This window comes from Dreissena polymorpha, chromosome 7 (genome assembly GCF_020536995.1).
Source record: "Dreissena polymorpha isolate Duluth1 chromosome 7, UMN_Dpol_1.0, whole genome shotgun sequence".
NCBI classification, from domain to species: Eukaryota; Metazoa; Mollusca; class Bivalvia; order Myida; family Dreissenidae; genus Dreissena; species Dreissena polymorpha.
Genome location: NC_068361.1, coordinates 3,848,162 through 4,136,519, shown reverse-complemented (window position 1 = coordinate 4,136,519; position 288,358 = coordinate 3,848,162). Strand labels below are relative to the sequence as shown.

The window sequence follows — 288,358 nt, the reverse complement described above, 5'->3', positions numbered from 1 at the left end:
TGCATATGCCTATATGCCTCATACGGATAGTTGCATATAATAAATACACTCTTAAATATACAATTCCTGTAGCCAACAGTATGCATTAAGACATTTTCAAAACTGGCCCGAATTCTACTAAAACAACATAAACACACGCAGCCATTTCTTAAACTGGTTGAGCGATTGTCAAGCAAATTTCCTCGATTAAATTGTGTGTGTTTATGTTATAGTCTTAGAAAGACTGTTTATTTGTTTTATGATATCCTTCATAACCGATAATCGTTTGATATTCTATTATTATATTATTCCTGTTTGAGTACATGTTATAATTATGTGTATTAATAAAATTATTGAAAACACACTGATTTATGCACAAACAGAAATGTGTTCGTGGTTATTTTATTGGTCCCACGATTTTTCGATGTTAGTGGTTGTCTACGGAGTGATTTTGACTGCAATGTATTTATGTATGAATCTGATGTGTTGCTTACAAAACGATATCATCAAAGTTGTGTTAATTCTCCAGCAAAGTATAACACACTAACACACAATTTTATGCTATATTAAAACATGTTCAAAGAACAATATTGACTTGTTCTTGATTTCTTATACATGGTTGCGTCTGCTTAACCCATTTATGCCTAGTGGACTCTCCCGTCCTTCTAATTTGGATCAATTTATTTCCAAAATTAAGAATGTCTAGTATATTTATTTCTATATTTAGAATATTTCTTACAGAAATTCCTTTGAGCAAACAGCGCAGACCCTGATGAGACGCTGCATCATGCGGCGTCTCATCTGGGTCTACGCTGTGTGCCAATGCCCTTTTTATAGACGCTAGGCATAAATGGGTTAAATGTTACTTATTTTGTTCAGTTTGTTGGCAAATCATTCAGGCGTTTATATGAATTGTTTTCATACTTTAATTTTTATTTTTAAGTACAAACGGTCAATGGTTATGCGTTTAAAACAATGACAAATATCATAGCTCACTTGAAAAAAAAACGATACAAAGCCTAAGACTGCTTAAGATCTATTTTACTCGTCCTTCTCTCTTACTATGTCTTACGGATGCGAGAAGTTTTTGTTTCAAATCACACTCATTGGTAAGAATTCATATTAAATATTGCAAAATGATTTTTTCATAAAATTAATATTAAACACTTGCCTTTTTACCAATTTTTCACAATATGGAAATATAACAATACATTAACTGACAAAAATTAATACAACAAAACATTAAAATTGCTTTTAAATTGGGGATAATGGCCGAGCATGGTTATCATATTGTATTGGAAATCAAATCAAAACCGTACGATAACATGGAACTAAATATGTTTCCAATTTTATGACTGGGCTATTACATTTCGAAGATAATGATTTGACATAGATAGGTCCCTGAATTATTCGAAACCATACCAGCAATTATAAAGTTAGATTATCCGGACGCGCAAACTCGAAACACGTCATCAAAAAAACCCTAACGCAACGCAAAGCTAAAATGCGCATTGAATCTTTGCAATAGATTATCCAATAAGTAGCAGTACCGATGTCGCTTCCAATAAGTATTATGATATTACCCGACAATCTCTTTTTTTTAATTGCTACTCATAGTTACTTCAAAGACGAAAATAATGTCGCCTATGTCGAACACTAAAATATTTTAATTTTATCACTACAACATGTGTACACCAGTCGTAAATACCCGTAGTATATGTTTTGTAAATATCAATGTCCAAACAAAAAATCTTATACAAACCACTGTGCATATACATTGCTTCCTGTTATTATCACCATGATGCCGTTCAAGAACTAGATATATGTAATAGTTGGTGCTCACAGAAACAAACACCCAAGCACGCAAGCACGCGTGCACGCACGCACGCCCCCTCCCCACACACGTTGTTATATTGGGTTTGTATTCCTAACGCGCCGAGGTAATTCATTGAAAAACACACCAACGTACTGAGGTACCAAAATCTACCGGTATGTGTACCTCGCTAACTGCTTGTATATTGTCTAGCGAGCCCGTTGCCGAATTTTGCCGATTACCTCGGTATAACGTTGTTATGCCGACGGGAGTGTGCGTGTGTGCTCCCACACTCCTTGTTATCGAGTTTAATGCTTCTTTGGATCCTGGTTCGATATCGAGCGCGCGCAGATAAACAGTCGAAACCAATGAAGCGGAAGCCGGTTGCTGACCGATTTACCGAGGTACGAACACACATTTTGTTTTCACCGTATTTTTTCTTTAATATTAAAGAAATGTATAATTGTGTTTTTATGTAATAATAACTAACAGATATTTATACGTCATTTAGTTGATTTACACCATTCTTTAATCGATATCATTAATTGCAATTCTTACAAGAAATAAACATGACGAAAACAACATGGTGGTGTTTGATTTTCATTACTGTAGAAAACATATAACAAATATGTACTCTATAATCAAACATTTAATATGCATACAATGCATTCAATGTGTTTATAGCATTCTATTTTAAAAAAAAATCACCTATAATACACTGTGTATATACTATAAAATATTAAGACACACATCAATATGTCAACAAACAGGACCTCGTAATTTATGACTGCTACCGAAAATTGACGAAATCTATGACTGAGCGAACAGTATGCTTACTGTTAACATCACAAACTCATATTTTAATGTTATGTCATTGGTAATAAAAGAATTTTGGTTATCAACAATAAAATATGTATTACATCGACTAATCCCGGTGTTAATCGATAAGAAACTTATGCCTTGATCAGAAACGATGTTTTCACTCTCTAAATCAGACATGGCCAAAGTACGTTGCACGTCGGACATTGCCAATGAAAATTTTAAGAGACCGACGGTGAAATCCATTATCATCTGACATACTGTCCGGTAATTTTTGTCTTTCCATTTCAAACGTATTTAACCTCTGTTCACAACAAACCAGTTACCAATTCCTGTGTATTTGTATTCGTTGCCATATGTAAACAAGTTTTTAATACCAACAGTGTGGGTTATGCAAAAATATTTATCAAAAACGACGTGATACGTAAAACAATCTAACATTTTCGGTGGTATTTGTTGTATGTACAAACCATGAGTTACTTTGACCAATTAAAATGTTTAATGAAGTCATTGCAGAATAAAAACAACATCTGCTCGGTCAGATTAAACGCATTCCCACACACCAAAGTCTGCAAATAAGAACATAACTTTCAATCTTCATGGTATGAAGAGGGCCCCAAGAATTCGTCACAAAATTGTGATTCCTCATTGTACTGGAGGTGTTATTTAGTATATAAATCGACGAAAAATGTTCAATTTTGTGTTTGTCATCATAAAAAAAAAATTAAGTGAAGTTAATATATCGGCACATTATAAAATAAAAATAAAATATCTTGGACTAATTGCACCGATGTCCTTGAACGTTTTATTCAAGAACATCTATATTACAAAAAATGTATGTCCTTTATGAGGACTGTATTCTTTGTTGACGGTGTTAAAGTTAAGATTTTAAGTCCTAGTATTTTGTTACTTTGAAAGAAGGGCGAGATTATAGATGGCACTATCGGGATTCCGTAGAAAAGAGAGATACAGCTCATGTTTAAACATTGCGACCTTACGTTAAGGTTGCCTGAGACTCAACACAAGTTTATCTGCCCCCCCCCCCCCCCCCCCCCCCCGTTGACAACTTAACTCGAAAACTGAAATGAACTATTAACAAAAACAACTGACTGATGACAATGCTTACAATTGCATTCTTCACTGCATTTTACTTTAGCTTGTACTGGCCTTGTTTGCAACATGTCGCTCAATATTTGGAAGTTTTTCTATCAGCATTAACTAAGTATAACTCGAGTCGTATCGGGTTTTGCCTGTACCATTATCTACGCATTATTTTTTTCCACTTAATATGTAGATCGACAAAGCTTCAATATATTCGAATGATATTTGTCTTGTTCTGATAAAACTGGGCATAATACATGTGCGTAAAGTGTCGTCCCAGATTAGCCTGTGCAGTCCGCACAGGCTTATCAGGGACGACACTTTCCGCTTAAACTTGATTTTCGGTAAGGAGGGACTTCCTTGAAACTAAAAATACCATTAAAGCGGAAAGTGTCGTCCCTGATTAGCCTGTGTGGACTGCACATGCTAATCTGGGACGACACTTTACGCACAAGCATTAAGCCCAGTTTTCTCAGAACAAGGCACATATATTCATATAGAATGACAGACTAGACGTCAAAATAGAGCTCATTTCCCGAAATGAAAATTTGCGACAATGTGTGCATATTATTTCTCGGAATGTCTCATTACAAACAATTTAAAGTACATTGTATGCGTACAGTTATATTTGCAAGCAGTTTTTCGAAAATATATTAATTGTTGGGCATGCGTTTAATGTAATTTTCTAGACGTAATGGAAATGCATGTGCGTAAAGTGTTGTCCCAGATTAGCCTGTACAGTATGAAGTATAAAAAAAGTTGACATGTTGCAAACATTTATAATCAGCTTATTGTCTGCCCAGAATTCGTATGGGGAAAGGTTCGTGCAGCTAGAGTTAACATCTAATCATATGCATACATGTGCTAGTCATAATTAAAATTTTGATTTTCGTCAATGTTTACGCTGTAGTTGTTTGTTCACTTTTAATATGTTTTTACTATTAGTCACAATCAATTCATTTATTGGTACAGGTGTTTTCACTTTATAGTTCATAATTTGCTCTTGATTGCTGTCAATATTCACCGTTATTTATGTAAACTGTTATTTGAATAAACATGAAAATGTTAACCATGAGTGGTCTCCCTTAGACCATTTGGTGCCTTAAAGGAAACCCAATTTCAACGTTTGCGGATCACAACTTGAGCTTACTTGATGGTGGCCAACGATTATTTAACATCATATTGAGCTATGCTTTCACAATAACTTAATAAATACCAATCTACAGTTAGCTTCATACCACGTGACTTGATAAAGGCATAAGGATGTAAATGGCATTGTATGATATGTCAAATTGCATTGTCCTTACCTCAAGTGTATGTGATATTTTTTTGCCGTTTCACCAATATCGCGTGAGAAGTTATTATTCTTTACATTGGGTTTAACTTTAAATGTAAGCTTTACAGAACACATTAACGTCTTCGAATACATACTGAATTTGGAACATGCATATATGACATATTTATTATATATAAAATGCATAACCTACTTGCGGACAAACTAACGTTCGGAATTTTTCTTTCGCTATTTTTAACAGATCTCAAAGAACACGAAGTGGAATATAAATTATAGAGAACCCGGTGGTACCAATCCAAAATATATAGGACAAAAACCCGACATTAAATGTAATATGCAGAGCAAGCTTAAAGAAATGCACGAACTCGACCGACAGTTTGTTAAAAGGTTACTGAAAATCAGCGTTTAGATACGTTTAGATGTACTGTATAACATAACAACCATCTGCAGTAACTCAAAAGCAGTATTATTCCGTATGTTCATACTGTTCACCCTTTGTTTAGACAAGTTATTTGATTGTGTTAACAGTTTAGTTGACTCTGTTTCAGTTTTAAAGAAATTGTACCTGGGACAGTCACACAAACAAAAGGATCTAATGAAACATGTTCTCCAGGTAACCTACCATACCGAGAATGCCCTTGCTGATGTTGAAGCACTTGGATTTCTACTTAAACCTGTTTAGTTTCAATAATAATTTTGTTCGATTCAGTAATGGAAAGGCAAAGAACATGAGTTCTTTAAATGCGTTAGAACATAAAGGAATACTAAAGCGGCCAAGAGCTGAAAACAATGCAGGCTTTGGACTGCATCTATAACGCCAAAATGTTTGTTTATCCCATTTACAAAAACAAACAATTATGGATATAGGGTCAAACCATGGTAATTGCCCGGCCGAGTCAAAGGGTAGGTGTATACAATAATATAACATCTTTACCAACTGGTAAACAATGTTTATTCGAAATATGATTTGATAAATAATGTACAATCGAACATTTATAACGTATTTTGTATCTGGAAAAGTGTCCATTAGGCTCCCTCTAACTTATACTGCTTTTAAATGTACTGTTCAGTCGACATTTTTCGGATATTTACTCACGATAATTCGAAATTTGGATAAGCATTTCTATTCAACCTAAAACCGACAGTGTACAGCAAATAAACGTTGAGCAAATAACAATACGACCATGCTATAAACATAGCATTTGCAGTAAATATCTCTTAACGAAGAAACCCGTACAAAGTGACCTAAAACAAACACTGTTCAAATGAATGAGAATTCTGAAAAAAGGCGAGAAAAAGACTAAACGGCGCGAGCTGATAAAGCATATGTAAATTTTAATAAAAACTTGATACACACGAAAAGAAGATGTCCTGCGTCCCTTTGACACCCGTTACTGATAATGTTCTCGAACAAATTAACAGACGGGACGCTGATCGGGGAGCTTCTGGACGACATCATCGCCGGAAGAGGCTTCGCGCCGTCGGTTACGCAAATAGAAGTCGCACATGTTAGTGGTAAATGGTACGTCAACGACAACCGGCGTCTCTTTGTCTTCAAGCAGCTCCAGAATCATGGACGCTTGAAGAAAAAATGTTGAGAAGATGTCCGCGTGCAAATTCACGACGAAGAACGGTGGGACCTCCATGGAGAATATGGGAGGAAGCCCCGGGGTTAAAACGCTTCCAGCAAGTACATGTGAACCGAAACGGAAACGCTGCATAATCTTTTGATTTCAAGCAAGTACATGTCAACGAAAAACGGAAACGCAGCATAATCTTTTAATGGTACATTTAATATAAAAAGTACTGTATACTGTTAGGGTTTTCTTCATAATTTTGTAAACTGGGGTATGTTTTTGAAACCAAATTATCCAATACGTCTCTGTATACAGCACCATTTTCCGAAATTGAATATTTAGGACATGAACTCAAACTCAAGTATTTGGTTAACGTCTTATATAAACCACGGGTGAAGGGCGCGTGGCCAAGTCACTTTTACACTATCAATTTGTCATAAAACAACATTTTTTTATCATATTGACCAAAAAAACAACAAAAAAAAACATTTTTTCTTGATATGTTATATATGAACAAGGTAGGTATCTCTTGACACAGGAAAATCACCTTCATCAACATTTTATGCGATTTATTGCCTTAATGGCGTTCGATTTTCGTAAACTATGTACCATTTTGTTGGGAAAGGTTGCCTCGTGACGAAAAATGACCACAAACGGCTACTTGCCGACATTAACTACAAGAAAATACTTCTCGAACTCAAAGAAATGCTAGGTCGGCGTCGATCTGACCGAAGGTTCAGTGCCGATTTTACAAGAGTAAAACTATCGAAATACCCCAGCTACCAAACATACTCGGCATTCGTACAATAAACAAATACGAGTTTATCAACTGACAACTTGGCCCCGCGCCCTTCACCTGTGATATAAACATGCACATGTTAATTTTATGCATACTGTTATCTTGCAACAGTTTTTCAAAAATAAATCAATTGTGAAAAAGCGAGTGTAAATTTCTGAAAATAATGTGACCTTATTGTAAGCGTCGTCGTCGTCAGCGGTGGTTCGTTGGTCCCAGCCGTTGTCGGATTATGGCGAAATTAGACGGCCGTTCGATTCCCTAACATTTTTAAATCCCGTCCAGCGACGGATACCCGTGGAAATTTACAACTTCCACAAAATTCTGGAGGGAGGATTTATTAAACACCGACCATCGTTTTCAGTGATTGTTCCACTACATGACGAAGAGGAAAATTAATGCGGACCTATTATTGCTATTTTGATTTTAATTTTCTTAGTAATAGTAGTCGTTATTATGTACTGTGTAGCGTTCGTTTGCAAAATGGCACTGAAGTATATAAACTAAAGATCACCAGACAGTACTTGCACACACATGTGAATTGTTTTTATGGAAATGTGTAAACTAACATTAAAGGTCCATTCCACCACGACCTCATGGGATAATTTCTTCGCTTCGCAACACTAAACCGTTGGTTTTAAGTGCAATAACCATCGCGGCCTTAAATTATGTCTTTAATGATGTGTGTAAACGTTGGACAAGCGAGTTTATAAATTATCAAAGTCCGGATTGCTCGTCGATAGCAATTCACAATAAATACATTAATTTGCAGACGAACACGTCGGGAGGTCTATCAAATCAAGTGTTATTTACGGAAAAAAACATTACTACCTGGTTTCCCACAAATCGCAATACATTTTAGCAAAGAATTCATTACATATCATCTTATCGGTGAAAATTCGGTCACTTTCTCAAAAGACAACACTGCAGAGAAAAGACGCGAATGCATGATGAGCCAAACATGTTGCGATTCAGTCTTGCAGAAGACAAAAACAAGAAGTGGCGTATACAACTTGTAAAGTGACGTCAGATGCCTAGGTGTGGGAACCGTAAGGCGACATTGCAGCGTCTATTGACGATCCAGCTCTGATAGATATGTATTTGGATGCTTCGCTACAACCTCTGTGAAATGTGCATAGTGACGGTATTTAACTCAGTCTGTTACATGTAAGTGATTCGTCGGTGCGCGCTTTGAGACGCTCTGTTCGGGTTTTCAAATATTTGAAGAGATTATTTTACGGACGTTTTATTGATTGTATGCATGTCCAATGCTACTACAGGTATATAGAGAATAACAGGTTACTGTCTGATAGTTTTGTAACTTGCGCTTTATATTTGTCAAATAATTTGTTCGCTGTTTGGGTTGCTTATTGTGTCTAACATATATTACATCTTGGTATCAAATTGTTTGTTTTATTAAATCCGAATCTATAATACTAAAAATGATGACTTTATAGTTGGTTCCGAGTAATGTTACACACCTCTTAACATCGGCTGATATAACAACTTGAACTGATATAAAACAAAAGTGCATCAGACATCGTAATATCAGGCAGATATCAATGTAGCGGTATGATATATATCAATATTCATAAAGTTTGTATTTTCTTATTCATTTTAAATATGTGCTCTTAATATCCTTAGTGAACTACAGTATTCCCTACTAGTATACGTGCAAAAGATAGCAACCTTTTTTAATCATAATGTCGAAAAATTAAGATCATTAGTTTAAACCTATTTATGTTAGCTCCATTGCATCGAAAGCCTAAGGCTTATTTGAAACGTTCTCGAGTCCGTTTCCTGGGACTAGAACCGGTACTTGGTGTCTTTAGGGGAAATCTTAAGAACGCTCAGACTATGGGGATCGAAACCATGACCATATTTTGAGTGATTCATTAAAAATAGATACCCAATCGTGGTTTTTAAAATGCTTTGTTTTCTGAAAAGAAGTGACATACTTAGTCAGGCTTAATAAAAATGTATGCATTGCCATTTTAATGTACATGTATCTACAAACGTCTGTGCATATGCAAGTATGCGATTTTTGCCAAACATTTACAGAATGGTTATCTGTAAGTGTCACAACACATATTGTCAAGGTTTCGAGAATGCGTATTTTTTAAGGAGTTATTGTCATTTGTTTAAAATTAATCAATAAAAGGGCATTGTGATTGCAGGTTGTGTTTTTTCGTAAAAGTTAAATCGCGAATTCTTAGTGAACCCTTTCGAAGATAATGCATATACTTTCTGTGACAGCTTGCTGTTGTTTATTGTGTTTCATGCGACTGAAATCGTCAGAGCAGATGCTCACACGTACAGCTACTGTGGTAAACCAAGAGCAATAATTATTTGCAAGTTTTTATTGAATCGTTGATGCTTTAATTGCATATGTTGCATACTTATTTATTTGTTTTTGTTGTGTTCGTTTTTTTTCAGCTCACTATTTACTTCACGTACTGGTGATTTAAATCATAATAATTGTGTGGTCGGTGTTTATAACACCTGTATCATTTGCCTAGTTTATAGTTGAAGGGTATTCACTCTTGATCGAATACACGTGGAGTATTAATTGCGAGTTGCCTCTTTTAGACTGTTATACATAAATCATTTTGTCTTTCGTAAATGTTTTATAATATGTGGTTCTAGTAGAGTTAATACACCTCTCGAGTATTATGATATTGAGTACGATTGTGATGAATTCATCTGGTACATTTATACACGTTCATTTTTATATAAAATTTGCATGACCGTGAAAAACGTCAGACGTAATATAATTCGACGTCTTACGATTCTCACAGTACCCCCGTGCGCTTTATCAGACCAGTGACCGTGATAAAAGTAAGACCGATGCACAATAATAATAAACGAACTATTGTTGCAATAGAAGCTTATTTCGTGTTATTAAAACCTTGCAGTTATTTTCGGATCATTGTTATTCCGAACGTTGAACATAAAAAACTGTTCACAACAAAAATAGCACAGCAATAATTCCATGCAAACCTTTGAATTTTAAACGATGTTCTTCTCAAATTGTAAAAAATCGATGATGTATGTGTATAGCGTTGTTAATGAATATGTCAATGCGTCATTAACGTGTTTATTGTTTAAATCACAATATCTTTAGCCAAATGCATACAATATTAATTTAAGAATATATAATTTGCAGATAAACAAATGTTAGAATCTAGATCTGATTAGAAAACAAATTCAGTTCCAAAAATGTATGGTCACAACCACATAAGCATTAGAATTATAACGCACATGCAAAATGTACATGGTTATCACTTTTAACATGTGTTCTGTCCTTCAAAACGTTTATATTGCAATCCTCAAGGACATGTTCTTAAACCAGTCTAAGTTAAATCAGAATAATATGGTTTTAAAATCCTCAAATCAATTGTATAAATTATCGTCTATGAGAAATTTATGTCACCAACACCATGGCCATAAGTGAGGTCGTTATCACACACAAGTACATATATTATGACTTGTAACTGCAAAAAATATATAATAATCGACTACCATCACTTTTAAAGTCATTTAAGTAGCATTGCAGTTTCTGCTACAAAATAGTATATTCTCTTCACCTGATCAACTTTACTGAAGTTAGTATTCTTTACAAAAATTGTTTTAATACATTAGCATGAATCATAATGTAATTATAGTAACAGGTGACATCTTTACTAGTCCGACTACATACATAACTGAGTTTCTTCTAGCCCGAAATAATTTCTAAATAGCACCGTGTTTTCGGGCTATAGGTTAGTGCGAACCTATTATAGGCATATTAAATTCTGACTGAAAAACAATGTTACACATTGAAGTATGACTTTTCAATAAGAGTGCATATCTAAAATGTATACGCCACCGTGGCCTAATGGATAAGGCACCGGCCTTCTAAGCCGGGGATTGCGGGTTCGATCCCCGCCGGTGGTAAGTTTTATTTTATTTCCAGCATTGCGATCTCTTCCGTGGGAATGGGAATATAATTATCATGAATAAGCTAAATGTCTACAGTCGAACATATTATATCTTTGTTTATATTCATCTCAAATCTCAGTGTACGATTGTTTTATTGAAATTGTTATATGTAACTATTTCAGACGAACTGGACTCCATTAATGATAGCAGTTTCGGCAGGTCGCATGCAGATAGTATCGAGCTTGATTTTACACGGAGCCTAAATGAATGCAGTGAATCAAACAGGACAGTGCGGTCTTCACTATGCAGCATCAAAGGACAGATATGAGGTACCATTTATTGTAACGGTTGTTGTAATTACTATTCAGGCAAGTGAACATATACATGCCAGTAACTGACAAGAAGGACTGTTATCAGTTATTAGACACACTACGTACTGGTAAACCAGCTTACACAGTAAGTGTGTCAGTAGGATATGTGACCACAGTGGTATGATTGTTAAATGAAGCCATACAAACAAACAGTACCAGTTATAAATACAAACAGATAATTGACTTCTTAAATGTGACTGATTAAAATAAACCAAATACTCAGGAACTAACAAAGTTACTGGTTTGTTCTCATACTAGACACTCTAAATATGTATAATATATGTTGTTTCAGATCTTTTTCTCAGGCTTGTCAGTGAGCATGGTAACCACCAGGTGGTTGAAGTGAAATAATCTAACACAAGTTTGAAGAACTTTAATCAATCAAATAGTGTTTATTGTAGATGTAAACATATCTTAAGGACGATGCTCAACATAAGACAACCCATGATAATCTACATTTTCATGTTTTGCTTTAATTTGTTACATTTGACCATTTAGAGCATTGCTATTTGTATGGCTCCTTTTTGTTCTCGTCACTATGAATATTTTCTTTCTTTAAAACAGCTAAAACGCTAGTTTTATTATAGGTGCTTTTTGTTCTCGTCACTTTGAATATATTTTTTCTTGAAGATACACTTTGAATATGTTTTTTCTTGAAGATACACTTTGAATATGTTTTTCTTTAAGCTAGCTGAAAAGCTATTACAAAACGGTGCAGACATTGATGTAGGTGACCAGTTCAACAGCACACCTCTTCATCGCAAGGCCATTTAAAATGGTCAAGCTCCTGCTTCAACATCAGCCTGATGTAAATGTCAAAGACTTTAGCGGACACACTCCCTTGTACATATCATGATTTGTAGAGGGGCTGTACACATTTGTAGGAAAATTATATACAATGACATCTTTTGATTAAAAAAAACGATTTCATTATGTTCAGGAAATTGTCTGAATTCTCATATGTATATTTGCTTTTTTGGATGAAATGATGTTTGTCTCAAGATTGAATATAATGACAAATTACCGACAACATTCTTGGAAGTCGACCCGCCTAGCAAGACCCGCCTAGTGGGTAAGAAAAGAGACCTTTTACTATATCTAGAAAACAGACTTTAACCTTTAACAGACTTTAGTCTTTAACCTATTTTCTTCTGGATACTGATGATATCAAAAACACATTGAACATATATAAGCCTCGTTTAGGGAAAACTGGTCTAAATTCATGTGCGTCAAGTGTCATCCCAAACCCTGTGCAGACTGGGACGACAAGGACGACACTTTCCATCTAGACTGGGTTTTCGTTTAGAAGAGACTTTCTTTAAACGAAAAATTCCGTAAACGCGGAATGTGTCGTCCCTGATTAGTCTGTGCCGACTGAACAGGCTAATCTGGGACAACACTTTTAGCACATGCATTTAGCCCAGTTTTCCCAGAACGAGGCTCATATGAGTTTTCAGGTTAGGTCACAGTGACACAAATGTCTTTTTTGTGAGGTATTTGTATTAAATATGATATGTGACCTGTTTTCCATATCGCAGACACCTGGCTTGTGAGAAAGAGAGGTCTGAAGTCAGTCGGCTACTGATTGCACATTGGACCTATGCGACAATATTAAACAAGTTATACAAGATCTTCATTGTAGACTTAACTGTATTCTTTTCACTCACCCGAGTTTATAACGATGAGCTTTTGATGTCAGCAGTTGATCTTGTAGATGGCCGTCATCATAAATAACCTTATAATCTCATCTGAAACTATTTGGTATAAAATAACAAAACTTTGTTTGAATGTTCCTTGTTTATCTACCAAAATACGTCTGTTGATTTTGAATTTCCTGATGAGGTCATCTACCACAACACTTTGAAAAAACAAGGCAAACATGCAGTCTGTTGTTTTTTTGTATTGATTCCACATTAAACTCTATTTAGTCACTCAGTGTCATATTTATATGTTTGTTTTAAAACTTCCGGAAACATGCCTTGACTAAAATAATGAATAAACACTCTTAAACAAAATGCAAAATCTGACTTTGTATTAATTTAGTGCTTTTTAAATTGTTGACCAAGATTGATATTCGTTGTGGTACATGATCTGAAGCATTTATAAATGAACATGCCTTCCGTTCTTAACCTTAGTGCACACTTTTTATTTGGTATAAGATCTGTATTAAAAACAACAAAAAACAACAATTTATTGGATAAAGGGGGAAGGGTAACTCCAAATGTGATTCCAATTGTCAAACATAATCCATTTGATAAAATAATAAAATTACCATCCGATACATGTCAAGTATTCTTGTGTGGAGCCAGCCATTGATAAAACATTTGTTATTACGCTCGTCCAACCAAGGTTCAGGTCTCGTGTACATTTTATCAAATCGATTGAACATATTTGCTGAAAATGGATGTTATTTATCGATTTAACAATTGATAGAGCCATGCATGCAAAAGGTTTCATTCGGTTGTTTTAAACTTAGTTTGGCTGAAATTGCGATGTGCAAGGTTGGCCTTCAACAAATCAGGATGTTGTATAGTAGTCTGTAGTCTTGTAACTATGTATAATAATATTGACAAGTACAAAATAAAAAAAATCATTATTAACCAGCAATTCATGTGAACTAATATGTACTTCGGTATTTTGTTGGTCTTTATTATGCACTGTTTCTAAACTGCCTATGAAGACTCAGTGTTTTGAAACTGATTTTTGTTAAATGAACCTTTATAAAGATCATTGTGCAAGTTGTTTTGATACTGGCAGAGAAGTTCCTCTTTTTTTAAGATGGTTATTCTCACCCCTGGCTATAAAAAAACAAGAGATGTGTTCGTCAGAAACACAATGCCCCCTATTGCGCCGCTTTGAAATGATTTTTTATACCTTTGACCTTGAAGGATGACCTTGACCTTGAACTTCCACCACTCAAAATGTGCAGCTTCATGATAACGCCGCTTTGAAATGATGTTTTTTTACCTTTGACCTTGAAGGATGACCTTGACCTTAAAGGATGACCTTGACCTTGAACTTCCACCACTCAAAATGTGCAGCTTTATGAGAACACCGCTTTTTTATTTTTTTATTTTTTTTGACCTTTGACCTTGAAGGATGACCTTGACCTTTACCTTTCACCACTCAAAATGTTTAGCTCCATGAGATACACATGCATGCCACATATCAAGTTTCTATCTTCAATATTGAAACAGTTATGGCAAATGTTAAAGTTTTCGGACGGACAGACGCCATAAATTTGACATTTGACCTTGAAGGATGACCTTGACCTTTCACCACTCAGAATGTGCAGCTCCATGAGATACACATGCAAGCCAAATATCAAGTTGCTATCTTCAATAGTGAAAAAGTTATGGCCAATGTTAAAGTTTTTTTCGGACGGACAGACTGACTGACATACTGACGGACAGTTCAACTGCTATATGCCACCCTACCGGGGGCATAAAAATCACATACATGTTTGTGGTGAAGTGCAATACTTTTATATTATTATCTCTTTGTCTAGTTTGTACTATGTACTTGTTTATTTAAGCTTCACTGGCAGCCTACCATTGAATCAACGAATATAAAAGACTCAATAATTTTCTTGGTTTTAAATCAGAATTAACAAGAAATATCTTTAAAAAAAGATATACGGCGTTGATAGTTCAATGAATGAGATCAAGGATAGCGAATGTCTTTTTTCTGTGCAGTTCTTAGCTGCATCACACGCAGTACGGGATGTTACGCGGAGTTTTCGCGGCTTATTTTACATTATTACATATTGCTGGTCATAAACCTATAGATACAAAACAGAAAACCAAAAGAAGAATGGAAGTGAAATTAAAACATACGAGTCAACCGGCCACACGAGAAGTATCCGTATTTATAGGCGCGTTCTTCGAACAAACCTGTTTTAGTGGTTTGTCGGGCATTGCTATTTGATTCGATTATTAACAGTATCGATAATCATCGCGCTCATGCTTAATACATTGGTCAATATGGTGGAATAATTATTGTTAAATTAATCAAAAATAATATTTATTATTGTATTGTTGAAAACACATTAAGAATCTACATATATCTGGTCTAAAGAAAATTCCAGGTCACCTAGTTCACGGATAGCGTATTTATTATATAACTATTATTTTACTGGCCGCGAACTCCGGTGATGACCTGTATATAAACTCTGACATTCATACACTGGCCGCGAATTGACCCGATACCTCGCGGGTTGAAATGCAATGTATTAAAGTGAGGCCTCGCTTCCACTGCTCTTTATACTTTTACATGTTAACATGTTGACAAGAATATGGAAGTAAGTACTAAATATGAGAACATAGCCTTTAAGTATAAACGCGTTGCGCTGGTAATTTTCTGAAAATAAAAGGTGCACGCACAAACTGTATTGATGTCGAGAATTGAGTGTTAAACTGTTCTATCTATTAAGCCTTTTCATTAGAAATAAAATTGTTTCATGCAGTAAAACAGTGTTACAAAGACGCGGATATGTTTCCAATGTTCTGGTGGTATACTCAAATCAGCCAATGGAATAAATGAAGTGTATTCATTCGTACCTAGCCGCGGGAAATTTTATTTGAATTTTATTGGACACTTACAAAGGTCAGGTAAGGTGAAAAGCTGGCTTAATACAGCTTACGCCGAAAAATAATGAACCCAAGCACAATATTACACTGGGGGCATGAGAACATTATAATAGCTTCTCCTATAATGTTATGATATCACCATACAAATGTTTGAAAATATTGCCTTGATCAGTTATCAATCATAACAAGTACAAAAGTACGTGTATGTATGTTTGAAATGTCACTGAACAATGTCATCACAAAATAATCTGTTTTATTGTTTCTATTGACATATTAGTCATAGAGCATTTAGTGTTCAGAGCGGTGCATTCTAAAAATTGTTTGATAATTTAATTATAAGATTAAGTTTACATTCGTGTATTTGTATCAATGATTTTTCCTGTTTCAATTGTTGGTTGCTAACAGACTGTTTCCAGGAGGAGAAAACGCCCATGGACCTCGCGCCTGTGAATTTGAGACGAACTCTTCAAAAGCACAGAGAGGAGATGCAGATCATTCCCGTAGACAGATAGATGGGGGAGGCGTCGTGGACACAGGTGGTAAGCGTGTGGCTATGATATTAATTAGTGAAAACATCATTTTGAATGATAAATAATCATATTATAACGAAAAATTAACTTTTCTGAAAAAAAATATTTCACTATCAAATATATATATAACAAGGTATGCAACTCAAAATCAGCCCAAAACGGGGTGCATCGCTTTGAACAGCCATATCTTCATCAATTTTGCAGCGATTTTCACGATCTCGGTCTTATTCAACGCAGAAATGAATTTCCTTTCTGGAAATGTATATGTCTTGCAATATTTTTACAAATGCTGGGTCAACTTTTAAGAAATAACACGATACATAACACGCATGACCCAGTTGACAGTGATCATGTATTCTTCATGAATGAAACTCCAGTTGTAAAGACACACCTCCGCATTGGACCAATGAAATCACTCGTATGTTTAAAATGTCAGTTAGTTGAAATGTATGTAAACAAAGGTTTCAAACGGCGCTGGACAGTTAGTCTTGATGCAGAATGTAACGACAAGAACGGTAATAATGTTTTTTCATACGTTTTATTGAATTATGGTATCGAACTACATGAACTTTATAGGGAAGTTGCCCTTTACTCCGTGAAGATTTCAGTCTTAAAGACAGCATGATCACTGTCAACTGGGTCATGCGTGTTGTGTATCGTGTTATTTCTCAAAAGTTGACCCAGCATTTGTAAAAATATTGCAAGACATATACATTTCCAGAAAGGAAATTCATTTCTGCGTTGAATAAGACCGAGATCGTGAAAATCGCTGCAAAATTGATGAAGATATGGCTGTTCAAAGCGATGCACCCCGTTTTGGGCTGATTTTGAGTTGCATACCTTGTTATATATATATTTGATAGTGAAATATTTTTTTCAGAAAAGTTAATTTTTCGTTATAATATGATTATTTATCATTCAAAATGATGTTTTCACTAATTAATAGCATAGCCACACGCTAACCACCTGTGGTCGTGGACAGTATCATCATTTACTACGAACAATCACAAAGAAAGTTGGCATTTTTTCAGCAATAGAAAAACACTACTTCACTGAACTGCGAGGAAATCTGTGTTATTATAAGGATAGTGAGAGCGAGTTGGTCAATAATAGCATAACAAAATGATTGGTTGAGTGCACGTAGATCTAAATGATTGGTTGAGTACATTAAGAAGAATAAAATGTATTTTGTTGATAAATAAAGGTATGTATTAACATCTTACTTCTGAGTACAAAAAAACGATAAGTAAGAAATAATACATTAATTACAAATAATTTGCTTGTAAATTGTGTAATTATGTTAGTAGCTGTTTTTCCATTGTAATTAGTTAAGCAAATATATTACCTTTATTTGTCCCGTTCTCGCATATCTGCACATTTCTTTTTAGTTCTCTGCGCATGTTTAACTTTAATGGTTAAAGTTGACATTTTTAAGCTCAATGTGCTTATGGCGAGCTTTTGTGATTGCCTTTTGTGCGTCGTTCGTTGTCAACATTTACCTTTTTAAAACTCTAGAGGCTACATTTATGGTCCTTCATAAAACTTGGTTAGAACATGTATCCCATTGATATCTTGGAGGAGTTCCAAAATGGGTCACGTTAGGTCAAACACTAGGTCACTAGATCAAATTAAAGAAAAAGCTATTTAAAACTTAAGAAGTCACATTTGTTGTTGAATCTTCATGAAACTTTGTCAGAACATTTGCACTTATAATATCTCAGTGTTGGAAAATGGGTCCGTTTCGTTGTAAAATCTGACCGCCAGGGGGCGAGGCAGTTTTCCTTATAAGGATATAGTAAAACCTTGTTAACACAAGTCTCATTTATTGTCCAATCTTCATGACACGTGGTTAGAACATTTGTTCTAATGATATCTTGAATGAGTTTGAAAATAGCTCCGGTCCTTTAAAAAACATGGCCGCCAGGGTGTGAGGCATTTTTCACTTAAATGGCTATAGTTAAACCTTTTTAAAACTCTATAAGTCACATTTTAAGTCATATCTTTATGAATATTGGTGAGAATATTTGTTCTAACCATATCTGGGCTGAGTTTGAACATAGTTCCGGTCTGTTGAAAACCATTGTCGCCAGGGTTGAGGCAGTTTTCGTTATATGGCTATAGTAAAACCTTGTTATCCCCCACCAAATACAGAGAGATATAGAATTGGCGTTGTCCGTCCGTCTTTCCGTCTGTCACACAATTTTGAAATTTGCGTGGGATATCAATTCAACAAATTTGCTAGTTAACATTATAGAAGTTACAATTACAGTCCAATCTTCACGAAACTTTGGTAAGATCATTTGTTCGAATGATATTTTGGCTGAATTTCGAAAATGTTTTCTGTTCCTTGAAAAACATGACCGCCATGGGGCAGTTTTCCTTATATGGTTATCCCGAAACCTTGGCAATGCTCTAATGGCAACATTTATTGGCCAATCTTCCTAAAACCTGGTCATAACATTTGTCCCAATAAAATCTCCCCTGAGGTTGAAATGGGTCATTTGAGCTTAAATGAGAGGTAACTATGTGAAATTGAAGAAAGCATCTTCAAGGCCGTTAATCACGCGCGCCACCTCTTTTTTGAGATGCATTTATGAATGAGCCAATGCAACTTCCGAGGTGGCGCTCAGGCCCGGATGTTTTGAAATTTAAAGGATAATTTTACAGGGTGATTAGATTTAATATGTTTTTCAACACATTTCGCAATATTAAAAAAATCAGCCAATGTAGTGCGATTCAGCGATTAGAAATTCATCTAAACATGTACAGAAACATACAATCACAACCCATTTGGAAACATGAGGACCTTTATAAGTTGTGGCATGGTAGGATTCGTAAAAGCAAATCGATGTATTTTGCCTGTGTGAAGAGCAAATTCCCTGCCAATTAAATCACTCATTACATAAAAAGATTGCTTTGAACCTGTACACGTTAATGCCTGTACAAACACATCGGCTTCTAGCCTTCTAATGGATATATTTGCATTTTTCAAAAAGAGATGGAGCCAATGCCAATGAGGTGGCGCTCAGATTAGAAGGTGGCGCCAATGCACATTTATTGCTTTTTAAAGTGAATATTGTATGTTAAGGTTTCTATTATGTTTACAGGACTTACATTTGTTTTTTGGTAAGTTGACTACTTCAGCACATTTGAGTCGCGTGCGTTTTTAAGTAGAAAAAGTAGTTTTCTAATAATGTATTGATGGATTTAAACGTTCTTCTTTGTAAGAAAGCAACATTTAACATGTATTATATATAAATGTTAACGATTAAAAGACCGAGCTATCTTTATTTTTTTGGAATTGATATCGGGAAAAACATCATAAATTAGCCCAATAAAGATTCGTTAACCTTGGCCTTTTAGTAAATTAAGCATTTGGATTAACGGCTACAAATCATAGTTTCAAGAATAAATGTTATCTTATACTTATTTCGTGAATTATCATACTGTATACAAATATTAATGTCGATAAATTATTTTGATAATGTTGAACATTAAGTTATAGGTTTGGTTGAGTATTACAAATTTATGGTATAAATTGTACAATATGTTTTATTCATGTTGGTGACTTCTTAATTGAGTTGATCACTTATATATTTAAACAACTACATCATATTTATTATAGATTGTGTTTATGTTCTGTAAAGATTTTGGCCTTCGCATGTACGTTGAAAATAAATTTAATATAACAAATAACATTATTTATCAAATCTACGTCATGTGATAATGCCATTGAGATACGACTTTTAATTGATAAATTCTGCATTGGCGCCACCTCCTATCATTAGCGCCACCTCCTTAGCATTAGCTCCATCTCTTTAGGAAAAATGCAAAATTTTCTACTACGTCGACAAGAAGCCAATATTTTTGTGCACGCGGCATCTAATGTATGTTGTACGCAATCGTTTGACGCCGTTAGCGATTTAATTGGATGGACATTTTCTCGGCACACAGGAAAAACTCATCGAAATGCTTTTTATAACTCCACCATTCCACAACTTATTAAGGTTCTCACATTTTTAAATGGGCTGAGAATGTACATGTCTGTACATTTTTGGATGAATCAATCTTCGCTGAATCGCACTACATTGCCCGATTTTAAAAATAGTGCGAATTATTTAAAAATAAAACATAAAAGCTAATCATCCTGTAAAATTGTCCATGAAATTTCATAACATCCGGGCCTGATCGCCACCTTGGAAGTTGCATTGGCTCATTTATTAATGCATCGCAAAAAAGAGTTGGCGCGCGTGATTAACGGCCGTGATCTTTATACTCCAGAAGTCACTTTCTTTGAATCGCACTACATTGCCCGATTTTAAAAATAGTGCGAATTATTAAAAAAAAAAAAACATAAAAGCTAATAATCCTGTAAAATTGTCCATGAAATTTCATAACATCCGGGCCTGATCGCCACCTCGGAAGTTGCATAGGCTCATTTATTAATGCATCGCAAAAAAAGAGGTGGCGCGCGTGATTAACGGCCGTGGTATATTCGGTAATAAATTTTACTGGGTATGTCTACCAGGTAACTACCAGTTAACTATAAATAACGCCAGTAGATTGATCATCATCGGCACGTGGTAAACACAGGAATGCAAATTTTGCATGCGTAGTGAATTGTATACATGTTATATATAAAATGATCAATCTACTTGCGTTATTTATAGTGTATATATCGTTATGTCATCTATTTTCGCGATGTACTTTCGATTTCACATCGCGAAATTTTATTACAGAATATACTGAAAATATGAATTGTTTCAAGTAATGTAATATACCAGTCGTGAAATTTTAATCAATATAAACTAGTAATTGTAAAAAAAAATACGGTATTTTAGAACTTTTCTTTTTTCGTCATTCGTGGTTGACAGTCCCTTTATATAATATGAGCTGCCCTATTGTATTCAGATCAGTTCCATTTAATTCAAGCAATTAGGTACTGAGGTGTCGCGCGGCAAATCTATTTTCAATAACTTTATGTAATATAATAAAACTTACCTAAAAATATGCGCATTTTCCTTTGAAGGAATGCTAATTATATTGTCTTATCTAATTGGAGTAGTACCGGTTCATACAAGTTATCAGACCGGAATTACTTGACAATATACCCGGAACGACTTGACACAATATACTTAATAGTTATTCAACACACTAAAAACCTCACTTAATTCGCTGTTATTCAGTTTATTTATCATAAAGATCTAGCGCGGAAACAAACATCACCTTAGAAAATGTTTAATCAGAAGACAACAACTCCCAGAATAAAATCATCTGACCAGTATGACCTGAAAACGTTTACATGTCTTTCCTAAATACAATTAAGGGTCTTTTGTTCATGAGATCTCACTAAAAAACTAATTACTTACTTAAAGGACGAATTTTTGTGTATAATACAAACCGGGTGGCTGCTGAATTAGTAAACATATGGACAGACAAAGCAGCGACTATATTCTTCATTTTCGAGTGTAAAGAATCAACATTTATGTACATACTGTAGTATTTTACATAAAGATTTTGAGCTTAACAGTGTAATAACAAATAACAATACAGTACAGACTTTTATTACACATAAACTAAGTTTCTAGTGTTAAATAAAATGATAATACAACATACATGAATATAGTTAAGCCTTTGTTTGCAGAAATATAATCTAGTTATTGCTGAACTTTATAAGATTCATTTTGTATTTAAACAAAAACTTGTTTTATTTCACATGTTAACAGTGTATCAGGCAATATATGGAACTGCTTTATTATGTTGTTGTAATAAATAAAATATAACACTAATTTTTAAAGAACAAAAAATAATACTATTTGAATCTCAAGTACATAATATTTTAGTAGTACACAAAATACCGAATTATATTTATTCTTAATGTTTATGCAACAACTATACCAGCATACAATAGTTACAAAACAAGGTTAAATACAGCCTTTTACTTTATGCCATTATGTATTCAGTCTTAGGTTATACATATAACACAATTGTACATTACTATGAGTATAAAACATACATGTTTATAACCTTAGAACCTTATGTGCATTTGCAAATAACATTGTTTATACTTTAACACTACAATTACATTCAGCATACAGTTACCGAAACAACTTATTATTCTTTTAAATAGTGTGTTTTTTTACATGCAATAAATTAAGATAAATTAGATTGCCTTGATCACCTCTAAATTGTATTATTTGTTAACATACCATTTTAAAAGCATGACAGAACAAGGGCTGTTTGTAAAACATGCATGCCCCCCATATGGGCTGTCAGTTGTAGTGGCAGCCATTGTGTGAATACGTTTTTTGTCACTGTGACCTTGACCTTTGACCTGAAAATTGATAGGGGTCATCTGCCAGTCATGATCAATGTACCTATGAAGTTTCATGATCCTAGGCGTAAGCATTCTTGAGTTATCATCCCGAAACCATTTTACTTTTTCAAGTCACTGTGACCTTGACCTTTGACCTAGTGACCTGAAAATCAATAGGAGTCATCTGCCAGTCATTATCAATGTACCTATGAAGTTTCATGATCCAAGGCGTAAGAATTCTCGAGTTATCATCCTGAAACTATTTTACTGTTTCGAGTCACTGTGACCTTGACCTTTGACCTAGTGACCTGAAAATCGATAGGGGTCATCTGCCAGTCATGATCAATGTTCCTATGAAGTTTCATGATCATATGCGTATGCATTTTTGAGTTATCATCCGGAAACCATTTTACTGTTATGAGTCACTGTGACCTTGACCTTTGACCTAGTGACCTGAAAATCAATAGGGGTCATCTGCCAGTCATTATCAATGTACCTATGAAGTTTCATGATCCTAGGCCTAAGCATTCTTGAGTTATCATTCAGAAACTATTTTACTATTTCGAGTCACTGTGACCTTGACCTTTGACCTGGTGACCTGAAAATCAATAGGGGTCATCTGCCAGTCATGATCAATGTACCTATGAAGTTTCATGATCCTAGGCCTAAGCGCTCTTGAGTTATCATCCAGAAACCATCTGGTGGACAGACCGACGGACGGACGGACAGACCGACCGACATGAGCAAAACAATATACCCCCTCTTCTTCAAAGGGGGGCATAAAAAGATATAAGTTGGTTTTACCCAAGTAAGTGACTTTCAAACTAACATGAAAAAACACTAAACACATATGGCATGAACTGTGTTTTAATCATGCATAATATATGATTACCACCTATACATACATAAAAACATTAATTATAGAATCATGAAAGAGCCACCTTCAAAATATTTTTTTTATTCTTTTAAAATCATATTGATGTCAGAGTGCTTTAAAAGGAAGATGCATTAAAATAGGCATATACATGAACTATTCAAATAGAAATATACAATTATAAAATATATCAATATGAACAGTGATTTGTGTCATTTATACATGTTTTGTTGCGGAACGGATATATATATATTTTGGTATAACACAGTTAGAATTTTTCAATGTCTGCTAATGTAACACTACGCGACTTGTCAATAAGCGATCAATGCCCCCAAATATAAGTACCTGTTTTGGGGGAAGAAAGCGTTATAGTCCTTACACTCTGCATTTAATCTAAAAGGCCTTTATAACTATACATGTATTAAACATCATTTGAAACCTATATACTAATTATGTTCTTCCATGAAAAACAAGAGCTGTCAGAAGACAGCACGCTCGACTTTTCGAATGCTTGAAAATATTAGGTAAGCTATCATGGGGAAATTGTTCATATTCAATAAGGTCAAGGTAATATAGTCATATTCTAAATGGAAGAGGACCATAATTGAAACATAATGATTGCTAATGTTTTAAAGAAGTGGGACATTATAGATGATTCTGAGTTCAGGTATATTTTCCACAATCTATTGAACATTTTTAAAGACATAAAACAAACTAATAAGATTATATTTCAAGTTTGATAGCAATAGCTTGGGTGGGATGGTTGGACGGTCTTTCAAAAATAAAATAATAAAAGTTTGTGGTTTTTTACCATGTTTTTTTTTTATTATCTATTTGTGTGTGTGGGGAGATGATATTTAAACAATAAGAAAAAACAAAAGCTGTGTTCGTGAAACACAATAAACCCTACTGCCCCGCTTTGAAGCCATGTATTTGACCTTTGACCTTGAAGAATGACCTTGACCTTTCACCACTAAAAATGTGCAGCTCCATGAGATACGCATGCATACCAAATATGGAGTTGCTATCTTCAATATTGCAAAATTTGACCTTTGACCTTGAAGGGTAACCTTGACCTTTCACCACTCAAAATGTTCAGCTCCATGAATACACATGCATGCCAAATATCAAGTTGTTATCTTCAATATTGCAAAATTTGACCTGTGTCCTTGAAGGATGACCTTGACTTTTGACCTTTCACCACACAAAATGTGCAGTTCCATGAGATACGCATGCATGTGAAATATCGAGTTGCCATCTACAATATTGCAAAATTTGACCTTTGACCTTGAAGGATGACATTGACTTTTCACCACTCAAAATGTGCAGCTACATGAGATACACATGCATGCCAAATATCAAGTTGCTATCTTCAATATTGACCAATGTTTAAGTTTTCGGACGGACGCACAGACTGACGGACAGTTCAACTGCTATATGAAGTTATGGCAATGTAACCAAAATTTACTTGAGAATCAAGGTCATTCAAATGTCAAGGTCAAATTCAACTTGCCAGGTACAGTTCCCTCATGATAATAAGAAAGTATTTGAAGTTTGAAAGGAATAGCCTTGATACTGTAGAAGTAAAGTGGATCTTAACACAAAATTAAACAAAATATTCAAAGTTACTAAGTAAAAAAAGGGCCATAATTCCGTCAAAATGCCAACCAGTTATGCAACTTGTCCTGTACAGTCCCCTTATGATATTTAGCGAGTGTTCCAAGTCTGAAAGCAATAGCTATGATTCTTTAGGAGTAAAATGGACCAAAACACAAAACTTAACCAAAATTTCAATTTTGTAAGTATAAAAGGGGCCATAATTCTGTCAAAATGCCAGTCAGAGTCACATAACTTTACCTGCACAGTCCTCTTATGATAGTTAGTAAGTGTTGGAAGTATGAAAGCAATAATTTGATACTTTAGGAACAAAATGAACCTAAACACAAAACGTAACCAACTTTTCAATTATCTAAGTATAAAAAGGGAACATAATTCCTACAAAATGCTTGATACAGTTGTCTGCTCTTGTTTATAGATTGTGGTCATTTTGGTAAAGAAGAATGCAAAATATAAAAGCAATATGACAAGGTACATAGAAAATATACGAGGTGGTACGGAAACTTTAACATAGATTTAAAGCGAAAAAAAGGGCCATATTTCTTACAAAATGCTTGATACAGTTGTCTGCTCTTGTTTATAGGTTAGGGTTATGTTAATAAAGAAGTATGCAAAATATAAAAGCAATATGTCAAGGGACATACAAAATATTTGAGGTGGTACGCAAACTTTAACATTCAAACGCTCACGGGAACGACAACGTGGGGGTGAGTAGGATAGCTCCACTATATATATTTCATATATAAAAGTTGAGCCAAAAAGGGCCATAATTTTTACAAAATGCTTGTTACAGTTGTCTGCTCTTGTTTATAGATTAGGCAAGAAGTATGCAAAATATAAACGCAATATGTCAAGGGACATAGGAAATATTTGAGGTGGTACGCAAACTTTTCAATGCTAACGGGAACGCTAACGCTGACGCCGGGGTGAGTAGGATAGCTCCACTATATATATTTCATATATAATAGTCGAGCTAAAAAGTAACACTCTTATCAAAATTACAGTCCAAGAGACAGGTTTTTCTCGCTATGATATCCTTTTAGTGGTGACATTAAGCTTAAAAGCTTCCTTGTCCTCAATTTCATAAACAATTTTTCATGAAAACAGCATAGGAGATATATAGCAAACTTGGAAATACAGGCTAAAAGATTAAATTCATGTCAGTTTGTGTGATATGAACCTTTAGTTGGCATGACTGGCAAGTGCCTTGTTCACAAGGTTTCAATAAGCAAACAATTTGACCATTTTCCAACTTAGTTTAATATGACAAGTTCCTGCCTAATAACAAGTCAGCAAATTTTGAAATTTTGAATTTGTTCAACATTTTTCAAAGTAAATTTCATGTGATAAGTTCTTTCCCACTAACAAGTCACTTTGCGTAAAAATGTATCTCGTTTTGTTTATAATCATCTATTATGCCTCAATATCTTGTATCAACTATAGATTTATAAGACGTTCCTCGATATTGAAATGTTTTATTGACAACACAAACAGGACATGCCCTTGTACACATTATTAAGTTTTAATTTAATTTTGTGAATATTTTAAGAAAAAGGCTCTTTATAAACAAGTAGGGTGGTGCCTTCTAACTTCTATAGTGTGCCTTGTAAGGCAACTCAAACACAAGGGAAACAAATTCATTAAAATTAAAACAAAACATGTGTCTGAAGTAAACTCAAAAGAAAAGGAAACTAAACAACAAGGTATCAACATACAATGATTAAGAGGCTCCTGTTTATAATGAGAGGAAATCTAAAGAACCTAATCACATAAGCATACAATTGTTAAACGTATGTTATATAAAATACAATTTAATGATGATACACAAATCATTCTTGTTTCAATCAGTCCTTTTTCAATAAAACTTTCTTCATAAAAGTTGCACATTTAAAAAAATATACAATGGTTTCCGATACACTTAAAGGTAACCAATGGCCATTTGTTAAAAAATAATAAACAAGAGATGTGTTTGTCAGAAACACAATTCCCCCTACTGCGCCGCTTTGATTTAATTTTTTGATTATATCCCTTTGAAAATTATTACTTCCCTAGTAAATAATGATCAGTACCTGCCAAATGATAAATAAAACTTATCTCCCTTTAAAGCTTGTTACTTCCCTTGGATTTGATTTTTTTTTACCTTTGACCTTGAAGGATGACCTTAACCTTTCACCACCCAAAATGTGCAGCTCCATGAGATACACATGCATGCGAAATATTAAGTTGCTATCTTCAATATTGCAAAAGTTATAGCCAATGTTAAAGTTTTCGGACGGACGGACAGACAGACAGTTCAAATGCTATATGCCACCCTAACGGGGGCATAAAAACATCTACATACATGTACTACGGTTTCTTATGTGTAATTAAAAATTATCATTATGTATGAAATCATTGGTTAAATAATAACATCATTACATAATAGTTGTGGTCGCAAAGTTTGCTTTAAAGGACTTCACATGTTAAAGCCTTACTTAACAAGAGTACATAAGAAATGGATAAAAAGGTTAAATACCTATCAGAAAATCAATTTAAAATATCACGGTGCCTATACCACGTGACTTTTTAAGATCTGTGTTGGGAGAATGAAGCGCGACCCTGTTAACATTTTTAAGGATGTCTTTTTAAATTCCTGAGAGTTTTCTATAGGTATCATTATCTTTTTAAACAAATAAGTATTTTTTCAGTAAAGTGCAACCCCGCTTTTGTAATATGAAGTCCCCACTGATCTGACATTTTTCTAACCGTTCAAACGCGTGGTTGCACTTTCCTGAAAAAATACTTATTTGTTTAAAAAAAATTATGATACCTATAGAAAACTCTAACGAATGAGCGGGCTCTCCACTTTATCCCATTAAAAATGGTGGAATATTTAAAAAGACATCCTTAAAAATGTTAAATAGTTCACGCTTTATTCTCCCAACACAGATCTTAACAAATTTAGGGACAAAATTGTCACAAAACCAGGTTTTCAATTTGAAAAAAAAAGCCTGATAAAGGGAGACAATTCAAAATGTGCATTGTTACTGATTGTTCCTAGTTACCCCCCTTTTGTCAAATTCAATCTATTTTCTCAAAGTGTGACCTTGACCTCGGAGATATCAACGTAATTCTTTCGCATGACACACCGTCCAATGATGGAGAACAAATGTGCCTAATGATTTTAAAATCTCACAATGAACGACATAGTTATGGCCCAGACAAGCTCATTTATGGCCATTTTTGACCTTTGAACTCAAAGTGTGACCTTGACATTGGAGATATCGACATAATTCTTTCGCATGACAGACCGTCCAATGATGGTGAACAAATGTGCCAAATGATTTTAAAATCTCACAATGAACGACATAGTTTTGGCCCGGACAAGCTCATTTATGGCCATTTTTGACCTTTGAACTCAAAGAATGACCTTGACCTTGGAGATATTGACGTAATTCTTTGCGTGACACACTGTCCAATGATGGTGAACAAATGTGCCAAATGATTTTAAAATCTCACAATGAATGACATAGTTATGGCCCAGACAAGCTCATTTATGGCCATTTTTGACCTTTGAACTCAAAGTGTGACCTTGACCTTGGAGATATGGGCATAATTCTTTCGCGCGACACACCGTCCAATGATGGTGAACAAATATGGTACATGATTTTAAAATCTCACATTCAACGACATACACGTAGTTATGGCCCAGACAAGCTCATTTATGGCCATTTTTGACCTTTCAACTCAGTGTGATCTTGACCTTGGAGATATCGACATAATTCTTTCGCGCGACACACCGTCGAATGATGGTGAACAAATGTACCAAATGATTTAAAAAAATCTCACAATGAACGACATATTTATGGCCCAGACAAGCTTGTTCCACCAGCCCGCCGACATTCGCCAATCTAATAACCAGTTTTTTCCTTCGGAAAACCTGGTTAACAAGACTATTGCCAATCAATATTAGTCCCCTACATACCATATTGCCATCTGTCCATGTTTCAAGTTTCATGAAAAAATCTGAAGAACTTTGTAAGTTATTGCAGGATCCACCATTTTCAGCAAAATTTCTAGTCTATTTGTTTCCATAGCAACCACAATTCTTGACGTAGGCACAAAATGAAATGACGTGCATAATCTCCATATTGCCATCTGCTTATGTTTCAAGTTTCATGAAAAAATATGAAGAACTTTTAAAGATTTCACAGGATCCAGAAAAGTGTGACAGACAGACTGACAGACAGAGCAGAGCGCAAACCATATAGTCTCCGGTAGGGGACTAATAAAGCACAATAGTATTTTTAGTCCACCGAAAAGCACTCCCGTGTCAGCACAGAATCACTGAAAAGCACTCAATTTCTCTATATATACATGGGGTAGTTTGCCAACATAATGAATATGATATACGTTCAGTACTGTTTTGTCATGCATAAGATAAGAAACTCCCTGGACATAAATTGCTCAAAAATTCCTTGAGGGATGCATTAGCTTACAATACAAACAAATATTAATTTCTCAGTTCATTTAGTGACATAAAACTCACATAATTTTTTATGAGGACTCCAGTTCCAGAAGTCGTAATTCAAAATATTTCCGTGAACCTTTTTGAAATCTGTTAAATGTACTATCAAGAGTGAGAAGTTCCAATTTAGCAATCGTCGAAAGGTTGCACATTCCAATCTCTTTAAGTTTGTTGTAAATATCTTTTTTTTCGTCCTCAGAATATTCCGTCAGAATTGTCCGTTGTTTACATTCTGTGATAAATTTCGCCTGAGTTAGTATTTGTAGCCTGTCTGTCAGAAACCCAGTTTCTGTAACATATTCGTTTTCAACCAATATGTCAAACACTTTGTTGTCATTAGGTTTCAATCCAGCAAAGTCATTGGCTTTGATAGGTCGAAATTCAAAGGACAGGCATGGCTTCATGTTGGAAGATCTGAAGGCAAGCACAAATACAACAGTGATTTCGTTTGAAAACATTTTTAAAAAGTCTTTTTTGCCTATACCTTCGAGCTTCTTTTTAAGCAACTGTCTGTATACATCCTTACTCTTAGTTTTCGTTGCATGTTCCCACCAAAGCGACAGATGTTCGTTATGACCTCGTTCGAGATCATGCCACATCAATTCGGCTGAATTTCGTATCTGTGCACATGATTCTCTTGTGGTGTGATTTAATTCATCTTTAGTGTGTATCAAGAATGTCTTCTTTGTTTTTTCTTCATGAATAACAATATCAAACAACTCTACGTTATTCGAAAGAATTCTGTCACCGGGAAAAACAACGTATCCCGGTTGTTCACAAAAAAGAAACAGCTCATTGAAATCTCCTTCCTTAAGTGGCATCATACATTTTAAGAAACATAAAATATCGTTTTCTTTCAGATCCAAATTTGGAAAATTACTTACAACTTCAGACAACAACTCTTCATGTAACACTGGATTCAGGACAGTAAATGTGTCATTTGTTCGATCACACACTTGCACAGGCTTTTTGAGCAATTGTTGCATTGTAGGTGTTGCAGAAACGCCAGATCTACACGCCCATAAAATTTTACGAGCTGATTCTTCTTTTCTTTGTGATTTCTTTTTCTTGACTCCATCCGGTTTTTCAGTTGTTGAAGTTTTGAGAGAAGGATCTAAAGATTTCTTCTTTTTTTCTTTTTTTTTTTCTTGTTCTTTTTTTTTCTTGTAATCTTTGCAAAGTTTGGCTATGCCAGGAATCACATAGCTTTTCTCAGTCAAACAGACCTCGTCGTTTATGACGATGTTTATTTTTTTACATAACATTTCCAACAGACGTTTCAACTCTTCATTGTTCATGTTTAGGATCTTGCAGTGTTTTTCTACATCAATATCAGATTTATATTGCCATGGAAACTTGAGAATTTTGGAAAGAATATCTTTTTCATCGTCCTGAAAGTGACAGTTTTCTACAAGAATGCTAAAATTTCTGTCGATATTAAAAAAGAATGAACTGTGAAATTTAAACCACTTGTTTGACAGTCTATAGTACATGGTGTCGCCGTCTACTACGCACCCATGTATGAAATTTTGAATGGGCTCAGCTTTGATTTTATCTGGTGTGGTGAAAGACAGTTTGATAGCATTATTTTCCAACAAATGCCCAAGTCTGGAATCACTACCAACAATAGGTTCCAAGCATAAACTCTCTGAAAAATGGCGTTTAAGTTTGGTAATGACGTCGTGCATTGTAGGAACAGAACGCCATTCCTTTAATGTCTTTAATCCATGTTTAAGAGTGAACGAAGACGAATTTTGAAAATCATGAAAGAAGCGATGACTTAGATACAAGTCATCAATGATTCCATTTTTGATAGTCTCTAAAAACTTTTTGCACATAAGTTTGCTCAGATCTGCCATTTTGGATGTGTCTTTTACTCTTTTAACGTATTCAAATGCTTGAACCAAAGGCCCTTCGGTTTTCGGAATGTTTTCTAATTCGCTAGAAATTGTTTTCAAAACAGCTGCTGATGTAGTTAACCCCATTCTCATTCTAATACACACATTATTAAGTCCAAAGCCTATTCCTATGCTAGATTGTTTGCCACTAACTTTAACTAATAGTTGCCATAATTGTGTATCTTTCCTAATATCACTGGTTATACCGGCAATATACTGTTCCAGTTGGATGTTATGAATGGATTGTTTGGCCTTGAAAAGTGTATTTGTTGAGAGATCAGCTCCAGCCAAGCTGTACCTCTCAATTTTTAGAACATTGTTCTCGTCTATATAATGTTTTGCACAGTTAGTTCTAAATTCAGGATCTGCAAGATGTAGAATAAATTGGTATGTTGATCCATCGCACAATAAGAAAATCTCTGGTTGTCTGTTTTTTAATCTGTAAAATGCCTGAACATTTCCTGATTTTCTGTCTCCTGGAATCTTAGATTGTTCTGATCCTGTAAGTTCTTTCGATATCTTAACAGAATTTGAATTGAATGTATTCTTTGTACTGTGACAAAACCATTCTACATTGAATTCTCCGAACTCATGACATGAATGATCTTTATATGAAAGATTATGGGATTTTGTTAACGTTTCTATAATTGCTTTCTTTAACGATTGCATGTCACGGACGCTTTCTAATCCTGTGAATCGACAATTCATAATTTTGTATATCGACACAAAATTTAAAATCTCTCCTATTATGTCACCAGGACCATTACCTTCAGCATTATCATCACTATTTTCAACGTCACCACTTCCATCATGGTCATGATTACCGTCATCTGCATCACTGCGTTCAAGTTCATCCCTTATTATACCATCTTCAACGTCATGATTACTATCATTCGCATCACTGCATTCACCTTCATCCCTTCTTATACCATCTTCAACATCATGATTACCATCACCCGCATCACTGCCTTCACGTTCATCACTTCTATTTCCATCATCAACGTCATGATTACCATCATCCGCACCACTGCATTCACGTTCTTCCCTTCTTTTACGACCTTCAACGTCATGATTACCATCACCCGCATCACTGCCTTCACGTTCATCACTTCTATTTCCATCATCAACGCCATGATTACCATCGTCCGCACCACTGCATTCACGTTCTTCCCTTCTGTTGACACCTTCAACGTCATGATTACTGTCATATGCATGACCACTATCACGTTCATCACTTCTGTTAATATACTCACTATCTTTAACGTCTTGTTTCGTTTCCGTACCCGAATTTTTTCCGGGTATGGATATACAATACCTCCGAATATCAGTTTTACATGCTTTTTTATTTGGCGTAGCCATATCCTTGTGTGTCTGTTGATATATTTTATCGTCTATTTAAGAAAGGCTTAGGAATAGGATATTCTGAAAAAATGAAAAACATGTTAATGTTATAATGCATTTGACGATTTCACCACGAGGGTAATAATGCACCAATGCGTTTTCCTGAGTTTTTTACCAATATTTTTTGAAATAGTAAGAAAAGAATGATATGGGAAAAACAAAGGTTTAATCATTGACGTGGTTGCTTTGGGTCATTTACCCTACCCCGCAAAGAACACCATTTAAACGTAAATTGATTATACACTATGATATGAATTTGTGAATGTGCATGCCTCCTTTTTCAACTTAAAATTTCTACAAAATGATTATTACAACTGTTTACATATTACGATATAAGGTTTCGTGTATAAGGGGACGGCTCAATAAATTGCTGTGTGTATAAATGTATGAACTTAAACAAGAGCACCGCATAACGGGTGCCACGCTCGGCTGCTGAAGCTTGTCAGAATTTTTTTTTTTTTTTTTTTTTTTTAGAGGTCACAGTGACCTTGACCTTTGACCTAGTGACCCAAAATGGGTGTGGTGTGTAGAACTCATCAAGGTGCATCTACATATTAAGTTTCAAAGTTGTAGGTGGAAGCACTTTTATTTTAGAGCCAATGTAAAGGTTTTAGCACGACGCCGGCGGACGGCAGACGGCGGATGACGAGCAGGCTATGACAATACCTCGTTTTTTTTTCGAAAACAGCCTCGCTAATAAAACGGTAGAAACATTCCCATTTACTTTCTTTTGCGCCGTTATTGTAAGATTTTCTTACAATAAGAGATGGGGCCTGAACTTAAATCTGTTTTTATTCAAAGAGCAAGGAAGTCCTTTGCAATGTGTCGCATAGTCCTGACTAGGGCTGTAACGAATCCAAAAAATGTGTTCAGATCCCAATCCGAATAAGGTTTTTACAGTTTTTCGGATTCGGATCCCTCAGATAAGAGAAAATGAGAATTTTCTGTCTAAATTAAAGAAATCAATGTTTAAGAAGTATAATTTGACTAAAAAACATTTATAACAATAAACATAACAAAGTTCTCGTTTAACATCTTTTTTTCTGATTTTTTTTTTTTTCTTAAGAACCCGTAACAGAAGTAATGAAATTTTCCTGTGTTAAAGCAATACTGCAAGGATGTAATTTGTTAAACGCAGCCAGGTTTACACTTTAAATTTAAGTTAGTTGCATGACAGTGACTTCAGGCTTAGACTATTAACAATGAAGTGGCTCATTTATCATTAAAAACTGTTGCACAATATAACAGTTATAATTGAAGAACTTATGTTTTAAAACTTTTAATTGATGTATAATTCTTAATGGAATACCTATGCTCATATACAGTATGGACAATTAATATGTTCAGCAGTGCTAACTCTGGCCTTCAGAAAATAATAGCCATATTTTTTTCCTTAAAAAAAATAATAGCCAAAGCATATGCGGACTTTTCCGCAAAACGGTACTGAAGGCAGAAAGAAAGAAAAACCAAAGAATCTCATTTTATCTATGTTTTATTAAATGTATATCTATTGGATTTAAGTTATAATATATATATATATATATATATATATATATATATATATATATATATATATATATATATATATATATATATATATATATATATAACTTAAAACAAGCATATCAGTGTGTCATTTTCTTACAAAATATTATCATGGCTTTACAATAAAGAATACAATTAATGTTGTGTGTGTAACTTAACAAACCAAATCTCAGCTACAGTTACATACACATAAGAATTACGGGCAGAGGCCCCAACCCACCCAGAGCCCTTACTAATTATACTATTTTTTTATAGTTTTTTCCAATTGCAATTATTCATGAATACACATATTATAAACCACACCTTCCGTATCACCGAGTGTGTATTCGTCATTCTATTTTTGCTATTATATCATAATTGACGTAAAAAATACAGTATCCGACAACGGTAATCCGAAAAATTGTACGCGTTTTGCACATGAAATATGCATAATATACAATATTAATATGCATAAATTAAAATATGCATACTACTTGATCTCTTAATACGACGTTTGCCATCAGCCGCAATATTGTAGGCAGAGGTCAATATCAATTGTAAATGATTTATTCCAAAAAATAACACTTTCGCAATGCTTATCATGTTTACATCAATTAACGTCACAGCGCGTGAGTTAAAATACACCAACCTCAGTGTAATTCCAAACACGTGTTTCGTTAAAATTAGCTGGCCATGGCATATGCCGGGTCCCTATGAATTGGAAAAACCAGGTTACCTGGTTAAAAATTGAAATAATTATTTTAAAGCAGACGACAAACAGCGGTAATTACGGGGATAATTAGTTGATGCGATTAAATAATTATTGCATCACGCAATGCTCAACGTAATCTAATTGCAGAAAAAACGGCGTGAAAAAACAAAACCAGCCGACAATATAAGCGGCGATTTCATGACGATTAAATATTAATTGGCGAAAAATTAACAAAGATCTAACAGTTACAGATAATTGGTAAAGCACGGGGAGATTAAAAACGTTTTTTCAGAACTATATCACTGCTGTCGGACACTGATTGAGAAAAACGCTCTAGGCCACAATGTCGCAAACGTTATTGATGCGTTTATGACAATACACAGGGTCAATGTGTACACAGGTAATCTCGTATCGATTTTTCCTGCTTGATGGCCCGATTTGCAGGCGTTTCGCATTCGCCGGACAACATTTAGAGGCAATTTGTTTATTGATGTAGGAGGATAAAATAATCGCCATTTTTTCTAGACAATTTAAAGAAATAATAGCCAGTTGGATAAAATAATCGCAATTGACGATAATGTCTGGCAGCAGCGTGAGCACTGTGTTCAGGGTTGTCATTAGGAGCCGGCCAGCAGCCCATTTGACCCCCTCAAATGTTATGTAGGCCAGCTCAAATTCGGAAAAAAATAAAACAAGATGTGTTTGTGAAACACAATGTCCCCCTATATGATGTTTGACATTGTAGGATGACCTTGACCTTGTGAAGGATGACATTGACCTTGACCTTTCACCACTCAAAATGTGCAGCTCCATGAGATACACATGCATGCCAAATATCAAGTTGCTATCTTCAATATTGCAAAAGTATTCATAAAATAAGCGATTTGGGCCACATATATTTGACCTCTGACCTTGAAGGATGACCTTGACCTTTCACCACTCAAAATGAGCAGCTCCATGAGATGCACATGCATGCCAAATATCAAGTTGCTATCTTCAATATTGCAAAAGTATTCATAAAATGAGCGATTTTGGCCACATATAATTGACCTCTGACCTTGAAAGATGACCTTGACCTTGACCTTTCACCACTCAAAATGTGCAGCTCCATGAGATACACATGCATGCCAAATATCAAGTTGCTATCTTCAATATTGCAAAAGTATTCATAAAATGAGCGATTTTGGCCACATATATTTGACCTCTGACCTTGAAGGATGACCTTGACCTTGACCTTTCACCACTCAAAATGTGCAGCTTCATGAGATACACATGCATGCCAAATATCAAGTTGCTATCTTCAATATTGCAAAAGTATTCATAAAATGAGCGATTTTGGCCACATATATTTGACCTCTGACCTTGAAGGATGACATTGACCTTGACCTTTCACCACTCAAAATGTGCAGCTCCATGAGATACACATGCATGCCAAATATCAAGTTGCTATCTTCAATATTGCAAAAGTATTCATAAAATAAGCGATTTGGGCCACATATATTTGACCTCTGACCTTGAAGGATGACCTTGACCTTTCACCACTCAAAATGAGCAGCTCCATGAGATGCACATGCATGCCAAATATCAAGTTGCTATCTTCAATATTGCAAAAGTATTCATAAAATGAGCGATTTTGGCCACATATAATTGACCTCTGACCTTGAAAGATGACCTTGACCTTGACCTTTCACCACTCAAAATGTGCAGCTCCATGAGATACACATGCATGCCAAATATCAAGTTGCTATCTTCAATATTGCAAAAGTATTCATAAAATGAGCGATTTTGGCCACATATATTTGACCTCTGACCTTGAAGGATGACCTTGACCTTGACCTTTCACCACTCAAAATGTGCAGCTTCATGAGATACACATGCATGCCAAATATCAAGTTGCTATCTTCAATATTGCAAAAGTATTCATAAAATGAGCGATTTTGGCCACATATATTTGACCTCTGACCTTGAAGGATGACATTGACCTTGACCTTTCACCACTCAAAATGTGCAGCTCCATGAGATACACATGCATGCCAAATATCAAGTTGCTATCTTCAATATTGCAAAAGTATTCATAAAATAAGCGATTTGGGCCACATATATTTGACCTCTGACCTTGAAGGATGACCTTGACCTTTCACCACTCAAAATGAGCAGCTCCATGAGATGCACATGCATGCCAAATATCAAGTTGCTATCTTCAATATTGCAAAAGTATTCATAAAATGAGCGATTTTGGCCACATATAATTGACCTCTGACCTTGAAAGATGACCTTGACCTTGACCTTTCACCACTCAAAATGTGCAGCTCCATGAGATACACATGCATGCCAAATATCAAGTTGCTATCTTCAATATTGCAAAAGTATTCATAAAATGAGCGATTTTGGCCACATATATTTGACCTCTGACCTTGAAGGATGACCTTGACCTTGACCTTTCACCACTCAAAATGTGCAGCTTCATGAGATACACATGCATGCCAAATATGAAGTTGCTATCTTCAATATAGCAAAAGTTATTGCAAAATGTTAAAGTTGGCGCAAACAGACAGACCAACAGACCAACAGACAGACCAACAGACAGACCAACAGACAGGGCAAAAACAATATGTCCCCCACTACTATAGTGGGGGACATAAAAAAAACAGCAAATTTTCACGACAATGACGAGATATTTAGTATTCGTTTATATACTAACTGTCTAAAACGGAAGTAAACAACCGTAACAGAATGAGATATATGTTAACGGCTTTCTCATTGGTCGTATCGATATAATTGTCCAATCGCGGAGCGGGTAACGGGAGTGTACGACTTTGATTCAAGGTCACAAACTGTGACAAAGTTAACATGTCCAAAAAAAGAAAAATAGACGACTTTTTCTTCTGTGTTTCGAGTAAGAACGATAGTTCGCTGTTGAAGTTCTTTTGTTCCAGTTTTGTTAATGTTTATCATTTACCCGCACCTCCGGATAAATGAACTTTCCTGTTACATTTTTTTTTTCGATTTCCGACAAATTTCATTGATGTTTGGTTCTGATGTTTGGTTTCTCCACTGAGTTTTGAACCTCCGAACGGCAAGTGGATTTATTTGCAACCACCTTTTACAGGAGGGTGAGTCTTTCAATAGGATAGATGAAACGCTCTAGCCCCAAACTCTCCTGATTTTTTCATGATTAAGGTCGGCCTTGGCCTAGGCACAATGCTAAATATATTGAATTGGCACTGCAATGTTTAGCTATGTCCTAATTTGTATTGGAAAAAACTGGCCCAAAGAAGCTATCTCAGCAAAATATTTAAATCCTAAAATTGCCTCAGCTGGGGCAACCTATGAACGATTGTTTGGGAAATCTGCATTGCCAAACTGCCAAATTTTTCTTAAAATTGCTTCCACTAGGAGAACCTATGCCCAAATATTTTATCGAGAAAGGGCCTCCGCAAGTGGTATTTTGCCAGAACATTTATCCTAAATTGCCTTGGCTAGGGTAACCTATGCCCAAATTTGTATTAAGAAAATGCCTGGGCAAGGGCCCTAAAGGGGTTTTTTGCCTATACATTTTATCCTTAATTGTCTTTGCTAGGGGAACCTATGCCCAAATTTTTATATAGAAAAAGTCCGGTAAGGGCCCTACAATGGTATTTTTCAAAAACATTTTATCCTAAATTGCCTTGGGCCCTTGGCAAAATCATGTAAATTATGAATTGGCACTGCAATGTTTAGCTATGTCCTAATTTGTATTGGAAAAAACTGGCCCAAAGAAGCTATCTCAGCAAAATATTTAAATCCTAAGATTGCCTCAGCTGGGGCAACCTATGAACGATTGTTTGGGAAATCTGCATTGCCAAACTGCCAAATTTTTCTTAAAATTGCTTCCACTAGGAGAACCTATGCCCAAATATTTTATCGAGAAAGGGCCTCCGCAAGTGGTATTTTGCCAGAACATTTATCCTAAATTGCCTTGGCTAGGGTAACCTATGCCCAAATTTGTATTAAGAAAATGCCTGGGCAAGGGCCCTAAAGGGGTTTTTTGCCTATACATTTTATCCTTAATTGTCTTGGCTAGGGGAACCTATGCCCAAATTTTTATATAGAAAAAGTCCGGTAAGGGCCCTACAATGGTATTTTTCAAAAACATTTTATCCTAAATTGCCTTGGGCAATTGGCAAAATCATGTAAATTATGTGCCCAAAATCGCTCAGAAGCCACGATTTGGCATCTGTATTTTAAACAAGAGGGCCTGAAAGGCCCAAGTCGCTCACCTGAGATAACAAGATATTATTGGGACAAATCTTCTGACCAAGTTTCATGAAGATCGGAAAATAAATGTGGCCTATAGAGTGTTAACAAGGTTTTACTATAGCCATATAAGGAAAAATGCCCCGCCCCCTGGCAGCCATGTTTTTCAACCAACCGGCATCATTTTTGAACTCATCCAAGATATTATCGGGATGAATCTTCTGAGCAAGTTTCATGAAGATCGGACAGTAAATGTGGCCTCTAGAGTGTTAACAAGATTTTACTATAGCCATATAAGGAAAACTGCCCCGCCCCTTGGAAGCCATTTTTTTCAAGCAAACATAATTATTTTCGAAATCATCAAAGATATCATTGAGACCAATCTTCTGACCAAATTTCATGAAGATTGGACAATAAATGTGGCCTCTAGAGTGTAAACAAGGTTTTACTATAGCCATTTAAGGAAAAATGCCCCGCCCCTGGTGGCCATGTTTTTAAAGCAACCAAAACCATTTTCAAACTCATCCAAGATATCATTGGGACAAATCTTCTGACCAAGTTTCATGATGATCAGAAAATAAATGTGACGTCTAGAGTGTTAACAAGGTTTTACTATAGCCATATAAGGAAAATAGCCCCGCCCCTGTGGTGGCCATGTTTTTCAACCAACCGGCATCATTTTTGAACTCGTCCAAGATATTATTGGGATGAATCTTCTGACCGAGTTTCATGAAGATCGGACTATAAATGTGGCCTCTAGAGTGTTAACAAGATTTTACTATAGCCTTATTATATAGCCATATAAGGAAAAATGCCCCGCCCCTTGGCGGCCATGTTATTCAAGCAACCAAAACCATTTTCAAACTCATCCAAGATATCATTGGGACAAATCTTCTGACCAAGTTTCATGATCGATGATCAGAAAATAAATGTCACGTCTAGAGTGTTAACAAGGTTTTACTATAGCCATATAAGGAAAATAGCCCCGCCCCTGTGGTGGCCATGTTTTTCAACCAACCGGCATCATTTTTGAACTCGTCCAAGATATTATTGGGATGTATCTTCTGACCGAGTTTCATGAAGATCGGACTATAAATGTGGCCTCTAGAGTGTTAACAAGATTTTACTATAGCCTTATTATATAGCCATATAAGGAAAAATGCCCCGCCCCTTGGCGGCCATGTTATTCAAGCAAACGTAACCATTTTCAAACTCATCCAAGATATCATTAAGACAAATCTTCTGACCGAATTTCATCAAGATTGGACAATAAATGTGGCCTCTAGAGTGTTAACAAGGTTTTACTATAGCCATATAAGGAAAAATGCCCCGCCCCCTGACGGCAATGTTTTTCAACCAACCGGCATCATTTTCCAACTCGTCCAAGATATGATTGGGATGAATCTTCTGACCAAGTTTCATGAAGATCAGACAATAAATGTGGCCTCTAGAGTGTTAACAAGATTTTACTATAGCCATATATGTATATAGCCATATAAGGAAAAATGCCCCGCCCCTTGGCAGCAATGTTTTTCAAGCAAACGTAACCATTTTCAAACTCATCCAAGATATCATTGGAACCAATCTTCTGACCAAATTTCATGAAGATTGGACAATAAATGTGGCCTCTAGAGAGTGAACAAGGCAAATGTTGATGTCGCACAACGGACAACGTACAAAAGGCGATCACAAAAGCTCACCTGAGCACGTTGTGAGCTAAAAGTACCGGGGGGGGGGAACCCTGGGCCCCCCCCTCCTAGCATGTTTCAATGTTTTTTATACATGGGTATCGGATCCGTTCGCCCTAGTAACACGTTCGCCCTGGCTCCGTTTGCCCTGGGTCCGTTCGCCCTATACTATCATTTGCATATTGGGGTATAAACAGTTGAATTTTCACACATTTAAGCAAGTTTGTACTTTAAGTTTTCATTAATTAATATAATAAGCAATAAGTGAAAATTACTGGCCTTTGTTACAAACACCCTTACAAGTTAAAGAGCGCCGTCTTTTATATTTAGGTAACACTTTTTTGTTTGATATTTTTGGAATAACCAAACTGTGAATTATCCCAGTATATAAAATGGAGCTCAACTATCTGGTTCTATTATACCAAAAATGGATAATGTGTGCATTTCGTGCAATTTGGAGGTATGACCTAGACAACATAGGGAAGCGGACAACGTAAACGAGCGAGGCATGGTATTGCGCATGAGGGGATGGTTAGAGGGTTAGGGTAAGGGTTAGGGGTCGGGTTAGGGTTAGCCTTAACCCATACCTTAACCCGACCCCTAACCCTAACCCTAACCTAACCATAACCCAGGGTTATCTCCCCTATACCATGCCTTGCTCGTTGTAATTGTCCTCTTCCTGACAACATGCGGTTACACTCGACATCAAATTTAACTTTTCAGTTATTATTATTTTATCATTATTAGTACTATTAGCATTTAAAATAAACTATTTGGAACTGGTGAGTATGTAAATTCTAAATTATAATGTACACAAAATAAAGTGCATCATTTATTATTTTATATATAAGCTGTATATTTATAAATCTTTTATAATAATATGTCACAAAATGTGTATTATAATCATTAAGATTATGAGATTTTGAGGGTAAGTTCTTGCCTTGTTTATCGTTCTTTCATTCAACAATATATAGGTCACCGTTTCTCGCTTTATCTAATTTCTTGTAATCTTGTCGATCCCTGCATTAGCAAATAAATTTAAAATTCATATACATGTAATCATCACTAAATCTCAATAAAAACATCAATATTCATTTAATATAACTGATCAACTTGCAATAATTCCCACGTGCATTGCGCTGTGTGAAGTAGCAACTGGCCTTTATTAATCATTGTCGATTAATTAAGAGATTAAAGAGATAACAGTCTGTGTTAATTGATTGTATTACGGACTATATTTTAATCAATTAAAGCCGTGATGTCAGCGAAATTTGTCAATGTCAGTGTCAGTTCATGAAATTTGATACAGTTATTAGCGTTGTTAATTAGTAAAATATTTTTTAATTGCAATTTTTTCCTGTTTTGTTATATAAAATGCCTTATTGAAATTATTGTGGAATGGAAATGTAATCAATTTTTAGTGTTTTTTTTTAATTTAAAAAATCAATATTGCTTACAGTGTGTTTCTTTTAGGAATCTCGAATAAGGCCTATCGTCAGGCCCAACGAGGAGATGATGAGTTGCATTTCCTATGCAGACAGTGTGAGGAAAGAAACTGGCAAGAAATCACTGACACCGATGCGGATGAAGGAGCTATCACCAGCACTGACAAATAATCGATGGACAACTCGACAACTACAGATGTATCATCTATCGCCGCTGATCTCGAACCATTGGATGGGACATTCAATATCACGCAACGCAACTTATACGTGACAATGGAACCGACAGAGACTTTCGTATATATTTAGACCTTTTTTCATTTTTTTTTTTCATTTCAATACCTGCATATTTGAAAATATCTTTACCACGAAGCAAGGTAATCACGCTTTCGCGGTTATGACACGTGTATTGTTGATTGTCATCACCCGCCCGCGGTAATGTACTTGTCAATTATGTTGTTAATTGATCGGTCTCTTTTATAACGATAATTACTACTTTTTTGTGTCATGTCAATATGTCTACTCCAAACCAACCAACAAATTTCAAATTTCCAAAACAGAATTTCGGGAATTTTTTTTTCCCGAAATCGTTATTTCAACCCAATATTCTTTTTAAGAGCACTAGCGGAGCCTAAATTACCGGACACAGTGATCGAAGATGTTCCTATAACTTTCACCATGCTATTGTTGTACTGTACACTGTATTTGTTTCATGTACATATTTGTATGATTTATATGCATGTATTGATTAATGTAAAGGTGTTACATAATGTGTTCATTGTATTATACTTTATTCTTTATTGATTTGTTTCATGTACATCTTTGTATTATTTATATGCATGTATATATATATACTGAACTCAATAAATAGTGAAGGTAACAATAAAATGTTTAAAAGTTAACAAATTTCATTATATTAATGCTTCCCTGCTTTGATAATAAAATTTAGGGCGAACAGACCCAGGGCGAACAGGATTTAAGGCGAATGGGAATAAGGGCGAACTGAAATAAGGGCAAATTGACACGGATTCTTATACATGTATATCTGTTATTATCAAAATCTTGATAATAGCAGAGTTGATGTAACCTGAGGACTTTATTTTTTCTTTACCATTCACATACCGTAAAAACTCACTCATAGGTTTACCCGCTCATACGTCGGGGGTATAAAATATGGTTCGAAAATGTGACATTTTGTGTATGTGCACTTCATAAGTCGGATAAAAATTACAGACAATAGGAAAATAGCGTCATTTAAATTGCGACCCCATCAAATTTATTTCCGAGTCTGTGGCGCAACTATATTGTTTAACATGTTAATTATATTAAACAAACCCAATATTATGGTAGCTTAAAATAGTATTACATTGCAATTTGATAATTAGTATAAATAATCTAATAAAACACTGCCATTATTTACGATATATGTGTTTAGGAATTTTGTAAACGGGGGCATCCGCCATAGTTAGGAACTGTATAGAAAGTTGTAAATCGGAAGTAATCGGTATATCTCAAAAAAGGATAAATGTTTTCATCGTTTCAATGCTTAGGGCAGAATAATTTTGGCAAATCGGAACTCAACTTGCGTTTAACATTTGCTCAATTAACCGTTAAACTCTACCTCTGTTCTTTGCAAAAGATTCGAAGGCAGAGCTATGCACATGCTATTATTTAATTGGACGATTGCCATTGAGGAACAAACACACGATTGGTTCGGCATGTGAATGCTAGACAAAGGAAGCCAATTCTGTCGGCGAGAAATGTGTCGCTTTATGGCTTAAGACAGGAAGCGGCTTTGCTTTAATAGTAAAACTGTCAATTCACACAGAGCGCAAATTTCGGAAGACTTTAACTGACTCTTTGTTTACAATTCCAGAAAAAAAACACTTGCTAACATTAAAATTTGGATTAAATTATCAAAAGAAAGCAAAAGCAAAGTTGAACAAGGGACAAAATTGTCACAAAACCAGGTTTTCATTGTGAAAAAAAAATCTGATAAAGGGAGAAAACTCAAACTGAACTTTTGAAATGAACAAACAAAATTAACCCCCTTTGTAAGTTTGTTTTTAAAAAAAATCTATTTTTAGTCGTGGCGACATTGACATTGGAGATATTGACGTGATTCTTTCGTGCGACACACCGTCCCATGATGGTGAACAAATGTGCAAAATGATTTTAAAATCTCACAATGAATGACATAGTTATGGCCAGGACAAGCTCATTTATGGCCATTTTTGACCTTTGAACTCAAAGTGTGACCTTGACCTTGGAGAAATCGACGTAATTATTTTGCGCGACACACCGTCCAATGATGGTGAACAAATGTGCCAAATGATTTTAAAATCTGACAATGAACGACATAGTTATGGCCCGGACAAGCTTGTTCGGCCCGCCCGCCAGCCAGCCCGCCCGCATTCGCCAATCTAATAACCAGTTTTTTCCTTCGGAAAACCTGGTTAAAAATATTATTAAATTAATTCGCGTTAGTTCAAATACATGTAAGACGTTTTGCATTGTAAATCAACGAGTTTTCATGACAACAACAACTTTTACAACCATTACTGCGACGACGCGGGGATCGATCTACCTCCATTTTTTTCATTAACTATCTCATAAGTCGAGACTATAATTTTAATCAGCTTTTGGAGGGAAAAAATCTCGACTTATGACTGCATTTTTACAGTAAATATCCTCTTCTTTACAATGAGCAAAATCATGTTAATTATGTGCCCAAAACCGCTCAGAAGCCACGATTTGGCCCAACCTAGCAACTTGCACATTCGGTGCTCGCACAAGTTGGCCCCCTAAAATAACTCAAAAGCCTGCTACAAAGAATCCTAATGACAACCCTGATGTTGTTATTTAAAGGGCATGGAAATAAGCAAATGTTAAATATTTTTAGTTTCTGATCTGTTAAAAAAGGCTTTCCTAACTTTTTAAACAAACAATACTATATAGTAATACTAATTTCATGTTCACCTTGCTATATTTTAAGATAATCTCTTGTTGGGTAGAGTCAAGTTACATGTACCATTACCGGATCAGAAGCGTAATTAAGTTGTTCTGGTGAAAAGCAATAAATGTTTTGAGACTTCTTTTACACCAGTTTGATTAAATATTACCTTTGCTTACTGATTCAGCACATAGTCTTATTTTTTAACGCAGGCAAAATGTATTTGTGATACCTTTTTTTCGCCACAATACATGCATTAACGGATCAGTTGTAGCAATAACGCATCACATGACTGAAACCACTCAGTGGGGCATCTTACACCTATTAGAACTGTCGAAACATGAAATGTGTTGTTTACAATGACCAGGTTACATTGCCAGTTATAAATTATATCTCTTTTTTTTGTTATTAATTGTTTTCTATATGTGATCTTGTATCCACACTTTACGCATGGTGTTCTTGTGTGAATTATCTGTTGAAAATCCTAAAAAGATCAAAAAGATATGGGCATCTTATAAACCATGTAAATTGTTTGAATCATATCCAATCATTAATACAGAACATAAATAAAATATTTAGATTGAGATCATTTATTGTAAGAATCAACAAGATTTGCATATATTTTATTATAATATATTATCAATACGAATATTATCACACTTGATCCGTTATTACCCTAAGTCTTCATTTCATTTAAGGAGTTGCAAACTCTTAAATAACAAAGACAGGCCATTTTTTAAACTTAACAAAAATGCCAAGTGTTGTATATCATTGAAAAGGTCTTTAAAAATGCTATGGTTAAATAGTTATTGCATTTTGAATTTGACATGGTTACGGACAACATGATGCCAAAGAAAAAGAATTATATAGGTCATTAAATTATTTTTTTATAAATTACTTAATTTACATAAAGTGCCAAGTATTGTATATCCTTGCAAAGGTCTTTGAAAATGCAAATCATTGCAGTTTAGATGAATTGTTTATCTTTAATGGTTACAAAGGTATGGTATTTTGAAGTTGACATATAATTGTAAAATATTTAAAGAACTTGATGCTGTACGTTCCCAAATAATTTCCCACAAGAACCATGTAACTGATCATCATTGCTGAACATTAAATATTAGATTTACCATTCAAAAAGGCCACAATCATTACATGCTGTACCTTATTGTTTTAGAATCTTCAGGTCACCCTTGCTGTAGTCCTCCAGCAACTTGAAGACATACACAGCCGTGTCACCGTCGTATATGATGTTATAATATTCAGGATAACCAGGAACCTGAAGCATAAAAATACAAAAATAAACTTCATAATGAGTATTTTAATCATCATTTTCTTTTTTAATTAATAGTAATATGAAATAGTTCACACAATACTGCTAGTAAGTTCACTTAAAACTGTTAGTAAGGTTAAAGATAACAAATCAAGGGTACAGGAATACTGATTAGTTGTTATTCGAAAGTTATCTAAGACTTGGTTTGTACATCACATGCTATACATTTGAAATTAATATGTAGCTTCTTAAGTGATGTTTAGCTGAAAACAAAACAAAACAAAAAAGAAACAATAAAACAAAACTGTAAAATATCATAACAGTAAAATATAAATAACAATCATGCTGCCAAAACCAACTTTCAACTGACCGTAATGCAATTGTGGTGATCAAACTGTTTAACGCATTATCACCTTTCAACTGAACAAAAAGCTAAGTGTGGTTATCCAACTGTTGAACAGCTTATCACCTGAGATATTACTTTGCCCCTAAAACCTCTTGGATTTTCTATCTTCTTCAAAACTGTGTTGAACTCTTTTTCGTGTAAGGATTGGCTGTTCAGAGTTGCTGCCTTCTGGTTGTTGAATGGTGAAAGCATGATTCACGAGCTTTTTCACATTCGCTTTGACTTCTTTGATAGTTAATTTGCGTTTACCAACAGACAGTAAATAACACGTTATATCCTCTGGGTTCTGCTTTAAGATATGTCGTCTGAAGTTTAGCTGGGCCTTCAGGGCATCAAGCTTTTCAGTTTTTTTTGTTATTTCGTTAAGGGCACTCGCAACCTACTCCTCAGATTGCCATAACCCAAAATGTATCATTTTCTTTGAGTATCCCTCCAGGCAACTCAAATTTGTTTTCTCTGGCATCACTTCACCTAACTGCATTTGAGACAGAATAAGACGCTCAACATTCATATTTAAAACAGTAGATCTTGCAGGTAATTTTTCACACTGCTTTCCAACTATTTTCAAAACACATTTTATGACATGTTCAACATTTTGAGCACTTACATTCAAAGACAAAAGAGTGTATATACATTGCCTTAATTCATAACTGTATTTTCCCTCAATGCTGTCATAAAAACTAACTGACTGTGACTCATTCAGCATATCTGCCAGCCAATCACGCTCTTCTTCCATGTTTGACACTCTTTCATTTTTTGCCTGCTGTTCTCGTTCTTTATTTGCCAAATCAGTTTCAAGCCTTGCATTATTACTTCTTACATCATCAATCTGTTCTGTCATTTGCCCTATTTCTTAGTTTAGCTTGTTTATTTTTGCAACATTACGAGAGTGCTGCAACCTGATTCTTTTCAAAGTTTTGTCTTTCATTTTGATTCTCTTTTCAAAATATTGTATAAGAGTTTTCTGAGTAGTAATGGTTTCTTTCATTTTCATTATTGTTTTTTCCAAGTTTTGCTTTTTTTCAGTTCAGTTACGGATCCTTTCAACTGTTCATTTTCTTCATTTAGACTTATTTTCCAGGGCCAAATCAATGCTTACATTTTTATATGAACAATCATCCCCACTTTTCAAGGTCGCCGTGGTGTAATGGATATGGTGTCCGCCTAGCAACCGGGAGGTCACGGGTTCGATGCCCACCGTGGGAGCGTTCTTTAGATCTCCCCCAAAGACACCAAGTACTGGTTCTAGGCCCAGGAAACAGACTCGAGAGCATTTATATAAGCCTTAGGCTTTCGATGCAATCGAGCTAAAATAAATAGGTTTAAACTATCCCCACTTTTGATGCATGGTAGACTGGAATTTTTGTTTTTTAATGAATAGCAGTCTTTGGAAGTAGAATTTCGGAGTTGAGAAATAGCTGGAGTGCTTCATGTCCTCCTCCTTTATTTTTGTTCTTGACAAGTTTACGATATGTTTCTTGAGCTTTTTTTAAACATTGTCTGTAGGATGATTCCGATGGTTTAACTGAATGATGATCTTGATCTAGAGACTTTAACCATATGACAATTGTTGCATTGGATACATTTTGTTTTAATTTATTCTTTAATTCGGCATGTGCCGCCATTTTCGCCTTGATCCTCGTCCTCAAAAAACTGGTGAGGAGGAGCACTATAGGGGAAAAGTGTTAGTATGTGTTAGTATTTGTGTTAGTAAGTGTTTGGTGTACTTTTTACTGATCCAATATTTCACTCTTTACAAATAAGTACACCCATATATGACTATTCATGCACACAACCTCAAATATTGGTACAACAAGAGGGCCAAGATGGCCCTAGTTCGCTCACCTGAGAGGAGTCGGTTCATTCTTTACCAAATGTCAAACTTTACCTTTGTCCAGACAAACATCCTGGTCAAGTTTCATCATTATTGAACCAAAACTCCGGCGCATGGAGTGTTTTTGTTTTTGTAAGATTTGACCTGGCCATTTCCTATATTTTGAGTAGACTGGGGGCCATGTTTTTCAACAGACCAGAACCACTTTTGAACTCAACCAACATATCATTAAGGCAAACATTTTGACCATTTCATGAAAATTGGGCCAAAAATGTGACTTCTAGCGTGTACACATGTTTTCACCATATACATAGAGAGAAAAATGCCCCGCCCACTGGCGGCCATGTTTTTTTACCGATCTGGACCATTTTCGAACTCGTCTGAGATATCAATAAAACCTATGTTTTGAGCAACTTTAATGATGATTGGGCAAATATTGTGACTTCTAGAGTGTTTACAAGGTTTCTCTATAGCCAAATAAGGAAAACTGCCCCACCCACTGGCAGCCATGTTTTTCAACGGACCGGAACCACTTTTGAACTCAACCAACATATCATTAAGGCAAACATTTTGACAAAGTAAAATGAAGATTGGGTATGAAATGTGACTTCTACAGTGTTTACAAGGATTTTCTTATTTTTTGACCTAGTGACCTAGTTTTTGACACAGCATGACCCAGTTTCGAACTCGATCGAGATATCATTGGGACAAATCTTCTGACCAAGTTTCATGAAGATCTGACAATAAATGTGACCTCTAGAGTGTTTACGAACAAATGTGGACGGACGGACGACGGACAAAGAGCTAAAAATACACCAAAAAGGACATTGATTTCTTGTGTGGGTTTACTGTAAGAAAATTTTTTATCTAATTTTCCCCCAAATAGTACATGTAGGCTTTTGCAAGTTACTTTGTTTGTTTTACATGATTAACATAACAGACCACCTGTGAATAGGGACATAGTATGTATGCCGAGAAATGCATTCAGCACATATCCATCAACAGATTTTGTTAGAGATTAAGACACCCTAGGCTACCCTGAGCATTTCATTATTTTATCTGGATTGCTTTTCTATCATCATGAAATTTACCTGATGCAGTGCTAATTCTTGTTTGATAGTTTTGTTCTTTGCCTCCATTGCTGTAATTATATCACGTTGCCGTCACAAATGGCATTAGTCGGAGTAGTTTCCCCCTGCAAAAGATAGTTTGGAACTTGGAAAAAATTCATAACAAGAGCACAGCATAACGGGTGCCAACGCTCGGCTGTGGGTGCAGTTTTTAATAAATGAAATTGAAAGCTTGTCAGATTATATTTTTTTTAGAGGTCACAGTTACCTTGACCTTTGACCTAGTGACCCAAAAATGGGTGTGGCGTGTAGAACTCATCAAGGTGCATCTACATATGAAGTTTCAAAGTTGTAGGTGGAAGCACTTTGATTTTAGAGCCAATGTCAAGAATTTAGCACGATGCAGGTGGACGACACCACTAGATGGCTATGACAATACCTCGGGTTTTCTCCGAAAACAGCCGAGCTAAAACCACACGAATATTAATCATGCATTCTGAGAATTCACCGATAGCACCAATAAAGTAACAGTTTTATTATATGACAGGCGACAAAAATTCCACTCGTCCGCTAGTATTGACGAGTGAAATCTTGAAAGGACGAGTGAATTTCCCTAAAGCTCTCGTCCTACAGGACGAGTGAAAAAAACTGATTTTAAAATATGTATTTTCTGACCAGTAAGACTCTTTTTCATTAAATAAAATCATTTCTTAAAGCATATCTATTCCGAAAGTAGAACGCGAATGAACCGGAAATCTTGGGAACGTCTCTTTTCCGGGAAACACTCTTTTCCATTTTCCTGATTCCATTGGCTGTTTCGTCCCCTGTTTCGATTGGCTGTTTCGGCTATGGAAAATAGTTGTATGGCCATACACGAGAAAGACCGGTTATGGAAGAGAAAGACCGGTTATAAAACATTTAGTTTTAGAAAGACGTCCGAGGACTAAAAGATAAAAAGTAAATAGTAATAACATAAATTTCATTCTTAAATACGAATGAAATTATATGTACTGGTACTAGTCTTCTATCTGCAATGGTCAAATATGGATGTGTATGGTGTACTTAATAAATAAATAAACTACACGTATGGTTTATAAGTTTAATGTACATCGATAATAAATATATAATCAGGCAACATGATAGTGCGCGTGCATGTGATGAGCGCTACTGCAAGTCGACTAAGGCCACAGTAAATTACTCTTAAAACTACACCATCGTTCATTACTGCAATTCGACTATGGCCACAGTTAATGACTCTTAAAATGACACCACCGTTCATTACTGGAAGTCGACTATGGCCACAGTACATGACTCTTAAAATGTCACCACTGTTCATTACTGCAATTCGACTATGGCCACAGTAAATGACTCTTAAAATAACACCATCGTTCATTACTAAACGTCGACTATGGCCACAGTAAATGACTCTTAAAATGTCACCACTGTTCATTACTGCAAGTCGACTATGGCCACAGTAAATGACTCTTAAAATGTCACCACTGGTCATTACTGCAAGTCGACTATGGCCACAGTAAATTACTCTTAAAATGTCACCACTGTTCATTACTGCAGTTCGACTATGGCCACAGTAAATGACTCTTAAAATAACACCATCGTTCATTACTAAAGGTCGACTATGGCCACAGTAAATGGCTCTTAAAATGACACCATCGTTCATAACTGCAAGTCGACTATGGCCACAGTAAATGACTCTTAAAATAACACCATCGTTCATTACTGCTAGTCGACTATGGCCACAGTAAATGACTCTTAAAATAACACCATCGTTCATTACTGCTAGTCGACTATGGCCACAGTAAAAGACTCTTAAAATGACACCATCGTTCATTACTAAAAGTCGACTATGGCCACAGTAAATGACTCATAAAATAACACCATCGTTCATTACTGCAATTCGACTATGGCCACAGTAAATGTCTCTTAAAATGACACCATTGTACATTACTGCAAGTCGACTATGGCCACAGTAAATGACTCTTAAAATGACACCATTGTACATTACTGCAAGTCGACTATGGCCACAGTAAATGACTCTTAAAATGTTACCACTGTTCATTACTGCAAGTCGACTATGGCCACAGTAAATGACTCTTAAAATGTCATCACTGTTCATTACTGCTTGTCGACTATGGCAACATTAAATGCTATCTAGGTCCCTGTGGCATACAAAACGTGATTTTCCATTGTCACATCGACGGTGGAAGACAGGTGAGCAATGGTTTCATAGGATTTCTACATGTTCTAGTGGTTACAATAATGTAAAAGAAAGTCATATATATTTTACTCTTCATTGGATCACATAAGTTCATAGGAATTTGGTCGAAGTTCTATCGCCATTTCATTCCGATCTTTTTTATATATATTTCAGTGACGTTTTGTGGTTGCTTATCCATTGCAAATTTATTACAAACGTAGACGCGGCACCAAAAAGTTCCATCGGATATGGATTTTGCGTTTTCACGTTAGAGGTATTAATTCATACATTACTCTCCGTTGCATGCCTATTGATTATCATATTCAAATATTAATGCACAATTTCATTAACGTATTGTCATACTCTTGAAACAGTGTACATGCTATAATCATTTGGTTCTTTTTTAACAGTTTTTTCCTCATGTAATTCAGGCATTGACTGTCGTGGAGAAAAACATCCAAGATACCTTTTCAGAAAACGGGTAAGTTGTAATTGTCATAAATAAGGTAGCTTTTCTGCAATTAAATTCAATGCACTGATATACTAAGCTTATTCAAAATGTGCGTTAATGCTTACAAAAACTGACTTTAACAGAAGAAAAGCTTTGTAAACGGCGTAGTATTCGAACTCGGTCTTGCCACCGAAACCTATGTGTGACGGTGTTGTGGAATTGGTCTTGATGCGTCTGTTACTTGCCCAAAGTCAATAGCTACTTCGAATTCTATGAGCTCCGAACGAAATAGATAAACTCTATATGAGAAATTCGTAAAGACCAAAGTATCGCAATGATCCGGTTGCATTACGAACAGGCACTTAGTACAGTACAATGCCTAGCAATGGCAACTGTATATTGCATAAGCGCTTGGCATTCAAAATACCAATTATATTGAAAGCTATCTGTGTTCCCTTATTTATATAACCACTTTATATTTAGGATAAGAGCCGAAATATTTTGAATCAATCAACGATAAAAGTCGAGGTTCGATTGTAAAGAAAAAATATGTGTTATTCGCTTATTCACAATTTCTCCTGACAAACGGTACCATACACAATGTAAAACTTTCCCTTTCTTTGATTTCATACAAATTTCACAAAACATGGGAAATTGATTGCTTACTTAAACTGTCAATAATGACGACATTTACAGGAACCACCCTTTGGTAAAGCTCGTAGCTAACGAAAAGCTGAAATCAGCTTACAAGAAGAACAAAAGGTATTTCGTATTATATATTTTTTTTATTGAGTATTGATTTTTTTCATGAACTATTCCAGTCAGCCATAACATAATCATTGGGCCGTTTACAATGGATTTAGAAAGTGAAAAATAAACATAATATTGCATATGACCGATTTTGTAAAGGTTAAAAATTAGTATGTGGAAAGATATACATCTAAGGTCGTGCTCGATCGAGACTGCCATCAACATTTGTTAAAAACTAAACTTAAACTTATAAAAATTAAAACCAATACCATTTCTATATTAAATTACAGACTAGTTTCATCGTATACAGAATCCGTCCTCGTCAAGGAAGCGTGTTCAGTGATCATGCAAGAGGTAAAGAGTATGGTCTTTGATTATTTTTTGTAACAAGTATTATCTTACAATAATATATACGTTTTCAAAACATGATTTTATTTATAAGATTGCGTAACATTTTGTTCATTTTGTGCACAACCACATTTTATTCACGAAAGTATAAACTTGCGCTGTGTTTGTGTAAATTTAATTCGTCAAATGTAAATATTTTAAATGTTAATGGGAAGAACAAATTCTTAAAATGTACAATATCTCCATATAACATGCCTGTTAGACTGTCAATAGACATAGAATCCCGTTTTATTTTTTACGCGGTTTTTTTAAAGGCGAGTCCGAACAATATAAATAGTAAAGGCAAAAATTTAAAGTTATATAATTAATTGAAAAAAGTATATCGGTTTCGAATGTCATACAATAATTATTTTCTTCTTTGGTGTCAAAGTAAACTACATATTCGTACAGAAAATATTTCACAGTACATGTATGTAAAATTTGTTAAATATTCTCATAATCGTTTGTTTCATCATAAAACTGCACGCGACTGGATGTAGTTATAAAGAGGCCACAGAGGCTCTGCAACGAACGGTGGCCAAAAGTATTTTCACAGCATATAGCCTGGCAACAACTCACCGTATGTATTGTCCATATCATTAATACTACAATGATCAGTTTTGTAAAAAAATATAGCAGTCATATTAGGTTTTTCTTTTCGTATAAATGTCATAGAAATTTCATTCGGATTTACGTTTTACAAAATGGTTTAAAGAGATATCTGTAACGTGTTTTAGCATAACCAAGCCATTAATACAATTACTAGTCACAGACAATTTATGATTAGTAAAAGTTTATCGTATCATCGAAATAAAACAATTACTTATAAGTGTCTTCGTAGCCTTTGACACTTTAAAAGTTTGACTTGTTATGTAACTTGATGTGTTTTTAGTTCATTTTCACAAATATTTTGGGTTTTTTAATGCAGGCTCGAGCATAAAAGAATATTGATCAAGCGCCCTAGCAGATAGACGTAAGTAAAACACGGAACATAAATTTTACAGATGAAATTGTAGGTGCTCATGAAATTTCATGTAAGAAATTTTTCTGGATAGTAGATGTATATTCATGTTAAAAAGCAAGTTTTCTTGTAGCGAATGTCACAACTTTCTTGGTACTCAAAAACTGTGTGAGAATCCTAGTCAATATGTCGTACCAGATTGGATTTTGTTGCAATCTATTTCAAAGGTAAAGCCTGGTGAACACAAAGACGCTAACATCCTGCAGAAAAGTTCAACATGGCTGACAACACCGTACGGCCGGAAGATGTGTTAGGACAAAAGTGGGATCGTTGCATTGCAGACACCGGTTTACTGTTAACTGTTGAGTTATCGATCCGGACAGAACTTAAGTGTGCACCACTGCAGTATGATGACATTTAAGTTTTATAGACTTTCATGCAATAGTTACTGTCACACAGCTCCGGACATTGAAAGTGGAAGGACGAAGAACCACACAGAAACAATATCGGCGAATGATGATGTATATTTGTTTAAAGTTTCGTGAAATAGGTACTGTGAAATAGCTCCGGACGTACAACCTTCCTGAATTTCAATCTATTAAGGGGCAATAAATTAATAACGCGTGCACCGCAGTATGATTGAACACATTCATATTAAGTTTAATGAAATTTAATAAATAATTATTGATAAACACCTCCGGACATCGCCAAAATAATATTCCCTCACTGTCTTAGAAGGGTAAAAAGCCATCATAATGGAGGTGTCATTTTGTCTACTTACAAGAGTTGGCGCATTCGGATTAAATGCGTATTCTACATGCAATAATAAATGCATGCAAAAATAAATATCTTTCTTGCAACAAGCGTAAATCTACTGCAAATCTTAGCAAAACATTTGCAAACGTTTGTGCGTGTGTATAGTGACGCAATCATACGTTTTTCCATAGGTAATTTGTTTCTTAATGACAATATGTTTATATTTGATTAATAAAATACCTGGGTATTATATGAATATGTCAGTTTCTGTTCCGAATCGCCCCCGTGCTTCTTTTTAGCAGCACCATGTACCTTTTGGGATCAAAGATCTTACCCTGTATTATACATACGTACGTGGTCCTTTATTCATGGCAGGTGATGAATTGCCAAAACAGAACGGCACAAAACGAAACAAAAAACAAAAAGAGTACAATAAAGCCGGTGTCACCGCTTTGGAACGGTCAATGTTAACTACTGGGCAGGTTAAACAGGTTAATGAGCGCTCAAACTCATACGTGAATCAGGAATATTCATTATACATACAAGTGTAAAATATAGTACTCTTACATTGTATTATATTTATGGCTATATGGTTGATAAGAGCGCCTATGTCTTTTGACTAAATCTCGTTCATATTTCAGTATTTATGGCTATATGGCGAATAAGAGCGACTATGTCTTTTGAATAAATGCTTATAATGGGATAAGAGCGCGTTTGTCTTTTCATTAAATCTCGTTCTAATTTCCGTATTTATTGCCTATATGGATGATAAAAGAGACTATTTGTTTTAACAAAATGTCGTTCATATTTCCGTATTAATGCTTATCAAGGGAAAAGAGCGCCTATGTATATTGACTAAATCTCGTTCATATTTCCGTATTAATGGCTATATGGCGGATAAGAGCGCCTATGTGGTTTGCCTAAAACTCGTTCACAATTTTGTATTAATGCTTATAATGGCATAAGAGCGCCTTTGTCTTTTTACAAAATCTCATTCACATTTTCGTATTAATGCTTAAACATAGATAATTGGGGTTATTTACTGTGGCCATAGTCGACTTTCAGTAATGAACGATGGTGTCATTTTAAGAGCCATTTACTGTGGCCATAGTCGACTTGCAGTAATGAACGATGGTGTAATTTTAAGATTCATTTACTGTGGCCATAGTCGACTTCCAGTAATGAACGATGGTGTCATTTTAAGAGTCATTTACTGTGGCCATAGTCAACTTTTAGTAATGAACGGTGGTGTCATTTTAAGATTCATTTACTGTGACCATAGTCGAATAGCAGTAATGAACGATGGATGTCATTTGAAGAGTCATTTACTGTGGCCATAGTCGACTTGCAGTAAGGAACGATGGTATTATTTTGAGAGTAATTTACTGTGGCCATAGTCGAATTTCAGTAATGCACGATGGTGTTATTTTAAGAGTCATTTACTGTGGCCATAGTCGACTGGAAGTAATGAACGATGGTGTCATTTTAAGAGTCATTTACTGTGGCCATAGTCGACTTTTAGTTATGAACGATGGTGTCATTTTAAGAGTCTTTTACTGTGGCCATAGTCGACGTGCAGTAATGAACGATGGTCTTATTTTAAGAGTCATTTACTGTGGTCATAGTCGACTTTTAGTATTGAACGATGGTGTCATTTTAAGAGTCATTTACTGTGGCCATAGTCGACTTTTAGTATGGAAAAAGGGTGTCATTTTAAGAGTCATTTACTATGGCCATAGTCGACAATTAGTATTGAACGATGGTGTCATCTTAAGAGTCATTTACTGTGGCCATAGTCGACCTTTAGTAATGAACGATGGTGTTATTTTAAAAGTCATTTACTGTGGTCATAGTCGACTTGCAGTAATGAACGATGTTGTCATTTTAAGAGGCATTTAATGTGGCCATAGTCGACATTTAGTAATGAACGATGGTGTTATTTTAAGAGTCATTTACTGTGGTCATAGTCGACTTATAGTATTAAACAATGGTGTCATTTTAAGAGTCATTTACTGCGGCCATAGTCGACTTTCAGTAATAAACGATGGCGTCATTTTAAGAGTCATTTACTGTGGCCATAGTCGACTTGTAATAATAAACGATGGATGTCATTTTAAGAGTCATTTACTGTGGCCATAGTCGACTTTTAGTAATGAACGATGGTTTCATTTTAAGAGTAATTTACTGCGGCCATAGTCGACTTGCAGTAATGAACGATGGTCTTATTTTAAGAGTCATATACTGTGGCCATAGTCGACTTGCAGTAATGAACGATGGTGTCATTTTAAGTGTCATTTACTGTGGCCATAGTCGACTTTCAGTAATGAACTATGGTGTCATTTTAAGAGTCATTTACTGTGGCCATAGTCGACATTAAGTAATGAAGGATGGTGTCATTTTAAGAGTCTTTTACTGTGGCCATAGTCGACTTTCAGTAATGAACGATGTCGTCATTTTAGGAGGCATTTACTGTGGCCATAGTCGACTTGTAATAATAAACGATGGGTGTCATTTTAAGAGTCATTTACTGTGGCCACAGTCGACTTTTAGTAATGAACGATGGTGTCATTTTAATAGTCATTTACTGTGGCCATAGTCGACCTTTAGTAATGAACGATGGTGTCATTTTAAGAGTCATTTACTGTGGCCATAGTCGACTTGCAGTAATGAATGATGGTCTTATTTTAAGAGTCATTTACTGTGGCCATAGTCGAATTGAAGTAATGGACGATGGTGTTATTTTAAGAGTCATTTACTGGGGCCATAGTCGACTTGCAGTAATGAACGATGGTCTTATTTTAAGAGTCATATACTGTGGCCATAGTCGACTTCCAGTAATGAACAATGGTTTCATTTTAAGTGTCATATACTGTGGCCATAGTCAACTTTCAGTAATGAACGATGGTGTCATTTTAAGAGTCATTTACTGTGGCCATAGTCGACTTGCAGTAATGAACGATGGTGTCATTTTAAGAGTCATTTACTGTGGCCATAGTCGACTTGCAGTAATGAGCAGTAGTGACATTTTAAGAGTCATTTACTGTGGCCACAGTCGACTGCCAGTAATGAACGGTGGTGTCATTTTAAGAGTCATTTACTGTGGCCATAGTCGAATTGAAGTAATGAACGATGGTGTCATTTTAAGAGTCATTTACTGTGGCCATAGTCGACTTGCAGTAATGAACGATGGTTTCATTTTAAGAGTCATTTACTGTGGCCATAGTCGACTTGCAGTAATGAGCAGTGGTGACATTTTAATAATCATTTACTGTGGCCATAGTCGACTGCCAGTAATGAACGGTGGTGTCATTTTATGAGTCATTCACTGTGGCCATAGTCGAATTGAAGTAATGAACGATGGTGTCATTTTAAGAGTCATTTACTTTGGCCATAGTCGACTTGCAGTAATGAACGATGGTCTTATTTTAAGAGTCATTTACTGTGACCATAGTCGACTTTCGGTAATGAACGATGGTGTTATTATAAGAGTCATTTACCGTGGCCATAGTCGATTTTTAGTAATGAACGATGGTGTCATTTTAAGAGTCATTTACTGTGGCCATAGTCAACCTTTAGAAATAAACGATGGTGTCATTTTAAGAGTCATTTACTGTGGCCATAGTCGACTTGCAGTAATGAACGATGGTGTCATTTTAAGAGTCATTTACTGTGGCCAGAGTCGACTTGTAGTAATGAACGATGGGTGTCATTTTAAGAGTCATTTACTGTGGCCATAGTCGATTTGTAGTAATTAACGATGGGTGTCATTTTAAGAGTCATTTACTGTGGCCATAGTCGACTTGCAGTAATGAACGATGGTGTCATTTTAAGAGTCATTTACTGTGGCCATAGTCGACTTTGAGTAATGAACGATGGTGTTATTTTAAGAGTCATTTACTGTGGCCATATTCGACTTGCAGTAATGAACGATGGTCTCATTTTAAGAGCCATTTACTGTGGCCATAGTCGACTTTCAGAAATGAAAGATGGTGCGATTTTCAGTGTTATTTACTGTGGCCATATTCGACTTTTAGTAAAGACTATAGACTATTTATAGTCAAGAACAATAATTCGATTTTAAAATAATCTTTAGTGGTAAAGGATGAGGTGTGCTAACGAATGCAATTTGAAATATTATTTTCTCACGCCGTGGCTAGACTTCTAGAAGGAAAGAACTAAAAAAATATACTTTTTGTTTTAAATGTATTAGTCCGTCGGTACCGTACATATTACGAACAAACGTATTCGCTTTTAAATGTAACTTAAATCTTTTGAACATCATGCACAAACTATTTAGCGTTGAACTGTTTTGCTGAATAAAAAAAAAATGTTGCGTAATATGGTGTTTCACTGCCTTTTTGCAGACAATGGAAAAGAGACATTTCAGACAATGGAAAAGAGACGTTCCCCTCTTTTCCATTGTCTGAAATGTCTCTTTTCCATTGTCTGCAAAAAGGCAGTGAAACACCAAATTACGCAACATTTTTTTTTATTCAGCAAAACAGTTCAACGCTAAATAGTTTGTGCATGATGTTCAAAAGATTTAAGTTACATTTAAAAGCGAATACGTTTGTTCGTAATATGTACGGTACCGACGGACTAATACATTTAAAACAAATAGTCTATTTTTTCAGTTCTTTCCTTCTAGAAGTCTAGCCACGGCGTGAGAAAATAATATTTCAAATTGCATTCGTTAGCACACCTCATCCTTAACCACTTAAGATTATTTTAAAATCGAATTATTGTTCTTGACTATAAATAGTCTATAGTCTTTTCTAAAAGTCGAATATGGCCACAGTAAATAACACTGAAAATCGCATCATCGTTCATTTCTGAAAGTCGACTATGGCCACAGTAAATGACTCTTAAAATGAGACCATCGTTCATTACTGCAAGTCGAATATGGCCACAGTAAATGACTCTTAAAATGACACCATCGTTCATTACTGCAAGCCAACTATGGCCACAGTAAATGACTCTTAAAATAACACCATCGTTCATTACTCAAAGTCGACTATGGTCACAGTAAATGACTCTTAAAATGACCCATCGTTCATTACTAAAAGTCGACTATGGCCACAGTAAATGACTCTTAAAAGGACACCCATCGTTAATTACTACAAGTCGACTATGGCCACAGTAAATGACTCTTAAAATGACACCCATCGTTCATTACTACAAGTCGACTATGGCCACAGTAAATGACTCTTAAAATGTCACCACTGTTCATTACTGTGGCCATAGTCGACTTGCAGTAATGAACGATGGTCTTATTTTAAGAGTCATATACTGTGGCCATAGTCGACTTCCAGTAATGAACAGTGGTGACATTTTAAGAGTCATTTACTGTGGCCATAGTCGAATTGAAGTAATGAACGATGGTGTCATTTGAAGAGTCATTTACTGTGGCCGTAGTCGACTTGCAGTAATGAACGATGGTCTAATTTTAAGAGTCATTTACTGTGGCCATAGTCGACTTTCAGTAATGAACAATGATGTTATTTCAAGAGTCATTTACTGTGGCCATAGTCGACTTGCAGTAATGAACAATGGTGTCATTTTAAGAGTCATTTATACTGTGGCCATAGTCAACTTACAGTAATGAACAATGGTGTAATTTTAAGATTCATTGACTGTGGCCATAGTCGACTTGTAGTATTGGACGTAGGTGTCATTTAAAGAGTCATTTACTGTGGCCATAGTCGACTTGCAGTACTGAAAAATGGTGTCTTTTTAGGAGTCATTTACTGTGACCATAGTCGACTTGCAGTAATGAACGATGGGGACATTTTAAGAGCCATTTGCTGTGGCCATAGTCGACTTTCAGTAATGAACGATGGTGTCATTTTAAGAGTGATTAACTGTGGCCATAGTCTACTTGCAGTAATGAACAATTGTGTAATTTTAAGAGTCATTTGCTGTGGTCATAGTCGACTTTCATTAATGAACAGTGGTGACATTTTAAGAGTCATTTACTGTAGCTATATTTGACTTGGAGTAACGAAAAATTGTTTCATTTTCAGAGTCATTCACTGTGGCCATAGTCGACTTTAAGAAATGAGCAATGTTGTCATTTTAATAGTTATTTACTTTGGCCATAGTCGACTTGCAGTAGCGTCATCACATGCACGCGCACTATCAAGTTGCCTGATTATATATTTATTATCGATGTACATTAAACTTAAAAACCATACGTGTAGTTTATTTATTTTTATTTTATGCTTTCCGGTGGTTTATAGAGAAATATCAGTGAATTAATACTGATACTTTCACTGTTTTAAAAGTTGAAAATTATCAGTGAAAATCATCGATAATTTTCACTGTTTACTGTGAAATGACGTCATTTTTTACGAAAGTACGTCATTATTTCAGCGAAATTCTTTAGTTAAACTCTTAAACAATGTAAATAAACTGTGAAAAAGAGCATAAAATAAAAAGAAAATTTGTTGGATTCGGTGGAATATCGATTTTAATTCACTCGTGATCATAGAAAATATATTTTTTCTATGATCTTTCGTGAATTAAAATCGATAATCCACCGAATCCAACAAATATCCGTTATATATACACGACAATAGCCTTATAATTGCTGTGATAGCCTACGAATCTTCGACATAATTTTACGTCGAATACACAGTGTATACTAACTTCTAAAAGAGTAAACGTAATGTTCAAATCAAAGTAAGTAAATTGTCGTCTGTAATCAGACAGTGCTCATTTTCTAAATATAAGTAAACACGTAAATGCACTGTGGATACTTGTAGAACAAAATAATTAACCCGTTCTTACCTGTAAATTTACATCAAACTTAAAAAATCCTTGTCTTCATACGTTCTGCTCAATAAAACGGGGCGTATTTGAGGACTTTGTACCTAAATCGCTAGTTGCAATAATACTCCCAGCTATCGACTCTCCGCGTCGCTCGTATGTACTAATTAAAGCTCAGAGCATTCAAGATAAACTACCTAAATCACCTGCTCGTTATCATTGTGTTTAGGTTAAAATATACTAAATCAACGTACACACCAACACCCCGGCCAACGTACACACCAACACCCCGGCCAACGTACACACCAACACGCCGGCCAACGTACGCACCAACACGCCGGCCAACTTACACAACAACACTCCGGCCAACGTACACACCAACACCCCGACCAACGTACACACCCGATCAGTGGAATAAGTATCAGGATATATGCAGAATTTGGTGTTTTTTTTAGTTATATTTTAGTAAATACAATTAATTTATTAACAAGTATGTTAGTTTTTGTTTTACAGCCATTTTAAACGCTTTAGGATAGACCGACAGACAAACAGACCGACAGACAGACAAGTTCACTCCTATATACCCCCCCCCCCCCTTAACTTCGTTTGTGGGGGTATAATAAGGTCGTTTTATTTGTCTATTTTTCACATTCAAAATGATTGAAGTGGATATACTAGTATGAAAAATTCGTTATATATTTGAAGACAGATAAATTTGCCATTGATATGGTTTTGTTGCTTAAAGGGATCTTTTCACGTTTTGGTAAATTGACAAAATTGAAAAAAGTTGTTTCAGATTCGCACATTTTCGATTTAGTTATGATATTAGTAAGGAAACTGTAATACTGAACATTAACAATGGTCTAATATAGCCATTATATGCATCTTTTGACGATTTAAAAACCTGAAAATTATAAAGCGTTGCAACGCGAAACGATTGAATAATTTGGAGAGTTCTGTTGTTGTCGTTTAATTTGGTGAAACTACGAAGATTGCTTATATAAAGTATAAAATACGTCAGTCATACATACTTGGCAGGATGGCCGAGCGGTGTAATTGGTTTTTACATCAGGACTCCGGGGGTCACTGGTTCGAGCCCTGATGAGGGCTACTTTTTTTCCTTTTTTTAATTTTATTCTTGATTTTTTACTGGAGCCTTTTCGATCCAATGTTTACATTTATCATTATAAAGCATTTAATGACAAACTTAATAACCTGCCAAAATCTGTTAAAAGCCCTTTTTGGTCAATTCTATGTTCAAAATAACATATCATAACATAACATAACATTTATTCGGCATAAAATAGCATATTGCAAATGTATAGCCTATACACAGTATGTGTTTGAGATAGCAAAGACATGGTACATGTATTTGAGAAGTACAACACAAAATGATGTATACAAATAGTGAGTAAAACAAAAAAGAAAAAAAAGATGTCAAAATCATTCAAAGAATAGAATCAATAAGTCATTTACATAATGAATATATAATTTCGGTGGTGAATTTCTTTTACAAAAAAAAGTTCTCATTGTTTAAATGATCGCTTATATTTTCAATGCTGGATACAATTAACAATTTCAAAATTGTTCAATTACACATACTTAGTTAAGTAACATTATTACGTAATGCTTATGCTTAATGTACAAGAAATAATGAGTAGATTTATTCAATCATTTAGCATTAAACATATGTTTGCTGTCTCTTTTATGTAAATTGAATATTCTAATTGATAATGATAACATAACAATTACCTTTAGATAGTTTGAGATAGCAAAGACATGGTACATGTATTTGAGAAGTACAACACAAAATGATGTATTCAAATATTGGGTAAAACAAAACAAAAAGAAAAAAAAAACATGTCAAAATCATTCAAAGAATAGAATCAATAAGTCATTTACATAATGAATATATAATTTCGGTGGTGAATTTCATTTACAAAAAAAAGTTTTCATTGTTTAAATGATCGATTATATTTTCAATGCTGGATACAATTAACAATTTCAAAATTGTTCAATTACACATACTTAGTTAAGTAACATTATTACGTAATGATTATGCTTAAATTACAAAAAATAATGAGTAGATTTATTTAATCATTTAGCATTAAACATATGTTTGCTGTCTCTTTTATGTAAATTGAATATTCTAATTGATAATGATGACATAACAATTACCTTTAGAATATTCTAATTGATAATGGTAACAATACAATTACATTTTCAAGTTTTAAAAATCATACAAAGAAGTGATCTTCTTCATTACAAATAGTCAACATAATATGAAATAATCGCACAAGTTGATTACTTTTACTCTATCCAATACAGTCATTCGATCACCTTAATATTTTTAACAGTAGGAAAAAGGAAATAATAATCATAGTTAATACGATTCACATATTATTGTATCTATTTTAATAGACATACAAAAATGGTAGCGTTAACAGCATATATTTTATACTACGTGTATTGTATAATACTAAATGTTCTTGGCGGCATGTTTCACAACTGCGTCATTCCGATATGAAACGTCAGTATCGGTATATTATAATAGACCCACAGTTTCCGCTACTGCGTCAAAGGTACCAAAACCATTTTATAAGAAACAGAATAGTATGTGAATAATTAAGTATAATTAATTAAGTATTTTTTTAATATTCAAGAATGCGTGTTCCACTGTGGATCATCTAGCGAAACACAAAGAATTAAAAAAAATGTTGATATTAACTGTGAAACACACATTAATTCGTACAAATAAATCAAATTAATTTATTATCATGAATATAATATTTAATATGTATTATCTTACCCCGCGTTAGAAAATATGAGGCCTTTTCTTGTGTATAACGTTAATAAAACAGATACCTTCCCCTCATTGACTTCTCCATAGAGCATTAGTTATAGACTAGTTAACTTTTAAAAGAAATATTCATACGAGTTATTCGAGTTCTATCCTTTTCGTATGCCATTTTTATTTAAAATTGAGTTAAATATATAATAATAATGTATATTTGACACTGACATATGTGGAAGACTAATGAATTGATCTTCTGTTTGAGAAAGCTTAGCTACATAGCGGTTTACATACAATAAAAATGGGCCTTGCTCTCTCTAAAAAGGTTAAATGCATGTGCGTAAAGTGCCGTCTCAGATTAGCCTGTGCAGTCCACACAGGCTAATAAGGGACGAAATTTTGCGCCTTTATGATATTATTCGTTTGAAGAAAGTCTCTTCTTAGCAAATATCAAGTTTCGGCGGAAAGTGTCGTGCCTGATTAGCCTGTGCGGATTGCACATGCAAATCTTGGACGACACTTTACGCACATGCAGTAAACCCCCTTTTCACATAGCGCGGCTCATATGTTTTATTGAACACATCGTACTAAAACAGACGCCATGACTACTAGACTGACTGTTCAGGTCTAGTGAAACATTACGTCGGGCCAGTGAACATTCAGTTATGTATGCAGTCGGTCTCATGTAAACTTCACATGTTACTAATTGTATAATTATACATGCCTCTGCATTATAAAAATAATTATGAACACTAATTAAATGTAAGGATGTTATATTATTATTATCCTTGATTCAGCAAAAGCAGGGCCTTAATCAAGCAAACATAGTTGTTAATTTTTACTATGATAAGGTTGTAAATATCAAGGTTTTAATACAACGATATTAATAAAATATTATTTAAAGCTATTGATTGCACGACGTTGTCGCGAATTGACTAGCGAATAATTCTAATTGGTGCTTCAAATTGATTATACGATCATTAATTGTTTAATTTTTGCATTGTTACGTTTTCCTTGACGTGAATTTAAAATGAGTCGCACACTGAAGGCATCTTTCAAACTTCCATTCTTAACGCAGTACTAATTGCCTGTTACTTTCAGATACATGTATTCGAGGTTACTGCTATGTTTTCATTAACGTCGTACACACTTGGTACACATCGAGCGTAAATTATAGTTTTCAATTATGACATGTAAATGTGTTTCATCATCCTGAGGTAAGTTAGGCAATTGAAATATAAAGGACCGACTTGTTCGTAAAATTGTTCACAAGTAGTCTACAGTATAACTACATTTCATTAAACACGGAGTACAAATACAATTACAACAGTGATTAAATCAAATAAGTCTCACTCTGTGAAAAGGGGGTTTAATGCATGTGTGTTAATTTTCGTCCATTATTAGCCTGTGCAGTCCGTACAGGCTAATAAGGGGCGACACATTCCGCATGTATATTTTTAATTAAAGAAAGTCTCTTCATGGCAAAAATCCAGTATAGCCATTAAGAGTCGTCCTTGATTAACCGTTGCCGACGTCTAATCATTCTATACATAGATGGTGACGTCACTACGTTATTGTCACCTCTATCCTTAGACGCATCACGCACCTCCATTTGGAGGCATTTATGACTACGACACAAAAAAGTCCGCGGATGAATGACGAATTTGTTTTAGAAGTAAACACGATTGTTTTGAATTAGAATTAAATTGATATTTTGTTCAGTATTATGGTCTTACGTTAGTATCAATTAATATTGTCAACAATTTTGCTCTTTATTCATTTTTTTTAAAACTGTACTTTCACTTTCGGTTTTTGAACAACATGGATCCGTTATTGACTAAAGTTTGTAATGAAATAGGGTTTTCAAAACCGCTTAAAGAGTGTCAGAAGGAGTGTCTGATGCATGTTTTGAATAGACACGATATCATGGCTATATTGCCGACTGGGTATGGGAAAAGTCTGATCTTTCAAGTGGCTCCATTTGCATTGAAAGAAAAGTTCAAGTTGACTTGTTCGTTTGTTTAATTTTGACACCCTTAAACAGTATCATGATGGACCAGATCAATGCATTGAGCAAACAGGGAATAAGTGCGTGTTGGCTAGACTATAACTGTCAAAGTGGTCAGACCGCAGCAAGTGTCGAAGACAGTTCTGACGAGGAAGATACTGCTAAGGGCGAAAGTGTTGTCAATGTACCTTTAGAAGATATAATTAAAGGAAAGTACTCATTGGTGTATTCCCATCCAGAAGCATTTCTGAGCACAACAAATGGAACAGCAATATTGAGTGCATTTGAGAGAGATAGAACTGTTTCATGCATTGCTGTTGATGAAGCCCACATGATCCTTGAATGGTAATTTTCCCAATTGTATGCTTATTTTAATGAGGTCACGGTGGTGTAGGGAACGGACTCAATAATGCCTATAATGCTCTTAAGGGCGCTTGGTAACATACATAGATAGATTATATTCCATAATCTATCTTTTTTCATAAAATGAGTTTTTATGATCATGCAGGTTTTGTGTTTGAACCTCGCAAATTTTCTTATACCCAATTTCCATCATATAATCATCATCATAATCCGCAGCAGCAGCATTACCATATACATCATCATCATCATCATCATTAGCAACTGCAAAATTGTGTTGTATGACCAGAATTTAATGCAAATACAAAAAACACAACCATTACAATGGATAAAACATTTAAATAATTCCAAGAAATTCAATCACTGTTAACTCATGCATACTTAAGTTACATACATTTTTATTCAATATTTTAAGACATTTATATTAAATCAAAAATGATATACATCATGTATGTTCAAGATGCTGTATTGGAATCTGAAATATTTGAATCTTTTACTTGAGAAAAACAACTCGGCATCTCTAAAATGGAATGCAATGACGGTCTTCATATTTAACCCTTTGCATGCTGGGAAATTTGTCGTCTGCTTAATTGTCGTCTGCTGAATTTCTAAAATTAGCATTTTCTTTGAATTTTTTCAAAGAATATTATCAGAATAGCAAACAATTTTGGATCCTGATGAGACGCCACGTTCTGTGGCGTCTCATCTGGATCCAAACTGTTTGCAAAGGCCTTCAAAATTTGGTTCCCGCACTGAAAGGGTTAAGCTAATTTTATTCACACAAAGAAGATATTATATTAATGCCATATCTCCCGGATTTACAGTATTTCATATTTGTAAAACTGTAAACATAGAAAGACTTCATGGAATGACAGACCTAAAGAACTGTATTTGCAAATAAAGATATCAGCATTTTCTTTGCTCTAGGCTGTCTGTAGAATACTTTATTATGTCCACAAATGTTGTTTTTATAATGCGCTATAATACACATGGACAACAAACTATAACAAAAATTGTAAAAAGATTATGCATGCATGTAGATAGTTGTAAAAGTGAACATTTATGAAATGTATGTACCTTGCAGAATGTTTGCCAAAAATGATAAAACAACAATATTATACTACAAGAAACATAAGCATTCATGAAATGAATCAATCATTAAAGTGGTGTCATAACATTTATCTTGATATGACATATAAATCATTTGAAGTGATTAAATTACGAGCATTTAAGTATCATGAAACACCCAAGCACAAGGACTTCACAGAATGTTAACATTAATAATAATGTTGCTATGGAGACTGTGATTTAGAGGAGATAAGCAGCATCATTTGACAAACATCATACATGTACTATTACTAGCCAATCATTTATTTGATAAAGTAATTCGTCTGAAAATCCCTTCCTCCTACAAAATATTGGAGGAAAAATCTTACATTACACCCTAATTCTATTAACAAGAGCACCGCATAAGGGTGCCACGCTCGGCTGCGAAAGCTTGCCGGATTATATTTTTTAAAGGTCACATGACCTTGACCTTTGATCTAGTGACCCAAAAATGGATGTGTCGTGTAGAATTAATCAAGGTGCATCTACATATACAATTTCAAAGTTGTAGGTGGAAGGACTTTGATTTTAGAGCCAATGTTAAAAACCTTTACAAGGACGGCGGACACGGCGAGCTGGCTATGACAATACATTGGGTTTTCTCCAAAAACAGCCATGCTAATAGTCACCATATTAATCAACATGATCAAGTTTGTTCATAGCTCTAATACTGTGTCTAATTACAAATTCCTGAAGCTTTTCCTTTTCCACTTCTCCAATGATGTTTGCTGATAGTTTATTAAAGGATTCCATCTGTCTACTCCTGTTTCCTTTGAAGGGTCTTAGTTCTCTAAGTTTGGTGCTTAGGACAAACAGGTCTTCATTCAATGATTTTGATTTCCTTTTCTTTCTTTTAGCCCCGCTGCTTTCAAAACCAGCCACAAGCTCACTGACAACTGGTGCAGCCTTTGAAACTCTCATCATTGCTTTGTCTGTTTTTCCAGCACCAAATCCTCTAATCACATGCTTAACTAGCTTTATGTTGTTTTCTTGTTGCATATCGGCTGGTTTATTTTTTCCCGGTTTGCCTTTACGATTAACAAGCAGGCCAAGTTTAACTCGCACGCTATCATATTCTGACAAAAGACATTCTGTTTTAGTGATGAAATCTACACACTCTATTGCATATTTGGATTTGTAGGAGGATAATCCAATGAAGAGTGGAATGAATCGCTTCATTAAGATACTTATCATGTTTATATCTCCTGCCTTTATCACTTCACAGAACACCATGAAGTCAATAGCAACCCGAACAATGCTAGTGCTGTACTTTTGGACATCATCTTCCATTTCTTCTTGAACATTTTCTTTCTGTGAAGGGACATTGATCTGGATGATGTCACCTGAAAAAGACATTACTATTGCTGTTTAAATGGAAATGACTTGAGTTTTGTTCTGATCTGTATCAAGGAAATGTAAATTTAGGAGACTGCAACAATCATTGGAAAGAAAAACAATATGTAAAAACATATAGAACAAGGCTATTGTCAAGCAATATGGTCCCCTACCGGCTCCACCATTGTCAGAAATTCAACCATTTTCATTTTAAAAAATGTGGTAAAAAATAGCAACCACAATTTATGACGTTGAAACGAAATGTAATAACGAGCATAATGTCCATATTGACATCTATCCATGTTGCAAGTTTCATGAAAAAATATTAAGAACATTTTAAGTTATCGCAGGATCCAGAAAACCACCATTTACAGCAGTATTTCTTGTCTATTTGTTGCCATAGAGTGCATGACGTGCATAATGCCCATATTGCTTTCTATCCATGTTTGAAGTTTAATGAAAAAATATGAAGAACTTTTAAAATTAACGCAGGATCCATAAAAGTGTGACGGACAGACTGACAGACAGACTGACAGAGCGCAAAACATAAGTCCCCTCCGGTGAAACCTGTAGGGGACAAAAAATCCACCCTGTTAAAAGAAATTAATTTCTATATATGTTTATTTTAGGGGAGGACAAGTTAAAAAAGGTCATCTAGTGTCCCAAAAGTAATTTGAAGGCTGTAAACGAAGTGCATTCATTTAAGTAAAGTTTTCTGTTAGAAGTCACAGTGGACTTTACTTTTGACCTAGTGACCCCCAAAAAGTGTGTAGCAAGTAGAATCCATCAATGTGCAACTACACATGAAGTTTCAAAGTTTGCGGTGGAAGCGGTTTCATTTCAGAGCCAATGTTAACTTTTTTGCGGGAAGCAAACGACAGAGGATATTTCTCCGAAAACAGCTAAGCTAAAAATAGAACAACAAAGTCTTAGTTATACAAATCCTTACCGTTCAGCTTGAGCTGGATGGTTTTTCCTGCATTCTCTGCAGAAATGGCGACATGATACAAAGTACCCTTGTGCTGTATCATGACATTCATGTCCGGTGCCGGTGGTGCTGAGGATGTACCCACTATCTTATCAACAACTGGGCTGACTTTTTTTTCAAACCATCATCTTTGTTAGATGCTGTCATTTCTTGAAGGTCAGTCGGTAACATTTCCTGTATGTCATCAGGTTTTTCTAACCGAAGTGATTCACATGTCAGTTCCATTAACAAAGCTCTGAAACACAGACCTATCATAATGTAGGTACCTATTAACATAATTGTTGGGTTTTACAGCCCAATGATCAGTATTTCAGATCATGGAGCGCCACAAATTTTATTTTGGCTAACCTCATAGGAATATAAATTGCATTCTGACATAATAGTTTATCACAGGCAAGTGAAGCAAAAATGTAAATATTAATTTTTAATTAACAAAATAAAACACTTCTAATAAATATGTTAATGATAAATGGCAATAACATGAAGACAGAGAAACTACCTCGTAACAGTAATTAGGAAATCCTTGTGGGCTTCATATCCATTAGCTTTTACATCACCATTTAAATTTGTTCTGTGGAGAACAGCTCTGTAGTTGGCTAGGGAGCCAGCCTCTCTGGCAGTTTCTGTTTTGTAGAATGTCTTGAAGATTTTCTGAAATATGTTAAATATTCATTATTGTTCATTTTAGGGGAAATGACTTCAGGAAAGATTTTGGCAGGATTGGCTCTGATCTTCTGGCAAGGTTTACAGACATTCCCATAATGGTCTTCACTGCTACAGCTTCCCCTGATGCCCAGACAAAAATCTGCAAAAGTCTTCAACTAAAGAGTCCAAAAATAGTTTGTATGAACCCTGATAGAACAAATATTAAGTACATAAAGATTGAACGACCTCCATCCTCAAACACTGATGACCATTTAGACAAGATCCTTGAACCTATGGTGAGCCAGCTGCTAGAAGAAAAAGATAAATATCCATTAACTATTATTTACACAGACACAAATGTAATCAGTTATGCATATGCCTTTTCTGAAAAAAAGATGGGGAAAGATCAGTACTTAGGAGAGAATATCCCAGAAAGTAGACTTTTTGCTCAATACCACATGAACTACACCGAAAAAATGAAGAAATTCATCGTGAGTGAATTAGGAAAAGAAAACTGCAAGATAAGACTTATTTTTGCTACAGTAGCATTAGGTATGGGACTCAATGCACCCCATATAAGAGTTGTCATACACTACAAACCACAAACCTCCATAGAAAGTTACTTCCAGGAAACTGGAAGGGCTGGAAGAGATGGCCTCCCAAGTAAAGCAATTCTGTACTATAACAATACTGACATTCGAACAACAGACCAGGAATTCAACAAAATATCATAGATTACTGTAAAAATGACTCAAGATGTTTACGAGAAGTTATGTTGAAAACCTTTGGTTGCCCAAAAAGTGAAAACATAAAGGACTGTTGTTGTGCATGTGATGAGATGAAGAAAGAATAAACAACTACCTCCAGTAAATCCTGCTGGACATGAAACAATTCCTCTATGACTGGTGTGAACTGTTCCAGACGATCATTTCGAGTGTGAGTACCAGCCCTGAGATGACGTGCTGAGTCAAATGTAACACGTGTTAGTTGGTCACCACCCAATGGAATGGTTGTGTTATTCTCAAATTCTTCCCCTGAAACCAGATTTAAAAGGTTTTATGTCCTGAATAGTCATTAACATTGATAAACTTTTCAGTTGAAAACATATTTTAAAGGATTTTCATTTTTAGAAGTTTTCAATTTTGGATGGTAATGAATGTAGATCTTAAATGCAATTCTGTTGTCATATTCCATGAAAGTACATGTATGCTGCCATTCATTCAATATTTGCATGTACATGTATAAAACACTCCTGTTAAAACATACAATTCAATTTAAAATTGCTTGTTTGGAGTGGTGTTGCAAGTATTTCAGCTTTAATTAATATGGAGGTTGATATTTCAAATGTGTTGTTGTACGCGTACTTTTAGCAATTTCATGGTATTTTTTTATAAGAGCACAGTAGATGGTGTTTTGAATAGTAACAAGACATCATTATCTACAAGCAATGAACTGATAAAATACAAAATATAGGGCTTTTCCGCGTTGTACACATCAATTAACAGACGCATATTAACCCTTTCAGTACGGGAACCGGTATTTGAAGGCCTTTGCAAACAGTTTGGATCCAGATGAGACGCCACAGAACATGGCGTCTCATCTGGATCCAAACTGTTTGCTATTCTGATAGTATTCTTTGAAAAAAAATGAAGAAAATGCTTATTTTACAAATTCAGCAGACAACATTTTAGCAGAGAACAAATTTCCCAGCATGCAAAGGGTTAACATACTCTTGAAAATCACACATACAAGTTGACATTACACTTTTGACATCTAAACCTCTTTAATGACAGGCACATGCATAGGGGATAAGCACTAACAATAACGCTAAGGAAATATGGGTGATTCAGGTAACACTTGACCTACCCTAATGTTTCCTGCGTACTTAAGCATTTTTTTATAGAATTTAAAAAAGAAAACCATGACATAACTAGGCATACTATAATATTTTAGAATGAAATAGAAATTCAAGTAAAAACCTATCAGATAGTTGAAAACAAGAGCACTGCTTAAAGGGTGACATGCTCGGCTGCGCAAGCTTGTCAGATTTTTTTTTTAAAGAGGTCACAGTGACCTTGACCTTTGACCTAGTGACCCAAAATGGGTGTGGCGTGTAGAACTCATCAAGGTGCATCTACATATGAATTTTCAAAGTTGTAGGTGGAAGCACTTTGATTTTAGAGCCTATGTTAAAGTTTAATTAAGAGGTCAAAGTGACTTTGACCTAGTGAGCCAAAAAATGGGTGTGGCGTGTAGAACTCATCAAGGTTCATCAAAATATGAAGTTTCAAAGTTGTAGGGGGAAGCACTTTGATTTTAAAGCTAATGTTAAGGTTTTAGCACGACGCCTATGGCGGACGGCAGACTGCGGAAGATGAGCTGGCTATGACAATACCTCGGGTTTTCTCCGAAAACAGCCGAGCTAAAAAATCACTTTAATGACTTCCAATAGTCCAATTGAGCAACATTTGACAACGAAGTGACTATGAAAACATGTCTCAATGTCAACACCAAAATAATTTCAAAAATAAAGAAATAAATAAGTCCCTTCTAACCCTAGGCTATTTTTTGGGAACATATTACCTGAACCACACATATATTTTTATTTTGCATAAAAGCTATCAATTGCTTGATAGTTAAGGTAATAATAAAAAAATATGTATGTTTGTAGTACTTAATGTGACCAACTATAAAAACGCAGTGACATAATATTAAGGTCGGATTATCATCAGCATACATATATTGAACTATGCTTATGATAGAAAATTCATGTAAGAAATCACTGTAAACAAAATCCTACCGACCAACTCAAGTCAAGTAACTGCAAATATACAATTTAAACGAAGTAAACATTTGAGCCACACCAAGCAGAAAATTCAAATTAGTACTTAAGTAATTTGAAAGATTTTCATGATTCAGTAATTTACAATTTATTTTTATTCACTGATATATATTCAGTCTGTCGTTTTTACAAAAATGTACACATTTCCATAGCTTTAGACATTATGTTACCTTTATTTTTTGAAATCATAAAACAGTCAACACACTACTATACACATTCAGAACAAAGTAAGACTGTTACTTTGATTTTAGGGGTGTGGTGGGAGGTTGGAGCTAAATCGAATTTTTTACCATGTAAATAAGACCAAAAGGGCCAGCTTCATGTTGACAAATGGTTTCTTCAATGAAGCCATTTTATGATGAGACCCATTTCTGCTTGGCTTGGCTCATTTTTTTCAATTGGTAAATAAGCAACAATAGTAAACAATAACTCCTGAAAGAAAAACTTTTTTGAAACTAAAAATTGCAACGCAATACCTCTTCCAGCAGATGTATAAAAAGACTTCAAAGTCTCCAACATTGTGTCCATTATTTGGACACAATTTGGCAAGGATTTAGGGTCTTTCATAATCACCTGAATAGTCCAGACAAAAATACATTTAATGATGTATTTTTTTACTGTTTTGTGAAAATGTCCAAGATTTCATTGCCACAATTAATCTACCGGTAGGTAGAAACAAGAGCTGTGTTTGAGAAAAACAATGCCCCCTACTGCACTTTGAAGCCGCACGGCAGCTATTTTGTAAAAAAAAGACCATTGACCTTGAAGGATGACCTTGACCGTTCACCACTCCAAATGTGCAGCTCCATGAGATACATGTGAATGCCAAATATCAAGTTGCTATCTTCAATATTGCAAAAGTTATGACCAACCTTCAAGTTTTGAGACAGACACACACAAACAATGACAGACATACAGGCCAAAAACAATATACCCCCGATCATTCGATCCGGGGGAATAAAAGTGTGGACTTTAATGAAATAATAATCATGTATTTCGATTGCGACCATTTTGGATCCAGATCAGCCTGCACTTGAAAGATCAGGATCCAAACAGTTGAACAATCAGTCAGTACTTTTAAGATGTTCAGGGAACAGTTTGGATCCTGATCAGACTCTGCTTGAAAAGGATCTTGATCCAAACTGGTCGCAATCATTTTAAGGCCGCTTTTCGTGTGACGAGTCTCAATTATTTATAATATTTCTTACTTTTATATAATTTAAGCTCCATACTCAAAATTAGCAATGATATAAACAAGATATCAATACTTACAAACATTGGATACACTTCTGTAGGTCTGTCGACTACTTTTCTGTACTGATGGTTCAGCACTGTAGGAACAACTGAAGAGAACGCTGAAAGTGCTGGTACATCTTCAACCAGAATCCTCTGCACCATCCAGGAGTAGCAATTTCTGTTAAATTAAAACAAAATAACGGTGCTTGTGCTCTATTTCTTCTTCTGCAAGCAAACACATATGTGACAGTATTTATAGAATTTAATAATTTAAATCAACATATTTCAAAATTAATTTTTATAACCAACAAAAATTGCTATTAATACAAGGTGATTTTTAAGTGATAACTAGCAATAGCTGTTTATTTACCAATTGGATATTTCTTTGTGAGCCAAAGTAAAAGTATTCATTATGATTTCAAGAGGAAAATAAACCTCCTAATTATATACATGAAATATATTTACTTAAGAATGTTACACAAACCTTAATGAGGTTTTTTCTTCCTTTGACAAGAAGAATGTTGTTGCGTCTGGGCCTTTAGCAGGAACTACCTTAGGTTGGGTACCGAGGCCTTCGAGGTCTCTAGGGTCAAATCTGTCTATGATAACCGACCAGTGAGTGTAATGGTAATCTCGATTACCACTTCCATACCTAATCTGTAAACAAATTATTTAATGAAATCATTTCACCTTTTTGGGGGTTCATTATCTTAAAGCAATTGGTTGTACCCAGTTTATTTACATGTACACAGGCAGTTTCTTACCATATTTTGTATTCTTACATTATACATGCTAGTTAATAAACATACACATTTTTATTTTTGCTCTCCAAAGTTCCTAGTTCATTTGTGGGACAAAAGAAACTTGACAACAATAAATGGATTGAAAAGGGCTGGTGCAGAAGCACCAACCGGCATTTATTAATTGTCTAATGCCAAAGCATTATTGAAACATTAAAAAAAGGAAACATAGTACCATAAAGTTGGACTAAATCAATGTCCTGACATATCATATTATGCAAGAACTAAATATTGTATGACATTCAATATCAACATGTATATTATGCAAGAACTAAACAATATATGACAAACATTGAACATTAAAAATAACAACGTGAAACAGGAAAATCACAATGAAATTGACTTAAAACTTATCGACCAAGGAGGAGGGGGAGGGATGGTTGTTAAAATTACAATTTAAAAACAAAACAATGGTCTGCGCAGTGCCAGTTCTGTTGAAGAATGATGTAACATCCGTTATAAGAGTAGGTTACACTGCAGTAACTAAAATTGTTAGCAAAGGTTGCACACCAGTAGTGTAAAACACGGGGTAGCACGCTTCAAATATAAATCAATTTATAACTCCTGTGTCTTAAATTTTTTTTTTTTCAGACAGTAAGTTGAATTTATGAAACTCTAAAATTTCTGTTGAAACCCAGTATAAAACAGATACCTTTGAAACATAATGAAGGTTTGAGCAGGTATGGACACTGGGCATAATGGACATTATAAACCTTTCTTTTTTCATAAGTGATAATAAAATATTCAAAATGAATTACTTGCTTTACAAACCTGATTGGCTTTAATTCTCCCATCAATATTATCCACTGTTATCTTCAGCGTCTTTCCTTGGTTCAAAGCAGTAGTGACTTCTCTTCCATTTATCTTGCCAAGGTCATCTAACATAACCAACTTGGTCTTTTCGGGGATGCTTAAGCCAAAAGTGTGCAGAAGTCCAAGCAGCTAAAAATGCAATAAATTGTGTAAATAATTGTGTAGATAAAATTAACATTAATTTCAGAGATTGCTTTAACCAAACAAATTTATTCTGAACATATGGCTCAAATGAATCATTTTTATACTTAAAAATAATACAAGAAAACAATAAGAATGAACCAAATTTTTGCTTTTTACTCTATAGAAATTGAGGTGTGCCATAGGAAAAGGGACCTTAGAGCAAGTGTTTGGATCCAGATCAGCCTACGCTTCATACAGACTGTTCGTCTAAAATATTTGTTTCACTGTCTAACCAATCAACTGTTTGGATCAAACTATGCTTTCAAGAGCAGGCTGATCTGAATCCAAACTTATCAATAGTTGCTCTATGATCTCTTTCCTGCGATGCTGCTAAAATTGAGGTTTTTAGCAGTGTTCAAATGCTTGTGTGGCAGCCCAAAAAGTTGCCCTGAACTTGGATCACAGAGTATACTCAATATCTTGAAAATAAGAGTTCCGCTTAAGCCGGTGCTAGGCGCACATAACCTGGTGTTGTTCTCCATTTATACCAATCATGAACATACCCAATCAGTCTGCTATTATTTGCTGACTGATTTATATTTTACAATCATATTGATAAAATAATAAATATAGCTTCTTTTTTGGTCACTTGCATTGAAAACAAAAACAATTAAAATACATGCATGTTTACACAAATTAAAAAGCCTTACCCCATTTCCTGCATTGTATCTTATGCAAGAGGCAGCCATGCATTTCTGGAATCCAATAAGCTGATTGTTTCTCGCGTACATAGCCATGGCATACATGCCAGCAATAATGCGGCTGTCTTCAGGCATGGCCAGATGGACAGGACAGGCCATAGTCATCAGGAAGTCTAAAGCTCCGGGACACCTCTGATGCATTTCAAACAAAATTTGGTGACAGAATGTCTGAGGCTTAATGTCCCCCACTTTTAACCTCAGCACACTGGGCTCTGTCTTTCTGCATAGCTGGTCCATTTCAAAAGATAATTTCATCAGAATGATTTGCCAGAGTCTTTCAAGTATCACAGGAATTTCCACAATAGCTGCAAGCATTTCTTCTGCACTTGTCTTTCCATTGATCATATTCTCAGTAGTTTCTTGTAGGATTTCTTTTGCCTCCTGAGTGATTGGCAATGGACTTAAAGAGTTTCTTCTTGTGTAAGAAATATACTGACACATTTTCCTCGGAATTAGGTTTATCCTTAAGTTCCTTCACTGAGTATGTATGCTCAGCATGGGAGGTGGTGGTTGGTGCTGCACTGTAAAAATGATCAGGTGGAATAGGCAAGTCTAATTTAAGTGTACTTGTTTTCCTATAACATTCTTTATCTGACTCTGGATGATTTGCACTAAAAAGTTGCTTTACACTTTTTCTTGGCTTTATTGGGGTAAGTCTGTTCTGTACGAATCTTTTGACAGTCGGCGAAATAGAGTGTAATATCATGCGCTTTTGCCTTTCATGCACTGATTTACAATCATTCAAATTTGTCTTCAGAACCGATTTCATTGAAGAAACTTTATCTAATGTTTTCAGGCACGATTCACACATAACAAATTTAGACGTGTTTACCTCCTCCAAATCACACCCCAAAACTTCAAAATGTGACTTGAACGTTATATTCCTCATAGCTACATTGTTTATATTCCTTAATCGTCCTTTTGTTTGGCTGTTGCACGCGAAACAATGCCTCACAACTTTAACCGGGGTAGATGCTGAAGCCATTGCAACGTGTTTAGTGAATATTTAGTTAATATTGAAATTATTACAATAATGGACTGGCTTAACAAGTGTCTCCTTTTGAAGCACAAAATGCATACAATACTATATTATAACTAAGCCGGTTAAATGGTGTCTGTTTTGGATAAAAATCAAATACCATAGTTCACTTCCGTGTTCATTATATTTACGGGTGCCATGCTGGAAATAGTCCGTTTCCCACAATGCTTAGCGCTTATTCACACAGGTCAGTAAGACCGGTGTGACACAATGGACGTCTAATAGCATAGAGTGGGGCAAACATTTTTCGGCGTAAGCTGCATAAGCCAGCTTTTCACCCTAACTTGACCTTTGTACGTGTCCAATAAAATTCAAATAAAATTTCCCGCGGCTAGGTACGAATGAATACACTTCATTTATTCCATTGGCTAATTTGAGTATACCACCAGAACATTGGAAACATATCCGCGTCTTTGTAACACTGTTTTACTGTATGAAACAATTTTATCTCTAATGAAAAGGCTTAATAGATAGAACAGTTTTACACTCAATTCTCGACATCACTACAGTTTGTGCGTACACCTTTTATTTTCAGAGTATTACCAGCGCAAAAGCGTTTAAAAGGCTATGTTCTCATATTTAGTACTTACTTCCATATTCCTGTCAACATATTAACATGTAAAAGTATAAAGAGCAGTGGAAGCGAGGCCTCACTTTAAAGAATTGCATTTCAACCCGCGAGGTTTTGGGTCAAGTCGCGGACATTCAGAGTTTATATACAGGTCATCACCGGAGTTCGCGGTCAGTAAAATAATCGTTATATAATAAAGACGCTATCCGTGAACTAGGTGACCTGGAATTTTCTTTAGACCAGAAATATGTTAAAAGAAGATATTCAGCAATATAATTATGGTATGTCAATAATAGATTCTTAATGTGTTTTCAACAATACAATGATAAATATTATTTTTAATAAATTTAACAATAATTATTCCACCATATTGCCTAATGTACTAAAGTGATATTATGAGCATGTAACAGTTTATAGGTGTCTATCGCAACCGTTGATTATTTTTGATGTTTCTACTTCATATACACTTATAGTAATTAATGCAGCATCAACATACTAAAACAATATACCAGAAAGAGAAAAATAATGCATTTGAATATTAACCGTACTTTCGTTTGACAACTGATCATGCGTTTACGAGTTGAACCTAAATTTAGTTTTAGTGCAGATTTGTTCATACGACACAAAGACACAATATTGTTTTACGGATCATTTCGGCTTACAGGACTGGGTGGGTCACGTAAGAATATCGAATATAAAATATATTTTTATAAACAACTGGTAGCAAGGTGAGTTGCAGATAATTGATCAGTAACCACATTTTAACTAACTATTTTGACCTGTTAATTCTTTTCAGCTCAATTCAACAGTGCAAAATGCCCATAATATCACTTTAAAGGGATCTTTTCACGCTTTGGTAAATTGACAAAATTGAAAAAAGTTGTTTCAGATTCGCACATTTTCGTTTTAGTTATGATATTTGTGAGGTAACAGTAATACTGAACATTTACCATGGTGTAATATAGCCATTATATGCATCTTTTGACGATTTTAAAACCTAAAAATTATAAAGCGTTGCAACGCGAAACGATTGAATAATTTGGAGAGTTCTGTTTTTGTCGTTAAATTTTGTGAAACTACGAAGATTGCTTATATAAGGTATAAAAATACGTCCAATATGTGTACTCGGCGGAATAGCTCAGTAGGCTAAAGCGTTTTTACTTCAGGACTCTGGCAGGACTCCAGTGGTCACTGGTTCGAAACCTGCTCCGGGCAATGTTCTTTTCCTTTTTTTAATTTTATTCTTGATTTTTTACTGGAGCTTTTACGATCCAATGTTTACATTTATAAATATAAAGCATTTAATGAATAAGTTAAAAAATGACAAAATCTGTGAAAAGGCCCCTTTAAGCATGAGCACGATGATTCTCGATACTGTTAATAATCGAATCAAATAGCAATGCCCGACAGACCACTAAAACAGGTTTGTTCTCGTGTGGCCGGTTGACTCATATGTTTAAATTTCACTTCCATTCTTCTTTTGGTTTTCTGTTTTGTATCTATAGGTTTATGACCAGCAATATGCTATAATGTAAAATAAGCCGCGAAAACTCCCCGTAACATCCCGTACTGCGTGTGATGCAGCTAAGAACTGCACAGAAAAAGACATTCGCTATCCTTGATCTCATTCATTAAACTATTTACGCCGTATATCTTTTTTAAAGATATTTCTTGTTTGTATTAACTCCCTTGAACAACATTTTTTTGGGGTATACTCTGCTCATAAACAATTGTTTTCAATAATATTGTTCAATTCAGGATACAAAATTTATAATGCATCAAGATTAAGTACATTTAAATGTTTTATTTGTATATAAAATATTATAATATAAAGTAATAGGAATTTCTATCAATTTAGTATTACTGATGCATTCGCTGAAAGAATGATTTTAACTGAACTTGACTTATGAAAAAGAAAAAAAAATGAACTTGACTATACCTGAAATGTTTTCCAAAAATCATATCTCGTTATTTCGGTAAAGATATTGAATCTGTATCGCACACATTTATAGAATGTTCCTTTTGCAGTCCCATCAATAAAACTGTTATATGTGTTAAATATAGCATAAGAATCAAAAATCACTTTTTCTGAAAAGATGTTTAGGTTTTTTTATTTTAAGCACATAGTGCTGGACATAATTACACAATTTTGTGATCTTATCTATTTCGGATTTGGCATTTGCAAAATCAAACAAAACATCATACAAAACTGTTTAAAGTTATCGATAGTCTTACTATGTTTTTGTCATTATTTAGATTTATAAAATTTGTTGATTTTAAAAGATTGAATTACTCTCAATCTGTTGAATCATGGGGATTGTATGATATTATCGCCCCTATTAATGGTGAACTTATTTTCGGGGCAGATAGTTTTGTTGAATTTTATGTGAAAAGATTTAAACTGTAAATTGTATTAGTTTTGAACATGATTGATGTCCTATTCAGCCAGGAAATGTTGAAAAAATCTGGGAACTGTAATAGCTAACGCCATCAGAGACTCCCTCTCTCCCACCCTCCCTCCCTCCTTCCCTCTCTCTCTCTCTCTCTCTCTCTCTCTCTCTCTCTCTCTCTCTCTCTCTTTCTTTCTCTCTCACTCTCTCTCTCTCTCTCTCTCTCTCTCTCTCTCTCACATCGTATCATCCCACTTTGTAATATCTTTTTACATTTATGATTTTGATGAAAAAATATTAGAACTAAGGTCTGGTGAATTGTGAATACCTACTCTAATACTTATTTAAAATTGAAAATAACTTTAAACAAGACTGTATCTCGGACTTTATCGGACATGGTACAATTTATTACATTTCGGATTTTTATTACAAAACGGGTTGTTACTGTCAACCCGAAATGTAATAATGCATCGCAACCCACTTTGTAATAAATTATTACATTCATGATTTGTAGTTGGTGTCTATAAGAACAAAGGTCGGGGCAACAGTCAATACCTACTCTAAAACTAACTCAAACATAATAATAACTTCTAAAAAAGTCGGTATCTCTGATTTAATGGACATGATACAATTTATTACATTTCGGGTTTTTATTACAAAACGGGTTGTTACTGTCGACCCGAAATGTAATAATGCATCGCAACCCACTTTGTAATAAATTATTACATTCATGATTTGTTGATAGAGTCTATAAGAACAAAGGTCGGGCCAACAGTCAATACCTACTCTTAAACTAATTTAAACATGAAAATAAATTCTAAAAAAAGTCTGTATCTCTGATTTAATGGACATCATAAAATTTATTATATTTCGGGTTTGTATTACAAAACGGGTTGTTAGTGTCGACACGAAATGTAATAATGCATCGCAACCCACTTTGTAATAAATTATAACATTCATGATTTGTGGATGGAGTCTATAAGATCAAAGGTCGTGGGAACAGTCAATACCTACTCTAAAACTAATTTAAACATGAAAAAGAACTTCTAAAAAAATCTTTATCTCTGATTTAATGGACATAATACAATTTATTGCATATCGGGTTTTTATTAAAAAAAACGGGTTGTTACTGTCGACCCGAAATGTAATAATGCATCGCAACCCACTTTGTAATAATTATTACAATTCGGGTTTTTATTACAAAACGGGTTGTAACAAATATTAAAACACTATTACAGTCAACTATTTTATTTGTGTAACCTTACCTGAATGGTTGATTGTTTTTTTCATAGCTTTATATGATAATTACTGTTAACCTCAAGAAAAAAACGCAGCGTCAATCGTAACGGGGTGATAACATCCATATTCCTTTTAGGGTGAATATTTGATTAGGTTCCATTTACTGTCCATATTCAACAATTATCTAAATGTTAGACATTAACAGAGATAAGTTTCATTATTACAATGTTAATAATATGTTAACAATATTAGATAAGAGTTCTTAGCCGATCACACTCTTAAAGCAGTGTTATGCTTTGTCGAAGCAATTAACCCCCATGTATTTTAGTAACGGTGTGTTGTCCGAATTCTTAAAGGGTAATTTTCTTGATTGTTTTATAAAAGAATGTCAAACGAAAATAAAATAACCCAACCATTTGGAGCTAAATATATTTAAACTTAACTGAATAACAGTTACAGTAAGTAGCTTTATATGCAGAATATTTATAAATGGTCAGTTATGGCTCTGTCCCTAATTGTTCAAGTCGACACCGTTACGAAGAAAATTTCATCTACCGCACGGGAATGATACGGGGATACAACTTTTTCCGAAAAACAAACATTATTTTAACCTTTTACGTCATAATGAAGCAATGAAAAGAGCGCGAAAAATGTGAAAATCATTAAAAAGTAAGTGAAATATTGAACGTACTTTTATTCAGTGTCAACACCGTTCTTCCATTTTCTTTGCTATTTACACTTCCTGTTCTTTTAGGATGTTCAAATATATTTTGTATTCTTAGATGCCACAAAATAATGTGTGCGTAATGTATTTTTGAGACAAGTAGCATGCTGTTTGTGGATGATCAAATGCCTGAATGTCATCACCGTTACGGTCCACACCGTTACGCTGAATGAGTAACGGTGAAGACAACATCGTAACGGTGTGCACAAATATATACACACATTATGGTGTGAATAAACTTCGTGTTCATGTCGCCGATTGTTTTTAAAACAACATCGCAAATTTTACATGGAATTTATCAGACAAAACTGGAGAATTATTACAACTGGAATCAGTTCTGTCAGAATTCCCGAATGTCATCACCGTTACGTTCCACACCGTTACGCTTAATGAGAAACGGTGTTGACAACATCGTAACGGTGTGGACAAATTTATACAAACAATATGATGCGAATAAAGTTCGTATTCATATCGCCGATTGTTTTTCAAACAACACCACACATTTTACATGGAACTTATCTGACATAATTTCTAGTAAAAAACACGATGCGAATAAAAAAGAATATGAAAGTATATGATAATCTGCCCACACCGTTACAAATGTGACAACACCGTTACGCCGCATGAAAAGGAGACTTTTATATACATACAGATTCAACAAAAACTGCAAACGTGTTTAACATCATAAAGTCTTCAAAAAGGTGTCAGATGAAAGAAGAATTTAGTATATAAACATGTACCAAACATTTTATAGAAATTCTTAAAGTTGTAAAACGTAATTAAAATGTGTATTTACACCGTTACGCACTTAATGTTCTTAAAGTCACTTAATAAAGTCACTAACGATTTGGAATTGATGTAATAGCCACTCATGATCACTTTATACAATGAAACAACGCCGAAAAATTCATTTAAATTAAGTTGAAATAAAATAATATTATCAAACAAATATTTATGTCCGTAACGGTGTTCTCTTCACAGCTTTTGACGTGCATCAAATAAGCCTTCATAATCGCGATCTGGGTCACATTAGGTCGTGCCCAGCTTAGGTTGACGTCCGTCTGACATGTACGTAACTGATAAACGGTCAGTCGACACTGCTTTACTAAATGTTTTTTGAACATTTTTTTATTAAGAATGGAACCTAATCAAATATTCACCCTTTACAATGCACGATTAGTTGTGTTTCAGAGATTGCGTGATTGATTGAGTTAATTTATCGGTTAGGGAGAAAGGGAAGTGGCGTGCAATTGAACGAACTCAGATAATAATGATATGGGATTGGTAAAATTGTTTTAGTTAAATTGTATTTAAATAAGCCAATCAATATCGAGTTTTTATGCCCGGTTTCTTATCTTTTCAAGAATATTTCCTTCCACCATTAAAATAGTCCATACAGAAAGCTAACAAAACACTCGCCATATGCCTCTTTTCAAATTTATGTTATCGTTTAAGACAAAACGTACATTCCGTTTCATCAACGAACTTGTAAAGGCACTGTGCAAAAATTGCGACTACATAAACATACGTATTTTGTTACAGAGAAAATAAGTAACGATGTCTGAAAATGCCGTATGTTTTGCTCAATCTGTCAGCAGTCGTTAACAGAGAATAGTCTCCATAAATAATTAAAACATTGATAACATGTTTTGAGATGGTATTATTATAACCTTACTAAGTAAAATATATTATTATTGATTGAAATGTATGTGATGGTTATGCGTTCGTATCATTTTTATGATAAAAAGCTCATTATAAAACGATTACGTCAACACAGATGCCTTGTCAAATTTAGGAATTTTGACAGCATGTTTTATTGCACTAGCTGATAAAGACTAAAAATCAATGTTGGGACAAGTGTCTATGCATCAGTCAAATGATTTATGTACGCACTTTGCTGTGCGAAATATAATATCTCATAGTGTTTTGAAACTATTTTTATTTCATGAAGAGAAGACGATTATATCCAGTACTCAACACTTAATCCAACTCAATTGGTCGTTGGTCGTTGTCGGGTCAGGAACTATTTAAAAGTACACTGGGTTCTATTAAGTATACACCAAGTACCCGTTGTATGTGGTGCTAAAAGTATCCGGGAGCATCGTTGGTTGCCTTTTAGCGTATTTGCCGTACCCGGAGTACATTGAAGTATACTGAAGAATAGCCGGGGTACAGTTCAGTAGTATCTGAGTCGACAACGAAAATCGAGCCTTAATAAGATAAGGCCGGTGAACATTTATGTAGATAATCTTTCAGTAAGGTAGATGAACATGTGGTTTAAATGTCTGTTCAGGTAAATAAATTATGAATTCTTACTGCTCGCGCTTAATAATAACGATCAATGACATGAAAACCAAAAAGACATAGACAGGTTTATTTCAACCACTGTTTGTATTATTCAACCCCGTTGAACGAAATAATGACGAAATGGGAATGAATGAGAAGGCAGTAAGGAGGAATAAGGAGGAATTGATGCGACATTTAATGGAAAGTAAAGAGGCAGTGAGGGTGAGTGAACAGAAAGGGGAAGAATCGAAGAGGAAGTGCAGAAGAAGTGGGGAAGAATTGGGTTAAAGGGAGGAGTAATTCTTGAAATTTAAGAGGCAGTGAGGGTGAGCGAGCGGGTACGGGCAGTCAAAAGACAGTGAGGATGAAGTTAGGAAGAATTGAGTAGTAATGGGGAGTAATGTTTAGAAATTTAAGAGAAGGCGATGAGGAGTCGATAAGGAGGCTATAAGGAATAATAAGGGGAAAGTGGCATGAAATAAGAAATTATGTATACATTAAAAACATGTATATAAAGCACACTATATACCGTATATTACGTTTTTTGATTTAATGCAAATAAACCACTTACATATTGATACCTATTTACACAATCCAGTTCCAAAAATAAAGAATCATGTTTGTCTGTGTATGTGTATTGTTGAGATTATGTTAGTTTTACTAAGGAAAGCTTTAAAAAAAATCGGATTTGAATACAAATGACGAAAAACTGAAAAACATTACTATTACCTTTATTGTATCGCAAAATGTCACTTAAATCCAATATATGAAACGAAATATCTTAAGGCGTAAATCCTGGTAATTCATACTAACTACAATATCAAGAACAAGCCTTAATAAAAATCAAATCACAATTTATACAAATATCAAGAAGGTAAATGTATGTTCAATACAAAATAAATTATTTTTGTTATATTGTTAATAAAAAGTACATGTACAGTCAAATTCACTTATCTAGTAGGAAGTTTAAATAAAAGAGTGTTTAATAAAGAACATGTCAGCTCTTATCTTAAGTATGGGTGTTATAAAAGGCCAAATATAAACTTTAAACAAACAAACACATGTCCGTATAAATAATGACACGCGTGATATTTAAAATGTTTGAATGATATGTTGAGATACGTATTGTTCTTAACAAAATCAATTTTAACGGAATAAAATTGGTTGGGCGATTTTACTTTATCAAGCATTAAACCAACAAAAATAGTGCATATTGCGTTTCGTACGGGCATCATACATACACCAAAAAGCGTTTGCATTTACTATTATGTAAACACAAATTTGGTTGAAAAATAACAACATGTATGACTTGCTAAAACAATTCAAATATGTTTATACAAGCTGTCTTGAATATATGCATATGCTGATAGAAGACATCATCCGATATTATTCCATAGATCAATTACTTTTCTCGTTTTTCAAATGCCACTGAACGTTTCGGTCGACTCACGTCAAACATCTATGTGTGACTGTTGTCGCCACGCCCATAATATCAACACTCACATCAGACTCGACATTCAGTATCAGCTGCCTGAGAGCATGTTTACCGTAAACGTTGTCTTATAGGTTACAATATACTAAATGATCGTTTCATGTAGGTTATACTCTCCAAAAAAATATCATAGTTGGCTCGAAGGCATGTTTTACACTTTAAACTAGTGTTCGGGTTTTATCTTTCGGAGATAATGGTAGGGCATAAGTATGTGTTCACGACCGAATCCCTGAAAAATGATAAACTTGGAGACAACGCTTTTACATTGAATTATATAGGGAAACTATTTAGTATATTATGACCTAAGCGCATACCAGGTCTAGTATAGTTAAATAGTTGTTAACTTCTTTTTCTACAAAGCTTGTAACAATATTCCAGTAATTTGCCCGTTTTTTTTATTTTAGGGTAATCGTTTTACTCCTGAACGCCCGTTATAAATCAAAGCTCCGAAGGCGAAAGCCAGATGGCTTATCAGGCGTTATACTAAAATGCATTTAAAAGCATTTCTACGTGACAGATCGGTCTGACATTTGGCATGCACAGAGAAAATAGGTTTAAAAGTATCGAGAAGTGGTTATTTTTCGCGTTGCTAACAGTAAAGGTTGTCTAATTGGTAACAATATACTAAATGATCGTTTCATGTAGGTCTGTACTCTCTAAAAAAATCATAGTTGACTCGAAGGCATGTTTAACACTTTAAACTAGTGTTCGGGTTTTATCTTTCGGAGATAATGGTAGGGCATAAATATGTGTTCACGGCCGAATCCCTGAAATATGATACACTTGGAGACTATAGTAAAACCTTGCACTGAAAAAGGTTATATTTCACTAAGAAACACCGAAAAAAAAGTTGTCAAAAAAGTCGATTTTGATTCGTGTCAAGTTCTTTCTTGGATTGAACATGACCTATTTTTTTTGTTGCATAAATCCATTTCGCTTAGAATGGCCGTTAAGAAAATGTATGGTAATGGGGGTTTCTATGTGCAAAATGTTGCATTTATTTTCGCTCAAAGTTGTCGCTTTTACATTGAATTATATAGGGAAACTATTGAGTATATTATGACCGTAATAACGGCACGCCATTTTTAGTAGGTTGGTGTTATATGCAGACGTTCACAATATTGAATTTGAAATACAGATTTATAGTGCAGAATGTATATAACGTCATGAACAATGCAAGGTGTTTATTTTGCGGCTCGGTCAGATTGGTGAAGGTCACAAAATACTAAAAGATTTAACTTTTCTCCATCGACTGAAGAAATAACATAAAAACATTCATTTTGAAGTTGTATGATTTTATTTACTCATTAAATATCAAATCATATTTATTTTCATCTGTACATATATATAAATGAGAAATGATATAACGAACGAATGTGAATAAATGCGGCTCATTATACATGTACAAGCCATGTGACATCGTTCAGCTGACATCACGCGATTTTTCAAATAGAAACCACGTGACAGATCATTTAACAAATGTCACACGTGACTGATTGAGTAAACATGCATCGTGCATCTAATGTTTATTTATAACCAATTCAGACAGAAGACCTAAGTAACACATTCACAGCAGCAATCATGTACTGACATTAGTAGTACCTTAAAAACATGTTTACTGAATTACATGGACGATTTGTTAAAATGTATGAGATAAGCTGTAGTGAAGCCATGATGGAATAACATCATTATTTCGTATATGTCTCCGCCTAACACCGATACTCCTTGTGCATTTTATATTTAGATACTGCATCAAAGATCACATTTCGCGATTTCTTTTCGTTAGATGCGCATATGTTAAGTAATGTACATATATTATTTTTAATATCGATGCTCATTACAACATATATTCCATGTCGATATTAATGTCAAGGATTTCAAAATGCAATTGTTTTTTATTTAAAATGTTGACCCCTTTACTGTTTCGTACCCCGTATGAATTATGCATATCCTAGCCTGAAAAAATCTTCAACTAAAGGACAGTTTAAATCTGATGAGGAATATTCCGTGCCTCTTGTAAAAATGCAATGTCCGTATTTTGGCAAAGTAGGCATTGTTTAACTCTAGCATGTTTTGAGCGGTCTTTTACGGCTATGGCATTGAGGGAAAATTGAGGATTGCAGTGTAAACGCTGGTGTAAATATCGGTAGGCTAATAAAATAATAAGCATGGTATTTCCAAAACAACAAAGTGATACATTCTAGCAGCTCTCTGAGAAAACGGGGCTTAATACATGTGAGTAAATTGTCTTTTCAAATCAGCTTGTGCAGTCCGAGCGGGCTAATCAGGGACGACACTTTTCGCTTATATTGTACTTTTCGTTTTAAGGTTGTATGTGCTTAGCAAAAATCCAGTATAGGCGGAAAGTGTCGTCTCTTATAAGCCTGTGCGTATTGCATGTCCCTTATTGTGTGCTGGGACGCCAATTTACGCACATTCATTAAGCCCCATTAGCCATTTGCACATGGCCGCTCAACGATGTCTCGTGCGGAACTGTAAAGCTCTGTAAATCGCTCACGAGAACTATGAACAACTCGCAAAGTTTCATAAAGCGTGAGTGGTTTCATCTGGGACTAGGCTCGTGACGGACAGTCGACTTCCGGAATGTCAGAATATCATATTACAGCGAAACCCCTCTAAACCTCTTTAAACCGGACACATTGTTCGGTCATATTTTTTTCTCTATAAAACCATGCGTAAAATATCTCCTCAAGACCGGAATACCCTCAATTCCGAATACCGGTCTTTCTTTGGATCAAAATTGGGTCATTAAATACGTTAAAGGGATCTTTTCACGCTTTGGTAAATTGACAAAATTGAAAAAAGTTGTTTCAGATTCGCAAATTTTCGTTTTAGTTATGATAATTGTGAGGAAACAGTAATACTGAACATTTACCATGGTCTACTATAGCCATTATATGCATCTTTTGACGATTTTAAAACCTAAAAATTATAAAGCGTTGCAACGCGAAACGATTGAATAATTTGGAGAGTTCTGTTTTTGTCGTTAAATTTTGGGAAACTACGAAGATTGCTTATATAAGGTATAAAATACGTCAAGTACGTGTACTCGGCGGAATAGCTCAGTAGACTAGAGCGTTTTTACTTCAGGACTCTGGCAGGACTCCAGGGGTCACTGGTTCGAAACCTGTTCCGGGCAATGTTCTTTTCCTTTTTTTAATTTTATTCTTGATTTTTTACTGGAGCTTTTACGATCCAATGTTTACGTTTATCGATATAAAGCATTTAATGAATAAGTTAAAAAATGCCAAAATCTGTGAAAAGGCCCCTTTAATGTACCTCTCTAAACGAGTCAGAACCGTTTATTACACCTGAGACCTAGAGTAAAAACTTGTGAATAGCGGATTAAAGACGCGTGAAATGAATAAAGTTGTTCGAAAATTTTGCCAACTGTAAAAATCGCAAATCAGTTTAAAGACACTTGTCCTGTGATGTACATATCGTTCAATAGAAGTGATAATACTGATTATGATTACTGATAACTAACAACAATAGGGTCCTTTTGTTATTTGGTTTTTGATTTTGGAAGCTGAGCTAAATTTTTAATAAACTTAATGCGAGTTAATTTTGAATTGTTTATTACAATTGCTAATTTAATGTTATATAAAATGGTGATTTGCTGAGTTCTTTAAGTTGTTGAATTTTGATAGTATTTTGTTGTTTTTTTTTATATTGGCTATTAACATAACTAAGACTAAAACGTCCGAAACTCATTCTAAGCGAAGGCGCGTGGAATCGTCTCTAGGAAAATCAAACTGATAAAAGGATAAGAGATATTGCCTAAACCCACACTCAAGATGCTGTCAGAATATGAGAAAGGAAAGTCGACGATCGGGAATATCATGCGAAAAAAGTATGTTTACATGTCTCGTTGGTTGTTCTTATGTAATACAATATGAATGAATGTTTAAATATAAATAAGCTATTAAAATTTGCTGAAAGTGTGTGTTTTTTCCACATTATGCTATGTAATTGACCTTCTAAAAGTAAAATAGTCGATTTCCCCTCTAAACCGGAATCCTCTCTAAACCGTAATTTCCGCTCGGTCCCGGAGGTGTCAGGTTTAGAGGGGTTCCACTGTATTCGGCGTTTCAAATCACTGGAATCTTGATCACGTGGTAAGAAATGTGCGTGTGAGGAGACGCACGTGCGTAAGTTGCGACAAGTTGACGAATCCGTTTTGTTCATTCAAAACTTCTATCTAATTGCTGTTAAATCGACGTATTATGTACCAACAATATCATGTTTGTAGCCTGTAATGAAACGTCATGTTTTGCACAGTGCTCGTGGTGCGGTACCGATGTATACAAAATGCAAATCACTCAATTGTGTAAGTACCACTAGTATTAACAATACGATGTGATGCATAACGGATAGATTTCATTGATCGATACCAAGCGATATTAACACGTGTGCGCTCGTACACTCATTAATTCTGGATGATCTAATGAGCCTCGTTTTGGGAAAATGGGGCTAAATGCATGTGCGTAAAGTGTCCGTACATGTTAATATGGAACGACACTTTTCACTTAAACTACATTTTCTCCAATAAGATACTTCATTTAAGCGACGCTAACATGCGTTAAGACTGGTTTTCGCCAAACGCGGCTATTAGGTTTCGTGTGATCGCAAAATACTCATGTTTGCGTATTTGCCTTTGCTTTTGGGGATTGCTCATTATGTAAATATTTGAATATGTACTTCATAGATAGCATGTATGAATATGTGTATATGTTTGACATATAAAGATATAAATGTACATATAAATATGCTTGAATATATCATATATAATACATATATTTGTGCGATGGATTCATATTGTATTCACGTTGAAAATAAAACAAACGTGAAATAGATTTATTTAAAATAAGCAGGAATGATTGATGAAAAACCTTGCCATTCTTTTATTCTAAATCTCATCTGTAAGGATTCAATATTCATATAGATATTTTCAAGTACAACCGTGTCTCGTGCAGTCCATATATTTACGAAAGGGAGACAAACGCGCTTTAAGATAACTACAAGCATACAGCAAGTTGTCTCCATTCTTTAAGCAGACCAGTGAATATCTAATGACCAAAAAACGTTTTTCTAACCGCATGCACACATACGTATTCAAAATTAAAGTCACAGCAAGTACCCTACAGAGAATTTAGTCTTAAAATGAATGGAGAGTGTAGAATTGAACATCAAAAATATTTAAAACACCATAACTTGAACAAGACAGTAGCTGGAAAAAAATTCTTGCTGTCTTTAAATTATTTTGAATGTAAACAGTATTATTGCATCAGATATATCAAAAACTATTTTGTATAAACTATTTGCACTTTGCTCAAATACATTGTTCTTGACTGTGACTGAAATAATAATGAAATAACATATGTTTGTAATTATAAATTGAAATAAATCATTTATTCATGCACAGCTGTACAAATTAATGTTTAACAGCTAAAGGAAATTACGCATTAAGCATTTCACATCAAACTCTACAAAATTAACATTTCAAATTAAACATTTCACATTCCACCGTTCACATTGAACTATTGTTTCGTTTACAATAACAAGTCAACATTAAACATTTCACACGAAACATTTACCATTCAATGTTTTACATTTAACTTTTCATATATACCTTTTCAAAGTCAACTGTTCACTTTAAACTCTTGTCTCATTCACAAGACCCGTTTTTTAGTTAAACGTTAACGTCGCCCCAAATTTGGGGGCCAGATAGCAGCTCTGCCTTTGCTCCAGATCGTCAAGGGAAACACCGGAAGGGATTCCTCGTCAAGGACGATAATCTGGTGAGAATTATCGTATTCAAGTAGCGGTTCTTTGGGGGCCGACCGGTATAAACAGTGTAGTTGTAGGATGGAAGGGAGCTTTTCAGGTTGCTTACCAGTACCAAATGGTGAAAATTGGGCCTTTTAGAATTCAACATTGTAAGAAATGTCTGTCTTCAAATTAACTTGATTCAATAGGGGACTACAAACACATCAAAATGCTATTTAAACGGAACCTGTACTTAAGGCAGGTTTATAGGTATATATCCAAAAAACAAAAACAAAAAATATATATATATATATATATATATATATATATATATATATATATAATTCACGGATAAAATACAAAATAAACTATTTGATACATCAACTGCAAAATTAAGCTTCAAAAACAAAATGGGTAAAATGAAATCTATACTGACTGTATTATTAAATTCTTAGCAAATTTGCGTAAATGGTTTTCAAGCGCACGCAATAACAACATATACAATTCAGCAGTCAGATTCATGAAATCGTATCTCGACAATAGCAAGTCAGGTTGACATATGAAGCAACCTCTTAACGAAATAAATGTGCGGACGTTTGATCATATAACACAAGCCTGCTTAACATATTTTCAACCCTCTTATTTTGAAATGAACATCTTCATGACGTACAAGCTAATGTAGAGCATAGTTCAAGGGTGCATCGTTTCGTAGTATCGATGAAACGTTCCCAAAAATACTTTTAATTAGAAAGTACAACAACACATCTTTACACTTAATGGATAAGTATTGACATGTTGTTTTCTTATATTGACAGACATATTAAACCTGCTTTCACTTTAACTTTTTGTTGATTTGGGTTACAATTCTTACATTAAGGCATGTCCAACAAAACACATATGGACATAGTTTAAGACCCTAGATAGCATTCAACATGTGGATACGATTTTACGAGAGCTCACTTGTTTGGAAAAATATTTTATCGTGAAATGTAATCAATGTTTTAAATCAGTACTTTATCATCGTTTCGTCGTTTTATATACATTATAGGAACAATACAACATTTTCACAATTTTATATGAACTGTTTGTTAACGAAATTTACTTTTCCAATATATTCTGCCAAACAATAAATCTCAATAACCAACAGACAATTACTCCTTACATCTACATTTGTGAGTTTCAAGTGCAAGTCAAATGGCGTTTGATATGTGTACTTGTTTTACATCAACATACCAGTCCGTACATTCTGTAGATCATTTACTCGACCCCCTTACATAATCATCTTCATGCTAACCTCCCTCACAATCTCCGTAATACGTCTGTCTAATGCCTGTATAATAACATCCGTCTCTACATCAAAGCCGAATGCGATTCTGTTCGGGCATATCAGCCCCAACATCTCCATCTCTCTTTTCCTCCCGCTGTACCATCGTAGTGACTCAGGGTGAGCTATGTTGGCTTGTCGTATCTTCGGTAGTCTCAATATCATCATCGGACCTTCGGTCATCATATCATTAATAGTCGCTATCCAAGAAAGCTTCTGCTCATGCTCCAGAGCACATGCTGCCATCAGATTTCGCTCCGGAATCATGTAATATGGCAGCTCCTTCGTATCTATAGCAACTCTTAGTGCATATAATCCTTCATCCAGCCAGTGGAACAGACTTATTTCATTAAACAATGATTGGGGGTTATTTTCTGCTATCCATAATACAATATTTTTCACTATAAACGATGTAACCTCTTTCTTACAAGGTTTTAGTACATCATTCTACACCATTTTTAATAAAACATACAGTTTCACTTGAGTGTCATGGAGATTGTTTACCAGTACGTTTTCTCAGGTGTTGAAAAACATTCTCCATTCAACATGTTCATAATCGCTGCCTTTGACCCCAACAGGAGGAACAAATGCTCCGAGTGATACAACCTCCTGAACAACGTCAGATGTTGGCCAGTTGCGATGTCTTGCCACCCATCTTGTAAGGATGTTGAGGCAGTAAAAGTGAAGTGCACCCACTATATCTCTATGATAAAAACCATTAATTGTTACTGGCGCAGACGGTCCCGCACGCTCATGTCCCACACTTGATTCGTGATGTAGTGAGTTCAACCACTGATTAACATATAAGTCACTGCTTAATAGTCCACTACCATATCCATCATCACACAAGGCATTGTACACCACTGTAGAAATATCTGTACCGTGTCTCTCAAGTAGCAATCTACAGTGTCCATGGTAACTAATACGACTACAGGATCTAAATATGCCTTTCTCGCCAGGAACAATACTTGAATCAACACCTTCTTCTAAACATATTGCATGATTTGTAACACACTTTACGTCTGTATCACTCTCCAGATAGCTGGTAAGACCCTCAGCCTTCCTACCTGTGGTGATCCACGTTACCATTCCATGCGACCGTGCAGTTATATGCCTTTTCCAAGCCTTGAATGCGTCTATCCGAGCCTGTCGGATGTGAAACCCATAGCCGAGACAATTCATCAAAGTACATGTCTCTGCAGACACTTGTTCAAATTGAAAATCAAATGTGTTTTAATAAATTATATACAAACTGATATGCATGTATAGAGAATAACAGTCTACTGTCACATTTTGTAATACAGTAAGTGAGCCTTAGAAACAAAATAACGGCAAGCCTTGCAAACTAGATTTTTCTTTTGTGCCGAGCCTGGTATATAGAACGATAGGAGAGTAACCTGTTATTCTCTTTACAAGATGTCCAACACAAGGATTTGATTATTTCAGGGACCTGCCCACCCTTTAGGTTAACCGACAAAATTGAAAAAAGGTTCAGATTTGCAATTATTTGCTGTAGTTATATACTATTCGAAGAAGCAATAATACTGAACATTTACCATACTCTAATAATATCCATTACATGCATCTTTTAACGATTTAAACACCTGAAAATTATAAATCAATGCTAACGCGAAACGATTGAATAATTTGGAGTGTTTTCTTGTCATTGTTTTTATTTTGTGACAAGGCGTGTATTGCTTATAAAAAGTATAAAATACATAATCCTCTATATACGCATGGATGGTAGATTGGTTTAAGCACTACACTTTTATCCAATTGTCGGTGTTTCGCGCTCATGTAAGTTTAACTTTTTTTAATGTGATTATTGTTTTATACTTTAACTCTTTATTTCGATATTTACATATATCAATTAGAAGCATGTAATGACAAATGTCAAAACATGACAAAATCTGTGAACAAATCCCATTTTAACATTATGTGATGAAAAAACTGAAATATACTCATATGTACAATATATAAAAACCAAAGCCTGTGTTTAAATATCAATAAAATTAATTACGGTTTTAATATAAAGAATACTAACTCGACGGACCATCTTACCAGATATTGACTGCTGGACACAGTGCCCTGTCTAGGGACCCATCCTTTTACATCACGTCTGGTGCCTCCATCAGCCATGAGTGCTGTAGATGTATTCACCAAATAGCGGATGAATTTACATCAATATCACATGTTTATAGTGATATGTTGGCGGTATATGCGTAACAATGTCTGCACAAATATACAGTTGTTTTACAGGAAATATATATATATATATATATATATATATATATATATATATATATATATATATATATATATATATATATATATATATATATATATATATATATATATATATATATATATATATATATATATGTATATATGTGTGTGTGTGTAAACAGATCTGCATTGACATGTCTGCACCACCTTATATGTGGAAATAAAATAAATACGAGAAGTACCGTAATTATACCGCAAATTTGATGTTGCGTTTAAGTAATATGTCATTGAAAAGTACGAATATGTGTGCATATGCTCGTATCCTACTACATTAAATCTGCATTAATGTATAATTACAACTAAAATAATACTATAGTATTCGTGCGGATATTGTGTGCTGAAATAAGTGACTATCTGATGCGATTAATACATTTATGATTAATGGGCTGCATACGTCTTGAATGCATTTGTTTATCATTTAATTTTAAAGGTCTTCAAATTATAAGTACAACTGAACGTCCTTATTAATTGAATAGCTTTATATAATAATAACTCCTGACCTCAGACAGAACCCATTATTAGCAATCGAAACAGTTGACAGTAATCATGCAAGATGTTCCAGGATATTGCATGCCACTGCCACTATACGCGTATAAGAGGGATAAAACATGCAAGTTTTTAAGATGGGTGTCATATAGTACACTTGAAATACACGGAATAACGTAAGTTGTTAAGATGGGTGTCATATAGTCCAATTGAAATACACGGAATAACGTAAGTTGTTAAGATGGGTGTCATATAGTCCAATTGAAATACACGGAATAACGTAAGTTGTTAAGATGGGTGTCATATAGTCCAATTGAAATACACGGAATGACGTAAGTTGTTAAGATGGGTGTCATATAGTCCAATTGAAATACACGGAATGACGTAAGTTGCTGAAGCAGCTTTAGTATCTCAGTGATGCAAGTAAGTGAAAACAGACCCACTGGCGGATTTCGTTCGGCTCAAACATTATACAAGAGTTGATAAAAAAATAACTCAACGGTGTATTAGATGAGTTTATACGACCTCAAGTCCATCACCTATAGTAAGAACAAACATGCACGGTGCTCTAGCTCTGTTTGTACGACCCCTATAGGAATCACACACCTGCAAAAAACAACACACACGTTGTTTTAGCGGCGGTTATACATTTATGCAATCTACGTTTCAGTAAGAACAAATGCGCTCTATTGTAGTTTATACGACTCTATGCAATTCACGCATCGGTAATAACAAACACTAGCGTTTATCTAGCGATGGTCATTCGACCCTTGTCGACCAACCACGCAGGGAGCATAAGCAGGCGTTTGGACCGTAGTAAGGCTTCCGCAGATGTGTCAGATAACTTCAAGTACATCTAGACACTAACCTGAAAAACATTTATTCTAACATATTTGACAAAAATAAAATTATATACGTTGTATTACAAAATAAACTAACAACACAACACTAACAGTAACAGAATATAACCGTGTATAGTTAAATTGGATCTGTTTCTAATCTTTCGAAAAATATAACCTTTCGCCACATAAAATTAGGCCTGATTTAATCCAAGCAACAACTAACAAGAAACTCGCTGTATGCCAATTTTTAAAATTTAATCAGCAGGCCCAATTTTACACATTCCATTAGTAAAAGGAAGTTTTTGTTAAATCATAAATTATTTTCTTTCCAAAACAAACAACAAAACAAATACTACTGTCGTTTCAAATGATAAAAAGTGCACATGCGATAATCTTCTTCGCCATTATTATCATGTGTTGTCTATCAAACATTTTTTTTTATTCATTTTAAAGCATATTTTGTATACATACATGTCTTTCATTTGCAATCAATGGTGTTAACAAATTATACAGAAATATGCCTTATAATGTTTTTTAGACCTTGGTTTGTAAAATTACAATCAGTGAGAACGGGATGTGTTCTAATATATATAATAATCAATGATGTTATAAGATTAAAAAAGAAAAAAAACTAAAATGAATATATGAAAAGATAAACTAACATAAAGATAGTAGTATATTTAAGTGGACAAGCATTATGAAAATTTAATTCGATTCCATTTTTGTTCAAAAATATGCAATGTATCATTACTGAGGGCTATTTCTTTCTCAATCTGGATTTTTAATTTCAGGCTATGTATAAAACAATTAAAATTTAATAATTGTTTCTTGTATTTCATGTTTAAGATAAAAAGTTTCATCAATATGATAATAAAATTCACAATATTATTACCATCAATGGATTTTAATGAGTTAATTCCAAACTAACATTTGAGAGGGATAGTTTAATGTTTAGTTGCTGTTGGCCAAGAAAGGATGTCAACTGATTCCAGATAGGTTGGATGTATTTGCACTCCCAAAATAGATGTTCTATAGTTTCGATATTTTCACCGCAGAAGTCTCATAAATTAGAGTTAGATAATTTGCATTTAAAAAGATATTTATTGGTCGCGATAATTCGATGTAGGTATTTGAACTGAAAGTTTCTTAGTGTGATGTCGATTGTTGTTTTGTATGACATAGTAAATATTTCTTTCCAGTTTAATTCATGCTCTTGGAATATACTTTGCCATTTTATTTGGAATTTGGGTAGTTCGTTAATCTTGTTGTTTATTTGTATTCTGTATAATAGTTTGTTCGGTTTTTGTTTTGTTGTGAGTTTTTCTAGAAAATGAGTTCTAATGTTTTGCGTGTTGTTTTGTTTTATAATAGATTTTATATGTGATGGAATACTTTTGATCAGCGTGTAATACATAAAGAAGTCTGTTGTTGGGATTTCATACAAGTAGCATATATTATGAAAGGAATAAAATTCGTTTATTCGGTTATCAAACAGTTGATCGACATACTTTATGCTCTTTCAAACAAGTTTTTATAAAAGAATGTGCTATCATTTGCGTTTATGTTTTTATTATTCCATAACATTATTTTGCTGTTACTTTTTTCTTCTAACATATCTGTGACTTTACTCCAAGCTGATAGTATATTAGATACAAATATATTCTTTTTTGTTATATCAAGTATTAGAGACTCACTAATATTACATTCAAAAATTAAAGAGCCACCATATTTGGCTAGTGTTTGTTAACAACGCCCATTTACTCTTGGTTGTGGTATCTAATATACGTTTGACTCAACTGGATTTGATTGAATTTATGAACGAATAAATGTCAATCAGTTGTAGACCTCCAAGCTCTACAGGTTGTATTAATTGTATTCGTTTTATTTTGTCGGGTTTGCCATCCCATAAAAAATCAAATATTGATGTTTTTATATCTTCAATGATTTTATTATCTGGGTTTGGAAGAACGGTAAGTACATATATTAATTTCGGTAGTGCGAAAGTTTTTAATACAGTTATTTTTCCAATTAAGGTTAGTTTTCTATGTTGCCATGATTTAAGACAGTTTTTGAATTTTTGTAGTTTGGGTAATATGTTTTTTAATATGGTTTCATTCTCATTGTTTGAGAATGTTATGCCTAACGTTGATGCCTCGTTTGCTGTCCAATTGAAGTTCATTTCCGTTTTAAGATGAATATTTGAATGCCTGTAATTACCTACTTTTAGCACAGTGCATTTACATGTGTTTAATTTTAGTCCTGATACGTTTCCAAACAGGGTCAGTGATTCTATTAAGTTGTTAAAGGAGCAAGGATTGTTAGTGCAAAAATAAGTTGCGTCATCGGCGAATAATGACTGTTTGATTTCTTCGCCTGGTTTAACGACTATACCGTTTATGTTTGGGTTAGATTGTATATAATGAGATAGGAATTCTATACATATAATAAATAACGACGATGAGAGTGGACATCCCTGTCTAACACCTCTTTCGATATTAAAACTGTCAGAGGAAACCCCATTATTTATAATTATACTACTTATGTCACTATAAAAAAGTTTCACCCATTTTATCATATTTCTCCAAAGTTCATTTTCTCTAAACATGTGAACATAAAGGAATGGTCAATGGAGTCAAATGCTGTTTCAAAGTCTGCAAAGAATATAAGACCTGATTTATTTGTGCTATTGAAGTAATTAATGCATTCTTGTATCAATCGTACATTTTCGCCGATATAGCGTCCTTTTATAAATCCGGATTGTGAACTTGAAATAATAGAAGGTAATATTTTTTTTAATTCTGTTTGCGATGCTTTTTGTTGCAATTTTATAGTCATTGTTTAATAAACTTATAGGGCGCCAATTTGATAAGGTTTCTAGGTTTTTTCCAGGTTTAGGGATAAGTGATATGATACCTTGTTTTTTCAGAACAGTTAGATTTCCATTATTGAAAGAGTAGTTTAGGGAGTTGATTAAATATGTTTTAATCTCATTCCAAAATATTTTGCAAAATTCAATTGTTATACCATCTGATCCCGGACTTTTATTATTCTGCATTTTTTAAGTGTCATCCCACATTCGTATTCAGTAAGGAGTCCTTCACATTAGTGTTTTTCATTATCATTAAGAGTTGATTGAGGAGTATTGAAATTTGTGTTGGTTGAGGTTTGCTTCTTTTTATAGAGGTTTTCATAAAATAATCGTTGTTCTTCTAGAATCTGTATCCTTATGGTTACTTCAATATCGTTTACGACAAGTTTGTGAATTGTTTTTTGTTCACTTTTACGTTTTTCAATGTTTGCAAAATATTTTGTTCATTGTGTTCTACGTGTTTAGCCCTCGCCCTTAGGATTATTCCATTTAGTTTTTCATGATAAATGTCTTCTAACACTTGTTTTTTTAACGGAGTTCACTTTCAATACTGGCTTTGTTGATGATATTAGTGTTATGTAGTTGTGTTTGTAATTTTTCTATATCATGTAGTGATTTTTCTTCAAGTTTGCGTGTTTCTTTTTGTTTGAATGATGTGTATCTTATTGTTGTATTGCGTATGTTACCTTTTATAATCTCCCATAAAGTATTTGGGTTTGCATCATTGTTGTTTTGTATGGTGTATGTTATATCCTGTTTTATTTGGGTTTGATATTGAGCATCTAATAATATGCTGTTATTTATTTTAAAATAGCCCGGCCCTCGTTCTGGTTGAATGTTGTTTAGTTTAAGAGCAACAAGGGAGTGGTCAGTCATGAAACCTGGTTTGATGCAACAATTGTCGATAATGATTCCGATTTATGAAAGTAGTCTAGCCTGCAATATATAGTTGGTTTGGAGTTGAAATGCCATGTAAAATTGCACTCGGATGGATTTAATGTACGCCAAATATCTAACAAGTTACAATTTTCAATTATGCCATTCAACAATGTCCTATTTTTCAGATGTGTATATAAATTGCCATTTTTCTTGTCTAATATTGGATTTATTACGGTATTAAAGTATCCGCCAATTATTATGTTTTTATCTGAATTGTCATTAATAAAGGTATGCAATGATTTGTAAAAGTTACTTTCATCTAAGTTAGGACCGTAAACATTAATTAATGTTATTTGTGTTTCGTGTATTGTAATGTCAAGGCTCGCTAGTCTTCCAGGTATTATGTCTTTGAAGTTGCTGACTTTTATATTTGAGTTATTTTTTATAAGAAATGTGATTTTTTGTTTGTTTGTGTGATGTCCACTCAGATAAATATCACCATCCCATTCGTGCATCAATGATTCAATAACAGTGTCCGTCAAATGATTTTCTTGTAGTAGGCATATATTATATTTCTTTTCTTTTAACCATTTGAACATTTTTATACGTTTTTCTTTGTTGTTTAGCCCTTTTACATTAAGTGTACATATTTTAATACTCATAAAGAATGTGGTTATAATAAATGATATGTAATCACATGCTTGTCCATTTAGATACTATCTCAGAAAGATGAATAAACATATTCATGCTATTAAATATGAATATGGGCTAACATGTTAAATCTATAGTGTACAAGACATCTTATGGTACTTAATCTGCACATAATTGGTGAGTTGCTGACGATAATATTAAACATGTTGTACATGCAAGTATTCTTAATATAATAATAAGTCTTTCCATACATACTTAAGATAAACATAGTGTTTTTTAAATAAAACATATAAGTATACATCAGTCATTACACAATTGTTGTCAAAGTATGCCTCTCCTTTAAGTATTTGCTTTAAATAATACGAAAATATGCGACAGTCGTTAAAGGATCAGTTTTTATTAACTTGACAAAGATGTTGATTCAGTTGATTCATATAAGAAAAATATTAATACACTGATTTCTGATGTGTCGCCTACCTATTATCGAAAGGCAAAAAATATATAGGTTAGGCATCAGAGGTGTATTACATTTTAAATCACATAATTTGCAGTAATGTGATATAAAGGAAATGCACGATTACAAAAATTATTCAATGTTTGACAAATTAAGTTAATAACTCGTTCAATATTAAGTATTGTTCAATCATCTATGTAATAAATAATGTAAGCAGTGTAAATAAATAATATTTCAACATATTTATAAGGAAAAACAAAACACACTATTAGTAATTTTACCACTTAAACCCTTAAACATTATTGATTGTTTATAAAGTTTAGCAATACAATTGTTTCGTGTCTAATATACATATTCATTAAAGTGTCATTAATACATATATTTATATGCATATTTCAAATATACATATTAGGTCTATTTATATCACTATATTTATCGACAATTACATTTCGAACATTCATAGTGCGTTCAAGACATATAACTAGTGATTCGACAAAAATATAAATGTGTACGTTATCACTTATTCTATTAGTTAGATTCTTGACCGATTTTGATTGTTGATATATTGTAACAATACAGTTATTTACATTTACAAATATTGATTATTGTTACACTATTACAATAATTATATTTCGATTCACACTCTAAATGTACATGTTTGTTTGTTATGCTTTGTAACTAGTCCTTAATTGACGTGTACACTTATAAAGCATGTGCTGGTTTAAGCTTATTATTATGTTTGTATTGATTTAAAAGTTAACTTTTAATATTTATTTTGAGTTGAATGCATAAATGAAATGGACACATTAATTACTTACTGCAATAATTAAATGCATACACAATGTTGTGCATTGTAAAAAAACATGCTATCTTCTAAGATACATATTAGTTTTAGTGTTACTTATACATTTATTCACATATACTGTTCCAATTAAAGCATGGATAGAAGTGATATACACATATATATATATATATATATATATATATATACGTGTGCATTCCATGTGTGTATATAAAGTTAAATATTGTCAATACAACTATAACTGCTTTTGTCTACATGACTTTCCTTTAATAAATATTGTGTAAAAAGGTATATAACTAGTAATAAAAAAATATGAGAATGTTTGCCTGTTATAACTTGTATGTACTACTCGACACTTTTACATTAATATATATTGTTCATGTATTATTACACTTCATTTGTTTACATATACACTTTTAGTTTACATATTGGTTCAAGTGCTATTTTTTATTCATTCACCTGTGCATTTCAAAGTATTTACTATCCGTGACCATAGTGTTCATGGTAATTGCTTTTAAATCTAGTGTGCAAACTTCTCGAGTTTCTCGTGGTTTATACTATATAACTGTCCTTGCTGTCTTATCATTTTTGTATACTGTTCATCAAAGTTTTGCATACGAGTTTTAGCGCGAAGTTGGCCAGGGTAGATCTGTCCAGTAGTGGAACTGCTCTGGTGACACTTTGTGTATATGTTCGTTTACGTCTCTATAGTAGATTATACCATCACGGGACCATGCGGATGTCACTAAGTCCGTCTGTTTTTTTCCCACGCATGCGAATACATGAGCAAACATTCTACTTAAACATAATCTCTAGTCAATTAACGCAGGTACACATTAACTTAAAAATGAATTTTTGTTGTTGTGGACTTGGTACTCGTGCAAAAAGGAAAACATACTTGGAAACAACACACCAAAATAACCGAACAATCGTGATTTTTGTGATACATTAACACAACATTTAACAGCTTCTTTTTATGTGGGATCCAAAGTCCAAAATCAGTTGCTGTAAAATATTTAGCACTATTTATTTCTAAGACTTTGTGTCAAAGTTCATGTCGCTTCGTATCCCATTACAGCTATTTGCAACAACAAACTGACACTTTGCTGCCCGCTCCAAAACCATATATTCACATGCCCAACTTACCGAGTACAAATGTGGACAGTTTCAATAATCATATTAAGTTAGTGAAGATTCGTATATCAGTGCACAGATTGTTTCCACGAAACGTACTGGCAAACGAGTCGTCTCTCACTAATGACATCTTATTGAAATGTCTCATGGCAATTAATTAAGTAAGTCGGTTTATTTGAACGCACTACAGGCATAACAGTCGTTACCTTCTAACGTGAGCTTATTGTTAGGTCACCAGGCAATTCATAACTAAGCAGCCGTAGCTTTTGATGTTTTGTCCATCAAATGCAAAATTAACCCATTTATGCCTAGTGGACTCTCCCATCCTTCTAGATTGGATCAATTAATTTACAAAATTAGGGATGTTTATTATATTTATTATGCTCCCCCCCCAAAAAAAAAATGGGGGAGCATATAGTCGCCGCTTCGTCCGTCCGTTCGTGTGTCCGTCCGTGCACAATTTTTGTCTGGGTTATTTCTCAGCAACTAATGACCGGAATTCAATGAAACTTTATTGGAAGCTTCACTACCAAGAGGAGATGTGCATAATATCAGCGGGTTCTGGTCGAATGATTTTTTCACAGAGTTATGGCCCTTTGAAATTTTCCATTAACTGTACATATAGTGCAATTCGGTTTACAGTCAACTCGTACCTATGTCAACTCGCACGGTAGTCAACTCGCACGTTGTTTGGTCAACTCGCACGGAAGTCAACTCGTACCTAAGTCAACTCGCACGATAGTAAAACTATTGATGTGTCAATGGAATCTAAATGAGTAATTTATGCATAAACACAAATGGGAAACACTTTCAGAGTTTTGTTTAACACTTGTTAGTACAATATTTTCACAAAATAACACTTTTTTCACACAATATTGTTTACACGATAATTACATTATCGGAACATTATAACAGACCTTAAAAGTACTATTAAAAATATTTATTTTAACTATTATTTTAATTTGTATTACAATATTAACACACATTATGTAAGGAATTGTGCAGCTTATTTTCTGGTAACAATATATAAAATCAATACAAGTTTACGCACTTGCGTTAAGACCCGGTTTCCCAAATCACTACTCATTTTGTAAGCACATTTTCCATTTGGAAGTTCAAATCATGCATGTAATTTATGAAGTTGTATAAATATTTAATACATTTACAAATAGGAAATAGCAAATGGAATCAATGAACAAATAATCCAAAAATATAAAAGAAAACTAACAGCAAGCAAATATTTCCATATCGCATGCAATTAACCTATATCGTTGGATATATATCTATATAAAAAAAAATGTGTTGATGCAAATATTTATGTTGTTTTGAACTAGAAATATGGTAGAAATAATATTTGTAATTTAATGAATAGGACATTGATACCGATAATCGAAGAGCGGATAATTCTATTAATTATTAAGAACGTAATAATTTGTCATACAAGAATTAATTAAGATCCCGTTACTTATGCTATAACAATTTATACGCATATAACTTATTGCGCACACAATCATAGGAAAAAAAAACAATTTTACAAGAATCAAATGTGTATTTAGTTCATACTTTAATAAAATTGCCCAACATTTTTAAAATTTGAACATGAGTTACGGTTCTACATTAATAATTAAATATTAAATTGTATAGCGTGAAAAATAATATATTTATTTTAGTATTCCATACTACAGCCTTATCTCTAGGCAACCCTTATCAGTAATAGCATTATCTACCCCTGATAACCAGTACCCTCATTATCTTTTAAAGACTGACGGATAAGTTGTTTATTGTAATCTTAAAGGTGAGAAATAGGATACTAGTATGGTGTTTTCAGGTATTGTTACTTTGTTGACTGACTGGGAAGCTTCACTACCAAGAGGAGATGTGCATATTATCAGCGGGTTCTGGTCGGATGATTTTTCACAGAGTTATGGCCTTTTGAAATTTTATATAAAAAACATTCTTGTCCCCCCCCCCTCCCAACTACTGTGCCCTCAAGACATTTCCTTTTATCTGAATATAATTATAGTGCAATATTGTGACCAAAAAACCTTTGGGGAGCATCACCCGTCTCCGACGGTTTCTTGTTTCTATATTTAGAATATTTCTTACAGAAATTCCTTTAAGCAAACAACGCAGACCCAGATGAGACGCCGCATCATGCGGCGTCTCATCTGGGTCTACGATGTTTGCCAAGGCCTTTTTTTCTAGACGCTAGGCATAAATGGGTTAATAAACACAACTACGTGTATAGATCGTAAATGCGCACGATAATAAAGAATTGAACAAACACGTTAATCAAACAAGAAATGGAAGAATACACACAAGTATGTATGTCATTTCAAACGATTTAACAAAATTTGCCACTGTTAAAGAGAGGAAATACACGTGGTAGTATGTATAATAAGAAAAACTATTGCCAGTGTAAACAAAAAAAAATGTCATGTAAGCCCTACCTAATTATTTAAAGTAGAGCTCAAAACATTATTCTGTTTTAACATGCAGTTTATACACACGTCTGTTACAATTTTGAAGTATTGTTTTGTATACTTCTAGAATGCATGCAAAACCTGGAAGAATGCTGTGCCATTATGTTGTCATATGACGACTTGCCATATGCGGCGTCGCATTGTTTCGACAAAATGCTGCACACCACCGTTTTAAAGCAGCCAGTGCATATTTAACCATTGAAAAATTCCAAAATACAGACTGTATTTTGCAAAGTCGCACCATACTGATTGCTAAAATAATAATTCATGTCCGATTTGAGGTGATGTGTAGGTTTTTTTAAATTAAATGTCTTTACCCTTAAAACTGTTTCTTATGGTAACTGGACTGCGATTCAGTAAATTTGACTAATACAATGCGCAAACTAGTACATTACTAGCCTCGACCGCTTTCTTGGGATGATGATTAAAATTAAAATAGCGTCTACATAGTGTACGGTTGAGAAAAGTCTAGACCTTAGACGGACGTTAGACCCCAGCTTTCTCTGTTGCATGGCTACATATTTATATCATTGCATTTTTAAGTTATTACAACACGAGGCATACACAAATAAATCAGAAATACAAAACAATATAAAGAAGTGTGAAACTCCAGCTGCTGGAGCAGTATTGCATTCTCATTATAGACAATTAGTTGGTCCTTTATTTAAGGCAAGTGACCAATTGCAAAAACAGAACGAAACAGCACAATACGAAGCAACATACACGCATAGAAGAATGAAGCTGGGGTCACCGCCTTGGAACGGTCAATGCAAAGCATTGGGGGTTTAAACCGGTTTTAGAGCGCTCAACCTCACTTGGCCCAGCAATATTCACGATACATATAAGTGTGAATAAAATGTAATCTCATAGCATTGCAACTCAAATTAAACAACAATAAAAGGATTTACAAGTTTTACTCGCCTTAACTAGTTACTAATAAATCTTTCGGCAACCTCCGCGCAGAGAAATGACTGGGACCAGCATAGCTGGATCAAATTGTATGTAAGCGCATGGAACGACAACTCGGCGTGTAGATTGATCTTGCGGATGAAAACGCGAACTGAATAAGGGGCATAACTAAAAAAAAGATGAACTTCAATACGCATTTCTTAGTTGCAAAAGCGGCATTAATCTTTGCAAATACAAAATATCATTGTGGGATTTGCTGTCCTTATATTGATAGTAAATATTGTATGTATAAGTTTCAACAACAAAAAACAGGCGGCCGCACGGTTGAATTAAAACATGGCTTGGAGAGGGGATAAATGTCGGTATAATCTAAAAAATAAACCGGACATGAATCAACCGTCAAAAGTGTCATTTGGATATCAATAAACACCAGAGCCAATTGTATAAATCTGGATAACTCTTATCCAGCGGATAACTTTTGGTTATCTTATCATAAAATTGAAGATAACCAAAAGTTATCCGTTGGATAAGAGTTATCCAGATTTATACAATTGGTTGCAGCAAATGTAAAATGTATGATGTAAAATTGCTAATATATATGGTAAAAGGCCTTTCACGTTCATGGTAAAGAACAATGCATATATACTGTTTCCAAAATTTATATACCGGTTACGTGCACATGGTATTTTATTCCTCATATCTTATACTTTTTCTGTTCTTCACAGACATGAGAACGATTTTACAAATCTGTTTACGTGAGAAATCTTAAATGTAATCCACGTGCTGTTAACGACTGCATTTGCTTTATTGTACATGTGCATTTCATGTCCCAGAGTTAACCTTTACATGGAATTATTTTTATTGTGCGACTTCATTATTTTAAGTTCACTCTTCAGCTTAATTGACAGCATTTCAGCGTTGATTTATATTCAATTTAAAGCTTCAGTATTCAAACAAGTATCACGAACAAATCATACGTTATTATTTTTTAATCAATATAATTTGGATTCCATATTCACTTCCTTGATATTTAAGAATGACTTGGGTGTCTCTCAACTTAGATACTTACACTTTTCATCGAATAAGATATTCTAGGCTCGTTAGAAGATATTACCAGTATGACGAAAAGAAAACAAACTTCGAGAGCCATTTTCCATTACAAACATTACATATGGGCCGTGCTCTGTGAAAAAGGGGTTTAATGCATGTGCGTAAAGTGTCGTCTCAGATTAGCCTGTACAGTCCGCACAGGCTTATCAGGGACAGCACTTTCCGCTTTTATGATATTCTATGTTTAAAGAAAGTCTTTTTAGAAAAAAACAAGTTTAGGCGGAAAGTGTCGTCGCTGATAAGCCAGTGCGGACTGCACATGCCAATCTGGAGCGACACTACGCAATGCATTAAGCACCCTTTTCACAGAGCGCTGCTCATATTTTTTTAATTGTTCAAGAAAGTTTATGAAGAGTTAAGCCTATCGTGATCGCTATTGGGCTGAACTATGCCAGATCACAGGTGGTAAGCGTGTGTCTATGATATTAAATAGTGAAAACATCATTTTGAATGATAAATAATCAAAGTATAACGAAAAATAAACTTTGCAGGAAAACAAATCACTATCAAATATATATATATATATATATATATATATATATATATATATATATATATATATACCAATATATAGTGCCAGTTACGCGGTCTCGGTAGTTTTCAGACTGTACTTACGAGGTCAATATAAAAAACGGGGTCTATATACAACCCCGCATTCTAGGCTCCTTTAATTACTATGAGGGGGGTGTAGGGGAGGTAATGCAATCAAATCTCACAATAAGGTCTTAAATCGAAAACCACAATCAGGTCTGAAATTGAAATTGTATATACCTCGCAAATAAGTTCGCTATATATTTCCTTGTATAAGACGTTAAATAAATGACGTATTTATATACAATAATAATAGTAGGTACCCCTATATACCTTAATTCGTGTTTATATCGGATAAAAAAGGGTATGGAGATACATGTATTTAAAGTGGGAACCCCATAACCTATTTCTAAATCAGAGACCCCGTAACTGGCCATATGTGTGAATATATATATATATATATATATATATATATATATATATATATATATATATATATTTTTTTTTATTTCAGGGGTTTACACACGGGCTGGACAAAATGTAAACAAACCATTAAAAACTTTATTTTTTTCCCAAATATCTCGATTTGTTGAAATACATTTGCAAAAATCTTTAGTGCAGAAAAGATATATTTATATATACGCAAACGTTTCAAGCGATGCATATATGTTGTGTCCCAATGTACACATACTTGATACACTCTTCGTCGTGTCGACTGGTTAACCTTTTTCTATACAAGAACTGTTTTAATTCGTTTACATGCATAATATGCGTCAACAAAGATCACTGAATTTGGAAAAAAACAACATCAGTCATACTTGCGGGTTCGGAAACAACTTCTCCGAAGGACTTTTTGTTTCGTGTTTTACATATAATGCACCGATTCTATTATCGATGGGCATGGTTATCTATTATACATGGACGGGGTATCTAGAGATCAATAGATAATGAGTACGTGATCAGTTACGGCGTTTAGATCGAACCATCGCGCAGCAAAGCGGTGATAATACTTCTTGAATATGAAATCTATTAATCATAAAACGAAGTACATGCTTTCACGGCCCGTTTTACTGGTTGAAATATCGGGGTGCAGGTTCAATGGGGTTTTCAGTGGTTTACACATGGACTGGACAGAATGTTAACACACCATTAAGAACTTTTTTTTGCAAATATCTCAAGTTGTTGAAATACATTTGCAAAAATATTTAGTGCATAAAAGACAGTTTTTCTTGCAGTTTTTGTCGATATCTTAAGATACGTCCGAAAGCGGTGATAAAATTTCAGGTTGCGTGAAGCATAACCGTGTGCATGAATGCTGCTGTATACATCGAATTTTTGGCCAATACCACAGGCTTATTAATCAAAGTAATTAAGATGCACTTCAAATTGCTGAAAGTAGCATAACAACTGTCTGTGTGCACTATTTGAGATACTTAAAAAAAGTTTCAAAAAGTTATTTGAAAAAAGAACAACAAAACTTACCGGTGTGTTGACATCAGTTCACGTTTAATTAGGAGCCCTACAAAGTCGATACCACGTGATCCTGCACCCTGAATATGGCGATGGCAATGTTAAAAAGGGACCTTATATCAGTTTAACCTTAAAGTCGTTTTATTCGTCTTGAAAGTCAAAAAGTTTTTTTTATTCTGCATTACATGTTCTAAAGTTTAACCATTTTTTTAACTATTTTATTCGCATTACGTACGGCTGTACGAAAATATGTTTCTTACCTTGTGTAAAATATATAACAGATTTTAAAACGAAACTTGCTTAAAACGGTTTTGGTTTTACATGTACATCCACTTTGAACCACCAACAGCCTCTGTCGACGAGTTCTTTTCAGTTTAGAAAACATGACAATAAAGCTGAAACACATTTACAAGAGACGTGTATTTTAAGCGTGGAGAATGCGGATTTACTTCGAAGACAGCGACAGTTATCACGGACAAACGACGATACAAAATAACCTTGCTAATCATCCCGATGGAAAGGTTATCAATAGATGTCGAAAACCATTCGTAAAATGAACCCGTTTCTGAACAATCGAAGGGTCCAATTAAATGTTCAGGGGTCTATATACTGAAGCACAGTTTTTTTTCTATGTGTTCATTACATGCTATGCATCATTTTCTTTATATACATGTAAGTGAAAAAACATGTAAAACACATTTTGAATCATATAATTATGGGGTTTTCTTGCAGACTTCCTTGTATCATTTGCATCAAAAGCATACATGGCAGATACATGTAATATGCAGGAATCAAGTGAAAAAAAAAACAGCAAAATGCACGCACCAAACAGCAGAATCATACTTTGACTTTAACCCTTGTTATGCGTTTCTTTTATATTTTCATAGGCAATGAGTCAATCGGATTCATTAATCATTTCGGCGGTGTCATTTATGAACATGGGCCGCGACATGTAAAAAAAGGCCTTATGCCATATGCGGCCAGCGTAGCCCCAGACCAGCATGTGCATATATTTTATGAGCTGTACTCTGTGAAAAGGGGTTAAATGCATGTGCGTAAAGTGTTGTCCCAGATTAGCCTGTGCAGTCCGCACAGGCTAATCAGGGACGACACTTTACGCCTTAACTGGATTTTTGCAAAGAGACTTTATGTTAACGAAAAATACCATAAAAGCGGAAAGTGTTTTGCCTGATTAGCCTGTGCGAACTGCACAGGATAATATGGGACGACAGTTTACGCACATGCATTAAACCCCCTTTTCACAGAGCACGGCCTATATGTTTCATGCTTGACCAGTACACGGACTGGAATTACCCATTAAGAGACCTGTTGGAGACGTTGTGTATACTGTATGGTCCATCTGGTACATCATTTTAGAACTGTACCAGTGTACCAGGTACTTTTACAGCATTTGTTCTATCAGCTTAATAGAGTCGGGATTTAGTTTTGTTATAACCTCTTTAACCAAAGTAATATTAAATGTTTCGTTTGAAAAGTAAAAAAGCAAATAATAATATTAAAATTGAATAATACGGATGTAAATTAAAGCATGCAATCGTAGAAAAGCAAATTAAAGGATATGGCTGCAATGTAATTTTGGAATGCCCCTAAATACAGAGTATTTTCGCCATATCCATATAAATGGAAATCAATGAGTATACAAATGAAATTATGTCCGTGTGCTTAATCAGACATACTTAATGACATAGTCATTGTGTACAAGTTCAAATGATTCGATTACACTACCACAAAGAAAATCGCAATTATTATATTTGTGAGCGATTGAAATAATTATGATTTGGAGGCGTACCCATAAAGAAAATATATTTTGATATCACGAATACTTTAGATAACCAACCTTTGAACACAGTGGCTTTAAATTGCAAATCTGCGGAAGAATCTTAGGTCAAAAATGTTATTTCTGTGTGAAAAATAGTATACAATTAACACATCATTGAATACATTTGTTAACAGCTTCATTTTTCATACCGACTAGATATGTGTATTACAAATAAACATCCGTTTATTCGAGATGCGTTGATCTTTAATTCTGTATTCAAACTAAAATAACAAACATTTTAAACCGATACGCAAACTTAGTAGAGCCGTTTAACCGTTTAACCGCAGAGCGCATGTTGTATACTATCAAGGCCAAAGTTGTTTACATTTGTGCAAGCAGACTCATGTATACACAAACAACCTAGCTATTTTGGGCCCGTAATTTATGCCCAACCAATCAGATTAGCTCGTTAGGAGTCGTAGCGTCGACCGCTGTTTCTTAAACGCCGCCCGATTGGCTGCCGCTTAAACGGACTTTAGAAGCCGCGTTTTCATTGGTTGATTTGAGGGGCCTGTTCTACTTTGTAGTATGCCGCCTTTCAATTAGCGTCATCGAGCGAGCGGTTTGGTGTTCAAAGCGGAGCTGAGAAATTAATTGCACGAAAGGTACTGTTGATTTTTATCAACCTCTTATACTAAGATGTCAAACTAAAAATTAGCTTTAATTATATGTGATTTTCAATACGACTTCCATATAACTTTAACCTATTTGCATTATTTGTATCAGCAACTTTTTATCGTTTTGAAGTACGTCCCGCTTAAGAGAAATCGGCGGCCATCTTTGATGAAGCGAGCTTCAAAACCTGGTCGACAGGAATTTTTTTCTCGGTTTATTTGGGAACACATGTTGTTATTCTTTATGAGATTTCTTCTATAGGATGTCCTTGATATTTTTACATCATATACGCCACGTTAAATAAACGCGAACATACGAAATAAAATTATTTTAGTGTGCAAATGTGGCAGATTTTTTTCCTGTTCGTGATGTAAAGAGAACAAAGAAATGTGCTGAATTATTGATTGTAGAATGTTTGTCTCCGTTTTCGTTTCGATTAAATAATAACCGAGCAATGTGTATGTAATAATGTATAAGGATTACGTATATATTTGGGTTTTTAGCGAGTAATTATCTCAAAATTAATATTTTAAAGTAAAATAATTTCACTTTGATCATGACATTCGCTCAATTAATTTATCTTTCTTTTGCGGACCAAGAGCCTTTTAACGCTCATAAAATGACACCAGATCAAGTTTTCTTTTGATTTCAAATCAGGAGAAAAACGTGGATATTGTTTTAAGCGAACAAAAACCAGCGGTTATCATTAATTTTTGAAAATTCAACTGTTTAATCCTTTGTGCAACGTGTTAGGATTGATTGTCTTCCCTTATTCATAAGATTTTCAATAACCTTGCATTGAATTTATTAAAAATCCATCGCATTGTTATCTAACTTAGGTTTAACAAAGTATTGAATGCGTATAACGTTGGTGCAACGTGACCTAGAACATAAGAATTGTACCAAATTCCCGCGTTTTTTTTGTAATTTGATTAAGTTAAAATTTGAAGTAAATGGAGTGCCAATGGGCTGTTTAACTACGATTTTGTGATGTTGTTATTGTAATCAAACAATAAGGCCACTTATTATAATACAGAAGATGTAAAACTGACTTTATGTTACGTAACACATCATTAAACAATAATCCATCGGATGAGTATACATTGTGCACATAATTAATGGTGCGTTAACAACATATTGTTTTATATTAAGCATCTTAATCTAATTAGAAAAGTTAAAACACAGATGAACGGCGTTGATTTCTGCAAAACAAACCAAAAAGTCAATTTTTTTTTCAGTACCCTGATACATACATAAGCCATGGCTAAGACAAAGACCCCCAAGGCCGAAGCTGCAGCCCCCGCACCTGCTGCACCCGCAGAGGAACCCGTTGCCACGCCCACAAAAGAAGAGAAACGTAAGTAGTGAGTGGCTTAGTGTATGAACAAAAAATACACAACTGATGTAAAATACAGGGAAATACTTATGTTTCATTTACAGAAAACAGCACAGGTGAGAAACTGTCTGAAAAAGGCAGTTGTTAGTAAATGAATAAATTTACAATTATGTACAATTCAATACAGTATAGGTTTTAGTAAAGGGTTATTTACAATGTTTCTACCTTATTTCAGCCGCTAAGAAGGGCAGAGGTCGTCCCAAGGGCGGCGCAAAGAAGGCAGGCAAAAAGTCGCCTAAGAAGGCAGTGAAAAGGGCAGGCAAGAAGTAAGGAAAGGGCCAGAGACGGGAATCTCATTTATACATAGACACTTGAAACAATAGCAGCTTACAGCCAGTCGTGGTTACCTCTCTCGTATGTGTGCGTGTGAACAGTGATTCGGTTGAATTGGACACATTATACACCCAAATAAGATGGCTTTGTAATATATCTTGCAAATTTTAATAATGTGCCATTTTGGAGACTACACAATAACATTCTCAATCATTTCTTACAGAAACATTTTGTACATTCACTTGTATTAATCAGTTTTTGCATGGTGTATACATATTAGCTTATACAAGGCACCTTTAAAGCAACATGTTCGCACATTTGAATGTTAGAATTAAGGCAATTGACAACCAGGGGAAATTCAGAGAATTTGGTTAAAAATAACATGAAAAGAAGAAAATGACTGTTTGTTAACTGTTATTCAGGGACATTTTATTTCAATTTAAATGCACATTTGGCCTCTGTTTTGTTCATGACTGATTTCCTCTTTTATGTATATTTTTACATGTATATGCACATCAATTTGTTTTAACTTTTTTTAATCAATATTAAATTTGCTCATCACATCATTTGGTGGAATAATTGTATGATAATCAGTTAATGAACAAACATGAAAACATGAAGTTTTATGCAAAAAGCAATAGAAAATGACGAAAAGTGATCAAAATGTAATAAAAATGCTTATTTTCTATACATTCTCATTGTAATGTATTTAACAGTTTGCAAACAAGACTATCTGTACAACATTTGCAATACATTTGTAATAAAGAAAGATGTTGTAGATGATCATCCACTGTCTTTGTCATTCATTACCAAACATTGTCTACCAGTTGAAATCGATTATCATGTATGCTTTTTGCTCATGGTCATATGCAATAGAGGTTTGCAATGCGGCATGTGTTTTTTTTATGCCCCCATTTCGAAGAAAAGGGGGTATATAGTTTTCGCACTGTCCGTCGGCCGGTCAGTCACACTTCGTGTCCGCTCTCTAATTCAAATAGTTTTCGTCCGATCTTTACCAAACATGGTCAGAAGTTAAATCCAGACAATATCTAGGTCAAGCTCGAATATGGGTCATGCCGGGTCAAAAACTAGGTCACAGGGTCACTTAGTGCATTTCAAGGATTTAGCATGGTGTCAGCTCTCTCATTGAAGTAGTTTTCATCTGATCTTAACTAAACTTGGTCAGAAGTTGTATCAAGACAATATCTAGGTAAAGTTCGAATATGGGTCATGCCGGGTCAAAAACTAGGTCACTGGGTCACTTAGTGCATTTCAAGGATTTAGCATGGTGTCCACTCTCTAATTGAAGTAGTTTTCATCTGATCTTTACTAAACTTGGTAAGAAGTTGTATTAAGACAATATCTCGATCAAGTTCGAATATGGGTCATGCCGGGTCAAAAACTAGGTCACAGGGTCACTTAGTGCATTTCAAGGATTAAGCATGTTGTCCGCCCTCTAGTTTATGTGGCTTTCTGATTTATTTTGATATTCTAAGACATTTTTTTGCCCCGAAGGAGGGCATATAGTGATCGGACTGTCTGTTTGTCTGTCTGTCCATCACACTTTGCGTTTAGATTTCGAAAAATGCTCATAACTTCTATGTTGCTTCAGATAGCAATTTGATATTTGGCATGCATGTGTATATAGACAAGGCCTTTCCATACGCACACAAATTTTGACCCCTGTGACCTTGAACTTAGGGTCCGCGTTTGGGTTCGAAATCTGCGTTTAGGATTTGAAAAAAGCTAATAACTTCTACCAAGCGTTTACACAGTTATACTTTAATGTAGTGACAAAGTTACAGTTGGGGGCATCTGTGTCCTGTGGACACATTTCTTGTTTAACAATGCCCTTTAATGTGCTTTGAACAGCACAGCAGCTATTTTAGAGAAAATTGTTTAATAAAAAACTCATGGCTTCGCCAAAAATCAATGGACCAGAATGAAACTCACATTGTAAGTGACTTAGTCATGTAGACTGACAAAAATACAAAAATCAACACAACAGCTGATTGTTTTGTGTAAAAAATTCTTCTGAAAACAGTTATTATATAGAAAATTTTAAGTCTAAGAGCCAAAAAGCAATGGACCAAAACGAAACCCCCACTTTATCTGTATGTCATGTAGGAAGACTCGCATACCAAAAATCAGCTCAATATTTGAGAAAATTGCGTAAAAAACTCCGGAAAATCAGAATGCCAGTCCGAATGCTTTATGCCACACTACCAGGGTATAAAAAGAACTCTTAATATTTTTTGGATGTTTATTAAACTTTTTAAAACTAAGTTCCAGAGGAATTCCAACATCGATGCCTACAAAAAATTATGCACTAGAAGGAAAATAAAAAAACCATTGATGATAAGACAAGTTAACTGCAAGGCATAAATGGTTTTAAAAATGTTTAACTACATGTATACAATTGAACAGTAATAACATGTCTAAACTAAACATACAAAATGGGCTACGATAGGGGAAGATCTAGGATCAGTAAAGGTACAGGATGCTGCAATGCAAAAGGGGAGGATGAAATGGCAGACCAGCATGGGAACATATTCTATTAAGCTTAGATTGCAAGAAACACCAAAGAGTTATTGAAAGCCTTCGGATTCAGTTCCATTAGTAGAATCAGAAAAGATCTTTGAAATGCTCTTTCACCATTTACCACATAGATACATATTTTTACAAATTTGTAGTCCCTTAGAAAGTTAATCCTTGACCTCTTAGATTCATATTTTGACCCATTTGTAGTCCCCTAGAAAGTTAAATAAAATTTAATTAAAGACCTTTTTTATTAGATTCATGTTTTAAAGGCTTCAATTCCTACCCTTTGATACTGATTAGTAGCAAAAACCATGAACAGCCTGCAAACTACTCGCAGGCTGTTCTGGTTTTATGCTGTTTGCACATAGCCATATTTACTTTGCTTCTGAAAGACAAAGTGTTAAAGGGACCTGTTCACAAATTTTGGCAGACATTGAAGTTTGTCATAAAATGCTTGATATTGATAAATGTAATTATTGGATCTAAACAGCTCCAGTAAAAAACAATAATAAAATTAAAGAAAAAAAACTTCAACTGGGCTCAAAACACTGACACTTGGAGTAAAAGTCTATTGCTTAGACCATTCGGACCTCCGTGCTTATACAATGAATGAGCAGGTGTATGATTTTTTCCTCCTCACAGCTGATTTCCTCCCTTTGAATGTCAAACTTATTTTACAAATAGTTGTTAACTCTTTCAGTGCGGGAACCGAATTTTGGAGGCCTTTGCAAACAGTTTGGATTCAGATGAGACGCCACATAATGTGGCGTCTCATCAGGATCCAAACTGTTTGCTATTATGATAGTATTCTTTGAAAAAAATCGAAAAAAATGCTATTTTTAGAAATTCAGCAGACGACATTTTAGCAGAAGACAAATTACCCAGCATGCAAAGGGTTAACTTTGCTGGACCTATATAAAGAGTTGAACTAAATCTTGAAAGGGAGGTAAGGCATTTTCCTACCCTAAGATGGTTTTTAAATTACACCCTCATAGTGTCACAAAAAATAACAACAATAACAGAACTCTCAAAATTGCACAATCGTTTAGAGTTGCAATGTTTTATAATTTTCAGGGTTTTAAAGTGTCAAAAGATGCATGTAACGGATATTTTAGAGCATGGTTAATGTTCAGTTTTACTGTTTCTTCACAAAAAGCATAACTAAAACGAAAAACAATCTGCGAATCTGAAACACATTTTTGTAATTTTTTTCAATTTACCAAAATGTGAAAAGGCCCCTTAAAGTCGTGATCGCACCCGAGACATCTAGATTTTTAGATAGAAATCAAAACCCTTATGCCGAAGCATCTTATTATTTATATTTTAGCAACTATTCAGTATTCCAAGGCAATATACAGACCTTATTGCTAAGGGTGCGAAAATGTGTTGCTTCAAGAAGTTATTGGTGTTAGACAAATGGACATAAAAATTGTCAATAAAGTGGTTCCCCTCGACATGCTATAGTGGTGACCATAAGATGTACTAATGAGTACTAGTAGTGATCGTCAAGGAAAAGGCTAGATTTAAACATGGGATAGGTAAAGGTCGATTATAATAACACAAATATAATTTAAGAAAAATAAAATAATTTTGTCACCATTAGGACTTTCATCAGTATCCTTTGGTTTAAATGGCTTAAGCCTTCACCACTAAGCTATCCTGCCTATTTTATATTAGAACTTGATACTTAAAATAATTGAGCCTCGTTTTGTAATAAAAACAACAGGAAACATTCAAAATTATTTAATTATTTTGCGATTGCAATGCTTTTTAATTTATCAACTTAAAATGATGAGAATTCATTAACGAAACTGTATTTTAAAATGTCTGTACAATTCTACAGCATTAACGTTATTTCACTCAACAATGTACACTGTTCTTTTACTTCTTAAATATGTGGCAAATAATTGCAAAACTGTCATTTTGACAATCTGTTAACATGTCCCATGAAATATTTATTGAATAATATTTTTTATTAACAAGACTTTATATACATATATACATGACAATAAATAAATATAATATAAAGTTCATTACAGAAAAGTGGAGAAATAACCCAAACCATTTGATTCTTTATTAAATTAATGATACGCCTAAATGTTTGGATTGTGCTGCATATCTCAATGTAACCCCTTTATTGTTAACCCTTACAGTGCTGGAACCGAATTTTGAAGGCCTTTGCAAACAGTTTAGATCGAGATGAGACGCCACAGAACGTGGCGTCTCATCTGGATCCAAACTGTTTGCTATTCTGATAGTATTCTTTGAAAAAAATTGAAGAAAAATGCTAATTTTAGAAATTCAGCAGACGACATTTTAGCAGATGACAAATTACCCAGCATGCCAAGGGTTAATAAAAGATGACTGATCTCACTAGAAAAAGTGTGAAAATAACCACATGTTGGCTATTCATGTAAAAGCATCTTTTTCATACATGATTAAATTGTTGTTGGACCTTGATAATTAATCATATAATTGAGTTTTGTTGTTGTATAAAAGCGATATGTGTTATCATATCTTTATAGACATTGAATAAATGAGGCAAAATGATGGGAGAGTACAGCTTTGATTTGTATTACACCAGTATTGGTCAGATTCCAGATTCATATAATGGCAATTTGACTGAACATGTCTTGCAGGGCAACAGATAAGATTTTGGGTCAATTAGTTTTCACCGCAAGCTTTTTGTAACAATTAGTTTTTTCCCTCAAAACTATTTATCAATAGTTTTTTTACAATTTGATAACAAGAGTTCCGCGGTCGGAGATGACCGCATTGAAGCCGGATTTTTGATTTAAATGACAGGAAAGTACCTTTCGTGTTTTTGTCAATGCAATACTTAAATTACTGAAATATTGTTCAAAGGTCAAAATGAAATGTAAGTACTTTTCAAGGCATGAGCAAACCTTGTGTTATGTTTTGAATGCATGCATATACATGAACAACAATAACATTTAAGGTCACAAATATGAACTTGAATTGACAATTAGGAAAGTTTGATCTCAATTTTTTTATTAGCAAATTAGTAAGATATTGTTTGAAGTTTCCATCAATTTCATTATCAAATGTAAGAAAATAAACTTAGATGAAATAATACTATTTATTGTTTTGCTTTCACATACCTACACAGAAATCCAGACAGCCTTATGATCACTCCAAAAGGTTTCTATCACACCAGTTCTAGTTTCTAGGTCCAAGCATACCAAAGTTATAACAATTTTAACATTTTAACATTGAAGGTCACAGTGACCTTGACCTTCAAATGAATGACATTGAAATGAGCAGTGGTGATCTTCTAGTACTGGCCAACCTTTATGTCAAGTTTGAAGACTCTAGGTACAAGCATACCAAAGTTATAACATGGAATAAGAACTTTAACATTTTTACCTACCAAAGTTATAAGAACTTTAACATTTTTACATTCAAGGTCACAGTGACCTTGACCTTAGAATGAATGACCTTGAAATGACCAGTGGTCATCTAAGTGTGCTTGCAAACCTTCATGTCAAGTTTGAAGACTCTATGTCCAAGCATACCAAAGTTATAACAATTTTAACATTTTAACATTTAAGGTCACAGTGACCTTGACCTTCAAATGAATGACATTGAAATGACCAGTGGTCATCTTCTAGTACTGGCCAATCTTTATTTCAAGTTTGAAGACTCTAGGTACAAGCATACCAAAGTTATAACATGAAATAAGAACTTTAACATTTTTACATTCAAGGTCACAGTGACCTTGACCTTCAAATGAATGACCTTGAAATGTCCAGTGGTTACTTACTAGTTCTGGCCAACCTTCATGTCAAGTTTCAAGACTCTAGGTCCAAGCATACCAAAGTTATAACAACTTTAACATTTTTACATTCAAGGTCACAGTGACCTTGACCTTCAAATGAATGACCTTGAAATGTCCAGTGGTTACTTACTAGTTCTGGCCAACCTTCATGTCAAGTTTCAAGACTCTAGGTCCAAGCATACCAAAGTTATAACAACTTTAACATTTTTATATTGAAGGTCACAGTGACCTTCACCTTCAAATGAATGACCTTGAAATGACCAGTGGTCATCTGTTAATCCTGGCCAACCTTCATGTCAAGTTTGAAGACTCTAGGTCCAAGCATACCAAAGTTATACCATGAAATAAGAACTTTAACATTTTTACATTCAAGGTCACAGTGACCTTGACCTTCAAATGAATGACCTTGAAATGACCAGTGGTTACTAACTAGTTATGGCAAACCTTCATGTCAAGTTTCAAGACTCTAGGTCCAAGCATACCAAAGTTATAAGAACTTTAACATTTTTTATATTGAAGGTCACAGTGACCTTGACCTTCAAATGAATGACCTTGAAATGACCAGTGGTCATCTGTTAATCCTGGCCAACCTTCATGTCAAGTTTGAAGACTCTAGGTCCAAGCATACCAAAGTTATACCATGAAATAAGAACTTTAACATTTTCGAGCAAGCCGCCACCCCGCCCGCCCGCCCCCCCCGCCCCGCCCGACAACATCAATCTATAAGCCGAGATTTTTTCGAAAAAAATCCGGCTAAAAATGTACATATATTTCTGGATCAGATTAGTGCTTCATTTTTGGTTATTGATAATTCTCAGCAATTCTTATTCCAATTAAGTCATTATAAATTCAAAGTGACAATGTTTGTTTGTAAATATTAGTACTACTTGTATATTGACAAATGGATGATGGAGTCATTTTGTTTTAACCAGTTTCAAAACTCCTGCCTTTGAGTCTCAGATCATACTCACATTGCCAAACCCTCTCCATCAATGACAAGCCAGTGGAAATCACGATGTTGTTAGTTTTTGAGACACGGAATCGCAGCAGTATTTTGAGCCGAATATTTCAGAATCTGTCACCACCTGCGCTATTAAATGTGATAGTATACTCTTCACAATGTCTTTTCCCGAAGGTTAGGTTCTCGTAACGAATTGTTAAATATTGGACGCGCAAGCTGTTTATGAAAGTTTCCTTACCCAACCACATTTAACAGAGAACCTTTTCCCGAACTTATTTCGGCGGAAGTAACTTTTTATATTGACAACGGCCCATAACAGTGTCTATATGAACTAACTGAAAATATTACGGCCGCACTAAATGTTACAATACACAGTCACTTAGCCATAGCAGATAATGAGCCTATTTTCATATAAAAAATTAGAGACTTTATTACAGCCTACCTGCATGAATAGCCAATTTAATCCCTATCCAATGTTTTACCTTCTCAACTCGATACATTGTCAACTCTTAACAAATGTTTTTACAAGGCATATCAGTAAACCATGGTCCGTGAATGAACGTTTATTCAATCCTGTTGAACAGTCAGTCAAATTTTTATCAATCAATCCCATGCATGTCAATGTTTCATCCACTGAGAAGGAGCATACTCTGCATTGGAGCCCATCCACTGATCGGTCACCCACTAAGTAACAGCCAATCAGCTCGATGACATTGTCAGTCCTCCAGATCCAAACCATACTGTTCATAGAGATCCCGTGTTGTAACACCCTGAAGGTTTGCTGAAAAAAGATTTAACAAGAGAGCTTTACCACTAGTGATGTATCCCCATTACCCCCATGTTGCAATATAACTACATATGAAAGTATGGCATGCATTTAGCAATTTTTATGATCATTTATAATTATTGCATAAACTCTATCTATAATGCCCTCTGGCGGGGTGCAGAAACTTGACAAAAGGAGGGCTTGAACGGTAGAAATCGTGTATTAACACGATTCACGTGTTGTTCAAGCTCTGTTATGTGTTTTTCATATCCATAAACTTATCCACGCGCAGTAACTTCCCTTAGAACTTTGTTAATAACTCAAGCCTTCGATGACTATCCAAGCATAAATGGGAAACTGAATAAGCACCAGTTTCCTCATGCATGCAGGGATAAAGGCAATGAATATTTCAATCTACTTTTCAAATTATACCATCTGCACTCTCTTGACAGCAGCCTTATTTTTTTGACAACATCAATGAAGTTAAGGTTATTTACTCAATACTTTCAAAAGACTATGATGTAAATGTAAGTGTTTATGTACCTTCAACGTTCCTGCTGTATGCTTGAAATACTTCAGTGACAATATGTTGGAAGTATTAATTTTTAGAAAATTTAGTTGGAATGAAATAACTTACCAGTAATAAAATAGACCTATACGAAAGAAACATCTATGAAAAAAATGACTAATTCTGACGGTTTATATTTATCCGTCATGACCAGTAGATTCCAAAATAATTCCCTCGTTTTTTACTTTTCCCGGCTGCATTTCAAATTTGCATTAACCCACTGTTTAAACACATTTTAAATTAAAAACTGCCTATCCTAAGGTAAAACCTCGTCATTTCTGATGATGACCTAGTGAGGCATATGTAAAACACAACCTTGAACTGTATGACGTCATATGAAATAATCAAATTATTTTGTCGATGTGGAATGAACAAGACATATTGTTTTGAATGTTATTTTAATTTATTTTGGTATGTGTAATTTGTTAATGCAATAATAGCGAAAATACATATTTTCTAGAACATGATCATCTGCGGGCGCTCTCAAAATCAAGCATATGATAATGCCCTCGAAAACGTGTATTATCCCTGTATTCTTGCACATAGCACAAGCTAGGAGCACTTGTATGGACATGCTTGTAGCTGTGAAAAGATCAACTGACATACTGGCACAGTATCAATGATGAATCCAGACAATCCAATCCCAGACATTTTTTTTAACAAAAATCATGGGGCTGGGGCTAAAAGATAAACACCAGTGATTTTTTTGTTCAATGGGGAAAAGTTACCTGTATGTACCTATTGGGAAAAATGTGCGTGAAAACCCGTGAAATTTGGAAAATTCCCATTGTGAAATCTTCAGTTTCAGTGCTCACTTTATTTGCTAACTTGCAGATGATGTATTTTTGAAACAAAATTGACAAAATGTTCCTTTCTTTTGGGAATTTTTCAGATGGAAAGATCATTATGGCCCATTATGATTTGAACAATATCATGGTGATTAAAAATGTGCCTCCTCGACTGTTAAAATGGTTTCACTACAGCCATATGAGGAATACTGCCTCGTCCATTGATGGCTTTGTATTTGAACAGACAGGAACCATTGTCAAACTTCGCTGAGATATAACAAGACAATTGCCAAGAAATATATGTCCCCTACCGGCTCCACCATTGTCAGATTATTTTATATATATATATATATATATATATATATATATATATATATATATATATATTTGTTGCCATAGCAACCTCTTTTTTTTACGGAGGAACAAAATGAAATGACGTGCATAATATCCATATTGCCATCTATCCATGTTTCAAGTTTCATGAAAAAATATGAAGAACTTTTTAAGTTATCGCAGGATCCAGAAAACCACCATTTTCAACAGTATTTCTAGTCTATTTGTTGCCATAGCAACCAAAAATTTTGACGTAAGAACAAAATGAAATGACGTGCATAATGTCCATATTGCCATCTATCCATGTTTTAAGTTTCATGAAAAAATATTACATACTTTTAAAGTTATTGCAGGATCAAGGAAAGTTTGACAGACTCACAGACAGACACACAGAGCGAAAACCATAAGTCTCCTCCGGTGAAACCGGTAGGGGACAATAAGCACATATGTTCTGCCCAAGTTTACAACTGCCTACACCACCGATGCCCATGTCTTCCAACCAAAATGAACCATTTTCAACTTTGCCCAATCATAAGAACAATTGTGCTTACCACCAACTTCCATGTAGATTTCGCAATAAAAGTACCGTAATTAATCTATGTTTACGTGACTCTTAATTTTCGGACACACAAGTTTTCATCCATAATTAATGTCTCTAAGTTTTCGGACAGTATATTTTACAGCGCTATTTTACCAAATTTCGGTCCTGTTTTCGATATCTGATGACACTTCAATCATGGGGTTTTACAACCAGATAAACATCATAAAACATGGCAGGTGCATGCCTGAGGGCAACAGACCATTACATTTGCGTTATTGGGTAAATAACCTTGTAAACCGGTATTAAACACTGGTTTCGCCCGAAAGCATAAGCGTAATGACAATTACCAGAAGTAGTACCAATTAACAGTTCAGTTATCTACCGCAATGGTACTACCCCTTCTCAGTAAAATAACTGTGACAAATACTAAACGCTTCAAAGTGTGATGCACCCTATTGCAAGTTTTACGAACAATGGAAGGTGTCCGACAACAACTATCGGAAATGAACAAACAAAGAATTCATAGTTTACTTTTTTTATTGCGTTAATTACAAGTTCATACTAGCGTGTATCGGTACATCACATGCATAACTTTCTGGCAAATAAATTAAGCATTTAAAATTATTTAAAATGCAGTGCAAACATATATAATTGTAATTTATACTATACAGCATGGTATTTTACAAGCGCGTGCTAATACTGGTAGTCTTTGATACAATTGACGTTTTCGGACACTTCAATTTTCGACTCTTAAGTTTTCGGACACCTGTATTTTGTGAATATTTTTTTGTATCTAAGTTTTCGGACACGTAAAAAAATTATTATTTTTAAGTGTCCGAAAACATAGAGTAATTACGGAAACTTCTAGAGTGTTAACAAGGTTTTACTATAGCCATATTGGGAAAACTGCCATGCCCCCCTGATGGCCATGTTTTTCAACAAATCTGCACCATTTTCAAACTCAGCTGTGATCTCATTAGAAAAGAGGTTCTTACCAAGTTTCATGAAGATTGGACAATAAATGTGACTTCTAACTTTAGTGTTGACAAGGTTTTGATATAGTCATATATCAAAACATACCCATTCCCCTGCACACCATGTTTTTCAACAGACAGGAACCATCTACGAACTGAGCTGAGATATCATAAAAACAAAATGTTCTGACAAAGTTTCATAAGATTAGACAATACATGTGACTTCTTGAGTGTTAACAAGGTTTTCTATAGTCATATACGGAAAACTGCCAAATTTTTTCAACAGCCTAGAACCATTTTCAAACTCTGCCCAGATATCATAAAAGCAAATGTTCTTCCAAGGTTCTAGAAGATTGTACTTAAAATGTGACTTTAAGAGTATCAACAAGGTTTAATTAAAATGTATAGCCATATAAAGATAGTATGTCCCCTGGTGACATTGGTTTTTTAACAAACTGGAAGTATTTTCGAACTCAGCTGAGATAAGACTAAGAGATCAAATTTCTGACCAAGTAATATGAAGATTGGACCATTAATGTGACTTCTAAAATGTTAACAAGCTTTTTTTTAGTTTGACTAAAAGTAATCTGGTTACTAAGTAACCTATCTAAGCCGAGTTCACAACTGCTTTACTTGAATCAAATATTAAAGTAAAGCAGTTTTGAACTGGGCTTAGATATTATTAGGACAAATCTTCTGACCAAGTTTCATGAAGATTGGACTATAAAAGTGGCCTCCAAAGTGTAAGCAAGTAAATGTTGACAATGCATGGTTCAAGACCAAATATGCACAAGGCACAACGAACACTGGACAAATTTTGAAGGCCTTTGCAAACAGTTTGGATCCAGATGAGACGCCACAGAGCGTGGCGTCTCATCAGGATCCAAACTGTTTGCTATTCTGATAATATATAAAAGCACTGCATGAGCAAGGTGAGCTAATAAAAAACAACTAACCCCTTGAGAGGAGTCAATTTTGACCCATTGGGCATGATTTTGAACACTAAATAAAGGAGTACAAATTGATGTTGCACACCAAAACCCTAACCCTTTGAATGCTGGGAAATTTGTCTTCTGCTAAAATGTCGTCTGCTGAATTTCTAAAATTAGCATTTTCTTCGATTTTTTTTCAAAGAATACTATCCAAATAGCAAACAGTTTGGATCCTGATGAGATGCCACGTTTTGTGGCGTCTCATCTGGATCCAAACTGGTTGCAAAGGCCTTCAAAATTCGGTTCCTGCACTGAAAGGGCTAAACCTTGGGGATGCAGAATGTGCAATAATTTTAAAAAGTTTCACATGAACCCTTTACCACTTAGATACGTATTTTGACACATTTGTGTTCCCTTAGAAAGTTAAATTAAATAAAAAACTTTCTTACTGGATTCAAGTTTTAAAGGCTTCATTCCAAACCCTTAGATACTGATGAGTTGCTCGCAGGCTGTTCTGGTTTTATGCTGGTTGCAAAAGCCATTTTCACTTCGCTTCTTATAGGGGAAAGGGTTAAGATATGCATTTGTTGCATGCAAAAAACTTCAAACTTCATTTTTGAAGTACAAAAAGGGCTATAATTATACTATATTGAAGTTAAAGCATTATTCAGCTTTATCAACCGTTAGTTGCAAGATGGTTCCAAAGTTGTAAGTAAATTACAAATTGCATGTTAACCTTAACCCGAGCCAAACGCTAAATAATACCCCTTAGCAGACATATTGGTGAGTAGTATAGCTCGAACTATTCAATAAATAGTCAAACTAACAATCAGCTAGTATCCTGTCAGAATTCATAAAACAGACATACCCTAGCATGATATGCAGATGAAGAGGTGAGTAGAATATTTTTTCTATTTTTTTTCTTTTGCCAAAATTTTAGCAACCATCTAGTTAGAATACAGACTACGGTATTTACTCTTAAGTTTTTAGTCATTTGTAAAACTTATTTTTTTGTCATGAAACAATTATTTATTACCAGTATACATGGACATGGTAGATAACCCAATTACGCAATTGTCATGGTCCATCGCCCTAAGGCATTCACCTCAATCGGGTCATACAAACGCATGATGGAAGTGACATCAGATCAGCGAAAACAGGGGGAAAATCTGGTAAAATAGCGCTGTAAAATGTACTGTCCGAAAATAAATTAATAAATTATTGTCGAAAACAAGTATGTCCTAAAAGGTTGAGCTAAAAAAATATTTATTTGGGCCAAAATAGGAGGTGTCCGAAAATTTAGAGAGTCTGAAAACTTAAGAGTAATTACGGTAGACACATGCCCCAGTAGCATACCCAGTCTTCCCAGGACAAGCTGCCCCAGTAGCATACCCAGTCTTCCCAGGACAAGCTGCCCCAGTAGCATACCCAGTCTTCCCAGGACAAGCTGCCCCAGTAGCATACCCAGTCTTCCCAGGACAAGCTGCCCCAGTAGCATACCCAGTCTTCCCAGGACAAGCTGCCCCACGTCCTTGATCTCGTTATACTCGTGCAACTTCTCAATGTGTGTCTGTAACTCGCCCTCCCTGTAACCCCTGGAAACAACATACACCAGTATGAGGTAATTAATAATGTTGAAGTATTCAAAGATCAAAATATTTAACTAAAGACTTATAAGTCATGCGTTATCCTGATATTTCCATTTAGAAGTAGACAAAGTTTCATCCATGTAGCCTTTGATTCTCAGTTGCGTATTTTTGCGCAGAACCCAAGATGTGGACTTACTGACAAAGTGAATAAATATTCATTAAAATGACAAATGTTTTGTTTTACAAATATGGTATTATGCACCATGATATGCCTGATATACAAATATAGCTTTTTAACTTTATGTTAAACTTTTTTGCAATATTTGTAGAATATATAAACTAACAAATTCATGCAATAAATAATATTTAGAAAATAAGTCTTGTCCGAACTGGTCCTTAATGTAAATATCAAATTTTTGTCAAACAGATAATTATGGACAAACAAGAGCACCGCATAACGAGTGCCACGCTCGGCTACGGGTGCAGTTTTGAATAAATATAGCTTTTTAACTTTATGTTATACTTTTTTGCAATATTTGTAGAATATATAAACTAACAAATTCATGCAATAAATAATATTTAGAAAATAAGTCTTGTCCGAACTGGTCCTTAATGTAAATATCAAATTTTTGTCAAACAGATAATTATGGACAAACAAGAGCACCGCATAACGAGTGCCACGCTCGGCTACGGGTGCAGTTTTGAATAAATAAAAGCTTGTCAGATTTTTTTTTTTAGAGGTCACAGTGACCTTGACCTTTGACCTAGTGTCCCCAAAATGGGTGTGGCGTGTAGAACTCATCAAGGTGCATCTACATATGAAGTTTCAAAGTTGTAGGTGGAAGCACTTTGATTTTAGAGCCATTTTAAGTTTTTGCACGACATGGACGGCGGACGTCAGACGGCGGACGACACAACGAGCTGGCTATGATCATACCTCGGGTTTTCTCCGAAACGCCGAGCTTAAAATCAGTATCATTATTATATTTAATACATTAAAACAAAATGTTTCCCCAACTACAATAAAGGAAAGTTTTATCTGGTTTAGTAATTAGTTTTCAATTCATCTGTTTTTATAGACAAGTTTGGAAAAAAAACACATCACAATATCATCAAATTCAATGCATTCAAATCTCAGCTAGGGCAAATCGCCTGATAGGCGATGAGAAAAATCAACCAGCCCATAAATACCAGCTGCTGGGGAAAAAAACTTTTTTGTTTTGATTTTTCAAGATTCAAACAGAAAAAATATTCAAACTGATCTTTTCATCAGTCACAATGAATTCAGTTGCGAATACAATCAGATACAAGACAGTGCCATTCTCAAGTTCAATGGATGCAACTGGGTTACATAACCCAGTGAAATATGAACAGGAAGTTTGTCACATTAAGTCTTACTTGTAGCAGGCAACCCTTGAATAATGTTATGCGCTGGTCTTTTCTCATTTTTTTGCATGTACTAATATAAAACTGACAATTCTTCTTACACTAATAGTTGATTATGAAATTCTTGTTTAGTTTAAATTGAAAAAAAAATGTCAAAATAGATTTTATATTGAATATTGTCTACATTAAACACTAATGAACAGGAAATTCATTTTTAAATTGTTTGGGTTTGTCCTAAATTTGCCAGCTTAGGAACCTCATGTTGAAAACTATAAAATTAAGATTAAACAACTACAGTTTGGTTGATTTAGTGCAAACACATGAGAATATCAATAATAGAATTGACATGTGTGTACACTTTACTTTGTTTAAAACTTAAACCCCTAATTGTTTTACATATATCAGGACTGTTGTCATCCTTTCATGGTAATGTTATTGTAAAATAATTATTTATCTTTCCGCTATAGACAATTGCCTCAGGCTATGAAATGTTGAAGATCGCATAGCTCCATTGTCTATGATCATGACAAAGTTTGTTTTGCAGACAATCAACATGTTACGCTGGCAATCTGTTATCAGCTATTTTGAAAATTCGATTTTTTTCCCAGTTGACAAGTCTAGTTCCTCATGGGGTATTCCACTTATAGTAATAATCAATTTATTCTTAATAAATTATGTGATCAACTCTTCTGGCATGTCACAGCTGACTGAGTACCGGTAATGATTATAGCTGACTGCATTTTTGCCCTGCGTCTCTCTTATCTGTGCTAGTATGTCAACAGCTATATACCAGAAAACTGGAGTTTCCTACCCCAGGTTTGAGTGGTCTAATAAAGAAATTATCATTATCTACATAGAATGTGCATGGCCATCTGACAATGCTTGGAGGCAAGAATGCACATATCTACATATAAAATGTCCTTTATTTAAAAATTAGATTAAATAATGTGTTTTGTGCATGTGAATAAAAAGTGTTATAGTGTTTTTTTTATGTATTTAGTGTATTCAATATGCATCGCAAAACAAATTTAGGGTTTTGTAATATACATGTATTGCAATATGTTTTTACTGTATGGTTGTACCCTTAGAAAATGTATTTTTCACTTACTGGTCTTGCATCTCTTTAATCTGTTTATTTAGTTCTCCAAGTCGTTTCTCCAGAGCTTGCCTCCTTTCTGGATCATCCTGCACAACTTTCCCCCTGCTTGAAGACTGCAACTAAAAAAGTGAAGGAACTGCCCGGTTGAGTTTAATGACAAATGCAGCTTTAACAGGGTATTTCTCAGGTTCAATTGTATTCAGTCTAAATAGTGCTTAGGGTTTTAACTATGCCAATGTTAGTACCATTCACATAAACAATGAAAAATGTGTCACAGACGCTAACAACAACAAAAAACAAGAGGGCCAAGATGGCCCTAGCTCGCTCATCTTTTTTTACATGGCCTCGTTCATTGCATAGTTGCAAATTCAATACTCTAGTGCATATTACCGTATTTCCTCGATTATAAGACGGATTGACTATAAGACGAGACCCCAACTTTAGGTCCAGATTGGCTGTATTTTGCGTAGACTCGCTTATAAGACGGGGCAATTTTTTAAAGACGAAAATCGGTAAAATTTCAATAGTCAAAATTTGTTGGTCGGCCATTTTGTAAGTAAGTACAATACACCAAGTAAGCTCGTTATCGGATTCGTTCCCTGATTCACGTCATCCTATTTTCAATACAGAGTGTATGATTATGTATATTAATATATTACATTCTTTTTTTTCAGGTACCGGTACTTGACGTACTATATGTTTATAATAACTGACAAACGACGTACAGCTCAGAGTGAACAAAGAAACTACAACAACAACAAGACAGAATTTGTTTTAGATTGATTATATTTGTAGTTTTCTTTTTATTTTTGCATGATATAAATAAACAAACAATTGTTCCATCATAACATGCCGGTACATATAATCAAACTAAAATCCCTCAAATTCCTCTTCGTCATCCTCGTTTCCAAACAGCTCCAGAAACTCCTCCTCGTTCACGCAGTCATCGTACACTCCAACAGCGTCCTCACATTCCCCCAACTCACTCCCGCAATCATCGGCCTTTCCATTCGCATACTCTGACCACAGTTCCTCATCTTGCGAGCCATCCAGGCTGTTTGAGATGCCACACTTCAGGAACGACTTCATCACCATTGCATCCCAGGATTGGTTCTCATCTGTTTACTTTTGCAGTGTGAGCATATGATTAATTCTTATTGAGTACTGTCCATTTGCATGGCGGCCATGTTTTAGACCAATCAGGACCATTTTCAAACTCATCTGAGATATAGATAAAACCAATGTTTTCACCAAGTTTCATGATGATTGGGCAAAAAATGTGACTTCTAGAGTGTTCACAAGCTTTTTTACTATATAAATATAAGGAAAATGCGCGCCCCTCCCCTGGCAGCCATGTTTCTAAACCGACTGGAATCATTTTCGAACTCAACTCTCGTATCAAGGAAAATTGGGCCAAAATTATAACCTCTAGAGTGTTGACATGTTTTTACTATATACATATAAAGAAAACTGCCTCCCCCACTGACGGCCATGTTTTTTCACCGATCTCGACCATTTTCAAACTCATGTGAGATATCAACAAAACCAATGTTTTGACCAAGTTTCATGATGGTTGGGCAAAAAATGTGACTTCTTGACTGTTCACAAGCCTTTTTTATTATAATATAAATATAAGGAAAACTGCCTGGTCTCCCTGGCAGCCCCATGTTTTTCAACAGACGGGAACCATTTTCAAACTTAACTCACCTATCTTGGAAACAAATGTTCTGATCAAATTTCATGAAGATTGGACCAAAAATGTGACTTCTAGAGTTTTCACACGTTTTCACTATATACATATAGAGAAAACTGCCCCGCCCCCTGGTGGCAATGTTTTTTCACCGATCTGAACTATTTTTTAACTAGTCCATAAAACCAACGTTTTGACCAAGTTTCATGATGATTGGGCAAAAATTGTGACTTCTAGAGTGTTCACAAGGTTTCTCTATATCCAAATAAGGAAAACTGCCCCGCCCACTTGTGGCCATGTTTTTCAACGGATCGGAACCACTTTTGAACTCAACCAACATATCATTAAGACAAACATTTTGACAAAGTAACATAAAGATTGGGCATGAAATGTGGCTTCTACAGTGTTTACAAGGTTTTTCTTTTTTTTTACCTAGTTTTTGACCCAGTTTTGAACTCGATCGAAATATCATTGGACAAATCTTCTGACCATGTTTTATGAAGATCACCTGGATTTTACCCAAAAGCATTTGAAACAGTGTCATCCTATTAAGGAAGCAGAATGTTTTTTGTGTCTACGTTTTATTCTATATCATTTCTGATGCCCATGTTTTTCAGCCAACCGGAACCATTACTTAACTTTTCCAAGATATTGTTAGGACAAACCTTCTGACCAAGTTTCACGAAGATCCAGTATCAATTTGAAGTGAATCGGTGTAGAAATAAAGAAGTAAATGTAAAATAACCTAAAAAAATGAGTGATAATTTCTGACGCGGCCCCACCCCAACCGCTATAACTTTTGACCCAGAGTTCAGATCAAAATTCCAAATAGTGCAGGGTCGCACATATGCTCATAGCTACCATGTGTGTAAGTTTCAAGGTTCTAGTGCTTTTAGTGTAGGAGGAGATAGTGGCCAGGACGGACGGACAGACAGACGGACGGACGGCGGAGATAACCACAATATCCCCACCTTTTTTTCAAAAAGCGTGGGGATAAAAAGGCTATGTGCAAACAGCATAAAACCAGAACAGCCTGCAGTATGTTAAAGTTTTATGCTGTTTGCTGCTCATCATTATCTGACGGTTGGAAATGAAGGCTTAAAAACTTGGATCTAGCAAGAAAGGTATTTAATTAAATGTAACTTTCTAAGGGACCACAAATGTGTCAAAATAATCTAAGTGGTAAATACCACATACATCTATCTTACATTGTCAATATGCATTTTAATGAACAACAACTGTACCCAAGTTAGTGCCTCTTTTTTTCCATTAATGAACTGGATGTAATGAGAGATTTTAATGCAGTCTTACATTTAATACATTTGTGTATTTCTTTTGTTTTATTTGCTAAATTTTTAACAAAAAGTGTATTAATGCACTTAGAGGTATTCTGCAATGAAATGACATCCCATATCGGTACTATTTGGCTGATTTTTTTATCCAGATCTATATAAATTCAATATTCAATCAAGGCTTTATACCGGTGATTTGAAAGGCACAGATGGCTTCCGAGACACGTTTGACTTGTGCATGATTACGTTCCAGTTGTCAAGTGAATATAGCTGCAACCTGAAATAGAGGTCATATTGTTGTTCAAATATTAATGCAATTTCATGTAAGTTTAGTTTATTTAATTTCAACACCAGGTAACACTATTTTAAGTTTTCACTGTTATGCATTATATTGTTGAAACTTATTTACTTTATTAGTTTCCATCTCCTTTCTGTGACACTGGACTTAGAATGTCCGAACATTTTATCCGAAATTAATACTACTGCATTATTACATTAACCTTATCCAAATTATCATTTGTATTACAATAACATTTCGACAAGTATAAGTTAAAATACAAAATAACAAACCTTTACATCATTGCCGCTTCGTCAACCGTATATTTGCAAGCTATTTACGATTAGCGTCGTGCTTTGTTGCGCTCATCGTTTTTTTCCGGTGTTCAATGAACGCGCCAAAATGTCAAACTGGGGCTTTTTGTTTGTACAGTGACGTCACTGCACGAGCTCTTAGTCTTAAAAGTTGGGTGGGGGTTTGTTTTCATGTTTGTTTTGTTTATTTATTACTTTTGGTAAGTAGGATTTAAGAATTAAACTTGTGTTTTTTTTCTAAACTGACTATAGTTGATTGTCGCCTCTGGTATTATAACTTAATTAGTTTTAATTATGATTAGGCCTAACAATTTATTACAAGTAAATTTAAAGTTTGCAGTGGTCAGAATTCAGAATTTTACTTCCAGTCAACCTTTGCTATCGCCTAGTCCATATAAACGTACTCCCATTGGGTTATAAATCTGAGAGTTGAATTATTGCAAATAGCTATCGCCTTGCGTACATTCGATATTTGTTGCATTTGTTGCACGGGTATGGAAATAGTTAAATAAGGACTGGTTGATTAAAACTGTGAGGTAGATCTTCTTGTCCACCTACACGGCTACAGGAACTTGTTTGGTTCTTTCGTATGTAAGAACCAAATTTATCTCCAGTAACTGTGTGTCTGCCAGAAAATATTAATGGTCAAAATTTGTACTGGTACTGGTTACTTTTTATGCCCCCCTTCGAACAAGAGGGGGTATATTGTTTTGCACATGTCGGTCTGTCCGTCGGTAACTCAAGAATGCTTACGCCTAGGATCATGAAACTTCATAGGTACATTGATCATGACTGGCAGATGACCCCTATTGATTTTCAGGTAACTAGGTCAAAGGTCAAGGTCACAGTGACTCGAAACAGTAAAATGGTTTCCGGATGATTACTCAAGAATTATGCTTACGCCTAGGATTATGAAACTTCATAGGAACATTGATCATGACATGTGGAGTTTAAGTGATCATGACTGGCAGATGACCCCTATTGATTTTCAGGTCACTAGGTCAAAAGTCAAGGTCACAGGTCACAGTGACTTGAAACAGTAAAATGGTTTCAGGCTGATAACTCAAGAATGCTTACGCCTAGGATCATGAAACTTCATAGGTACATTGATAATGACTGGCAGATGACCCCTATTGATTTTCAGGTAACTAGGTTAAAGGTCAAGGTCACAGTGACTCGAAACAGTAAAATGGTTTTCGGATGATTACTCAAGAATGCTTACGCCTAGGATTATGAAACTTCATAGGAACATTGATCATTACTGGCAGATGACCCCTATTGATTTTCAGGTCACTAGGTCAAAAGTCAAGGTCACAGTGACTCGAAACAGTAAAATGGTATCAGGCTGATAACTCAAGAATGCTTATGCCTAGGATCATGAAACTTCATAGGTACATTGATAATGACTGGCAGATGACCCCTATTGATTTTTAAGGTCATTAGGTCAAAGGTCAAGGTCACAGTGACTCGAAATAGTAAATGGTTTCCGGATGATTACTCAATAATGCTTATGCCTAGGATCATGAAACTTCAACATTGATCATGACTGGCAGATGACCCCTATTAATTTTCAGGTCACTAAGTCAAAGGTCAAGGTCACAGTGACTCAAAACAGTAAAATGGTTTCCTGATGATAACTTGAGAATGATTAGACATAGGATCATGAAACTTCATAGGTACATTGATCATCACTGGCAGATGACCCCTATAGATTTTCAGGTCACTAGGTCAAAGGTCAAGGTCACAGTGACAAAAACGTATTCACACAATGGCTGCCAATACAACTGACAGCCCTTGTTTGCAAACAATGTCAGACCGTTTTTTATTTCTAACATTATTATAACAAAACCTATGACTTTAAACAGAATTCTAACTCATTAACTTGGCGTTGCTATTTTTTGACGGGACTGTTCAGCTTAAAATTATGTTATTACGCTATAATTATGAATAATGATACATGTATAAATTATAGAAATCTTTTTTCATTAATTAAATTTTTATTTGTCATATTTTTATGCATAGATTTCGTGAAGGGATTGTAGAAAATGTATGCAGGCATACTGTACAATTTCAATGAACAAATTAAATAATGCTTTTTTCCATCCAAGTGCATGTTTAACATTATCTATTTTAATTACTTGTATTTTTTATAAATCCTCAATGCTATTATGGCCTTTGAACCTGTAGCTTATTGAAATCTAATTACAATTGTAATTTTAAGCGTAAGTTGATTTCCTTGGACATGGAATGCAAAGCATTACATGCTGCTTAAAGTGACAAGAGCAGAACAAAATTTGGCTCAATACAATTTAGAGCTCGTGTGAGCCATGTTATTCTTTGGGTGTAGGATAATCCGTGCTCAAAAAGCTGTTTTATGAGCTGTGCTCTGTGAAAAGGGGGCTTAATGCATGTGCCTAAAGTGTCATCCCAGATTAGCCTTTGCAGTCTGCACAGGATAATCAGGGACAACACTTTCTGTCTAAACTGGATTTCTGCTAAGAAGAAACTTTCTTTCAACAGAAAATATTATAAAAAGGGGAATGTGTCGTCCCTGATTAGCCTGTGCACAGGCTAATCTGGGAAGACACTTTACGCAACGCACATGCATTTAACCCCATTTTCACAGAATACGGCTACCGGTATATGTTTTTTTTCCAGTTCATTGTTGCTGTGAAGGATGCCAGGTAACTTAGGACTGCCGGACAAGACCACAATGGGTCGAACCCTTGCTGAAATGGTTGAAGAAACTAGAGGAAAACTTCATCTGAAAGGTATACTGTAATTACTTTAAGTTTTCTGACACTCTAAATTTGTATGCCCTCGGATCGAAAGATCAGGGGTATATTGTTTTTGGCCTGTCTGTCTGTCTGTCTGTCATTGTGTCAGTCAGTCATTGTATGTGTGTGTCACAAAACTTTAACCTTGGTTAAACTATTATAACTTTTGCAATATTGAAGATAGCAACTTCATATTTGGCATGCACGTGTATCTCATGGAGCTGCACATTTTGAGTGGTGAAAAATAAAGGTCAAGGTCATCCTTCAAGGTCAAAGGTCAAATATGATTGTATGTTTTGTTCTAAAACTTTAACCTTCGTTTGGTCATAACTTTTTGAATGTTCAAGATAGCAACTTGATATTTGACATGCATGTGTATCTCATGGAGCTGCACATTTTGAGTGGCTAAAGGTCAAGGTCATCATTCAAGGTCAAAGGTCAAATTTATGGCTTCAAAGCGGCGCAATAGGGGGCATTGTGATTCTGACAAACACATCTCCTGTTATTCTTAAATATTTTCTTATTTTTCCGACATACCGTATTTTGTCCATAATTAATGTCTCTACATTTCCCAACAGTATAATTTACAGTGCTATTCTCCAGACTTTGGCCCTGTTTTTGCTTATCTTGTGACCTTTCCAGCATGGATTTTTACAACCGGATAAAGGTCATAAAACCTGGCAGATGCATGCCTGAGGGCAATGCACCATTACATTTGCGAAATTGGGCAAATAACCATGTATTAGAAAACAATGGATTCACCCAACAGCATTTGAAACAGTTTCGTCCTATTAAGGAAGCAGAATGTTTTATGATTTTACTTTTTGGTTCTATATCATTTCAGGCAAGAGTTAGCAATCTATGAAATTGTATTTATTTCAAAGCAGAAACAGATGAGCAAATCGCAAAAAAATTATTGTAAATTGATTTATTGATTTTATTTCTATATAATTATAATTTTTGGACAACTTAAATTTTGTCTCATAATTTTCGGATACCTGTTATTTTTTAATATTTTTCGTATCATAAAATTTTTATTATTTTTTAGTGTCCCAAAACTTAAAGTTATTACGGTAATAATATTTAAAGATACAATATCAACTTACTGCAATGTACTATAACTTACAAGAACAGTAAAGTGCAACATTTAAGTACTCAAGAGAATGTAGCTCAGTCCTTTTTAAGATGCCCCTTTTACATCTGTTAAATTATCAGTACCCAGAGGGCTTATCCTTAAGTGTTCAAATTGAGCTTGAATGCTATATTTAAAACACTATAAGGCCTGTTTTTGGTGATATTCAACACAGCATTGCATGATGTCCACCTGTGAATGAGGTTCAAAGTTTCATTCAAAAGTCTTGCAATTTCAAGGATAGATTTGTTAGATCAATAAGTCTGTCGGTCTGTTGGTCTGTCTGTCTGTCGGTGGACCAGTTCTTTTCCGATCAATAACTCGTCAATTGATTGACTGATTGGCTTGAAACTTAAAATGTGGATTGGCCTTGGACAGTAGATAACCCCTATTGAAATTGGGGTCACTAGGTCAAAGGTCAAGGTCACTGTCACCTGTAAGTATAAAAATGATTTCCGATCAATAACTCATCAACCAATTGACTGATTGGCTCGATATTCACATGTGCATTGGCCTTGGACAGTGATTACCCCTATTGAAATTGGGGTCACTAGGTCAAAGTCACTGTCTCAATAATTGTGAAAATTGTTTTTGATCAATAACTCGTCAACGCATTGAACGATTGGCTTGATACTTCACATGTGCATTTTTCTTGGACAGTAGATAACCCCTATTGATATTGGGGTCATTAGGCCAAAGATCAAGGTCACTGTCACAGTAAGTGTCTAATGGTTTCCGATCAATAATTCGTCAACAAATTAACCGATTGGCTTGATACTTCACATGTGCATTGGCCTTGGAAGTAGATGACCCTGTTAGAAATTGGGGTCACTAGGTCAAAGGTCAAGGTCACTGTCTCAATAAGTGGGAAAATTGTTTGTGATCAATAACTCTTGAACCAATTGACCAATTGGCTTGATACTTCTCATGCCCATTGGCCTTGAACAGTAGATGACCCCTTTTGAAATTGGGGTCACTAGGTCAAAGGTCAAGGTTACTTCCATAATAAGTGTGAAAATCGTTTCTGATCAATAACTCATCAACAAATTGAAAGATTGGCTTGATACTTCACATGTGCATTGGCCTTGGACAGTAGATGACCCTATTAAAATTGGAGTCAGTAGTTCAAAGACCTGTTGTGTGGGCATATGTCTCCGACCGCAGAACTCTTGTTATACATACTAAAACTAACTTGCTGCACTTTGGTTGTTCTTCGAACAAGACATCACTTTCATTTGCTATTTAAAAAAATGTCTGTCTAGTATTCATGTTAATAATCCTCATGAATTTGGAGAAAAATATTGTTAATGTTAAGTCTAGTAAACACTCTTTGAAACATAGTAAGCAAAGTAGGGATTAGATTAAAGTTTTCTCTGCTACTTGGTTTACTCTATTATAATTTGCTAGATCAATGATGCATAACTAATTTTCTCTCACTGACTGTCATCTTTGTTAATTTATTCAAAGTGTTACTCTGTTATCTTTACAATCATACTACCTGCCATTAGAGGAAATAAGGTGTTATGCCGTAATGGCAAGGAAATTAATGTCAGAAATTTTCAGCCATTAGTTTTGGCTTTGACACAGTCAGAGGGCAACATCAGGGCAATAAAATTCACCATAAATCTGTTTTGTATTTTGACTGAGTTTTACTCCTTTTCACATTGAAACTGTTTAGTTTACGGAAGCCATGACATTTAAGGCAAATAAAATAATAACTGATATGTACAAAATATTTGTATATCTTGGTTTCAGAGAGAGATGCTAATGCTTTTTATGAGAGTTCAGAAATCAAGAAGCTGAAGTACAAAGAACTGATCTCAAAGCTCAGAAAGGAAAACAAACAGAAGCGCATTGAGTTGACCAAATGCATTTGTGTAAGACTATAATCAGATCAATGAAAACAGTGTTCTGTTTTTTTCGCTCATCATGGAACAAAATGAATAAAGATTTTCAATTTTCCTGTACAAATACACTCAGCCCTTAGGCGAGCTCTAGTTGTTTTGATTGACAGCTCATTGTAAATCATTTTCAAAATTTTCGGCGTATCTGATATTGCTCTGATGTTAAGAAAGAGTGAAGTCAGCTGCTGAAAAGCCACAATTTCGCCCAAGTTGCCCTCTTGCAAGACCTCTTGGTTAGTTATTGCAATCAGTCTATGTCAGACATCGACTGTCGTTCGATGCATGTTATACAATTACTATAAACTTGCAGTTGAATACTCTGTTTGTCTTGATAATATCTTGGTCAAGATAGAAACTGGGTCAAGTCTGGTAAAAAACTAGGTCACCAGGTCGAATCTTTGAAAATTGGTGTATGTTGAACTGATCAGGTCAGCCCCTTATGGCTATCATTTTCCTCTTGTCTTAATCTTAATCTTTGTATGTTTCATTTAACTCAAAGCACACAACAGTTTTTGAACAGGTTATGGTCATAAATCTTTGATGCTATTACTCAGGTCCCCTTGGAAATGCAAACATTTCAAAGCACAAGGTATAGAAATATACACAATCGTTATGTTATAACTCTCACTATGCAAAAACGCTCACTCTTTTATAAAGCTTTTTAAATTCAAATTGATGTGTATAAATTTTGTTGTTGTGTTTTTGGAGGGGGGTTGGGGGGGGGGGGGGCAGGCAGAGGGGTACATTGTTGTGTGGTATTATTATCTTACCTGCTTAATTTGTTTCCATAATAAAAAATAATCAAGACATTATTTATGATGAATTATAATGTTTTATATTTCCTAACTGTTCGTATATTCACAACACTTGTTGGCTTTGGTTTCCAGGGCGATGAGAATGTGATCCGGACAGCTTTTCACCATCGTAAGGAAGAGCTGCTGTCAATGCAACGCCACACTGCCCAGGTATGGTAGGTCAGATCATTGGGTTAAGACTGTTTGAATAAGGAATCTAAATTATTTGAAGTCAAGTTAATGGGTGAGGAAATCATTTGCTATTATTGAGCTGTTACATATAGTGATGTTTCAATGTAGAACTATGCACACTTTGTCACGTATACAGACATTGATGATTTTGTTATGACTTGTACATTAATGGCATCATTAAATTGTTGTTTCTTTCCACCCATTTAATGATTAAATACAAAATGATTTCAAATATGTTAAATCTATCTGCAGGTCATGCAACTACCAACATTATTGTAATCCTATTTCAGACTTACACTCATTTTTTTGCTAGAATTCTGACATAAGATGAGGCTAAAAGTAATTTGATGACTTCTTACAAGAAAAGTCTTAAATTCAGTCTTAAACTTAAGATTAAGAAAACAAAATTAAGGACATCTTCATAGAAGTCTGAAATGATCATCTTATTAAGCTTAAAAGGGGTTTGCATTAAGCTTTTCAATCTATGGATTGCATTGATAACAAAGATAATAAACTATAACTTGTGAAAAACAAAAAGCAGTCCTGAGACATCAAGAGCTGTTAGCCAACAAACACCAAACATTATTAATGCACAAGCATTAGAGGGGCTTTTCTAGTAATATCCACCTGTATCCACTTTGTGTTTTTAGCCCTGAAGTAACTCTTTTAACGAACGCCATATAGTGCTTGGCCCGTCCATTCTTCTTTCTGTCCATACATATGCGGTTAACCATAAATGACCAGGTCACCATGGTGTAATGGATATGGTGTCTGCCTGGCGACCAGGAGGACACGGGTTTGATCCCCACTGTGGGGGCATTCTTTACATCTCCCCCAAAGACACCAAGTACTCGTTCTAGGCCAAGGAATGAACACAAGAGCTTTTCAATAAGCCTGAGGCTTTCGATGCAATCCAGCTAAAATAAATAGGTTTAAACTAACCCTAAATGACACATTCTGTATAACATTAACTCTTCCAGTGCTGGAACCGAATTTTGAAGGCCTTTGCAAACAGTTTGGATCCAGATGAGACGCCACAGAACGTTCTGATAATATTCTTTGAAAAAAATCAAAGAAAATGCTAATTTTAGAAATTCAGCAGACGACATTTTTGCAGACCACAAATTTCCCAGCATGCAAAGGGTTAATAATGCTTCCAATAAAACTTTGATACTTGCATGGATGTAATCTATGAACACTCAACACCCAACATCAGCATCCCTCTTTTTGACCTTTCTTACATAGACTTATTAAGAAGGTTCAAATTCTTTGTTAGCCCAAATGTATGTGTTTGTCTAACCACTAATCCATACCACTTACTACAAAGCTTTCATACTTACATTCATGTTATCTATGAACACTCTTAACACACTCACATAATAAGACCTTATTTTGACATTGACATTGACCTTAATTTGGACTTAACCCTTTGCATGCTGGGAAATTTGTCGTCTGCTAAAATACATGTATCGTCTGCTGAATTTCTAAAATTAGCATTTTCTTTGATTTTTTTCAATGAATACTATCAGAATAGCAAACGGTTTAGATCCTGATGAGACGCCACGTTTTGTGGCGTCTCATCTGGATCCAAACTGTTCGCAAAGGCCTTCAAAATTCGGTTCCCGCACTTAAAGGGTTAAAGACTTATTCAAATGTTTCTATTGAAAGTGGCATCTTGTTTTGTATTTTTCATTTTGCATGACAAAGCATACAAGATTTGTTAAACAGATCGAACTACAATACCCTTGTTTATTGTTTAATGCATAAGATAACATTCTTTGAGATGTATGACTGAAAATTCCACTGATGAATCATGTGATGCACAGCACTGTAAACTTAAACTCAAAATGAATAAAACATATTTTTGAACACAAAATTGACATCACTGATTTCAAGTGACATGATATGATGTAGAAGATCTATGTGTTTTCCACAGAACACACCCACATTGAGTTGTAAAGAATTGCTTTGCCTTGGCATAACTATCTTACAATAAAAAAACAGATAAATATAGCTGTACAAATTCTATATGGTTCTTATTGTTCAAATATATAAAAAAATAACTGAAATAACTTGTATAACAATAAATTGGCTGGAACAGTTTTGTTGTTTATACATAGCTTAAATCAAACTCAAATTTTAGCTAGGCGTTTTCGGAGGTATTGTCATAGCCAGCTCGTCCTGTCGTCCGCCGTCTGACATCTGCCGTCTGACATCAGCTGTCCACCTCGTGCTAAAACCTTAACTTGGGCTCTAAAATCAAAGTGCTACCACCTACAACTTTGAAACTTATTATGTAGATGCACCTCGATGAGTTCTACATGCCACGCCCTTTTTGGGGTCACTAAGTCAAAGGTCAAGGTCACTGTGACTTCTAAAAAAAACAAAAAAACTGACAAGCTTTCATTTATTCAAAACTGCACCCGTAGCAGAGCGTGGCACCCGTCATGCGGTGCTCTTGTTATTGTAAAGCTACCCTCAACAATGTTGTTTTGTGAAACATTGCTTTGTTCATTTTGTTTGAAAAGTAATTTTCATTTAAAATACCTAATTATCTCTGCCTTCAAAGGTTAAGGTCACTTTCGAAATAAGTGTGAAAATTGATCAATATCTCGTCAACAGATTGACTGATTGGCTTGATACTTCATATGTGCATTGGCCTTGAAGAGTAGATGACCCCTAACTGTGCACTAGTGTTAATGTTTACAATAGTATTACATCTTAAACTAAGAACTTATATTAATTGTTACAATATTATTAATCCATTCATGGTTACATTCCAGAAATCCATCTTGGTGATGGATCAGAAGGTGTCAGAAGCAAGTAACAAGCTCAACGTTGTCCTGCATGACAAGACTAAGAGGCAGTTCAAACTGGCTGAGCTGCAGAATGAGCTAGCCCATATGAACTTCCTCAACACTACAGAATTCAATGAGGACAAAGAACAGGTCAGTCTTAACTCAACCGCCACAAAGGCAGTGTTAAGAAGCAGCCTAGTATCACAAAAATACTTAAGAAGTTTAGTAAATATTCTGACTCAACTTTGTTGTTTTTTTCTCAATATTTTACATGAGTTTGACCATCATGCTATATTTGGTGTTGATAAAAGCTTTTTGAGTTTTGAGTCCAATGCAGCCTTGAATTTGAAGAGTGAATATGTGCATAATCTTATATCTGAGTTTTTTAATCGTGAGCTGACAGACATTCTAAATACTCAGCTGAATGAAATCTTAAATCTCATCTTCTGAGTTGATTTAAATAACAAGAATGTGCTTTATACTTGATAACTCTTCTCAGTCAATTTTCTTGTATGTAGAAAAACTCCCATAATATTTAAGGTATTAAAATAAAACTTAATACAGCAATAAAAGGCATCAAAAGGAAGTGAAGAGTACAAAAACTACAACTCTCTTTTTTTGTATTGCCCTTTCTTTATTTTTAGTCCGTTTTGTTTGGAAGGTACTAAAATGAAACTTCATATAATGGTTGATAGCTTTAAGGGAAAATGCCGATTACAAGTTTAATAAATCTCTTTTATTTAAAGTTATATCCCATTGTCAATTTTTTATGTGCCAAGCATCACTTAATAAGGATTAATTGGACTAAAATCAAACATTTGCACATTCTGTCTCTCAACATTCTCAAATTGACCCTCACATTCCCTCATTTGCCCTCACATGTTCACATCGTCCCTAACATTCTTACATTGTCCCTCACATTCTCACATTGTCCCTCACATTCTCACATTGTCCCTCACATTCTTACATTGTCCTTCACATTCTGACATTGTCCCTCACATTCTTACATTGTCCTTCACATTCTTACATTGTCCTTCACATTATCACATTGACCCTAACATTATTTTATTGTCCTTCACATTCTCACATTGTCCTTCACATTTGCCCTCACATTCTCACATGTACTTACATTCTTTCACTGTCTGTCACATTCTCACATTGTCAATCACATTCTTACATAATCCCTCACATTCTCACATTGTCCCTCACATTCTTACATTGTCCTTTACATTCTCACACTTTCCCTCATATTCTAACATTGTCCCTCACATACTCACATTGTCCTTCACATTCTCACATTTGTCCACACATTGGCCCTCACATTGACTCATATTCTCACATTGACCCTCACATTCTCACATTGGCCCTCACATTCTCACATTGACTCTCACATTCTCTCACTGGCTGTCACATCATCCGGGGTATTTTTCGGCTATGTAAAAAAGGCTGTAAAACAGACCGGATCTCAAAGTAAACGGACCCGATCCCAAACCGAAATTATATAAAAAAAATCCCAATTTTCCACAAATAAACCCACTTTTTTTCTTTTAAGAAAGTAATCTCTTATGATATGATTATTATTAGACTCTATATCTCAACTTTATTTTTTAAAACATCCTAAAAAAAAGATAATTTAATTTAGTCCTTTTTATGCTCCTCAAAAATTTTAGGGGGGCATATATTCATTCCTTCCTTCCTTCCATCCTCCCTCCCTCCCTCCCTCCCTCCCTCCCTCCCTCCCTCCCTCCCTCCCTCCCTCCCCTCCCTCCCTCCCTCCCTCCCTCCCTCCCTCCCTCCCTCCCTCCTTCCTTCCTCCCTTCCTCCCTTCCTCCCTTCCTCCCTTCCTTCCTTCCTTCCTTCCTTCCTTCCTTCCTTCCTTCCTTCCTTCCTTCCTTCCTTCCTTCCTTCCTTCCTTCCTTCCTTCCTTCCTTCCTTCCTTCCTTCCTTCCTTCCTTCCTTCCTTCCTTCCTTCCTTCCTTCCTTCCTTCCTTCCTTCCTTCCTTCCTTCCTTCCTTCCTTCCTTCCTTTGGTCACACTTTTGTTACTGTCATAGCGTCTTCAATATTTTACCGATCTCTTACATATTTGGCACGTAGGTACCTTGAATGGACCTCTACCTTTTCATGTGGTTTGAGGTCACTGGGGTCAAGGTCAAGGTCACCGAGGCTAATAATAGATTTTGATGCCACAATTTTGTTACAGTTTCTCATAGCAACTTCAATATTTTTCTTATCTCTTACATATTTGGCATGTAGGTACCTTTCATGGACCTCTACTGTTTGATGAGGTTTGAGGTCACTGGGGTCAAGGTCAAGGTCACCGAGGCTAATAATAGTTTTTTCCGCCACAATTTTGTTACAGTTTCTCATAGTGCCTACAATATTTTACCGTTCTCTTACATATTTTGCATGTAGGTACCTTGCATGGACCTCTACCTTTTGATGAGGTTTGAGGTCACTGGGGTCAAGGTCACTGAGGCTGAAAATGGATTTTTCAGTCACAATTTTGTTACAGTTTCTCATAGCGCCTTCAATATTTTACAGATCTCTTACATATTTGGCATGTAGGTACCTTGCATGGACCTCTACCTTTTGATGAGGTTGGGGTCACTGGGGTCAAGGTCAAGGTCACAGAGGCTAATAATAGATTTTTTTAGGTGGTTATTAACACATAGATTGTCAAGGCGCATCATCCGGGAGCATCCATCAGTTCCACTGATATTCTTTTGTAAAAACAAAAAAAACAAATTTGACACTTTTATCGATTGATAAAATTCCGAATTTGACTAGACTCCTTTTCCCAAAATGGCTTGAAAGAAATCTGTTCTTACATTGTCCCTCACATTCTCACATTATCCCTCACATTCTCATATAATCCTTCACATTCTCACATCTTCCCTCACATTCTCACATTATCCCTCACATTCTAACACTGTCCCTAACATTGTCCCTTACATGCTCACATTGTCCCTCACATTCTCACATTGTCCCTAATATTCTCACACTGTCCCTCACATTCTCACATTGGCCCTCACATACTCGCATTATCCCTCACATTCTCACATTGGCCCTCACATTCTCACATTGACTCTCACATTCTCACACTGTCCCTCACATTCTCACATTGACCCTTACATACTCACATTATCCCTCACATTCTCACATTGTCCTTCACATTCTCACATTGTCCTTTACATTCTCACATTGCCCTTTACATTCTCACACTGGCCCTAACATACTCACATTATCCCTCACACTCTCACATTGGCCCTCACATTCTCACATTGTCCCTCACATTCTCACATTGTCCCTCACATTCTCACACTGGCTCTAACATACTCACATTATCCCTCACACTCTCACATTGGCCCTCACATCCGACGTTGACTCTCATATTCCCTCACTGACTCACATTTTCTTATCAGCCATCAAATTCTCAAAATTTCTTTAACATTCTAACATTAGCCCTCAAATTCTCACATTTTCCGGCACATTCTTGCATTGTCCTTTACGTTCTCACATTTTCCCTCACATTCTCACATTGGAGGTTAAATTTTCACATAAGCCATCACATTCTCACATTGACTCGCACATTCTCTCACTGGAGGTTACATTCTCACATAAGCCATCACATGCACACATTGCCAATAAAATACTGTATCCCTCACATTTTCACATTGTAAGTCACATTTTCACATTGTGCCCCAAATCCTCACGTTGTTCCTCACATTCTCACATTGTCCCTGATATTCTCACATTGTTCCTATTATACTGGCATTTGCCCGCACAATCTCACATTTTTCCTCACATTTCTCACATTTTTCTTACATTCTCACATTGTCCCTCACATTCTCACATTTGCCTTCAAATGATTTTGTCGTTCTGTATTACCGGTAAGTACCCGTAAAAGGTATCTTCCCAATTGATGGAAAACTACAAAATTCCTAATTTCCGTCTGAACAAATTCTCAAAAGGAAGGACAATTTTGTAAATTTTGTTCCAAAAGTGCATTATCTGCAAGCAAACAAATACAATGAGCACGCAAACTGAACATTTCAAGCCAAAATGCATGTAAATGAATATTTGAATTGGTTTTTGCAATTTATACAAAGCAATTTGAAAGACCCATAATTTCCAATCTTAAGATTTCCAATCCCAATTTCATGGTTTTTTGTGCTAATTTGTATGTCCCCCTTCAAAGAAGATGGGGAATATTGTTTTGCTGGATGTCTGTCGATCAGTAGACCTGTTTGTTTTCGATCAATAATTCGTCAATGAATTAACCAATTGGCCTGATACTTCACATGTGCATTGGCCATGGACAGTAGATGACCTTATTAAAATTGGGTTCACTAGGTCAAGGTCACTGTCACAATAAGTGTGAAAATCGTTTCCTCGTAAACCTATTGACCGATTGGCTTGATACTTCATATGAGCATTCGCCTTGGACAGTAGATGACCCCTATCAAAATTCGGGTCACTAGGTGAAAGGTCAAGGTCACAGTCACAATAAGTGTGAAAATTGTTTCCAATCAAAAACTTGTTAATGAATTGACGGATTGGCTTTATAATTCACATTTGCATTGGCCTTGGACAGTAGATGACCCTTTTGAAATTGGGGTTACTAGGTCAAAGGTCATGTGCACTGTCACAATAAGTGTGAAAATTGTTTCAGATCAATAACTCATCAACGAATTGACCAAATGGCTTGATACTTCCAATTTTCATTGGCCTTGGAAAGTAGTTGATCCCTATTGAAATTGGGATCTCTAGGTCAAAGATCAAGGTCACTGTCATAATAAGTGTGAAAATCGATTTTGATCAATAACTCGTCAACGATTGGTCGATTGGCCGATTAGCTTGATACTTCACATGTTCATTGGCCTTGGACAGTAGATGCCCTCTATTGAAATTGGGGTCACTAGTTCAAATTTCAAGGTCACCATGACATTAAGTGTTAAATTGGTTTCCGTTCAATATTTCAATATATCATGAAAGGATTGAGTGATGGTTGTCAAAGCCCTGTTTTGGGTGGGGGGGAGCTCTTGTTGCCAATTGTTACCATACTGGTACTTTTCCAAATTGGGCAAGAAAAGTGCTGCCATCACATTCTCACATTGCCCCTCACATCCACACATCGCCCCTCACATTTTCACCTTTGCCTCAAATATTTGTTGTTGGTCATGGGTCATGATAGTTCAAATTTTGAGTTTAAGAATACACATGTAATAATAAAGTTTGGCACTTGTTTGGCTTCAATATGAAGTATGTTAAAACGATTTTAATAGCCTTATATTAACATACTAACATTACATGGTGTTGTTGCATGTAATGCAGGCAATCAGAAGGATACAGAATGAAATGGACAAGGCAGAGATCAAGGTTGGGGCCGCTCACAACATCACCCGCCGCTATGAGCAGATCATGGATAATATACAGAAGGTAACAGATAGCCTGTAGTTGGAAAATAAATATGATAACATTCTTACTTGTCTATAAATTTTATCCAGGACTTAATCGAAGAGACTTTTTCACTGTCTGGCAAAGTGACAATATAAAAATTAATTAATTATTAGTGTGTTTCAAAAAATCATATGCAATTACATTTGCTAAAGCAAATCCCATAAACTACAACACAATCCTTGGTATCTATATTTCGAGTCAATGCTTTGCCTTGAAACAAAAGTTGTTTGGCCTCATAGATATGTTATTACCTGCTATAAAGGAGGTGCGTAACTACCCAGCCATCCTAGACTGTCTAGAGGAGCAGGTCCAACATTCCAGTGATGAGAAAGAGGAGCTCATGAAGATGACAGAGAAAGCAGTCTGTGCTGGGGAGGAGGCAAGGGTAAGTAGTCCATGCTATGGAGGTGGCTAGGGAAAGCAGTCCATGTTTTAGGAGGCTAGGGTAAGCAGTCCACTCTTGAAGAGGTTAGAGTAAGCAGTCCACTCTTGAGGAGGCTAGGGTTAGCAGTCCATGCTAGGGAAGAGGCTAGGGTAAGCAGTCTGTGCTATGGAGGAGGCTAGGGTAAGCAGTCTGTGCTATGGAGGAGGCTAGGGTAAGCAGTCTGTGCTATGGAGGAGGCTAGGATAAGCAGTCTGTGCTATGGAGGAGGCTAGGGTAAGCAGTCTGTGCTATGGAGGAGGCTAGGGTAAGCAGTCTGTGCTATGGAGGAGGCTAGGGTAAGCAGTCTGTGCAATGGAGGAGGCTAGGATAAGCAGTCTGTGCTATGGAGGAGGCTAGGGTAAGCAGTCTGTGCTATGGAGGAGGCTAGGGTAAGCAGTCTGTGCTATGGAGGAGGCTATGGTAAGCAGTCTGTGCTATGGAGGAGGCTAGGGTAAGCAGTCTGTGCTATGGAGGAGGCTAGGATAAGCAGTCTGTGCTATGGAGGTGGCTAGGGAAAGCAGTCCATGTTTCAGGAGGCTAGGGTAAGCAGTCCACTCTTGAAGAGGTTAGAGTAAGCAGTCCACTCTTGAGGAGGCTAGGGTTAGCAGTCCATGCTAGGGAAGAGGCTAGGGTAAGCAGTCTGTGCTATGGAGGAGGCTAGGATAAGCAGTCCATACTTAAGAGGATATGGGTAAGCAGTAAATGCTAGGGAAGAGGCTAGGGTAAGCAGTCTGTGCTATAGAGGAGGCTAGGGTAAGCATTCCATACTTAAGAGGATATGGGTAAGCAGTCAATGTCTGAGGAGACTAGGGTTAGCAGTCCACACTTGAGGAGGCCAGGGTAAGATGTCCACATCTGAAGAGGCCGGGGTAAGCAGTCCATTTTTGAGGATGCTAGGGTAAGCAGTTCTCGCTTTTGGAGGCTAGGGTAAGCAATCCATGCTTGAAAAAGCTAGGGTAAGCCACACTTGAGGAAATCAGGATTAACAGTCCACACTTGAGGAGGCTAGGTTAAGTAGTCCATGCTTTTGGAGGCTAGGGTAAGCAATCCATGCTTGAAAAAGCTAGGGTAAGCCACACTTGAGGAAATCAGGGTTAACAGTCCACACTTGAGGAGGCTAGGTTAAGCAGTCCATGCTTTTGGAGGCTAGGGTAAGCAGTCCACACTTAAAGAGGCCAGGGTAAGCAGCCCATTGAAGAGGAGGCTAGTGTAAGCAGTCCATGCAGGAGAGGAAACTAAAGTACAAAGAGGACAATGGCCTTGCTGCATTAGGAAGGCTTTAAAGAGACTTTTCACAGATAGGTTGTACTTATGTCAACACTGCAAAAACAATGTTTGAAACAAGTTTAATATATCTTTAAATTCACAATAACTTAAGTTATATTGATTCAATAGGTTTGTCAAAGTGTTTAAGCACAAGTCTGGAAATCGATCCAGGTTTAAAAAGGAGCATTGGAAAGTGGGAATAAATGCATGTACAAAAAGTGTCACCCCAGATTAGCCTGTGTATTGGCACAGGCTAATCAGGGCCAACTCTTTTTTCTTAAACTGTATTGTTGCTATGAATTCATTTGGTTCAAATGAAAAAAATACAATAAAAGCAAAAGTCTGGTATGACACTTTATTAACGCACATGCATTAAGCCCCGTTTACACAGAGCATGGCTCCAATGTTGCACACTATCTGCAGCGAGACCTGCATGCGATGGAGCGTGAGATGCACCAAGCCAAGCGGGCCCGAGATCAGCAGCTTAATGAGATGAAAAAGGAGGTCGAGAAACGCAAAGAAGTCCATGACCGCTCTGACAAACGGGTATGTGTTTTGTTGGTTTGTTTGCCTAATTGAGCAGTGCTCAGACAAAAAGGGGTTGTCAATGCATATGTGTAAAGTGTCATCCCAGATTAGCCTGTGCCCAGGGACAACACTTTCCGCTTGTATGATGTTTTTCATTAAAAGACAGTCTCTCAAAAATGCAGTTTAGGCAGGATGTGTCGTCTCTGATTAGCCTGTGCAGACTGCACAGGCTAATCTGGGACGACTTTTTTCGCACATGCATTAAACCTCTTTTTCACAGAGCGTGGCTGATTTGGAATTTAAGCTGTTTTAAATGGCATTTCACTCATACCACTGGGGGCCAGTTGAAATAATCACTTTTTATGCCCCCGGTAGGGTGGCATAAAGCAGTTGAACTGTCCGTCAGTGTGTCAGTATGTGTGTATGTCGGTCTGTCTCTCCGTCCGAAAACTTTAATGGCCATAACTTTTTCAATATTGAAGATAGCAACTTGATATTTGGCATGCATGTGCATCTCACGGAGCTGCACATTTTGAGTGGTGAAAGGTGAAGGTGAAGGTCATCCTTCAAGGTCAAATGTCTAATATATGGCGTCTGTCCGTCCGTCCAAAAACTTAAACATTGGCCATAACTTTTTCACTATTGAAGATAGCAACTTGATATTTGGCATGCATGTGTATCTCATGGAGCTAAACATTTTGAGTGGTGAAAGGTGAAGGTGAAGGTCATCCTTCAAGGTCAAATGTCAAATATATGGCCTCTGTCCGTCCGGAAACTTTAACATTGGCAATAACTTTTTCACTATTGAAGATAGCAACTTGATATTTGGCATGCATGTGTATCTCATGGAGCTGAACAATTTGAGTGGTGGAAGTTCAAGGTCAAGGTCATCCTTCAAGGTCAAAGGTAAAAAAAAAATCAAAGCGGCGTTCTCATGAAGCAGCACATTTTGAGTGGCGGAAGTTCAAGGTCAAGGCCATCCTTCAAGGTCAAAGGTCAAAAAAAAAAATCAAAGCGGCGTTCTCATGAAGCTGCACATTTTGAGTGGTGGAAGTTCAAGGTCAAGGACATCCTTCAAGGTCAAAGGTAAAAAAAAAAATCTTGAAAGCGGCGCAATAGGGGGCATTGTGTTTCTGATGAACACATCTCTTGTTTGCACATGTAGCTGGTTTGCAATAACTGATAATGCACCTACTTATGCCAGTAACTGACAACTGACAAACTTGAATCAGAGGTATTTTGAGAGAATGACCATAGAAATAACTTCATAACAAATCCCACACAAGTTATATTGTCAGCCCGGGAATCAGACCCAAACAAACTCGTATTTGTAGTCCAGCTCTGAGTCATCTTTCTCATGGCTGGCCTCATTAAGGGGCATGTGACAGCGAAAATTATTCTATGGGCAGTCTCTGCAAACGTCACAAATCCATTACTTAGTAGACCAGGTCACAAGATGTTTTAAATCTCTTTTAATTAATATGTAATATTGCTTGGCTGAACTTCATTTGAATGGCCAGTGAAATGCAAATGTTTTACCCAAAGGTTTTATCAACCATGATATTCTTTTAGTATAGTGGTAAATTGTACTGCACCTTGTACAGTTTGACTTGCTTTGCATGAGGTCTGGCAGACTTTTGTGGAGACTGATCAGTGGGACAGGGGTGTTTTCAACCCGTTCCCCATCAGAAGAAAAGTGAAAAGTGTGCAAGCATCATAAAACCAGAACAGCCTGCAAGTAACTTGCAGTCTGTATGCTAGTAACTCACAGTCTGTTCAGGTTTTGAGCTGTTTGCTGCTCATCAATATATTAAGGTTGGAAATGAAGCCTTTAAAACTTGATTCTAGAAAAGAAGATTTTAATTTTAATAAGATTTGAATAGGGCCAACAAACACATCAAAGTGCGTTTATAAGGAGTAAAAGATTAAGATAGTGAATGCAGAGATTTGTTTGCTCCTTTTAAAATTGTTTGGGTGCCAATTAAAGTTATATTGTTTATGAAACATTTTTCATTTATTGTTTTAGACAATTGTTATGTATTAATTGCTTGCACTATTTTGCGCCATGTTGTTAATAATTACCCCTTTGCACCCCTTTGGAAATAAGTCGCAAGACTTTCAAGGGCTTTCCTGGCAGTACATGTCCTTATATCAGACTAAAATAAACTATTAGTAAACAGTTGAATGTAAATGTACCTATAATTGTATGCCATATGAAGTCAATTTAATCTGTGATATTTTTGTGTTCAATGTATGTGATTCTCTTAAGCTGAATTTGGTTTAAACTTCTTTGTGAAAATTGTAAATTTTATTAAGGTATGTAAATGTATCTCAAATGTTTACCTCATTGAGTCAATTTTAATTCTGTGATGCTAAATATATGTGTTTGTTCTAATCTAATTTTGTTTTAAGCATCTGAGAAATTGTATTAAGGTATTGTAAATGTTACACACATGTACACACCTCATGATTTCAATTTGATCTGTGATATTTTTAGTGCTCAGTATATGTGTTTGTTTTAAATTTATCTTGTTCGTATGCAAAATGTGATAGATTGTTTATGTTATTCTTTGACATGTGTATGCCGAATAAATCTATCTATCTATCTAATTAATTTAATTTTAATTCCTAAGTACACAGCCGTGGTATTTAGGTAATTTTTAATAATGTTTTGTGTTTAAAAGAACAGGAAAAAATAAATTGGCAATCAACTGGAAATTACTTGAATCATTGTCCAGATTATATATGAATCTTTATTTCATATGAATCATGCCAATTGGACACAACTTTGTACAACAGTTTCTCATAGTTGCTATTCTCTGTTGTTTGCAGCAAAAGATAGCCGTGATAAGTGATACAAGTGGTAGGCATGTTCTTTTGCCATGTTTTGCTGTTCAATGTTGTGTTTCAAATTTATTGTTGCCATTTTAGGGGTTTGTTAGTAAAATCCATTGCAATTGATCACATCGCAGTTTCTGTTTAGGCTAGCTTAATTCCTATCCAGTTATATTTTAACAGTTTTAAATAATTATGATAAGAATTTTTTTTAATGTGCCTGCCCTGGGGTTCAAATTCGGAGATCTCAAGAAGTATAAGTATATGTGCCACTACTGCACCACGCAGGCGTTGTATTGATGATAGTGTAAACGTTGTCTCGGTTTTACGCGTTTAGGGTTTATTATTATTAGTTAGACATCAGACTTAGGCAGAGATTGTACATAAGTATTTCAATATACATTAACCCTTTCAGTGCGGGAACCGAAATTTGAAGGCCTTTGCAAACAGTTTGGATCCAGATGAGACGCCACAGAACGTGGCGTCTCATCAGGATCCAAACTGTTTGCTATTCGGATAGTATTCTTTGAAAAAAATCGAAGAAAATGCTAATTTTAGAAATTCAGCAGACGACATTTTAGCAGAAGACAAATTACCCAGCATGCAAAGGGTTAAAGACCTGATTTCATGTCTTTGCAGAGTTTCTTGTTGTATCCATTTCTGTCCGTGCATTCATTACTACGACAAATAAGTATATACTTCGCAGATGAATGTAACTCAAAACCATTAATTTGGGTAATTGTGAGACTAGTTGTCACTTCTGTTAGCTTTGTTCTTTAAAAACTGGACATAATGAATATTTATAAAGTGTCATCCCAAATTAGCCTGTGTAGTCTGCACCGGCTAATTAGGGACGACACTTTTTGCTTTTATGGAATTTTCTATTAAGATGAAGTTTCTTCTAAATGAAAATCCTATTTAGGCTGAAAGTGCCGGCCCTGATTAGCCTGTGCAGTTTTTCACAGGCTAATAAGGGAATACACTTGACGAAGATGCATTATGCCCAATTTTACCAGAACATGTCTGTTATGGTATTCCTGTGTATTGTTCCCTGTACAGATTCCCGGCAGGCCAAGCTTCTTGAACCGAAGGCTGAGCGACAGGAGATGATTCTCACACTAGAGGACGCCTTTGAACAGATCATGAAGGCAACCAATGTCTCGGATATCGAAGTTAGATTTTATACACTTTATACCCTTTGATTACAAATTACCTCGATCTCAAATTTTTATTGTAATATTCTTCATTCAAACTTTATCCTTAGACTACGAATTATCTGAATCTCAAATTTTATAGTATACCTGGTTGCTCAAATGTTTGAACAAATTTAAGGATTTGTTTCAAATAGGCTTTAAATTGTATTGTCTTGCAATTTAAATGACGACCAAGTTTGATAGAACATAGATATATTCCTCACAATAAAGTAGTGTACCATGGATTTACTGTTTTTGTAAGTCAGCATACTTTTTCTAACCTACAATAGTCAAATTTTGCTATCAAGTGGAAATGTGTGTGTAGGTTGTGTATATGTAGCCATTGCCTGTGATTGCGTAGTTATTTCAACTAAAATAAATTAAATGGTAACTCAATAAAAAAAAATTGTTTCTCGTAGTAATCTAAATATTCAAGTTTAATTTTGCATAGAACTAACTACATATCTGAACCCAGTTGTTCGACACCTGGGTAAATTTTAACCCTTGGATAAATGTCGGATAAATTTAACCAAGGTTCAATTTTTTGGTTAAGTGTTGTTGCATCATGTTGGTTAAATTTATCCAGCGCTTTGTCTGGATAAATTTAACCCTGGTCTAAAGGTTGGTTAAAATTTATCCATGTAAACAAACAAAATAGCCGAATTTTATTTGTATCCTAATCCATGTAATAATCGCCAACATTTTTTGAATGTTGTATTAAATGATGATAAAATGTGGAGTCGATAACGGTTCAAAATAAAATGTTGATAGAATTTGTAATTTAATTGGCGGAAATATGGAAACTTCGACGAGGCCTCCCATGTTTATATACCATGCTCGCTTTAACGTTTACAAATGACAGGTTCGAAATAATTTGTTTTCTTTACACTCATGATCGCATTAAACGTTAATTTTACACGTTTTCATTCGCAATTTATTTACAGAATCACAACAAATGCCAAATACAATACAGCAAATACATAGTTGTTTCATTGATCTATAAACATTCAATGGATTGAATATAACTGATTTAAAATTAACGTTTTTATAGTATTATTAAATCTTGTTCCCAAAACATGCTGTCCTATTTATATCTTGACGACATGTCGGCCATTTTGCTTTTACAATTGATTATGGGATAAGTGTAAAAGTTAACCAGTGGATAAATTTACCCAACATGGATAGTTATCCAGCCTGGGTAAATATTTCCAGCAACGCATTTATCCAGCCTAGTTAGTAACCCAGATGGATAACTTAAACCGGCTGTTAGCGCTAACCAAGGGGATAAAATAACCTAGTGTACGAACAACTGGGTCAGGAGTTATTTATTCACCACCAACTTGTATTTACATTTATATCTGCAGTTCTCTGTGAAAAAAAGTTTTAATGCATGTGCGTAGTGTCGTCCCAGATTAGCCTGTACAGTCCACACAGGCTCATCAGGGACGACACTTTCCGCCTAAACTTGATTTTTGGTAAGGAGGGACTTTCTTGAAACTAAAAATACCATAAAAGCTGAAAGTATCGTCCCTGATTGCACTGTGTGGACTGCAATGACTCATTGGGACAACTTAACACACACGCATTAAACCCCCTTTTCACAAGTACAGTGCATAAATAAAGCAGAAGAGCACATTGCGTTGGGACAGATCTTGTTCTTCAACTTTCTACTACATAACTATTGCAACTTGCCTAATGTTATGACAGACATCTTTTGATGTATTCATACTTTGACATGCTCAAGATAGTCGAGGCCCCATCTTCTATGTTGCCAATATTTGTACCGCACCAGTGCCTATAATATAGTATTAACTTTTCCAAGGTGTGTTTGGTCATGTAGTCTGGGGTGGTATTCACCAACCCATTATTTGACTTAAAAATAAAGAATAGACTGAAGGACCAAGAACAATACGTCCGGTGTTTGAATATATACATTCTACCACCAGTGATAATGTGAATGAAATGTATTCTAGATAAAGAATTATAAATTTCTTAGAGGCAGTTAATGCCAAGTCTGACTCAAAACTAAAGCAATTTTTGAATATCCCAATTAACAAAATATCTTAATTCTTAGCCTGAAGTCAAAAAATTGTTTGTTGAATACTGGCCCAGGATTCAGTTGCCTGTTTGCCTTTATGCGAATTCCTCAGGACATCGTGTTCCGTCTCGAGCACCAGGACCAGACGTATGTGCGTCTGCGCGCCATGGAGAAGGAGAAGATGTCCAAACGCATCATCGTCTCAGAGGAACTTGCAAAACAGCGAGCCATCTTTGAGGAAATGAAGTTCACCAGTGAGCGACAAATCCAGAGGTTAGAAAGAGCCTCGTTCTGTGAAAACAGGGCTTAATGCATGTGTTGGTTTAAAGTGTTGTCCAAGATTAGCCCTTGCAGTCAACACAGGCTAATCAGGAAAGACACTTTTATGGAATTTTTCTTTTAAAAGTAGACTCTCCTAAGCAAAAATCAAGTTTAGTCAGAATGTTTGGTCCCTAACAAGCCTGTGCAGATTGCACATGCTTATGTGAGACAACACTTTTCAAACATGCATTGATGGGTATGTCATGTGCAAAACTTGGATGCCACATTAAGAGGAAAGGTCACACTTAGGGGTCAAAGGACAATAATAGCAAAATTGTGAAATGCAATTCATTTCCCATTATGGACCATTTGTATTTTTATATAGCTATATATGGCTTGATTTTATAATTACATGGGCAAATGTTTACCTTGATTTTAGGTTGTGTCCAGTCTCTCTTTATGTGCATCCATTCTCTGTTAGTCCAGCTGTCCCAAAAAAATGTATTTGGTAATTTTTGGTTGAGTTATGCATTTTCAACTTGAGCATTTTCAGTGACATATTACTTGCATCAAGTGAATTGGGTCTTATGCCATATGTGGCCATCTCTGCCCTTGACCAGCCATCACATTTTCACAGTCTGGTCTGGGGCGGACATGTCTGCAATAAATTGAGTCGTGTTCTGAGTTACTGGGCATAATGCATGTGCGTAAAGTGTCGTTCCAGATTAGCCTGTGCAGTCTGACAGGCTAGTCAGGGATGACACTTTCCACTTTTATGGTATTTTAAGTTTCAAGGATGTCCCTCCTTACCCAAAATCAAGTTTAGGCAGAAAGTGTCGTCCCTGATTAGCCAGTGCAGACTACACAGGCTAATCTGGGATGACACAATGCACATGCATTAAGCCCAGTTTTCTCAGAACAAGGCTCAATTTATGCATTTGTTCAGGGTCTCAGACAGGGTAGCTGCTGACAAGAGTGCGCATGCTGGTCTGGATCTATGCTGGCGACATATGGCATGAGACACATTTTTGCATGATGTAGCTCATGTGTCATGTGATAGTGACAACTCTTTGTCATTCAGTCGTTTCACAGTGGGTGTATTTCTGTGAAATCTCTTCTAGATTCAGTAACAAGCCACATCAAGCCAAGGAACAATTTTTGTTGCAATTTTATAATGCTTTGTTCATCATATATATCAAACTTCCAGACTTTCAAAGTTTACGTACAACTGGTTTTGTAGGGGTCGCAAGGCATTGGAAGACATGGCTGAATACTTGAAGGAACAAGAGACCCGCAGAAATAATGCCATTGAAAACTACCATAGGAACAACAAGCTGTTGTTGAACCTTCTGTCTGGAACCACTACCCTGTTTGAGAAATTGAAGGACATTCGACTCAAGCCTGTAAGCATTCATTTGTAATACCTCAAAAACCAAATATGTACGAGTGGGCATATTAGAGTCACCCGGTCAGATTGTCTGTCAGTTGGTGTGACAATGTGTCTGGTGTGTTTGTTGGCATAAAATGTTGGTTGAGCAAACTGCTAACACATTTCTAAAAAGATTAAATGGTAATTTTTCCTCATCATAATAAAATGTGTAAAACACTTAGGTCATACTCAGTGATAACCTATTTTGCTTTAAAGCTATTTTCCCATACATAGCTTTAAACTATTTTCACATTTTGATCCCTATATTTTATGTTTTAGGTGAATTTCACTCTGAATTGCTTATTAGCTGAACCGAGCATTAAGTGCACATTGTGAGATATTGTGGTCTGTCCATGTCTGTTGTATGTCAATAAAAGTTTGCCCTACAGTATACATCAAGAGATCTCATTTTTCATCCAATCTAATTATCTTGATGAAACTTGGTCTTAATGTTAATGTTAAAAATATCTACACCGAGTTTGAATCTGGGTCATTGCATCTAAAAACAAGTTCACATGGTTAAATCCTGGAAAAACAATGTAAACACTCTTGAGGCCACAGCTATGACTCCATCTTGATTGTTGAGAATATTTTATCTGGACAATATCTTGGCACATTTACGTGTGGGTCACAGGCGTCCAAAAATTAGGTCATTATGTTAAATCATAGAAAAATCAGGTTTCCATTCAAGAGGCAACATTTATGACTCAATCATGGTGAAACTTGGTCATGATGTTTAACTTTACAATATTCAGGCATTATTTGAATCTATGTCACTTGTGGTCAAAAACTAGATCACTAGGTCAAGTCTTTGATAATTTGTTTACCTTGAACTCAGGTGATATCTTCAAGGCCATCATGGTCATCTTGTTAAAGTCTACCATTATTACATATTTGCAGGTTACTGGCGAAGATCAAACACTTATAAATTGCAGTTTGTTTGTGACAGAATTCACAAATATGCTGCTATTAAAATGCAGGGCTGACTCTGCAATTTGCCAAATAATTAAAGGCTAAAAATGAGCAAATTTGGCAAAAAATAAGTTTATTCCATCCTCACAAAATCCTATAAAGTATCCAAAATCATAAACATTCGGACATAATAAAGTTAATTTGAGTACAAACATTTATGATAGGCCTTGTTGGCCATTATATTCTTTTTTATATTCATTTCCCGCTCAGAAGTAAAGTGAAAATAGCTACATGCAACTGACATAAAACCAGAACAGCCTGTGAGTAACTTGTAGGCTGTTCAGGTTTTATGCTGTTTGCTGCTTATCTGTACATAAGGGTAGGAAATAAAGCTGGTTAAACTTGAATCTAGTAAGAAAGGTCTTAAATGTTATTAGATTTTCTAAGAGACTCCAAATTCATTAAAGTAATATACATGTAGTATCTGAGTAGTAAAGGGTCAATGGACATTTCAGCCACTGCACAACTTTGCGAAGGGCGACCCTGTGGAGGACCTGAAACAGTGCGGCCGCAAGCTGGAGGTGCTACTGGACATGCTGGGTATCAAGAAGAACCAGTCACAGCTGCACAAGGTGGACGGCGAGAAGGTGAGAATACTGTAGCCCAGACTCAAAAAATCACTAACTTTGTTTTATGTATAATATGCCTTAGTAGTTTTTTATGCCCCCAGCACCCAATTGTATAAACGCTGGTTAAAGTTACCGCTCGGTAACTTTTAAACCTTGGTAAGTTTGCGGTTATTCAGGTTTAGTAACCGTCAAGGTAATTCGATTGTATAAACAAGAAATACCGCAAAGTAACTAAACCTGGCATAGTGGAATTTAACCAACGGTAAATTTAACCAAAACATTCCCACAATGCATTTTCTTATGACGTAATTTTCGCGCGAAGTGTCACGCTTCGATTTCATTTACAAATGCTTTTACAATAAAATAAAGTGTACATTTTAACTTCGAGTTCATCAAATTTTTCAAAGTGTTTACGAACATATGTCACAGACCAGGGAAAAAAATATCATGATGTCGGGATTTGCCTCATTTAGCGGAATCCCTGGTGCTTCCAACTGCGAGAGAGTGCTTGCAAAGACGCCTAATTTTCTTGTTTTTTAAATGATGTAACATATTCATGGTCGCCGTAACATGCTAGCCTATTCTTCTAATTTTGCTTATAACCCGTATTCATATGACTGCGTTAAAAAATAATATCTTTCGCCAAATAACGATGTTTACACATTCAAAGCACAACGCTGAGTATATCATTAACTTAAAATTACATCCGAAAATCACTCTGTCTGTAGTCGATATTGCATATTAAAATTAAGAAAAGTGCGAGTCTTTTTGACGATTTATTATAAACGCGACTTATTTCACACGTGCATGCACTGTATATCGACGCATTTCAATTGTCAATTTATCACAATTTCCTTATTTCGTGCAATGTGCATTGTTTATAATCTGTGCATATACTTTTGACATTTTTAGAATGTACAACAAGCCATACAAATATCGCACAATTCATAAATAATCTGCAATATTTGCTTTCCGATTAAATTCATGTTAGGCATAGAGATGTGTAAAGTATAAGATGATAAAAATAGCACCACACTGGAATTCGGAATGTCCCATTTTTTACACGGGTATTAACGACTCATTTATCTGTTGTGTAATGGAATGTTTTTCATTCTTATTTAAGTGTACAATAAGGGCATTTACCATAGACAAATAAAACATCGTGTAAGTTTAAACATATGTTTGTATGCAGAAATCTGCAAATGTAACCGAGTTTACCAACGGCTATTATTTGTTAAACTGCTCCGGTTCATTTGAACAGCAGTAATGTAGAGTACGTGACGTAGCGTGTGACGAAAAAGAAAGTTTATCGAGTTCATAATTATTTCATCAAGATTGGACAATAAATGTGGCCTCTAGAGTGTTAACAAGGTTTTACTATATATAGCCATATAAGGAAAAAATGCCCCGCCCCTGGCGGCCATGTTTTTCAACCAACCGGCATCATTTTCAAACTCGTCCAAGATATTATTGGGATGAATCTTCTGACTAAGTTTCATGAAGATTGGAAATAAATGTGGCCTCTAGAGTGTTAACAAGATTTTACTATAGCCATATAAGGAAAAATGCCCCGCCCCTTGACAGCCATGTTTCTCAAGCAAAGGTTACCATTTTTTAACTCATATAAGATATCATTGGGACAAATCTTCTGAGCAAGTTTCATGAAGATTGGAAAATAAATGTGGCCTCTAGAGTGTTAACAAGGTTTTACTATAGCCATATAAGGAAAAATGCCCCGCCATCTGGCGGCCATGTTTTTCAACCAACCGTCATCATTTTCAAACTCATCCAAGATATTATAGGGATGAATCTTCTGACCAAGTTTTATGAAGATCAGACAATAAATGTGGCCTCTAGAGTGTTAACAAGATTTTCCTATAGCCATATGTAGCCATATAAGGAAAAATGCCCCGCCCCTTGACAGCCATGTTTTTCAAGCAAACGTAACCATTTTCAAACTCATCCAAGATATCATTGAAACCAATCTTCTGACCAAATTTCATGAAGATTGGACAATAAATTTAATGTATTTGAGTAAAGATGCAATTTATGTTGATGAGGTAATTAATTTGAATCTTACTTATAGTTCACAAAATGTAATTACGTACAGTACAACTTTTTACACTCGAGGATAACTCTAAAAAGTAAGATAACTCAAACAAATGTCATAATTTAGGCAAAACTTCAAATAAGAAATGATTCCCTTAAATCGAGATCTAGCATGTGGCGGTCCTTAATTCTTAATTCTGAGATTTACCCTCCATAACTATAGGTTACTCACACATCTTTGTAAGAACTTATGATAGGGGAATTGTGTTTGCCCTTGTAATAGCTGCGAGCTGATTTAGAGGCTGTGTTCACAACACGTGTCAAGTAGAAAAAAATTATGCGGGGAAAATTGATATACTCTTACTTTCATTAATTTTATTATCATTAATATTGGTCTTCACTTTTTTTCTAGACATTAAAACAAAAAAATTATAATTTTACTGACAATTTAGCAGGTGCATTCCACTTTATATACTTTTTTGTATTTACAAGTTTTAATTATATTAAAAAAGTATTATGTCAAGGCCTTATAATAACTTCGCTAATCAAACATTGAAATGAATTTTTCCAACTTCTCGATGTGAACATTTTGATAACTCCAGACCTTTTGATAAGTCCAGAATTTCTGTCATCTCAATGCGATCTTAAGTTTATAAGTTTGTGATCGTAAAATTAAAATTTGGTCTGTAGTTACTTATTCTCATCAAATCATATTCAGGATTGATAAAACTGACTGGATCTTGTTCTAGTTGTATTGTGTTTACAACTGAACCAAGTTAATTAAATGCTCTTTTTTTTCTCTTTACGTCTTTACCGTAAACAATATTTGTGATTTGTCAGCATGGAAAACCTAGTTGATAACTTTTTACACCCTTGTCAGTTGAGTCAATACCTGGAGTCGAAGCTGCCCCCAGACAATGTCAGGATCCGCATTGACACGGACGACCACAGCGATGCAGACGACTTCCACTTTGACCACGACCAGGAGAACGAGGGCTTTACGTCCCGTGAAGACATCAAGCGGCAGGGACAAGAAATACTGCACTCCAAGTTGAAACCTAAGAAGAAGAAACCTCGCAAGCGCAACAATTAAATTCTTTTTATTTTGAACTTTTTTTTAGGCTTTTATGATTTATTTTAGTTTTTGTCTTTTTTACTAGTTTGACGATGTAACATCAGTAATGCCAGACACGAAACAAGTATTGTTTATAAGAAAATTAATATTATAACTCTTCCATTTTTTATTATTTTTTGTTTTTGTTGCAATACGTCTCTATTTATCTTATCATTTGCTTGAATTACCATACATTTAAGGCGCTAAACAATTATATGACAATTATTTAATTAGCCCTGTGTACTAAAGAGTATTCTTACTAAACATGCTAAATAAAAATGTCTTCATTAAAATGGTGACAGTGTTGTTGTTGACGGGAGTATATTTTTAAGTGGTATCAAACTGTCCCTGATGCATTCGAGATGACATTATTCTATTTGATTATTATGATTGTTTACCACCAATCTGTTTCTAATTGAAAACGTTGCCTGAAATATTACGGTAATACAAAATACTTACTGTTAAAAATTAGTCCAGATATTAAGATTTTTTCCTAGAAAAGTGTAAGCTTCCAGGACGCCATGACAGGGTGGCATATAGCAGTCTGGCATTTCATTTCCAGAATTTTTTTCTGTTAACACTTTTAAGATATTGACCTGATTTTTGGTGTGTGAGCCTATCTGCATTACTTAAAGATCAATTTCAAGTTTCGCTTCAGTCCACTGATCCATTGATTTTTGGCAAAGTTACGACCTTTGACTTAGACATTTTCTTTAAAATAACACTTCCTGACTTTTTACTAAACACTTGCAGATATTGACCTCATTTTTGGTGTGTGAGTCTACCTAGATGACTTACTTTACAAATCAATCAAACAAATGAAAACGTTTTACTTTTATTGATATACATATTATATACATATATCATTCATGTTGTGCAAGATCGAATATAATTAACATGAAAATAAGTCAAATGTATTCAAATTAATTCAACAAAATGATATATATTATATTAGATGTTGACTCTACATAATTAACTATATGTTAAAACTGCCAAAGTTTTTCGATATCTTGTGACTAGAAATATATATGCACAACAACTCAACCCACATCCATAAAGCATATCAGACACGATATACAGAGTTAAAAAATGCACACAACGACCATATACAAACACTCTACAACTACACTTGATATAGCTGATTTATAAGGTGTCACAACAGTCTTACCACAGAAGTAGTGAGACCACAAGGAACTTAACTGTTCTGAGTAGAAAGTGTTCACATTTTTTCACATTAGACTTAAAAGAAAAACTGAGCCAACACTTGTCAGTCATGTTCATGAACAATCCATAATCATTTTCAAACTACATGTATTGGTAAATACCAAGCAAGTTTTATGGTAAGAGGGTAAACAAAAAGTGACATCTAAAGAGTGCAGTTTCACTATAGCCAAATAAGGACAAATGCCCTACCATGTGGCAGTCATGTTTTTCAATGGACAGGAACCATATCTAACTTGTTTCAGAAATCAATGAGCACAAATATCACAGCAAGTTTCGTGAAGATTGCCCGAACAAATGTGAATTCTAGAATGCTCAAGAGCCTTTTGTTTTATTTACCTAGTGATCTAGTTTTTAACCACAAAATTACTCAATTTCGGACTTAGTCAGAGATATAATTGGGACAAATGCTCTCACAAAGTTTCATGACAACAGGGCAATAAATGTTACCTGACCTCTAGAGTGTTTCAAAAAAGCTTTTTTAATAATTTGACCTAGTTACATATTATTTTGCCATGAAGAAACCAAGTTTAGAATTTTGTCAGTATGAACAATGTATTGACAAAGTTTTGTGGAGATTGAGCAATAAATGTGGCTTCATAATTGTTCACAAGCTTTTTCTTTAATTTGAGCCAGAGGCCCTAGCTATATTTTAACCTCATGTGACACAGTTTCAATATTGGCCGAAATATCTTTTGGACAAATGTTCTAACCAAGTTTCATAAAGATGTGAAATAATGGACAATATATGCAGCCTCTTCAAGTCTTCACCACAAAGCATTTGTTGACGATGCATACCATACACAAGGCAATCACAAAAGATCACCATGAGCATGTTGTACTCAGGCGAGCTATTAATAAAGCATTAACATTTAACTCCGTACAAATCTCGTAGATCGCAACAACAAAAACATTTAATATGTATAGGTTAATTTGACAATAAGCAGTTAAATATAAAAACCCATTGCACATCATTGTATCCACAAATCATGGTCCAGACTTTAATCACAAGTCAAGTAATAATAGCAGCTGATAAATATTATGCAACAAAATTAAAGCCAAGAAGAGATAAATCTGCAAACTGAGAACGAATTCATCAGAAAAAATATTTGGAAGATACATGATTCATCGACTTACAAAAACAAATGACTTGCACTAGAATAAAAATCTTCACTCATCAGCCATTACTATTATTGCATCCTAACCATACTTATCTAGTAAGGGTTCCTAAATTACTAAAGATAGCATGAACCAACAAGGGAGACAACTCTTGACGTCACATTTCAGGGAGTGAAAAAAAGTGGTTCTTTATTACTTTGCTTTACATGGGCTAAAATAACGTATAGGAGCTCTTTTCTGGTTGGATTAAACAGTTCAAAATTATAATTCATTAAAGCAAACAGAAAATGCTTTCTGAAACCCTAAATAGTATTCCTGCAATAATTTGTCATCAATAACTTATGTTTTAACAAATCATTTGTTCATGCTACTTAAGACGTCTTAATTAATTTAGATTTTGGAAGTATGTCAATTACAAATCATTGGAAAAAAGGAATGACAATTCATATTTAAACATTCACTGAACATGATATTACATAGTTTACATATCAAACATAATCGTACAATGACTTGTAGACAATGGGGCATGTGCACCATAAAATCGTTATTTTCATTGGCCCTGTTCACTGACAACTTGCAAATCCAAGTTTTATACATTATACATATAAAAGAACACTCATTTATAAGACAAACATAATAGATAATTACTTCCTTCATGGGTAATCATCAACTGAAATGGATTTAAATGTTTTTTACAGTAATTGTAGCACTATTCATTAGTTATTAGGTTTATGTTAGTATCAATAACCTAGCATTAGAGTAAGAATCAAAGTTGACAAGCTTGAATGGCACAATGTTGAGTGTAAGAGATTAGCTCTTAAAGGACTGGATTTTGAATACCAACGAGCAATTTATGTTTCAACTGTCTATCTTAACTTCAACACTATTTAAAAATAGATTTTTTATGCTGTATAAAATAAGATTATTTTTTAAACCTAAAACATGTGAACAAGTCCATTTAAAATGGAAATTAAAAGCAAGTATACTTTATTTAAGTACCTGTCAACGTAATACAGTAATATGGCAAAAACAGGCACCTTAAAAATACCCAGCAATGGATTTCAAAATTGTGTAGATCTCGATGAGAAGAACTGACAAGCCTCATGTTTACAACATTTCAAACATCGTCAGTTACAAATCACTACAGTAGCAACAATACAGCACAAAGCATATATCGCCCCCTTGGTGAAAAAAGATACCACAAGCCATTGAAATTAGAAGGCACATGGTACCTTTATGCACCGATGAGGCGATTTCATAAAACCCTCAGAAATGTCAAGCATAAAATGGTTAAATAGTAAGAGTAAAGGCCACAGGAATATTAGACTTATGCCATTACATAACTGCATATTGTATTCCACACATAAATATAAATAAAGAAATCGAAATGCAATATTCACACAAAAAACATACAGGTTAAATGGAATGATTAGATGCAAACACCCAAAACCATGTTTATATAATATATAATAACAAGGGACAAAATTGTCACAAAACCAGGTTTTCATTGTGAAAAAAAAATTTGATAAAGGGAGAAAACTCAAACTGAACTTTTTAAATGAACAAACAAAATTAACCCCCTTTGTAAGTTTGTTTAAAAAAAAAAAAAATCTATTTTTAGTCGTGGCGACCTTGACATTGGAGATATTGACGTGATTCTTTCGTGCGACACACTGTACCATGATGGTGAACAAATGTGCCAAATGATTTTAAAATCTCACAATGAATGACATAGTTATGGCCAGGACAAGCTCATTTATGGCCATTTTTGACCTTTGAACTCAAAGTGTGACCTTGACCTTGGAGATATCGACGTAATTATTTCGCGCGACACACCGTCCAATGATGGTGAACAAATGTGCCAAATGATTTTAAAATCTGACAATGAACGACATAGTTATGGCCCGGACAAGCTTGTTCCGCCAGCCCGCCAGCCAGCCAGCCCGCCCGCATTCGCCAATCTAATAACCAGTTTTTTCCTTCGGAAAACCTGGTTAAAAATTAACACAACACCAATCATTTTCATAGCAGAAACAGTCTAAAATTATACTTGTGCTAAAGATGGCATATAAGTTTTGTTGATGTGTTTTTCTTTAGATGTAGCAACATATTGAAATACAATTTGTTGTAAATACACGTTTCAGCTGGAAACACGTTCCATTTATCAAAACATTCGTCTGACAAATATTTTTTCTTGCAAAATTGTACATTTGACAAAAGTTTCATTACACTCTCACAGTAAATATTATACTTATATAAAAATAAAAAATCTAAGCTAAATCATCTACAACTAAACAAAATAAACCCTAAAACATGTACCATAAGTGTCCCACATTTATTACATAATACACAAACATATGAATACATCAATGGTCCAAGTATTCTGGAATTCAAATATTTAAATCTTTGAAGAAATCATTATTTGAAGTATCAGCTTTTGTCCACATATCTTACATTCATAGACACAATAAACATTAAAATCAACAAACTTGATGAAGTTAATTTCTAAATCTGTATGTTCTATGTGAAGTCCAAATGATCAATTTTGACAAGCAGCCATGAATATATGTACCGAAAAATACAAATGTATATAATGCTGTAAGTATTGTGATAAAAGAAAAGACATGAGACACAACCACTTATGAACAATTATAATGACAGACGATTAGTCATGAACAATATCTGTAAAACAGCTGCCTTCAAATAAACTTTTGTATCTCACTCCATTCAATACATTAATTTGGTCAGTGATAGAACAGTGATTTCTGTAAGTATTTTTGTGTTATAAAGCTGCAAGTTTACATAATTGTATTGACTTGTAGCTGGTAATGGTAAATTGTCATACAGTGTTAAAAGTTTGAAGAGAAAGTCTATTTAAGAATGATAATTCACATCTCCATTCATTTTAAAATTACTCAGAAGAAATCTTCATTGAGCACTATGTTTCTAATATCTTAACTCAGAAGAAATCTTCATTGAGCACTATGTTTCTAATATCTTTTCTACTACTATAACACAACAAAAATCACATCATTTTGCTCATGTAACACAATAACCATAACTTTCAATCTAAAAACTGAGTTCTATTAACTATTCTTTAAAACAACATACCTATTTCAATTACAAACAAACACTTCCTAAAAGCATCAACAAGTTTGTGCCATTCTCAGAAATTTAAAAATAGTTTCTATGCCTCTTAATCACAGTCAATAAATTAGCGATACTTTTTTAAACATGTCTACTATGTCAGCAATCTGACTAAATCAACTATGTCTGCAATCATAAAACCTATTTCAGACCGCTATCCATATTCCATTGTTGTTGTTTTCAAACAACAAAGACTCATCAAAGCATGGTTGCTACATAAATCAGCTGTACATATCAGTTCAACACACAATTGACATTCCATAGACAATCTACAAATCTGTAAGTATGTTAAACCATTAAAAGCATTATCATTTCAACACTCATTTTATCTGTTTCAAATGATACATTTTAAGGGTCATTTAAGTCTCCACATTATGATGTCCACCGACAAAAAACTGTCAATTTTAAAAGCCTTTTCAGGCTGTTAAAACAGCATACTTTTCCATGACAATCTGTTAGACCTAAGTTCTGTCCCAGCTCTCAGGCTTTTGGTTGGTTGTTGAAGTTGGTTTGGGTGTGGTTGTGCTTGCCGCGTGCGTATCGGGGGATTGAAGACTTGCTCACGTGGATCAGGTTGGTGTTCATCACTTCACAGTCGATCTGCATCATTCCCACCTCATCATCTCGCGGCATCATGGACTCTGAAAGGAAAAGTGAGGTGCGTTATGGGAAAACAGGGTTTAATGCATGTGCATAAAGTGTCATCCCAGATTAGCCTGTGCAGCTGTACAGGCTAATCAGGGACAATGCTTTCTGCTTTTATAGTATTTTTTTAAATGGTAGTCTGTTCTTTGCAAAGATCCTGTTAAGGCGGTAAGTTTTACCCATGATAAGCCTGTGCAGACTGCACAGGCTAATTTGGGACAACACTTGATTCACATGCATTAAAACTTGTTTGCACACAGCTAGGTTCAAATGAAATGCAGCTTTATAAGCTTTCTAAGGGAACTATCACATAGCCAACAGTTGTTGTTTTCACAATCTTAAATTCTAAATAAACACGTTGAACTACAAATACAAACATGTAATCTTTTTATCAGTTTCATAAATTGTATTATGATTAAATAAATAATTAAATGACATGTGTTTGTATGTTAAATGTAGATAAATAACATAATCCTCACATATAATTTCATTCTGGTTTATATAGTAGTTCACTTTTAAATAGGGATGGGAATAGCATCCATATTCACACTTAAATCATAGGAGAAATTTTGTGTTGGTTTCGGGTTTCTATGACTAAAGTGAAAATTACTGTGAATACAAAGTCAGTAAAGGCGACTTGAGAAGAAATCCCTACTGGAGGAAAAGCTTTCCACAGATTTTTACACCTCTGAATACATGTGCATTATACAGATTAACGTAGAAATAAACGCTTATGAACAAGTGCGAGAATTACTCTTTATTTAGTTTTTGTATCTTAACCAGACCTTGACCTTTCACCACTCAAAATGTGCAGACCCATGAGATACACATGCATGCCAAATATCAAGTTGCTATCTTCAATATTGCAAAATTTGACCTTTGACCTTGAAGGATGACCTTGACCTTTGACCTTTCCTTTCACCACTCAAAATGTGCAGCTCCACGAGATACACATGCACGCAAAATATCAACTTGCTATCTTCAATATTGCAAAAGTTATGGGATAATGGCCAATGTTAAAGTTTGACGCAAACCAACCAACAAACAGACAGGACAAAAAACAATATGTCCCCCAGTATTGACTGGGGGACATACAAAGTTTTTAATTTAATTTGACTTTCTATGGGACTGCAAATGAGTCACAGTGCTTATCTGAGTGGTAGAGGGTTATGGAATTAGACAGAGTAACTATATTTTCTACCATTGAGTGCGACAGCCGGCATGACCAGTGACATGCGTGGTCTGGATGTCTTGTTGTGGTAGACAGCAGGTACCAGGTAGTAATCCTGAAAAACAACATTAGCCTTCAATGGAAAACACCAGCACTCACTGCAGTGCACATGACATCACAGATAATGCTTTCTAAACCTCTGACTCAGACTGTTTCTGGATTTACATAATGACTCATTGAAATGGCGTTAAATAATTTACATAACCAGAAGGACACAATTACGCATGATTTCTATTAATATTATAATTATTTTTCAGTTTTTATACATTTACACATGAACCACTGATACACATAAAAAACTTTTAAAAGATAAGCTCTTCCTGAGATTTTTTAATAATCCCAAAACTTTTAACAAGAATTTAATGACTAAATCAATACTAGTATGACATTAATATGACAAGGTGGCTGTGCTTAGCAATAGCTAGTAAGAAGCATAATGTCACTTATGCGGCTGTGAGAACTGAACTCATGGGCTACTTTTTTCATATTATAAGATTTCAGTTTTAAGGAGAATCTTATACAAAAGTGTGGTTTACACCTGAGTAATTACTGTAATTTGTATGCTAAATTAATGATAACAATAATAGTTAATAACATCAAGAGAATCTTATACATAAGTGTGGTTCATACCTGAGTAATTACTGTAATTTGTATGCTAAATTAATGATAACATCTGATATGAACACCATGCAATACCTCGTCAAAGCTGAGTACGTAGAAGGTGTCATTTCTCCGATGTAGAGCCTTCAGAAAGTCCTTGCCCGTGTCAGAGCCCTCGTAGAGCTGAATCTGGTACCTGGCATCACCAGCACTGAAACAACATGGGAACCAGTGAGTAACATGGGCAAGCATAGTCACCAACACTGTAACAGGTGACAGCAGTCACAGGATGAATACAGTTTGTTCTAGGTCTATGAAAGCCACACACTGAGAAATCTGGCCTATCTGGGCTTAATTGCGTGTCCATCAAGAAATTGAAGATTCGTCCCAGATTAGCCTGTACAGTCCGCAATGGCTTGAACATCACTTACCTACATGGCATGCGCATGATTATCACTTTAACGATCAGAAAGTAAATTAGACTCATGAATTATCACACAAAAATGGCTCCAGTTGACCTTAACTATGTGTCTTACCCAGGGTTCATGTCCCTCTGCTCATGGCCTATATAGGCAAGGTCGTTTGTCTTAACGGCTTAAATCATTGCGCCCCACATCCATTAACATGTAGGAGTTAAATCCTATAACTAATATATTAATATATAAACCAACGAAAATACACCCTCTATACAGTTACACAAATTCTCATTGCTCACTACTTTAAGTTGAAAATAATTTTGGGACTTAAAAGTATTCATATAATAATTTTGGGACTTAAAAGTATTCATAGATAGAATGACCTTTAACCTAGTGACCCAAAAATAGGTGCGGCGTGTAGAACTCATCAAGGTGCAGCTACATATGAAGTTTCGATGTTGTAGGTGGAAGCACTTTGATTTAAGAGCCAATGTTAAGGTTTTTAGCACGACGTGGACAGCGGACGAGCTGGCTATGACAATACCTCAGGCTTTCTCTGAAAACAGCCGAGCTAAAAAACCAACCCAAAAACTTTTAGGCGTGTTTTGATTCTAAGGATTGTTGCTTTATTGGACATATTGAAGAGTGTACCTGTACTTGGAGTCCAGCCCTGGCCCCATCTCCCCCCGCATGGCTCGTCTCAGAGGAGATAGGTCTCAGCTGCTTCACTTCTTTCTCTGCCTCCTTCTTCCCTGTCTTCTTCTTCTTCTTCTCCTCATGTCGATACATCCAACCTGCCAACTGCTCTGCCAACCTGACCAAGAGGTTTCTTAATTCTTATTTGAGCCACATTTTAGGAAGACCGTTTTTTGCACATGCGTAAAGTGTTGTACCAGATAAAGGCTTATAAGGGATGACACTTTCTGCTTGCATGGAATTTGTCCTTTCAAGGAAATCTCTTCTAAATGAAAATCCAGTCTAGGTGAAGTGTTGTCCCTGATTATCCTGTGCAGACTGCAAAGGCTAATCTGGGATGACACTTTCTGCTTGCATGGAATTTGTCCTTTCAAGGAAATCTCTTCTAAATGAAAATCCAGTCTAGGTGAAGTGTTGTCCCTGATTATCCTGTGCAGACTGCAAAGGCTAATCTGGGATGACACTTTACGCACATCTAATTAACCGAGTTTTCCCAGAACAAGGCCCATATAGTTATATCAGTATTTTACATCTGCCCTACTTGTATCAGATGTAGCAACAAGTTATGTTGTAGGATGGGAATGAACAAGCAATTAAATATGCCATCTAGTGTATTACCACCTGAGCAGCATAGATGGACCCAAAAGGATTTAAAAAACGTTTTAAGTGGAAAATTTGGTGTATTATTATCAACAATGAGATATTTACTTTCTTAGTGGAAAAATCTTTACTTTTTTTTAAAAACTTTGTTCAGCACAAAGATTTCACCATGAAAAAACATTGACATCTCAAACATACCTAGCTTGAAATTTTATTGAGCCAAATTTATGGCATCATGTATAATTCATCTCAATTTTGCTATATATTTCTTAAAACAAATACATATAGCCGAACAGAGTTTTCAAAAGCCAATTAAATTCATTGGTAGTTAGTGAAGATAACAACAAAATCTCACCTCATTGACTCCGTCTTATTGTAATATGTAGGACACATTGGGGGCACGTCGGAAGCATTGAACGTCTTGTCACCAGCGTGCACCCCAGCACTACCATACTTCATAAAGAAATCGTGAATCCGGTTTGCTGTGTCAGTAACCGTGTCCGGATATCCGAGATCTGAGCCCGAGCTTTCCGGTGTGGCAGCCATTAGGTGGCGACCTCTGTGCACTTGAGATACTGTTAGAGAGTCTGTCCCAACATCTGGCCTGCTTGTTAACATTATAGAGCTGAAGTGTACAGACAATCATAGATGCCATGTTTATTTATTTATTTATTGCAACAATAATGTTCCATTTTAAGCTGTTATACTTATTTTTATCACAGATTGGCAATTAACAAATTTTATCACTGATAATTGTACAGCTATAATTTTTATCACTGATAATTGTGCAACATATACATTTTTTATTGTCAACAAACAACAAATTTTTGATCAAACACATTTAAAAAAGAATCACTGTGGTTAACATCTTTTTTGTTTAATTTCTATGCATTATCTGTAGAAAACAATGCTGAAGAATGTTAGGAATACAAAACGATGAAGCACTTTCTGATATTTCAATCTCTAAAAAAGGCCGAGAAGAAAATTTTCACATGTTGTGTTGTTAGACATAACTATGCAAGAAACCTATTTCCGGAAAAAAACACTGTCTTAAAATTTCATTTGTTATACCAATATCTGTTTTGTTAATATGATTATTCTTGTAGGTCTAAATGATCAATGATCCAACCCTAACCTCCAAGATCCCAGATTGAGCGTGAAGAACAGACAGCACACCAATACAATGGTCTTCTTCAAGTTGGGGCTAACAGACAGTGACTTCTTGAGATACTCATTCTGTAAAAGAAAGAAATTGTTAAAGATACAGACAAAACTAGAAATGCATCCCCACGTCGCAGCTTTTGACCCAGGGGTCAGATCAGAATTCCAAATAGTGCACTGTCGCTCATATGCTCATAGCTACCATGTCTTTTAGTTTCAAGGTTCTAGTGCTAATAGTGTAGGAGGAGATAGTGGCCAGGACGGACGGACAGATGGATGGCGGAGATAACCACATAATCCCCACGCTCCGAATTGGAAATGACGTGCATAATAACTATAACCATAGCAAAATATATTTCATGATGACAGAATTTTTTCAATTATGTTCAATAGGGTGCTCCCAAAAATATGAAAGTATCAAGATATTGAGCCAAAATTTTATACAGCTTTCCTCTTACTAGCATCATGTAATCGAGGGTTGTAGAACAATATCCTTATACTTTCATATTTTTGGGAGCAGGCTTTTGTACAAACTTGCTGCATCAACACCAAATGACGATAAGTACAACTTATCACACATAAGTTGTTGATTCCTACTGATATGTACTAGATACTCTGCACTTAAGTACAAGTACATGTAGAGATAAATATTATATAGGGTACCATTTTAGCCTTTAATATATGCTTTATGAGTTTAACCCTTTCCCACTTAGAAGCAAATAAAAAATGGCTATGTGCAAACAGCATAAAACCAGAACAGCCTGCGAGTAACTCGCAGTCTGTTCAGGTTTTATGCTGTTTGCTGCTCATCAGTATCTAAGGTTTGGAGATGAAGCCTTTAAAACTTGACTTAAGTAAGAAAGGTATTAAATTAAATTTAACTTTCCAAGGGACAACAAATGGGTGAAAATACTAATCTAAGTGGGAAAGGGTTAAGATATCCAGCTACAGTTGGGGACCACCACTCACCTCTGAATGCAGATATCCAGCTACAGTTGGGGACCAACACTCACCTCTGAATGCAGCTGTGACAGTCTACTTATCCAGCTACAGTTGGGGACTCCCACTCACCTCTGAATGCAGCTGTGACAGTGGACTCCCACTCACCTCTGAATGCAGTTGTGACAGTCTACTTATCCAGCTACAGTTGGGGACTCCCACTCACCTCTGAATGCAGCTGTGACAGTCTACTTATCCAGCTACAGTTGGGGACTCCCACTCACCTCTGAATGCAGCTGTGACAGTGGACTCCCACTCACCTCTGAATGCAGCTGTGACAGTCTCCTTATCCAGCTACAGTTGGGGACTTCCACTCACCTCTGAATGCAGTTGTGACAGTCTACTTCTCAGTGTAAGGTTTTCCATCTTCAGTTTCTCGTTCTCATCACAAGTCTCCTGGAGTCTTTCTTCCAAGGTGGACATGTACTGAAAACAAGACAAACCTACATTTTACGTTTGATGCCTTTTTTCTTATGAAAAACAAGAGCTGTGTTTGTTAAAGACAAAATAGTTAAGTCCAAGGCCTGTAACTTCGTTAGAAATCAATTGATCAGAACGAAACTCAATCTTGTTCTGTCAGTCATGTAAGTAGACTGACACAGGTCAGAATATGCAAGCAGTTAGGAAAAAGTTCAAAAAACTGTTATTCTAAAGAAAATGTGTGGGTCAAGGCCTGTGACTTCACCAAAAATGAATGGACCGAAACAAAACTTGAGCTTGATATCTAAGTCATGTTGATAGACTCACACACCATGCGAGGCATAAAAATAGTGGTGCTAGGAATTTGTTACTTTACAGGGATATTATAAAGATTTTTTTTAAAATAATCTTAAGCCAAATATTTTGTATAATCACTTAGTAGGACTATGATAACATCCCACTCCCTCATATAGGAAGCAAGATACCAAGATTTTCTTTAGGAAAAAATAACTCCACATGCCGAGATCAAATATTGTCTACATAAAATTGTAATATTGATAATATTTACTTAAATACAACTAGCAGAAAAAAACTGTGAATTTTGTTTAACCTTTTCCCTCTCAGAAGCAAAGTGAAAATGGCTATGTGCAAACAACATTCAACAAGAACAGCCTGCAAGTAACTCGCAGTCTGTACAGATTTTATGCTGTTTGCTGCTCATCAGTATCTAAGGGTTGGAATTGAAGCCTTTAAAACTTGAATATAGTAAGGAAGGTTTTTAATTAAATTTAACTTTCTGAGGGAATACAAATGCGTAAAATATGTATCTAAGTGGTAAAGGGTTAATTAAAGACACAAACTTCACCAGACTACATACCTCCTTCTTTCGTTTTCGTGACAAGCTGGCTGATTCCCTGTTTTTAATCATTCGTTGTTGTCTCTTCATAGCTTTTGACTGCAAAAAAATAACAATAAGCAAATATACTACATCAACATAAAGGAGAAATCAGGCCTGTTTAGTATAATTGCAAGTTCCTGAAAATGTTAAGAAGAAATAAAATGGAAGCTCCTTACAAGTGAAATTATTTAACAGCCTCAACAATCTTAACATTAACTGTTTTCATCCACTAGCCCACATAATAATCCAATTATAGTAACAAGGGCTGTTTGTAAAACATGCATGCCCCCCATATGGGCTCTCCGTTGTAGTGAGAGCCTTTGTGTGAATATGTTTTTTGTCACTGTGACCTTGACCTTTGACCTAGTGACCTGAAAATCAATAGGGGTCATCTGCCAGTCATGATCAATGTACCTATGAAGTTTCATGATCCTAGCCATAAGCATTCTTGAGTTATCATCCGGACACCATTTTACTATTTCGGGTCACTGTGACCTTGACCTTTGACCTAGTGACCTGAAAATCAATAGGGGTCATCTGCGAGTCATGATCAGTCTACCTATCAAGTTTCATGATCCTAGGAATAAGCGTTCTTCAGTTATCATCCGGAAACCATTTTACTATTTCGGGTCATCGTGACCTTGACCTTTGACCTAGTGACCTGAAAATCAATAGGGGTCATCTGCGAGTCCTGATCAATCTACCTATCAAGTTTCATGATCCTAGGCCTAAGCGTTCTTGAGTTATCATCCGGAAACCATTTTACTATTTCGGGTCACTGTGACCTTGACCTTTGACCTAGTAACCTCAAAATCAATAGGGGTCATCTGCGAGTCATGATCAATCTACATATCAAGTTTCATGATCCTAGGCCTAAGCATTCTTGAGTTATCATTCGGAAACCATTTTACTATTTCGGGTCACTGTGACCTTGACCTTTGACCTAGTGACCTGAAAATCAATAGGGGTCATTTGCGAGTCATGATCAATCTACCTATCAAGTTTCATGATCCTAGGGCTAAGCGTTCTTGAGTTATCATCCGGAAACCATTTTACTATTTCGGGTCACTGTGACCTTGACCTTTGACCTAGTGACCTCAAAATCAATAGGGGTCATCTGCGAGTCATGATCAATGTACCTATGAAGTTTCATGATCCTAGGCCTAAGCGTTCTTGAGTTATCGTCTGACAACCACCTGGTGGACGGACAGACCGACCGACAGACCGACATGAGCAAAGCAATATACCCCCTCTTCTTCGAAGGGGGGCATTATAAGGTAAAATCTGGACAAGACCGACTGGCATTTAGTTAAATCAATTTTTACTAGCCCAAATCACACTTCACGTTGTACTAACAATGTAAACAAGAAACCGTCGGAGACGGGTGATGCTCTCCAAAGATTTTTTTTGTCACAATATTGCATTTTATTTTCAAACAAGGGACAAAATTGTCACAAAACCAGGTTTTCATTGTGAATAAAAAATGTGATAAAGGGAGAAAACTCAAACTGAACTTTTGAAATGACCTAAAAAAATTAACCCCCTTTGTAAGTTTTTTTTTTTTTTAAATCTATTTTTAGTCGTGGCGACCTTGACATTGGAGATATTGACGTGATTCTTTCGTGGGACACAATGTCCCATGATGGTGAACAAATGTGCCAAATGATTTTAAAATCTCACAATGAATGACATAGTTATGGCCAGGACAAGCTCATTTATGGCCATTTTTGACCTTTGAACTCAAAGTGTGACCTTGACCTTGGAGATATCGACGTAATTATTTCGCGCGACACACCGTCCAATGATGGTGAACAAATGTGCCAAATGATTTTAAAATCTGACGATGAACGACATAGTTATGGCTCGGACAAGCTCATTTATGGCCATTTTTGACCTTTGAACTCAAAGTGTGACCTTGACCTTGGAGATATCGACGTAATTATTTCGCGCGACACACCGTTCAATGATGGTGAACAAATGTGCCAAATGATTTTAAAATCTGACAATCAACGACATAGTTATGGCCCGGACAAGCTTATTCCGCCAGCCAGCCAGCCAGCCCGCCAGCCAGCCAGCCAGCCCGCCCGCATTCGCCAATCTAATAACCAGTTTTTTCCTTCGGAAAACCTGGTTAAAAACCTGGTTAATAAAAGGAAACGTCTTGAGGGGCATAACTTTGGAAAAAATTAATACGATGGATGGTTTAGCAACTTAAAAATTTCAAAGGGCCATAAATCACTCAATAAATCATCTACCCAGAACCCACTAATAACATGCGCATCTCATCAAGGTAGTTAAGCTTCCCATAAAGCTTCATTGTATTCCAGTCAGTATTTGGGGAGAAATAGCCCGAGACAAGAATTGCACTATATGTACAGTTTATAGAAAATTTCAAAGGGCCATAACTCTGTGAAAAATCATCCGACCAGAACCGGCTGATAATATGCACATCTCCTGTTGGTAGTGAAGCTTCCCATAAAGTTTCATTGAATTCCCGTAACAAGTTGCTGAGAAAAAGCTCGGACAAGAATTGCACTATATGTACAGATAATGGAAAATTTCGAAGGGCCATAACTCTATGAAAAATCATCCAACCAGAACCACCTGATAATATGCACATCTCCTTTTGGTAGTGAAGCTTCCCATAAAGTTTAATTGAATTACAGGAATGTCATTAGTTGCTGAGAAATAGCCCGGACAAAAATTGTGCATGGATGGACGGACACACTGACAGACAGACGAAGCGGCGACTATTTGCTCCCCCCCAAAAATTTTGGGGGAGCATAAAAAAATGCGACTACAAACTTACATTGAAGTGGTGAGTGGATATGGTGTCCGCCTGGCTACCAGGAGGTCACAGGCTAAATCCCCATTGTGGGAGCCTTCATTAGATCTCCCCTAGTACTGGCTTTAACCAGGATATGGACTAGAGACCATTTCAATCAGCCGTAAGCTTTTGATGCAATCGAGCTGCTAAAAATAGGTTTAAAGTAACTAAACGTACGTCTTTATCCTCTAGCAGTGATATCGTACTTGTGCAGATTGGCACCACCTGCGGGACAGGAAGGCCAGGGGCAGTAACAACACGTGTGGCAGGAAGAGCAGTTGGCCCTGGGAGAATACTCTCCTGTTTGGGAGGCTGGAAACGCAGCACCCCCTGGTGTGTGAGACGATCAAATTCCTCTTGTGTTAGCACCAGCGACTTTGGAGAGCTGAGCTCTACTGAAAAGTGATTTTAGCATTATAAACAGAAACACAAACAAACCTTTTCTTGAAGGCCTTGTTTATTCCCCCCCCCTCTCATGTATAATATGCCTGGGTATTGGCATCCATTTTTAGCTAAGAGCGAGGCAATGACCAAGAGTAAACAGTGAAGTAAACCTTTGACAAGTGAGCCAAAAAAAGTTTTCAATAAAGATACATCATGGCAGTACACTGATACAATGAATGTAAGACCCCATGGTAATGCTAGACAATTCTTTAACTAGGCATTTATCTGACTATGTGATATAAATTTTAAACGTCACCTTAGCCATGTCTAAAGCATGTGTAATCATTACTAGTTTTGAAAATGTAAATTGTTGAAGTAATGATGATAATATTTCTGAAATTATATGAGGTATATATTTGTATCTTATTTTGAATCTTATAACTAAATTGGATACTTGCAATGTTCACCTGCAACAACTGGAAAAAGTTGTTCTGAATAAAATTGCCAGACTGTCAAAATCATTAAAATGTTTAATTAACGTACTCATTTATTTCTTTTTGTCCACAAAATAACAAATGAGCCTCATTTTGGGACAATGGACTTAATGAGTATGCTTTAAGTCAGTGTTAGCAACGACAGCCGGCGATTTCACCGGTAACATTCAATCTAAATGCCGGCTACTTTCCCCAAAATATCAATTGAAATGGTGCAAATACACCTGTTTTAATGCTAAGTCGCCGGCTACTTTGAAAATATAACAGGCTTCTGAAAGTTTTCTGGAGAACACTCTTAGAGTGTCTTCAAAAGATTACCCTGTGCAGTCTGCTCAGACTTTATCAAGGACAACACTTTCTGCTTGATGGAATTTTTCATTTATAGAAAGTATCTTCGAAACAAAATCCAGTTTAGGTGGAAAGTGTCATCTCTGATTACCCTGAGCAGCCTTAACGCAAAGGCATTTTGCCCAATTTGCCCTGAACGAAGCTCAAAGAAAGCATGCAATATCTGAAAACCTGGCCTACCTGATGTAGAGGTTCGAGCCCGTTTTGGACTCGAAGGATTGGACCTGGGTTCAATCTTGGGCTGTATCTTCACCTTCCCATTGAGGATTGTGTCGATCTGAGAAACCGATGTTGGCGATAGTGGTAGGCTGAAATATTGTTGAGAATTACTTTTGTTGCATTCGATAATTGAAGGCTGAAATACTCACGCTCGGCTGCGGGTGCAGTTTTGAATAAATGAAAGCTTGTCAGAATTTAAAAAAAATTTTTTTTTAGGTCAAAGTGACCTTGACCTTTGAGCTAGTGACTCAACAATGGGTGTGGCATGTAGAACTCATCAAGGTGCAGCTACATATGAAGTTTCAAAGTTGTAGGTTGAAGCACTTTGATTTTAGAGCCAATGTTCAAAACCTTAACAAAATGTTTAGGGTTTGCGGACCACACGACCACGGAAACGGACACGCTGGCTATGACAATACCTCGAGTTTTCTCCGAAAACAGCCGAGCTAACTAGAATTTGTTACATTTGTGAATAAGAATATTCCGCAATAAAAAGGAAGCATGATGTTATAGAATAACTAAGTTGTAAAATGTCCCAACTTGTAATTGTTTGCACATGCAGAGATTTGTATAATAAAGGAAAATTTCCTGTAAGTTTCAATATTGTACACTGAAAAGTGTAGCAGAACTCAGTGGAAACAAGTTTATATCTCAGGACAAATTGACAGACTACCATGTTGATTTGAGTCTACGTACCCTTTTACTGCCAATGGAGAAGGGGGGGGGGGGGTTTAAAAAAATTAAATAGACTAACATGTACATTGGAGAAGAAAGTAGTTTACAGGACCTGTGTTTGTGAAACACAATGAAGCTATTTGAGAGAAAATTGTTACGTTCAAGGCCCATAACTTTCCCAAAAATCAATGGATGGAACGAAACTCACACTTCATTTCTGTAAGTCAAGATGGTAGATTTTCTTATTAAAAAATCAGCTAAATATCTGAAAGCGTTGCGTAAAAAAAATCTGGAAAATATTTAATATAAAGAAAATTTCTTAGTAAAAGGCCCGTTACGTTTGCAAAAATCAATGGACTGGACCAAAACTCAAACTTCATCCTCAAGTCATGTTGATAGAGTCACATACCAAAATTCAGCTAATAATCTGATAAAGATGTGAAAATAAAATAAGGAAATTTGGAATGCCACACAGGCAGACAGTGTGACAGCTATATGCCACCCTACCCGGGAACATAGAAACTTAACATATTTATACATTTATACATACATACCTAATGTTAATGACATTTGGTGACTGTGAAGCTATAGGCACTGGTGAGATTTCTGATTTGACAATTGCTGTAGGCAGTATGGATGGATTTATGGCCCCTTTTGACAGTGTAAGGCTGTAAAAATTTTTATTGAATATATAACTTTAAATAGAAACACATTCACGTTAAACATCGGGCATTAAGTGGTTGATTATAATCTCGTAATATCCTATGTGCCAATCATGGACAAACAAGGTTTACCTTGGGATTTGGGGTGGCAAGAGAGGGGGATCAAATCACAGGTGGTTAGCGTTGTGGCTATGATATTAAATAGTGAAAACATCTTTTTGAATGATAAATAATAATATTATAACGAAAAATTAACTTTTCTAAAAAAAATAATTTCACTAATAAATATATATATAACAAGGTATGCAACTCAAAATCACCCCCAAAATGGGGTGCATCGCTTTGAACAGCCATATCTTCATCAATTGTGCAGCGATTTTCACGATCTCAGTCTTATTCAACGCATAAATAAATTTCCATTCAGGAAATGTATATGTCTTGCAATATTTTTACACATGCTGGGTCAACTTTTAAGAAATAACACGATACACAACTCGAATGACCCAGTTGACACTGATCAGGCAGTATTTAAGACTGAAATCTTCCCGGAGTAAAGGGCATTTTCCCTGCAAAGTTTACGAACCTCGATACCATAATTCAATAAAACGTATGAAAAAAAACATTATTACCGTGCTTGCCGTTACATTATGCATCAAAACTAACTGTCCAGCGCCGTTTGAAACCTTTGTTTACATACATTTCAACTAACTGACATTTTAAACACACGAGTGATTTCATTGGTCCAATGCCGAGGTGTGTCTTTACACCTGGAGATTTAATTCATAAATACTGCCTGATCAGTGTCAACTGGGTCATGCAAGTTGAGTATCGTGTTATTTCTTAAAAGTTGACCCAGCATGTGTAAAAATATTGCAAGACGTATATATTTCCAGAAAGGAAATTTATTTCTGCGTTGAATAAGATTGAGATCGTGAAAATCGCTGCACAATTGATGAAGATATGGCTGTTCAAAGCCATGCACCCTGTTTTGGGGTGATTTTGAGTTGCAAACCTTGTTATATATATATATTTGATAGTGAAATTATTTTTTTTAGAAAAGTTAATTTTTCCTTATAATATGATTATTTATCATTCAAAATGATGTTTTCACTAATTAATATCATAGCCACACGCTTACCACCTGTGGATCAAATTACAGTATTTTTATATTAATCTGTGTATTATTTGACTTTTTTTAATGATTTGACAAAAGATTCAAATTTTTAGAACATGTTATCCAAAGTACAGCATGAAAGTAATTAACGAACTCTGTAAATATAACAACAACAACAACAACAACAAACTGTTCCTTTCTGCTTAAACGAAAATGCAGTATGATGAATAGCAACAAACAAAACAAGAATAAAACTATATAATTTGATCTTAGCTTCCGAATGAAAAAGTCTTTCAGTCTCCTGAATAGAAATGATAACGTTAATTAAAACAAGAGCATAAATAAAGGTAAAGCAAATCTGAAATAACATTTACATCCGGGCATTAGCTTTCTCACAAATAAACGAGCTCCCTCAATACATATTTCTGATTTTCCTATTGATATAATTATGATGGTTGCAATATTTCATCCCTTCTTGTTTTATTTATTTGCACTTATTCTAAAAAACATGTTTTTATAGCCTTTTAGATTTTCATTCAGTCAACTGCTCCTTAACATTTACTTCAGCATAAATGTCCCTGTATCTTGCCAATAGATTTTCAACACCCAATGGCGCTCTGGTTTTTTTTTGTAAACAAATATATTTGTTATTCAATAAATGGCTGTAAACTTCTGAGTTAAAGTAATGTTTTTAAGAGTTTTTTGTTCACAACAAGTGGAACTTCAAAGCACTTATTCGACTGTACATGAGGATTTACAATTGGCCATACTGTGTGAAAAGGGGGTTTAATGCATGTGCATAAAGTGTCGTCCCAGATTAGCCTGTGCAGTCCACACAGGCTAATCAGGGATGACACTTTCCACCTAAACTTTATTTTTGCTAAGAAGGGACTATTTTTAAATGGAAAATACATGAAAAGCAGAAAGTGTCGTCCCTGAATAGCCTGTGCGGACTGAACAGGCTAATCTGGGACAACACTAAGCACATGCATTATATCCCCTTTTCACAGAGCAAGGTTCAAATGTATTTATGCACCAAATGAAAGTTAAGCCCCTCTCACCATTCCAATGATTTCCATCAAACACAAGATTTGAGTCATCATGTAATTTGTTCATACTGAACAGTATTGAAATACGCATGTATTGATAACTCATAATTATGCATATAAGCAACATAAAGAATGGAATGAATTTATTTTATAGTCTATAAATCAAGTCATAAGTGATATGCATACAAGAAATACAAAATGGGCCATTTTGTCCTGACATATAATAACTTACCAGTGGGTATGTAATGCTGATGACTGGCTCGAGAGTGCTGGGTCGGTATCAGTATCTGAGAAGTCAATGGTGTGGCTGACAGAGTTCGCAAGGGTCAAGGGGTCAGCAGGGGTCACAGTGACCGGATTCACAGTCAATGTCGTACTGGGGTCAAGCTCCCCAGAGAGGTCGGAGATTGTGTAAGTGTATGTAGTGAAGTCAGTGGGCTGAAACAGAAAACACTGGATTTTAATATATGAGCCACGCTCTGTGAAAAGGGGGTTTCATGCATATGTGTAAAGTGTCGGCCAGATTAGCCTATGCAGTCTGCACAGACTAATCAGGGAGGATACTTTCCACCTACTTCTTATTGAGTGGAAAAGGTACAGCTTCTTACTGAGTGAAAATGGTACGGCTTCTAAATGAGTGGAAATGGTATGGCTTCTTACTGAGTGAAAATGGTACGGCTTCTAAATGAGTGGAAATGGTATGGCTTCTTACTGAGTGGAAATGGTATGGCTTCTTATTGAGTGAAAATGGTATGACTTCTTACTGAGTGGAAATGGTATGGCTTCTTACTGAGTGACAATGGTAAGGCTTCTTACTGAGTGAAAATGGTATGGCTTCTTACTGAGTGGAAATGGTATGGCTTCTTATTAAAGTGAAATGGTATGGCTTCTTACTGAGTGGAAATGGTATGGCTTCTTACTGAGTGGAAATGGTATGGCTTCTTATTAAAGTGAAATGGTATGGCTTCTTACTGAGTGGAAATGGTATGGCTTCTTACTGAGTGGAAATGGTATGGCTTCTTACTGAGTGGAAATGGTAAGGCTTCTTACTGAGTGGAAATGGTATGGCTTCTTACTAAGTGGAAATGGTATGGCTTCTTACTGAGTTGAAATGATATGGCTTCTTACTGAGTTGAAATGATATGGCTTCTTACTGAGTGGAAAAGATATGGCTTCTTACTGAGTGGATATGATATGGCTTCTTACTGAGTGGAAATGATATGGCTTCTTACTGAGTGAAAATGGTAAGACTTCTTACTGAGTGGAAATGGTATGGCTTCTTACTGAGTTGAAATGGTATGGCTTCTTACTGAGTGGAAATGATATGGTTTCTTACTGAGTGGAAATGGTATGGCTTCTTACTGAGAGGAAATGGTAGGCGTCTTACTGAGTGGAAATGGTATGGCTTCTTACTAAGTGGAAATGGTATGGTTTCTTACTGTGTGGAAATAGTATGGCTTCTTACTGAGTGGAAATGGTATGGCTTCTTACTGAGTGGAAATGGTATGGCTTCTTACTAAGTGGAAATGATATGGCTTCTTACTGAGTGGAAATGGTATGACTTCTTACTGAGTGGAAATGGTATGGCTTTTAACTGAGTGGAAAAGGTCTCACTTTTTACTGAGTGGAAATGGTATGGCTTCATATGGAGTGTTTGAGAAGTGGTTTTCCGTTTGAGGTTTAAAAGATACATAAACTGCCATTTGCTATTAAAATATACATCAACTGCCATTGACCATTAAGATACATGATTGAACTGCCATGTGCCATTAAAAGATACATGAACTGCCATGTGCCATTAAAAGATACATGAACTGACATTTGCCATTAAAGTATATTCTGTTACTGAATTATTTTAAATCACTTCATTTTTATAATGTACATAGTTATTTAAAGGCATTAACCCTTGGCAAGTAAAATAGATATCAATCTTATACAGGAACCATTTAAATATATTTAACCTCCTATATCAATTTCAAGATAGCAAAGTGTGCTGTACTAAAAATGTCTGGCCATTTTTATGTGTTCACTACAAAGTCTCTTGGACCCATGAGAAATGTGTATCTGTGATGATAACACTTATCTATGTAAGCAGCTCATGCATTATGCAAGAGCTTTTAACTTTGGTTTGCAAAAGTCTCACAGTTATTATGTTTATCACATATTCAGAATTTGATCAACTGTGCAGTAAGACCAGATAGGCAGTGTCTTGCCGATGAATTCAGAACAGATGTGCTTTTGTTGTGTGTAACGATTTCATTTAAGCTTTTAAGAGTAAAATTCAAAGAAGGATGACCTTGACCTTTCACCACTCAAAATGTGCAGCTCCATGAGATACACAAGCCTGCCAAATATGAAGTTGTTATCTTCAATATTGCAAAAGTTATGGCAAATGTTAAAGTTTGACGCAAACCAACAAACCAACAGAAACCCATTCTAGATTGTGAAACAGTAACCATTAAAGTCTTCTCAACTAACCTGTATAAATGGTACAAGAGTGTCTTGAGAAGACCAGGTTTAATGCATGTGCGTAAATTATTGTCACAGATTAGCCTGAGCGGTCAATGTCCTTGCATAAAAGAGCCATTAAGGTAGGTGGATATGCTGTTTGTGTTGCTTCACAAGCTTTCCCACAAGCAACTTTCAACACAAGACACCATGAACTGGTTCAACCGGAAGGACTGGAAGGACTCTCAGTAATCCTTAGGTCTTGTAAGCAATGAAGATAATTTAGCGAGGTATACAGCGTATGTAAATGAATGGCTTTCTATTTGGCTTGATCCATTCTGTTTGCATGAAATCTTGTTTAAAAGTGTACTGTGTACCTCAGTGACTGAGGAGTTAGCCTTAACATCGATGCAGTATCTCTGGACGAGCTGAATGTCGACGGCGATGGGCTTGATGTAGTAAAAAGGAATTTTGAAGGCCTTTGCAAACAGTTTGGATCCAGATGAGACGCCACAGAACGTGGCGTCTCATCAGGATCCAAACTGTTTGCTATTCTGATAGTATTCTTGTAAGCAATGAAGATAATTTAGCTAAGTATACAGCGTATGTAAATGAATGGCTTTCTATTTGGCTTGATCCATTCTGTTTGCATGAAATCTTGTTTAAAAGTGTACTGTGTACCTCAGTGACTGAGGAGTTAGCCTTAACATCGATGCAGTATCTCTGGACGAGCTGAATGTCGACGGCGATGGGCTTGATGTAGTAAAAAGGAATTTTGAAGGCCTTTGCAAACAAATTGGATCCAGATGAGACGCCACAGAACGTGGCGTCTCATCAGGATCCAAACTGTTTGCTATTCTGATAGTATTCTTGTAAGCAATGAAGATAATTTAGCTAAGTATACAGCGTATGTAAATGAATGGCTTTCTATTTGGCTTGATCCATTCTGTTTGCATGAAATCTTGTTTAAAAGTGTTTTACCCTGTGTACCTCAGTGACTGAGGCGTTAGCCTTAACGTTGATGCAGTATCTCTGGACGAGCTGCATGTCGAAGGCGATGGGCTTGATGTAGTAAAAAGGAATTTTGAAGGCCTTTGCAAACAGTTTGGATCCAGATGAGACGCCACAGAACGTGGCGTCTCATCAGGATCCAAACTGTTTGCTATTCTGATGGTATTCTTGTAAGCAATGAAGATAATTTAGCGAAGTATACAGCGTATGTAAATGAATGGCTTTCCATTTGGCTTGATCCATTCTGTTTGCATGAAATCTTGTTTAAAAGTGTTTTACCCTGTGTACCTCAGTGACTGAGGCGTTAGCCTTAACGTCGATGCAGTATCTCTGGACTAGCTGCATGTCGAAGGCGATGGGCTCGATGTAGTAACGGCGATTGTCCCACTCACACTTGATCAGGCCGGCGGACGAGAGAAATTAATGGGCTTTCGTCAACTTTTGAATTTGAAAAAAAAGACGTTGGAAAATGGCGCCCTTGCCCTTGGAAAATCCTCATTTCCTGGGCTCAGATTTTTGAAATTTTCACATTTTTGTGTAACCGTACCAAGTATTCGTTGCAGAAGTATGCCCCGAAATGTTAATTTTACAAGTTGGTGTGCGTTATACATTGATACAAAGCTATTCTGACTGCTAACTTGCGAGAAATTCATTGTGTCTTTCCTCAATCGGCCATATTTGGCGCGCGCGCGCTTGTCGTTGTTGTTGTACTACTATGTTGAAAGGGCTGTTGTCGACATAGCGAATAGCGCGTATGTGGGGCATTTGATGGCACTGATTTTTGAGAAGAGCAAAGATATAAGCCACGTGATTTAGTACGTTGTTATTTCTGTATTTATTCTATGTATGTGATATGTTGCTTTGTTAATTTGCGTGCGTATGTGAGCAAAGTCATGTAATTGCGGATTGCGCCAGTAAAGTGAAACTGAAAGCATCCTCGTGAAAGCAAAAGGAAAGTAGACGTGAATGTGGAAAGTAGTTCGAAGCTGATTTCGTATTGTGTTTTGAGTGATTTGTTATTGAGCGGTGATGATTAGCGCAAGAGATAAATGAATGTATGTCGTGTGCACTGTAATGTAGCGTCGCTGCACTTGCGAAGAGACATAGGGTTGCTGTGTATGCGGACTATGTTGTGGGCATGCGCTACTGTGTGGTCAATTATGGTAATTTTCACATTTTGCGGGCCGGAAATAGTTATGGTAATTTTCACATTAATAGTCGCTGCATCACGATTGGCTGATTTATGGTAAAAACACACTAAGATATTTGCTCCACGTGGTGATTGTCGAAAGTAGTGCCTATTTGTAAAGAGTTCTCTTTCTCTTCTGGATGAAAAGCCATTTCGCGATCGCGCCCATTCCTTTAGTGGTTATCAACTGTTTCCTAAGTGTGTCTGCAACATGTATTCCATTGGCAGCGACGTTGACAGACGAGAGTTTGTGGTGCATTTATTGGAGTGAAGGGATTTTGTCGAAATCTCACTGCCGAATCCCCGAGTTCGCTCGCTTGCATATTTTCTTAGAAGCTGCGTGATATACGTTTTTGATTGCATCTTTCGGAATAAGATCGATTGATCGTTAAAACTGATACTAGCCTTGCACACTCTGATGAAACGAAAAGGCAGGACCATAAACGTCGGCCGTTCATCAGATGCAGTGGCATCTAAGTAATAACTGCGTATAATATACTCTTGACCAGTCAGGCAACCCCAAATCGTATACTGACCGAAGCCGCATACAGTTTGAGGCTGCCTGGCTGGTCACTTTTGGGTTTTCTCATTTACCCCTCTGGGTTATGTACTGAACATTTTGTCCTGGATATCAATCCGTGTATAATCAACGATTTTAATAGCAATCAATGTCGGTTGCTCTTTTAAAGTGATATTATGGGCATCTAACAGTGTATTGGTGTCTATCGCAACCGTTGTTTATTTTTGGTGTTTTCACTTCATACACATGTAGATTTGTTAATGCAGTATCAACATACTAAAACAACATCCCGGAAAAAGAAAAATAATGCATTTGAATATCATCCGTACTTTGTGAATCTCAATTAAGTTTTAGTGCAGATTCGTTCATACGACACAAAGATACTCTTTTGTTTTACGGTATACACGCTTCTCACCAAGGCGATCCGGCTTCAATTGCAGGCTCAGTTGTTGGCATGATGCGAGTGATTTAGTTTCTTAACTACATTGTAAACGTTTGTTCTATAATGCAGAACTGTTGGATAGAATTAAGAACATGATATTGAAGCGATAGATGCGGAATGTTATGTCCGTAACATTTAAAACATAAATAAATAATTTATTTATAAAACAAAAAATAACGTTGAAATAAAATAAACAGATGTTCAATTCTATATTCCTATGACCACGCTGATCACGAATTCGTTGGAATTTTTAAGATATCTACAGCCGTTCAAAAGTCATCAATTTTTGAAAAAAAAATAAAAAAAATACATATGTATCATATAATACAAAAAAAAAATTTTTTGTTGTTTTTTAATAAAACATAAACAGTTTATAGTGTTGTTTAAAAGTTTGAAAAAAAAAATAAAAAAAAAGAAAAAGAAAAAAAGTTATAATCAAAACATATTTTGCATTAAGCACCCTTTTCATAGACCGTCCCATTTACGCGCACAATTGAAATACGCTCGCTCGCTCTCTCGTTCGCTCCGTCGAAATCAAACAATAAGATAGTGAAATCTATAGGAATTTGACTCGCTGAATCCGAATCCGTTGTTAATTTTCCGATATCTTGATCCGAAAAAGAATTATTGAGTTTAAATGGTAAAATTCGATAAGAATGCAGCACACTTTTAACAGAAGCTCAAAATCCAGTATACCTTAAAATCCAGTGAAATAAAACAATCAGATAGTCCAATCGATGTGATTTTGTCTACCTGAACCCGATTCCGGGGCTACTTTTCCGATATATTGAACCGTTAAAGAATGATTGATGTTAAATGGTGCCGTTCGATAAGAATGCAGCAACCTTTTAAAGTAACATTACTACTCAAAATCAACGAAAATTTCGTACACTATTTCGTAAAATAAACTTAATCAATTAAAAATCAGTGTTCCTTGTGGCAATTGCCGAAATTTCAGCGCCAGGTATGCTAAAATAGATGTCTGTAGATACCAACATGCTCGTTTTTATTATTGTTTTGCATATTTAATTCCATTTTAATTTCCCGCAACGATATCTATTCATACGACACATGAACACTTACATGGTGTTCGTGTGTCGTATGAATAGATATATTCGCGGGAATAATGCCTTAATAGAAAAGAATACATTTTAAATAGATGCATACTAATCACTCATTTAGTCACTCAGTCAGTCACTCACTCAATCACTCACTCCCTCACTTACAGTCAGTCACTCACTCAGTCAGTCACTCAATCACACAGTCACTCACTCAGTCAAATCAGTAATTTAGTTTCTCGGATCAAGATTTTGGTATTAATTATCGGATACAGTTAGCCCTTAAATAATAGTGTAAGTTCGTTCGCACTTTTGTGTTTGAAAAGTCTTTTCGCTTAGCTCAAGGCAATATCGATAACAACAAGTGAGTGTCTGTAATATTAATACACTGATGTGTGTATTAATTTTCATATTTTCAGTATAACCATGTCGAGTGTCGAAATAACTATTAGACATTGTCAGTCGCTTTAAAATGTTGTCAGTCATTATTCGGCGCTGTCAGTCTTTTTAACACGTTGTCAACCAGTATTAGGCGTTGTCAGTCGCTATAACACGTTTTCAGTCAGTATTAGGCGCTGTCAGTCGCTATAGTACGTGGTCAGTCGTTATGAGGCGTTGTCATTTATTATGAGGCATGATCAGTCATTATGCGGCGTTTTCAGTCATAATAAGGCGTGATCAGTTGCTTGCTATGAGAGATAATCAGTCGTTTTTGGTCCGTATAGAGTATAAGATTCTATAATCCAGACTATCAAAGGCAAACCAGATCGATGGATTCAATCGTTCTAGATCCGGGCCTGTGTCAAGGACACGTGGTAATCCGCTTGCGGTCAGCCGATGAGACAAACACGCACCGTGGACTTTATAGCAATGTTCCTATTTTATTGTGAAAATTGAATCCATCGATCTGATTTGCCAATATAATTATGCCATACCATTTCCACTCAGATACTACACTTTGATCTTAGCCAAAAGGCCGAGAAGCGATACCGTCGTTATTCCTGGGAATACATCATCCAATATGAAGGTGGTTGCTGTGATAGAAAATGATATCCTTGACACAGGCCCGGATCTAGAACGATTGAATCCATCGATCTGGCTTGCCTTTGATAGTGCGGATTATAGAATCTTATACTCTCGGGACCTACGGTCCCTCGAAAATGGCCACCTGGTGACACAGAATGTTCGCTTCGCGAACTACCGTCTTCGGCCTCGGGACAACATCAGAAGCGTCATCGGTAGAAGCATATTTAAGCGTAAATCGCTCCTTGCCTGCGTATACAGCACAAACCAAATAAAAACCACACAATAAAACTATTTGTTAAATTAGTATTGTCAATAATGATCAAAGCCATTGGATTAACTTTAAAACCGTATAACATATTTATAAATATTATACTATTTACACTATGTATAGAATATAGTACATGTAATATAAATAATAGCCATAACTAGATATATTGTGCATAATAGCCATCGGTATTGATAGCTGTGTACGTGTATTACACATGAACACACTCCGGGTCCTTACATAACGCAGCCTTGGGCGCGGAAGGACCTAATACACTTCAAAATGCAAATACATGGTGTCATTAGCGGGTGCGCAGGCTAGGCTGGAGCTACGCTGGTGGCATATGGCATAAGATCCGGTTTTTGCACATCGCGGGTCATTTAGTTTCTAAGTGTCGCCCCATATTAGCATGTGTAGTCCGTTTATGGATTGAGCGTTTTGTGCACAGGTCAATCAGGGACGACACTTTCCGCTTATGGTATGTTTCGTTACAAAAACGTCTCTTTTCAGCGACAATTCTGTTCTGGCGGAAAGCGTCGTCCCTGACTCGGCTATGCGGACTGCACATGCTAACCTGGGACGACAATTTACGCACATTGATTATGCCCCGTTTTTTGCAGAGCTTAAAGCCCAAGGTAGCATCTGAGTCAGCCCGACCGGCAGCCGATTGAATACATTTTTCAACAATTCATTTTGTTGGGTTTTCTATGAGTTGGATCGTGTAAGACATTTCACATGGTTATATGTAGTTTTTTTTATATAATCATAATGCAAGCATAGTACTACACATAAAAACAAGGGCTGTTTGTAAAACATGCATGCCCCCCATATGGGCTCTCCGTTGTAGTGGCAGCCATTGTGTAATATGTTTTTGTCACTGTGACCTTGACCTTTGACCTAGTGACCTGAAAATCAATAGGGGGTCATCTGCGAGTCATGGTCAATGTACCTATGAAGTTTCATGATCCTAGCCATAAGTGTTCTTGAGTTATCATCTGGAAACCATTTTACTATTTCGGGTCACCGTGACCTAGACCTTTGACCTAGTGACCTGAAAATCAATAGGGGTCATCTGCGAGTCATGATCAATCTACCTATCAAGTTTCATGATCCTAGGCCTAAGCGTTCTTGAGTTATCATCCGGAAACCATTTTACAATTTCGGGTCACCGTGACCTTGACCTAGTGACCTCAAAATCAATAGGGGTCATCTGCGAGTCGTGATCATTGTACATATCAAGTTTCATGATCCTAGGCCCAAGCGTTCTTGAGTTATCATCCGGAAACCACCTGGTGGACGGACCGACCGACAGACAGACAAAGCAATATACCCCCTCTTCTTCGAAGGGGGGCATAATAAGATTATTGCATAATCTTTCCATTATGTATGCAATTGAAATGAACCACAAATCAATCAAACAAATGAAAACGTTTTACTTTTATTGATATACATATTATATACATATATCATTCATGTTGTGCAAGATCGAATATAATTAACATGAAAATAAGTCAAATGTATTCAAATTAATTCAACAAAATGATATACATTATATTAGATGTTGACTCTAAATAATTAACTATATATTAAAACTGCCAAAGTTTTTCGATATCTTGTGACTAGAAATATATATGCACAACAACTCAACCCACATCCATAAAGCATATCAGACACGATATACAGAGTTAAAAAATGCACACAACGACCATATACAAACACTCTACAACTACACTTGATATAGCTGATTTATAAGGTGTCACAACAGTCTTACCACAGAAGTAGTGAGACCACAAGGAACTTAACTGTTCTGAGTAGAAAGTGTTCACATTTTTTCACATTAGACTTAAAAGAAAAACTGAGCCAACACTTGTCAGTCATGTTCATGAACAATCCATAATCATTTTCAAACTACATGTATTGGTAAATACCAAGCAAGTTTTATGGTTAGAGGGTAAACAAAAAGTGACACCTAAAGAGTGCAGTTTCACTATAGCCAAATAAGGACAAATGCCCTACCATGTGGCAGTCATGTTTTTCAATGGACAGGAACCATATCTAACTTGTTTCAGAAATCAATGAGCACAAATATCACAGCAAGTTTCATGAAGATTGCCCGAACAAATGTGAATTCTAGAATGCTCAAGAGCCTTTTCTTTTATTTACCTAGTGATTTAAGTTTTAACCACAAAATTACTCAATTTCGGACTTAGTCAGAGATATAATTGGGACAAATGCTCTTACAAAGTTTCATGACAACAGGGCAATAAATGTTAACTGACCTCTAGAGTGTTCAAAAAAGGTTTTTTAATAATTTGACCTAGTTACATATTATTTTGCTATGAAGAAACCAAGTTTAGAATTTTGTCAGTATGAACAATGTATTGACAAAGTTTTGTGGAGATTGAGCAATAAATGTGGCTTCATAATTGTTCACAAGCTTTTTCTTTAATTTGAGCCAGAGGCCCTAGCTATATTTTAACCTCATGTGACACAGTTTCAATATTGGCCGAAATATCTTTTGGACAAATGTTCTAACCAAGTTTCATAAAGATGTGCAATAATGGACAATAAATGCAGCCTCTTCAAGTCTTCACCACAAAGCATTTGTTGACGATGCATACCAGACAAAAGGCAATCACAAAAGATCACCATGAGCATGTTGTACTCAGGGGAGGTATTAATAAAGCATTTACATTTAACTCGGTACAAATCTCGTAGATCGCAACAACAAAAACATTTAATATGTATAGGTTATTTTGACAATAAGCAGTTAAATATAAAAACCCATTGCACATCATTGTATCCACAAATCATGGTCCAGACTTTAATCACAAGTCAAGTAATAATAGCAGCTGATAAATATTATGCAACAAAATTAAAGCCAAGAAGAGATAAATCTGCAAACTGAGTATGAATTCATCAGAAAAAATATTTCCTTTATGGGTAATCATCAACTGAAATGGATTTAAATGTTTTTTACAGTAATTGTAGCACTATTCATTAGTTATTAGGTTTATGTTAGTATCAATAACCTAGCATTAGAGTAAGAATCAAAGTTTACAAGCTTGAATGGCACAATGTTGAGTGTGAGATTTGCACTTAAAGGAACTTTTGAATACCAACGAGCAATTTATGTTTCAACTGTCTATCTTAACTTCAACACTATTTAAAAATAGATTTTTTATGCTGTATAAAATAAGATTTTTTTTTAAACCTAAAAACATGTGAACAAGTCCATTAAAAATGGAAATTAAAAGCAAGTATACTTTATTTAAGTACCTGTCAACGTAATAATATGGCAAAAACAGGCACCTTAAAAATACCCAGCACTGGATTTCAAAATTGTGTAGATCTCGATGAGACGAACTGACAAGCCTCATGTTTACAACATTTCAAACATCGTCAGTTACAAATCATTATAGTAGCAACAATACAGCACAAAGCATATATCGCCCCCTTGGTGAAAAAAGATACCACAAGCCATTGAAATTAGAAGGCACATGGTACCTTTATGCACCGATGAGGCGATTTCATAAAACCCTCAGAAATGTCAAGCATAAAATGGTTAAATAGTAAGAGTAAAGGCCACAGGAATATTAGACTTATGCCATTACATAACTGCATATTGTATTCCACACATAAATATAAATAAAGAAATCGAAATGCAATATTCACACAAAAAACATACAGGTTAAATGGAATGATTAGATGCAAACACCCAAAACCATGTTTATATAATATATAATAAAAATTAACACAACAACAATCATTTTCATAGCAGAAACAGTCTAAAATTATACTTGTGCTAAAGATGGCATATAAGTTTTGTTGATGTGTTTTTCTTTAGATGTAGCAACATATTGAAATACAATTTGTTGTAAATACACGTTTCAGCTGGAAACATGTTCCATTTATCAAAACATTCGCCTGACAAATATTTTTCTTGCAAAATTGTACATTTGACAAAAGTTTCATTACACTCTCACAATAAATATTATACTTATATAAAAATAAAAAATCTAAGCTAAATCATCTACAACTAAACAAAATAAACCCTAAAACATGTACCATAAGTGTCCCACATTTATTACATAATACACAAACATATGAATACCTCAATGGTCCAAGTATTCTGGAATTCAAATATTTAAATCTTTGAAGAAATCATTATTTGAAGTATCAGCGTTTGTCCACATATCTTACATTCATAGACACAATAAACATTAAAATCACCAAACTTGATGAAGTTAATTTCTAAATCTGTATGTTCTATGTGAAGTCTTAATGATCAATTTTGACAAGCAGCCATGAATAAATGTACCGAAAAATACAAATGTATATAATGCTGTAAGTATTGTGATAAAAGAAAAGACATGAGACACAACCACTTATGAACAATTATAATGACAGACGATTAGTCATGAACAATATCTGTAAAACAGCTGCCTTCAAATAAACTTTTGTATCTCACTCCATTCAATACATTAACTTGGTCAGTGATAGAACAGTGATTTCTGTAAGTGTTTTTGTGTAATAAAGCTGCAAGTTTACATAATTTTATTGACCTGTAGCTGGTAATGGTAAATTGTCATACAGTGTTAAAAGTTTGAAGAGAAAGTCTATTTAAGAATGATAATTCACATCTCCATTCATTTTAAAATTACTAAGAAGAAATCTTCATTGAGCACTATGTTTCTAATATCTTTTCTACTACTATAACACAACAAAAATCACATCATTTTGCTCGTGCAACACAATAACCATTACTTTCAATCTAAAAACTGAGTTCTATTAACTATTCTTTAAAACAACATACCTATTTCAATTACAAACAATCACTTCCTAAAAGCATCAAAAGGTTTGTGCCATTCTCAGAAATTTAAAAATAGTTTCTATGCCTCTAAATCACAGTCAATAAATTAGCGATACTTTTTTAAACATGTCTACTATGTCAGCAATCTGACTAAATCAACTATGTCTACAATCATAAAACCTATTTCAGACCGCTATCCATATTCCATTGTTGTTGTTTTCAAACAACAGAGACTCATCAAAGCATGGTTGCTACATAAATCAGCTGCACATATCAGTTCAACACACAATTGACATTCCATAAAACAATCTACAAATCTGTTAGTATGTTAAACCATTAAAAGCATTATCATTTCAACACTCATTTTATCTGTTTAAAATCATACATTTTAAGTGTCTTTTAAGTCTCCACATTATGATGTCCACCACCAAAAAATCTGTCAATTTTAAAAGCCTTTTCAGGCTGTTAAAACAGCATACTTTTCCATGACAATCAGTTAGACCCAAGTTCTGTCCCAGCTCTCAGGCTTTTGGTTGGTTGTTGAAGTTGGTTTGGGTGTGGTTGTGCTTGCCGCGTGCGTATCGGGGGATTGAAGACTTGCTCACGTGGATCAGGTTGGTGTTCATCACTTCACAGTCGATCTGCATCATTCCCACCTCATCATCTCGCGGCATCATGGACTCTGAAAGGAAAAGTGAGGTGCGTTATGGGAAAACAGGGTTTAATGCATGTGCATAAAGTGTCATCCCAGATTAGCCTGTGCAGCTGTACAGGCTAATCAGGGACAATGCTTTCTGCTTTTATGGTATTTTTTAAAATGGAAGTCTGTTCTTTGCAAAGATCCTGTTAAGGCGGTAAGTTTTACCCATGATAAGCCTGTGCAGACTGCACAGGCTAATTTGGGACAACACTTGATGCACATGCATTAAAACTTGTTTGCACACAGCTAGGTTCAAATGAAATGCAGCTTTATAAGCTTTCTAAGGGCACTATCACATAGCCAACAGTTGTTTTTTTCACAATCTTAAATTCTAAATTAACACGTTGAACGACAAATACAAATATGTAATCTTTTTATCAGTTTCATAAATTGTATTATGATTGAATAAATAATTAAATGACACGTGTTTGTATGTTAAATGTAGATAAATAACATAATCCTCACATATTATTTCATTCTGGTTTATATCGTAGTTCACTTTTAAATAGTGATGGGAATAGCATCCATATTCACACTTAAATCATAGGAAAAATCTTGTGTTGGTTTCGGGTTTCTATGACTAAAGGGAAAATTACTGTGAATACAAAGTCAGTAAAGGCGACTTGAGAAGAAATCCCTACTGGAGGAAAAGCTTTCCACAGATTTTTACACCTCTGAATAAATGTGCATTATACAGATTAACGTAGAAATAAACGCTAATGAACAAGTGCGAGAATTACTCTTTATTTAGTTTTTGTATCTTAACCAGTGTTTGGGTACCAATTATTTGAAGGATGACCTTGACCTTTCACCACTCAAAATGTGCAGACCCATGAGATACACATGCATGCCAAATATCAAGTTGCTATCTTCAATATTGCAAAATTTGACCTTTGACCTTGAAGGATGACCTTGACCTTTGACCTTTCCTTTCACCACTCAAAATGTGCAGCTCCACGAGATACACATGCACGCAAAATAGCAACTTGCTATCTTCAATATTGCAAAAGTTATGGGATAATGGCCAATGTTAAAGTTTGAAGCAAACCAACCAACAAACAGACAGGACAAAAAACAATATGTCCCCCAGTATTGACTGGGGGACATTCAAAGTTTTTAATTTAATTTGACTTTCTATGGGACTGCAAATGAGTCACAGTGCTTATCTGAGTGGTAGAGGGTTATGGAATTAGGCACAGTAACTATATTTCCTACCATTGAGTGCGACAGCCGGCATGACCAGTGACATGCGTGGTCTGGATGTCTTGTTGTGGTAGACAGCAGGTACCAGGTAGTAATCCTGAAAAACAACATTAGCCTTCAATGGAAAACACCAGCACTCACTGCAGTGCACATGACATCACAGATAATGCTTTCTAAACCTCTGACTCAGACTGTTTCTGGATTTACATAATGACTCATTGAAATGGCGTTAAATAATTTACATAACCAGAAGGACACAATTACGCATGATTTCTATTAATTTTATAATTATTTTTCAGTTTTTATACATTTACACATGAACCACTGATACACATAAAAAACTTTTTAAAGATAAGCTCTTCCTGAGATTTTTTAATAATCCCAAAACTATTAACATGAATTTAATGACTAAATCAATACTAGTATGACATTAATATGACAAGGTGGCTGTGCTTAGCAATAGCTAGTAAGAAGCATAATGTCACTTATGCGGCTGTGAGAACTGAACTCATGGGCTACTTTTTTCATATTATAAGATTTCAGTTTTAAGGAGAATCTTATACAAAAGTGTGGTTTACACCTGAGTAATTACTGTAATTTGTATGCTAAATTAATGATAACAATAATAGTTAATAACATCAAGAGAATCTTATACATAAGTGTGGTTCATACCTGAGTAATTACTGTAATTTGTATGCTAAATTAATGATAACATCTGATATGAACACCATGCAATACCTCGTCAAAGCTGAGTACGTAGAAGGTGTCATTTCTCCGATGTAGAGCCTTCAGAAAGTCCTTGCCCGTGTCAGAGCCCTCGTAGAGCTGAATCTGGTACCTGGCATCACCAGCACTGAAACAACATGAGAACCAGTGAGTAACATGGGCAAGCATAGTCACCAACACTGTAACAGGTGACAGCAGTCACAGGATGAATACAGTTTGTTCTAGGTCTATGAAAGCCACACACTGAGAAATCTGGCCTATCTGGGCTTAATTGCGTGTCCATCAAGAAATTGAAGATTCGTCCCAGATTAGCCTGTACAGTCCGCAATGGCTTGAACATCACTTACCTACATGGCATGCGCATGATTATCACTTTAACGATCAGAAAGTAAATTAGACTCATGAATTATCACACAAAAATGGCTCCAGTTGACCTTAACTATGTGTCTTACCCAGGGTTCATGTCCCTCTGCTCATGGCCTATATAGGCAAGGTCGTTTGTCTTAACGGCTTAAATCATTGCGCCCAACATCCATTAACATGTAGGAGTTAAATCCTATAACTAATATATTAATATATAAACCAACGAAAATACACCCTCTATAAAGTTACACAAATTCTCATTGGTCACTACTTTAAGTTGAAAATAATTTTGGGACTTAAAAGTATTCATATAATAATTTTGGGACTTAAAAGTATTCATAGATAGAATGACCTTTAACCTAGTGACCCAAAAATAGGTGCGGCGTGTAGAACTCATCAAGGTGCAGCTACATATGAAGTTTCGATGTTGTAGGTGGAAGCACTTTGATTTTAGAGCCAATGTTAAGGTTTTAGCACGACGTGGACAGCGGACGAGCTGGCTATGACAATACCTCAGGCTTTCTCTGAAAACAGCCGAGCTAAAAAACCAACCCAAAAACTTTTAGGCGTGTTTTGATTTTAAGGATTGTTGCTTTATTGGACATATTGAAGAGTGTACCTGTACTTGGAGTCCAGCCCTGGCCCCATCTCCCCCCGCATGGCTCGTCTCAGAGAGGAGATAGGTCTCAGCTGCTTCACTTCTTTCTCTGCCTCCTTCTTCCCTGTCTTCTTCTTCTTCTTCTCCTCATGTCGATACATCCAACCCGCCAACTGCTCTGCCAACCTGACCAAGAGGTTTCTTAATTCTTATTTGAGCCACATTTTAGGCAGACCGTTTTTTGCACATGCGTAAAGTGTTGTACCAGATAAAGGCTTATCAGGGATGACACTTTCTGCTTGCATGGAATTTGTCCTTTCAAGGAAATCTCTTCTAAATGAAAATCCAGTCTAGGTGAAGTGTTGTCCCTGATTATCCTGTGCAGACTGCAAAGGCTAATCTGGGATGACACTTTCTGCTTGCATGGAATTTGTCCTTTCAAGGAAATCTCTTCTAAATGAAAATCCAGTCTAGGTGAAGTGTTGTCCCTGATTATCCTGTGCAGACTGCAAAGGCTAATCTGGGATGACACTTTCTGCTTGCATGGAATTTGTCCTTTCAAGGAAATCTCTTCTAAATGAAAATCCAGTCTAGGTGAAGTGTTGTCCCTGATTATCCTGTGCAGACTGCAAAGGCTAATCTGGGATGACACTTTACGCACATCTAATTAACCGAGTTTTCCCAGAACAAGGCCCATATAGTTATATCAGTATTTTACATCTGCCCTACTTGTATCAGATGTAGCAACAAGTTATGTTGTAGGATGGGAATGAACAAGCAATTAAATAATTGCCATCTAGTGTATTACCATCTGAGCAGCATAGATGGACCCAAAAGGATTTAAAAAAAACGTTTAAGTGGAAAATTTGGTGTATTATCATCAACCAATGAGATATTTACTTTTTTAGTGGAAAAATCTTCTTTTTTTAAAAAAACTTTGTTCAGCACAAAGATTTCACCATGAAAAAACATTGACATCTCAAACATCCCTAGCTTGAAATTTTCTTGAGCCAAATTTATGGCATCATGTATAATCCATCTCAATTTTGCTATATATTTCTTACAACAAATTCATATCCATCTCAATTTTGCTATATATTTCTTACAACAAATTCATATAGCCGAACAGAATTTTCAAAAGCCAAATAAATTCATTGGTAGTTAGTGAAGATAACAAGAAAATCTCACCTCATTGACTCCGTCTTATTGTAATATGTAGGACACATTGGGGGCACGTCAGAAGCATTGAACATCTTGTCACCAGCGTGCACCCCAGTACTCCCATACTTCATGAAGAAATCGTGAATCCGGTTTGCTGTGTCAGTAACCGTGTCCGGATATCCGAGATCAGAGCCCGAGCTTTCCGGTGTGGCGGCCATTAGGTGGCGACCTCTGTGCACTTGAGATACTGTTAGAGAGTCTGTCCCAACATCTGGCCTGCTTGTTAACATTATAGAGCTGAAGTGTAAATACAATCATAGATGCCATATTTATTTATTTATTTATTGCAACAATAATGTTCCATTTTAAGCTGTTATACTTATTTTTATCACAGATTGGCAATTAACACATTTTATCACTGATAATTGTACAGCTATTATTTGTATCACTGATAATTGTGCAACATATACATTTTTTATTGTCAACAAACAACAAATTTTTGATCAAACACATTTAAAAAAGAGTAACTGTGGTTAACATCTTTTTTGTTTAATTTCTATGCATTATCTGTAGAAAACAATGCTGAAGAATGTTAAGAATACAAAACGATGAAGCACTTTCTGATATTTCAATCTCTAAAAAAGGCCGAGAATAAAATTTTCACATGTTGTGATGTTAGACATAACTATGCAAGAAACCTATTTCCGGAAAAAAAAAACAGTCTTAAAGTTTCATTTGTTATACCAATATCTGTTTTGTTAACATGATTATTCTTGTAGGTCTAAATTATCAATGATCCAACCCTAACCTCCAAGATCCCAGATTGAGCGTGAAGAACAGACAGCACACCAATACAATAGTCTTCTTCAAGTTGGGGCTAACAGACAGTGACTTCTTGAGATACTCATTCTGTAAAAGAAAGAAATTTTTAAAGATACAGACAAAACTAGAAATGACGCGGCCGCAGCCAATGCGCATCCCCACGCGGCAGCTTTTGACCCAGGGGTCAGATCAGAATTCCAAATAGTGCACTGTCGCTCATATGCTCATAGCTACCATGTGTTTTAGTTTCAAGGTTCTAGTGCTAATAGTGTAGGAGGAGATAGTGGCCAGGACGGACAGACGGATGGCGGAGATAACCACATAATCCCCACGCTCCGAATTGGAAATGACATGCATAATAACTATAACTATAGCAAAATTTATTTCATGATGACAGAATTTTTGTCATTATGTACAATAGGGTGCTCCCAAAAATATGAAAGTATCAAGATATTGAGCCAAAATTTTATAGAGCTTTCCTCTTACTAGCATCATGTAATGGAGGATTGGAGAACAATATCCTTATACTTTCATATTTTTGGGAGCAGGCTATTGTACAAACTTGCTGCATCAACACCAAATGACGATAAGTACAACTTATCACACATAAGTTGTTGATTCCTACTGATATGTACTAGATACTCTGCACTAAAGTACAAGTACATGTAGAGATAAATATTATATAGGGTACCATTTTAGGCTATAATATATGCTTTATGAGTTTAACCCTTTCCCACTTAGAAGCAAATAAAAAATGGCTATGTGCAAACAGCATAAAACCAGAACAGCCTGCGAGTAACTCGCAGTCTGTTCAGGTTTTATGCTGTTTGCTGCTCATCAGTATCTAAGGTTTGGAGATGAAGCCTTTTAAATTTGACTTTAGTAAGAAAGGTATTAAATTAAATTTAACTTTCCAAGGGACAACAAATGGGTGAAAATACGAATCTCAGTGGTAAAGTGTTAAGATATCCAGCTACAGTTGGGTACTCCCACTCACCTCTGAATGCAGCTGTGACAGTCTACTTCTCAGTGTGAGATTTTCCATCTTCAGTTTCTCGTTCTCATCACAAGTCTCCTGGAGTCTTTCTTCCAAGGTGGACATGTACTGAAAACAAGACAAACCTACATTTTACGTTTGATGCCTTTTTTCTTATGAAAAACAAGAGCTGTGTTTGTTAAAGACAAAATAGTTAAGTCCAAGGCCTGTAACTTCGTTAGAAATCAATGGATCAGAACGAAACTCAATCTTGATGTCAGTCATGTAAGTAGACTGACACACAAACAGGCAGGTCAGAATATGCAAGCAGTTAGGAAAAAGTTCGAAAAACTGTTATTCTAAAGAAAATGTGTGGGTCAAAGGCCTGTAACTTCACCAAAAATGAATGGACCGAAACAAAACTTGAGCTTGATATCTAAGTCATGTTGATAGACTCACACACCATGCGAGGCATAAAAATAGTGGTGCTAGGAATTTGTTACTTTACAGGGATATTATAAAGATATTTTTTTAAATAATCTTAAGCCAAATATTTTGTATAAATCACTTAGTAGGACTATGATAACATCCCACTCCCTCATATAGGAAGCAAGATACTAAGATTTTCTTTAGGAAAAAATAACTCCACATGCCGAGATCAAATATTGTCTACATAGAATTGTATTATTGATAATATTTACTTAAATACAACTAGCAGAAAAAAACTGTTAATTTTTTTTAACCTTTTCCCTCTCAGAGGCAAAGTGAAAATGGCTATGTGCAATCAACATTCAACAAGAACAGCCTGCGAGTAACTCGCAGTCTGTTCAGATTTTATGCTGTTGGCTGCTCATCAGTATCTAAGGGTTGGAATTGAAGCCTTTAAAACTTGAATATTGTAAGGAAGGTCTTTAATTAAATTTAACTTTCTGAGGGAATACAAATGCGTAAAATATGTATCTAAGTGGTAAAGGGTTAATTAAAGACACAAACTTCACCAGACTGCATACCTCCTTCTTTCGTTTCCTTGACAAGCTGGCTGATTCCCTGTTTTTAATCATTCGTTGTTGTCTCTTCATAGCTTTTGACTGCAAAAAAATAACAATAAGCAAATATACTACATCAAGATAAAGGAGAAATCAGGCCTGTTTAGTATAAATGCAAGTTGATGAAAATGTTAAGAAGAAATAAAATGGAAGCTCCTTACAAGTGAAATTATTTAACAGGCTTAACAATCTTAACAATAACTGTTTTTATCCACTAGCCCACATAATAATCCAATTATAGTAATAAGGTAAAATCTGGACAAGACCGACTGGCATTGAGTAAAATCATTTTTTAGTAGCCCAAATCACACTTCACGTTGTACTTACAATGTAATCAAGAAACCGTTGGAGACGGGTGATGCTCCCCAAAGTTTTTTTTGTCACAATATTGCACTTTATATTCAGATAAAAGGAAACGTCTTGAGGGGCATAACTTTGAAAAAAATAATACAATGGATGGTTTAGTAACTTAAAAATTTCAAAGGGCCATAACTCACTAAATAAATCATCTACCCAGAAACCACTAATAACATGCTCATCTCATCAAGGTAGTTAAGCTTCCCATAAAGCTTCATTGAATTCCGGTCAGTATTTGAGGAGAAATAGCCCAGACAAGAATTGCACTATATGTACAGTTTATAGAAAATTTCAAAGGGCCATAACTCTGTGAAAAATCAACCGACCACAACCGGCTGATAATATGCACATCTCCTGTTGGTAGTGAAGCTTCCCATAAAGTTTCATTGAATTCCCGTAATAAGTTGCTGAGAAATAGCTCGGACAAGAATTGCACTATTTGTACAATGGAAAATTTCAAAGGGCCATAACTCTGTGAAAAATCATCCAACGAGAACCGGCTGATAATATGCACATCTCCTCTTGGTAGTGAAGCTTCCCATAAATTTTCATTGAATTCCGGTCATTAGTTGCTGAGAAATAGCCCGGATAAGAATTGCACTATATGTACATTAATGGAAAATTTCAAAGGGCCATAACTCTGTGAAAAATCATCCAACCAGAACCGACTGATAATATGCACATCTCCTCTTGGTAGTGAAGCTTCCCATAAAGTTTAATTGAATTACAGGAATGTCATTAGTTGCTGAGAAATAGCCCGGACAAAAATTGTGCATGAACGGACGGACACACGGACAGACAGACGAAGCGGCGACTATATGCTCCCCCCCAAAAAGTTTTGGGGGAGCATAAAAAAAATGCGACTACAAACTTACATTGATGTGGTGAGTGGATATGGTGTCCGCCTGGCTACCAGGAGGTCACAGGCTAAATCCCCATTGTGGGAGCCTTCATTAGATCTCCCTTAGTACTGGTTTTAACCAGGATATGGACTAGAGACCATTTCAATCAGCCGTAAGCTTTTGATGCAATCGAGCTGCTAAAAATAGGTTTAAAGTAACTAAACGTACGTCTTTATCCTCTAGCAGTGATATCGTACTTGTGCAGATTGGCACCACCTGCGGGACAGGAAGGCGAGGGGCAGTAACAACATGTGTGGCAGGAAGAGTAGTGGGCCCTGGGAGAATACTCTCCTGTTTGGGAGGCTGGAAACGCAGCACCCCCTGGTGTGTGAGACGATCGAATTCCTCTTGTGTTAGCACCAGCGACTTTGGAGAGCTGAGCTCTACTGAAAAGTGATTTTGGCATTATAAAGAGAAACACAAAAAAAACTTTTCTTGATGGTATTGTTAAATCCCTCCGATCGAGCCAAGAGAAAAAGTTACTAATAAAGATACATCATGGCAGTAGACCGATACAATGAATGGAAGACCCCATGGTAACGCTAGCCATGTCTAAAACATGTGTAATCATTACTAGTTTTGAAAATGTAAATTGTTGAAGTAATAATGATAATATTTCTGAAATTATATGAGGTATATATTTGTATCTTATTTTGAAGCTTATAACTAAATTGGAATGTTCATCTGCAACAACTGGAAAAAGTTGTTCAGATTAAAATTGTCAGACTGTCAAAATCATGAAAATGTTAAAATTACTCATTTATTTATTTTTGTCCAAAAAAACACACAAATAAACCTCATTCTGGGAAAACTGGGCTTAAGGAATATGTGTACAGTGTCTTCCAAGATTACCCTGTGCAGTCTGCTCAGACTTTCTTTATCAAGGACCACACTTTCTGCTTGATGGAATTTTTCATTTACAGAAAGTATCTTCCAAATAAACATCCAGTTAAGGTGAAAAGTGTCATCTCTGATTACCCTGTGCAGCCTTAACGCAGAGGCATTTTGCCCAGTTTTCTCAGAACGAAACTCAAATAAGCATGCAATATCTGAAAGCCTGGCCTACCTGATGGAGAGGTTCGAGCCCGTTTTGGACTCGAAGGATTGGACCTGGGCTCAATCTTGGGCTGTATCTTGACCTTCCCGTTAAGGATTGTGTCGATCTGAGAAACTGAGGTCGGTGATAGTGGTAGGCTGAAATATTATGGGAAATACTCATGTTGCACTCAAAGATAATTAAAGGCTGAAATACTTTATGAAAGGCTGAACTATTTGAGTCTCGTTCAAAGATAATTGGGAGGCTGAAATATTTGTTTTACATTAAAAGATAATTGGGAGGCTGAAAAACTCATGTCGCATTCCAAGATAATGGGAGACTTAAATATTTGTGTTGCATTCAAATATAATATGAGGCTGAAATATTTGTGTTGCATTGAAAGATAAAGGAAGGCTGAAATATTTGTGTTGCATTCAAATATAATAGGAGGCTGAAATATTTGTGTTGCATTTAAATATAATATGAGGCTGAAATATTTGTGATGTATTAAACAACTAAATGAATATGCATAGAGTTTCTTCTTGTTTGTATAAAAAGACAGGACAAAGTGTGGGATTGATGGACTTCAGATTGTCAGTGCCTATATAAGTTTCAGTTTTCAATAAACTTTGAGGATTGTGTTATGATTCTGAAAGCTTATTTATAACCCGACACAATAATCTGTGAACAAAAAAACACTAAGATGTGCTTACCAATGTCTGACTTAGAAATGATGCATCACAAATTTAAAATGCAAATGTATACACATATAACTAGAATTTGGTACAATTGTGAAAAAGAATAATTCCCATTATTACATGTCATAAGAAGAAGCATGATGTTAAAGAATAACTAAGTTTTAAAAGGTCATAACTTGTAATTTTTTGCACATGCACAGCTTGGTATAATGAATGAACAATTTCTGTAAGTTTGGATATCGTACACTGAAAAGTGTAGGGGAACACAGAGATAACAAGTTTGCATCTCAGGATACATCGACAGACGTCCATGGTGATTTGAGTCTACCCCCTTTACTTCCTATGGGGGGAGAGGGTATAAAGAAATTAAACAGAATAAAATGTACATAGGAGAAGAAAGTAGTTAACAAGACCTGTGTTTATGAAAATCAATGCCCCCTACTTCGCTTTATAGCCTTACTGCAGCTATTTTAGAGCAAATTGAGGAGTCCAAGACCCATAACTTCGCAAAAAATCAATGGATTAGAACAAAACTCACACTTAATCAGTTAGTCTAGAAGGTAGACTCACCTACCAAACAAGAGATGTGTTCGTCAGAAACACAATGCCCCCTATTGCGCCGCTTTGAGAGAAAATAATATTTTTTTAACCTTTGACCTTGACCTTTCACCACTCAAAATGTGCAGCTTCATGAGAATGCCGCTTTGAATTTTTTTGTTGACCTTTGACCTTGAAGGATGACCTTGACCTTGAACTTCCACCACTCACAATGTGCAGCCTCATGAGAACGCCGCTTTGAAAAAAACAATTATTTTTTTTGACCTTTGACCTTGAAGGATGACCTTGATCTTGAAGGATGACCTTGACCTTCAACTTCCACCACTCACAATGTGCAGCTTCATGAGAACGCCGCTTTGAAATTATTTTATTTTTTACCTTTGACCTTGAAGGATGACCTTGACCTTGAAGGATGACCTTGACCTTCAACTTCCACCACTCACAATGTGCAGGTTCATGAGAACGCCGCTTTGATTTTTTTTTGTTTTTGACATTTGACTTAAAAGGATGACCTTGACCGTGAAGGATGACCTTGACCTTGAACTTCCAGCACTCGCAATGTGCAGCTTCATGAGAAAGCCGCTTTGATTTTTTTTTTACCTTTGACCTTGAAGGATGACCTTGAACTTTCACCACTCAAAATGTGCAGCTTCACGAGATACACATGCATGCCAAACATCAAGTTGCTATCTTCAATATTGAAAAAGTTATGGCCAATGTTAAAGTTTTCGGACAGACAAACGCCATATATTTTACATTTGACCTTGAAGGATGACCCTGACCTTCACCTTTCACCACTCAAAATGTTCAGCTCCGTGAGATGCATATGCATGTCAAATATCAAGTTGCTTTCTTCAATAGTGAAAAAGTTATGGCCAATGTTAAAGTTTTTGGACGGACGGACAGACACCATATATTTGACATTTGACCTTGAAGGATGACCTTGACCTTCACCTTTCACCACTCAAAATGTGCAGCTCCGTGAGATGCACATGCATGCCAAATATGAAGTTTCTATCTTCAATTATGAAAAAGTTATGGCCAACGTTAAAGTTTTTTTAGGACGGACGGACAGACTGACACACATACTGACATACTGACTGACTGACTGACAGTTCAACTGCTATATGCCACCCTACCGGGGGCATAAAAATCAGCTTAATATTTGAAAGCGTTGGGAATAAACTTAGTTTTTATAGAGAACATCTCTTATTCCAAGGCCCATAACATCCCCAAAATCTGTGGACCGGAATAGCAATCACACTTCATCTGCAAGTCATGTTGCAATCAGCTAAATATCTGAAAGAGTTGCATAAAAAAAATCCAAAAAACAGAATGCCAGACAGGCAGACGATGTGACAGCTATATGCCACCCTACTAGGGGCATAGAAACTTAATATAACTATACATACATACCTAATGTTAATGACATTTGGTGACTGTGTAGCTATAGGCACTGGTGAGATTTCTGATTTGACAATTGCTGTAGGCAGTATGGATGGATTTATGGCCCCTTTTGACAGTGTAAGGCTGTAAAAAAATTATTGAATATATAACTTTAAATAGTAACACATTCACGTTAAACATTGGGCATTAGGTGGTTGATTATAACCTCGTAATATCCTATGTGCCAATCATGGACAAACAAGGTTTACCTTGGGATTTGGGGTGGCAAGAGAGGGGGATCAAATCACAGGTGGTAAGCGTGTGGCTATGATATTAAATAGTGAAAAACATCATTTTGAATGATAAATAATAATATTATAACGAAAAATTAACTTTTCTAAAAAAAATAATTTCACTAATAAATATATATATAACAAGGTATGCAACTCAAAATCACCCCCAAAATGGGGTGCATCGCTTTGAACAGCCATATCTTCATCAGTTGTGCAGCGATTTTCACGATCTCAGTCTTATTCAACGCATAAATAAATTTCCATTCAGGAAAGGTGTATGTCTTGCAATATTTTTACACATGCTGGGTCAACTTTTAAGAAATAACACGATACACAACTCGAATGACCCAGTTGACACTGATCAGGCAGTATTTAAGACTGAAATCTTCCCGGAGTAAAGGGCATTTTCCCTGCAAAGTTTACGAACCTCGATACCATAATTCAATAAAACGTATGAAAAAAAACATTATTACCGTGCTTGCCGTTACATTATGCATCAAAACTAACTGTCCAGCGCCGTTTGAAACCTTTGTTTACATACATTTCAACTAACTGACATTTTAAACACACGAGTGATTTCATTGGTCCAATGCCGTGGTGTGTCTTTACACCTGGAGATTTCATTCATAAATACTGCCTGATCAGTGTCAACTGGGTCATGCAAGTTGTGTATCGTGTTATTTCTTAAAAGTTGACCCAGCATGTGTAAAAATATTGCAAGACGTATATATTTCCAGAAAGGAAATTCATTTCTGCGTTGAATAAGATTGAGATCGTGAAAATCGCTGCACAATTGATGAAGATATGGCTGTTCAAAGCCATGCACCCCGTTTTGGGGTGATTTTGAGTTGCAAACCTTGTTATATATATATATTTGATAGTGAAATTATTTTTTTTAGAAAAGTTAATTTTTCCTTATAATATGATTATTTATCATTCAAAATGATGTTTTCACTAATTAATATCATAGCCACACGCTAACCACCTGTGGATCAAATTACAGTATTTTTATATTAATCTGTGTATTATTTGACTTTTTTTAATGATTTTACAAAAGATTCAAATTTTTAGAACATGTTATCCAAAGTACAGCATGAAAGTAATTAACGAACTCTGTAAATATAACAACAACAACAACAACAACAAACTGTTCCTTTCTGCTTAAACGAAAATGCAGTATGATGAATAGCAACAAACAAAACAAGAATAAAACTATATAATTTGATCTTAGCTTCCGAATGAAAAAGTCTTTCAGTCTCCTGAATAGAAATGATAACATTAATTAAAACAAGAGCATAAATAAAGGTAAAGCAAATCTGAAATAACATTTACATCCGGGCATTAGCTTTCTCACAAATAAACGAGCTCCCTCAATACATATTTCTGATTTTCCTATTGATATAATTATGATGGTTGCAATATTTCATCCCTTCTTGTTTTATTTATTTGCACTTATTCTAAAAAACATGTTTTTATAGCCTTTTAGATTTTCATTCAGTCAACTGCTCCTTAACATTTACTTCAGCATAAATGTCCCTGTATCTTGCCAATAGATTTTCAACACCCAATGGCGCTCTGTTTTTTTTTTTGTAAACAAATATATTTGTTATTCAATAAATGGCTGTAAACTTCTGAGTTAAAGTAATGTTTTTAAGAGTTTTTTGTTCACAACAAGTGGAACTTCAGAGCACTTATTCGACTGTACATGAAGATTTACAATTGGCCATACTGTGTGAAAAGGGGGTTTAATGCATGTGCATAAAGTGTCGTCCCAAATTAGCCTGTGCAGTCCACACAGGCTAATCAGGGATGACACTTTCCACCTAAACTTTATTTTTGCTAAGAAGGGACTATTTTTAAATGGAAAATACATGAAAAGCAGAAAGTGTCGTCCCTGAATAGCCTGTGCGGACTGAACAGGCTAATCTGGGACAACACTAAGCACATGCATTATACCCCCTTTTCACAGAGCAAGGTTCAAATGTATTTATGCACCAAATGAAAGGTAAACCCCTCTCACCATTTCAATAATTTCCATCAAACACAAGATTTGAGTCATCATGTAATTTGTTCATACTGAACAGTATTGAAATACGCATGTATTGATAACTCATAATTATGCATATAAGCAACATAAAGAATGGAATGAATTTATTTTATAGTCTATAAATCAAGTCATAAGTGATATGCATACAAGAAATACAAAATGGGCCATTTTGTCCTGACATATTATAACTTACCAGTGGGTATGTAATGCTGATGACTGGCTCGAGAGTGCTGGGTCGGTATCAGTATCTGAGAAGTCAATGGTGTGGCTGACAGAGTTCGCAAGGGTCAAGGGGTCAGCAGGGGTCACAGTGACCGGATTCACAGTCAAGGTCGTACTGGGGTCAAGCTCCCCAGAGAGGTCGGAGATTGTGTAAGTGTATGTAGTGAAGTCAGTGGGCTGAAACAGAAAACACTGGATTTTAATATATGAGCCACGCTCTGTGAAAAGGGGGTTTCATGCATATGTGTAAAGTGTCGCCCAGTTTAGCCTATGCAGTCTGCACAGACTAATCAGGGAGGATACTTTCCACCTACTTCTTATTGAGTGGAAAAGGTACAGCTTCTTACTGAGTGAAAATGGTACGGCTTCTAAATGAGTGGAAATGGTATGGCTTCTTACTGAGTGAAAATGGTACGGCTTCTAAATGAGTGGAAATGGTATGGCTTCTTACTGAGTGGAAATGGTATGGCTTCTTATTGAGTGAAAATGGTATGGCTTCTTACTGAGTGGAAATGGTATGGCTTCTTACTGAGTGACAATGGTAAGGCTTCTTACTGAGTGAAAATGGTATGGCTTCTTACTGAGTGAAAATGGTATATGGCTTCTTACCGAGTGGAAATGGTATGGCTTCTTACTGAGTGGAAATGGTATGGCTTCTTATTAAAGTGAAATGGTATGGCTTCTTACTGAGTGGAAATGGTATGGCTTCTTACTGAGTGGAAATGGTATGGCTTCTTACTGAGTGGAAATGGTAAGGCTTCTTACAGAGTGGAAATGGTATGGCTTCTTACTAAAGGGAAATGGTATGGCTTCTTACTGAGTTGAAATGATATGGCTTCTTACTGAGTTGAAATGATATGGCTTCTTACTGAGTGGAAAATAATATGGCTTCTTACTGAGTGGATATGATATGGCTTCTTACTGAGTGGAAATGATATGGCTTCTTACTGAGTGAAAATGGTAAGACTTCTTACTGAGTGGAAATGGTATGGCTTCTTACTGAGTTGAAATGGTATGGCTTCTTACTGAGTGGAAATGATATGGTTTCTTACTGAGTGGAAATGGTATGGCTTCTTACTGAGAGGAAATGGTAGGCGTCTTACTGAGTGGAAATGGTATGGCTTCTTACTAAGTGGAAATGGTATGGTTTCTTACTGTGTGGAAATAGTATGGCTTGTTACTGAGTGGAAATGGTATGGCTTCTTACTGAGTGGAAATGGTATGGCTTCTTACTAAGTGGAAATGATATGGCTTCTTACTGAGTGGAAATGGTATGACTTCTTACTGAGTGGAAATGGTATGGCTTTTAACTGAGTGGAAAAGGTCTCACTTTTTACTGAGTGGAAATGGTATGGCTTCATATGGAGTGTTTGAGAAGTGGTTTTCCGTTTGAGGTTTAAAAGATACATAAACTGCCATTTGCTATTAAAATATACATCAACTGCCATTGACCATTAAGATACATGATTGAACTGCCATGTGCCATTAAAAGATACATGAACTGCCATGTGCCATTAAAAGATACATGAACTGACATTTGCCATTAAAGTATATTCTGTTACTGAATTATTTTAAATCACTTCATTTTTATAATGTACATAGTTATTTAAAGGCATTAACCCTTGGCAAGTAATATAGATATCAATCTTATACAGGAACCATTTAAATATATTTAACCTTATATATCAATTTCAAGATAGCAAAGTGTGCTGTACTAAAAATGTCTGGCCATTTTTATGTGTTCACTACAAAGTCTCTTGGACCCATGAGAAATGTGTATCTGTGATGATAACACTTATCTATGTAAGCAGCTCATGCATTATGCAAGAGCTTTTAACTTTGGTTTGCAAAAGCCTCACAGTTATTATGTTTATCACATATTCAGAATTTGATCAACTGTGCAGTAAGACCGTATAGGCAGTGTCTTGCCGATGAATTCAGAACAGATGTGCTTTTGTTGTGTGTAACGATTTCATTTAAGCTTTTAAGAGTAAAATTCAAAGAAGGATGACCTTGACCTTTCACCACTCCAAATGTGCAGCTCCATGAGATACACAAGCCTGCCAAATATGAAGTTGTTATCTTCAATATTGCAAAAGTTATGGCAAATGTTAAAGTTTGACGCAAACCAACAAACCAACAGACAGGGCAAAAACAATTTGTCCCCCACTATCGTGGTGGGGGACATAAAAATACAAATAACCGTAAATCAACACGTATAAAATTGTATTGCACATAATAGCAAACAATGCATTAAATGGACAAAGCCAAATATACCACCAAAAAACCCAACTGCAAACAGGCTTTGATTGACAAAGCAGGGCTTTTCATCAGGAAATTGGGAAGAGGCCAGCGGCCTTTCAAATTGCGAATTTCATGCGCAATAACTGCTCATTTTGGGAAGACCGTGTTTTTAAAAGTTTTTGAAACAGGGTCTTTTCATTGTGAAGAAGTATTAAAAGACACATTGTGGTGCATTCTTAATCATATTAGAGCTCATTGCTTTCAATTTGGGAGATGCCAAATATGTCTTAGTAAAAAAAAAAAAAAAAAAAATTATTTAGGAAAATCCTCTATCAATTTTGGGAAAAAATGACCTTATTTTCTATTGGGAAGGGGCCGAAATTAAGGGGCCGAATTTCGGCCCCTGTTATATAAGGGTGAAAAGCCCTGCATAGTTTCATTCTTAATAAATGTAAATTTAGATGAATACTGCTGCAATTCAGGGCTTACAAGAGCGTCATTTCTATATAAAAACAGCTTTTTTTCCAACAGCAAACTGTATGCCTATCCCGAATTTCCCCAAAAGTGCAATTGAACAAATCTAACTAATGACAAGAGCACCGCATAACGGGTGCCACGCTCGGCTGCGAAAGCTTGTCAGAATTTTTTTTATTTTTTTAGGTCACAGTGACCTTGACCTTTGACCTAGTGACCCAACATGAGATGTGTTCGTCAGAAACACAATGCCTCCTACTGCGCCACTTTGAAATAAATTTTTTATTAACATTTGGCAGGTATAGAAATCATCTCCCTTTAAAGCTTATTACTTCCCTTGGATTTTTTTTTAGGGGGGGTCATATCCAGAGATCAAAGAGATCATAGCCAGGGTTCATCGTGTATCTATGGACATAAGTCCACAGGTATGTAATGAACACTACTATTAACAACTAAGTACATGAAAGAAATGATAATTATATCATTTAAACAAGAGGGCCAAGATGGCCCTAGTTCGCTCACCTGAGAGGAGTCGGTTCATTCAATCTTTACCAAACGTCAAACTTGACCTAGATATTGTCCAGACAAACATCCTGGTCAAGTTTCATCATTATTGAACCAAAACTCTGGTATATAGTGATTTTGTTTTTGTAAGATTTGACCTGGTGACCTATATTTTGAGTTGACCCCCCCTTACCAAACATCAAACTTTACTTACCAAAATAAATATTATGACCAAGATTCATAAAATCTGAAACAAAATTGTGACCTCTAGAGTGTTTACAAGGATTTTATATAATATACTGAAAATTTGGACAATCTAAGGGCAATAATTATGGCATTAATTATGTGATATATATAAAAACCAATCTTTTCACCAAGTTTCATGATCATTGGGCAAAAAATGTGTCTTCTAAAGTGTTCACAAGCTTTTTTTACTATATAAATATAAGAAAACTGCCCCCCCCCTTGGCAGCCATGTTATTCAAACGACCGGAACCATTTTCGAACTCAACTCTCATATCAAGGAAACAAATGTTCTGACCAAATTTCATGAAAATTGGGCCAAAAATGTGACTTCTAGAGTGTTCACATGTTTTCACTATATACATATTGAGAAAAATGCCCCGCCCACTGGTGGCCATGTTTTTACACCGATCTGGACCATTTTCGAACTCGTCCAAGATATCAATAAAACCAATGTTTTGACCAACTTTCATGATGATTGGGCAAAAATTGTGACTTCTAGAGTGTTAACAAGGTTTCTCTATAGCCAAATAAGGAAAACTGCCCGGCCCACTGGCGGCCATGTTTTTCAACGGACCGGAACCACTTTTGAACTCAACCAACATATCATTAAGACAAACATTTTGACAAAGTTACATGAAGATTGGGCATGAAATCTGACTTCTACAGTGTTTACAAGTTTTTTCTTTTTTTTTTGACCTAGTGACCTAGTTTTTGACCTGGCACGACCCAGTTTTGAACTCGACCGAGATTTCATTGGGACAAAGCTTCTGACCAAGTTTCATGAAGATCGGACAATAAATGTGGCCTCTAAAGTTTTTACAAACCAAATGTGGACGACGGACGGACAGACAGACGACGGACAAAGACCGGTCACAAAAGCTCACCTGAGCAATCAGGTGAGCTAAAAAAAACTTTGACAAATCAATCATTTGAGTTAAAAATAATCAAAATAATAAATCTGTATGTAACTGTGAAAAGAACTTAAATTCTTGGTAAGGAAAAATATAATATGAGATTTATAATTATATAAATTACTTCCCTTAAAAATAATTGTCTCTAACAAATCTCTATTTTTAGTAGCAAGTAATTAAAAGCCACTACCTTGACTGTAGATTCACCACTCAAAATGTGCAGCTCCATGAGATACACATGCATGCCAAATATATAAAGTGACTATGTTCAATATTGAATAATTATCTCTCTTTAAAGCTTATTACTTCCCTTAAATATGTATTTTTTACCGTAGACCTTGAAGGATGACCTTGACGTTGACCTTTTACCACAATGTGTTTGTCAGAAACACAATGCCGCCTACTGCGCCGCTTTGATTTATTTAACAAAAATATATACATGTGCAGGTCAGATAACTATGTCCATTTAAAGCTTATTACTTCCCTTGACTTTGTTTTTTCGACCCTAGACCTTGAAGGATGATGTTTACCTTGAAATTTTGCCACTCAAAATGTGCAGCTCCATGAGATACACATGCATGCCAAATATCAAGTTGCGATCTTCAATATTTAAAAAGTTATGGCCAATGTTAAGGTTTTAGCACGACACCTACGGCGGACGATGAGCTGGCTATGACAATAGCTCTGGTTTTCTCCGAAAACAGCCGAGCTAAAAATGAATGCATTCTATGTTGAAACATTGATCATAAAATTCAGGTGAATAAACCTTTTATGGGTTAATTGAACCAATAAACATCACTGAAGCATTTCCTTCTTTTTTCCACTACAAATACGATCAACACACATTTATCAACATTGTTAATCAGATGATATTGCCCTGAGCTTATACATCATTCAAATGTCATTACTTACCCAAAAACTGAAATAAACCACAATAGCCAGTGGTCACAAGAATTGATACTTGTGTTAGATAAAAGATTTTCCAAAATCATTTTGTTTACAAATATCCTACAACTATTAACACAAACAAACTGAAATATACCTTCAGGCTTTTTTGTCATGTTCATAAATTGGCCTTGGCCCCCTCATTTTGTGAAAGAAGAGACATGAATTGTTCACAATTGTCAAAAAATGAGACGCAAACTTCTTTATTTTGTGAAAATTTGAGTCACAAACTTATTAAAAATGACAAAAATTTGAGTTGCAAACTTCATAAATTTATGAAAAACAGCCATTTGCTAAGAAAGAAAAAGACCTGTATCTTAATAACTTGTTTGAGTAAAGAATGAAAACACATTCTTAAAATGGGTCCTTTATATATATTTTCTTGGATGTCTTACAAAATAGAAAACCTGCTAAATTATTTAATAAGACAATGACTCGCTACTATAAAATATTACTCATTTTTTTAAATACAATTAAATTAAACAAAAAAATTGGCATAAAGTTGAAAATGAACAAAGAGTGATAGGAACACTATAGAAATGTGTTGACAAAACTGAATTATTAATGAAGTAACACATTGTATGGGGGCTTTCACGCTCAATGAGCAATAGATTGTTATCAGATTTACCTGAACAGACTGGTGTATTTTGAAACATGCAACAGATGGGTCTTAAGACAATCTGTAATCAATAGGTGACGACTAGCTCCCTCTTTTATTGTAATCTTATTGTGTTTGTTGCAGTAAAAATTTACAAGTTTATCTCCTTTTGTCAAAAAGTCTCTGGCCATGATTACAAGACAGGGGTTTTCAGCCTTATATAACAGGGGCCTATTAAACGCCCCTTCCCAATTAAACATTTCTTTAAAATCATGCAGTTTTCCCAACAAATCCTAACTTGCACCAGCTTTTTTATTTCCCAAAGCAGTAATTTTAGCGAGAATTCTTCCCAAAATGAGCAATTTCTTCTCAAAATCTATAGGCTAGGGCCTCTTCCCAATGGCGCGAGGAAAACACCTGCAAGGCAACTATAATAGCCTTATACAATATCAGGTGAGTTATGTAACATATGACACATGATAATGACAAGAGACATTCGTAAAATGATTGCCCCAAGTTTGTCATAGTGTTCTCAAAGTCTTTGACCTCTTTATAATCTTGATGTAAGAGAGCAGTGTTACATGTGATATGTTGTCTTATGATGGTTTACATTTGTGCCAAACGATGTTAAAATCATTCTAAATATGGCAAAATATGGTTGAGACAAAAACTGGCAAGCTATTTTATTGTTAAATTTGAACTTGGCCTTTTGAGTGCGACCCTGTACTACGAGCCAGGTGTTTCACACAACACATCGTCTTATGATGGTTTACATTCGTGCTAAGTTATTTTGAAATCCATAAATATAATTAAGGGAAAGTAATGATCAATGATTTTTTTCCCTTCATTATATTTATAGATAGGAAGAGGTCACACTTTGAGGTCAAAGGTCAAATTGTGCCATAAATCACCATCTTAAGATTTAACTTTATCATTCATCATGCAATTTTGAAGTAACTTACCACCAATGTCCATTATAAGGAGGCAGAGTGTTGTGTTTATCCAGGGGTTTTTATCTTATTTTGGGGAAAAAGCCTGGCCTTTTTTGAGGGGAAAAATAATCGCGCGAAATGCTGGATTTTGTGGAAAAAATCACGCGAAACGCTGGCGCTGGATTTTGGGGAAAATAAGGAAAGTCTTAAATAATCAATTTAACATATTTTCATATTTTGCTGTTTTTAAAACAAATTCAAGGCAACAGATAATTTAATTATGCAATATGTTATATTTTCTACACTGGATCAGGTTAACATACGGTATGTATTTGAAGTTTAAAAATAAATAAAAAAAATTGGGGGGGGGGGGGGATGAAGTTTGGGGGAACATTAACCTGATAAGGGGAAAAAAATCCGAGGGGAAAAGGCCTTTTTTTTGGCGGGTCCCAAACAAGGAAAAAAAGCCCTGGTTTATCACCCGAGGTCAAAAGTCAAATTCAGCCATAAATGCTTTCTTTTAACATTAGTTGAGTTTTGAGACAAAAGTTTAATGTGGGGAATCTATACCTTATAACATGTCTTGTTATACATAGATAGAATGAAAACAGGAAGTGGAGGTACAACACTTTCCACCTAGACTGTTTTTTGTTTAATAGAGACTTCCTTCCAGTGAATTTTTTTCTTCGTTATAAAGTACCTGTAATAGGTCATTTCCCAATTGAGGGAAAAAGTACAAAATTCCCAATTTCGTCAGAAAAAAATCCAAAATTTGTTCCTAAAGTGCATTATCTGCAAATGAACATATCAAATGAGCTCTGAAACTTTTCGAGCCAAAATGAATGTAAAAGAATATTAAAATTGGCTTGTGCACGTTGTACCAAGCAATTTAAAACACCCATAATTCCTATTCTGAATATTTCAAGAATTTTCACAATTTCAGTTTTTTCAAGCTAATTTTTCCAAATTGGTACGGCACAGGTACTGTTCCCAATTGGACAAAATTCAATAAAAGTGGAAAGAAATGTCTCAGATCTGTCTGTACAAACTGCACTGACTTTGTACAGACTGCACTGACTTTGTACAGACTGCACTGACTTTTTACAGACTGCACTGACTTTGTACAGACTGCACTGACTTTGTACAGACTGCACTGACTTTGTACAGACTGCACTTACTTTGAACAGACTGCACTGACTTTGTACAGACTGCACTGACTTTGTACAGACTGCACTGACTTTGTACAGACTGCACTAACTTTGTACAGACTGCACTGACTTTGTACAGACTGCACTGACTTTGTACAGACTGCGCTGACTTTGTACAGACTGCAGGGGTGTCAAGTGGCCAAAATCTAAAATCCTGAAAATAGGCCTAGTGTTTTGGGGCCAGAGCAAAAGAGGGTTAATAATTCATGTAACTTTGTTTACTATTGTATGTATCTTTGTAAACAATATGTCAAAGTAAAGTAATTTGTGTTTAAGATGACATTTTGTGACAATAATCTTAAAATTCCAGAAAAAAATCCCTTGATTTATATCAAAATCAAAATTAGTCCTTAAGGACCAAAATCCTGATTTCAGGAATAATCCTGAACTTTGACGCCTCTGACTGACTGCACTGACTTTGTACAGACTGCACTGACTTTGTACAGACTGCACTGACTTTGTACAGACTGCACTTACTTTGTACAGACTGCACTGACTTTGTACAGACTGCACTGACTTTGTACAGACTGCACTGACTTTGTACAGACTGCACTGACTTTGTTCAGACTGCACTGACTTTGTACAGACTCCACTGACTTTGTACAGACTCCACTGACTTTGTACAGACTCCACTGACTTTGTAGAGACTCCACTGACTTTGTACAGACTCCACTGACTTTGTACAGACTCCACTGACTTTGTACAGACTGCACTGACTTTGTACAGACTGCACTGACTTTTAACAGAATGCACAGACTAACCTGTGTAAGAAAATGTGAGTATTAAATAAATGAGCCATGTTCTGGGAAAACAGGTCTAAATGCACATGCGTAAAGTGCTGTCCCAGATAAACAGGTCTAAATGCACATGTGTGAAGTGCTGTCCCAGATAAACAGGTCTAAATGCACATGCATAAAGTGCTGTTCCAGATAAACAGGTCTAAATGCACATGCGTAGTGCTTTCCCTGATAATCAGGTCTAAATGCACATGTGTAAAGTGCTGTCCCAGATAAACAGGTCTAAATGCACATGCATAAAGTGCTGTCCCAGATAAACAGGTCTAAATGCACATGGGCGTAAAGTGCTGTCCCAGATAAGCAGGTCTAAATGCACATGGGTAAAGTGCTGTCCCAGATAAACAGGTCTAAATGCACATGCATAAAGTGCTGTCCCAGATAAACAGGTCTAAATGCACATGGGCGTAAAGTGCTGTCCCAGATAAGCAGGTCTAAATGCACATGGGCAAAGTGCTGTCCCAGATAAACAGGTCTAAATGCACATGCATAAAGTGCTGTCCCAGATAAACAGGTCTAAATGCACATGCGTAAAGTGCTGTCCCAGATAAACAGGTCTAAATGCACATGCGTAAAGTGCTGTCCCAGATAAGCAGGTCTAAATGCACATGGGTAAAGTGCTGTCCCAGATAAACAGGTCTAAATGCACATGCGTAAAGTGCTGTCCCAGATAAACAGGTCTAAATGCACATGCGTAAAGTGCTGTCCCAGATAACAGGTCTAAATGCACATGGGCGTAAAGTGCTGTCCCAGATAAACATTTGCAGTCTCCACAGGCTTATCAGGCACACAACTTACAACCTAGACTGTTTTTTGTTTAAAAAGGACTTCCTTAGAAAAACAACAACATTAATGTGAAGTGTCATCCCTGATAAGCCTGTGCATACTGCATGGTCTAATCCTGGAAGACACTTTACGTACATGCATTAGGGCCTGTGTTTCCTGAGAGGTTCTCAAATGCATTGCTTGTCTATCCTACCGTGTGGCTGGCGCTGTCACAGCTGTCAGAGTGGCTGGAGAGAGACGGGGACAACGGCTCATGCTTGATGACTGAGTGGGAAGACGGGCTGCTCAGACCTGAAACACAAACAACCTGCGCTTAGTATCACGAACATACTTATCACAAATGTCATTTTGAATAAAAACAAGAGCATTGCAACGCTCAGCTGCAGATGCAGTTTTGAATAAATGAAAGCTGGTCAAATTTTATTTTTTTTAGGTCACAGTGACCTTGACGTTTGACCTAGTGACCCAAAAATGGGTGTGGCGTGTAGAACTCATCAAGGTGCATCTACATATGAAGTTTCAAAGTTGTGGGTGGAAGCATTCTGATTTTAGAGCCAATCTAAAGGTTTTAGCACAAAGCCAGCGGACGACACGACGACCTGGCTTTGACAATACCTCCGGTTTTCTCTGAAAACAGCCGAGCTAAAGATAGGGCATTGAACAAGATACTTATTTAAACTTTTCGGAAACACATAAATTTAGCAAAATATTGTTGCTTAGTGCTTTTAATTAAAATGACCCATGGCGGATTATTTGCTAAAGTAAACAAAGCTGCATTTGTCAAACACAATGCCCCCCAGTATGCTTTCAAGCTGCACTGCAGCTATTTTAGAGAAGGTCCATAACATGACAAACATCAATGGACTGGAACAAAGCTCACTTCATCTGTAAGTCATGTAGCTAGAGCCACATACCAAAACTCAGCTCAATATCTGAAAGCGTTTTGTAAAAAAAACTCTGAATGGTTATTCTAGAGAAAATTTCTAAGTTTAAGGCCCATAACTTCACCCAAATTCAAAGGACAAGTAGGTAGGCTCATATACCAAAATAAGCTCAATATCTGAAAGCATTGTGTAAAAACACCTCGGAAAAAAAGGAATGCCGGACGGACAGACGGACAGTCCAACTTATATATGCCACCCCTACCCAGCCGCATAAAAATGACAATTTCTGGATACATTTAAATCAATAAACTGGTATCAAACTGCCCAGTAGCTTATCTTATGATGTGCTTATACATACCACTTAGTACCATGGTCAGGTGAAAACACAGACTATCATTATATAATAAAATAAACTAACAAAACGTAAGCTGTTTGCTTTCTCTGTTTACTCGAAAAATAAACTGATAAATATAAAATCCAATGATCTCAGCTATCTACTGTTCTTTTGTTTTCAAGCTTTAATTCAACAAATTGTAATATACATGTAACAGTGTGTTAACAGACACTAATCCTCTAATTGCTACTTATCCAATCAAGAGTGTGAGAGAGATTCAGTGTGGGTGAATGGTGATCAATGAGTGTGCTATATAACTACTTATCCAATCAAGAGTGTGAGAGAGATTCAGTGTGGGTGAATGGTGATCAATGAGTGTGCTATATAACTACTTATCCAATCAAGAGTGTGAGAGAGATTCAGTGTGGGTGAATGGTGATCAATGAGTGTGCTATATAACTACTTATCCAATCAAGAGTGTGAGAGAGATTCAGTGTGGGTGAATGGTGATCAATGAGTGTGCTATATAACTACTTATCCAATCAAGAGTGTGAGAGAGATTCAGTGTGGGTGAATGGTGATCAATGAGTGTGCTATATAACTACTTATCCAATCAAGAGTGTGAGAGAGATTCAGTGTGGGTGAATGGTGATCAATGAGTGTGCTATATTAACTTATCCAATCAAGAGTGTGAGAGAGATTCAGTGTGGGTGAATGGTGATCAATGAGTGTGCTATATAACTACTTATCCAATCAAGAGTGTGAGAGAGATTCAGTGTGGGTGAATGGTGATCAATGAGTGTGCTATATAACTACTTATCCAATCAAGAGTGTGAGAGAGATTCAGTGTGGGTGAATGGTGATGAATGAGTGTGCTATATAACTACTTATCCAATCAAGAGTGTGAGAGAGATTCAGTGTGGGTGAATGGTGATGAATGAGTGTGCTATATAACTACTTATCCAATCAAGAGTGTGAGAGAGATTCAGTGTGGGTGAATGGTGATGAATGAGTGTGCTATATAACTACTTATCCAATCAAGAGTGTGAGAGAGATTCAGTGTGGGTGAATGGTGATGAATGAGTGTGCTATATAACTACTTATCCAATCAAGAGTGTGAGAGAGATTCAGTGTGGGTGAATGGTGATGAATGAGTGTGCTATATAACTACTTATCCAATCAAGAGTGTGAGAGAGATTCAGTGTGGGTGAGTGGTGATCAATGAGTGTGCTATATAACTACTTATCCAATCAAGAGTGTGAGAGAGATTCAGTGTGGGTGAATGGTGATCAATGAGTGTGCTATATAACTACTTATCCAATCAAGAGTGTGAGAGAGATTCAGTGTGGGTGAATGGTGATCAATGAGTGTGCTATATAACTACTTATCCAATCAAGAGTGTGAGAGAGATTCAGTGTGGGTGAATGGTGATCAATGAGTGTGCTATATAACTACTTATCCAATCAAGAGTGTGAGCAGTGATTTTTTTTGCTTTAATTTGTTACAGTCTGTGCCATATGAATTGGGAAAATTAGCATGTTCAGGGAAAAGGAGTCTGGTCAAATTGGGATTTTTTTTAATCAATAAAAGTGGCAAGTTTGGGAATGATTTATGGACAAAAATGACTAAATTCAAGTTATATATTTTGTAAGATGTTTAAAAAATAAAGTTGAGACCTAGATTTAAGAAATCATAATTAAGTTATATGAGACTTCTTTATAAAAAATAAAAAAAAAAATTTTTTTTTTTTGGAAGTTGGGCTTTTCTTGGGAAATTTTGGTCAGAGTTTTGGGAAAAACATGTATTTTTGCGATTGGGAAGCAGCCGAAAATCGGCTGTAAATTTGAGCAAAAAAAATCACTGGTGAGAGAGATTCAGTGTGGGTGAATGGTGATGAATGAGTGTGCTATATAACTACTTATCCAATCAAGAGTGTGAGAGAGATTCAGTGTGGGTGAATGGTGATCAATGAGTGTGCTATATTATTAATGGTGCATGCTTTTTATGTGAGCTGATTTCAGATACATCTTTATGGTTTTATTGATCTGAAACCTTGCAAGAGGTACAAGCATTTTTCATTTGCTTTAATCTTTAGTGTTTTTTTTACATATGGTCAATGGCGAGTATTTTTATTACTTTAAGTGTATTTACTTGTATAATGGTAATAATGGTAAGCATTCTATTATTTGAATTATATTGTATTTTTCAATATTAAATCTGAATTATAATTTGTCATAATACTTGAAATATTTTATGCAACTATATTTCAGCCCATCATCAATTATATAATTAAAATATAAGTTGGAACTATAACCCCTTGTGTCTTACTACACATACCCGCTACATACATATGGACATCCAAACATGAGTATTGAAATGTAAAACATGTATAAAAATTTTGGGTCACTCAATACATTAACCCTTTCAGTGCTGGAACCGAATTTTGAAGGCCTTTGCAAACAGTTTGGATCCAGATGAGACGCCACAGAACGTGGCGTCTCATCTGGATCCAAACTGTTTGCTATTCTGATAGTATTCTTTGAAAAAAAATCGAAGAAAATGCTAATTTTAGAAATTCAGCAGACGACATTTTAGCAGACGACAATTACCCAGCATGCAAAGGGTTAATATTGTTGTAATGCCGTGGACAGCAACAAGGTAACAACTGACCACAAATGCCGCTATCCGAGCTGTCACTCCATTCATTGAGCAGATCATCATGAGTTGTTGAGCCAATGTTGGAGAAGAAATCTGTGGTCCCCGAATCGGACAACTGGAAAGCAAAATATTCATACCTAAGGGCATTATATTCTCATTCAAAATGCATTACACCATTTTTTCTTGGCTGATTAATTTATAGCCATTATTGGGTTCCTTTCCCGTTGCAAAAAGTACCATTATATATCCCAGATCCAGTCTTGTAATTCTAAAGAGATGGATTGACTTACAAATGTTTGGCGATAGGGGTTTCTACCCAAATCAAGACCCTTGTGGACAAATTTGCCAATAAGGTCAGTGATTTTTATTCGCTTTATATTTAACAGCCTGTGCCTTTTGGATTGGGAAAAAACGCGATAGTCCATTTAATATGATTATAAATTACATTATACCAACTGTTTATAAATGCATGCTTTCTAAAATTTATATAATAATTAAAGTGCTAGGGAATAAAATTGCCGTGTAATAAACTCAATAAATCAATTATTGAGTTTATTGGAAAAGTTTGGCATATATTTTGGGAAATATTGGTCAGATATTTGCGCACAAATGCTCCTTTTTGCAATTGGGAAACAGCCTGTAAGAGGCTGTAATTTTGGGCAAAAAAATCACTGAAGCTATCAAGTTTTTGTTCTGGGTAGTTTTTCTTTCTTCTTACTTTTTTTCAGTTATTATTCAAATGCTATAAATAATTTTTTTATACTTTTTCCAAACATTAAATGGACACGAAAATTCTTTATTCACTTACTTGCATAGGCCATAAAACCAAAAGGTAAAATAACAAGTAGAATGACTATCCCTAACAAACATAATGATATGTTACATCCTGGAAAGGTAAAAACATATAGGCCAGTGACTATTTTTCTGATTCTTTTTAAAAACAAGAGGGCCTGAAAGGCTCAAAGTCGCTCACCTGAGATAACAAGATATTATTGGGACAAATCTTCTGACCAAGTTTCATGAAGATTGGACAATAAATGTGGCCTCTAGAGTGTTAACAAGGTTTTACTATAGCCATATAAGAACAAATGCCCCGCCCCTGGTGGCCATGTTTTTAAAGCAACCAAAACCATTTTCGAACTCATCCAAGATATCATTGGGACACATTTTCTGACCAACTTCAGTGATTTTTTTTGCTTTTTTTTGTTACAGCCTGTGGCATTTGGATTGGGAAAATTAGCGCGATAAACCATGAAATTGGGAAAAATAGCGCGATAAACCATGAAATTGGGAAACATTATAAATATGATTATAAGAACAGAATAAAAATTGTTATGTTCATGTTTGACAGCATTTTTACATTATACAGTGTTGCTTTCATGTGTTCTTACACTACGCGACCCGTGATTTTTGCCGCGATTCTCGCATCACCGCAATCGATGCAACGTGACAAATTGCGGTGATTCCGAGCGACAAGAAAATTTGGGTGATGTCTCGACGACCGTCGCGCGATGTATCTCGCTGTTACGCAATCAGCGCGAATCACCGCAAATCACCGCGAACCGCCGTGGTTCACCTTTTTAAGAGATTTACATTAAGGGTTACACTACATTACATGTACATGTAACATATATGTATACAATTACATTATACATTGCAATAATAAAGCTTTTGTTGTTGTTATATGCAATGGGCGTATTAGCTAAAATACTCCCGTTCCGACATGAATGTGATGAAGTAATGTCGGAAGCTTTAACGGCTCCAAATTAATATAACAGCGCAGAAGAATGATCATGCAATAATTATTTAACATAACATGTAAACATTATTTAACTAATTGCATTAGCAGAATGTTTATTAAAACTTACAATCAATTATATTCCAGGCCCGAATACACTACCACTGTTCAAATTCCATATTGTTGCAATATACATGTAGCGTAGCATTGTGTAAATTGAAAGTTGCATAGTGTTTCGTCATTGGTCGGTTATAAATACCTTGTTTCTCTACATGGTATTTGATTTCGACGAAACTAATAATTTGGTAATTTACGAGAAATATGATAAAAGTTTTCCATTTAAACTTTGATCTTACCGTGTGTGTTAATTGACGTTATTAATTATGTTAATACTTATTTTTGCATTTCATTAAGAATTATAACGTGTAGCCCTTTTGTTAACAGTGTTTAGCAAAATATTCGCGCCTTAAGACACGGGAAATTGTTTAAGTAACACTTTCATTTAAAGGTTAAATGTAATCGGTAGATTACATCTAATTATTTGGACTAAAATATGCTATACTTATTTATTTTCTGTTTCAGGCTCCAATGCGGATAACTCGTGTTACTCGCGTTACTTTCCGAGCGTTATACATACATTCACAATGCTTGATAAGCCGGAAATCGGAAATACATTACTGTTCTATTTTTAAGTACATGTTATTATGACATCGTGGTAAATAATTTGTTGTAATTACATCATTGCCTATATATTAAAGCCGTTAAACATTGTGTTTGTTTTGCTGAAAAAAAAAAACGAGTATATCAACGTAACACTTGGCGTTCGCAGAGTTCAATAAATTTATGATGATGTATAATGTACATGTATTTCTCTGGGTTTTCACGCCAAAAACAAAAAACCCTCAACATTTGATTATTTCGTGTGTACTGTCCAGCGGGTGATAGTGTTTGTTCAAGTGTCTAATTGGCACTCTTTGTACGTGTTCAAACTGTGAAAAGATGTGACAATCACAGAAACAACAGGATGGCGCTGCCATATATGTGCGATAATGGATCAAATGGCATTGACAAAAAATAACAGTTTGGATATATTTTACGGCGTTTACTCAGATGGTCTCTCACAACAAAAAAACTATACAAGTCAAGGTATTATGTTTTACTTCTATCAGTAACGATACAGATACAGCGTGTTTGATTTTAATTGATTTTAAAAGAAATATCAAATTGTTGGCGATATAACTGTTTTAAAAATACCAAAGAAACATTTAACCGAAACCAACAGAATTCAATGTTCTCTGCGCTACGCAGTTTGTATAAAAAAATCAATACTTGCACACTCGTATACCTTGACCTTGTACATTGCCGCATAATTTGCGCGCTCTTTTGTCGGGAAATATACATGATGACTATATTGAAAGCATTTGTAAACGTCGTGTTAACTTTAAAACATCGGAAGTGTGTTTCGGATTATAAATTTTTATTCTCATTTGGGAATTTAACGGATAATTTATACTTATGGTATATTTGTTTTGAATTGTATATTAATTTGTTACAACGCTTTACGTGTGAAAAAAATGTTTTGATAATATTATGCATTAATAGCACAATTTCCAGAAGGAAAACGTTTTTTACATGAAGGCGTATGACGCAATAAAACGTTTTTTTGTAAGATCGTATTGTATCAATATAAATTTAAATACGCTCGTCCAATGAAAGCTGTGTCCCATATTATGCGCTGAACTCTTTACACTTCTGAAAAATGTCGTAGTCATATGGTTGTTTTAATGAAATTCTCAAACATATTTACCAACATAAATGTTCAAGATTATTTTTTTGATGTTGGATTATCGGATAATTGTGAACATTAGAAGCGTTATGTACATGTATAAAGTTATCGATACGATTCGGTTTCTATGCATGAATTGGGGAGTCATCGTTGTCACTGCAATCACGACGAATTGCGGCGAATTGCAGCGAATCACCACAACATTGAGGGGATTTAGCGCGAAGATTATCTTGCTCTCGCGCGACGTTGGAGTGACGAGTCACGTGAAATCGCGGTGATTTTCCACCCAAAAAGCAAAATGCCCGCCTTGACTTGGCAAATTAGGCAAAAATCACGGGTCGCGTAGTGTACAACGTTTAGTTAATATCCTTCCACATGCATATTAAACTTGCAATAATCTATAGATTCTTCAATATACATGTACCATTATGATTTAATCATAATATCTTTAAGAGTATGAATTTAATTCAGGATGTTTTTTAAAGTAAAATATGATATGGTGAAAACATTAACAAATATTAACAAACACGTTTTTGTGTTCTTGCTGTGTTAATGTTGTATTTAATGGAGTTAAGATAATACATTTCATTTGTTTGCCTTTTAATATCTTGCACAATTGACATCCTCACTTCAATGCTAATTCACCAAACTATACAGCATGACAAAGATAATAAAGCAGAATATGCATATGAATCTGAATATACACAGATCCACTAACATATAAATCAAATCATGTTGTTCTCTTTCCATTTTCGAATGGTTCTCGTCTTAAATGCTTTAACTTTGTGAACTCCATTTCCCAACACAGATTTCCGTGACGCACATTCACTGTGAACATTTCTAATAAATATTTTTGTTGTTCATCTCAAACATAGTATTTTGCGTTAATTGACACACACATTAAATTATCTCCTAAACACCATGCGATATCCACTGTTAATTTTAGTGTTATTTATCATTTTCGCTGCTCATCGCAAACTTCTCGTCTGCTTGCCACCATCTTGGACGTGTGTAAAAACAGGCGTTAACAATCGAGAAACATCGACTATCGTCGGTATCCTCCACAATAATAAAGAGAGATAATGAGTCAGATGTGTGGATAGCAACGTAAAATCGTATTCAGCTACATTCGCGAACACTCGTAAGTCAGTTGTCATTCGGCAAAGACTCGACAAGCTCGATCGGTACTCGTTCTACGAAATTAACGCTAAATGATATTGTAATCTTATTGGCTTAATTGGGAAATTTTGGTCAGATTTTTGGGAAAAAACGTCATTTTTTGCAATTGGGAAGCAGCCAAATATCAGGGGTAATTTTGGGCAAAAAACCCCACTGAACTTTCATGAGGATCGGAAAATAAATATGACCTCTAGAGTGTTAACAAGGTTTTACTATAGCCATATAAGGAAAAATGCTCCGCCCCAGTGGTGGCCATGTTTTTCAAGCAAACGTGCATTCGAACTCATCCAAGATATCAATAAGACAAATCTTCTGACCATATTTTATGAAGATTTGGCAAAAAACCTGGCCTCTAGAGTGCTAACAAGGTTTTACAAAATCCATATATAGCCATATAAGGAAAAATGCCCCGCCCCGAGGTGGCCATGTTTTAAAAGAAACCAAAACCATTTTCTAAATCGTCCAAGATACACGTATCATTGGGACGAATCTTCTGACCAAGTTTCATGAAGATCAGAAAATAAATGTGGCCTCTAGAGTGTTAACAAGGTTTTACTATAGCCATATAAGGAAAAATGCCCCGCCCCCTGGCGGCCATGTTTTTCAACCAAAGGGCATCATTTTTGAACTCGTCCAAGATATTATTGGGATGAATCTTCTGACCAAGTTTCATAAAGATTGGACAATAAATGTGGCCTCTAGATTGTTAACAAGATTTTACTACAGCCAGCATATATAGCCATATAAGGAAAAATGACCCGCCCCTTGGCACTCATGTTTTTCGAGCAAAGGTTACCATTTTCAAACTCATCCAAGATATCAGTGGGACAAATCTTCTGACCAAGTTTCATGAAGATCGAAAAATAATTGTGGCCTCTGGAATGTTTACAAGGTTTTACTATAGCCATATAAGGAAAAATGCCCCGCCCCCTGGCGGCCATGTTTATCAACAAACCGGCATCATTTTCGAACTCGTCCAAGATATCATTGAGATGAATTGTTCTGACCAAGTTTCATGAAGATCGGACAATAAATGTGGCCTCTAGAGTGTTAACAAGATTTTACTATAGCCATATTTAGCCATGTAAGGAAAAATGCCCCATCCCTTGGCAGCCATGTTTTTCAAGCAAAGGTTACCATTTTCAAACTCATCCAAGATATCATTGGGACTAATCATCTGAGCAAGTTTCATGAAGATCGGAAAATAAATGTGGCCTATATAGAGTGTTAACAAGGTTTTACTATAGCCATATAAGGAAAAATGCCCCGCTCCCTGGCGGCCATGTTTTTCAACCAACCAGCATCATTTTCGAACCCGTCCAAGATATTATTGAGATAAATCGTCTGACTAAATTTCATGAAGATTTGGCAATAAATGTGGTCTCTAGAGTGTTAACAAGATTTTACTATAGCCATTTAAGGAAAAATGCCCCGCCCCTTTGCAGCCATGTTTTTCAAGTAAAGTAACCATTTTCGAACTCATCCAAGATATCATTGAGACCAATTTTCTTATCATATTTCATGAAGATTGGACAATAAATGTGGCCTCTAGAGAGTTGACAAGGCAAATGTTGACGGCGCACGACGGACAAAAGTCGATCACAAAAGCTCACCGTGCTCAGGTGAGCTAACAAGAGCTGTCAGAGGACAGCGCGCTCGACTATTCAAGTGCTGGACATTATAACATAAGCCATCATGGGGAAATTGTTCGTATTCAATCATTTATTAGATGATCTTTCAAAAATAAAAAAAGGAAAAAAAAAAATTTGGGGGGGGGGGGTTGAGAGAGGTATAATGTGGGGTTTGGTCATTTATTAGACGATCTTTCAAAAATAAAAAAAGGAGAAAAAAAATTTAGGGGTGAGAAGGGGGTATAATGTGGGGTGTGGTTATTTATCAGATGTTTTAAAAAAATATTATTTTTTTTTTGGGGGGGGGTAGGGGGGTGAGAGGGGGGGGGGTATAATGTGAGGTGGGGTAATTTATAAGATGATGCTTAAAAAAAAAAATTGGGGGGGGGGGGGGGTTGGGGGGGATGAAGGGATTCTGGGTAGGGGCGTGGGGTATTGTTTGGGTGGAATCCATTGTGGTATTCAGGTAAGTGTTGTTTTGTCAAAGTATTAATAAAATATGATCATAAATAAAGAAGTTATGGCAATTTAAGCAAAATGTTCAATTATCTAAGTGTAAAAGGGGCCATTATTATGTAAAAATGCTTGATACAGTGGTCTGCTCTTGTTTATAGGTTGGGGTCATGTTGGTAAACAAGTATGCAAAATATAAAAGCAATATGTCAAAGGATATAGGAAATATTTGGGGTAGTACGCAAACTTTAACATAGATTTATCAATAATATGCATATTCTAAGTATAAAAGGGGAAATAATTATGACAAAATGCTTGATAGAGTTGTCTTCTCTTGTTTATAGGTTGGGGTGATGTTGGTAAACAAGTATGCAAAATATAAAAGCAATATGTCAAGGGACAATGAAAATAAATGGGGTAGTACGAAAACTTTAACATTTGCTGCATATTCTAAGTGGAAAAGGGGCCATAATTATGACAAAATGCTTGATAGAGTTGTCTGCTCTTGTTTATAGGTTGGGTCATGTTGGTAAACAAGTATGCAAAATATGAAAGCAATATGTCAAGGGACAAGGAAAATATTTGGGGTAGTACTAAAAACTTTAACATTTGCACGCAGAAGCAGGCCGGGGTGAGTAGGATAGCTCCACTAAATATATTTCATATATAATAGTCGAGCTAATAATTGGGGTAGTACGAAAACTTTAACATTTGCATTTTAACGCAGAGGCAGACGCCGACGCTGGGGTGAGTAGGATAGCTCCACTATATATATTTCATATATAATAGTAGAGCTAAAAATAGAAGCAAACCATTACATGAAAAAATAGCAACCATTACAATATCGACGGATAACCCATCTCTGGCAAGGTAACTGTTAAATAAATCAATGAACAAGGGCTGTTTGTAAAACATGCATGCCCCCCATATGGGCTGTCCATTGTAGTGGCAGCCATTGTGTGAGTAAGATTTTTGTCACTGTGACCTTGACCTTTGACCTAGTGACCTGAAAATCAATAGGGGTCATCTGCGAGTCACAATCAATGTACCAATGAAGTGTCATGATCCTAGGCAGAAGCGTTTTTGAGTTATCATCCGAAAATCATTTTACTATTTCGGGTCACCGTGACCTTGACCTTTGACCTTGTGACCTCAAAATCAATAGGGGTCATCTGCGAGTCATGATCAATCTACCTATGAAGTTTCATGATCCTAGGCGTATGCGTTCTTGAGTTATCATCCGAAAACCATTTTACTATTTCGGGTCACCGTGACCTTTACCTTTGACCTAGTGACCTCAAAAACAATAGGGGTCATCTGCAAGTCATGATCAATCTACCCATGAAGTTTCATGATCCTAGGCGTATGCGTTCTTGAGTTATCATCCGGAAACCATTTTACTCTTTCGGGTCACCGTGACCTTGACCTTTGACCTAGTGACCTCAAAATTGATAGGGATCATCTCCGAGTCATGATCAATCTACCGATGAAGTTTCATGATCCTTGGCGTATGCGTTCTTGAGTTATCATCTGGAAACCATTTTACTATTTCAGGTCACCGTGACCTTGACCTTTGACCTAGTGACCTCAAAATTGATAGGGGTCATCTGCGAGTCATGATCAATCTACCCATGAAATTTCATGATCCTAGGTGTATGCGTTCTTGAGTTATCATCCGGAAACCATTTTACTATTTTGGGTCACCGTGACCTTGACCTTTGACCTAGTGACCTCAAAATCAATAGGGGTCATATGCGAGTCATGATCAATCTACCCATGAAGTTTCATGATCCTAAGCGTATGCATTCTTGAGTTATCATCTGGAAACCATTTTACTATTTTGGGTCACCGTGACCTTGACCTTTGACCTAAAAATCAATAGGGGTCATCTGCGAGTCATGATCAATGTACCTATGAAGTTTCATGATCCTAGCCCCAAGCGTTCTTGAGTTATCATCCGAAAACCACCTGGTGGACGGACCGACATACCGACCGACCAACCGACCGACAGACATGAGCAAAGCAATATACCCCCTCTTCTTCGAAGGGGGGCATAATAATTAAAGGGATCTTTTCGTGCTTTGGTAAATTGACAAAATTGAAAAAAGTTGTTTCAGATTCGCACATTTTCGTTTTAGTTATGATATTTGTGAGGAAACAGTAATACTGAACATTTACCATGGTCTAATAGAGCCATTATATGCATCTTTTGACGATTTTAAAACCTAAAAATTATAAAGCGTTGCAACGCGAAACGATTGAATAATTTGGAGAGTTCTGTTTTTGTCGTTAAATTTTGTGAAACTACGAAGATTGCTTATATAAGGTATAAAATACATTTAGCATGTGTACTCGGCGGAATAGCTCAGTAGGCTAAAGCGTTTTTACTTCAGGATTCTGACAGGACTCCAGGGATCACTGGTTCGAAACCTGGTCCAAGCAATGTTCTTTTCCTTTTTTTAATTTTATTCTTGATTTTTTACTGGAGCTTTTACGATCCAATGTTTACATTTATCGATATAAAGCATTTAACGAATAAGTTAAAAAAATGCCAAAATCTGTGAAAAGGCCCCTTTAATAAACTTCACATGCTGTAAGTTCACCATATTTTATGTACCTGAAAGTCTGATGGTCGTAGATCATTCATAAAGTCATTCTCTGAGCTCATATTTGTGTCCATGCTCATTAGATCTTCCAACCCCATACTGGCTTCTGGAAAACAGAATAAAACAATTCATTAACCCTTGTCCACTTAGATACACAATGATATTTTACACATTTGAAGTCCCTGAGAACATAAAATTTAATTAAAGATCTTTCTTAATGGATTCAAGTTGAAAAGGCTTCATTTCAAATCCTTAGACACTGATGAGCAGCAAACAGCAAAAATCATGAACAGACAGCCAATTACTCGCAGGCTGTTCTGGTTTTATGCTGTTGGAACATTTTCACTATGCTTCTGAATGGGAAAGGGTTAAAACCTTGTGGAACAATATATGTCAAACACTAATTTAAAGTTTAAACCGGGACTTCCACCTTTATGGCTTTAGAAAAGTAAGCGTCCCATTAATCAAGCATCAAAACATAAATACAGACATGACTTAAATAAGAAAAAAAACAGTATAATTGCATTTTAAAATCTTACTTAAAATGAAACTAGAGCTTGTCACAGACGGGACAAATACCCCACATGCCGCATTGACACATTATATTTTGCATGTCGTCTTCACAAAAAACAGCGAACACCATGCTCAATTTTTAAAACGCACTAAGTGACCCCTTGACCTAGTTTTTGACCCAGACAGGCCCATGTTCTAACTTGGCCTTAAGATCATCTCCATAAAACTTCTGACCACGTTTGGTGAAGATCGGAAGTAAACTACTTGAATTAGAGAGCGGACACCATGCTGAATGTTAAAAAATGTGACCCCGTGACCTAGTTTTAGGCCCGGAATGGCCCATGTTCAAACTTGTCCTAGAGATCATTTAGATAAAACTTGTGACCAAGTTTGGTGAGGATTGGATGAAAACTACTTGAATTAGAGAGCGGACAACATGGTGAGGTTTAAAACGCACTGAGATACCCCGTGACCTAGTTTTTTACCCGGCATGACCCATATTCAAACTTGACCTAGACAACATGTAGATGCAACTTCTTACCTAGTTTGGTGAAGATTGGATGAAAACTACTTGAATTAGAGAGCGGACAACATGGTGAGGTTTAATACTCACTAATTGCCCCCCTGACCTAGTTTTTGACCCGGCATGGCCCATGTTTGAACTTGACCTACACATCATCTAGTTACAACTTCTGACCATGTGTGGTGAAGATCAGATTTAAACTACTTGAAATAGAGAGCGGACACCATGCTCAATGTGTAAAACATACTAAGTGACCCTGTGACCTAGTTTTTGATCTGGCATGGCCCATGTTCCAACTTCGCCTTCAGATCATCTAGATAAAACTTCTGACCAAGTTTTGTGAAGATCGGATGAAAACTACTTGAATAAGAGAGAGGACATCATGCTGAATGTTAAACAAGAGCACCGCCTTGCGGGTGCAGACCGCTCATCTATTTTCTTTTTAAAGGTGAAGGGACTCTCATTTTCAATCACAAAGGAGGGAGGGGTGGAGTGAAGAGGGGTGTTAGTGTGGGGTTGTGGACAGTTATTACATTATCTTCCCAAAAAGCGATGGTTGGACGGTATTTCAAACATAACCGTTTAAAAAAAAAAAAATTGGGGGGGTGGGGTGGGGTATAGTGTGAGGGTGTGGTGGTAATTTGTGAGATGATCTTAAAAAAAAAAAAAAAAAAAAATTGGGGGGGGGGGGTGGGGTGGGGTGGGGGTATAGTGTGAGAGTGTGGTGGTCATTTGTGAGATGATCTTAAAAATAAAAAAAAAATAGGGGGGGGGGGAGGTGGGGGGAGGGGGGGGAGGGCACGGGGGACGGTTTGGGTGGAGTCTATTGTTGTATGTCAGGTAAGAGTAGTTTCGTCAAAGTATCAATCAAATCTAATCATAAATAAAGAAGTTATGGCAATTTTAGCAAAATTTAATAATTTGACCTTGAGAGTCAAGGTCATTCAAAGGTCAAGGTAAAATTCAACTTGCCAGGTACAGTAACCTCATGATAGCATGAAAGTATTTGAAGTTTGAAAGCAATAGCCTTGATACTTAAGAAGTAAAGTGGATCGAAACACAAAATTTAACCATATATTAAAAGTTACTAAGTCAAAAAAGGGCCATAATTCCGTAACAATGACAACCAGAGTTATGCAACTTGTCCTTTTACTGTACCCTTATGATAGTTTTTTAGGTGTTCCAAGTATGAAAGCAATATCTATGATACTTTAGGGGTAAAGTGGACCAAAACATAAATCTTAACCAAATTTTCAATTTTCTAAGTATAAAGGGCCCATAATTCCGTCCAAATGCCAGTCAGAGTTACATAACTTTGCTTGCACGGTCCCCTTATGATAGTTAATAAGTGTTGCAAGTATGAAAGCAATAGCTTTGATACTGTAGGAATAAAGTGGACCTAAACACAAAACTTAATCAAATTTTCAATTTTCTAAGTATAAAAAGGGCACATAATTCTGTCAAAATGCCAGTCAGAGTTACATTACTTTGCCTGCACAGTCCCCTTATGAAAGTTAGTAAGTGTTGCAAGTATGAAAGCAATAGCTTTGATGCTTAAGGAATAAAATGGACCTAAACACAAAACTTAACCAAAATTTTCAATTTTCTAAGTATAAAAAGGGCACATAATTCTGTCAAAATGCAAGCCAGAGTTATCTAACTTTGCCTGCCCAGTCCCCTCATGATAGTACCGTAAAACGCTGTGTATAACGCGCATTTATGTATAACGCGCATCTACTTTTTTAAGCTAAAATATAGGAAAAAAAAGTTTTTGAAGCAAAAAAATCGGGGCAAAAATTCCGTACCACAGGCTAACTGAAAATCGTTATATTTACATTGCCGATCTTCTGTGTTCTTTTATTGCTTCAATTATTAATTATTTTAAAGACGATAACGATATAACTAGTTTGTGTGTTTTTTTTAAATCATATTATGCGTAAAAATAAATGTTTGGATTTAAATGAATTATGCATGAAATGCACACTTTCCACGAGGATACCATCAAGGTTTTCATCATATGCCTCCTAAGTAACTGTCCACGATTTTATTGTGGAGGAGTACACATAACGGATGGATTAGTTATAACTAAGAAACTGACATTATCGATTGGTAATGTCACGTGGTTATTCATGCTTGACTTATTCACAACCGCGCGTTTATTTACATTGCTGATATCATGTGTCTTTTCGAGTGTCTATAATTGACAGGAGACTTTAACGACTCAAACTTCTCAACACCATTACGACATTATGGGCGATAAACAAACAATGGAAGTGTGAAGCCGTTTGCCGGTTCGCATGTTTTGATAATAGCCCAGCTACACAAAACTTGACAGGTGACGCAAATTGCTCGATAACCACATCCTCAATCTTGACAAGACATATGAAAACGTGTAAACAGACACAACATCAATTTTATTAACACATTTGAAAAGCAAGAAATTTAATCATAAATATATCGGGAAAGACCTTGCCGACATACTATTGTAAATCGACAAGTGTCCCCAAATAAATTGTGTAACCCTAGTACAGTAGGTTATAATATTGTGGGAAAACAATAACATTTAAAAAAAAATGGCTTCCTTGTTTTTCATTCTCTTCTTCAAATTTATTCGATTTCAATGCTCTGTACGTACCTGAAAAAGATAGAAAATATTTATGTTAACTTTATAATGTTTGTCCATCTTATTCAGATCGTAAATATAACACTATTATTAACATAGTTACAGTTTAAACACCGGGAAACAGAATGATACGAATTACCGCAACTGGGTAACTGACAGGGAAAAAATGTCTTGGCATGGCTGTAGTTGTGCATAACGCGCATCAAGTTTTTAAAATGAAATTTTGGGGTAAAAAAGTGCGCCTTATACACAACTTTTTACGGTAAGTAAGTGTAACAAGTTTGAATGCAATAGCATTGATTCTCACTGAGAAAAGTGGATCTAAACGCAAAGCTTAACCAAAATTTTCAATTTTCTAAGTATAAAAAGGGCACATAATTTTTGTCAAAATGCACGCCAGAGTTATCTAACTTTGCCTGCCCAGTCCCCTCATGATAGTAAGTAAGTGTACCAAGTTTGAATGCAATAGCATTAATACTTTCTGAGAAAAGTGGACCTAAACGCAAAACTTAACCGGACGCCAACGCCGACGCCAAGGTGATGACAATAGCTCATAATTTTTTTACAAAAAATAGATGAGCTAAAAATGCACCAAGTGACACCGTGACCTAGTTTTTGACCCGGCAAGGCCCATGTTCGAACTTGGCCTTAAGATCATCTAGATACAACTTCTGACCAAGTTTGGTGAAGATCGGATGAAAACTACTTGAATTAGAGAGTGGACAACATGCTGAATGTTTAAAACGCACTAAGTGACCCCGTGACCTAGTTTTTGACCCGGCAAGGCCCATGTTCGAACTTGGCCTAGACATCATGTATATACAACTTCTGACCAAGTTTGGTGAAGATCGGATGAAAACTACTTGAATTAGAGAGCGGACACTTAATATGGACCGACAGACCGACCGACAGACCGACAGACAAGTTCACTCCTATATACCCCCCTAAACTTCATTTGTGGGGGTATAATAATCCAAATTTATGCCTACTATTCCGTACTCTTCATTTAAATTGCACATAAAATTGAAGACCACTGCGCTAGTGTAAACACAACACTTTCATGTATTTGCTTTATTTTCAAGAGAATTCTTTTACTTTTTCATGATTTTCAGAAAATGTTGCATGGAGCAATATACACATGTTCAGTGGGTAAACCCTGTCATGATTTGATGCCAATTTAATCAAATCTTTTCATATAAACATATATGCGGAAATGTTTTTAACAAATTGCGAACGTTTTCTTTGTGTGCAATTCATGTACACTTTTTCTTGTCAATGTTGCTCAAAAGAAGATCGACCGATCAAACAGAAACTTGTTAAATTGTCATTATTAGTTATAAAAAAAAATTCTCTTTCAGGTTCTATAAATATGTTCAGTGAATCGAATTTTCGAAGGTTTTGTTGACCTAATGCTTATTGTAATCGAGTACTCTGTCTCTCTCTTTTTTAATGTGACGTCTCAACGCAAGGTTAATAACGCATGTAGTAATGTAATTTGTGGGCGTGTATGGAACAAATACTATTGGCTTTGCGTGGTCAAACACGCTGTAAATAAACAATTTTAACATGGATTTAACAGGAATGAAATAAATCTTTAAAGGTACATCGTTTATTGCAGCATTGTTTGAATTAATTCAGATTTTTTTTTTGCATGTTTCCTTAACCGCTTGATTCACGATAATTGGATTAACCGCTTGATTCACGGTAATTGGATGATATTTATTTCCATATAGCTACATGTAACACCAGTACTGACTACATACATAAAAACTTCTGAATTTTAACCACTGTTCTAATCAGGAAGTAAGGTTAACAAGGCTACTGTCAAGCAATATGGTCCCCTACCGGCTCCACCATTATCACAAATTCCACCATTTTCAGAATATTTTTTTTGGTTGCCATAGCAACCACAATTTTTTACATGAGAACACAATGAAATGATGTGCATAATGTCCATATTGCCATCTATACTTGTTGCAAGTTTCATGAAAAAATATTAAGAACTTTTAAAGTTATCGCAGGATTCAGAAAAGTGTTCAGGGTCCACCATTTTCAGCAGTATTTCTTGTCTATTTGTTGCCATAGCGACCAGAATTCTTGACGTAGGGACAAAATTAAATGATGTGCATAATGTCCATATTGCCATCTGTCCATGTTTCAAGTTTCATGAAAAAATATGAAGAACTTTCAAAGTTATCGCAGGATCCAGAAAAGTGTGACAGACTGACGGACCGACACACAGAGCGAAAACCATAAGTCCCCTCCAGTAACCGGTAGGGGACAAAAAGCAGTGTGCAAATTTCAGTTTTGAAATCACTAGCCCTTTTGGGCTACCAGATGGATTTTTTCACTAGCCCGGACCAAAGTTTACTAGCCCAAACTGTTTATCACAAGTTTTTAAAAGTTTATATTTTTGACAGTTCTTGGATAGTTTTTATTGCAGGTAGGGTGTAATTGATACAGATTGCAAATAACAGTTTATCCCAATTAACTGGAAAAGTTATTATAATATTTCAATGACACAATACGATTATACTATTTATGTATGAAGGTACTCGTCAATCAATACCTAATATGCAGTCAAGATGCAAAGGTTTATGTCCATTCTGTAAATTATTTTAGGTGCCAATTGTCCCAAATTTGAAATCCGAAAAATTAAGCCAAGAGTCTGAGGCCGTATGATAAAGCAAATAGAGGGCAGTGTCCCCTCCCCCTAGTTTATTGTTCTTCTTTTTTATAGTCTTTCTAGGTCCAATTCTGGTGAGTACAATGTGAAAAATTATCAACCAGACTATCCGCAACACCGCATGTGTATTCATCATTCTATCCCTTACTTTCATGTATCGTCCCTCCTCATAGTATCGTCCCCTTAACAAAAAACCTTTATGAAGTGCTGGAAGGTTAATGTTTTTCAATTTTTAGAAGTTGTAATGTATTTGATGGTTATCCATGACTATTACGACAATCATTCTCATTATTTCCGGTATTCATTGGAAAGTAGGTCATGTTTATTCCAGGGTGATGCTATGATTTTTAAATTACGTAACTACAGCATTCTAGATAAGCTGCGTATCAGCGTAATTTACGCATTAGAAATAGCAAGATACGCTCAATTCATCATTTCCGTGCGTACATTTAAGCAAGCCAATCTGGAGTTACCCAAATGATGTAAATTCTCTGCGTACAAAGTAAACAAAAAATATAAACAGCTGATTGTCTTTCGCCAAAATATGAGACTAGTTATTTTAAAAATTAGAGCTAATTTATTCGCTGGATTGTAGAAATAGTTAGCCAGTCGGTATGCATACTCTGAATCATCTAGACGCATGGTAAATTCAGTATTGATTTTTTAAACAGACAGTCAAGTACTTATGTGTTTCTTAAATTACATGAAGAGGTCAGCATTGCTTCTTCTTAACAAAAAAAAAATACTTTTCAAAATAAAATTGATTGTTTTCAAAAGTTGTATTGAGTAAAAACATTGTTCTGCCAATACTGATTTAATTTCCTCTGTTTTCAAATCAAAATGGACACACTTAAACACTAATAAAACGACTGTTGAAAGTTGGCAAAAAATGATTTCCATGGCTCTCGGTGGTGGAAGCCTATAAACCAAGGACAGCTAAAAAAACATAAAAACACTTTAAGACACCTACTACTAATAAGGAATACACATAGATAATGGTTTAACGTGTTTAACATGATTAAAGTAGTGTGTCTGTACCCGGCTATATTCTTGTTTTACTTTTAGCAAATTACCCTTCAAGCAAGGCAAAATTTGACCATTTACCCCCATGCTTTGAAAAGTGGGGGTATTTACCCCCATCGGTAAAAAATTATCTATAACGCTGTACTCACAAGTAAGTAATTTGTTAATGGATTAATAGTAGCTTTATCAAATGTGTTATATGCCGCTAATTTTTCAATAGAACAGCGATAAGGGGAATACCACAACTATTCTGCTCACTGTCAACATTTTATACTTCTTACAAGAGCACCGTATCCTTCTGACCAAAAGAAACATGGAGGATGAAGCAATATCAGGTAAGTGGGTGACAAAATGTTTTATTATAAGACACTGCAAAATGATTGCCACTAGCGAAGCACTCCACCGAATTTCTGAACCAATATGTTGTCTATTTAAAAGTTGACCAGTCGTGAAATATTAGGATGACTTTGAAATAGTGTTTACAAAAAGTCGTGTGGCGCTCGACACCATTCGTACTTGTGAGAAAAATGAGATGATTGTCCATGTGTCAGACCTGATGTAACAGACTTAAATCATTGTTTATGTAAAAAGAACATGCCATAGGAACCTGTTTGTTTCAATATCTGTTAAAGGCCTTATTGTTTGGTGAAAACATGCATCACTTACATAAATATCGATGCACCGCACAACACTGATTATAAACACTGTATTTATTTTCCGTGTCACTGAAATTCGTGGCACCGCACATGGTTTTTAATGATAAGCTAGAACAAGCCATTGCAGGGTTCGACATTAACTTTTTTTTACAGAAAGACCATCGGACCAGCTCCTCTTAAACTGTACTAGCCCGAATCTGATGTCTACTAGACCATAAATGACATAGCAAATAAACACACTTGTGTCATGAAACTATTTAATAAGGGTTTATCAGTAAATAATCAGTGAACACCATAACTTTATTTTGATGCATAGAGGAAACAATAAAATAAAAAAAATTGTTTTGCTTTTCTTCGTCAAATTCAAGCCATGGAAACTGACTCCATTTTCCATTAAGGATAAAATTGACGCTTTCGTTTTTTTCATATTTACGTTTCCTGTCAGTTTTACCGCGGATTCTTTTTTATTAACTGATTTGTCGAACGAAAATCAAAACTTGATCAAAGCCATTCTTGATATTACTTTGTCTTGTCTGCCACGCAAAAATGTTTACAATACATTGACGATACCAAGTCTTAAAAACATGCTGTTAAGTTTTACAACACTGCAGAAAATCATTAATATGCATGACAACTTGACCAATGGAAACAAGCAATTTCTGCAGGAAGCTCTCCTACGCGGCTAAAAATAGCGATGAATCATGTGAATGCTCCGCATTTATTTATATACACTAGTTTTGTTCTGATGTAAATAACGGACACGAGAGTAATTTTACACACTGTCTGTCGGACGTGCCTTAGTGTCGAACCCTGCATCGTGAGAAGAATTTATTTACAATAATCTTCCATTTATAAAAGTTACATGTCCCAGAATTGATATTGAAAATGATGGCATGCTTGCACCAAAAAAGGTTCACCGGGATCGATTGTCTTGCTTTCCAGTACGTGGAGGGCACATGTTTAAGTCTCATGTTTCAATTTATCTATATTGTTGTGGTAAAATACAATTGATAATTATTATTGATTGATTTCAGATTCATAATCAGTAAAAAAAGATGTCCAGCTACCATTATGAAAGGTATAAGCAAATGTTGGTGTAAAACTAACCGAAGGAAATAATAAATCTAGTTATGTATAAAGTGTACAAAGTGATGTTGCATTGGTTAAATTTACTGAAATATGAATTTGGTGTTTCTGGCCAAAACCAAAGATATATACCAAAGATGCTCTTGCCTACTTATATCAGAAACAAAGGGGTTACAATTATAAAAAAAAAAATTTTTTGAGACTGTCTATAGAAGCTTGTGAGAGCATGTCTCCATAGATAAGATATTACAGCGCGGTCCGTTTTAATGAGATGTAAAGGGTTTGAATCATATATAGTTATTTCCGTCAAGTATTAAAAAACAATTTGAAAACCAAATATTTTCAAAGTACATTGTAATAATCAGCAACCGGAGGAAAAAGTCTCATTTTCTTGTTTTTTTGTTTGTTCAAACATATAATTGAACGTGTCTTCCTTTTGAAAGAAAACATATCAGAATAAAGCGATGCCAAAAAATCATAAAGATGCGGTGCTTTTACGGACATTGTTGAGCAGTGTTCACATTTCTATAATGTCAGTGTTGAGCGGTGCATACTTGCTTACACGTGTAAATGTAAAAATCACAGTTATATTCAATAAAGCATGCCATAATGTGTTGTACAAACATGTATATTGATTCTTCTACCATAAAATACTGTTTAACAAAAAAATCTTTCATTTAAAATCTGCAAAAAATATGAGTTTTTGCGTCATGAAAGTCACTTCTTTCCCGACATGCTCAAATTGTTTTCACTATGTTGAAGCTAATAGCGACTCAATTTTGATGCGGAAAACGGCAATTAGATGTAAAGTATATACTTCCTTTGGTGGAATATCTTTTTATTACCAACTTACCTTCTTTTCTTGTTGTTTTCTTTCATTTCTGGGCTCGCCAAAAAGTTTGCGGCCATGTTTTTGACAGAAGGATACGGTGCTCTTGTCAGAAGTATAAAATTTTGACGGTGAGTGGAATAGTTGTGGTATTCGCCCTTTCACCGTGAATAAAGTGTAAAAGTATTTTATAAACAAAATGAGCAAGAGTTTCGGTTTTCCATTAAGAAACTATTTTTAGAACAAGCACAAACAGTACACTCCACGCGTTTTCCCCAAATTCCCTCCATACTCCCCGGGTTTCGACCTGGAGGGAGATTAAGAAAATCCCGCTATACGCGGCGTTTGCATGATTTTGAACGCGGCGGTTAACGATCGGCAAAACTGATAAGCCGACACGGCGGCCCTCGGCGTTGGCAACGCGGGGGAAACTCCGCGTTTTACGAGATAACGATCAATTTAATTTTGTTTGACTTCCTGATTTTCAAATAAAATTACATTTATTACAAGTACATACATGTACATGTAGTATAATATTTACAATTAAAAAAAAACAACCAAGATAGATCGATCCCGACGTGGTTGTAGTAGTTGTTGTTTTATAGAAAACTCGTTGATTTACGACACACAAAACGTCGTCTTTTAACTAATACTTACCAATTAATATAAACACAGTTTGCAACATTGTTTTTATTTTGATAATTTAATCCAAAGTTTTCATGTTAGCAGGTGATTTTCTATACTGAACATGTATACAAATGACCAAGCACCCTAAAAATCTCGCAAATCGACAGTTTGACGTAATCAAAGAAAAGCCTCTTCCTGTCTAAAGGCATAACTTACTCAAGTAAACACGTTCAACTATTGCATAAGGAATGGTTTTAATTGTCGGAACAAAGTCAATTCTCCGCTCGCTAATGCATTGATTTTCTCTTTGTTTGTAGGTTATTCCATTGATTGCTAAAAGGTGGTAACTATTGAGTTGATAATTGCATTAAATATTCACAGTTGTATTCTTGTTGCGTCGACATTCTAAACAATGTTTACCAGTAATTATGGACCAAATCGGCAGAGTGACATTCACACATGTTAATCCATTTTGTCAAAACACCGCAGACAGCAGTCTACACAATAGGTCAGTAAACAAGCTTTGCGTGTTTTCATAACGTCAAACACTTCAAATCCAGTTCCGCCCAGATGTCTTCTTTAGTCAGTTTACTATACAATTAGTGTTAAAATAATTACTCTACTAAAATACCGTAACGATAAAGATTCGGCGTGTTCGATTTAAAATTATTATAGAGGAAATATAAACTTATTCGCGATATAATTTCGTTAATAAATACCAAAGAAACTTTTAACCGAAATCAACAAAATTCAATGTTCTCTGCGCTACAAAGTTTGTATTAAAAAAATCAATACACACACGCTTTGCAGGAGTATACATTGTACCTTGACTTTGTACATTGCAGCATAATTTTCGCGCGCTTTTTGTCGGGAAATATACATGACTGTATATTGGAAGCATTTGTAAACGTCGTGTTAACAATTAAAAATCGTAGTGTGTTTCGGATTACGAATTATTATTCTCATTTGGAAATTTTACGGAACATTTATCCTTGTGTCACATGTGTTATGATTTAAATATTAATTTGTCAAATGTATTATATTAGACTAATCCATATTGTAGACGTACCTGTGAATTAAAAAACATAATTTTTATACGTATTAATTTTCTATACAATTATCTTTTTTATACATGTACTACAGTATTTAAACAATTTATTATAACAATGTTTTTATTTTTTGGCATGCCCAGTAGCACACTGCTAACGCGGCGTTGCGCGGCGATCACTGATAAGAACGGAAAGTGTCTGCATTTACCGACTAGCCTAAAGTAATACACGCCGCGGGAATTAGCGAACGCGGCGTAACGCCGAGCGGTTTATCGAGTTCACATCGCTCTTCCAACGCCGCGTGAACACTCGCTAGCAGAAAAAAAACCCGCGGAGGGAGCGCGTTTTTTGTGGAAAACGCGTGGAGTGTACTGTACGCATCGTAACAAATCTTAACAACCAATCAGAAGTGATGATACAATGAGACAAGGTGTAGATGAAACAGATTACTAAAGGGAGTTAAGTCTAACCAGTATTTTGTCAAAACATGGCCGATTTAAATGCAGTTTTCGTTGTTATGTCCAAGAATACACATTTAACTATATATTGACATGTAACACATGGGTGTTTTTGTATATGTTCACTTCCAAAATTCGTATGTATTCATTAAGAGGGCCGATACCACAGAAAGACATGCTATATAATTATGTTTTAATCAAGAACGTCGAAAATAAATTAAAATATACAGATAATACTGAATCTGGAAAAGACTGTACGAAAACATATAAAGATATGTCTTTTGCACGTGAAATAAAATATGCATATCGTTTGACTGCCGAAAATGAAAACCAGTAAAAAGTAACCAAGCAAATACGCAATGATTTTCAATGAAAGATTTATTAATAATTTCCAATTTAAATAATACGGGCAAAAGCCCGCAAAGCGGGCGTTGACCATTCATACATATGGGAATTTAGACATAAAATTACATAACAATACCACATATGGATACGTCTCAAAAAAATTTGCCACGCGACATATATTTTCGCGATGCTATTTATGAACTTGAACAAATCAAAAACACTTTGACATTTGCTAAATCACATGTAAATACATACCTCAGAAAAAGTTATATCAATGACATCATAATTGTGTAGCGAATCGCACTAAATATTCTCGCATTATTTGTGTTTCTTCACAACCGTTCCAGAATTAGGTCATTACTCAATTATCTCCCCTGAATGCTCTTCTTCAGTGGGTATAAGCCGAAGACTGGTTCACTACATATAGTAACAGTCTTCACCGAACACAATTTAGGGGAACATAACCCGTCTTTAATATATTGCCGAATCTCCGATTTCTGTCGAATTTATTTGCTTTGATCTTTTCGATATCTTATTGTTATTATTATCTTGACAAATCACAAACGCTTGTTAAAAAAATATTTGTTTTATACACTATAGTTGGCATCTCTATTCTTCAAGTATTCTCGCGGTATTTCAATAACGACACCCTACTGTTTATGTATCAGAATTTGTAACGCATTTTCCATTCGCTCTCAGAAAGAAGTTTTACGTTTGATCATGAGCAATATTCTGGTAAGTTGTCGTTGTTACCCACCAGAAACACATTTATTCACAAATTTTTAAGATATTCAGATCTAACTTTTTAGTCTTTTAGCTTTAATTTTTAAAGTATTTTCACCTCGTCTGCTCGCACTTTACCGATATCCCAAAAGGTTACATATCACTATAAATAGTTTAGGCCTAAAACCACAAAATCCGATACCGTTGGAATTTTCGTACCACAATCTTACGTAAAAAATCTTCCAGATTCTAAATCAACAAAAAACAAGACATTTATAAATTGTCTGCATTATTGATCAAATTTTAAGATATTTGTTGGTTTTCCGTTTTTAGAAGCTGTTCTGCCAAGGCAAGAGCTGGGCATTATACAAGCCATTATATCCAGCAAAACTGACAGTTTTGGTTTACAGAAATCAACAAAGGAGGGATTCCCGAACTATCAAAACTTCCAAGCTATACACACAGTTATTATCTGTGGTGATCTTTATTGGTTCTGTTTGTTTACTTGGATGGAACATGTGTGAACTTTTATAGAACTTTGAAAAGTCTATATATGTCTATATATAAACAAAAATCAGCTATGGTATAATAAGATCAGATGTGCAAACAATGTCAAAGGGTTGTTAAATTAACAATTTGAAGGCAATTATGCTGAAAAAATATGAAAACTTTCCATCAAATTTTGTCTGTACATCGACAAGTGTCTGCCGATTATTGTCAAACTAGTAATACAAAACTTACCACAAGTATTAAAAAGCACTAAGTACCAGTGATCATTTTTAGTAAGATAGTGTAATTCTAAACAGTAGCAAATAGCTTGTTTAGTAAATGCATAATGCAATTAATATGATCTCCGTTCTATTGTGTAATTAATAAATTGGTTGTTACTTGCTAATCCATGATAAATGTTTTATGGCTAGTGCAAAACCAGCATTGTTAATTTTGTAATTTTGTAAAAGGTAATACAATAACACCACTTTGTAATTTCATATACGTAAATGTTCTTGAAATGTAGGTTGATGAGTTTTACTTATTTTGTAACTATTATTTTATGTGCAAATAAATGATGTGAAGTGTTTTGTATATCCACACAATACCACATATCTTTTTATATATGTACTGTATTATGTGTTATTTGAATGCTTAAATAAAAAAATATGGATGATATAACATGATGCATTCTAATATTTGCATTCAAATTGTAACTGTAGAGCTAAGTGTATGCAGTTTAGACTGTGATTTTAGAATTGCTACAAAATGGCTAGTTTTTTAGTGGCCGCACAATTTAAACTATTCAACAATAGTTTGCGAAAGAAAATTAGAAACCTGCAAGATACCTGTATTTATTAAATATTTTAATTGTGAAACAAGTATGTTGTTATGCTGTTACACATAATTATACATTGATAATAAATAAGAAGACAATAAGTGTTGTTAACGTTTCCCAACAGTAGAAATCATTCTTCTGATGAAGTCAGTGGTATACAGACGAAAGCTCCAGGTATGGCTTTCAATACGTAGTGTGTGTTATTTGACAGTCTAAAACTTATTGGATTAAAAAAAATCCTGTCAAATTTGTCAATACAAATTGATTTGACACATCACATGTACTGTATGCTAAATGCAACTGCTTTAGCAAGCTGTCAAGTTGTTTTGAGACATTTGATGAAACAAACTGGTTCCTGGGTAGGACCAGTACTTTGTGTCTATATGACGTACCATGACGTCGAAAGTCTACAAGACCTACTAGGTAGAACGAGAAATGTACTTCGACGTACAGTTTTCACCGACCCTTGAGTGTTAGCCAATCAGAAGACACCTTACATCTGTTGCTTTTAGAGATATTTGACATTGAACATAAGTATTATTATTATTTATACCAAATTATGCGACTATCGACCGCTTACTCATAGATATTGTGCGTATTTATTAAACATTATTATTATTATAATTTATACCAAATTATGCGACTATCGACCGCTAACTCATAGATATTGTGCGTATTTATTGACCTGGCGTGGCGGAATTAACCTCTGACTTATGCAAGTTATGGTTATCACAAAATATGACCAACGGAGAGGTTATAATACATTATTTATCCCGTTAATGCTTGGTAACTGTTTGGTTACCGTTGGGAATTTCCTACACAGTAATGCACTGGAAGGTCGTGATACTCCGCCCCGCATGATCAATAAATACTCACAATATGCTGAATAATTTTAATTTTAAAAAGGTAACAATTGAATCTTCTTCAAATTTGTATACAATCTATTTCAATGCATTAAATACTTGAAACTTCTATGTGTTGTTTTTTGCCATTCTGATATTTTTATTCATTCTGTCCTCAATTAAAAAAGAGATTTTAAACATTTATTAGCCGGATTTTTTTCGAAAAAATCTCGGCTTATAGATTGATGTTGTCGGGCGGGCGGGCGGGCGGGGGGGGGCGGGCGGGCGGGCGGGCGGGCGGCGTGCTCGAAAATGTTAAAGTTCTTATTTCATGGTATAACTTTGGTATGCTTGGACCTAGAGTCTTCAAACTTGACATGAAGGTTGGCCAGGATTAACAGATGACCACTGGTCATTTCAAGGTCATTCATTTGAAGGTCAAGGTCACTGTGACCTTCAATATAAAAAATGTTAAAGTTGTTATAACTTTGGTATGCTTGGACCTAGAGTCTTGAAACTTGACATGAAGGTTGGCCATAACTAGTAAGTAACCACTGGTCATTTCAAGGTCATTCATTTGAAGGTCAAGGTCACTGTGACCTTGAATGTAAAAATGTTAAAGTTCTTATTTCATGGTATAACTTTGGTATGCTTGGACCTAGAGTCTTCAAACTTGACATGAAGGTTGGCCAGGATTAACAGATGACCACTGGTCATTTCAAGGTCATTCATTTGAAGGTCAAGGTCACTGTGACCTTCAATATAAAAAATGTTAAAGTTGTTATAACTTTGGTATGCTTGGACCTAGAGTCTTGAAACTTGACATGAAGGTTGGCCATAACTAGTTAGTAACCACTGGTCATTTCAAGGTCATTCATTTGAAGGTCAAGGTCACTGTGACCTTGAATGTAAAAATGTTAAAGTTCTTATTTCATGGTATAACTTTGGTATGCTTGGACCTAGAGTCTTCAAACTTGACATGAAGGTTGGCCAGGATTAACAGATGACCACTGGTCATTTCAAGGTCATTCATTTGAAGGTGAAGGTCACTGTGACCTTCAATATAAAAATGTTAAAGTTGTTATAACTTTGGTATGCTTGGACCTAGAGTCTTGAAACTTGACATGAAGGTTGGCCAGAACTAGTAAGTAACCACTGGACATTTCAAGGTCATTCATTTGAAGGTCAAGGTCACTGTGACCTTGAATGTAAAAATGTTAAAGTTGTTATAACTTTGGTATGCTTGGACCTAGAGTCTTGAAACTTGACATGAAGGTTGGCCAGAACTAGTAAGTAACCACTGGACATTTCAAGGTCATTCATTTGAAGGTCAAGGTCACTGTGACCTTGAATGTAAAAATGTTAAAGTTCTTATTTCATGTTATAACTTTGGTATGCTTGTACCTAGAGTCTTCAAACTTGAAATAAAGATTGGCCAGTACTAGAAGATGACCACTGGTCATTTCAATGTCATTCATTTGAAGGTCAAGGTCACTGTGACCTTAAATGTTAAAATGTTAAAATTGTTATAACTTTGGTATGCTTGGACATAGAGTCTTCAAACTTGACACGAAGGTTTGCAAGCACACTTAGATGACCACTGGTCATTTCAAGGTCATTCATTCTAAGGTCAAGGTCACTGTGACCTTGAATGTAAAAATGTTAAAGTTCTTATAACTTTGGTAGGTAAAAATGTTAATTCAAGTTCATATTTGTGACCTTAAATGTTATTGTTGTTCATGTATATGCATGCATTCAAAACATAACACAAGGTTTGCTCATGCCTTGAAAAGTACTTACATTTCATTTTGACCTTTGAACAATATTTCAGTAATTTAAGTATTGCATTGACAAAAACACGAAAGGTACTTTCCTGTCATTTAAATCAAAAATCCGGCTTCAATGCGGTCATCTCCGACCGCGGAACTCTTGTTATGAATCAATCTGAAGGAAAAGCGGCTCAAGAGACCAGTGTTTTGATTGGCTGTTCAAAAAATGTGTACGTCGAAGTACAAACATGTATGTCGAAGTACAAATTGTACTTTGACGTACAAATATATACTTCGAAGTGTATTTTATATTTATGTCGACGTACAATTATTGTACTTTGACGTACATTTCTCTTTTTAATTTGTAGGTCTTCTTGACTTTCAACCCAAATGGTACGCCATAGTATGTCTTTAGGGTTATCTAAAGAATGCTCCCACTTAAGAGATCAATACAGAGACCTCCCAGTGACTAAGACAGTTAGCAGACACCCCATCCACTATACCACAGACACCGAACCAGCTATAAATTCCTGTGGCTAGAAAACAAAAAAATATAAGATGCAAGATCTTTAAGCTTGGAACATGTAACTTGTTTTAAGATTGATTTTTTTTGGATGCATTACTTAATTATTGCAACAATTATAATATTTTGAACACAATCATGTCAATATCACAGGTGAAGGGCGCGTGGCCAAGTCACTTTAACACTATCAATTTGTCATAAAACAACATTTTTTATCATATTGACCAAAAAAAAAAAAAAAAAAAAAATTTTTTTTTTTTCTGATATGTTATATATGAACAAGGTAGGTATCTCTTGACACAGAAAAATCACCTTCATCAGCATTTTAAGCGATAAATTGCCTAAATGGCGGTCGATTTTCGAAAACTATGTACCATTTTGTTGGGAAAGGGTGCCTCGTGACGAAAAATGACCACAAACGGCTACTTGCCGACATAAACTACAAGAAAATACTTCTCGAACTCGAAGAAATGCTAGGTCGGCTCCGATCTGACCGATAGTTCAGTGCCGATTTTACAAGAGTAAAACTATCGAAATACCACAGCTACCGAACATAATACGCATTAATACAATAAACAAATAAGAGTTTATCAACTTACAACACAGATTTGTCCTTTTGTTTGCGTTCTTACCTCGAAATCGTTGTAAATCGGGAATTGTTTATCGGCAATTTCGAGTCAAGCTCCATGTCATCAGACGCTTACAAGGTGAAGGTCGTGGGGGTGTGTATGTTTCGGAACGCTTCTAAATTCTTCCTAACAATAATTCGGCGCAATATTTAAAACGTCAACACTGTTTTCTCACACAAGTATTTGTTCACAAAAATGACAATCATTACTTGGTAAGTTATGTATGTGATCCGTTCATTAATTATTTAAATAATGTGCAATGTTGACACATTGAATAATATTTATACATAGAAAAACTTTTTATTCACACTGTTTGCAGAAGAACAATGACGCTTCACGTTGGGCCTTTTTTCATTTCAAATGGTGTGAAAGACCAGCACACAAACGATGGATCCAGCCTTCACACTTGTCACATTGAATCCATTTATTAGCTTTGACTCCTTTGTTTGTGGAATTTGTTTTCTTGTTACAGACAAGGCACAGAACTTCATCATTTTCCTCCACTGGAGAGTTGTCACTGTCAGGATCCGACACATTTTTTCTTTTTCTAATTTCAACTTGTGTAGAAGTACTTGGTTGATCTATGTCAATCACTGTTGGACTTTGTTTGGAAATATTTTTATGTGGCTTTTTTTCACCTTTGGTAGACACCAAAATTTGTTTTCTGTGTGACATTTTCTTTTTTATTTGAAATAAACAATTTTTATCCGGGCTATTTCTCAGCAACTAATGACCGGAATTCAATGAAACTTTATGGGAAGCTTCACTACCAAGAGGATATGTGCATATTATCAGCCGGTTCTGGTCGGATGATTTTTCACAAAGTAATGGCCCTTTGAAATTTTCCATTAACTGTACATATAGTGCAATTCTTGTCTGGGCTATTTCTCAGCAACTAATGACGGGAATTCAATGAAACTTTATGGGAAGCTTCACTACCAAGAGGAGATGTGCATATTATCAGTCGGTTCTGGTCGGATGATTTTTCACAAAGTTATGGCCCTTTGAAATTTTCCATTGTACATATAGTGCAATTCTTGTCCGAGCTATTCCTCAGCAACTTTTTACATAGAAACACTTTTTATTCACACTGTTTGCAGAAGAACAATGACGCTTCACGTTGGGCCTTTTTCCATTTCAAATGGTGTGAAAGACCAGCACACAAACGATGGATCCAGCCTTCACACTTGTCGCATTGAATCCACTGATTAGCTATGGCTCCTTTGTTTGTGGAATTTGTTTTCTTGTTACAAACAAGGCAAAGAACTTCATCGTTTTCCTCCACTGGAGAGTTGTCACTGTCAGAATCCGACTCATTTTTTCTCTTTTTAATTAAAACTTGTGTAGACGTACTTGGTTGATCAATGTCAATCACTGTTGGACTTTTTTTTGAAATATTTTTACGTGGCTTTTTTTCACCTTTAGTAGACACCAAAATTTGTTTTCTGTGTGACATTTTCTTTTTTATTTGAAAATTTTCCAGAATGTCTTTTCTAAATTGATTTACCATGACCATCAAAAAGATTTTAATTAATTTTGTATAAATAATGTAAATATGTTTTTCAAAATCTTGATTGTCAATTATATTATTATAAATGTCAACAGTCTTCTGACAACTGTCTTTCACAGCAGTATAAAACTGGTGATATAAATTTTTATTTTCAACTAAAGTGTTTTTTGAATATTCGAACATATTTTCACCATGTTTTTTTAGGTTTTCGTCAACCAATAATTTTAAGGATTGTTCAGTGATAGAACAATAGAAATTGTACAGTGAATCAGGGATGTTGGTAAGCGATCTGTTTTGATTTTGCCTCCTACTAATGTCTAACATGGTTTCTGGCATGCTTGTGTCTTGCTCTTGTACTCTTAAACTGTCCAGAATATTTGCACTTATAACAGCTTCCTGAAACATATCTGCTTTGTCTGTTTGGTACATGGTACTTCTTTTCTTTTGTATATATTTGTAGTGTAGCTTTGCGATACAGTAACCACCAACATAACGTACTCTTGCCTGTGCTGCATTGGTGATTTTTCTTTCTGTGCTTTTTTTACTTGTAATTGGGATCATTTCAGCTTGTTTTTTAAGTATATATATTCGAACCGAATTTGTAATATTAAAAGACACATGTAAATGTTCCTCTGTAAATACTTCATTATTAAAGAATGACAAACAACTCATTCTGTACTCAGCACTTGTCTGATAAACATGCATCTTTGAGTAAAATTCTGTTAGCTTTTGTGCAGAAACAGGTGCCACATTACTTGCATCAATTTTTAAACTCTCCATGAACGACATAATTTTTGAATATATTATTTTCACAAAGTGTTCAAATTTCTCCCTATCAATATTACTTACAATATTGTTTGCTTTCAACTGCATTGGTGTTACAACATTTTCACATTTTAAATTCTGTAAAATTGCTTCTAAATCTAAATCTTCAGGCAACTTAATGTTTTCAGTTTGAAGTTCATCGATACTTTTGATGATGTTGTCAAATTCTTCATCGAATTCTTCAGAGGTACTTTCATTTTCACCAATGTCAATATCAGCCTCTGATGTAAGCAGGTTCTCAACTGTAACGTTTGAAAGCTCAGCATTATCTTCCCTTGTTCTGAAACAGATGACATGTTATAAGCTTTAAATTCTCAATGTAAGATGTAGACAAAATATTTCTTTAACCACTATGTACATTTTTTTATTAATAGGCCCTTAAGTCCAAAATTTTTCTTATTTTGACAACATAAAAGATTAAAAAGAAGAAAATTTGATTTCAAGAAAATTGAAAATAACTGCACTGATTTCAGTGATTTTTACTAGTTGAGTCAAAACAATAAACACATAGTTCTTAATACATGTATCAACTATAGCTGCATATATACGGGTATATGAGTCGTGTTCTGAGAAAACTGGACATGTGCGTAAAGTGTCGTCCAAGATTAGCCTGTGCAGTCCGCACAGGCTATTCAGTGACGACACTTTCCGCCGAAATTGGATTTTTGCTAAGAAGAGACTTCATTTAAACAAAAAATGTCATAAAAGCGGAAAGTTTCGTCTCTCATGATTAGCCTGTGCGGACTGCACAGGCTAATCTGGGATGACACTTTACGCACCTGCATTATGACTAATTTTCTCAGAACATGACATATATATATGAGCCTGGCAATATGTAAAAGGTTTAATGCATGTGCGTAAAGTGTCGCACAGGCTAATAAGGGACGACACTTTCCGCCTAAACTTGATTTTTGCTGAGAAGAGACTTTCGTTAAAAGAAAAATATCATAAAAGCGGGAAGTCATCCCTGATTAGCCTGTGCAGACTGCACAGGCTAATCCATGACAACACTTGACCCACATGCTTTAAACCCCCATTTCGCATAGCAAGGTCCAAAAAGAGACAAAAATACATAGTTGTTGGTTTCCGCCTATAGAAATAGTTTTGAATTCAGTTGTAAAAATTAAACTTTTCTGGCAATAAACTTATTTGCTTATTGAAATCAATTTCACAAAAGGTCAGAACAAGTTAACAGGCAATACACTAGTATGTTTAAAGATAAAACAATCCGTGTATGGGTTTCAGTAAGCAGTAACCAATATTTATGTATGCAATATTTATTATTAATAAAATTAAACCTGTACACTAAGGCCATTTTATTTTTGTGTGTGTTTCACAGAACTTATTTTTTGAGTCACAGGGGAAGGGATAAAATAACAATAACAAACATTTAAGAAGTAGATTTAGCAAAGAAATAGACAAAGTACTAACAATTTAAAACTTTATTTTCATTATTTTACAATTAAAATAATCTTAAAAAGTCTGCAAGTACAGCAAACTCCAATAAAATGAACAATATTTACTATCATACTAATGTATTGTCTTTTTAATGAAAAATGTGGTAGGAATTTGCATGAAACAAAAGATAAAAAATGGCCTCTTATATAAATGGATATAAATATCATTATTTTAAAATATTATTTATTAAAATGACTTTATAAACAAAATAAATAAAAAAAACATTAACAAGGAATTTAAACTTAAATTAGTATTAGTTATTACTGTAATATAAGTTATAATAACAAGGTACAAACTCACTTTTATTACTGTTTTAAAGCTATTTTTTATAACTTAAGTTATAACTTTTTAACTTTAATTTTCAGGCTATTGTCTAGAGTGTGTCTAGACACAGAAGGTGCTGTTGAAGTCAATTCATTGTATAAGGCATATGAATTTGAAATGAAGGAATGTGGAGAAAGTTCCATATGTAACAAGCGCATATTTATTGACCACATTCCACATGTGTTTTGTAATGCAGTTAAGAAACGTATCAAAGGGAAAACCACCATGACAACATACACTGGCATAAGTGTGAAAAAACTGTGTGATGTTCTTGACAGAAAATCATTACCAGAAAACCCACAGGAAATAATGAAATTATTGCCTATAGACGTGGAAAAAATTGAAATACTCAATGACAGTGTTAAGTGCTCTATACCAACAAAGATCTTCTGTGATGGTAATGAGGTGTATAAGGTCATTCAATTTCAGTGTAATGGGCACTGGAAATTGAAGATAAGTGGGACAGATATAGACCTTAAATCTCTATTCATGAATGATTGTTTTAATGCAAATAAAGAGAGTGTTCAAACTGTAATACAGGGCGTTCGCCTACTGAAACTTTGTGCTGGTGTTCAAATATCAAAAACTGTAATCATGAGCCGGTACCATACACTTAATAAGTGGACATTTGATAATGATAATGATAATGGCAGTAGATTAATACACTCAGTTGTATGCAACAGACTTGTTGGAATGAACTCAGCATCAGGAACATGTAAAAAATGCTTAAAAATGACTTTCCATTCAGACTCTAGCAAACACATTGAAAACAAGGAGAACATAAACATTGCTATTGAATTTGATAGTACCAGAGATAGTATAATGAAGCTGTTTCCTGGAGCACCTGGTGAAATGATTGAGCTCCTGTTAAGCCAAGCCCAAAATGTTGCTAGGGATCCAAAAGGGAGGAGATGGCCTCAAAGTATTATTTCTTTATGTTTGCAATGGTATTGCAGGAGTCCACAGTCCTATGAAGCAGTAAGAGAATCCAAATATTTGATATTGCCTTCACGAAGTGTTTTAATTCAGTATAAAACAAAAGTTAAACAACATGTTGGGTTCGATGACAATATTTTTCATTGGATGTTCAATGAAGCACAGCGTCAAAAAGTACCCCAAGAGGGTTACATCGGTGGCTTAATCATTGATGAAATGAGTATTCAAGCTGACATACAAATATGCAAATCGGGTGATGTGGTTGAAATGACTGGTCTGATGGACATAGGAGAAGAGGGTAATACTTCACATACATTAAGGAAAGGTAGCCACGAAAAAGTCCTTGGCACTCATGCATTGCAGATTCTGTTTTTGGGGATCACTGGTTTTAGATTTCCAATAGCCCATTTTCTATCTGATGGGATACAGGCCCCGGAAATGTACCCAATATTCTGGGAAGCTATTGACAAACTGAAAATGTTTGGGTTTAAACCTGTCTATACATGTATGGATGGCGCGCAGGCAAATAGAACATTTATGAAAATAAATATTGGAAATCAAAATAACACCTTCAAGACTGTAAGTCCTTGCACCTTTAATGACATTGTTTTTCTAATGGATTTTTCACATGTTATGAAAAAAATTAGAAATAATATATTGAAAAGTGGTATATCAGACAAGTGTACCAGAATTTTAACATTAATTAATGGACACACAGTACAGTGGCAGATGTTTATTGACTGCTATCAGTGGGACAGGTGCAATGCCCTGCAGCTTCACAGGCGACTTACAAATGAACACATGTTCCTGTCAAACCAATCAAAAATGAGAAATCACCTGGCTGAGGATGTTTTGAACGCTGAAATGTTAAATTTAATGTTACAGTATCAGCAGTACTTAGGAGAGAAGGGAAATGTCCTCACCGGTGTTATCGAGCTTCTTCAACAAACATCGCTTATGATAAGAATATTCAGAGACATGAAGCCAATTATTACCACTGATGACTCTAGGCTAACTGACCTAATGATTGTTTCCAAGTGGTTCAAGGACTGGGAAACCTATGCCATGAATTGTGAAATAGTTCCTAAAAACATAAGGGCAAAGAATATCATGTCCATACAATGTCATGAGGACATTCAATCCTGTGCTATTGGATTCGTTGAGCTGTGCCAGATGCTAATATCAGCAGAGTCCAAAGTGCGTATCACTCCTGGCCTTGTAAACTCTGACGCAGTTGAAAACCTGTTCAACCAACAGAGGTCTACCTACAATGGTGCTAATTCCAATCCCAATGCGCTACAGTACAGGAGATCTTTGAACAGCATTCTCCTTGGACAAACAACTGTATCCCAAAAAGCCAATGCCGGCAAGAATCGTTCAGCAGCCCTGCCCTTCAACTGCACAATGACTAGCGAACCGACAAATAAAAGGAAGTCAACATCTGGGATTGGATTAGGTGAAAAAATCAAAGTCATACGATATTAGCTAAGGGTAAGCTCTACTAAAGTGCAGGATCATATGGGATGGAGGTCAGCACAGAGAAGTCGAAGATCATGGTGAATAGCACAAACAACACCACCTAGGGACCATCAAACAATGAAAGCTTGCTTGGTTTGGACACGTCGCAAGGCACAACTCACTGTGAAATACTGTGCTATTGGTTTGACAGAAACATGTGTTCATTTGTAACCCTAGAAGGAGGTCACCGTCGAGGTCATCAGAAGAAAATCTGGATGGAAAATGTGAAAGAGTGGACATCCCTTCCCATTAATAAGCTACTCATAGCAGACCACGAAAGAACAAAAGCTGGCTTGGTTTGGACACGTCACCAGACACGACTCACTGTGCAAGACTGTGCTATTGGTTTCACAGGAACATGTGTTCATGTGTAACCCTAGAAGGATGTCACCTTCTAGGTCATCAGAAGAAAAGCTGAATGGAAAATGTGAAAAAGTGGACATCCCTTCCCATTGATGAGCTACTCCTAGCAGCCCACAAAGACCTGACTGGCGGAGAATTTGTGTGACGGCGTCCCCCCCTCCCCCCCAACGTCCAGACCGGTCGAGGGAATGACGATGCTTAAGGGTAAGTGTTGTTTTACATAATTGCAGGATTCTAATTTAACATTTTAGCTGCAAAATTGAATAGTAAGTGACGTAATATACCTAGAAGTTATTCTGCAACAGCTGTGATCTGTCAGAAATGGCCTTGTAGAATTGTCACGTTGAATGAAGTCTTGAACTACAGAGGGTTGCTTCAAACAAACACTGGGCGTGAAGTTCACCACTCTCACTCCATCTGTGGTACGCGCCCTTCCCAGTGCTACTCCAAGTTGGCCCGGCTTAAATATGCCTTTACAATTGATTTCCACACTGAAGAGAAACCAATTTTAAAATAATCACAATTATTATCTACAATTATATTTTAAGGATATACAGTTTATAAATATTGATCCCATTAGGATTTTTTAGCTATACATGTATGACAAATGTATTTTAACATGTTTTCTTTTAATTGCCGATTTTATAAGGTAATTTTAAGATCTACAAATAAACAAAGCTTAACATGACACTTAATGAAAATTAATTACCATGGTAAGCTGACATGAAAAAAATCATGTTCACCCTTTGCATGCTGGGAAATTTGTCGTCTGCTAAAATGTCGTCTGCTGAATTTCTCAAATTAGCATTTTCTTAGATTTTTTTCAAAGAATATTATCAGAATAGCAAACAGTTTGGATCCAGATGAGACGCCACATTTTGTGGCGTCTCATCTGGATCCAAACTGTTGGCAAAGGCCTTCAAAATTCTGAAAGGGTTAATTTAAATGAAGGTGATACAGGAAAACATTATAATAAAGTATGAGCAATATGTTATATAAAAAATGACTGGAGTTTTACCTTTCAAGGGTCATGCCTTGCGACTTGTGGATACTAATGGCAAAAGCAAGCTTCAATGGATACTGCTCTCGAACAGCAACATCATGGTTCTTTGAAGGACTGAAAACTGATTCATTAAAGGCATGTTAATTTAAAGAAATGCAGAACTGATCGTACGCGTCGTTGAAAGTATGTTATATCAATATTCATCATTTGTTGGGTCAAGTTAAAAAAAGGAAATTAACACGGGCAAAAAGTTATATAAAAAAATGTTTTGTTTCCGTAAATTGATTGGCAGTACTCAGATAATTATATTTAACTATGTAATAATGTAACATAAATTAAGTGTGTTGATTTAATTTAACATACCAGAACATTTCATTCTTGGAACAGGAACTGATTTCTCTCCAAATTTAACAATTGGACCCTCTTCCGTAATTGCAGACACCACGCCTTTCAGTCCATTCACCAGCTTATCGCTGAGGTTCCTCATCAGAATAACAGGGGCTCCAATTTTTAACCAAAGATGTTTTGGTATAATCATTTGTGATAGAAAATTCCGTTCACCAGTGTCTGCAGACAGGAATTCATACAGCTGTCCTGGAAATTCCATAATTTTAGTACGGTTGTATTCGTCAACTTGTTCATTTGTTGAAAAAAGTTTTGTTGCAGCATCTGGGCTCTGTAACTGTCGGGCAAGGCTTTGAATAAATTTAACACAATCACTGGTTGGATTACCCATAGAACATTGTGCAATAGCGTCTATCAGCTGGAGTTCACTTTGTCTGACAACTTGCCTAAGCTCCAACCTGTGTGTTATTACTTCAAATAATGGACTTAAAAAACAAAATTCACCATTGTCACTGAAAATAGGGTTAGAAACTGGGGGTAGTTGGCGAAAATCACCGGCTAAAATGAGTTGAATGCCACCAAATGGCAAGTTTGAGTTTTTTATCCTACAAATAGAGTCCAGACATTCAAATAGTTTTCTACTCATCATGGAGCATTCATCAATGATTAAGATATCAGTTTCAATAATTCTTTGTTTGCATTCCATGTAATGTCTATTGTGTTGTACTAATTCTGCAATTTCCTTTTTATTATTTCGTCCGTCGCCATATCCGGACCACTTGTGGATGGTCATGGCATCCGGATAAGCAATGCACGCGATGCCTGTTGTTGCTGTGACAGACAGCTTTTTAGGTGTCTTTTTGATAGTGTCAATGATTTGCTTGATAACATACGACTTTCCCGTTCCTGCAGGGCCATGAATTAAAATGTTGTGGCCTTCCAGCGCCCTTTGAACTGCTAGATTTTGTTCTTCGTTAAGCGACATGTGTGATTCTTTTCGTAACTGCGATAAACGTAAATATATACGGTTCTCTGTTTCAGGTGTTCGGTAACTCGGATGCGCGGAACCAATCGGTGTATAAATAACGTGAGGTGAAGGTCGTTCTGCAAGCGCCTCCCGTTACCCTGATCATCGTACACAATTGAAAGTAAACATTCAAACATAACGATTATATTAGTGTTTGGTGTGATCAAAAGGACAAATCTGTGTTGTAAGTTGATAAACTCTTATTTGTTTATTGTATTAATGCGTATTATGTTCGGTAGCTGTGGTATTTCGATAGTTTTACTCTTGTAAAATCGGCACTGAACTATCGGTCAGATCGGAGCCGACCTAGCATTTCTTCGAGTTCGAGAAGTATTTTCTTGTAGTTTATGTCGGCAAGTAGCCGTTTGTGGTCATTTTTCGTCACGAGGCACCCTTTCCCAACAAAATGGTACATAGTTTTCGAAAATCGACCGCCATTTAGGCAATTTATCGCTTAAAATGCTGATGAAGGTGATTTTTCTGTGTCAAGAGATACCTACCTTGTTCATATATAACATATCAGAAAAAAAAAAAATTTTTTTTTTTTTTTTTTTTGGTCAATATGATAAAAAATGTTGTTTTATGACAAATTGATAGTGTTAAAGTGACTTGGCCACGCGCCCTTCACCTGTGGTCAATATATTTATTAAAAATACATAGTTATCAAAAAAACTTAAAAAGCTTTTGCCCGTAAATTAGGTAGCACCTATAATCATATTAAAATTTAGATATAGTTGTTCATAACGTTACATCGCGTACGTCAGAGATCTCAATCGACGATTGTTTTAACAAGGAAGTTTCTTATTTTCTAGTAATTTCTACATGAAAAGTTTCGTTTTACCCCAATCCTCGTGGGAAAGCATATTGTTGGAGAAGAATTTTCGGTCAACTTCGGATACAAAATCCGTCCCCATGTTTCCTTGTCTTGTCGGCAACTCCAATATATTTGTCGTTTGGTTACAATCGATAAAGTGTCATGTTTCAGCGTGGAAAATCACAAAAACAATATCCCATAATACACCAAGGAGGAAGTAGTTGGTTTCGCCGGTGAGTTCCTTGTAGATTATATCCTACAGGTTATTCACAGTACAACTAGCGATTACAATGCACCAACATTAGCAATTTCAAATCGGGAATCTTATAATGTGTAAAATCGTTTTTTATTTATAATATTTAATTAATCGAAATAAATAATGTAAAATGAGACAATACATAATAATGGTAAAATACAGAAATCAATGAAAACATTATTTCAACGAACAATGCAAACTCGTTATGATAAGTCTACAACAAAACAAAAGGGTGCAACATATATTATACCCATTTGGTATATCAAATCGATAGAACATATATCATGTCCACATAAGATGTTGTTTTTGTAAAACTGGGAGCAAGCTAGTCGTAAATTCTGGAAAACAATTAGGATTTTATTGCATTTTCCTACATAAAGTGACCATTGACAGAGCGATCGGATAAGATAAAAATTCCACTTTGGAGTCATATGGTATATTTGGCTTTTATCAGACACATATCTGACCAAGGTATTCTTGCTTGTTCTGCCTTGCCGGAAACGCCTAAATGTATTATTTGTGTAACGGTTTCTTATTTTGCTTGCTGATAAAATCCAACTATCCTGCTACATATATCTCGTGAGTTCCAAGTATGAGTATCATGCCCGTCAGTTAACAGGGATGCTACCACCAAAGAATTAAATAATCGTTTAACATTGTGTCAGGTATTTGCAACCTTTGCTTATAATTAAGTTTAACTGTTTATGAATTTAAATAAGACAATCATATAGTCATAAAGTGCTTTTTATATATAATCAGAAACAACATAACATTACGTTGTTTATTGAAATCATTTTAATGAATATAAACAACCCACTCGGAAGTTCGATAACATATATCTCAACCTTATCGAACTAATTTAAAGATAACCACTCCGTCTATCTAAAGTGTACTCAAGGAATAACTCTTAATCAAATCATATTCTGGATAAGGCGAACAATATAGTAACAATGTCTTTACACAATTCTTATGTACTGGCATTTGTTAAAAATAGTAATTCAGGCATCAATATTTGAATACTTCACTTATGATTACCATTATATATTTATACCATATTTCAAGAGTTTTCGTGTGTGTTGTTATGTAATAAAATAACAGCAATATCGGATCAGTATTTTTTTTCGAAAAGAAGCTTAAACATTTATACAACCACTTTCAGCGTGACCTTGCAAAACGCAGCACTACATCGAAAATATAGTTGTAATTTATTAACAAATTACTTATTGCATTGAATGTCTGCGCTGTTTGGACACCTGATGACAGCCCTAAATTTGAATTCGTCCCTAAAGCCATGCATTCCAAGTAAACATCTATCATGACTGGAAGGATTTCTATTTTGTCACTTGAAATTTTGTATGCAAACCAGTGCTTTTTCTACATAATTGATCTATAAAAATATTATTCACAGTAAAGTATGTTAAGAAAACCCATACAAATGCTTACAATTATATAAAATATTAAACGACAATAGTATATGAATCCATTATGATATAGTGTGAAACTGCGGGATGGATTTGATACCAGCTAAGCTCCGAATACCGGATGTAGATTTGATAAATCACGTGACGTCTGGGTACTGACCATTGGGTTCTACAGTGAAGAAAGAACATAACGATTTGATTGGTTAAAATGTTTTAAAAGTACAATTATATAATAAAACTGGGTAATGAGCATCAATCTGTTCGTTATTTTTTCTTGCCCGCATGCAGAATACATGTACCTATGGATACCAAATATATTTTCGGCTAACGAGCGCTTTAACGAATACTCAAATGGAGTTTATAAATGCATAACTTTTGACAACAATATTTAAGCAATCAAATACTATTATTGGCACTTGTAAATGTCAATTAGTAATGAAACCAGAATACGTATCCAAACCCTTGTTCAAAAGTTAAACTCTCTATCGGACTTTTAAGACAAGGGCTGGCCTAGCTGTTGACAACATTGACAACATTTGGTACCAAAAATTGTGCTGTTTACTCAAGCACATAAAAAATAACGACACCCTGTAAAAAAAGCAAGCTATCAAAGGCAATAAGGAAGCGATCGACATATTATGTGACATTATTCAATTTCTAAGGGAGAGGCATTGAGGAAGTGTTCCACACATTCAGTGGACATTATTCAATATCTAAGGTATTATTTACAAAGCAAAATACACGAACAATATCATGGCAATTATCGCTGCATAATGACAGTTATTAGAACTAGTATTATCGCTGTCTAGTTACTAAATCATGTTGCAGTAACCAGGTACTGGACAGGTCGTGTTTGATTCAAAATTACGACCAAAATTGATTATTTTCCTCCAATCCAAGAAATGAATCTATCTACAGTTGTATAATCTTTTCTTATGCTTTCTATCAGTATCATTATCAAAGCGCTTAAGGCACTATAGTTGTTCATTATTGCAAAATTTTAGACGCAATTCATTTTTTCAAAATTAATCGCAAGTTTGCAATTAACACACGCCATTCAAATTTATCAAAAGTGTGTCGTAACGCACGGGTCGAGTTTTGTGTGCACTTTTTGTCATCCTATTCATTTCATAGAGATAACATAGACAAAATAACAGCAACATGACTCTTTTTGGACGTTCTGAAAGCATATAGAGTATGATGAAAAAATAGAACTGAATATAAAGACAATTTGCAATCACCATCATATTAAATGAATATTGTTGGAATATCGCATACCTATCTCACTAAGAATATAATTTCATGATGAAAATTCCCTGTACAAAACTTTTGATTTTTGACACCATATACAAATTCAAAGTAAACAAATAGATAATTGATGAAAATAAATAAAAAATAAATTTGCGAGCAATACTTTTTACTCACGAATTAGGTAGTCATAAAGACAGCCCTTTGACCCGTACATTGTTGTTTATGCATTGCTTGTTACCCGAGCAGTTCACACATTGTCAATAACTCTGACCGTAACATAGGTATAAAGCACTAATGCGCTTTTTCGGCATAGCTGTTTAACTCAGCTTTTCATATTACTGACTTTTACATAACGCCAACAGACACGCATGAATATTTTCGAATATTTCATAGGCTGATTCGAGATACAACCTCTGAACTTTGGCTGCATCACTGTATCTGTACTCAGTGCATAGGATGTAGCACTGTTCAGTGTAAGGAATTCCGGACTACCGGTACTCTCTGTATGTTCAAACGACCCAAATTGTGGCCCAGTTACAATAACGCGTTAAAATCCATAGGCGCTCGATGTCAATGACAATGTTTATTTATATATATATATATATATATATATATATATATATATATATATATATATATATATATATATATATATATATATATATATATATATATATATATATATATATATTCACACATATGGCCAGTTACGGGGTCTCTGATTTAGAAATAGGTTATGGGGTTCCCACTTTAAATACATGTATCTCCATACCCTTTTTTATCCGATATAAACACGAATTAAGGTATATAGGGGTACCTACTATTATTATTGTATATAAATACGTCATTTATTTAACGTCTTATACAAGGAAATATATAGCGAACTTATTTGCGAGGTATATACAATTTCAATTTCAGACCTGATTGTGGTTTTCGATTTAAGACCTTATTGTGAGATTTGATTGCATTACCTCCCCTACACCCCCCTCATAGTAATTAAAGGAGCCTAGAATGCGGGGTTGTATATAGACCCCGTTTTTTATATTGACCTCGTAAGTACAGTCTGAAAACTACCGAGACCGCGTAACTGGCACTATATATTGGTATATATATATATATATATATATATATATATATATATATATATATTTTAGTTACCCGTTGTTTATAGTTACCCTCCATTTTCCCAAGCCACGGAAGTGCGTAATTATGCATAATTAAATCGCTGTCACCCCGCTCGCTTATTGAAATGCGCGCGCAGGCCGGGAACCTCGCTCTTTATACACATAAACTTGACTTGAGGAACTGGCGAGTGACCTACCTTGTCAATATCTATGTACATAGTCGAACTATCTTTTTTTAAGAAGACGTTTTGTAGGATGATTTTTATTAATTTAGTATGTGTATGCATTATAATAAACAACGGGTAACTAAAAAATAAATAAATAAAAACATTTCATTGACATCGTGCGCCTATGTTAAAATCCATCTCGCAGAATTTCAGTTTTGCTTTTAAGATGAGAAAACAATCATTACCGAAATAGTATTGTCACGATAAGAGGAAATCGTTTAATTATCCAACCACAATGTTTGCCGTACTTGGTCAGAACATCTGGAAATCGTTCCTGAACGTCTGGATAGGCTGCCATTATTAACAAGTTTTCCATTTTGAATTCAATTTTGTATCAAAAAGCATTGTGCTCAAATGTGCCATTTACAATTCGCAATGAGATTTTAATGACCCTCGTCAGGCGAAAATGGGTCTTATTCCATATGCGCCCATCATATATATAGCCCACTCAGCCTGCGCATCTTTCAGTCTGGTCAGGAGATACATAATGATATCATAACATATTGAGTGATTTTACAGCGAACAGCATCGCCTCTGACCTGACTGCGCAAATGCACATGTTGTGTTTAACAAACGCTGGCCGAAACGCATAAGACCCATTTTCGAATGACGCGGCTATGAAGGTGTGATTTAAATGTGTTTAAATCAAATATTAACATTATTTTTTTCGATAGTGAAGAAATATACTCGTAATAAGGGATGTGAGGACACATATGATGTGCACTCCCGTAGTATATTTTGTATCTACTTACACCAAATACCTATAGATTACATTATATTCTATAGGTATTTGCTTATACTAATGTGTGCTTTGACTGTGCCGACTACTTTTTAAAAAGATATTTCTTGTTATATTTAGTTGTTTTCGGTTTTAGCGATTATAAAGCATTTTTGAGGTTGTCTAAAGTATGCCTGTAGTAAATGGTGAACTCATGTCCAAAGGTTTATGAATTGAGAACTGTTAATATAAACAAGCAAATTCGTTGAAATGGTATCCCCCGCTAATGTGCTTCTGGACACAAAAGTGTTATATTTGACACTCAAAAAATGAATTTTTTCAAGATACAAAGGGCCATAACTCCGTTATTAACAGATGGTGTACAATGCCATTTGGCGCGCATCATCCTCTTATCCACATATATATATATACTCATACCAAGTTTCAATGAAATCCGCCAAAGCACTTCCAAGATATGGCTCCGGACACAAAAGCGCCGGACGGACGGAAAGACGGACGGACGGACAACGCAAAAACAATATCCCTCCGCATATGGCGGGGGAGAACAAGCTTAACCTTCTACTAACCTTCTACTAATGCGTTGCTAGCATCCGTAAATACAAAAGAGCGCCGATATCTGTTGAGAACAAAAGAACGTTTCCCAGAAATCCCCGCTGAAGAAGCATGAACGATTTCGACATTGTTAAATAACGCATAACGAGACTGCCGAGATAACGCGGGATTCAGGGTTCGGGGGGGGGGGGGGTTCTGCCAGTATTCGCTCTACAGTACACACCTTACCTATCCGCTGTATTGACTTTATAAATAAAATAAAAGCGATAAATTGCCGAGTTATTACTACTAAAACAATCATTATTTTTATTACAACGTTTAACGACCATCTGCGATAATAGTTCAGTACCATTGTTATTAACGGCACTGTAATTAACTACTGACAAAAATAACGAGATCATACCTTACTGTACTGTGTGCTGAAACCTGTCAGACATTAAAACAACCCCATGCTATTATAATTTTTAGTTTAAACCCACCACTTATTAAAAATAAACATTTTTTATTATATTAGCTCATTTTTCTAAATTTTCAGATCATTATTAAGCAAAAGTAAGTCCCCAATTCCAAGCTTACCCCGGCAGCTACACCGGTAGAGTGTTGATCTCTGACTCACTCATGGGTTGGTAAGTTTAAGCCTCAACTCGGGTTCATCTCTTAGAAATAATTACACCTGAGGCTACCCTGTCTGTAACCCAAATTGCAGTTGAAGGCCACCGGCATACATGTATCAAATACAATGTATGTGCTTATGTTAACATTTCCTGAAGATTCAACCACTGAGCAGGATAACTAAGGTTACCCCATTTTATTAATGAAAACAATTAAATATACTATAAGTTGTATCCAAAAAGACAAACCAACTAGTGCCTACTAGTACTATCATAATGAACATCATCCATTAACCATCTATACCTTCAGGTCTTTTGGCTCTGCTACATCAACAGGAATTAGCGTTCGGTTAATGTTTTCTGTGTTAATCATAGGGATTACAATTAATAATATTTCATCCCAACAACAAAATCTTTACAATGATAGTATTCATTTTACAGTCAGGTTTTACTTCTTTTAGGTTAAAAACTAAATAGTGAATCAGTTTTTTAGATGAGCTTGTAACAAACACACACACAAGCTCCTGCACATACACACACTTTAATGAGCAAGCATTTGGACTGTCACAGTTATTGCTTGTTGGAATGTCTCAGACTAACCAGCATATACAAACAGTCTTCACTTTAGCATTTTTGAACAACTAGCGGCAGCCCGAATCTTTATGCATTAATAGAACATTTTAAAATACCCACTAGCCCGACTATATGAATTTGGAAATTTTAATAGCCCAAATTTAATACATATCACTTGCCCCGGGCTGTCGGGCTATGGGGTTAGCGTTAAGAATTAAAAGCAATAAGAATTCTTCAAACATTGATACTTGTCTTGTTTTGAACAATTCTGCCATGCAGGGTAGTTAATGGGGATAGACCAACACACAACCAGTTAAGGAGGACTGTGATGCAGGTGAAAGTTTCACCCATATGGATATTTAGCCAATGGACATTTGACCAGGGGCACTTATTTTAATTCGAAGTAAATGTTTTCTTAGCAGTGTTAATAGTCATGTCAACACATAACATGTTATGTTAAATGATTATATCACAACATTGGATGTGTAGCAACTTAAACCACCATCCATTTAATTATATTTCTGAATGTGTAGGATATTTTTTAATGTAAGGGTATGAAGTAGACACATATCTGAAGTATCTTTATTTAATTTTTTTCAAAGAACATAGTCATGTAACTGTGGTGATCTATAATATTAATTGCAAGAGTTAATAAAATTCCAGGTGTAGAAGTATTGAGCTTCATGCAGAATGAGATACAGTATCCCAGTTTCTGTTGACACTGTGATATTCCTGAAATAAATGGTTTCTATAAATGATTATATGACAACATATAACAATAAACAATTCAATAACATTTAAAGACAGCAAAGTTATCTGTTTTAAAATAATTGTTCTTTTTAAAGTAAAGTATTTTACCAAATGTCATCAAACTTCTAATTTGTCCAAACTTAACAAATAAGATATTTTTCCATACCCCACCCGCTTTTGGCATGTTTCGTTTTTACCTACTTTAAACACAATAAAATCGAAATAAAGCATAAACATGAACGACAATTAAATCAAAGATACTAAGCTAATCACAAATTACAAATAAATCATACCATATAAGTTATATCTGCAAATTATTGGAAAATTATAATTGCATCAACACAAAACTGTATGCAGACGCACTGCAGTAGATGATCGAGTACCCCCCCCCCCCCGACCTCACTAAATCCACTCAGAGTTGTCTCCCTTAAAATAATGTCGAAAAGGTCACGAAAGAAAACGAGGTTACAAAACAGAGCATTCGTATTATTATTTTAATAATTGTTTGTTATATTCGGTTTCAGCGATTATGAAGCATTTTTGTTGTTGTCTATCGCATCGCTGAAGTTATTGTTGAACTCGTGTTCAACGTTTTATAAAATGAGAATATAAACAAGCGTAACTATTTACGTTGTTTTCTCGAATCTATTAATAGCCTAAGATTATGAATGACATTAACTACGTCGTTGAGGTGTATGTGAGAGCAAGGAACGACAACTCTGCGTGGAGATTGGCATGCAATTGTACCTCCCTTGTTTATCGGCAGCCGCATCTATTAATAGCCTCAGATTTATGAATACGCTGAGCAAAAATACTACGTCACGAAGACGCAGCAGAAAGTGGACTATTTTAATCATTCATAAACAATCTCTTCCGCGACATGTATAATACAATCATTGTTTATTGATTCTTTTCTATATAAGCTCCGTTCGAAACTATTACATTTAACACGATATTCTTATAATGTTTCCATTTGTGAATGAATATACCGTTATTTCGAAGTCGTCGGGACCGTTAAAAAAACTTCGGATTAACGATAATTCGAAATAAACATTTGACAGACGACTTTGATTCTGTAATAATTCTGTGTAATTCGCATGGTTCGGTTACACGCTACTATTAATAATTGTTTACTTTTTTATCAGATTGCAATAGATTTCTAATTGTAACAAACGAAGGAATAAAAGGATTCTTGTTCTTCTTTTTATGTTTTCTCTAAGTACAGAACATATTAAATATAATGAATATGCACTAATTATCAGAACATATAAAATATAACGAATAGCACAAAATACCAGACCATATAAAATATAACGAATAGCACAAATTGTCATACATAACGTAAATACAGATGAATACATTTTCGGAAATGGATTAACATTTTTTGTAAATAAGACGCGATGTCTCTCTGAACAGCATTAAACTGGACGCGTGTAACATATTTCTCCTATTTGTCAAGGAGATGGAAGAACTCACTTCCGCCCGTGTTTGCTCGCAGAAGGTAGAGTTTATATAAGATGAATTTCCTTGGATAACATTTACTCAAACCTAACTTGACACGTTTATTTGTTACTAAAGAATGCAAACTACATAAATAGTAATTATCGGCTTTTGACGACATTATAAAATTAACACGATACGCGCAGACGACAAAGGTGTAATTATCAGCTTTTGACGCACCACGCCCAGACGACAAAGGTGTGAAATTTTGCTCAGCGTTTTGCAGCTTTGACTTCGGATTAAAGATTGATGATTAGGTGCGAATTATAGTGTTCGGACCGACAGAATCACTTCGAATTAACGATTTTTTCGGTTTAACGAAGTTCGGATTAACAATGAAATTTTACATTAAACAAAGAAGAACCGAAATCGGGACCGGAAAAATACTTCGAAATAACGGTGACTTCGGATTATCGGTGTTCGAAATAACGGTGTTGAAGTGTAGTTGGCGAACTCAAGCCTGTTGCATAAATTATATAACTCTTTCTAGCGCGGATACGGCGTGTGTGGCGTTTGTAGGCTCTCCGTAGATAAGGCGAACCGACTTGAATTTTGATTGACGACATTAGCTGGTCGCTAGGCGACCAACTAAAAAACTAATTTATTAGTGGCGACCGATTGACGATTGATAAAAAATCGAATGGTATTTTATTCCCAAGCACGCATTGGCTGGGATGACAACGATTTAAATATCTGAGCCCATATTCACAAAGCACCTTGTGACAAATTTTAAAATCGCATTAACATTATATTTAAAAAAATCCCTGATTTAAAAAACATTGGGCACATGGGTCATTTTACTTGAAGTTGTAATAAAACGTTCACCAAGATATTGCAGTTTACTCTCTTTTTAATAGAAATCCTTCTTGTCAAAATGGAAAATTTTTCTGAAACTTCCTAAGTACGTCTTAACTTTAGTTTTTCCATTGGCACTTTTTAATTGTCAATACCAAACAACCACTCAGTAAAAAGATGATCCCTCAAGTGTCAAAAAGACGACAATTCTTGCTAAAGCATATAAGCAAATAACACACATTGTAATATGCAAAGAATGCTAATGCATTGATGCTGATTTTATTTTATTAAATATGTTGCGAAACACTATGGAGCACTATGTTCCTTTTGCATAAGAAACTGGCGAATTTAACCCATTTATGCCTTTTGGACTGTCCCGTCTTTCTAAATTGTTTGGGATTGCTTACCCTGGCGCCTTAAAAGGAGTAGACATGAAAAATATTTTCTCTCTTTTTATTGTTTCTTAAGTTTCGTTGTTTGCTATACTGTAAGGTTCATAATAATTAAGAGTTTTATTTAAACATGTCATGCTTCTAAGACATAAGAATTAATGGAAGTTTTACAAGAGCTGTCAGAAGACAGCGCGCTCGACTATTCGAGTGCTTGACAGAATAACGTAACCCATCATGGGGACATTGTTCATATTCAATAAGGTCAAGGTAATATAGTCATATAAGGTCAAGGTAATATAGTCATATTCTAAGTGGAATAGGTCCATAATTGAAACATATTGATCGCTTATGTTTTTAAGAAGTTGTAATTTATAGACGATTCTGAGTTCAGTTATATTTTCAACAATCTATTGAACATTTGTAAAGACATAAAACAAAGTAATAAGATTTTATTTCAAGTTTGATAGTAATAGTTTGGGTGGGATGGTCCGTCAAAAATGAAATAAATAAATATTTGTTTTTTTTTACCACGTTAAACAAATCTTTTTGGGTGTGGCAGTGGGGTGGAGAGGGGTGTATAATGTTTAGGGGGCGGTCATTTATTAGATTATCTTTCAAAAATAAGAAAAAAAGGAAAAAACAATTATTTTTTTCGGGGGGGGGGGGGGGTGATTCTGGAGTGGGGCGTGGGGGATGGTTTGGGTGGAGTCCATTGTGGTATGTCAGGTAAGTGTTGTTTTGTCAAAGTTTAAATCAAATCTGATCATAAATAAAGATGTTATGACAATTTAAGTAAAATTTATTAATTTGACCTTGAGAGTCAAGGTCATTCAAAGGTCAAGGTCAAATTCAACTTGCAAGGTACAGTACCCTCATAATAATAAGAAAGCATTTGAAGCTTGAAAGCAATAGCCTTGATACTTTAGGAGTAAAGTGGATCTAAACACACAATTTAACAAAATATCCAAAGTTACTAAGTCAAAAAAGGGCCATAATTCCGTTAAAATGCCAACAAGAGTTATGCAATTTTTATTGTACAGTCCCCTTATGATAGTTAGCGAGTGTTCCAAGTCTGAAAGCAATTATAAATGTGATACTTTAGGAGTAAAATGGACCAACACACACAACTTAACCAAATGTTCAATTATCTAAGTATAAAAGGGGCCATAATTCTGTCAAAATGTCAGTCAGAGTAACATAACTTTGCCTGCACAGTCCCCTTATTATAGTTAGTAAGTGTTGCAAGTATGAAAGCAATAGCTTTGATACTTTAGGAATAAAGTGGACCTAAACACAAAACTTAACAAAATCTTCAATTTGCTATGTGAAAAAGGGCCATAATCCTTACAAAATACTTGATACAGTTGTCTGCTCTTTTTTATAGATTGGGATTATGCTGGTAAAGAAGTATGCAAAATATGAAAGCAATATATCAAGGGACATAGCAAATATTTGAGGTGGTACAAAGTGAAAAAAGGGCCATAATTCTTCCAAAATTCTTGATACAGTTGTTTGCTCTTGTTTATAGGTTGGGGTCATGTTGGTAAAGAAGTACGTAAATATGGAAGCAATATGTCAAGGGACATAGAAAATGTTTGAGGTGGTACGCACACTTTTACATAGATTTATCACTAATATGCATATTCTAAGTGAAAAAAGGGGCCATAATTCTACCAAAATGCTTGATACAGTTGTCTGCTCTTGTTTAAAGGTTGGGGTCATGTTGGTAAAGAAGTATGCAAAATTTGAAAGCAATACGGGCACAAATACACTACCACAATACAAATGAGTGAACATTTTGAATTGCACGAAACGATGTTTGCTATGAATCACCAAAGCATATTCATGCAAAGCACGGTCAACTCACGAGGGCTCATTTCTAATATATATTGATTGTGTTGACAAATGAACAAAATCAAATATCACGGTTAGATTAAAAGAACTATTCTTTTTTGACAATGAATATAAAATAATTGTTTGTTAAAAAATTGCTTTAATGTAATTTGACCGACAGAGCAATCCTTTTCACTAAGTTCCTTCTTCTGCGTACGCACCTTATGTTCCCTGATAAAACGGTCACATGACCAAGACGCTAACCAATCAGACGATTCTGAGATATGATCTGGTAAAATTGTGCTAAATAACAAATTTATCAAACACACGAACACTTACGATTCGCTTATTTTCATAATGGCGGGGACGACTTTTAAAAACTGTAATTAGATTTATGATGACGCTTATCTAATGTCCACTGATAAAAAGTTATTATAAAGCACCCAAAAGTCTTGACACCTCAGGAATCGCTGAACCTTCGTTTCTGGCTATTCGTACGCGGACATGGTTTAATGGTATAACGCTGACAGTTGAACTCCGGAATTTGTATAAAACTTAATAGCAAAAGCTATTAATTAAAAAAGCACGCGAATGTTAAGAAAATAAGAAATTAAACTTTGGCTGCATCACTGTATCTGTACTCAGTGCATAGGATGTAGCACTGTTCAGTGTAAGGAATTCCGGACTACCGGTACTCTCTGTATGTTCAAACGACCCAAATTGTGGCCCAGTTACAATAACGCGTTAAAATCCATAGGCGCTCGATGTCAATGACAATGTTTATTTATATATATATATATATATATATATATATATATATATATATATATATATATATATATATATATATATATATATATATATATATATATATATATATATATATATTTTAGTTACCCGTTGTTTATAGTTACCCTCCATTTTCCCAAGCCACGGAAGTGCGTAATTATGCATAATTAAATCGCTGTCACCCCGCTCGCTTATTGAAATGCGCGCGCAGGCCGGGAACCTCGCTCTTTATACACATAAACTTGACTTGAGGAACTGGCGAGTGACCTACCTTGTCAATATCTATGTACATAGTCGAACTATCTTTTTTTAAGAAGACGTTTTGTAGGATGATTTTTATTAATTTAGTATGTGTATGCATTATAATAAACAACGGGTAACTAAAAAATAAATAAATAAAAACATTTCATTGACATCGTGCGCCTATGTTAAAATCCATCTCGCAGAATTTCAGTTTTGCTTTTAAGATGAGAAAACAATCATTACCGAAATAGTATTGTCACGATAAGAGGAAATCGTTTAATTATCCAACCACAATGTTTGCCGTACTTGGTCAGAACATCTGGAAATCGTTCCTGAACGTCTGGATAGGCTGCCATTATTAACAAGTTTTCCATTTTGAATTCAATTTTGTATCAAAAAGCATTGTGCTCAAATGTGCCATTTACAATTCGCAATGAGATTTTAATGACCCTCGTCAGGCGAAAATGGGTCTTATTCCATATGCGCCCATCATATATATAGCCCACTCAGCCTGCGCATCTTTCAGTCTGGTCAGGAGATACATAATGATATCATAACATATTGAGTGATTTTACAGCGAACAGCATCGCCTCTGACCTGACTGCGCAAATGCACATGTTGTGTTTAACAAACGCTGGCCGAAACGCATAAGACCCATTTTCGAATGACGCGGCTATGAAGGTGTGATTTAAATGTGTTTAAATCAAATATTAACATTATTTTTTTCGATAGTGAAGAAATATACTCGTAATAAGGGATGTGAGGACACATATGATGTGCACTCCCGTAGTATATTTTGTATCTACTTACACCAAATACCTATAGATTACATTATATTCTATAGGTATTTGCTTATACTAATGTGTGCTTTGACTGTGCCGACTACTTTTTAAAAAGATATTTCTTGTTATATTTAGTTGTTTTCGGTTTTAGCGATTATAAAGCATTTTTGAGGTTGTCTAAAGTATGCCTGTAGTAAATGGTGAACTCATGTCCAAAGGTTTATGAATTGAGAACTGTTAATATAAACAAGCAAATTCGTTGAAATGGTATCCCCCGCTAATGTGCTTCTGGACACAAAAGTGTTATATTTGACACTCAAAAAATGAATTTTTTCAAGATACAAAGGGCCATAACTCCGTTATTAACAGATGGTGTACAATGCCATTTGGCGCGCATCATCCTCTTATCCACATATATATATATACTCATACCAAGTTTCAATGAAATCCGCCAAAGCACTTCCAAGATATGGCTCCGGACACAAAAGCGCCGGACGGACGGAAAGACGGACGGACGGACAACGCAAAAACAATATCCCTCCGCATATGGCGGGGGAGAACAAGCTTAACCTTCTACTAACCTTCTACTAATGCGTTGCTAGCATCCGTAAATACAAAAGAGCGCCGATATCTGTTGAGAACAAAAGAACGTTTCCCAGAAATCCCCGCTGAAGAAGCATGAACGATTTCGACATTGTTAAATAACGCATAACGAGACTGCCGAGATAACGCGGGATTCAGGGTTCGGGGGGGGGGGGGGGGGTTCTGCCAGTATTCGCTCTACAGTACACACCTTACCTATCCGCTGTATTGACTTTATAAATAAAATAAAAGCGATAAATTGCCGAGTTATTACTACTAAAACAATCATTATTTTTATTACAACGTTTAACGACCATCTGCGATAATAGTTCAGTACCATTGTTATTAACGGCACTGTAATTAACTACTGACAAAAATAACGAGATCATACCTTACTGTACTGTGTGCTGAAACCTGTCAGACATTAAAACAACCCCATGCTATTATAATTTTTAGTTTAAACCCACCACTTATTAAAAATAAACATTTTTTATTATATTAGCTCATTTTTCTAAATTTTCAGATCATTATTAAGCAAAAGTAAGTCCCCAATTCCAAGCTTACCCCGGCAGCTACACCGGTAGAGTGTTGATCTCTGACTCACTCATGGGTTGGTAAGTTTAAGCCTCAACTCGGGTTCATCTCTTAGAAATAATTACACCTGAGGCTACCCTGTCTGTAACCCAAATTGCAGTTGAAGGCCACCGGCATACATGTATCAAATACAATGTATGTGCTTATGTTAACATTTCCTGAAGATTCAACCACTGAGCAGGATAACTAAGGTTACCCCATTTTATTAATGAAAACAATTAAATATACTATAAGTTGTATCCAAAAAGACAAACCAACTAGTGCCTACTAGTACTATCATAATGAACATCATCCATTAACCATCTATACCTTCAGGTCTTTTGGCTCTGCTACATCAACAGGAATTAGCGTTCGGTTAATGTTTTCTGTGTTAATCATAGGGATTACAATTAATAATATTTCATCCCAACAACAAAATCTTTACAATGATAGTATTCATTTTACAGTCAGGTTTTACTTCTTTTAGGTTAAAAACTAAATAGTGAATCAGTTTTTTAGATGAGCTTGTAACAAACACACACACAAGCTCCTGCACATACACACACTTTAATGAGCAAGCATTTGGACTGTCACAGTTATTGCTTGTTGGAATGTCTCAGACTAACCAGCATATACAAACAGTCTTCACTTTAGCATTTTTGAACAACTAGCGGCAGCCCGAATCTTTATGCATTAATAGAACATTTTAAAATACCCACTAGCCCGACTATATGAATTTGGAAATTTTAATAGCCCAAATTTAATACATATCACTTGCCCCGGGCTGTCGGGCTATGGGGTTAGCGTTAAGAATTAAAAGCAATAAGAATTCTTCAAACATTGATACTTGTCTTGTTTTGAACAATTCTGCCATGCAGGGTAGTTAATGGGGATAGACCAACACACAACCAGTTAAGGAGGACTGTGATGCAGGTGAAAGTTTCACCCATATGGATATTTAGCCAATGGACATTTGACCAGGGGCACTTATTTTAATTCGAAGTAAATGTTTTCTTAGCAGTGTTAATAGTCATGTCAACACATAACATGTTATGTTAAATGATTATATCACAACATTGGATGTGTAGCAACTTAAACCACCATCCATTTAATTATATTTCTGAATGTGTAGGATATTTTTTAATGTAAGGGTATGAAGTAGACACATATCTGAAGTATCTTTATTTAATTTTTTTCAAAGAACATAGTCATGTAACTGTGGTGATCTATAATATTAATTGCAAGAGTTAATAAAATTCCAGGTGTAGAAGTATTGAGCTTCATGCAGAATGAGATACAGTATCCCAGTTTCTGTTGACACTGTGATATTCCTGAAATAAATGGTTTCTATAAATGATTATATGACAACATATAACAATAAACAATTCAATAACATTTAAAGACAGCAAAGTTATCTGTTTTAAAATAATTGTTCTTTTTAAAGTAAAGTATTTTACCAAATGTCATCAAACTTCTAATTTGTCCAAACTTAACAAATAAGATATTTTTCCATACCCCACCCGCTTTTGGCATGTTTCGTTTTTACCTACTTTAAACACAATAAAATCGAAATAAAGCATAAACATGAACGACAATTAAATCAAAGATACTAAGCTAATCACAAATTACAAATAAATCATACCATATAAGTTATATCTGCAAATTATTGGAAAATTATAATTGCATCAACACAAAACTGTATGCAGACGCACTGCAGTAGATGATCGAGTACCCCCCCCCCCCCGACCTCACTAAATCCACTCAGAGTTGTCTCCCTTAAAATAATGTCGAAAAGGTCACGAAAGAAAACGAGGTTACAAAACAGAGCATTCGTATTATTATTTTAATAATTGTTTGTTATATTCGGTTTCAGCGATTATGAAGCATTTTTGTTGTTGTCTATCGCATCGCTGAAGTTATTGTTGAACTCGTGTTCAACGTTTTATAAAATGAGAATATAAACAAGCGTAACTATTTACGTTGTTTTCTCGAATCTATTAATAGCCTAAGATTATGAATGACATTAACTACGTCGTTGAGGTGTATGTGAGAGCAAGGAACGACAACTCTGCGTGGAGATTGGCATGCAATTGTACCTCCCTTGTTTATCGGCAGCCGCATCTATTAATAGCCTCAGATTTATGAATACGCTGAGCAAAAATACTACGTCACGAAGACGCAGCAGAAAGTGGACTATTTTAATCATTCATAAACAATCTCTTCCGCGACATGTATAATACAATCATTGTTTATTGATTCTTTTCTATATAAGCTCCGTTCGAAACTATTACATTTAACACGATATTCTTATAATGTTTCCATTTGTGAATGAATATACCGTTATTTCGAAGTCGTCGGGACCGTTAAAAAAACTTCGGATTAACGATAATTCGAAATAAACATTTGACAGACGACTTTGATTCTGTAATAATTCTGTGTAATTCGCATGGTTCGGTTACACGCTACTATTAATAATTGTTTACTTTTTTATCAGATTGCAATAGATTTCTAATTGTAACAAACGAAGGAATAAAAGGATTCTTGTTCTTCTTTTTATGTTTTCTCTAAGTACAGAACATATTAAATATAATGAATATGCACTAATTATCAGAACATATAAAATATAACGAATAGCACAAAATACCAGACCATATAAAATATAACGAATAGCACAAATTGTCATACATAACGTAAATACAGATGAATACATTTTCGGAAATGGATTAACATTTTTTGTAAATAAGACGCGATGTCTCTCTGAACAGCATTAAACTGGACGCGTGTAACATATTTCTCCTATTTGTCAAGGAGATGGAAGAACTCACTTCCGCCCGTGTTTGCTCGCAGAAGGTAGAGTTTATATAAGATGAATTTCCTTGGATAACATTTACTCAAACCTAACTTGACACGTTTATTTGTTACTAAAGAATGCAAACTACATAAATAGTAATTATCGGCTTTTGACGACATTATAAAATTAACACGATACGCGCAGACGACAAAGGTGTAATTATCAGCTTTTGACGCACCACGCCCAGACGACAAAGGTGTGAAATTTTGCTCAGCGTTTTGCAGCTTTGACTTCGGATTAAAGATTGATGATTAGGTGCGAATTATAGTGTTCGGACCGACAGAATCACTTCGAATTAACGATTTTTTCGGTTTAACGAAGTTCGGATTAACAATGAAATTTTACATTAAACAAAGAAGAACCGAAATCGGGACCGGAAAAATACTTCGAAATAACGGTGACTTCGGATTATCGGTGTTCGAAATAACGGTGTTGAAGTGTAGTTGGCGAACTCAAGCCTGTTGCATAAATTATATAACTCTTTCTAGCGCGGATACGGCGTGTGTGGCGTTTGTAGGCTCTCCGTAGATAAGGCGAACCGACTTGAATTTTGATTGACGACATTAGCTGGTCGCTAGGCGACCAACTAAAAAACTAATTTATTAGTGGCGACCGATTGACGATTGATAAAAAATCGAATGGTATTTTATTCCCAAGCACGCATTGGCTGGGATGACAACGATTTAAATATCTGAGCCCATATTCACAAAGCACCTTGTGACAAATTTTAAAATCGCATTAACATTATATTTAAAAAAATCCCTGATTTAAAAAACATTGGGCACATGGGTCATTTTACTTGAAGTTGTAATAAAACGTTCACCAAGATATTGCAGTTTACTCTCTTTTTAATAGAAATCCTTCTTGTCAAAATGGAAAATTTTTCTGAAACTTCCTAAGTACGTCTTAACTTTAGTTTTTCCATTGGCACTTTTTAATTGTCAATACCAAACAACCACTCAGTAAAAAGATGATCCCTCAAGTGTCAAAAAGACGACAATTCTTGCTAAAGCATATAAGCAAATAACACACATTGTAATATGCAAAGAATGCTAATGCATTGATGCTGATTTTATTTTATTAAATATGTTGCGAAACACTATGGAGCACTATGTTCCTTTTGCATAAGAAACTGGCGAATTTAACCCATTTATGCCTTTTGGACTGTCCCGTCTTTCTAAATTGTTTGGGATTGCTTACCCTGGCGCCTTAAAAGGAGTAGACATGAAAAATATTTTCTCTCTTTTTATTGTTTCTTAAGTTTCGTTGTTTGCTATACTGTAAGGTTCATAATAATTAAGAGTTTTATTTAAACATGTCATGCTTCTAAGACATAAGAATTAATGGAAGTTTTACAAGAGCTGTCAGAAGACAGCGCGCTCGACTATTCGAGTGCTTGACAGAATAACGTAACCCATCATGGGGACATTGTTCATATTCAATAAGGTCAAGGTAATATAGTCATATAAGGTCAAGGTAATATAGTCATATTCTAAGTGGAATAGGTCCATAATTGAAACATATTGATCGCTTATGTTTTTAAGAAGTTGTAATTTATAGACGATTCTGAGTTCAGTTATATTTTCAACAATCTATTGAACATTTGTAAAGACATAAAACAAAGTAATAAGATTTTATTTCAAGTTTGATAGTAATAGTTTGGGTGGGATGGTCCGTCAAAAATGAAATAAATAAATATTTGTTTTTTTTTACCACGTTAAACAAATCTTTTTGGGTGTGGCAGTGGGGTGGAGAGGGGTGTATAATGTTTAGGGGGCGGTCATTTATTAGATTATCTTTCAAAAATAAGAAAAAAAGGAAAAAACAATTATTTTTTTCGGGGGGGGGTGATTCTGGAGTGGGGCGTGGGGGATGGTTTGGGTGGAGTCCATTGTGGTATGTCAGGTAAGTGTTGTTTTGTCAAAGTTTAAATCAAATCTGATCATAAATAAAGATGTTATGACAATTTAAGTAAAATTTATTAATTTGACCTTGAGAGTCAAGGTCATTCAAAGGTCAAGGTCAAATTCAACTTGCAAGGTACAGTACCCTCATAATAATAAGAAAGCATTTGAAGCTTGAAAGCAATAGCCTTGATACTTTAGGAGTAAAGTGGATCTAAACACACAATTTAACAAAATATCCAAAGTTACTAAGTCAAAAAAGGGCCATAATTCCGTTAAAATGCCAACAAGAGTTATGCAATTTTTATTGTACAGTCCCCTTATGATAGTTAGCGAGTGTTCCAAGTCTGAAAGCAATTATAAATGTGATACTTTAGGAGTAAAATGGACCAACACACACAACTTAACCAAATGTTCAATTATCTAAGTATAAAAGGGGCCATAATTCTGTCAAAATGTCAGTCAGAGTAACATAACTTTGCCTGCACAGTCCCCTTATTATAGTTAGTAAGTGTTGCAAGTATGAAAGCAATAGCTTTGATACTTTAGGAATAAAGTGGACCTAAACACAAAACTTAACAAAATCTTCAATTTGCTATGTGAAAAAGGGCCATAATCCTTACAAAATACTTGATACAGTTGTCTGCTCTTTTTTATAGATTGGGATTATGCTGGTAAAGAAGTATGCAAAATATGAAAGCAATATATCAAGGGACATAGCAAATATTTGAGGTGGTACAAAGTGAAAAAAGGGCCATAATTCTTCCAAAATTCTTGATACAGTTGTTTGCTCTTGTTTATAGGTTGGGGTCATGTTGGTAAAGAAGTACGTAAATATGGAAGCAATATGTCAAGGGACATAGAAAATGTTTGAGGTGGTACGCACACTTTTACATAGATTTATCACTAATATGCATATTCTAAGTGAAAAAAGGGGCCATAATTCTACCAAAATGCTTGATACAGTTGTCTGCTCTTGTTTAAAGGTTGGGGTCATGTTGGTAAAGAAGTATGCAAAATTTGAAAGCAATACGGGCACAAATACACTACCACAATACAAATGAGTGAACATTTTGAATTGCACGAAACGATGTTTGCTATGAATCACCAAAGCATATTCATGCAAAGCACGGTCAACTCACGAGGGCTCATTTCTAATATATATTGATTGTGTTGACAAATGAACAAAATCAAATATCACGGTTAGATTAAAAGAACTATTCTTTTTTGACAATGAATATAAAATAATTGTTTGTTAAAAAATTGCTTTAATGTAATTTGACCGACAGAGCAATCCTTTTCACTAAGTTCCTTCTTCTGCGTACGCACCTTATGTTCCCTGATAAAACGGTCACATGACCAAGACGCTAACCAATCAGACGATTCTGAGATATGATCTGGTAAAATTGTGCTAAATAACAAATTTATCAAACACACGAACACTTACGATTCGCTTATTTTCATAATGGCGGGGACGACTTTTAAAAACTGTAATTAGATTTATGATGACGCTTATCTAATGTCCACTGATAAAAAGTTATTATAAAGCACCCAAAAGTCTTGACACCTCAGGAATCGCTGAACCTTCGTTTCTGGCTATTCGTACGCGGACATGGTTTAATGGTATAACGCTGACAGTTGAACTCCGGAATTTGTATAAAACTTAATAGCAAAAGCTATTAATTAAAAAAGCACGCGAATGTTAAGAAAATAAGAAATTAAATTAAGTGCATTTTATATGTTTGAAAATAAATAAAATATTGACAGGAGGACAAACGGAAAAGATGCATTTAGCATTACTGCTTTTCGCAGCGATTTTGCAGTGGACAATAACTGGTGGTCAGTGCAACAAGTATTCGGTATGACTTCACTTCTATTATTCACATTATTCATAAAGTATGTCTTTTATTTTTGCTATTCCTTAACACCTTAATAATAATAACTCAGTTATTTTATTCTAAAGCAAGTGGTTAAGATATGCATCGGAGTGCTTTTGGAAGCATATTCCAAGTTGTTCTATCTTAAAACAAAACTAAAATCACGAGCAGAACCCCAGGCTGCCTATGATTTGGTTTGTGAGACTTGTTAATTTTCATATTAATACTAACGAAAAAAAGGTTTGAAAGCCAACATATTAAGAACTTGTTTTTGTTTCAATGTATCTTTATAGCACAAGAAAACTAGTACAACAGCCGTTGATTTACTAGTATGGTAAACAAATGTTTGAGAAATTTTCGTTATAAGGGAATTGGCTTTGGCATACAACGCAAGCTCGATCTACTGGGAAATATTTTAATTTTAATGCTTCCATTTTTTCAATATAATTTTGTTTACATCACGGATGATTAATACTAAAAAATAAAATAAATTCGTAAAACGGATGGGCTAAAAATATTAATTAATAAGCAGTTTATATGTCCTTTTATTAATAATCATATCCA

The 288,358-nt window shown here is 35.4% G+C and overlaps 9 protein-coding genes, 4 long non-coding RNA genes, 1 other non-coding gene and 1 pseudogene across 29 annotated transcripts in view; 7 read left to right on the top strand and 8 right to left on the bottom strand.

Annotated features, from left to right (window-relative positions):
- Positions 1 to 531, top strand: part of LOC127838749 (uncharacterized) — a 5,417-nt gene extending 4,886 nt beyond the window's left edge. The window contains exon 3 of the mRNA XM_052366731.1: positions 1 to 531. This exon is cut by the window's left edge and continues 1,625 nt beyond it. The gene's annotated coding sequence lies outside the window, so the exon portion shown is untranslated.
- Positions 532 to 7,466: 6,935 nt separating this feature from the next.
- Positions 7,467 to 13,955, top strand: LOC127838757 (uncharacterized). The gene is made up of 3 exons (XR_008029937.1): positions 7,467 to 8,546; positions 11,483 to 11,629; positions 12,359 to 13,955. It is a non-coding gene; the product is annotated as an uncharacterized LOC127838757 (long non-coding RNA).
- On the top strand, positions 11,243 to 11,315 carry Trnar-ucu (transfer RNA arginine (anticodon UCU)). Its single transcript has one exon. It is a non-coding gene; the product is annotated as a tRNA-Arg (tRNA).
- An 8,383-nt stretch (positions 13,956 to 22,338) lies between the features above and the next one.
- LOC127838745 (uncharacterized) lies at positions 22,339 to 63,001 on the bottom strand. Of its 6 annotated transcripts, none has more exons than XR_008029933.1 (5): positions 51,291 to 51,641; positions 50,563 to 50,666; positions 47,123 to 47,237; positions 25,268 to 33,424; positions 22,339 to 25,037 (listed from the first exon to the last, which is right to left on the bottom strand). XR_008029933.1 is itself a non-coding variant. In XM_052366719.1 (5 exons), exon 5 carries the CDS (start codon positions 33,359 to 33,361, stop codon positions 30,134 to 30,136), a length of 3,228 nt encoding a protein of 1,075 aa, XP_052222679.1. In that variant the 5' UTR covers positions 33,362 to 33,424; positions 47,123 to 47,237; positions 50,563 to 50,666; positions 51,291 to 51,387; positions 62,851 to 62,992; the 3' UTR covers positions 22,339 to 30,133. The 6 variants fall into 6 exon arrangements, 5 of the variants coding, with proteins under 5 accessions (XP_052222679.1, XP_052222683.1, XP_052222678.1 ...); XM_052366719.1 differs by adding an exon at positions 62,851 to 62,992 and having other exon boundaries at positions 22,339 to 33,424; positions 51,291 to 51,387; XM_052366723.1 differs by having other exon boundaries at positions 22,339 to 33,060; positions 33,187 to 33,424.
- On the top strand, positions 53,186 to 56,021 carry LOC127838756 (uncharacterized). Its single transcript, XR_008029936.1, has 5 exons — positions 53,186 to 53,237; positions 53,904 to 53,969; positions 54,248 to 54,924; positions 55,273 to 55,317; positions 55,533 to 56,021. It is a non-coding gene; the product is annotated as an uncharacterized LOC127838756 (long non-coding RNA).
- A 4,442-nt stretch (positions 63,002 to 67,443) lies between the features above and the next one.
- On the top strand, positions 67,444 to 72,932 carry LOC127838580 (ATP-dependent DNA helicase RecQ-like). Its single transcript, XM_052366407.1, has 2 exons — positions 67,444 to 67,976; positions 72,110 to 72,932. The coding sequence occupies exons 1-2, from the start codon at positions 67,672 to 67,674 to the stop codon at positions 72,798 to 72,800; spliced, it is 996 nt and encodes a 331-aa protein (XP_052222367.1). The 5' UTR covers positions 67,444 to 67,671; the 3' UTR covers positions 72,801 to 72,932.
- On the bottom strand, positions 68,373 to 79,896 carry LOC127838579 (uncharacterized). Its single transcript, XM_052366406.1, has 9 exons — positions 78,591 to 79,896; positions 77,716 to 77,886; positions 76,629 to 76,801; positions 76,181 to 76,322; positions 75,385 to 75,481; positions 72,928 to 73,100; positions 71,921 to 72,072; positions 71,383 to 71,656; positions 68,373 to 70,441 (listed from the first exon to the last, which is right to left on the bottom strand). The coding sequence occupies exons 1-8, from the start codon at positions 79,080 to 79,082 to the stop codon at positions 71,506 to 71,508; spliced, it is 1,551 nt and encodes a 516-aa protein (XP_052222366.1). The 5' UTR covers positions 79,083 to 79,896; the 3' UTR covers positions 68,373 to 70,441; positions 71,383 to 71,505.
- A 34,804-nt stretch (positions 79,897 to 114,700) lies between these two features.
- On the top strand, positions 114,701 to 118,459 carry LOC127838034 (uncharacterized). The gene is made up of 4 exons (XR_008029617.1): positions 114,701 to 114,847; positions 116,096 to 116,214; positions 116,429 to 117,775; positions 117,933 to 118,459. It is a non-coding gene; the product is annotated as an uncharacterized LOC127838034 (long non-coding RNA).
- A 316-nt stretch (positions 118,460 to 118,775) lies between these two features.
- Positions 118,776 to 123,529, bottom strand: LOC127838035 (uncharacterized). Its single transcript, XR_008029618.1, has 2 exons — positions 122,657 to 123,529; positions 118,776 to 122,323 (listed from the first exon to the last, which is right to left on the bottom strand). It is a non-coding gene; the product is annotated as an uncharacterized LOC127838035 (long non-coding RNA).
- A 743-nt stretch (positions 123,530 to 124,272) lies between these two features.
- LOC127840123 (DNA repair protein SWI5 homolog) lies at positions 124,273 to 136,482 on the bottom strand. Of its 4 annotated transcripts, none has more exons than XM_052368588.1 (5): positions 136,356 to 136,482; positions 135,975 to 136,062; positions 132,813 to 132,922; positions 130,122 to 130,324; positions 124,273 to 124,608 (listed from the first exon to the last, which is right to left on the bottom strand). In XM_052368588.1, exons 2-5 carry the CDS (start codon positions 136,023 to 136,025, stop codon positions 124,544 to 124,546), a joined length of 429 nt encoding a protein of 142 aa, XP_052224548.1. In that variant the 5' UTR covers positions 136,026 to 136,062; positions 136,356 to 136,482; the 3' UTR covers positions 124,273 to 124,543. The 4 variants fall into 4 exon arrangements, with proteins under 4 accessions (XP_052224548.1, XP_052224549.1, XP_052224551.1 ...); XM_052368589.1 differs by having other exon boundaries at positions 130,158 to 130,324; XM_052368591.1 differs by having other exon boundaries at positions 130,194 to 130,324.
- Positions 136,481 to 166,409, top strand: LOC127840120 (outer dynein arm-docking complex subunit 3-like). 2 transcript variants are annotated; one of them, XM_052368584.1, is made up of 14 exons: positions 136,481 to 136,576; positions 139,035 to 139,147; positions 142,041 to 142,162; positions 143,077 to 143,154; positions 145,959 to 146,123; positions 151,310 to 151,414; positions 151,698 to 151,820; positions 153,549 to 153,671; positions 156,486 to 156,516; positions 157,548 to 157,660; positions 159,832 to 159,992; positions 161,221 to 161,383; positions 162,837 to 162,968; positions 165,880 to 166,409. In XM_052368584.1, exons 2-14 carry the CDS (start codon positions 139,054 to 139,056, stop codon positions 166,090 to 166,092), a joined length of 1,623 nt encoding a protein of 540 aa, XP_052224544.1. In that variant the 5' UTR covers positions 136,481 to 136,576; positions 139,035 to 139,053; the 3' UTR covers positions 166,093 to 166,409. The 2 variants fall into 2 exon arrangements, with proteins under 2 accessions (XP_052224544.1, XP_052224545.1); XM_052368585.1 differs by lacking the exon at positions 142,041 to 142,162.
- A 527-nt stretch (positions 166,410 to 166,936) lies between these two features.
- LOC127840119 (cyclic AMP-dependent transcription factor ATF-6 alpha-like) lies at positions 166,937 to 266,405 on the bottom strand. Of its 6 annotated transcripts, none has more exons than XR_008030422.1 (18): positions 266,197 to 266,405; positions 237,827 to 237,921; positions 228,435 to 228,537; positions 224,740 to 224,837; positions 214,876 to 215,081; positions 213,868 to 213,894; positions 212,373 to 212,486; positions 209,731 to 209,858; positions 208,833 to 209,050; positions 207,370 to 207,447; positions 206,381 to 206,488; positions 205,370 to 205,470; positions 204,589 to 204,858; positions 203,422 to 203,586; positions 202,452 to 202,566; positions 201,726 to 201,810; positions 197,315 to 200,492; positions 166,937 to 167,828 (listed from the first exon to the last, which is right to left on the bottom strand). XR_008030422.1 is itself a non-coding variant. In XM_052368581.1 (17 exons), exons 1-17 carry the CDS (start codon positions 266,267 to 266,269, stop codon positions 172,081 to 172,083), a joined length of 2,145 nt encoding a protein of 714 aa, XP_052224541.1. In that variant the 5' UTR covers positions 266,270 to 266,405; the 3' UTR covers positions 166,937 to 172,080. The 6 variants fall into 6 exon arrangements, 4 of the variants coding, with proteins under 4 accessions (XP_052224541.1, XP_052224540.1, XP_052224542.1 ...); XR_008030421.1 differs by having other exon boundaries at positions 166,937 to 171,564; positions 199,814 to 200,492; XM_052368581.1 differs by lacking the exon at positions 197,315 to 200,492 and having other exon boundaries at positions 166,937 to 172,241.
- Positions 173,497 to 191,176, bottom strand: LOC127840122 (cyclic AMP-dependent transcription factor ATF-6 beta-like). Of its 2 annotated transcripts, none has more exons than XM_052368586.1 (13): positions 190,777 to 191,176; positions 187,271 to 187,476; positions 186,264 to 186,290; positions 184,768 to 184,881; positions 183,500 to 183,627; positions 182,271 to 182,488; positions 179,246 to 179,323; positions 178,267 to 178,374; positions 176,924 to 177,024; positions 176,144 to 176,413; positions 175,144 to 175,306; positions 174,173 to 174,287; positions 173,497 to 173,531 (listed from the first exon to the last, which is right to left on the bottom strand). In XM_052368586.1, the coding sequence occupies exons 1-12, from the start codon at positions 190,840 to 190,842 to the stop codon at positions 174,279 to 174,281; spliced, it is 1,488 nt and encodes a 495-aa protein (XP_052224546.1). In that variant the 5' UTR covers positions 190,843 to 191,176; the 3' UTR covers positions 173,497 to 173,531; positions 174,173 to 174,278. The 2 variants fall into 2 exon arrangements, with proteins under 2 accessions (XP_052224546.1, XP_052224547.1); XM_052368587.1 differs by having other exon boundaries at positions 190,786 to 191,176.
- LOC127840210 (U2 spliceosomal RNA) lies at positions 194,595 to 194,694 on the bottom strand (annotated as a pseudogene).
- LOC127840118 (uncharacterized) lies at positions 256,951 to 265,469 on the bottom strand. Its single transcript, XM_052368579.1, has 4 exons — positions 264,347 to 265,469; positions 263,999 to 264,104; positions 263,265 to 263,471; positions 256,951 to 258,661 (listed from the first exon to the last, which is right to left on the bottom strand). Exons 1-4 carry the CDS (start codon positions 265,311 to 265,313, stop codon positions 257,128 to 257,130), a joined length of 2,814 nt encoding a protein of 937 aa, XP_052224539.1. The 5' UTR covers positions 265,314 to 265,469; the 3' UTR covers positions 256,951 to 257,127.
- Positions 266,406 to 288,358: the final 21,953 nt, after the last annotated feature.

Coding starts and splice junctions, on each gene's coding strand:
- LOC127838745 (XM_052366718.1), bottom strand. CDS start 33,361: ATGGCTACGCCAAATAAAAAAGCATGTAAAACTGATATTCGGAGGTAT.
- LOC127838580 (XM_052366407.1), top strand. CDS start 67,672: ATGATGGACCAGATCAATGCATTGAGCAAACAGGGAATAAGTGCGTGT. Junction 67,977..72,109: donor GCCCACATGATCCTTGAATG/GTAATTTTCCCA, acceptor TGTTCATTTTAG/GGGAAATGACTTCAGGAAAG.
- LOC127838579 (XM_052366406.1), bottom strand. CDS start 79,082: ATGTGTCAGTATATTTCTTACACAAGAAGAAACTCTTTAAGTCCATTG. Junction 76,323..76,628: donor GAAGAAAAAACCTCATTAAG/GTTTGTGTAACA, acceptor TTAATTTAACAG/AAATTGCTACTCCTGGATGG. Junction 72,073..72,927: donor TCCAGCAGGATTTACTGGAG/GTAGTTGTTTAT, acceptor AACATATTTCAG/AAAATCTTCAAGACATTCTA.
- LOC127840123 (XM_052368588.1), bottom strand. CDS start 136,025: ATGCACAAGTCAAACGTGTCTCGGAAGCCATCTGTGCCTTTCAAATCA. Junction 130,325..132,812: donor ATTAAAGAGATGCAAGACCA/GTAAGTGAAAAA, acceptor TGTTGTTTCCAG/GGGTTACAGGGAGGGCGAGT. Junction 124,609..130,121: donor GCTTGTCCTGGGAAGACTGG/GTATGCTACTGG, acceptor ATCTTTTTTCAG/CAAACCTTCAGGGTGTTACA.
- LOC127840120 (XM_052368584.1), top strand. CDS start 139,054: ATGCCAGGTAACTTAGGACTGCCGGACAAGACCACAATGGGTCGAACC. Junction 151,415..151,697: donor TCATGGATAATATACAGAAG/GTAACAGATAGC, acceptor CCTGCTATAAAG/GAGGTGCGTAACTACCCAGC. Junction 151,821..153,548: donor GTGCTGGGGAGGAGGCAAGG/GTAAGTAGTCCA, acceptor CACTATCTGCAG/CGAGACCTGCATGCGATGGA.
- LOC127840122 (XM_052368586.1), bottom strand. CDS start 190,842: ATGCAGCTAGTCCAGAGATACTGCATCGACGTTAAGGCTAACGCCTCA. Junction 178,375..179,245: donor CACGAAAACGAAAGAAGGAG/GTATGTAGTCTG, acceptor TCTTGTTTTCAG/TACATGTCCACCTTGGAAGA. Junction 176,414..176,923: donor CTCAATCTGGGATCTTGGAG/GTTAGGGTTGGA, acceptor TGTACACTTCAG/CTCTATAATGTTAACAAGCA.
- LOC127840118 (XM_052368579.1), bottom strand. CDS start 265,313: ATGTCGCTTAACGAAGAACAAAATCTAGCAGTTCAAAGGGCGCTGGAA. Junction 264,105..264,346: donor TCCAAGAATGAAATGTTCTG/GTATGTTAAATT, acceptor TTAATGAATCAG/TTTTCAGTCCTTCAAAGAAC. Junction 263,472..263,998: donor CAAGGCATGACCCTTGAAAG/GTAAAACTCCAG, acceptor GTTTCTCTTCAG/TGTGGAAATCAATTGTAAAG.
- LOC127840119 (XM_052368581.1), bottom strand. CDS start 266,269: ATGGGGACGGATTTTGTATCCGAAGTTGACCGAAAATTCTTCTCCAAC. Junction 237,922..266,196: donor GCTTTCCCACGAGGATTGGG/GTAAAACGAAAC, acceptor TCTGTTTTCCAG/AAGCCAGTATGGGGTTGGAA. Junction 213,895..214,875: donor TCAGCATTACATACCCACTG/GTAAGTTATAAT, acceptor ATTTCTATTCAG/GAGACTGAAAGACTTTTTCA.